A 269,615-nucleotide genomic window follows, 5' to 3' on the forward strand; every position below is an offset into this window, starting at 1 on the left:
CTCATTAATATAATCTGGATAGCAAAAAGGTTTATTCAAATTTCCTTTTCAATAATGTTATACTTACAGTGTACAAATCATTGTTTTAAAACACAACAGAAATACTCAATGTGCACTTCACAACATTAAACTTAATATGAAACAAAGGCCACAAACACTGCTTTAAAAAGCCCAACAGTACACTTGCAGTAGCTGACAGACTAGTTTTTCATTAATCCAATTCTATTTGAAGCAAACCAGAGTTTTAAAAAATTCCTGTGAATCCAGAAAGTTGAATGACAATATACTTCTGTAGCTCTGAAATACACAATATTCAGAGTCCTTAAAAATTAAAATTGCTATGTGACACACAGTTTAGACACCCCCAGAACTTGGACCTTGCATTCTCCTCCCATTGGATAGCTCTTGCCACCTCTGTTCCTGCACAAGCGATAATTTGTGACAAATTACAGAACTCATTGTTACAGGCCAGAAGAGTTACCAAAAGCACCTGCAATTTTTAAAACAATCTTGAAAGACAAAGACAAAACCTAGTGAATTTTTAGAAGGGAAAGACTACTCAATAAGACCATGGATTGGTCTGATTATATTATAATATAATACTTATACTCATCTTACTAAATAAGACCATGGGCCAGGGACACTGCCATGTGCTTGGACTATGCACGTGTTCTCCTGCCCCCTTCTGTCCCACCAATTCCTACTCTGAGGACAGCCTAACTTCAAAACCCTCAGTGACCCACTGCTCCATATACAACAAATATATCAAATATTTCCATTGCTGGCTCATGAGCAAGCAGCTTGTCTGACAACAGCTACAGAAAGGTTTCTAAGATATGTTTCTGTTCACCCCAACAGATTCTAGCACTGCAAAGCCAAATCAGAATCTAATCAACATTTAGCCTTTCAATTCAATCCATTCTTGCAGGCCCATATATTAACAGTATATCTTACTCCTCTTTCATTTAATCAAAGTTTATATTTTGAAATAATAATGCATACTTTAGAACAATTTAACTAATCCACACTACCTTTACCTGAAAATCCTCTTTGTCCTAAAAAAGAACAATGATGCACAGGAAAACACGTGTCAACTGAGAACTTCATCCTTCAAGATTTTGTTCTACAATCTTATTTTGTATCAATTTTTTTCTTTCCAAGATAGCTGTCACCACAATGGCGGGCTTGTACTCCAAATTAAATGTAAAACAACTATTTTGATAATAATCAAAATTGTTATGAAAAACATGATCACTTTTTTCCTGCTTTGCTTTTTGTGGTTTCTTTATGCCTATCATAAAATCTCTGAAATTCTAACCTCACATTAACCAAATCTCCTTTATTCAGAATGGTTACACATTGCCTTAGATTTTACAGGGACACTACCAAGGACAATTTACCCTGATTTAGCACTAAGGTGTAGCCAATTTTGGAACAATACCTACTTACCACGTTTATTTCCATGAGCCCAAAGTTAAGAAAGAGTTGTCAGACTATGATCAGAAAACCAGTGATACCTTCCCATTTCCTCGTGCCAGTGGCCTCTATCCACCATTACACACTGCTCACTTCCCTGCACTGAGCTTAGTTCTTCAGGGCAAAATACACACTTACCTCATTAAACTCAAGACACAAGCAATGACAAGTAAATCAAGATGGTTGGACAAAACATTCTTTATGATATACCCAGGAACTTTACTCACATTGTGTGATACATACAAGTTTTTTCCTTGTTTATCTTGAGCTGAGAAAGAAAAAACACTTCATGCATTATGAAAGCCATGTGTACATCTTTATATTCTGTGAGTTGCCAGGTGGATGTGTCCTTTACAGACCTCTCCCTCAGCACCACAGGGAAAGCAAATTTGTATGCTAGTGTATAGTGATGAAAGATTAGAAATCAGAACCATTTAAATTATTTATAGAACATCACTGATTCCTCAAGAAGGCCATGTGAAGTAGCCTGCAACTGGCCCAAGGAATCCTATGAAAGAGTAAAGTCATGTAATAGCTATTTTCTATTAATATTAACTTTTTGAGAAATTCAAGGCAGTTTAAAAATTACCTACATCAGTAAAATAGGATATTCCTCTATAAGTAATTTCTTTCAGTAACCAAGTTTTTACTGGCTTGCTCCTAAGATGAAACTCACTGCTGAATGAAAAAGATATTTTCCTCCCCACAAGTCTGAGTCTTCACAATTTTTGTAATGAGAAAAAACTCAAAACTCTACAAACTGACACCAGGAGAAAAAAAAAAAGCAATAAAAAAGTACAAACAAACAATCAACCCCCACACCTCAACTCAGGAAGAATACAGCTCAAAGGAAGCATGATCCTAAGGTACTCCATATAATAGAATTTTTTTGTGTCTTTTATCATTCTGAAATTCCAACTTTAATAGATTCAAGTCTTACTTAGAAAAGTTTAATTGAAAACAAAAATATATGGGAACATATTTGTTCCAGATGCATTAATATTTTCCAATAAAAAACATTAAGTATTTAATAAAGCTGGGACTAGAATTGGTAATCACAGATATTTAACAATCTTAGACTGGATACTAAAGCTCTTGTGTTAAGGAATTAGGTGTTTCTTTCATTACTGCTGTTAGGAATCCAAATGTACTAGTAAAATTGAGGAGTTCCACAAACACAGGATAGAAGAAATGAGAGGAGGACTCCACATTACTGTGTTGGTTCATGTCACTTCCTACCATTGGTGACACTGCCTTTTCATCAGCATAACTAGATTTTAAATCAGTGAAAGAAGAAAGAGACAACTGACAGCTTTACACCGCTAGAAATAAAGTTACAGAGTAAGACCAGACTCTAGTTTAAATTAACAATTGTTGTTACTTAGTTTTCTCTCTGGAGAAGGAAATAGACTTGTCTTTATTGAGCAAGATATTATATTCTAATGCTACAAACCATCTGAAGAACTCTTACCTACAGTAACTAATTGACAAATAGTCACTTTGGCAACCAAAGCTGCGTCCATACAGCCACAGAACCATGGATTAGCTGCAGGTCAGTACATGTAAAAGCTTATACTCAATATATTTTCAATAAGGTGCCATTAGTCCTGGGAATATGTAGTCCTTCCAAACATCCTGCTAGATGAGCTTTTAGACAAGGCTTGATATTCCAAAGCATTCGAATGATCTGGGTTTAATAAAACAGGTTTGCAACACTGTCAGAGTTGCCAATTTATTCACAGAGAGGAAACAGTAACAAATTGAATGTTTGGCAAGCATGAGACTATCTACAACCCCTCAGTTTCCTGAAGATACTTCCATATGATACTCAGGGAGCTTTTATAAACTATTACAGAGAAACCAGACAGCTCCTTAATCCTTACAGAGCAGCACAGGTTAGGATGAGAAGAACAAGATCCTTGTTTCCCATGACAAAAAAGTCTCTCATCAGCACCAAGAATTGCAACAAACAGCACCAAAAAAGAGGTGGAAGCACTACAGGGAGGATAAAAACAGACACATGCTACATGAAAAGCTGCTAAGAGGTGGTGTTCATCTTCATAAAGCAAGTGTTTGGTGGTTCAGAAATAACAAACAAGGCACAAGAGTTTACCAGAAAGTTAATACTGAATTATAATCTAACAGCTATTTGTATTTTTTTCTAATCAATTTGAAAGAAAACCTAGGTATATAAAAACCAGGAACTAGAGGTTATTATGAAGTATCATTTCATATTTCTTCCCCTTTCTAATGTAGTTTGACTGGTATAAATGTTCCACCTGATACAATAAACACAACTTGGGAAACCAACACACTGTCAGGTTTCCTGTGATTTCAAGCTTGTCTGTACTAATCCCAGTCTCATTTCACACCCACACATCAGGCTCCCTCCCTAGCTAGCTTGGGCTTCTCTTCTGTACATAGCTTCCTTATGACAATCTAGCAATTAACACCCACATCTCCTCCCTAAATGATGCCAACTCTTCTATGAAACATTCGGTCTATGAAACCCACACCCTCTTTCATGCCCTTTCATCTGGCCCTTTTGCAAACTGGGAATAAGCAACTCTTGGGGGGGTGACTCATAAGTGTTCAGCCCTTTCACATTGTAAAACAGCTTATCTAATAAAACACAGCACATGTACAATGTTGCATCAAGAACCAAACAATATTCATGCTTGTAGATCAGGCTGGGGAAAAGACTTATCTGAATTTTCATCTGTCAGCTAACTAGTTTCACTGCAGAGTAAGATAAAGATGATCCAATGGCAAGTCAAAGTATAGGACCACTGTCCCTTATTCAGCTTTTGTTTCTAAAGTTTCTGTGCTCAATTTTTAAGCTCAGATAGAGAATACTAGTCTTTCCTCCTTCAACTCTTTTTGTATCCTACATTGTACGCGTTGGAGTCAGGAGAAAAAAAGAAAACATACATTCTTCAGATGACAAGCATTTAAATTATTTCATATCCTGTAAGCCAAATAATGTAGCAATATTCTGAAACAAACAAACAAAAAAAAAGAGGAGTCTTGCCAACTCAAGAAAATCCTGCTGTACAGGCTGTTGGGTTCTCATCAATGTGCCAAGGTAACCTACCTCTGACTTACAGGGCATGTAGGCCACAATATATTTATTGTTCTCCAGAAGTTACAGGGCACTAAAAGACAGCTAAATAATATAAATAATATAATTGCTGTATATTCATTTCACAGGTAAGCAATTATTGCGATTGCCACAGGAATATTGCACCATAGTTACACCGTACAGGTGTGAACACAAACAGAATTGGAACATGAAACATTGACAGAATGCTCCAGAGCCCAGGGTGCCTAAAAGCAGCTGCTGAGTGCTACTGGAGATTCTACCAGGCATCTGAAATCAGACTGAAGTCTCCAGCTCATTTTTCATAGGATGGGTGTCCATACCACAAAAACTGATTGTGACACCCAGCACTCCCAACAGCAAGCTCACGGCTCAGAAAATAGACTTTGGCTCTGACCTACCTATTACACACACAGACACACACTTATCTGACCTGCAATTAAAGCATGTCAACAGGTCAGCAAGGAAAAATTGGCTCTGGCAGTTCTTTCATTTGAAGAATCTAGACTTAAACTTTCTTCATATTTCAGCAGCATTCAGCTTTCCACTACACACAAGGAAAGGCGGAGAAAGTAGAAAGGTAAAAATTATCATTCTCCACTAACAGAAATCTGGCCGTTTAAAAACTGAGAAGGAAAAAATCTCCATCTTAAAGAAAACAAGATAATAAACTCTCAAATACACAGGAGTAGTAGTAACAGAGCATGTTTCACATCACAAGACACGTCCACACAGACAAGGTCAGAGCTTCCAGGCTTTTCACCAATACCTAGTGAGAAGCCCTTGAAAACACCGAGGGCATCATCAGCTAAGAGTCCACAGCACTGCAGAAGCAATCCATATTTGCCTTCCTTGCTGCCTTCTGTTCACTGCTACCACTTAAAAACATTTCCATCCATGCTGCAACCCAAAAACAATCATGCATAACACACTGAATAAATCTGAAGCAATTAAGAAACTGTTCTGGCTAAAAAGTAACCACTGGGGGGAAAAAAAAAAAAAAAAACCAAAAACACAGAAGTAGAAAAAAGTGGTATTACACTGAATAGTAAAGCTGGCTACACTGCCAAAAAACTGATTACAGAACTCACTTTTCAGACAAGAAATGCATCATAACAGCATCTTGTTAAACAAGCTAAACACATGCAAGGGAGAAGGAGAAACCCACACCTTTCTGTCAACACTGAAGTAATTCATATAAATTTATATTTGACATGTAACAAGGCTGCACACATACAGAAAAATGCAAGTATGAAAAGCATGTCTATTCATTTACACAGTGCTTAGCATTCAAAATTGATTTTACAGACATCCTGCTAACCTGCCTGACAGAAATTCCTCCAGACTACACAAATTAATTCAAAATAAGGAGACTGTCATTTTTCTGTGTCTTATAAGCAGGGAGGTAAAACTCTGAAAGTTCTCAGTATGCTGAAAGGAATCCTGCAAAAATTTAGAAAGTATATACATCAAGGCAAAAACATTTTTTTATAAACGTAATTTTTAACCAAGAACTCATAGTTTAAAACAGGTTCCCAAACAGCTTTCCCATCAGGGGAGCATGATAAAACAGCCAAAAATTACAGCCTTATGGGAAGACTCTGTTTTTATATTGCAAATATAATATGGTTTCAGTACATGCAAGACTACTGACCCCTTGCCATTTCATGCTCCTGAATTTCAGCGATGATTATATCAGGTTCCTCCACAGATGTAACCAGAAATTTCATCAAAAGACTTTTAGCATCATTTTCCCCCTCAACTATAACAATGAGGTAGTCCTAAAAATTAGCCAGTTTCCAAGTGAAATGGTAACAGGGTCAATCTCTCTATCTTCCAGATCATCTCTAAAACATTTCCTGTAGCAAAATACTGTTCACAAAATTCTACCTCACTAACCCTGCTATTTTTAATATATTTTCTTATTACTCAAAATCATTACAAGTGAGGGCTCTAAAGGAAGAAGAATTCTCCAGAATTTGTAATTAATACTAACTTCTCTCCTGTTTGCTTCATACATTCATTGCATCTGGTCATAAAAACAATCTTCCAAGTTTAATTTGTTAAACACATTCTCCCTACTTTTGTTTTCCTGTATCATTTATCTAGGTAAATTTCTAAGTGGAGGCTATAATTATGTTCTTGACCAGATTGTCTTTTAGATTAAACAATTATTTTTTCCCTTGGATTATCTTCTTTAATTTGCAGCATAGCTTAAAACTATTGACATACACATAACAAAATAGGTATAGTCTAAATGACATCCTCATGTTTGAGCTTTTCAGGTTGATCAGCCTGGTATTTTTATTTCCTTTTACCACACATGAAATAATCCATCAGAAGGAACAGAAAAGAAGAACAGGGGGAAAAAATAAAAGAGAAATTTCCCCTACCCAGAGTCCAAACTGAAGCCCTAAAGGTAACCCACAGCCTCTATAGAAATAACTCTTTCCAGCATATGTTGGAAAGGAGTATGCAATAATCATCTGTGGAGGGGCTTGAAGTAAACACAATTAAGAGGACATTGGGGGACGGCAAAACCTCTCAGCAGATTTGTTTTAAAAGATTCCAGCATGCATCCATCTAAACATCATCTTTTATCTAGAACCACAAGCCTGAAATTGAAAATTTGTACAAGAGACTGAAAGCAGAGCCAATGAAGAACGTGAACAACATTTCTCACATGGCTAGTGCATGATTTCAAATATATGCTTAAAAAAAAAATTACACAGTGGTGCAATATTATCCAAACTTATTCAGTGTTTCAGCTTCAAAGTCCTGCACGACTGACTCAATGAATCTTTGTAACTACTACCAAGGCAGTAAAGAAAATCACAAAGGTCTGTTCTTTTCTAGGCTACAGAAGTTCTTTTGTAGTCTACAAAAATTTCTCTATGACATGCAGTTAATGTGCAGGTTTTAGAGAGAAGGCATTCAGAACATGGAACGATTCCCTGAACCAGCATATGTAAAAAAATCTGAAACCTTAGCACCAAGCTATGGAAGATGTCCAGAACCTAAGTACCTTCAGCTTCCCAAATAATTTGGGAAAAAAAAAACAACAAAAACCCACATAAAACCAAACCCACACAGACACCCCTTAGGTTAAAGTGCAAAAGAAGACTCAACCTAGTGTATGAAAGAACAAAAATTTGAATAATTCAGGAAGTTCCAATTTTGAATCATCCTTTTTAATATTATTTTTAAAAGCTGTAATTAAATTAAAGAAGCATGGTGATAATTGAACTGAGAGCTTCCTGTAGCTGTGGCCCAGGAGAGTCATATTAATCACACAGTATCACCAGTTTAGTATTGCCAGATAGGAAATAATACATCCTTATCTCCAGGGAGCACTGACACTGCGATCTCTTTGCAGGCACTGACAAACCACTTCTGCCAAGCACAGTCTTGCCTTATGTAACATTCTTGGAAGAGCAAATATTTTGCTTTTGCATCAAATACACAGCTTTTTAAAAGCAGGCAACCAGGTAAAAAATAATACACATCTGCATTCTGTATCCTGGATGGTAAGGAGGGGGAACAGAGGGAGCAAGAGGAGATTAAAAAGGTTCTGCCTTCTCATTTCTGAAAACTGACACAGGTGAGGAAAACATAAAATGGTAGAAGAACTGCTCAAAAACTTTGAACCAGACACAAAAATGTTTTATTTTATCTAATATTTTCTATCTCATGTGATTTATATGAATTTTATATATTTTCTGGATCACAGTATTCATACAAACCATATGATTCATAATTATAGGAATATAAGAAAAAATATATATCTCAGCTCACCTTGCTTCGATAGCCTGAAATTCTGTCCTAAAATGAGAGTGGTGAGGCATGCATATTAAAAAGCTTTAGAACATAACCAATTCTTAGTAGTACCCTTCATGAATTAGGATGCTCTACTTTGTATTTTGAGATCACCAAATCATAACAGACAGCAGTTTTCAATGTTTCCTCAGTCCACAGCAGAGCAGACTTTCTTTCAACAGGCAGGTTACCAGGACACTCTCAGAATGGCAAAACCCTTTTCAAGGATTTACACATTCTCTCTGTCTCCCTCTGTTTTGTTGTTTTTTTTTTTAACACAATTAATTTTGAGCTCAGGGTTATACTGCATTTTATTTGAGAGGAAAGTTGTCCTTAGAGACTGTATTGCATCCCATGCATCTTAACCTACACCACTACCCAAGCTGGATATTATGAAAGATGCATAGCTTTGTGGTTTGGGAAATTCAAATTGCTTTCCTTATCTTTCCCCTTCATGTGAAAGCCCAAGAAAATAATCCTAGAAACCATAGTCCACAGATCTATGAATCAATACAAATACTCCCAGTACCAACAGATACCATTCAAAACAGCAGATGGACTTTAAAATATTAAGAAGGAAGCATGTTCCGGTTTCATACATGCATGAATTAAGATAACAAACACCTCGCAGAGGTGATACCTCCTGGGAAATCTCCCTCTGTGAGTAACAAACCAGAAATCTTCTAAACTGCTAATTTTACATAAAAATGGGCCTATTTGCTTTTGATTTAAAGATCAGTTGACACTGCAGGGCTTCCTCAAATCCTTGTTTTCCTTCTGCTATTCACAGTTTTACTGAATAACATGCAGCTGAAATTAAACCCCTTGTTTAATGTCACTGTTGTTATCCCTATCATTTGGACAAGAAATATCATGCAGTGAAGAACCCTTTCTGCTTTGGACTGTTACTGGGCAAACAATTAAAGAAAAAGAATTAGTGTATTCAAATAAACACAGGCTACGAGGGCAGCACATTAGAGGGTTGTCAACAACATACAGCAGATTACATGAAAGAGTTTTCCAAATTTTCACTAGCACAAGCTGATTAAGTCTGCATGGCAGAGAGCAGACTCACACAGCTCTGGAAGCAGTAAAACCCTAGTGGCTTGGATGCAGCACCACACAAATATGAAAAATTGCTTTCAAAGCTAATCCAGGCATCTTCACACCACATTTCCTTGCACTCTGTGTTCTAGGATTTGCTCCTGCAGAGCCAGGGTGGGTACAGCCATGCCCACAGTCATTTTTTCGTGTTGTTGTCTTTAACAGGGAGTTCTAGCTACTTTTCAACAGCCACAGCACTGCAAAGCCTCCCTCATCTACTCCATGCAGGTGAAAAGGAAAAAGAGACAACAGAGTAAGAGGCAGAATGTTTTGATATCTTCTAGATCCTCCCTGTCAGGTGAAATTTAATAGTAGAGGTACTGCAGTGAATTCTCAGTACTGTGCTCTCTCTGGATTTTACACATCATGCTGCACCACAGTAACCATCTCCGTTTTGTACTCAAAGGATAAAAAAAACCACCTCAAAGTCATCTTGTCCTTCCCCCTGTGCCATGGTAACACACATCATGTTTCTGTCACAACTCACAGCTGCTTTCATTTACCTGTTCTTAAAATCATACACAACTTTTTCTGATAATATATTCCAATGCAATTCCGTCTTACCAAGCAAGGAAAGAAAACAGATCACTGTGAAAAACACATTTATCTCATACACTTACACAAACCTTCCCTTTCTCATTTCTCCACTGTCTTCTTCACTTCTTTGAAGCTAAAATAACAGCTAAAATAACAGTTTATTCAGTCATTCCTACAGACATCCAGGTATCCTTACTGCTCTTCTCCAGACTCCTTCCAATGGGTTCATATTCCCTTCTTTTTTTTTCCTTTTAAATTATTTTTAAATTAATTCCATCTTCAAAACATGACACTATATCAATATTGGCTGGAAAGATTAGTTCATTTGACTTGTAGAACATATTTCCATTTACACATATGTGGTGCAGACACAGGATCCCACAGCAAGAATTGGAAAGGTCCTTAAGGTCAACTGAAACAAGCCTCAGAGAGAAGCATTTGGTCCTTCTGGCCTTCTCCGACTGTTCCCATCACACAGGAGGCAGAAATTACTTTAAAGAAGCCTTGCTGTGTCTGAAATAAGGAACTCTGTTATAGGGGTTTGCAATACAAACTTCAGTCCCAACCTAAGAACCAGCTTTATTTAAGAAAACCTTCTAAGAGCAGAATTCAATCATTTTGATTGAAGATATTATTTAATTTTACAATTCTATAGCAATGTTGACTCCTGTTATTCTTCTTGTCTACTAAAATATATAAATCCTTCCTGTATATATCTAAAATAAATCTCTCACCCCTAAACAAGAACATTATCTCATTAGTCCATTTCTAGGGAAAACAATGTTTTTCAAGTAGTTTAGCACTTGCCCACAGTCAATTCTTTAATAGGAACAAAATTTTGACAGTTTCTATAATAGAGTCAAGCTACCAGACACCTACTGCTCCTCTTCTGTCAGCATTTTGGAAAGGGAAATTCTATTAATCTAATGGTTTAATCTTAAAAATAAAATCATATGGGCTATCGCTTATTTCTTTGTAATTTTCTACTGCTTTGGGAGGGTTTAATTTCCAAGAAAAATACTAGAACAGATAAACAACTGAGTCTACAGTTGCTCATTTCCACTTGCCCCTTGGCCCTGACACCTGTACAGACAGACACTACAATCCCCCTTCTCAGTGGCACAGCATTACACATACCCTCCCTGAGTTAAGTAACTGCAGCAGCTCAAGGATTACATCAGCCAGCCCTTACTCTTTCAACAGCGTTTTTGTAAACCTTCAAACTTAAACTTCCCTAACTGCTCTAAAACTCACTCTTTCCTCACACCAGCTTAGGGTTTTAGCACTTGCCTTGGACATCATGTTCCCTTCCAAGTCCTAGTATATTTTATTGGACCTGAGGTGAAGAAACAAACAAAAAAAGACCTCAGCCTGCTTTGCATTACCTGTCCACAGCTCCACTAGTCAAACAGGAGCAAACCTCCTCTGACTTTCTTTTTACTAACTTTCTATTTCTATAACGATTTCTCATTATTCTTTTTGAGTTGGCCATTCTGAATTTTTAATTATATGTATGTGTGCTTTATTTTTACTCTTGTCCTTGGCAATCCAGCTGGGAATTCCTTTCCCTCCTTGCATTTGATGTTGAAGGGCTCACTAGTAGCCAAGCCAGCCTTTCCCTACTTTTCATATTTTCCCCTGTGGAAGAATAGTTTCAATTTCTGCATTAGCATATGCCACAGACTCCAATATTCCTACTTCTGAATAAATAATATTTTTATCTCAGAATATTTAAATACACTTTGAATTATAACTGATTAGACCACATTGTCTCCTGACACCAAGCCCAATGCCAAGTGCTCCTGAAATGTTGCTCTTGACTTGATGCCTCTTTTAAATCTGAACCGTTGTTACTTTAAATGTTTGCAAAACAAATGCACACTAGTAAGAGGATATGCCTTGCTGCCAATACAACAAAATTTTATCCTGCTCACTTGCTACTACTTTAAAAGCAAACAGTAATGTTTCAGCTAATGAATGTAAGTTGCTAAAAACACTACTGGCAAAAGATACAATTTGCAAGTAAGTATGCATTATAAATGCAGTATTTGCTAAACTGCCTTAGTTGTTGCTCTCTGAACATTTCATTTTTTTCAAACAATAAAGGTTCTCGTGAGAAGAAAAAAAAGTTCTCCAAGTTCAAGGATTCCACTGGCATCAAAGCAAAATAAACCCAGACCCTAACTAGCTGAAGGAAATTTTTCAAAAGAATCTCAATACTATTGTGTGTTCTGCTTTATCAACACCAGCAAGTCAGGAACCCATAAGCACTGGGCTGGCAAACATCACCCCTGTAAAAATCATGCCAGCAAAATATGCTGAAAGCAGATGCAACCACTGACAGTCATAAAAATCTCTGTGTTACCTGGCAGCAAGTTCAAGAAAATATCTTTTAGAGTTGTTCACACTACTGGGACCAAAATATTAAGAACAGAATCCTTGCAAAGGCAAATCAGTTTCTGTCCTCCATGCTTTTCCTCCACTCAAAATGTACTCTCATTTCACAGGCTTCTCATCCTATGCATATGTTTCAAGAAGCTGATAAAGAACTTTCTAATTGTTTACCTGAAACCACTCCAAGCAGGCAAGCATAATTAATCTTAATGCAAGTCAGCAATTCAGAAAGGAAATTATCCTGTTACACCTATTGCTGACTATGTGTTCTTATGTGTTCTCTGCTTCCGTGTACTGAATGGAAAAATGGCCAATTAAAAGGAAAAAAGAAAATAAATTTAAAAAAAAATCACAATCCATACCAAAGGCATTCCAAGGACATTGGGTGATTTGAGAACAACATCAGAGACAAAATAAAAAGGAGCAACACACACTTTTCTGAAGATTTTTATGGTTTGCAGCAAAATTTTTGGCTGCTTAGCGCCTGTTGTCACTTTACCTTGGCAAATCTAATTCCACTCACAGAGAGGAACAGAACCCTCGCTTCCAAAACAAATCCACATTATATGTTGTGGTTGAGGGCATGCACTTCTTGCAAAGTCCAGCACTGGAAGTCAATGAGTTCCTCAAAAGTGGAGATAAACTTTTGACCTCCACAGGTTTTCTTACAGGAATATGGAATTTATAACACTGAACTGAAACACATTCATGGCACGAGTGAAGTGTAAAAATGCCACGAACTTGCCAAGAAGAAGCAGCACAGTTCTGTTTACTAACAACCATGGGTGCAGTGCAGCAACTTACTTATAATTATGAAAGGCATACCTCCCTACTCAGGCTTCCTTGTTCCCTTGTATGTTTAAGGCATACATGTTTACAGAAGCACTACTCAGGATCATGCCAGTGCAGTGATGAAGCAGAAAACCAAGTTATCTCTCCCTCTCAGGTTTGCTGTGTTAGGGCAGGAGCCTGCCACAGCAAAATGACTTAATTCAATCACAACCCATGCTACTTCTTGGGCTTAGCTGCACAACAGCAACTTTTTAACCACAGCTCTCTGACTAGTGTGTAAAAAAGCTAAACATCTGAAAATTATTTTGTTATTACAATTATATTAACTGTTAATTGTTAATAAAACTAACTCAAAAGTATAATATTCTCTTCTCTCCTGCTCAGGGGTATCTGAGGTTTTACAAAAGATTTTGTGAATGCAAGTGGGATTGATTCTTCAGCAGTTTAACTCTCCAACTGTTAGCCAACAGCTAAATTTAAGTTACAATCCAAAGGTTTACTGAAATATAAATACTGTCAATACTTTAAGACTTTGATTTGTTTCACATGCTGTACGAAATCCTTCCAATTGTGAGCTTGTTCAAGGCCGTCATTTGATCAGCTCTGCAGGCAAACTCCACTTGTATTGCTAGAATAGTCTTTCTATATAAAAACTTTCACAGAAAGAAATCCTACCCTTCACCAATATATAATCCAGGCAACTTGCAAAAATGAGCTAGAATCAGAAGGATAATGAGCACAATTGTCTTTCAGTATTAGTTACTGACACAAAGAATCTAGAGGGTTTTCATTACCCCACAGCTTTCCTGTCTTTAAAAGAAAAAAAAAGAAAAGAAAAATACAAGTTCTTCTAAGGCATGCAAAGGTTTAAATAAACAAAACCGTGTCTGTCATATGCTTGGAGACCACAGTAGCGGCAGAAAGGGAGAAAACATTTGACTGTGCTTCTAAAGCTAAATGGCAAAAATCACATTATAAGAATTTGCCTCATACTTTCAGCACTAATCTAGCTGTGCTATATATGCTCTCATACAAAAAGTAGGTAACACCATGCTCATTATGTCTAGATCAGAATTAACTGTCATGGTCTAACTTTACTGTATGCATAGGCAATTCAATATTGCATCAAAAATTGACCTTTTTTAAAGGAAAGGAAAAAGATAAAGAAGTCATTGATTTCCCAATAACTCACCACCCATGGCAAGCCACCACGGTCACAAATAGAATAAATTTCAGGACAAATTTTCCAACTGCTAGGAGAAGTTGCTGCATTTGGTTCAAGGATAATCTGAGTCAAAGTTCCAACTACATACTGGGCCTCCTGCATACAGATAGCTATGACTGTGTCATGTTTCCAAACTTTCCTCTGCAAATTAAATGTAATCTCACTTGATAGCATAGGTAACACATTCTTAGATTATGTCTTCACATGCCTTGAGCATGTATCACCACTCTCAGAAGCGCTTATCTCACCTGCTCTGTTTCAATTCCACATGGAATTGCCTCACCTGGACATGCCCTTCAGGATCACCTTAGACAATAATTTTTTGGCCACATGGTTTAACATGCAAAGCATTCTTATTATACCATCACTGAGAGCTTGACTGAGAGACACGTACCTTATTAACAGGTAGTCATGATCAATGCCTACAACAGAAAGTAAGGGAAGATTGAGCCCCAAAGCTCCTCAGCGTTCATAATGCTAACTTCAGCTGGTGCATGCTTCCTTACCATCACAGCACTTCCACAGTTAAAGCTGACTCCTTCAAATGTACTGGTGTGTTATAATAGAGTGATAGTAAGCCAGAGGCACTTATTGTACACATTCACAAGTGCATTGAAAACTGTTTGTTTAATTCACTAGAACCACAGAATTATTAAGGCTGGCAAAGACCTTCAAGATCAGTAAGTCCAACCTGTGACTGAACACCACCATGTCAATTAAACCACAGCACCAAGCCACAGGCAGTCATTTCTGGAACACTCCCAGAGAGGGTGACTCCACCCCTTCCCTGGGCAGCCCATGCCAATGCTTAACAACCTCTTCAGTGAGGAAAATATTCCTAATGTCCAGCCTGAATCTCCCCTGGCACAGCTTGAGGCCCTCCTCTGTTGTTGGTTGCCTGGAAGAAGAGACCAACACCCACCAGCTTTTCAAGCATTTGTAGAGAGTGGTAAGGTCTCCCTTGAGCTTCCTTTTCTCCAGGCTACACACCTCCACATCCCTCAGCCACCCCTCACAGGAGTCACTCTCTAAACTCTTCACCAGCTTCACTGTCCTTCTCTGGACATATTCCAGAACCTCAGCATCCTTTTTGTGAGGGGCCCAGAACCGGACTGAGGACCTGAGGCGCAACCTCAGCAACTTGACCCAGGTCTAACTGACCTGCTACCCATGACACAATGAAGTCCTAGCTCTACTTTCCAAATAAATTAATAAGATTAGGAAAAGGCAATGTTTCTTGTAAGCTGTTTGCATGAGTTTTTAAAAATACAGACATTCTTACAAAGCACCCATGCCAGCATCTACTTAGAAGCCTTTATCTGGCCACTATATTGCCAAAAGGACTGAAGAAAATTTCAGAATTTCTAGGTCACTCATGCCCCAACTTTTGACTAGTGCAGACCTTTGTAGTCTCTTCTGGAAGCACCCCAAGGTTGTTTGTCTTTACTCACTACCATAAGAACATCAGAAGTGCAATAACATACCAAAAGCATAGGCATCTGCTGTTGTGCACTGCAGTACCTGAGAAACAACCAAAAGCACTATTCTGCTAGGAGCCTTCCTTGATGCCCTCTGTCCTGGTGCTCATTCTGATGCAGATACAGCACATGACCATTCTGTTGAGGTGGCACCTATTTAGTATGAAACTGACCTATCCCATTAGGCTGAGAAGAGACCACAAGTAAGGTAACAACACCAAGCCAGGTTGTCTGAGTAAGAGAGAGAGAGAGAGAGCTTGTCTGTAAACCAAAATATAGCTATAACATTGTTACCAAAAACAATTACTGGAACGAGAGGTCAAAAAAGCCTTCTTCTTAGCAGCACATAACAAACACCACAAACATACCAAGTACACTAAATATGCCATGGGAGAAAGAGAGGGAGAGAGAACACATCTCTCTCTTGTCTGAGGGAAACTACTGCTCATAGTAACATCAGATCAGGATGTGGAGAACTGCATCTTTAAAAAGTCAAGTATGCTACTCAAATATTACAGAGCTAAACAAGATTCCCATCAGGCTAATTAAAATTTGGAGATCTTTTTCAATGAAACCCTCTGCAGGCATCAAAAGGCAGCATCTATATATAATAAATAAAGATATGCAAGGGAGGAACAGCAGCACTTGTGGATAAATTCTTTGTTAAAAAAGAAGTCTTAAAACGATCAAAGTAATCTTAATAATCCTTCAATGTACAGTTTAACAGAGAAACTGATGCTTCAGATGGTACTGAGAGTCTGTAAATCTGAAGACTTAAGCTTGACAGGCATCAATGCATCATTATGATCTTTTTGAAGAGAAAACATAGCTATAGATTTCCAAAACTCAGTTTCATGCCAGGATCAAATAAAACCACATTAGCAGCAGTTTCTCCAATTTTGCTTCTCTTGGCTTCAGATTCTATGAAGGTTTGTATCCCATTTAGAGGAATAAAACACCAAAAATAAAACAAGAAAAACAACTCAAAGCCAAAACCCCTTACAGAGTAAAATCCAGTTCTTACCAGCACCACCATATAATTTAGACACAGTACAGTTTAAAGAAGAAAAAAAGGAAACTATGCACATAAAACTAAGTTTCTTCCATGGGCTTTGTCCACACATATTTCATCAATCTAATAGGATTCACTTCTTTTTCAAAGCACATACTGTCAATCATCATGAGTCAATAAACAGACTAAAACAGCTGTTAGTGGAAGTCAATTGAAAACATTTGTTTTGACTGAGACAGATAAGAGGAAAAGGCATCTGGATGTTCCACAAGTTTCACCACTGCCATCCTCACATCAATATCTCACTGGTACAATCTTGCCCTCTACAATTATTTATACTTCACCTTTTGGATTGTAAGTTTTTCTGTCTTTCCTTTCTCCCTTTGACCTTCCATGTTTGTTAAAGCAGAGGCAGAGAGAAAGAAACAAATTACAGCATTAGGTCCTAATTCTTAGACTAGTTTCAGATCAGGTGGACTCTTGTACACACATACTCCAGCAGAAGTAAAGTGGCACAGGTAAGGTGAAAACTGTCATTTGACATCACTCCTTCAGGTATTACAAACTCTTCCAATCAACATTTTTTCTAAAAGGTTTACTTCTAGAAATTATGATATAAAACCAGCACAGGGCAGAGACATGGGTCTACATTGCATGACCCAACACTACTACCTCATTGGTGTATGAGAGATCTCTATGAATGGATAATTTATTATCACTGCCTCTTCTCTCTGAAAATGAAAACAAAACTAAGACCTTGTGCTTCCCGACTAAGATGAGGCCCTAAATCCTTCTTACTGCTATATGGGAGAATAAAAACACTGTTGTACTAAAGGGAAATGTAACTATAAACGCTTGCACAGCATCAGTTTCACACTGATCAACAGAAAATAACCTGGGCAGAGAGAGCACTGGCAGATTCTGAAGTCACATTCAGTTCAATCACAAGTAACATGGTGGCATACAAAATCACACAATCAGTTTTATGCATTTTTTTCTTCTTACTGTCATTGTATGAGATATGTTAATGCTAATCACAAAACCAATCAAACAGCCCAGGGAAGAGAAAAGTCAGACTGAAATAAAAATCTCCAAATACCATCAAGTATGCCTTAGCCTTTCTCAGTTACTAGAAGCCACAAATCCCTGGCAAACTCCTATACTGGCAGGCTGGCCTTACACACCACGTCCCAGCAGACAGTGGGCACCTGCCAGCACCTATGTATTTGTCCACGTGGAGCAATTCAATCATGTCGAGTTGCTCCCAGCAACTTTGTGCAACAGAAAAGTTCACATGACCTCGCTAATAGTTCCTCAAAGATGAGAGAAAGCAACACGGTAATCACTCTGCCAGGGCACACTGCCTTCCCCCGTTACCCGGGCCCCGAAGTTGCCGAGACCTCTACCTTCCTTTGGCATCCAAAGCAAACGCCAACATAGCCTTCGGTGATTCGGTGAGTGACGCAAGGAGAAAGAAATAATCAATGTTAATTAACCTGTGAAAAGAGAAGTCCGAACCCAAACCCAGCACCCACACACAGGGTCACGGGGGTGACAGCGCCCCGCAGGAATACCTGGCACTCCGTTAGGCGTCACGCCTGGGAGGAAAAGCCTTCCGGAAAACAAAAGCTCGTATCCCACGCTCTCACCTCGGCACCTGACCGCTCACACAGCCCTGTGCGAAGCCTGCCTCTTCTCTCTCCCAGAAGTTTGCGACCAACGCAGCCCAAGAGTCGCCCTAAAAACCAACAGCGGAAAAGCCGAGCCAAAAAGATAAAGGGGATTAGGCGGGCATTACTTCCACTGACCTATATACTGCCCTCAGCCCGCGGCGGCCCTGCGGCAGACGGCAGCTGCTCGGCCGGGGGTGACACCGGCCTGACAGCCCGCCTCGCCTGCCGACGAGGCCGAGCGGCGGCGCGACACCCCCGAAACTCGGTGCGGGGCCCGTCCCAGCCGCCGCCGCCCCCTCACGGCCCCCGCCCCAGCGGGACCAGCCCCTACCTGGCGCGGGTGGCGGCGGAAAGTTTCTCCGGGGAGGGGCCAGGCGGGCTCCACTCCCTCTCCGCCGAAATCACCGGCTCCGGGAAGGAAGGAAGAAAGGAGAGGGAGGGAGGTGGCCACCCAGGTAAATAGCCGTCCGCGACGGGACAGCGGGGCCGTCGTTAATCCCTCGGACGGGAGCGCCCTCACGCCCGCCCGCCCCGAAGGCTCCGTCCCCTCAGGCGGGCAGCTTGCCCCGCGCCCCCCCACGTCCCGCTCCCTCACGGCCGCCGAGTTTGTGTAAGCGCGGCCGGGCCGTGAGTCAGAGCGGCGGGGAGGAGCCGCGACCTGCCGGGGGAGGCCCGGCCCGAGGCGGCCCTTGCCGGGCGGGGGCCCGCCGAGAGGCAATTCGGGGGGTACAGCCCGACTTAAGAAACGATTACCCTGCAATTAAGAAAGCTTCTTGCCATCTCTGCCTGCCTACTTGGAAAACCCGCAAGCCAGAAGTACCATTTTAAATCTATCCCGATCTTACAAATGAAAATTAGAGGTGGTTCCCTAATGATGCAAGCTGCAAGGTGATCAGTGGCCTGGAGCACTTCTCTGAAGAGAAGCTGAGCGAGCTGAGGTTGTTCAGCCTGGAGAAGGCTCTGGGTGGGAGACCTTGTTGTGGCCTTCCAGTACTTGGGAGCATCTCTCATGAGCAGAGACTGCAGGAGCTGGGCCTTTTTAGTCCAGAGAAGAAAAGACTGGGAAAAAAATCTCATTAGTACATACTAATATGTTAAAGACAGGTGCCAAGGGGATGGTGCCAGACTTTTCAGTGGTCCACAGCCACAGGACAAGGAGCAATGGGCATAAACTGAAACACAAGAAGTTTCACCTGAGCATGAGGAAGAACTTTATGTTGAAGGTGGCCGAGCACTGGAACAGAGGTCATGGAGTGTCTGTCTCTGGAGACCTTCAAAACCCATCTGGAGGAGTTCCTGAGTCATGTGCTGGAGGTGAACCTGCCTGGGCAGGAGAGTTGGACTAGATGATCTCCGGAGGCCCCTTCCAACCGTATCAATTCTGTGATACTTGAAGTAGGCTCATTAAAAAAGAGTTAGAGGAACCTTTTGTCCCATTATGGGTGCATAATGATAGGACAAGTGCTAAGGCTTTAAAACTAAAAGAAGAGAGCTCTAGATGAGATGTTAGGAAAAATCCCACATTCAGAAGGCATTGCAGCAGGTTCCTCTCAGCTCTGGATGTTCCTTCCATGGAAGTGTTCAAGGCTAAGTTGTATGTGGCTTTGATCAACCTGGTCTAGATGGGTGGCATCCCCACCTATTGCAAGAGCTTGGAACTGGATAATCTTTAAGGTCTCTTCCGACCCAAACCTTTCTGTGATTCTTTAACACTATATAGTTCTTATTTTAAATACCTCACTGTAACTGTGATAGACTGCTGTGGTGAGTAGTTAAGCATAGTTCAATATGCCACTATGTTTTCTTCTTCTTTTTTTTTTTTTTTTTAAGGCTTCAGATAAATTAATTAGACTGAAAGTGTTCTTATTACAGTTTCACTAAAGACTTAAAATAGGAATAGATGCTGGCCTATTAGGGTAACAGCTCATTTAAATAAATGTATAGTGTAATCTACCAAGTGTAATGGTGTTGTCTCTGAGCTCAGGAAGCATTCTTTCCAATGCTCTATATAATTAAAGGATAATTTACTGAGATTTCTATCTAACAAGACTCACACAAACTAACTCACACCTAGGTATGTCAGAGTTAAGGTTTCCCAACCCAGGGTAAAACTGTCATCCAAAAATCCACTAAGAAATATAACTGATGTAACATAACTGAGGTTCCTCCACTCCTCCACTTAGGAAGACTGGAAGAATCATTGGTTCTTGTACTGTATTTTGGCACACATTGAAACTAAATCTAAACTTAAAGGAGCAGGGAGTACTGCCATTTCTAGGGACTATAATTCCTCCCTCACATGCTGTTGTTTATTGGTTTTGGAACTGCAAGATGAAATAGTAAGGGCATATAATTCTTTATTGAAAATGCTATAGCAGAGGTGCTTGGTGCTCAGCAGAGCTAGTAACACCATCCCCTCCCAGTCTGAATCCAGAATCTATTGCCTAAATGTCTGAGCATGCATGTCTCTCTCTGCAGAGCTGTTTTCCAACGTTAGATATGGTATTTCTTTACATAAATTCAGGAAGCAGCTTCCAAGTGCTGCTATTGAGCCTGGGTGCAGAGATGGATGGCATTTGGCTGCTGTCTAGGACAGCAGAGAAGAAGACAGCTTAGGATTTTGGGAGAAGCTGAGAGGATACTTCTGTTTAAATTGTTCAGTCTCAGAAGCAGGGGAAGCATCAGCCAGCACACGGAGTAAAGATGCCCTTAGTGTGAAACTCTCCTCACAAGCAGATCATTAAGGAGTGGGCCTCTGAAGCACTGCCTTTTGCAGATGCTGATAGAATCTCGTTTGCTTCTTTCTGTTGCTGCTCTAAGCATTTTAAAAGTACTCCGTAATTATTTTTCCTGTGATAATTAGGTTGAATCCAAGATAGCCATCCTTTTACATCCCTATCTCTTAATGATTTGATAAGCTGTTCTATCACACAGAGTTAGAAGAGATGGAAGTGTAAAGATGGCTTATCACAAGCTCACACTAATCCTGCTACTCACCCTCTTTGTTCTGGAGGCATTCTTAGCTGCTGAGAACTACTTCACCCAAGTGTAAGATTTAGAGGCACAACATGTGAACACAAACACAACTGACTGACAGCATAATTGCAAGTGGTAAAGGTGGCATGAGATTTCACTACCAGCACTTGCCTGTCTTGAATGTTGTGCCATTGATATCCTTGTGCAGTACCTCTAGTGAAATTACTAATAATTACAACTAATTTTGTAGTTGCAGTAGTTAGAGGACACAACAACATTTATGCTTATACTTTTGGTCACAAGTTTTACTCCTCAGAAAAATCAGGCTTTCTAATGAAATTCCAGAAAGTTTCTGCTTTCTGTGACCCAGGGCAGCATCAGAAAGATATTTTCTGTTGCAGACAAAAAATGACCAAGTGTATCTACAAAGATAAACCAGACAGCTTTTAGAAGAGCTCTCTTACAGTAGATTTCTTTTTTCATTTTTTCATGTTACATATTTTATCCATTTGTCCATAAAGAAGTGTACTTTATGCAAAGTATTGAATTACACTCTCCAATTATTAGTCACAGGTGCACTACATAGAGAAAATCCCTAAGACAGAAATAGTTTCATTTAAAGAAACCCAAGTTCCTGTCAACAAACCAGAATGCTCACTGTAAATAAAGTGACCTCTGAACTGTCCCATTTAACACAAATTTTTCTTAGATTTGATCTAGATACCATCTCAGTAAAACAAGCCTATACCACATTTGCTTCTTAGCAAGAGATCTGATTTCCAGGAAAGGTGTTAGAAAATAAACATTTCCCATTTTAGAACGACGAGAAATAAGGCATTTTCCAAGTCATGTTATATGCCTTACTACAGCCATTGTTCCTTATCTTCTCTGAGCAACAGGAAAAAATAAAGTTTGCTTTAAATCCTCATAAAGGTGCTTCAGAATTTTCTCTACACATACCTTAAAACTTTCATACTAAAAAAGGAAAGTACTCTAAGTGACTATGAAAAACCTTTGGTTACTTCTACCTAAATCATATTTCATCTGAATGCATTCATCCCTTAATGTTAAAAGATGTCCTCAAGCTTTTTTTGAGATACAGTTTAGCAGATATTTTGCTGTAACACACTATTTTCAATGTAGTACCATCCTAAAATCATTAGTACAGGACAGATAAATGTTGCATTTACGTGGATAGAATCCAGACACTTGGCTGGGCTAGTAACTAATGCAAATATGTATATAGATTGGAAATTACTACACTACTTTTAAGTGTTTGTACTTTGATGAACAAAAAAAAGTTAAAGATTTCATAATCTATCTTAATTGGTATGTATTGATTTACCTGTTTCAAGACAACACTTCAAATAAAGGAAAATTTGTTTGAAAAGTTATATAATGGGATTTAGTTGAAGGGATTTACCTATGACTATTACAAGTTAGTGATTTATGAGACAAACCAAAATAAGTTCACTGCCCCTTTAATAAAATTATTTTTCCTCTTTAAAACCAGATTTGGTTATCTATGATACATTGTAAGGGCCTGACAGTAATTTTGAGAATACGTGAATTCGCTGTGCTCCAAAAGTCAGTCCACTCAGTCTGTAATTTCTCATGCACTGTAAAATGTCACAGGTCAGCACTGCTAGCAAAAGAAGTAATCTTCCCTTCCTCCACCCATTCTGTTCCTCCCTTCCATCTTCCCTGATCTATACAGCTGTTTAATAAATGAGATCAGTTCCACAATCCAGATTAAAATTACCCCCCGCCCCCCTTTTGTGTGGATCAGGTTTTTGATCTGCTTCACCTGCCACCACATAAATCCTTACTCTGGCACAGAAGAGGGAGCAACACGAGGGCAAGAATCAACTGGGGCACCATAAATTAGCACAGAGAATATGTAAAGCAGAAAGTATGATTTAAAAAATGGCTTTTAACAGATAGGCATCTATAAACAATTGTACTCTATTCCTTTGCTTGTGAGGGTGTTTTTTGGGGGTTTTTTTGAGATTATCTGCCCAAAGCATATGATACAATATTGCCACTCCATTATCTGAGAACTGGCCTATGTCCTCTTTAGGTGCTCATCTTTTCTTTTTGTGCTTTAAAGACACAGAGCTGAACCCTGAACTTGTGCTGTAAATCCTTCAGACTGTGTCTTTGGGGAGGAGGAAAGCAACTGACAACTTAGGAAAAAAATCTTTTCTTCTGACAGAAACAAGACAAGACCTCCTTCCTTCTCCACAGGCTGCTAGATTTGCAGGATAGAAACTTTTTCTGTCTCTTATAGATTTCTTTCAGATTTGCTAAATCATCTTTGCCAGAAAAGATTTATGTCTGGACCATAGCAAATCCCTTACCTTAAGAATACAGCTGGAGGATATTTAACAAAAATATATCCCTAGAGGCTGAGTAGCAGTAGACATATAAAGGCTCAGTCCTCCTTTTCTAATTACAAGTTGTACTCCAAGGTCCAGGGGGAGATTTGTCCAAGAACTACAGAACAAATTTTTTAGTGAAAATTAGGTTATCAGCATTACTCTGCTGTTCTGGTGATAAAAACTGTGATTATAGAAAACATGGTATTTGTGCAAATAGAGCCAAAGCTACTTCTCTATAACTATCTGTGTCACATCATCATCCATAGTGAAAAACATCCATGTTTTCTAACACTACTCCCTCAAAAGTCACGTCTGAAAACCCGAATTTAATAATTTAATTGTTTCAGACTTGTAAAAAAAAAGAATGTTGACAGTTCACCAGCAGGGAGAATTTTAGGAGGCCACAACAGCAGTGCTGCACACTGGGTCAAATACAAAACCTCTTCCTAGCTAATTATGATGCAGTCTGTGGAGATTCCCTAGAGAAGCATTTGCTTATTAATACTTACACAGTGTTCCCTGTTTCCATAACATCTCCCTTAGTATTCACCATTATACTGCCCTTCCAAAGTCACACCTCTCTCTGCTTTCATAAGCCTTCTACTTTGTCCTCCTGATAGACCTTTTGGTAGACTAATCACTGAGCTGCTGACAATGGGGAATAGGTTACCTGTGATATGAGAGAATCCCAAACCCCACACTCTGAGTTAGACAAAGCCTATCTTCCAAATGTGAAATCAGTCACACTGGAATTTTGCCTTTTTTTTTTTAATTATTTAATTTTTTATTTTTTCCTGATATAAATTTTCATCTGCTGGAAACTGAGGGAAGGAAAAATAAATTGTCATACTGTACTAGCCCCCTGCTCTCTGAATACAATGGCTGTGCAGCTGCATGCCTGGGAAGATGCAGAGATAAACAGGCAATGGAAGTTCATATGAGCTGGCATGTCTCTCTTATATTACTTGAAATACAATGAAATATTATTAAGAAGCATTCTTGTGTGAGTATATGAATGCTGATTTTCTCTGTGAATAGGCTAATACTAGACAGGAGATGAACCATTCAGCTGCAAGGCAAAAAAATCTAAAAATCAGAGAGTAGTTGTTAGTAATGTTTTGTTTCTCTGCAAGGACTTTTTTGTTCCTTGCTTTGGTCTGGAGTAAAGTAATTCTTCTCCATTTTCAGATACTTTGCATGGCCAGTAGCTGTTACTTTCTACAGAGAAAATAAGAGACAGAAGTAAGGAAGAAAGCTTTGCTTTGCATTTCTTGCAAATGCAAGGATGTACAGAAAATAAAAGTTTATTTTCTGGAAACTGAGTTGGTTTTAATGTTTTGCATTGTAGGTTATTTTCAGTTTGTGGGTGACAAGATTTAAGAATCTTAAGTATAAAGTACTTAATTGATAGAAGTTTTTGCGAAATCTTTGAAAAATTAATTTTAACTTTTTTGCCAATAATTTGATTTATGCCAAATAAATACTTAGTTCAAGAGAAAAGCTGAGCACCCATCTTTGTGTGCAATTAAACACTTCAAACTCTCAGAGTAGACAGCTGGAGAGAGACAAAACCTCCAGAATGACTACCAGCCAAATCACACATGTAAAACCCCATATTTTAAGGTCCCTCCTTGTTCTGCAAGGTATTCAATAGGAAGTTTACTGAAATTATCATAAATTTGCTGAATCAGAGTTCAATAGCGGTTGGAGATTTGGGGGTCAAATATCTTCATTGGTAGGTGCCTGAATTATTTTAAATAAAATCCTGTTGAGATTTTTTCAAAAGCATCTAGCAGGTGAGAAGCACTCATAACCCTTTGCATTTTAAAATAATTGGAAAAAATGCAAAGACCAAGTTTCAAGTCTCTTTCTCACCCTTTGAGAGTTCATTCCTAGCTGCCAGCTGATACAATCATCCTCCTCTAGTTTGCTTTTCCAGGATTGTGCTCTTTGCAACATAGTACTCCAGCTCCAAAAGACTCCCTAATTTCCCACTTTGCATAAATTGATGGGTAAGAAATATTGATGCAAGGAAGGGAAAGTGAGTTTGAATTTTTTTGGCCGAGCTAAAATTAAGTCCTGATCTTTTATATTGCAGGCAAATGATCTATTAATGTACTATATCTGGAGCCAACAGCAGCCCCTCAGCAGATATGTTCTGAAGGAAGCTCCCTTCTGTTCTTTCTGAGAGCAGTTTCTAAATTCTGGGTGTTCTCTAAATAAAATAAAAAAAAAATCATTTGCAGCCCTAATTGGTACCCTTAATGTCCAGGGAGCAGAGAACTGCAGTTACATGCCCTGTGTGACACAGCCCTTTAGCTGGCCCAGAGCAGCTCCTGCTCAGTGGCACTTGTTGCATGGCCTGTGTAAGGGCTACACTCCATGAGGGACACGTAGCTCAGGCTGAATCTCACTCCAGCACCTGAAAGTTAAGCACTGCCACTGCTGTTGGAAATCTGGCCTTTAACTGTCCTGCTGAGGGCAGAATAGAGAACCAGAAATACTCAGAATTCAAGGGAATTTGTCTTTCACCTGCCTTTTTGGGTACTTCTATTTTTTTTTTCCTTTTGCTGTTCTTCCTTATATTTCTCTCCCCAGAAAGAGATTCTGTAGTATTTACTTGCATTAAGGGAAACTTGCATATTGTTGCCATTTACCGATACAAATGTGAATAATACATAGTTACTATCTGAAATAATTTGGATGATATATTAAGATGTTGTTAATTTTCCATTTGGACCCTTAGAGCTCAAGTAATATGCCCTAAATGTAGAGCATTAGTTGTATGCCTCTGAGAAATCAGTTTGCACGACCAAGAACTTATATATTTAGAATGTAAGCTGCCAGATACTAGTGTCTTGAGATTCTCTATCAAAATAATTAAGTTCAAGCTTGACACCCTTGTTTTTAAAATACAACAATTTTAGAGACTCTGTCCTTTAAGATGTAGTCATTGGAAATAGCGATCCTGATGGAATTCAACGTTTTTTATTTGTTGGCCCTGGCAGCTGTGTATTAGTAAAAGAAATAAATTAAATAAACAGAAACATCTGTTCCAGTCACTAGAGGCTTATTGCTGGAGTTATCTGCATCAGATGGGAGGAGACGCTCTAGTAGAGGAGCTTGGCTTTCCAGAGCAGAGATTAGTGAAATCAGTAGGAATAAATATGTAGAATTGTGTGACCTGTGGGAAATATCTCACCTGCCAAATGATGATGCTAACTGGTGTTAAAGTTTGAAGTCCTCTAGTATCTACTCTGCATTATTCATACAAGTAGAAATCCCATTATATTCCAAGTGCTAGCAGAGTCTCAGTCTGTATCTTATTAAAAGGAAAATCTGTGGCTTAGTTGAGAACCTAAGCCTGTAAGATTTTTCTTTTCATTCATTATTATTGGATCCAGGATACCTTACTCCATATATATGTAAGAAGAGTATAAATGTGTGAGAGTGTGTGTGTGTATATATATATATATATATGACTATACACATAATTTTTTGTGTGTGAGTGCACTGGATAGTTGTCATGCAGAGAATGCAAGAAAAAGCAACCTAAGAATGCCTCAGAATTCCAATTCCATTAATATCTCAATAAACCTGAGAGAGCAGACAAAATAGGTATCCCTCTGCAAGTATTCCTATGCTGGTATTCCTACATGAGAAATTGTTCAAAGCTTTGGTACAATTTTCAAAAAGATGCAAAATAAATTCTTCATCAGCTGGACACATGTAACTTGCTAATTTCATGAAAATAACATGGGAAAGTTGTATATAGCTGTGGGGAAGAAAGTGGCAGAATGAACTAGTATGTTTCACTTTTTGATTGTAATCTGCAAGGTCAAATTGAAGTTGCTTATGGGGTTTGCAACTGTATCCAGGAATATATGATAATAATAAATAATAAAATAGAATGAAAACAGAATTGAAGTTTATAAACTTCCTCTGAAGATGATTGCACTACTGAAGGGCTATAGTTGTATAGTGCATGGTTATTTCAAATAGCAAAACCAGATTTCTTTGGAACTAGTTCTGTACTGAATCCTAAGCACTTCAGAAAATAATTTCTGGTAGTTAATCTGCTCCTAGCAGGAAGTCACAAGTTGGCTTCTTTTGATTGAAATTGCTTTCTTCTGGGAATCATGGAACATAGAATGGTTTGTGTTCAAAGGGACCTTAAAAGTCATCCAGTTCCAACCCAAACTCTCTCTCAGCCTTTCTTCCTAGGAGTAGTGCTCCAGCCATCTGATCATTCCATGGCACTCCACTGGTCTCGCTCCAACAGGTCCACCCACAGCCTTCTTGTGTTCCCCCCCTTATTCCTCACCTTCTGGTTCAATTGTAACAACCAGAGACTCATAGAAACAGGAATGATTCATGTTGGAAGAGATCTCTGGAAGGCACCTTGGTCAAGACCTTGCTCAGAGTGAGACCAATTAAACCTGGTTGCTCAGGGCTTTTTCCAGCCCAGATTCAAATGCTTTAAAAATTTCTAAGAATGGAGATTTCACAACCTCTCTGGGCCATTTTTCTAGTATTGGACTGCTTTCATGGTAATAAAGTTGTTTCTGGTACCTCGTGGTAATTTCTGTTCTCTAACTTAGTCCCATTGCCTCTTGTCCTATTGCTCTGCCCCTTCAGTAAAAGATGAGGGCATGCTGCCAGCTCACATCCAACTCAATTTCAAACAAACTCCACCAGTATCTCCAAATCCTTTTATGTGGAGCTGCTCTTTACCCATCTGGCTTCTAGCCTGTCCTATTGCATGAAGTTATTCCATCCCTGACAAAGGACTTTGCATTTGCCCTAGTTAAACTTTATGAGATGACCATCAGCCCATTCATCCAGGATACAGAGGCCCTTCTGAACAGCAGCCCTGCTCTCTAGCCACGCCCTCCAGTTTGGTATCACTTAGAAACGTGCTACACATACAATCCATCCCATCATCTGGGTCTTTATTAAAGATGTTATACAGTATTGATCCTGCTAGTAAATGACAGCTAGCTGGATTTTGTACCATTGATCCTAGATAGTTTCCTGAGGCCTTTTGATGTTTATTCTCTTAATTTCAATCAGTAAAGTCTGTGGCACCATTATTACCATAACATAAGCACTGGAGTGCTGCCAATGAAGAGATCTGGTTGCAAGTTTAAAGCTAGTGAGTTAGCAGCAGGTAGTGGTAGTGTGAGGGACAGTAAATGAAGCCTAGGAGGAGGTCTCAGGATCAAAGGGGAGTAAAGAGAATGGAGGACAAGGCTCACTGATTAAAATTGATATGGTAGAAAAGTACTTCTCGCACTTCCTTGGCTCAGAAAGTTTCTGAACACCTTGCTGCTGAAGAGAGAGGTTATTCAAGCTATTTTCATACTTTTCCTGGAAGTATGGACTATTTGCTATTGCAGAAGATGGGATATTGGGCTGGACAAACCCATCTGTGGCTCACTTCATGAGCCATTATTGCTTACTTGACTTTCATCTCTTTTCACATTAAAAACATGAAAGTGTCAACCGGCTAAGAAGTAGTGATGTAGAAGTTGGAGAAAAGATGTTGCCTTTGTTTTGAGAAGCAGGAGAATATTGAGAAGGTTGGAGGTTCCCACTATCTTTTTAATTCTTTAGAAACATCAGTTTATTGCAAGTAACTATTACAGTTCTGGGAAGTATTGTATTTACCAGTCCTCTGAACTTTAATCATTGAATGTTCAGCCAAGTAAGTCAGATGGATGTGTGTGGGTAAAAGGGATATGTGGTAATTTGAAGGAACATGAGTTTGCCAGCAAAGGCTTCCTCAACTTTGTGTGAAGGTACTCTTTATTTTCCAATTTGTATCTCAGTCTGCTACATAATCTTCAGTCTTGCTGAAGTCAAAGTTGTTAACTTTAAAGTATAGTGCAGCCAATATTTGATTACTAATTGGTTGGCATTTATCTCTCCACTTTTCTCAATTTTGTATTACTTCTGGTTTCCAGTAATAGTAAAATGTGTGGACATCACAGATACAAATATCAGGAATTGCAGCATGAAGATATTTATTGTGTAATAACTCAATTTGATAATTGCAGCTATTTGAAGTAAAATTATAAATGGTTCATATAAAATAATTTTGGTTTTAAGGATAATGAGCTGTATAATTTGGTAGCACTGGGAACTAACTTCTTTAAAAGTTGCTGTGGCTAATGCTTTTCTCACACTAATTTCATGCTGTTGAAACTCCACCAGCATTAATGGAGTTAATCCTAATTTTCATTTACATAAATGCAAAGAAAGCTCAGCCTCAGTAATTTTTTTACATACTGTTTCATGGGTGCTTGAAATTGCTAAAGCCACTTAATTCCACATAAAAATAAAGCTTAATGCAGAGAGATCTAATTGTTCTTATGTCACACACAAAACTCTCTGGCAAACAACAGAACAATGAAATTCTGTTCTTTGACATTTTAGATTTGCAAGGCTCCGTGAACATTCAGAGGCATTTTGAGCCGTATTTTTATCAATGAAAAGTCTGTGGAAGGAACTGCTTAACTAAAAATTAGCTTGCTTTAATGTTAGCTTGTCCACTAGTTTCCACAGATGATGGAAGTGCTTAACTGCCTGTACCAAAGGGAAGAAACAGCATTTGATTTTTAACACATAAATCGAATACTTCATTTCTTACTCTTTGATCAGCTTTGCTTATACGGGCATGTAATCTGACCCCCTTTGCCATCCAATTTTCAACCTCTTTCCCTTCCCTCCCCTTAGTATTGAGCTTTTCTCAAGGCCAGATTTCCTCCTCCCCTTCCCCATTACTCCCCCCTCTAGGGAGTAGTCATGCCTCCTGCATTTTTGTCTCTAGTGTTTAGAAACCCCTCTGAAATGTTAAACCCTTAGGAAACACCCGCTTCTTGTAACATCTAGTGCAATTTTTTTTGTTACTAGGCTGCCACTCTATGGCCGTGCACATAAACTACAGCTTTAGTTCCACTGGAATAAGGGAATGAGTGAGAGAACATCTGGGCTTCCTGTCCTACAATGCGAGTATGAATACTTTAAAAGAGGACAAAAGGAAAAATCTATCATATCATGTGTAGGCATTTACCAGACTGATATCTTAAATACATTACAGAGAATTTTTTGATCATTAATAATGTGTGTCCTGTAGTGCCCTAACATAGACCCTGCTTGTCCTGGCTGTCTCAAATAATGCTAATTTGTGTTAGATTTTCAAAGGAAAGCAAAAGGATAATGCTTTCAAAATACTCTGGCCAGGAAAACAACTAAACACTTAGACTGACCCATGCCTGGTATCCTTCATAAGTATGAAGTTTTGATGATTTTGAATCTGTGCAATAACTAAGTCATAGAAGTGAATCAAGTATTTTAAGAGTAGACATTTATATGTAGCCATACACAGTGGTTTATAAACAGGTTAAAGGGGCATTAAACTTTTCTTAACAGTAGTTTCACTTACACTGCTGCCTAGTAAGTTATTATATAAGTCACTGTTTTCATGGCTGCATCTGAAAATGGAGAGGATTGCAATTTAGCAGATGTGCCTGTGAGTAGAGTACTGCGAAGAAGTTGTAGATTTGTCTGCCTGTAAGCACTTTTACTTGACTCCTCCCTGTGTCAAGACCTTTCATAGCCAAAAGTCATGTTCAAAAGTGTGGGAGTGGCACTCCATATGTGTGTACTATTATTCCTCAGCCTTGGACAATTTTGCATGTTTCCATTCAGAAAGTAGAACAAAAGCAAACTTGAGATGTGTTCCTGCTTTCATTTTTAGCACAGCCAAGTTAAGAGGAAAACTCCAAAGTTGATGGAGATCTAATTTCTTGGAGATGTTAACTTCTGAAGAACACAGTCCCTGGTTATGACTTGTCAGTGATGATCAGTTATTACCTAAAATATTGTAAGGCTTCAAAATTATACTATTTTTTATTATACTATTATACTATTTTCTGTATAAATAATGTTTGAAAGTGATCTGAAAGTCTGAGTCCAAAGCAAATTCATTCATTTGAGTGAATAAAAGAGGTCTTATTGGCCAGAGAAGTGCAGTAGATGGAAAAGAAGCTCAGAAGTTTTAATAGGTGTTTTGCTTTGAATATGGTCCTGCATGCACTCCTAGATGTGCTGGAGGGCAGAGAGGAAGAAGGATTATTAAAAATTAAACAGCTTGCTCTTACTAAAATAAAAATCTTTTGTACAGTTTTTATTGATTCAGTTTCATTAAACTGAAACAGGTGCTGACCTTTGGCCATGTTAGTAACATTGTTCCAGACACTCTCTTCAGCATTTTAATATATTTCTTTAATGTAGGTTAATATTATAAGAAGGGACAAATCTTCTTAGAATGGTATTTTCCAGGATCTTCAGCCATAAGGCAATTTTGGTTTTCAAACAGAGCCAGCTGTTAAAAGTGCTAATTAGTTCTGCCAGAAGGTAATAGTGCCTATGTCCTAATAATCCAAACTGTTATATATATTAGGAGGCTCTCAATGCTACAGTTATATCCTCCCATTTAGGAATGCTACAAGAAAATTTTACTATGAACAGGAGGTTAAGAAAGAAGGGGAAATCATAAAAAAATATAAATTAGGTTCTCAGAAAGAAGTAGGACAAGAAACATCTTGGGTATAGGAAATAAACCAGTACAAAAGGAGATATAAGATTACCTCATTTTCTAAAGTATTTCTACAGCAGTCTGTGCACCCCTGAGCAACATAAGTGGTGTGACTTAAAACCATACTGAAGTTCCAAGTGACAATATTGAAAGATAATGAAAGCATTTTCAAAGAACAGGGATGCTGACCAAATAGCCAGAGGCTGGGATGCAGAAGAGAGTGAGTTTGCCTGAAGCACGATGCAGGCAGCACAGGATCTCTCTCTGTAGTTTATTTGTTGCAGCAGAAGCACCAAGGTCCCCAGCTACCATCAGTGCCACGTAAAAATCTACAAAGTGCTGCAGTGCTGCAGTCTTTGACACCTAACACATGCAGCTGAAAGGCTCAAATCTACCAGCCAGGCTAGAGTGAGAATTAGAGCAGTAGGCAGTGAAAAAATACCAACACACTTTCTGTTGGGTGGCACTGTGTCAGGCAGATGCACATTAAAATACATATGCAGAGACACAGAGCTAGCAAAAGCCAGGTTAGCTGTCATTTGCAATAATTAATGTAACTCTTGGTTCATGAAGATGAATTGAACTGCAAACCCAACCTGGTACTGGAACAGTTAACACTGGTTTTGAGCTGCTGTAATTAACTGAACTATTTCCTGCACATGGAGCTCCTAAAACGTCCATTTTGTACAAAGTGTTGTATTTTCCCATAAAACTTTTGGAAAACTTTGTCACCATCAACCATAATTTTTCTCCAGCAGTATTCCTAAACAGTTGGAAATGCCAATGCACTGTATTCCAGATATGTCTGCAATGGGGCTGCAACAGCAGATTATTTATTCTGCTGAATTCCAAATATGAGCCATGGCTATTCTTAGAATGCCACTTTTTCTTTGGTTTTACAATGGCATCACATAACGAACTTGTATTTAATTGCATACTTTACACCTGTCTGGTTTGGCTCTGCTTCTGAGATCACAGGTGCCCCAAACAGATAAGTTTTTTAAAACAAAATAATATGCCCTCAATATTTTGGAAATGTAAAAATGTTTTAGAAAGAGACCTTCTCTTCCCCGTGCATCTAAATTAATCAAAAGGAGAAAGGGCCTATATAACCAAATAAATGTTATTGTCAAGACATGAAAATATAAATAACAGCTTCTGCCTTACATTTCTTTTCTTTTGTTCTGTTTCCTAGAAATTAGTCAGTTAAACAGATTCAGTGTATTTATCTTGTCATAGTGTCCAGATAATTTAGTTATATCCAGAATCCTGTTGAGGCAATAGAGAAAGTGCCTAGAGGACCCAAAAGTAGATTTCCCAGTCTTCCTGACGTTTGCCAGTAAAGATGTTGGGTAGCATCATTGAACCAGCAAGGGGTAGAGCCTTAGAGAGGCTGAGTTAATTACCTGCTTCTCCCATTCCTTGTGAAATGCTGTTTCACTTTTCTGTATTTCAGTTTCCTCATCCATTATATTTCCTTCCTCTTGTCTTTTTTGTCACTTGTTTGCTTGTTTGTTCGCTTTTTGGTGCTGTTGCTTAGGTTTTTGTTGGTCTTTTTTACATATTTGTTTGGATAATAAGCTATTCAGTGTAGGAACAGAGCATCTAAACTATCCAATATGAGCTGGAAGCTCTTTGTGTCAGTATAATCACAGTAATAAATTCTTCAGCTCAGCTACTCTAGCTCACTTTATTTCACTAGACATAGCTCCTCACAGCACTTCCTCCTCACTAATGCTCTGTTTTAGTGGGAATGAGTGGATTAAAATGAGTGTGCTGGACACCTGCTGCCACCCTTGCAAAACAGTGGAAGTCATGGTCCTATCCAATCAAGAACACAGACCTAAGAGATACTGAAGGTAGTATCCCCTTGAGCTGCCCAGGGCTCTGCTCTCTCTCACCTCAGATCAAGTTTTGCATTGAAATAATCTTCTGTCCTGATTCTCCTGCTTTCTTTAATTATGTGTACTGTTTGTACTATTTCTTTTCATGTTCTGTCTATAAGAGCAGCATTTCTTTTCCTGTTGGCTTGACTGCAAAAGTCTATCCTGAACATGGGTGGAATCTAGCACAACCTTCAGGCCGTGGTGAATCTCCAGTACTGTTATTTATAAAATATATTATGGGGACACTGTACACACAGTAGTAAATTTATTGAAGTGTAAAGAGAAAAATGGCTCAATACAATGCAACACTTCAGGAACACATTTTGATATAGCTCTCAATCACACACAAACATGAAGTTATACTGACTGTCATAAAAGAATTGGATGTGATAAATTCTGTGAGCAGTATATTAAATATAAGGCTCAAAAAGCTAGCCACTTTCACAGTGCCAGCTTCAAGAAGCTGGCTTGATTTTTCTTCAGTCTTATATTTAACAAATTGCCACAAAATTATGTGGGTGTTCTTTTCTTTCTCTTCAAAATACAGTTTTTGAAACATCATCCTTTATTATTCTCATTTCCCATCCCAGTGGATAAATATTCATATCTCAGAATTTCCCACAGCTGGCAGAAATTGACAGCCTTGTTGTTTGTTAGAAGAGAGGCAAAGGACTGAAATGGAATGGCCTTATTGCCCCACAATTGTGATCACATAAAATCAATCTGCAGGTTTGGAAAATATGTAGTTTTCCATTGAGTTACTTCAACATTGTACATGTTTTGTGGATAATGTGAGGATTTACATGCCTGACCCAAAACCAGCTGAAGTTTGTAGAAAGACTGATTGCAACTCTTTGGAGTATCCTGAGAAGTGTCCTCTTCTGCTGACAGAGATTAAAATAGATGTAAAGAAATACCTGTGCCAGGCTCCTGTACCTGTTTCCAATACAGGAAAAGCATTCCTATTTATACTGATTTTTTAAGAGCGGAAAACCAATTCTGATGTAGAAAGAAGCCTGACACATTAAGTAAACAATGCAGCAGGGCTACAGGAGAAATTCTACACTGCATATGTAGAAGAAAGAGAACTGAATTCACAGCCTTAGGGGAGGATAAGCAAGACTGCATTTAAACCATCTTTGGATTCCTCAGATTCTGGATTGCTCACAGTCTGAACTTACTTCTGACTGGTGCTGAGATTCTGGGTCTGACAGCTCCTGTTTGCCATGCTCTGCAAGAGGCCTTTGGACAAACAGCCTTTATATTCCTTATCCCACCACCAGAAAGGACTTCTCCCATGGCAGAACACTCCAGCTATCTTAATGAGCATAAGGTGAGTAGAGAACATTTGAAGACATTTAAAGTGCAGCAGAACTACTTCAATACTATTGCAATGCCCTAAGGTATTTCAGTGAGGCTCACTCACCTGGAAGCACTGTGCTGATACATCTCTGTTGTCACTGTGCCTGTTCATTACTAAACTTACTCCCAGGAGTAATATGAGAAATTGAGAAAACATGACAACGCAGGCTGTGGTGAAACCTACACAGAGCTTCATGTGATCAGGGTCTGGGTTATTGTGGACTAAGTGGGTTCATCATAAGTGTGTAAGAATATTCATTATACAAAAAGCAAATACACAAACACAACTTTTTATTGTAGCCAACAAAAAATGTAATGTAATCAGGAGGAAAGTAAGGAATTATTCAACTTTATAGTTGATGGCTCAGAGAACTATGATATCAAATGTAAGGCCAGAATTTCTGTGAAGTAACATCTCAGTGTGTCTTTTCATTATTTTAATTTTCTGGATTAAAATGTGAGTGATAAGGAGATGCTTAGGACATTTAGAAGCCAGAAATAAACTAAAATGTGTAGCAATTTGTTCTGATTCTCACTTTCCTACTGTCACTCCTTGCTTTCTATCTCTCTCACTTGCAATTCATTGTTCCTTAAAACTGCTTTTCCTCATTGTGATCATGTCATACTCCTTCACTGATTATACAAGACAGTTCCTCTAGATGGTTTCTGATTCTATCATTTTTCCTGAATCCCCATTTCTGATTCTACCATTTCTCCGGATTTCTCACTAGCCTTTAATGAAAGTGATATTTCTGCTAGCCTCAGGATTTTCTGCTTGAAATAAACTCTCAAGTAGCATGTGGGTATTAGCCAGGCTGAGTGAAGACAGAGGAACTATGACAACTGGGAGGCCTTTAAATGAATATTTTCAATATAAAATTATTCATTTTACAGGACTCTGGAAACAAGACATTGGCAAATCAAAAATTAAATCCAATAGACATAACTTTTAACAGTTTTTACTTAGTTTGATAGAATCTCTTTGTTTTTCTTTCTTAGGAGTGCTGTGAACTTCTGTTTTTCCGGTTTCTTCTTGGCTCACTGTTTGTATTCTGATATCACTTTGCACAGAAAAAGATTGCCTCTTGCAGATTTCAGTTACATGTGCTGTTCAAGTGATCCTGACAAAGATGAATGGTAATAAAAATTGTTCATCCTTTGAATGTGATTTGGATTACACTGCAGAAAATGTATATCAGTATTGGATAGAGCTGTGAGGGGGCTATACACAAGAAATATAGGGTTATATCAGGACATGATTTGTTATTCCCTTCTTGACACCACTCATTCTACATGCATGTTCTTTATTTATAGGCAAGAAGCATGCTGACATTTCAATATTCCTTCAACTGAACAGTTCAGAGTACAATCACAGCAAGAAAAGCAACATGTGTACCCATGAATAGCCAAAGATTAATTTCACTGGATTTTCCAAGTATTGAAAGGTAAGCCACAATGCTAATTTTACAGATTTTTGATAAGGAGAGGTGAAATTTTAGGGTTAAAAAAAGAAAATACATTTGAATAGCATTCATAAGATAATGAAGAGATTGGGAAGACAGCATAAAAATTCCCTTTACATTTTAGTAGCAACTACAGGAGAAAACAGATGCTGTCCTGTCATGCAACATAATGTTTTATTTCATTTAGTTCTGGGCTTTAATTGCATTACTAGGGACAAAAGTCAATCTTAGCTTATTTCTGTAAATTATGTCTTCATTACTGACAGAAACAGTAATGATTATGTGTACACAAACAGATGCAAAAGACACAAATAAAAGTCATGCTATTGTAATTAGAAGGATGAAAAACGTGTATTAATTGAATTAGGCTTCAGTTAATTTAATTAACATGCCAGAGTATTGTGATCATGAGCACATTAGAGACATCTTAACAGTGATGATTTTCCATCTCTCATGCCCTCTTCAAATATATATTTTATCATACATCAGGGAAATATGAAAATTCATAGTTGTTCCCTGAAAATCTTGACCAAGTAATGATGCAGAATGAACACAGTACTTCTGCTAGTAGAAGACTAAGAATGTTGAAGTATTTCAGAATATCTAAGATGAAGATTACATCTTGCAAAAGTAAGATATTTTCGTATTTCAAGCTAACAAGAACCTTTGCACTCTTGAAAAAATTCACTTCCCAGGGAGAACAGGAAGTGTAATCAGGCCAGTAAATTTTCAGAAGCCTTGAACAAATTCTAAAACAAGACCCAGAATAGAAACATTCAGGCATATAACTTTTCCTGGTTTTAACATACCAGTTGTAATGTTGGCATATGTGAACCTGTATAGAACTAAGCAGTCACTTCTTTTTCCCAACAAGAAAATTTTCATCCAGAAACAAAAATAAAGATCCTACTAGATTCAGCAATCTCTGGTTCAGCCAACATTATGTCAATATTATTTGGCTTCAGTTGCTTACAACTTGCAAGCTGGAGAATTAATAACTAGACTTCAGTTGCCACCGTTCGCTAATGAGGCTGGAACGTGACCTGTACACCCAACCAGCTGTGAATAAAACAGGAAAAGCACAAGGCTCACTTACAACTGTCAAACTAAGGCATTTTCTTTAGTGCTAATCCAAAGATGGATGAGCCCTAGTGCTGCAGCCCTATATCAATATTCCGCCAGTGTAAACACCAGAGTAAAACAAGACAACTGTTTACTCCAGAAATTCTCAATATATTTTTTTCTTTTTGCTTTGAACATTTCCTATGTTTTGCCCTGGGACTGGATGATAAACCCATCTTAATCCCCTTGGAAGACTGTATTTACTCTAATTGTGTGAGATGGACCAAGGTCTTATCTGCATATTTTATATTATCCTTTTGCAAATTTTTGCATTCCTTTCTCAGTTTTAAATCATTGCTTTGCCAATAGTAATTGTGTATGCCAGAGCTATCAACAGTAGAAAATTCCATATGTTGCTGCACAGATAAAATACAGGCACAAGAATAACTCAAACCTACCTTCTTTATATGCACCCCTTCAACCTGAGCAAAAGAGAGGGTGGTCTATGTAGATTCCATAGTTGAATTCTAGATCAAAAACTGTGCTTTAATTATATGTTCAGTTCATTCAGAACATCTCACTTGTTTTCTCTCATCTTGAAGGAAGTCTGAAATTGTTTGTCCAGGTACAAATTTGGTGCGTGACCACATCATTGACTTTCAGAATACAAAAGCTTTGTTAGAATCCTGAAGGTTTTGTGGAATAAAGTTGTGTCTGAGAAAACTGCTTCAGGACTGATAGGTTGTTCCTGGCTCCAGCACAGTGCTGAACACATGGCTTTTGTAAAAGCATCCCAGAAACTCCTTCTGACACTCTTTTCCTTATTTTCCAGACCATTGAACTCTTACTGATCGGGAATTGAACACTGTAGAGATCTTTTAAACAACTTCTGGCGTTTAGACAGCATTGGGAGGAGGGGAGTTCACAGTAGACATAGAAGATTTTTTTTTTCTGTGAAGCAGCTCCTGAACTGATAAAGTTATCCTGGAATAAACATTTATGGAATTTTGTCAATAAAGACAATTTAGTTAGTCAATGGGAACAACCAAAAAGAATGCAGAAAGCACAAGTGAGTGTGTCTGGAATTCTTTTTTGCCCTACTAATTCTTGGATACCACTTCTTCTCCTTAGAAACAAGAAAAACCCATGTAAATTGGAGTGAGGCCTTTTCTGAAGACTGGAATAGCCAATACCTCCTTCCATGGTGTAAAACCCCAAGAAATTCTACCAAGGCTTTTCTCTGCTTTTCATGCTTTCCATACTCCTAAAGCTTTCTGCTCAGCAGCCCCTTGAAGAATGTGGCCTTTCCTTTGAGCTAATGAAATTATAACAAGCAGCTGTAAGATTTGGACAATATAACCTGTTTTTCTGTGAGGAAAGAGTGCATTTTCTGTATGGGTAAAGGAATAAACATTGTGAAGAATAAACAGTATGAGTAGCTGCAGCTGAGGAAGACAGAAGTTTGGGATAGGCTAGAGGAGTTACGATATATGCACATTGGGGAAAAGTAGGAAAGGCATAAAGTGCCACAGAAAAGAAAATGTGAGGGAAGTCTAAAAAGGTTTGAAAATTATGCCTTAGGGAAAATCCTAGTTGCTACATTTTTCAGTTGAGAACTGTTGTATACAGAGCTCACCCAGAAACAGGCTACTGTGAAGCTCTGATTCAAGGTGTGAGTTTGCTGTGAGTTTTCCATCCTTGTAAGGATTTTGCCAACTGCATCTTGCAAAAATACTGCTTCATCAATCCAGACCTCTTGGGAGCTCCAGAAATTTGGCAGATATTAGGATTTCACTGAATCACAGAAGGGTTAGAAGAGAGCTCTGGACATCATCTAGTCCATCACCCTGCCAAGGCAGGGTCACCTAGAACAGATGACACAGAAACATTTCCAAGTGGGTTTGGAATGTCTCCAGAGAGGGAGATTCCATGGCCTCCCCTGTTCCACTGCTCTGCCACCCTCAACATAAAGACATTCTTCCTCATGTGGAGGTGGAGGAATACCTTGTGGTTTGGTTTATGGCCATTGCTCCTTGTTCTGTCGCTGGGGACCACTGAAAAGAGTCTGCCCACTTCTATGACTAAACCAGGAAATTTGGTTACTGTTCTACCATCACATTATTAACTTTAGCTTTGTATTTTTTTAATCCTATGAACCCTTTTCTTTTGAATAATGGAATTGTAAGATCATACTTGGTGAACACAGAAAAAATGCTGAAGCCAGTGAATTGTGTATATGTAAATGCAAAGTAATTGGGAGATAGAAAAAACAGGATAAGGCTTCCTTTCTTGCTATACTGCTAAGAAAACTCAACATTGAAGAATTTAGCAAGAGGTCATTGATACCAAAACCACCAGATTGTTTTGTAGTAGCAATGTATGAATAATATGAAACTGCATCTAAGCGTCAGAAAAAGGAATAGTTCTGGAATTAATTTTTCATTTATCTAAATAGTATGGATATGCCTTTGGGTGTTGTCAGCTCAGAAACTACAGTTGTTTAAATAAGTATTTTTAACTGGGGTGAAGGACCCCTAAAAGCCTACCTGAACAGATCCCTGCAAGCAGGAGTGTGAAATACATAAACCCTTTACTTGATGTCAAGTCTTAAGCCTCTTTAAAGCCACTATGGAGGCCCTGATGATGACGATACTTGTCATCATCTATTCCTCTACTGACATTTGGTGATTAGAGTAAGGGTTGGGGTGTAAAATTGAAAAAGACAGGAGTGACACTATCTTGTAGGATTATTTTCCTTTTCCCTTTAATTGCTACTGAGGTATGCAGGTCCTTCCTTCTTACCAAAGAAATTGAAAAATAAACACTCTTATATCTTACATGATGTTTAGGTGTCTGGCTTAAAATAAGCAGGTGTCATCCACAGTTTGTCAGGGTTCCTAGCCAAGTACTCAATCAAAACAATCAAACTGTTTTTTCACTCAACTTTTAATAAAACAAAATTGTTCTAAGAAGCTGTGTGTTGTTGAATGTATCACTAAAACATAATATCTGGAACAGTTCAAAGTAATTTATTTTTAAAGTTGGAAACACATAATATTCTATTTGTCATAGTGTATTTTGAATTGTTTTAAAACTTCTACATTAGAAAAGTGTTTTTCCATTAGTAAACACACATTAATGCATCTAGACTGTTACAAGCTCATTAATATTAAACTTCTGAGCACTGAATTAGTAATTATCATACAAATATTTAATTGCAAATTTATTCTGTTGCTGTATATTAATGTTGCTTGGTGAACACTTCCATTAAGTTTGAATTCTGTCAGTGTTCAGCACAAAAAAAACATGAGAGAATGCCTAAGTGCTCACAGGTGGTACTGTGGAGGGGAAAAAACTCCAACCCAACCAACCAAACACATAGACCTCCAAAAAAAGAATAATAACCAAAACCAGGAGACTGTAAATTTTAGTATTGAACTGCAAAGATTCTCTACCTGTATGTCATATATGTTTTCAGTGACAGGTAGTTTAGATGCATTTAATGACAGGAGAACAGAAGAAAACAAAATCAGAGCTACTTATACCTTTAGCCTATTTCAGGACTGTGAGAAACTCCTAAATTTACCTCAATTGACAAATTACTGCAAGAAGCTCCTAAATTTACTGCAAACAACAAATTTATGACCCCATTTCACCTTTTGAAATTTTTTTTAGGACTCCGCTCTCTTCCATAAGTTTTTCCTTCGTCAGCTCTTTGCACTGAAGTGCAAACTGCAGCAGGAAAGCTGCTGGACACTCTCCTGTGGCTGGCCTTGTACATCCTTAGGTATTAGACTCACGTGTGTCCACTGTGGTAATTCTTCTTACATCATGCTGCTGCCAGCTCGCTCAGCACTACATCACCTTTGTCCTCTGATAACTCTGTGGTTATGGAGCAAACATGAGCATATTTCAGCATCAAACTGTGAATCAATTTGGCTTTGACAGCCTCTCATTCTAAGAAGTATTAACCTCTGAACCAGCTCTTTTCCCTTCCATATTTTCTCACTTTTTTCTACTTCTTTTTCTTAGTCTCCCTAATCATGAAGGTAGTAGAGATAAATTTATTTATTATCCCATAAATGGGGTAAATTAATAAAGGGAAATTGTACTTTAGAAATATGTTTGGGGAAGGAAGGGAAGGGAAGGGAAGGGAAGGGAAGGGAAGGGAAGGGAAGGGAAGGGAAGGGAAGGGAAGGGAAGGGAAGGGAAGGGAAGGGAAGGGAAGGGAAGGGAAGGGAAGGGAAGGGAAGGGAAGGGAAGGGAAGGGAAGGGAAGGGAAGGGAAGGGAAGGGAAGGGAAGGGAAGGGAAGGGAAGGGAAGGGAAGGGAAGGGAAGGGAAGGGAAGGGAAGGGAAGGGAAGGGAAGGGAACCTTTAGCCCACAAAATTTGGGAAACAGCAAAAGTAAAAAAAAAAAGTAATATTTAAAACTGAAAACTGTAAGAATTTTTCTCTGAATAATTCTTCCCCCTTGACTGCCAGTTTTTGGTCTTTTGAAATTATTTGATTTGCTGCTTTCATGCAGAGAATTCCTTCTCATTTTTTAAAAGCAGTCTCAAAATTCCTAATTCTGCATCAAGGTGATTTTCCAGGGTTTCGGTAAGAAAGGTCCGTATTCATGGAAACAAATACTCTTTTATTTTAATTATCTTCATTCATCACAAAACTACTTTAGACTGTCATCATGCTGATATGCTAGGAGCCACAAGTAGTCGTAAAAAATGCAAGGAGAACCTGCATTTAGCTGGAGACATTTCAGGAAGCCTGCAGGCTCCTGATATGTCATTCTCCAGCTACACTAGAACTCATTGGATCAGCTGAACACAAATGGAGATCAAATTATCAGATCTTGGCCCTCACCAATGTCAGCTTCCTACACTGGCTGTATCGCTAACGTCATTCGTCTATTCAACGAGACCCTTGCTATTTTTACTCAGAACAAAAATAATGTTGTCATGTCCAAGGCTACATTTTCCCCTTTGCAAATACTTCTTTTCATCCTTTGCATTTTTTAAAAATCTTTTGTCTGCATTCTTTTGTGGTCTGAGGCTCCTGTATCTCAGCCAAACACTGATACATTCATTGCAGGCTTCAGCTGCTTTGCAGAGCCTAAATAGACATTGAGCCTACAAGGGCGACTTCAATTAAGTAGTTCTATAGAACTGACATTTTTTGTTGAAAAACAGTGTCTTTTTGCAGGGCCAAACAAAGTGGCAATTCCAAAGATGCAAATCAGAACAAAATACTTATAAAATAATAACCACCAAGGCAACGAATTGTAAGCATTCAGCAGAGAGTACAAAGATCCATTCACCCAGTTATTTCCTTCTTTTATTCTACCATTGTGAAATTACATGTATGTACATTACTGCAAAGATGCATATGATAAAGTAAAATTTCAGTGAGAAATTTCCAGATTTTAATAACCAAATTGCAGACTTTTTGAGACAGTAAAGTTCTTTTCCTTGGACAAGTGTAGCTATGAAAATATACAAAAGCCTTTTATTCCTACGCACATGTATGCAGCAGATTCTCACTGAAGTAGAAGAATGCAATTATTTTTCCTTCATCCTGCTTGTAAGACACAAATACATAGTACTTCATGAAATGCCTTAGAGCAACATATATGCTGATGCTTTCTTCTCAACCACCTTAGACTACAGCAAGTACTTTCCTTCTTTTTTAGTTCTTTTTTTAAAAAAATTCAACTTCTGCGACTTGCATCTATATGTACTTTCTCTTCCCATTTTGTTTTTTTATAATTTCTACAGGTTTATTTGCTGAAAAGTAAAAGAGGAGCTTGGTTCCTTGACTTTCTGAAGAGAATTTCCCCCATTTAATTCCTTCTGCACTTCAAATCATTTGGTCCAATTCATTCTCCCCTCCTCTTTGTTTCCTACTTCCCTTGGGCCCATCAAGCAAGCAGCAGAAGCCTTTGTGTGTGCATGTGTGTGTGTGTGTGTGTATTCTGATCTGAGCCAAATGATCACAAATTACTGTCTGGCCTAAGCTATTATTAGACTTGCCAGCAACTGTGGCTCTTTTGATTATTTCAACAGCTGGTTTTGTAGCTTGTCTAAAGATGCAAAAGCACAGCTCTCTCCTCCCTGCAGAAGCTGCTTACTCAGATAAAGGGCTGTGTCAGGATCTGCTCCAGGACTGCTAAGGTAGATCTGCCATTGCTGCTCAATCTACCTCCTGCAGACTTGTTAAAGCCTACCTCCCTTCCTAGGTACCTCTACTATTTACACACCTTTATCAGGTATCAAGCCAGTGATGTGTGGCATTTGACAAAAAAAGCTAAAGCTGTTTATCACTTGAAAATACCAACATAAACTAGATGTGAGTCAAAGCTCACAGAGAGAGCATGGATGAATGCATCTGGCAAGCACTCACTAGGAAAGAATTACTTGCAAGAAATGGGGGCATTTAAAACCTGAAAACCATTTCCAAGATTGAATGCTTGTAGCATTCTTCAGGGGTCCGTACTGGGACTCATGCTGTTTAACATCACCGAAATGGACAGTGGCACCAGTGAGTTTAGCAAAGACACCAAGCTCTGTGGGCAGGGATGCCATCCAGATGGACCTGGACAGACTTGGGAAGTGGGCCTGTGCAACCCCTTCAAGTTCAACAAGGCCAAGTGGGAGGTCCCACACCTAGGCTGGGACAATCTCAAGCGCAAGCACAAGTGAAGAAGCAATATAAGAGAATGGATCGAGACTCCCCCTTGGGAGCAGGATGTGGGAGTGTTATGGATGAGAAGCCTGACATGCCTCAGCAATGTGTGCTTGCAGCCCAGAAACCCAACCATCTCCTGGGATGCATCACAAGAAAAATGGCCAACAGGTTGAGGAAGGTGATTCTCCCCCAGTACCATGCTCAGGTGAGACCCCACCTGGAGTGCTGCATCTGGTTCTGGGGTCCTCAGCACAAGACGTGGACCTGTTAGAGAGCATCCAGAGGAGGGCCACAAAGATAACCCGAAGTCTGAAACTCCTCTCCTATGAAGACAGCTGAAAGAGCTGGGGTTGTTCATCCTGACAAAGAGCAGACTTTGGGAGGACCTCACTGTGGCCTTCCAGCACTTTAAAGAAAGAAAGAAGGACTTTTTGCATGGGCAGATAGTGACAGAACAAGGGGGATGGCTTTAAACTGAAAGAGGGTGGGTTTCAATTAGATACTAGAAAGAAATTCTTTAATGAGAGAGTGGTGAGGCACCACAACAGGCTGTCCAGAGAGGCTGGGAATCCATCTCTGGAAGTGTACAAGGCCAGGCTGGATGGGGCTCTGAATAACCTGGTCTGGGGAAGCAAAGGCGTCCTTGCCCATGGCAGCTGGGTCGGAATTGGATGACTTTTAAGCTCACTTCTAACCCAAACTGTTCTTTTGTTCCATTACTGGTACAATGGCAGTGCGAGCATGCTGACAGATAATTACCCTGAAGAATTCTATCTACTAGTAAGCAACCTCCTTTTAGGAGGATTGAGCATTATTGAATATTTTTTGCAAAAATTTCAGAAATACGATTCAAGTGCTTCATTGAATGCTGCTTTGCATTTTAATTTTGTTTAAATGTTGTGACATTTTCTTGTTTCCAGGAGTACTGATTGGGAATTGTTTCCAGTACTCTTTACAGTAATATGTTGGTTATTGCTCCCTGTTATATCCACATATGAATTGTATCTTAGTTTGATCTCTTCCTTTCTGGTGAAATCTATCTTCAAACAGTTACAGGCATTTTTTGAATGGTTCCTCTAGCCCTAAATACAGTAACTGTCCCATGTGCATTTCCAGCTGGCAGAGCTTGATATGTGGCCAAGTAGTTATTTCAGGGACTTTATCACTTTCTGTAATTTGATTATTGCAATTCCATTTTTAAATCGGACTTTCACAGTGATCGCTAAGGAACTCTTGATGACTGTCAATGTTGATCACTCTGTACTGTATTATGTGATATTTTTGGGAATGTTTTCTTAGTAATAGCTGCAGCTACTCTGTTCAGCATGATTTTCTTAGGCCTAAATTTTGTCCAAATGTATTTTTCAATTTCATGTGCATGGAAGCCTCTGTGTCAATTTCATCAACAGCAACAAAAAGAGGCTTCATCTAGTCTTTGAGGGCTCTTGGAATTTGTGTTATGTTCTATGGTTTATTTCTGGTTTTTCCTTCCATAGTAATTTTACATTATACCAAGTTTCCTTTCTGCCAAACAGCAGTGAAACATATAGTATAAAAAAGAAGATATTTGGAAAGTGAAAAGTGGATGGTCCTTGTTGTTCTTTGTGGTTAGTGGAGTTTAGGAGTTGAATGCAGGTGCTGCATTTTGGTTCCACAGTAGAGAACCAGAATACAAACAACACACAGTTTGTTTTTCATGGGAGAGTCTCTTCTGTCTCTCACACATGCACATACCAACAGCATGTACCTGTGACAGCACTGAAGAGTTTTGTATACATTCCAGATCATGTACAAGGCATGTCGATCTTGCACTGAAATTTGTAAGGTGATTTCCTTGGACTACCATGAAATCTGTCCATGCAGAGGTCATCCAAAGCATGAGGCTTTTGAGAATACATACCTGTATTGGAAGGTTTCATTTGTCTGTTATACACTCCTGCTGTACATTCAGTTTTATTCCTGGCCTTACATCTTTTTACAGTATAAAGCCTTGTGTCCTTCAAAGAATATCTATTATACCGCTTGAACACTAAGAGCTGCAGTGGAAGAAAGCCTCTGTTAAGGAACAATGATTGTAAAGTCAAGCACTAAAACACTAAAAAATGCACAGACAATCATTTGTATTCATACGTTATATATTTTTCAGTTTTGTAATGACTTTTTTTTCAACCTGTATAATATGCTTTATTCACTGTGAGCATAGAAGGTGCTCAGTGTGTCAGCACAGATATTGCTCAACAGCAGGATTACTCACTGTTTAGTTGTACCTCCCTGCTCTAATTTGCAGTCATATACTTTATTGGTTTACTGTCCCTTATTCACTTGCTCTGAAGCTGAATTTATCTTCCTTATATCCTGTTTTAGTAGTATCTACAATGGAGTAATATGTAAAAATATTTATGATTAGGTTTTAAAGCTACCATATGAAGTGAAGAAGCAATAAAATTTCTACTTAGATATAGGCAGCTGGGGGAGAAATTAGATGTAAAACCACACAGGTGCCTAACTTGAAACGTGGCCATACTTTTCGTATCACTTCAGCGCTGTAAAGTGTGTACCTCATTGGTTTCAAGTAGGTCCTAAGATAACTTCTGAAGTAGTTCAAACCACGGTAATGAATTCGAGCCAAGACACACACCCTCCTAGCCGCGAGCCGCAACTGCTGCCGCTCAAAGAGCTGCCTGCCCCCAGCCCTCAGCCAGTATCGGGCCCACAGTCTGCTGCACCCACAATTCCCACAGATCCCGGGGCTCCCGACTTTCTGGCCACGCACAGCAACTGCCCTTGCCACCTCACAGGATCACAGAATTGTCAGGAGCTCCTCTAGTTCAACCCCCCTGCCAAGGCAGGTTCACCTAGAGCAGGTGACACAGGAACGTGGCCAGGTGGGTTCTGAGCGTCTCCAGAGAGGGAGACGCCACGACCTCCCTGGGCAGCCTGTTCCAGTGCTCTGCCACCCTCGACGCAAAGAAGTTCTTCCTCGTGTGGAGATGGAACTTCAGTAGCCTTCGTTTGAGGCCACTGCTCCTTGTGCTGTCGCTCGGTACCACTGAAAAAGAGTCTGGCACCATCCTCCTCTTGGCATGTTCTTGCTCTCGTCACGAAGCGAGGCAGACCTCGCACCCTCTCGCCGCAAGCCCCTTCTGTCCTTTAGCAGGAGGCCGCCGTGGCTCGCACACCCCGCTCGCTGCCGGGCCTGGCTCTCCGGCCACCCCCGCGCCGTACCCGGCGGAGCGCGGCTGCCCAGCGGCGGCAGCCAGGTACCTCCCCCCGCCGCCGCCTCCTCCGCCCCCTTTTGTGGCGGTGCCAGGCGGCCGCCGGGTTTCCTGCTGACGCCGGAGAGCCGCGGATGGGCAGGAAAGGCCGCCTCTCCTCCCGCCTCGCCCCGCCGGCAGCAGCGCGGAGCGGTCTCCGGGAGAAGCGCGGCGGAGAGGGCGCAGGTGCGGGGCGGGCCCGGCGGCCGCGAGGGCCGGGCGGCCGCGCCGAGGAGAGGGCACCGGTCATGGCAGCCCCCGCTTCTTGAATGCTGCCAGCCGCCCCTCCGCCGCCGATGGCCGAAGCCTGGAGGCTGGAGGAGGACGAGGAGGAGCTGCGGGAGCTCGGCAGGAGGCACCGGAGGGTCGCGCTGAGCTCGGCAGCAGGTGAGCGGCGAGGGCGCGGCGGGCCGCGGCGGCGCTTCCTTTGGGCTGGCCCTGGCCCGCTCCCCGCGCCTGGATTCCTGTCGGGGGCAGGGCGGCATTGGCGGTGCCGCCCCGAGGTGTGCCGGCCTCGGCGGCCTCGCCCCAGGGCAGCTGGGTTCAGCTCAGGTGCATCCGAGTCGCAGGCGTGTGCCCGCGGGCCGCCCCCAGAGCCTGCTCCGAGCTCAGCACAGTCATACAGTGGCTTAAGTTAGAAGGGGACCTAAAGAGCACCTGGCTCCAGCTCCCGTGCTGTGGGCAAGGACGCCTTCAACTAGACCAGGTTGCTCAGATTCCCATCCAACCTGTCCTTGAGCACGTCTAGCACTTCTCTGGGCAGCCTGTTCCACTGTTTCGCCACCCTGAAGCTAACATGGGCACGTGCTGACTAGCACAGACATGTCCAGGTGCACAGGGTGCTCCATCAGGAAATTAACTGCCCATTGTTTTCAAAGTACCAAGGTACAGGAACATCTAGAGAGCAAAGTTGTTGTTCATGTTTAGCCATTTCTGTGTAGGTTTGGACAGCAGGCCCCTGCAAAAAGGCAAGAACCACTGCATGTGAGAAGGAATGGCGCTGAGTGAGCAGATTGTCATTGTAGAGAGACCTGGACAACAACAAGCTTTTGTTTGAAATTATTTTAACTCAAGTGGACCCTGGCAGCAGCTGATATTATTTTATTTGGACATCATTGTTAATTTAGGGTCAACATGCATGTCACTGTCCTGTAGTCACTGAGGTGTGAATACAGCATTTCTTCTGTCAGTGTAAAACCCTTCCAGGATAAATGATTTTCATAAGGTCTGTTTCCAGGTAAAATCTCACCCATGCTATGTAGGCGAATTCCAAGTATTCTGATTTTTAGTAATTATGGTACAACCGTAACTATATAGCACCCTTTTTAATTCATGTGAGTTTGCATCCATTTGAACAAGAAATCGACTGTCCCTTTTGTAGTTGAGAAAAACACAGCAACATGAGGGATTCTAGAGGACAACTTTCAACAGGCAGGCCCTGTGGCCTTCAGTGGCTCAAATTATGTCAATACCTGTCTGTGCAGGATTAGCAGGACCCTATTGAAACCATTGTGGTTTGGCATGTCTGCAGGGTTTCGCCTTGTCTGGGGTAGAGTGCAGAAAGTCAGTGTTAGTTCCTCTATGGTTTCCTCCACAGCAAAGTGTTCGTGCTGCTGGTTATGATGTCTGTTTTCTAAAGGTGTTTCTTCTAGAAGTTTTTATTAATGGAAAACATAGAATTGGTTCTGCAGTTTCTATATCTATATAACCTTTGCCACCTTCTTGTGGAACAAAGCTTGTTCCCAGAATTTGTCTTTGGCACAACCAGTAATGCAAGGGTTTTTTTTCAATTTTTACTAGTATTTTTTCCGGATAGCCACCCCTTGAAATGGGGCCAGCACTGTTTGTTTACCTTCCTGGTGTAAAGTATGTGTGAATGAATAGCATTCTGCTTCAGCTGTCTCGCCTTCTTTCCATCTGTTTGCACATCTAGCTGGAAAACACCGCTGAGGCTCCCAGCGGAGTATTCTTAAGGCATCATTGAAGAATATCATCCAAAGTAGATGAGTTTGCTGCTCTTCCTTTACTTGACCTTCATTTACCTAATTTTATTTACAAACTTTTTGAAAATTAGTGGGGTTTTTTTGCATGTAATGTGCGGTTAAGCTGCCAAAATGGTAATACAAATAGGTGTTAAATAAGCCTGCAAGATATTTTGTTGTAGGGTTTTAAAAAAATGTAGTGGCATCTTAGCAGGCTGTCAATTTAAGTATTTCAGTCTGTTAAACTAGTTGTGAATGCAACAGCTTAAATCTCTGCTGTGTTCAGCCTGTGCATGGAAGTGCATAAGGGCAGTTCATCACCTTTGTCCTGCTGGTGCGAGGCATGTATGCTAAGTGGGAGCTGAAAGGTGAAAGTTCATAAGTACTTCTGACTTCCTGAACGCTCAGACTTGGTTAGCAGTGGTTTATTGGAGAGGCAGAGCACAGGAGGCTCTGCAATGAAGAAATCATATTTTCCCTTGAAGACAGTCACAGTTGTGCTGCACCATGTACTGTAGGATGAAGCCAGCTAGACTAAACTAACAGCTTGCTGCTGCTCTAGAGGTGTGATCTCCTTTGGGGATGTGCACTTCTGCTCTGTTGTGTGTCAGCTCTGCTTCCCGTCCAACCTGTTGGTGAGTGAAGTCACTGGAGTTGTGATTTGGTGGTAGCCTGGGCTGATGGACTGGGTGGCTGCCTCACCGAGAGCCCCTGTGCTTGCTAGAACCTGCACCAACCTGTTCTGGTGCATTGTCCATGCACAGGGATATTTTTCTAGTTCTCTTCAGTGGTTGTGAGTCTTCTGATTCAGCTCACTGTAATGGTGTAGGGTGAATGTTGAAGCTGGCACACGGGAAAGAGTGGGAACATGCAGCCAGAGGGAGGTAAGAGCCTATGCCAGTCAGGAGTTAGTTTGGCTTAGATTGCTGTGAAACTGCAGCCTGACAGCTGTTAGAGACCTGCTCATGGTTTGGTTTATGCGTTTTTTTAATTTGATTCACTGGAGGGTTGATTTGTTGTTTTGGTTTTTTTTTTTGTTTTTTTTTTTGTTTTTGCTGTGTTGGGTTGGGGGCTTTTTTGGTGGTTTAATGAGCTGAAGATGCTTGCTTAATCAGCAGAGTGCCAGAGCAGATCTTAGAGAATAGAAACTTGGAGGAATGAGATAGGCAGAACCATTTGTGTCCATGGGGTGGTTGTAGATAGCTCAGGTGATGTGTCTGATGTATCTACCACACTGCATGCCAGAGCATTATTTTCTCTGAATTCAAGGAAGTTTTTATTTGGCATGTTATGGAAAACCTCAGAGAAGATCTATTAAATAGAGTGATTTGAAAACTCTTCTAAAGAAACTATTTTCCCTTTGAGAAAGTGCTGATTGAATTATATATATATATATATATATATAATGTTTTTTCAGTTATAGTGAGGAGAACTACAACATATTCTCTAAAAATTGAGAACAATGAAAGTAGCTGCATAGGTTCATTAAGACTGAATCATCTGAACACCTGCTCTGGAAAAGGAAATCACTTTTGTTGGAAAGTTTTAAGGTTTTTAACTGCAATATAAATAATGTGATCGATTTCTACCTCCTTTGTTGCTTATTTCTGTCACATGCATTGTTGTTCTGGGAAGTTACAGAGACCACACGATATTTACGAGATTTTTTTTTTTTTGTTTAGAATGTTGTTTGTTTTCAATAAACAAACTAAATTTTTTAATAAATAAACTTTTCTGTAAAATAAATAAACATTAAAATTCCAAACAAACCAGAACAACCTCACTAAAATGCTATTTCTCCATAGACTTATAGGTTCTCTCCAGTCTAACTCTAAACCTTGATCTGGTGTGCTTTCCTATTTTCACTGCCTTTTTATTCTGTAACTACTGACTAACGTGGACTTGCAGGAAAGTTTATAGTGAAAGTAGCAAATTTTAGTTATGAATTACATTGGTTGATTATTTGTCCTTACTGTCACATTACAGCTGAGCATCACAATATTCCAATGTTATCTAAAGCACACAAGAAATTCTTAACACATTCAGTATCCGCATTATTTCACTTTGAATTCTGGCCAGTGTTCCCTGAGAAAGAATAGCCCGTTGTGGATGTGGCAGAAATCTCCTTACTTAAAAATAAAATGAAATTACCAAATATGGAAGCCAACAACGAAATTTATTTGAGTTGATAATGAAGACCTATGTGATTTTTACTTTAATGCGTGGTTAAAAGTACAGGTGGTCAAGGCTTTTGTTTAATTTACTATTACTCTGTTTTACTTATTGCAAATGCTTGTCTGTGGTTTGCTCTCATACAATGGCTGTAAATTTTGCACATAAGTTTAGCTGTGCTGATTGAAACATCTCTGAGTTGAGTTTTGTTGGGGTTTTTTCCCCTTCCCCTATTTCTGTTTCTCCATAGTAGTTCAGATGTTTCCTGGAACTTTTTCAACTCTACTGAGCAGTTTTAGATTATGGGTGAAATCATCTGGTTTTGGTTGGTTGATTGACTGAGTGCTTTGGGGTTTTTTATGCCAAAACAAGATCTAGTTCAGAGTTGGGTCAATTCATTACACTCCCACAATTCCCACATCAAACTGGCACTGACTTGTTTTCGAAGCTGAGAACAATGAGCTGTATCCAGTATAACAAATTAAGGTTGAATATTTCACTGCTCAACATGCTGAGAGGTTGTGGGGGTATGTTTCTGTAGTGTGTCTGACAAAGTTCAGTGAACACTACTTTGCAGGCATCATGGACTTTTTACAGGTAAATGAAGAATTTAATACAACAACGCTCAGCAGTTGTTCCCATGTTAATGCAAAACTACATATTTGGCCTTAAGAAGTAAAGAATAAGATGGTCTGAAATTGTTTGTTAAATTCTTGGGTCTGAGGCTGTTTTGGTGGTGATGTCCTTTAGGGTTCACTGGATCATAACAAGGACAGCTCAAGTCCTACCCAAGAGGTGCCAATGACCCTGGAGCTCGGAGAAAGAATGATTAGGAAAAGGGTAATTTGAAGACTTAGTTGGTTAACCGACTCTTTTATTTGAGAAGTGGAAGGATTGGCATCTTGCAGAAGGGAAGTCACTATTGTTCAGCTGAAACTGAATTTGTTGCATGCCTGCATGCCTGTGTCCTTCAGTGCTGATCTGGAAATTGTTCTGCTTGTCCATACCAAGTGTAACCATTTATCCTCTTTTATTAAGAGAAGAGAAAAGAGTCTCCATCAAGTAGATCATTTGTTTTAAATAAATTCATACATCTACCTATGATCTGCTAGTCTGCCCTTGTGTACACAGGAAGCCCTTAAAAAGAGGACTAAGAGGAGCATTTAGAATAGGGGAGTGGGTGCCACTGTTTTAATTATTTCTTTGTTTAGTCAGCTCACAAATTCTAGAAGTGGTGGAGGGGATGGGCAGCTGAACACTGCTTCCCTCTTTTCCCTGGGATTCAGTCTGTTTTGTTTTGATAGTCCCGATGCAGATTTAGGAGCTTCAGGTTTAATAGCTGCTTCAGGCACCACCACAGTAAAACACTTAAGATCCAAAGAGCACAAATAATGTAATTCTCCTGTAATAATCTCTGACTGATGTTGGTGTGTTGTATCTTGGAAGTATTAAGAAGATTATATGATTAAGCATTTTTCACAGCCCATTGAAATTTCTACTATATTTCATAGTTTCTGACTGTAGCTTGTTTGAAGTAAGTATAAATACTAACTAAAGCTTTTCTGGAAGTTAAATAATATAGCCTATACATGGAAATTCTCCAGCATATCTTGAGATTCAAGTTAGTGGCAAGAAAAAAACCCGCTTGCAGTTACTCAGCCCAGAGTATAAACTGAACCCCAAAGAATGTTGTGCCCTCTGAAGAAACAATGCTTCTAAAAATGAAGGCTGGTCTTACAAAAATAATTAAACTTCTGGTAGTCAGTGGGGGGTGATGTCTTAGCCAAGTAAACTGTAGAAGGACAAATAATAATAAGTATCATTATTAAGTGATTAAATGGACCTACTTTGTTCAGGTTAGAGCCTAAGCAAGGCACAGAAGTTTATAATTGCTTCAGGAGAGATGAGTTTGTAGCCAGAGAATAACCCACAGAACTGTGATTGCACAAAGACCTTGCTGTTACCTGTGTTGTAAGCAATCATTTCCTGTCAGGGCGACAAATGATAAGTCTGGGATGTTGCATAAAGAATGGGGATAGACAGTAAAGCATAAAATGAGTCATAACCTCATTGCAAGAAGCTTTTACCGAAGTGGTTGGTGTTTACAGATGAAAAAAAATGTAATATTTGTAAATAAATTTGTTAATATTTGCTTTTGAGACTATAGCCTTCGTTGTCCCAAAATGAGTTCCTTCACCCAGTGTGCAAGAGGCCAATCCACACACAGTTGAGGTGTTTGATTCATTTAGTTCAGCTCAAAAAGGGGTCCTACCTGGCAAATTCACAAAGCCAGTACACCAATTATCAAACCTTTTCATTATTTATGCATTTTGACAAGCAGAGGTATTAATGTGTATTGGCTATAATTTATACAGTTCCCTTATTAATTAGTATTTTATTCTTGTTAGGTAAATTACTTTCTTTATTCTTCTGCTACTCAGCCCACACGCTCACTCTTTTGAGTATGTGGGTTTCTTGAGTTGGTGGCTGTGAGTCAGTGGTTGTGGTCTTCCCCTGCCAGAGCTGCCTTTTACCTAGCACATAAGTTGGCTTTGTTTATTCCTCCTAATCTGGTTCCTGCTGGCCTTATCTTGGACATTCTGCCCAGTGTCCTTGCAGTCTATCAGTTCAGCATTCTGTTGTGATTCTGTTTCTCAAATTTTGTACTCTGAAGTTCTCTCTTGTTTTTTCTTTCTCTATAGCCGAAGTCACTGAGGCATGTCAAGCTGCAATTACTGAGATGTTAAATGTAATTTGTCTGTTTGGAAGCCATGCATCACCTTGATTTAAAATCTGGAAACAACAGGGTAGTGGTGTTTATGCTCTTCATTAAAAGTTAGTGTAGTTCTGTTTATTTTGTTTCAATAAGCATCTCACACAATATGTGCCATATGAAATTTTATTTTGATAGCACTAAAATAATTTGCCATGAACTTCTTTTCTTGATGCTTATTATCTATAGTGAAATGCAACGCTTTTGCATTCTTCAGTTTCTTTGCTTTGCTTACTTTGTGTTTGTTGATCATGGAAGTGTTGTCTGGAAGGGAGCTCTGGGGTCACCTAGTCCAGCTTCCTTCTTGAAGCAGGCCTGTTGCCAAGGCTTTGTCTAGCAGCGTCTTGAAAAGTCTCCTGAAAGAGAGAGATTTACAGCCTCTGCAGGCAACCTGTTTCAGTGCTTTCCTTTCAACCTGTTTCAGTGCTATCCTTCCAACCTGTTTCAGTGCTATCCTTCCAACCTGTTTCAGTGCTTCTTCCTAAAGGAAGAACTTTTGCTCACCTACAACCTGAGCCTCCCAAGCTACATTTGCGACCACTGCCCTATTCAATACTGTCCACTAACACCAGGAAGCGTTTGCATTTGTGATCTTTGTCGCTACCCTACAAGTAGTGGTGTGCTGTGGTTAAGTAGTTTCTTTGCCTTCTCTTTTCTAGGATAGTGGAGTTTGGCCCCTTCAGCCTTCGCATTGCACAGTCCTGCCTTGCTTATTCAGGTCCTCTGACTGTATAGAAAAAATGTAGTGGAAGTGTTGTTTTCATTGCTGACCAAGATTTTTTACTCTGCTCTTGAAAAACAGTATGCACAAAAGGCACTGAAGCATTCCAGCAGCATATTTGGGAACACAGTATATCATCTGTTGATCTGTGGTTTATGCTTGGCAAGCATCCTTCCCTTTAGTGAAGGATGAAAATAAGTTTTGTGGGAAAGCATAGATTTAGTGGTTCATGCCACGGACCAAGAAAAATTCCTGGTTTTCCCCTCAACGTTGTATAAATTTTGACAGACACAGGATCTTATGTATATCAATATTTTTAAATTGACCACTTGATGTTCTGCTGTTACACTAATTGCTTCAGGTGTTTTACATCTGTAGAGATTTGTATGGATTTCATGTGTTATTCTAAAAACATCAATTTGACATTCTGACTTAAGAATTTAGAATCTTCTGACAACATTTAATGGAATGCTAAATAAGATGCTTCAAAGATAAACCTAATTAGCTTAGAAACTCTTGCATATGTTACAAAGCAAATATGTTCTTGCTTTTCTGCTTTCTATGGCTGTATTTGGGTCCAGCATGAAAGGCTGGATGACAGCAAGGCTGAAAAGGTTCACACTGGAGTAGAAGCTGAATGCAACAAATTTTACTGTTCTTTTTTTTTTTTCCCTAAGCTTTTAAAGAGGTCATAGCATTTATTTTGTGTATATGTGTTGCAACCTCAGTCAGCTTGTTCAGGCTTTTGAAGAAAATATGATTGGATCAGAACATGCTAAAGATTTCAAATAAATGACATCATTACTCCTGTGGTTAATAGTGGGCACACTGTCAGACTTTCAGAGCTGTGCTAGTAGCTCGTGTGTTAGAGCACACAAACTGAAAAAAGAAATGTCTTCAGGAAAGTATGCAAGAAACACGTCCCAGGATTCAGGTTTTACTTCCAAGAGAAATTCCTTCCCCTTTGCAGTCAACTTCTTAGCAACTTCTGGGAGGCCTCATATGAAAGGCCTTGCTAAATTGCTGCCAATTGATTTATCTTTCACTAATTCCTTTTTTGAATCCACTTAGACTTTGTCTTCAAATCTTGCATGGTAGTAAGGAGCACAGTCATTCATTATATGAAATCAGTTACAGCCTTTTGCATACATGTTGGTATTTCTGCTGGATAATCACTGGGTTTTGAATTATAATGATAAATTTCTTTTCTGTATTCTGCTTTTCAATGTGGTCTTGATCGTGGTGATTTACTTCCTTAAAAGCTTAGGTAAATTTTCAAGCACTGTGTTTACTACAAAAGGGTTCTGGTCCATTCTCCTTCTAGACAGAATATTGTATGTATAAAAGAAGTTGTTTGATGTTTTCCTTCAGTTATAGCATTTAGATTCTGTTTATAAGAGATAAACTAAAGTTATAATTAATTTGTTTTCTCAAGGTGATAATTTTGTATTCATCATGAATTCCTTCCATTAAAAACTGAGTTCTCAATATCACAGATCTGTATATGAAAATTGATTCAGATTGTGCACATCTGTGCTAAATCATTTTAAAGAATTTTTGAGTGTGCAGCGAGTTGTGATCTTATTTGTTATTAAAATACTGTTCGTTCATCCTGTTGGAGAGATGGGACATAAATTTCTGGAAACAAGCTCAGCATTTCAATAACTTTCTCATATTAAATGACTCCATGGCTGTGCTGCATCCATTTTATAGCTGCACTTTAAGTTTAGGGTACAACTCTAATAGAAATGTGGGACTTAAGATCAAAGTAGAAGCTTCTTAAGAACTCTCTCTCCTTCTACCTGGTACTTGAAAAACTGCATTGTCAGGTGCCACAGTTCAACTGATGCCAAATGCTGAACGCTTTGTCATTTGTCTTAAGCTTGCCGTTCTTTGCAGCATCCAGTGAACTCCAAACTGGCATGATGAAATACGCCTGAGAATGGAGTTCCTGAGGCTGGGTACCTGCCATGTCCTGCCTGGACAGTTTACCACATCCATTGTTTAAGCAGGTCAAGTCCATGCTTGCATGAGCATCACTGGAGCATGGAACAAGTATCACTGAATGATAAGATGGGATAATGCTGCACACCTTATGTATTCAGCTCTCATCAGCCTAACTTCAGGAAAAAAATTAGTTTTTCTGTTCTAGTGTGTAAAGCTTGCTGCAGATGACCAATATAATCTCTGGGAAATACATGGGAGCAGCTGCCGTGACATTAGGGACATTTCATTTCTGTAATTGCTGTCCTCTAGCTTGATGTTTGTGGATCCATTATCAAGAACTATGTGAAGTGTGTCATTATGGTATTTTGGCACATAGCAGTGTAGAGGTACTTATTAGTATATTTACAGAGGCTGAATGCCTCTGATAGGATCTGTAGGCCTTTTTGGGGAGAGGTCTAGTAATACATGGGAGGGTAGTTACTTCCTCCAAAGTACCAAACAATTGGGACTGTCTCTGCCAGCATTACCGAGTGTTGAGAAAAGCTGTGTTTATCTGTGGTAAGCACAGGCTTCTTTGCTTTGAGGGCTTTCATATGCTTAATAACTTTGCCATCCTTTTTCTTGGTCAAAGCAGTTTTTGAAGCCTCTCATTGACTGTAGGTGAAACTGCTTTGTGTTACCATGAGTAGCACCTGAATGGATGAAATTTGCATTTAGAGGACTGAGAACAAAATGCAGTAGCCTCATGTTGAGGGTAGAAATGGGCAAAGAATTACTTTTCTAACAGCTGCACAAGGTGACATCTTGGTGCCAGGAATCCAGCTGTACATAGTGACTGCTGGTCAGGATGTTCTTCCAGGACCAAAGGGCACATCTATGCAGATTTCCATGCACACGTTAGGCCAGTAATGAAGGACTCTGAGGTACCTTAAAGGGGTTTTGGTAGATGTTTAACACCTTGGAGTAGATGTGGATAAATTCAGTGCACACCTCAGTAAAATGTCTTCAGAATGCCAGGTGATTCACTTCTTTAAAAACTGGATGCCGATCACTACATTATTAAATAATATGCCTTAAAACATTACTTGCTTTAATAACAGCAAAGTGCTGGGCTTCCTGTTCTGTGGAATAGTGGCAGAGAGTTGCACAACTTTTAGGCATGTGCTCAAAGCTAATGGAGGAGGGTTATCTCGGGGTATAACAATTTATTCATATATGCCACCATCATTAAATAAATCCATTTTTTGCACTTTCACATTAATCCCTTTTATGATGTGTCTAGGTCTTGTAGTCTTTGTTTGATGATAAAGAGTCGTTTTTGGGAATAATCCATTTTATGGTACTTCAGAAGTATCCTATGCACGTGAGAAGCAATTGTTACATTCATTTTCCTAGATTTTTTTTTATTTTTGTGTTGGGCAGCATTACCAATGTCACTGGAGAGAAAATATGTTGTTAATAGGCTTATGTCGAATGCACTTCCCTAGAAAATTAGTACTTGTAAAAAAATCAGTGATATTTAAGACTGTTCTCGTTAGGTGGACTGGGTAAACAGCCTGGGGATTCTTTAGTCATAAATAGTGACAAAGGAACATAAAATACTCCAAGAATAAACTACTGAGTATTTCAGTGGTATCTTAAGAGAAAGAAATACTTTCCTTTGCCTGGTACTTTTCTTCTATTTTTAGAGCTACTGCATTTTTTTTTTTTTTTTTTGTGGTTAAGTATATTACAATCCTTTATTTTCATACAATATTTTCTTTCTCTCTGTGTCATTTCATCTCCATAGTCTCCAGATTCCTCCCACAGTGCAGACCTCTGCACTTACTTGCACTCACTGTCATGTCTGATATCTAAATTGAAAGCAATGTCACCTTTATTCTGTCAGGGGCTTCACAGGATGAAATAGTCAAGAAAGAAATTTTCTTGTTTGTTTTAAAGCCGAATTCATTTCCTCATATACAGAAGGGGAAATATCTTGTGAATTGCTATTCAGCACTTTATTGTGAATCCATGTCTTGCCCACATTGAATATGACTTGGCTGCCAAGTGCTTAATCCATAAGAGTACACTGGGGACTTTTGTTGTTGAGGTTCGCCACCTCAGCAGTATGTTGTGACAGGTGAATGTACCTACACAGAGGTGTTCAAAACTGGGGGCACTTTTGGTGCTGGATGTTCTGGTTCTCAAGTAAGGCAGACGCCTGAGGAAGAGAACAATGGAATAAATTTGGATCTTGCATATTATGTATGAATGCTTATCAGATAATCTGTTAAATACAATGTCAGAAGGACAAGTTTATTCACACATCTAACTATTGCATTTTTTGTATGTTTATCAGCACCCTTTGACAGGCAGACATAGGTAGGACCAAGTGAGCTCTGTGGTCTAGCTGAGGAATATGCAGGAAGAACAAGGCAGTACAGTGCTCTTATAAAAAGATAAAAGATAATTTGCTTTTAATGGCAATGCTAGCAACATCAGAGAATTATTTTTCAGAAATGTGGATTTAACATTTTAGAAATGCCTAGAGAGAAACGTATTTTGTGGTTATAAGTCTTCTGTTCATCAAAATGTTGAGTCAATTAATACTTTCCTTAGGAAAGTATAAAAAAATAAGTAGTAGGGCTCATCTAGAGTAGCTCCCACTGTGATACTGGTGGTATCCTGATACCTGTGTCTAGTTATACTTGAAGTTCATAATCTAAGAATTACATTGCACTGATCAGCTGGGATGTTTTTTATGAAGATGTGGGGATTTGTACTTCCAGGAGTTGCTAATTTTTTGAAAAAAGAGCTTTAGAAGCAGCTGTGTCCAAATTTTCCTTTTTAAACAACTGTGGTAGAAGGCAAAAGTGTGGTAACATATGTATGTAGTGGGTGTATTTGATTGCTTATATACTTTGTTTATCGTTTATGGCTTAAGAACAAGCCCAGTTCCCAGTGCTGAGTTTAGTCTAGATTCTTACAGCACAAACATTTTAGAGAAATGGTGATAACTTATACAGTCTGTTTCCTTTCTCTTTTGTTTTCTGCATCTGCCCCCTCTTTTGCTGGCACATATGCTCACACTGATGCACGCACCCTTTTGCTGTTGCAGTGCAGGAGAAATGTAGGAGCAAGAATGAGGGGGTGGAACTTCAGGGTCACAAAAACTGATCAACAGCAAATGTAGCATTGGCAAATGTGGCCTCTGCTGTCCAGTAAAATCCTTTTTCACTTATATGTTGTGCACTTAAAAGTGCACTAAAGGCTTTAAACATGATTATAGTTTATTTTTAACATTTTAGCAAGGTAAAGATACTATAACTTAAAGTCTTGGGAAAATTACACACTTTATGGTGGTCAGTAGGTTTCAAAATTAAATACTTGACTGCTGAGGTTCATTGTATTCTCAGCTGTGTGTTGGGGTCCACCCCCAGCCATCTATCAGTTGTGTTTAAGAGTGGGGGGAAAAAAGCATTACTCCAAGTATAAAAAACTGCAGGAATGCTTTGTGCTTACAGACTCAGTTACTGTTTAGCACTAAAACTGACAGACTACTATAATTTAATTGTGGGGGATGTTATAATATTGTTTTCTTCCTGGCAGTGTACTGCTCTGGAAGTCAACAGCATACTGTAGAATTTGAAGTAAGTATAAAAACTGTCTACCTTTACACTTAAAAACTCTGATCATGTCCTGATTTTGTAGCCTTTTGCAGTAAAGGGAAAGCTATACATAAAGTAAATTTTTAAAGTTCCTTCCAAGCCTCTCATTAATCTCTGCTTGAGCCTTCTGTCTTTTAACCAACTGATAAGGGACTCTGCTGCTAAAATATTAAAATATTAAACAAATGTTCAGTTTTATGAGTTTTGCTGTATGACTATTCCTAACAAAATTGACCAAAATTTATAGTAGATTCTACACAGTGGAATCAATTTGCATTGTTTTGGTTCCATACTGAGGAAAGTGCTGAAAGGAAGGAAGAGTGGCTTAACAAACAGAGGCAAAAAGGTGGCAGTATCAGTGGCAGTTACTGCTTGTTCCAGTGCAAGTAAAGCATCTAGCATTGAAAATCCCCCACAAATGCAGATCTTCTGTCCAGAAAATGTGCAATTCGTTTGAGTGAGGGCCCCATCTACACTGGCAATTAGAAATGAAAACTTGGAGTTTTTGATTCAGTTGTCTGGCAGGGACTGGTGCACCATTTAGCTGTGGTCTAGATGTGTATGACTGAAATAGTGGCATCACGTTTTCAGCACGATGCTTTGTAGAGCTGCTGTATTGGTCTTAGTGTCTGGCTTTGTCAAGGCCTGATGGCCTTCAAAACTGCATTCAGATGCATCATCAGGATGAAAGTTGTACAGCCTCTTCCAATAATTTGCTTATCCTGAAAACATAATTTCTGTCTATATTTTGGTGTTGATGGCACTGCTTAAAAGCCCATGGTTTCCATTGCTTGGCTTATTTGGAGGTTTGTATTGTTACAGCAGCACATCATGCTTGCTTTCCCTGTGAAACCACTGCTGGGCTGTTGGGGGCTAAAAACTGCTGGCATGGAGACTGCTGGTTGCTCTAACTATGTGTCTTCCTGGAGGGTGTTAGTGCCCTGCCTCTTTTGCTGACTGGTCAATTCAGCAGGCATAGTTAAACTCTATTTCCCAGAAATGGGAATGGCATGTGCCCCCCTTTCCTCCCTTCAGCTTTTAAGAGATCAAGCTGTGGAATGGAGTTAAAAGTGGGAAGTTACCAGCCTCAGGAGGTTCAGGAGGGCGTTGAAGGTTCCCCAGTAGCTTTGCAGTTTGATGCAGCAGAATGTGTGTTAACTTTCCACTCATTTTTCAACAGTTTGTGTTTATACTTGAATTTTTTTCTAGTGAGAGCAAACTTTTCAGTTGAAGTCACTCTTAGCAACAAGATGCTTTGAAGAAGCTTGCAAAATAAACAGAGGAAAATAATGGCTCTACTGAGTGTGAGTTGCCTTTTTCCTTTTCTTTGCTTGTCTTCCAGAAACAAGAGTGATTGCCTTAAAAGATACTGTTTTCTGCATTGGTTGTCTTTTTGGCAAAAACTTAAGCTATTTTGGGTTTGTGGAGCAACTGAAATGATGTTGACCCAGTTATTTTTCTCCTGATGATTATACTTATATTTTCCTTGAGAAGAAAAACTTTTATGCCATTTTAAAAACAAACTCAAAAGGAGCTAATTTTCCCAAACTTGTAATGTAAGAGAATCACCTTTTTTTTCTGAAGGCAACTGGTACATGGCATTTCTGTCTGCCACTCAGCTTTTGCATGCTGAAAAAAAGGCATAAGGTGTCCATGCTGCCACTGAAATACACAGAGCATGATTTTGTAAAGAAATGCTAGATTTGCCATATTATTGTGGTATGAAGAGCAGATTTTTGTGCCTTAATGTTTTCCTTGTTTCTTCTGCTGTGCTTAGAACTGGACAACAGTCTTCCCAACTTCAGCCAGGAGTCTCTGACTTCCTCCACCTCGTCTGCTGCACCTACTAACTGCTTCTTGCACTTGCTTCTGAACAAGGCTAAAATTTGTCTCTTGTATGGCTGTAATGTTATGAGGGCAGCAAAGGTTTTGTAAATAGTAGATGTGAGTATGAAGTGGAGAAAATCTCAAGGATGGTCTGCGGGAGGTTGGAGCATGGTCAGTTCTCACGGATTGAGAGACTGCAGATGCAAATTGTGGACTGGGGGACAGGCAGAAAGAACTTCGTTAACTAAAATAAACTTAGAGTTGTACAGTCCGGTTTTGTAGCTTGTGAGTACTAGCTGCTTGTAAATTCCTAGCATATTATACTACAGCTGCATGCACAGTAAGGAATTTTATTGCTTTTAGCAACAGAAGGATAGGGAGGATAGTACTGGTGTCTTGTGTCTGGAAGGTAGTATCTGTCACTAGAAGTGGGATTTTTTTCCTGTGTATTTCCTATGCCAGAGTGCAGACAGGCTTGTTTGTTCATTATAAGTGCTAGTCCAGCAGCATTCAGTGTTTGCTCTGATTTGACACAGTTTTGGTTTCCAGAGTTTAGGATTGAAGAATATACAGTTTTCTGCTAGAAGGACATAATGTCCTGTAATGTTTTATAGCAATTTGTATCTTTGATATTGAGGAAAATATGTAGTGCAGGATTTCATTTTCAGATCTTTGTAACTATACAGTCTTCTTGCTTATTTCTGTTAGAAAAGATTACGAAGACATCTCTCTGCTGTTGAGGTAACATGTATGGAGAAAAAAGAATTAGTTGTGGGCATGCACTTTTGAGACTCAGCTTTTTTTAAGTCAAGGATTTGCCTACAGAACGGAAAGATTAGATCTGTGTGTGTGTATTGCAAAAACATTTGCCTGTTTTTTCTAGGCTTTCATATTCTAGTGTTTGTAGAGGTGTGTCATTATTTGAATTGATGCTTGAACCTAATGCCAAAATAGCATTTAGAAATGCAAAATTTACAGAATCACAGAATCAATTCAGTTGGAAAAGACTTCTGAGGTTGAGTCCAACCTTTGACCACACCACCTTGTCAGTCAGACCATGGCACCAAGTGCCATGTCCAGTCTTTCCTTAAACACCTCCTGGTACAGTGACTTCTCCACCTAATTGACTCCAAGCACATAACTGAAAGATTGAACTCTTTGAGTCTCTCATTATGCCTGAAACTAAAACAAATTTTAAAGGTTAAGGTCACAGCAAACCTAATGTGGTGGAGGTTTTAGTTCTATTTTTAAATGTTGGCTCTTTGCTTGTAGGATTACAATTTGTTCTTTTCAAGAAGATCTTTATGTGTGTGGATGGTGTGCTCTCACTAAGTTTATCAGCAAATAAAATGTGCAAAACCAAATATAGCATTGAAATGCTGAAAGGAGAATGAAAGTAAAAGGGAGAAGGGAATCCCATTGATTTCCTGAATGAGCAGGTTGCAGCGGTGTGGGCGGGCAGTGGAGGATGAGCTGGCTGGCCATGGGCTGTGTGGCAGAGCTCCCAGAGGCTGTGCTTACACGTGCTCCGACTCGGTTTCTTCCTTCCCATCCACACAATTGTTTCAGCAGTGGGGGGGCTTTGTCTGAACGCCCTTAGATTGTGGCTGCTGACGGAGCAGGGGACACTGATAACGAGCAACAGATGGCAAGCAGATTTCAGCGGGAGGTCCGGTCCCATTTTGTTCAGTGCTCTCTGGTAAGGAGGTTACATGGTAAGGATGGAAGGAGTGTGTGTTTGAAGAGCTGCTGCTGCAGCTCTGGTTTGAGCTGTTCCAGAGCTATACCATGCTGCTTCTGCTGGCAGAGTTGCACACAGTGTGATGAAATGAAGATCGCCGTGAGTCAGGAAGACAGTAAATTATAACTGTGTGGTTATGACAGCTCAGTAGGAGCACCTATGCATGGAAAAAGCATTACATACTTTTAAGCACAATTGACATGAGATTTTTTTTTACCACTTTAATGAAAGCTTCATCAAATGAGCACGTAAAGCTTGGAGAGGAAAATATTTCTTTTACACAGGAAATAAAACTGCACAAACAAATATGTACTGTAAACAGAGCAAATTTTATTTCAAACGCAGAGCTTTAAGATTGAAAATACAATCTGAAAATATTTTTAGGAAGAGTCTTTTGTATAGACAAGCTTTTCAGTGAAGTGTTTATTAACACACGAAAAATAGCTTTCTGTTTAAAATACACAGAGATCAAATTAGAGGCAAAAGCACCATGGTCAGTGGAGATTATGTGCAGCTGTAGGAATTAACTTCTGCTTGTGTAGTGGATCTTTCTGCATCAAAAAATTAAAACCCCCCTCCTCTAATTTTAGAACATATGCATTTTAGGTGGACAACAGCCTCAGCTTTTCAAGTAGTTCAAAAGTCATGCAGTAAAAGATATTCTGGACTTAAAATATAAAAGATAATACATGAATTCTAATATCATAGCACTGCAGTTATTGTATAATGCTTGTACAATAATCATAACTGTTGAGAGAAATAATTTATGCTTTTGGTGCATACTGGAGATTTATATGTAGATTTTTGTGGGTCAATCTCATTAGTCCAAATAAGCTACTTGAAATACTTACAGGATAAAGAAAATCCTTTCTAAAAACACAGAAAAATTCAGTATTTGGAACCCCCAGAAGCTGAAGAGTTAATGGTGGGGTTGCACTGGATTCAGTGTATTTGCAGATGTTGCTGCAACCAACTGCTGATTTTTCTCCCATCCTGTCAGGGAACCCTGCCAGCCATGATTCATGGAATGATTTTTTTGCGCTGAGTAATCTGTGGTTTTTCTTTTTTCCTCTTCCCTCTCCCTTATTTTTATCCTGAACTAAAGCACTATTCATTTCAGCTAAAGGGAGGAGAAGCTTCCAAAGCATTAATACAAAACATTAAATACACTGTGTTTTGAGTGGAGGAATTGTAACAAATGTTAAACTTGCAGTAATTTTACTTGGTCTTAGGCAGTCTAGTTCAGTGTGGGAAAACAGTTTTAGAACAGAATCAGCTTTTGGTTTTGCTAGTCATATAAGTTTTGCTAGTCTCCTAAGACTTCTGTACTAGTATTGCTAAAGAACATCCAACTTCTGTGCTGATATTATGCCTCCTTTCTCACAGATCGCTCAGAAAGAAATAAACCAGACTGCCGCTCTTCAGGGTAAGAACTGTATTTCTCTATTTATTCTTCCCTTCTCTTTCTTTTTTTTACCCTAATTTTTTCCTTTTATTGGGTGAACTAGGAAATTGGCCAGAAATATAAAAATGTCACTCTTCTATTTCTCTGTTTTGGTAACAGTAATGTAAAATAAAACAAGTTTTGTGTTAAACAAAATAAGTATGTGTTAAAAATAATTGTTTTATATTCTTTATGGGCAAAGTTCTTTTTTCAAGAAATTAATAGGACTTGCTAGATTGTAATTGTGCACACTGCAACTCCAAATGCTTGTTTGTGTATCATGCACAGGGTTGTTTGGTAAAACTGTGGTTTAAAACAAGAAGCCCCTCATGACTTTTACTACTTTGAACTCTTTGTTTCTATAGCAAGGAAAGTAATTCTTGCTTCAAAAATAGCAACACTTTATAATTTATTCCATTGACTCTGATCTCATCATACCCAAGGTTTCACAAGAAACAAATAAAAGTGTTTTAAACAGAGCCCATGCACATACGCACCAACACATTGTGTTTATTTAGAATTTTCATCAGGATTTGTCATGAACTTCTAGGCTATTGATTTGCAAGGCCATATTTTCCCTTAAGCTTCTGAATATTCTGTAGTTCTTCTTATCCTCTTATTTTTAAATAATCTCTTTCTCTATTGCCTTGTTTTCAAACTGTCTTTCAGTTCTCCACTGGGGAATAGGTTTTTGTCCATGTCATGTGGTAGATAGTGGAATTTTAATGAACCAAAGTGATAGAGCAGACCAGCGAACACTGGCTCTCCCATTCCTTTGTAAAAAGTCTTTCCAAAAAATTCCCCTGGTGTCCAGGCTTTTGACATGACCTGACCTTTTCATTTGATTTTTACAGTCTACATTTTTTCCTTTTTGGTACAGTTTTACAGTACAGTGGGCTAGGATTTACAGCTGGAAGAACAGTGTAGCATTTTCTTACAGCACGCTTGATGTGTTGTATCTGTTGTGTGATGTGATGGGGAGGATGATTTTCCCTTCCCTCCCCCATCTGCCTCAGCACTGTAGCTGATTCCAGCAGTGTGTTTAAGTTGCAGGGGGTATTGCGTTTGTCTTAGAATACTTTTATCTGCTTAAAAGCTCAATCACTGCATGTGCTAATTTCCTTTAATACTTCAAAATACTGAACTTTTTTCTTTTATTTTCTAAAAGTGTTGTGGTTACAGTCTAAATGTTAGAACTTTCATTAGATCATGTCATATTACAAAAATGTCAAACAAATCCAAACCATTGTAAAAAGGAAAACTTATTTTATCAAAATGTTTAGTTTAAGGTTGAAATAGCTTCAATCTCTTCCTCTTTCTTCTCCCTAGTTGTTCTCACCAATATCTTTTTGCTGTGGAGTGTGTTTTGCAAGTTTGAATTTGGACCAAAAGCAAAGTAAAACTTCAGATTTTTTTTTCCATGGAATTGGAAAGTCAAATGTGGACCATTTTTTTTTTGGCAATAAAACACTGCCCTAAGTTGCCTGGACTACAGTCTCCAAATTCTCATGTGGAAAACACAGAGTAATTAAGAGTATAATGTAGATGGCTCATAATGTTGAGAGAAATGCAGTTTTCAGTAGTCTTTCATTCCTGTAAGTAGTGTATGTGCTTTCTGATCATATTTATGTATCTTCTACCCCCTTCTCAGTCTCACTGGCCATTGTGTCATGAGCTATGAGGAAGACAAGCCACCATTTGAAGGGTAGTGTTGTTTTGTGCACGTCTCATTACTGTTTCTAGACTGGGACAGGAGCAGCCTGCCTTGCTTAAATGATGTACTCTGCTAATTGATACTGCTGCACTCAGTGGTTCATCTCTCATTATAATTAGAAGCACTATTCTGTGGTGACAAATTGCTGGGTGAGATTCTTATCCCAAGTCTGGCCATGTCATGCCCTGGAAAAGAGCTGCAGCTGCATCAAGGCCAGAGCCCCTTGATAGAAGACCTGAGGGAAAGCTAAATTGTGAAGTATGCACAGCTAAAACTGAAGTGTAAAGCACACTTTTCTTGTAACATAGGCAGCATTTCCAAGCTGTTTGAATGTTACTGGGGACAGTTTTATTCCATTTTATGACGAGCTACTGCACTTTGAACACTGTCCTCTCTGGAAGCAGTTCATGACAAAGGGAAAAGAAAATACAGTGGTTCAGAGGCATCTTGGCTACTTACTCCTTAAACTGCATGTTGAGGGATGCATAGCTTAAACACACAAGATACTATCCCTCTCATGGTCTCAAGTGGAACAAAAATGACACTGCAGGTCTTGAACTCAAGGTCTGGAAACAAGAGGTTCTGCACTAAAATTACTAGGAAGTATTGGATGTGGACATGGGTATACCAGCTGACAAGATGAAGGAATAAGAAGTGAGCCTTAAGAAAGGTAGATAACCTAAGGTCAAATAGCAGACATAGATGTTTCCAAGAGAGATTCAGAGAAGTAGTTTATTGTTTCATACAAAACTCTGATGAGATCTTGCCCAGAAGTCTGTCAAGTCTAAGTATAAATGTGGAACACAGGGATAAGAAGGGACCAAAAGAAGGCCCAGATATCCACCACCAACTCTTCCTCATGTATTGTAATGTTAGGTTGTGGTCTGGAACATGATCATCATAACAAAAAGGTCACATAACAATATTTCTTGTGATTTCAAGGTTCTAAAGTTTGCCCTTTCCAATCTTCTATTCTTATATATGTCTCTGCCTATGCATTTCTAGATGTATTTCAAGCTTGTGCTTGAGTCTTTGTAGTATTAGGAATGAAGAGTTTATATACAGTGAGACAGGATCAGTTTTAAAACATACCTTTGGACATAATTCACTTGCAAAGACAGACATTAAAAACACTGTTCTAGGTAGAACAGTATATAAATGGTCATTCATGTAGTACTTTATTATAGGGTGATGCCATTTAGAAGAATTTTTACAGCAGTATCAGGAACTTTGACAAATATTCTGATTTGGTTATTAGCCTGTCAAATGTTTAGCATGAGAGAAATGCTACAGAAGGAGGGAGCATTCTGAGAGTGATACAGGGATCTAGCATGGCATGGGGAAGAAACCTGGAAAGTGGATAAACCAAAGATAATGATTGAAAGGCAGGGAAATAGCTAACCTTTACAAAATGTGTATTATTACATCCTCTTCTGCCTCTTTTGGTGATTATCAACCATCTGACACTCTGGAGAGTTTAGATAAAGCAAGGAGTAGCAGAACAGGGCCTGTGTATCTATTTCATGTACTGCTCTGCGCTGATTTTTTGTTAAATATAGCACATTAGTAAGATCAAAACAAATGTTCACTCAAACCAGATAATACCTATTGCTATGTTAATTTTAATCAAGAGACATTTAGTCTCATGACCTAATAGCCACCCTTCAATTGTTACATTTCAGACAGTATGAAAATATGTCTCTACTGGTAACAGTGGTCTGTAATTATAATTCTTGATTTTACTGTCAGGCCATGCCTTTACTGTTGTCTCTGATAGCTTCAGGTCATGCACAGCTGTAACACAAGTCAATTAGGTCAAAAGAAGTAGGTCTTTATTCCTCTAAATGTTTTCAAACTGAAAATATGATAGTAATAGAAAAGAAGATTTCAGGCATCTACATATTTGCAGTTAATCCCTGAAGGTGAGTAAAGCTTGTAGAAGGAACTGGAATTTTTTTCTTCTTCTTTTGGTTAAGGATTGTTGATCAAGAAAACCTGAGACACGGTCCTATAATTTGGTATAATTCTTTGTAGTTGCCTTGACCTTGGAGATGAGCAGGTGAAGGTAGCTAACAGCTGCAGCAACTTATCGAGAGATTTAGTAGGGTATCAATCACTTGACTTCAAGTCAGAAATATCAGTGTCTTCTGTGAAAAATGGGAAGGGGGATAAAAATTTGTTCATTTCTAGAAACAGATCCTAGGTTTTACTGCATATAGTCTGCCTGGTGACTGTAATATGTTTAAGTTCTTTTACAGCTGGTTGCCTTCATTCGATTGCAGTAAATTGAGCTTTTTTATTTAAAATGCATCAAGTCAACAATACAAATAGAAAAAAGTCGTCTTTTGTTCCTTTATAAACAAGCACTTGTAGTGGCTGATCAAAGGGGCTACTGATCCTTTAGTGAAGCTCTGGTAAATCAAGTGATCGTTTTAATGAATGGTATTTTGTATCTGACTTTGGTTTTAATTGTTTGGGGTTTTTTTTAATGTAGCAGAATTCCATTAGTGAAAGCTTCTCTGCATTTCTATTTCCTCTGCTACATAATGTTGATTTTAATCTCTGTGTTTAAGAGTTACTACAGTAACAGTCAGACTATCTCTTAAGAGTGTGTTTTCCCAGATCATCTGTGAAACCTGAAAAGACACCTTTTAATGAGGATCTTAAGCATTTAACAGAGCATGAAGGAAATCCTAAGGCACTGGCTTGAGAATGTGGTGGAACCGTCCCCTCTTTATAATTAAAATGAGGTGGTTTTGCAAATCAGTATGCTTTTGAGGCCTTGAGAAAACAGTAACAGGTTTTTCTATGTTGTAACCATTACAGTCAGTCATTTAATAGTTTCACCAGATCATAGAATAACCTGAGTTGGAAATTACCCACAAGGGTCATTGAAATCTAACTCCTGGCCCTGGACAGAACCATCCCCAAGAGTCACACCATGGGCCTGAGAGCATTGTCCAAAAGCTTCTTGAGCTCTGTCAGGCTTGGTGCTGTGGCCACTTCCCTGGGGAGCTGTTTCAGTGCCCAAACACCCTCTGGGTGAAGAACCTTTTCCTGATATTGACCCCAAACTGCCCCTGACAGCTTCAGGCCATTCCCTCAGGTCCTGTCACTGTCACCACATTGAAGAGGTCAGTGCCTGCCCCTGCTCTTCCCATCACCAGGCAGTTGTAACTGCACTGAGGTCTCCCCTCAGTTTTCTCTGCTCCAGGCTGAGCAGCCCCAGTACCTCAGCCACTCCTCACACAGCTTCCCCTCAAGCCCTTTGCCATCCTTGTTGCCCTCTGGACACTCTCCAACAGCTCAGGGTCTGTCTGATGTTGTGGCACCCAGAGCTGCCCCCAGCCCTGGAGGTGAGGCTGCCCCAGCTCAGAGCAGGGCAGGACAATCCCCTCCCTTGCCCGGCTGTGCCTGCTGCCCCCCAGGACAGGGCTGGCCCTCCTGGCTGCCAGGGCTCAGTGACTCACATCCAGTGCCATGGACCAGCACCCCCAGCTCCCTTTCTGCAGCGCTGCTCCAGCCTCTCATTCCCCAGTCTGTATGTACATTCAGGGTTGCCCTATCTGAGGTATAGAGTCTGGCATTTGTCTTTGTTAAACTTTATATTGTTGATGAATGCCCTGTCTTAGTCAAAGGGGCAGTGTGGAGAGACTTCTGCTGCTTCTGTACTGAGAAATCACAGAATGGAGGGAAGGTCATGCAGGTCACGTAATCAAGCATGGTGCTCATAGTGGGAAGATGCTGATGCTAGGTCAGGCCCATGATGTTTTTTTATAGCCAAGATGTGAAAATCTCCCAGAAATGAGAGATTGAGCCTACTTACTTTCAGCCCACTCTAAGGCTGCTTGTCTGTCATTTACTAACTTTATTTCCAAATTATTGTGCTGTGGGAAACACTACCAAAAGAAACAGTCTAAAATCTGGACTGCTTCATATCCAGGAGGACTGAATTCATTCACACAAACATCCTGAAGTACAGTTTTTCATCACTGTTCTTTAAAACCCTTGTGTTGTCTACTAGCAACGTGTGAACAGCCTTGTCAGTGCTTCTGTTTTACACAGGAAAATTTCAGGCTTTTGCCCATCCAGCCAGTGTAACAGACTGTAACACACATCTGAAGTTTGAGACTTTGCTGGCACTCCGTCTGAATGGGAAGGATTGTGTGTGGAAGAAAGAATGAATGTTGGGGTATGTTTTACAGTGATATTCTTATTCATTACATTTAGCTTTTGCAGTTTTTAAGGCCAGAGACCATCAAGTTCCTCTTGCTCGAAGCATGCTTTTAGGCTGTGGAAATAGAAGTGTCCTGCTTTTGTACCCTCCCAGTAGGTCAGAAGTCAGGGTAGTTCTAAAAAGTATGTAGTCTCCTTTCCAAATCCTTGGGGTGCAGTTTCACAATTGCCCTGAGCTGAGCTAAGCCTGTGTTGCTCCAAGAAGGAAAGGTCTCGTTCTCTCCTTTGGGCTGCTGTCAGTGCTCATGTGGTTGGTTGGATCACAAGGCTGGTCTCCAGGAAAAAAATTAGCTGTGTCTCCACTTCACAGATGAAGCAGGTTCAGCACAGGGGGGCAGAGTGATTTCTTGCAAGTTCCACAATCAGTCAATGGCAGAACTGGAAACAGGGGCTCTGAGTTATGACTTTTCTTGTTATCTTAAAAGTAGGCTCATGTGACTCCTTTATTTTCAGTCTAAGAGATAAATTTTGGACTTACTCACTCAGTGCAATCCCACAGGTTAAATATAGATTTAAACTGGTGCAGTTTGAGATTGGAATCTACTTATGTGTCTTTCTTTTGTTTATCACATGTTTCTCATCAGCACGGGCTTTCACCTTGGAGCTGTTGTTTCTGGGAGTAGAATAAGCTGGAGCAATTTTTGTGCAGCTTGTTTCTTTGGTAGCTTCTTTGCCACAATAAATCATCATGCTTAATTTTTAATTTGCGATGTTAATTTTTACTCTGCTCAGTTTATACTTCTCTGTAAATGAGGAAAAAAAGAATCACAGGTAGAGCTGAGGAACAAATGACAGATGGGTTCAGCATAGTTTTTGGCAGTTAGGGATCACAAGAGTATCTAGAGCCTATTCCTGGGGGTGTTTGTTTTAATGTTGGCCATTTGTCACTGTTGTGTTGGGGATTTTTGCCTATTCATCTCACAGATAGCAGTAAAGAGTTATTGTGAAGGGTGTATCCTAGCCAGCCTCCTAGATCTCTTATTCCTAAACAGAGAAGAGGGATTTGTTTTAATAAAAAGAGTGCTCTGTTCCTGGTTTCTGCAAAGGGAATTCTGAAGGACTGTTTGCTCTGGTGCCCTGAACAACTCTTTCCGTTGTCTGGGCTGCTCTCCAGTGCTTATTCTAATTCATAATGGAAAATAACGCTGCAAATGAGATGGTTGTTGAAAGAATAAAGAGAAAAAGGCTCACCCTCTGTCTTCGCTGAAAGAATTTCCCCGCTTCTTTGGGCATCTTGTGTACATGAGCAAGTTTCACCATCCCATCATCTTTCAGAACAGACTTCTATAGAAAGTACTGAGGACCATCCAGACACATGGCCACACTCCTTGTGCATTAGGAGAGTTATTTGGGGCATGAACAACCATGATAGACATTAGTTCTAAGAAAGGTGACTTCAGGAAGGACACAATTGCCCATTTTTTTAAGCCAAGTTAATCAGTCATGGTTATAATTTTCCTTCTTTATAATTTTGTTTCTCCCCAAGACATTTCAATGATGAACAGCAGATGAAGTTTGTGATAGCTGGGAAGGAAGGCTGGGAGAGAATTCTTTCCAAAGGTATTTATAATGTTCTTAAAGAAAACAGAAAAGGAGGAGGAGCTGCTAAGAGAAGCCTATAGGATATGTGTCAGGGCTGAGGAGGCAGACTCAGCAGGTTGTAAACTTGCAATGCAGAAGTAGTAATCATGAGGTTGTCTCTGAAAGAATTTCATGTTGATATTTTAAGAGTGTTGGAGCTTTTGTTTATTTCCCTAAGGATTTGTGTAGGTTTCTGTCTAGGCTCAGTATCTACATTTTCTTTTGCCTCTGGAATTTGAGTGGGAGAGCTCTGTTTGCAGTTATATTGTATTTGTTTCTATGGCCTCTTACTCTGATGTGCACAAAAGAGAAGAGATTGTTATTTCATTCTTTTTTATTTTGCTCTCTTAATGTACCACTCACCTACTTTGTAATTTCATTGTAAGTTATTTCTTTGGTGTCTTTGTTCTTTATTCTAGTATAGGGAATCAGTTACCTCAAGTACCAGCGTCTGATTTGGCAGGTTGAACATTGAAATGATTGATCAAGTACTCTTTTAACGCCTGTAACAGTTGCATTCTTACTACATCATGGGGGTAAAGTATTCCTAGTGAGGCCTGTCACATTGATAATTTCTTCCTCTTAAATGTATTTTAGTATAATGTACGGTATAATGTGCAGTTTGCACAGTTGTACTTTTGACTCTGATTCTGTCCTTTGTGAGAGATTGCATTTCTGATTTTTCTAAAAATTTTCTCTGTTCAAAAATGGTATTTTGTTCAGTGCAAGCATCACCCTTTGAATTTAAGCCATGTTTGCATACTGCATTTGTCCTAATTTTGGCCATCTGTGATAAATCACAGGCTCAACTGAGCTAGTATTAGTCTCTAGTATAGACAAGGATGAGCTGCTTTTTCATCTGTTCCAGCTGCTTCAGCTTCAAGAGAACTAAGATCCAGTGATACAAAACGTCATGTTGCCTGTTCCCTTGGAGGCTTACAACTAAGGCAGGTCACCAGCAGGTCTCATGCCCCAGGAGGGTCCCCTAGTGCTGAGGACTAAAATTAGACCATGCAACCCTAAATATGGAAAGTATTTGTAGAAGTATGGTCTTTATAAGTATGCATAGCTGCATCCTAATCTTGGGAGCATTGTTGTTACAAGAGGCTTGTCATCTGACTACTGTGGACACTGCCATCTCCTTGAGGCAAAGGTTGACTTCTAATTAAAGAGGAGGTCCAAATCTAATCAGGGTGTTCCAACCACAAGCAGTAATTACTGTGTTAAATCTCTCTTTTGATCTATAGCATAATAATTTAGTTGAAGCAAAAGAAGTACCTCAGTGATATCACGTTTTTATTAGACAATACTTTTGCTTGGAATAAATGCTTAGTAAAAAGAAACAGCTTTGGTTTTACTATTATAATTCTTCTCTTTCATGTCATTGGACTTCTGCCTCTCCATCCCCTCACACACCAGTATCCAGGATCTAGTATTAGAATCTGTAAGAAGGTTGGAGAAGTGAGAGGACTAGAGGAAATAGCCTTAAGCTGAGACATGGCAGTTTGAGATTAGATATTATTTTAAAAAAATTCACTGTTATGGTAGTCAGGAATTGGAATAGGTTGCTCAGGGAGGTAGTGGAGTCACCATCCCTGGAGGTGGTCAAGAGACATCTGGATCTGGTGCTGGATGGTACAATTTAATGGTTTAGTGGTTCAGGGGTTACAGTGGTAGTGCCTGGTTGACAGTTGAACTTGATGATCCTAAAAGTCCCTTCCAACCTTGATGTTTTTATGATTCCATGAATACAGCATAGTTCAAACAATCCTGATACCATTTTGTGATTGGACCAGGTCAGGAAGTTTCACAGTTTCTTTGGACAACTGTTTTTAAAACCACTGTATTGTTTTATTGCCTTTTTTCCATGGCCTCCTCTATAATAGTAGGTCAATGAATAGCTAAAAGTATGTAGTGCTCCTGACAGGTGAAGGTAGGAAGAAAGAGAAGAATATGATGGAACAAGTACATTAATGACAGCTGCAGGAGAGGCTTTCTCACCACACCTTACTGGTGTATAGGACAAAAGATTATTTGCTTTACTAGTCAATCTGTCTTCTTCCCTCTAAGGTTGTTGACAAGTAAATGAGTTCTGTTAAATGAACTTTTTACAGTGTGAACTGACTAGAAATGTTTTCTGTTACACCATTTATTTTTTTTCACCAAAGATGGATCTGAAATGACAACACAGTTCTGTGGTGCAACTTGAAGCCAATTCTTCTTGTTCTTTTCCTTGTTATTTGGCAGAAGAGACAGACCCTCACCTTGATATAACCTATTTTCCTGTGGTTTTAGGGAGCAATAAGGTTTCGCATGAGCCTCTTTTCTCCAGGATAAACATCCCCAACTCCCTCAGCTGCTTGTCACAAGGTTTGTGCTCCAGTGCTTCAAGATTTGTTCACCAGTTTTGTTGCCCTTCTTTGGACACTCTCAGCACCTCAGTGTCCATCTTGTAGTGAGGAGCCCAAAACTAAATACAGAATTCAAGGTATGGCCTCACTAGGGCCAAGTACATAGCAGCAATCACTGTGTTAGTCCTGCTGGCCACACTGTTTCTGAGACAGGCCTGGAGGGCCACCTGGATGTATGCTGGCTCATGAACAAACACTATCAACCAGCATCCCCAGCTCCTTTTCCACCAGGCAGTTTTCCAGGCATTCTTCCCTCAGCCTGTAGCAATGCCTGGGGTTGTTGTGACCCAGGTGAAGGACCGTGCTCAGGGAGGGTAATGCTAGAGCACATGGCAGCGATTGTGTCCAGATGGTTCTTGAGAATCTCCAGTGAGAGAGAATCCAGAACCTCTCTGGGCAATTTGGCACAGTCACCTGCACAGTAAAAAAGTCCTTTCCTGTGTTTGGTGGAACTTCCTGTGCATCAGTTTCTGTCCCTTCCCTCTTGTCCTGTTGCTTGGCACCACTGAGCAGAGTTTGGCTCCATCCTTTTGTCACCCTCCCTGCACATACTGAGACATTGATGAGGTTCCCTCTCAGTTTTCTCAAGGCTGAAGAAACTCAACTCAGCTTGTTATTTTAAGGGAGATGCTCCAGTCTTATCATCATCTTTGTTGCCCTCCTCTGGACCTGCTCCAGGAGCTCCATGTCTCTCCTGCGGTGAGGAGCCCAGAACTGGACACAGCACTCCAGATGTGCCTCACCAGGGCTGAGCAGAGGGGCAGGATCACCCCCCTTGCTCTGCTGTTACTGCTCTCTGAGAGAAGTGGTACTTAGTATTTATTAGCCGACAGTAGGTTTTCATTAGGGTTTTTTTTAATTCATTCACACTTTTAGCACCTACAGTGTGTTGTGGCAAGCAGTGCCAAAGCTTAACCTCACATTGCATGTTGAAAAGTCGCTTTGGCTCTTTTGAGCTTGGTGTCTGCTAGTTTTTTATAATACCTTCTATGTTCTGTACAGCAAGAGACTGAGCTGTCATTCCCTATAGCTTTGCTGCTTCTTGAGAAAGTTAAAATCGTGTTGTTCTGCTTTTAAATAGATCATGTCAATCAATTAGGTAGTCTTAAGGAAAAGGTCACTATTACTTTTGGAGGCCCAGAGGCATTTTAGCAATAGGCAAGAAGGCTGACTGATATAAGAAAAAGGACAGGAATGATTTACTGCCTTTGGAATTAAGGACATCACTGAGAGTGGAGATTGGAGAAATTACCTGCTTATGTTATCTGAATTCAGGGCCTTTAAGTTGAAATGGAGATTGAAAAAAAGCAATACTTATTTTCTACACCTGTCCCTGTAAAAACTATGGATCAAGGGTTAGAGGTCAGAGATGAAGAGGTAGTTATAAAAGAAGGGTAACCCCACTGGTCCCTGGTTTTTCTGGGGTTTTTTTATTTGCTGGGGTAAGCTGATACTTGTGGCTCTTTTTAATTTCCTCTGTCTAATTCACCTGATGACATGTGGCACATTGATTGAAGTGCATGGAGGAGCACGTGATAGAGCTATGTGTTTGGGGGATACTTACAGGTGAGGGAAGGGCATTGATATCTGTGGCTGTGAAATGTTTTGGGGAGGTATTTCTTATGGCTGTTGCGCTGACAAGGTCCGGTTCAATCTGTTCTACAAGGTGTTTGTTTTTGAAGCTAAATTTAGTTGGGTGGCAAAAAATGATAGTGATTATTTCTTCCAAGTTGTAATCATCCATTAGAGACTGCAGTATTTACTGTCTTGCCATATAATTTGAGGTCCATGATGTTGTAAGACAGCCAGGATATATGATTGAGGGTGGAGGGAGTTCCTTTTGTCTTGTAGTATGTTTGCATGGTGACTTGCTCAAAGATGAGATCTCTGGAGAAATGTCCCCGGAGGTTAAAAGCCTTCTCTCGGTTGTTGAGGTAGGTATTTTGTTCTTACAGCAAATTCAGTGCTGTTCCCACCTATCAGGATTTTGCAGTGGGATAAATGCAGGTTTTGTAGGCATCAGAATGACTGTAAAAATTTCTTTGGCTCTGTGGATCGATGCTTCTCTATCACTCTTGGAAAATAATTTGAGTATGTATAAACTTGAATTCTTTTCCCCAGCCTGGGCTAGTGAAGGTGTTAACTTTACCTACACACTATACCTTACCAACCGCCTTGTAGAATCAAAATTAAAAGACTTGAAAAATAATCTTTGATGCATATGTTTTTGTAGTTGACCTTAAATTCAGAGTTGCTGGATCATTGCGAATGTATAAAAAGGACTGAATTTTAAGGTCATGTTTAGACTCAGAGGTAAACATTGCATTCCTACAGATATGTGAATGTATGGTTTGTTGTTGTGTAGTGCAAATTTCTGGTGAATCATTTTCTGTGTTTTGTAACCAAAAGCTTTATGAATATCTGTGTCATAGAAGAAAAGGAAGCATTTCAAGAAGGGCAGGGGCAAAGTGTTCATGAAAATATGCCATCTGTCTGACTGAGCTGCATGCAGGGTACCTTCTCAAAAGACAGGTCCAATGAAGGATGTGGCTTTGAGATTTTATTTGACAATTGCTGTGCACTGTGCATTCTGTAAGGGCCAGTGTTACAAGTTCATGGATCTCACATACTGTAGGGTGTAACTGGGTGAGTCAGCAGTACATTGCAACAAGATGTGATCATGCATGAAAATTGTTTTACTTTTGTGAGATTTTAATGTAAGAGGGTTGAAAATTAGTATTTCTGCTGCTTGTTAAATTATTTGTTTATAAGTACAAATGGCCTATTTGAAACCAGTATGTTTCTTTATATGGATGACCTTGTAGTATTTTTAAACACATCTTTTGGCTGTTGGTTCACATTTACGTTGTACAAGGGGTTTTGGTTTCTTTGTTTCTCATTTTTAAGCACTCAGTTAGAGCCTTACTTTGTTTAGTACATATGTTTTAATATTTCTGTCATGTAGGCTGTCCTTCACAACAAATGCCTTTACTGCCAACACACATCTATAATTAAAACAATGAGGAAATTCCCTTGGTTTCCTCACTCAGCTAAAGGTTAAACTCCAGCAAATTTCATGCTGCTTGTTTGACTCGACTGGCCTATAAGGAAGTTGAATTAGGCTGAAGGAGCACAGAAATCAATCCTATGGCATGGGACTTATCAAGGAACTTGGTATTGGCAGTTGTTGTACTTTGAAATTCTCAAAGGCGTTCAATTTTTTGGCACTGAGGTCATAGCAGTGCTGAACGCTTCTCGTAATCCCAGTTCTGTGGGTTAGGTTGAACTTTACATTTTAGATCCCAAACATCTGTCTTTTGTATTGCAGTGCTGGAATCATGATGCTAATGTTTGACTAGGCAAGATCCAGACACTATTTCAATGCTGAGTGTAGAACCTATTTAGTAGTGTTTCTGGGAAGTGAGACTCAATGATTCACCTGTCGGAGGCCTCAGTTGCCTCAAGATTCCCCAGGAACTCCTTCCTTATTACTCTAGTTTCTTCTCAAAGGATGCACAGCAATTGAAGCAAGTGGGTGTGTCTTTTACAGATTTTTGCACGGGAAACAAACATACGTAGGCAAAATCAACCTGTACCTTGTTGCCTTGGTCTGATTACTGCTGTGATGTCTTTGAAGTCTGTATACTTGCAGGCACCTGAGCTTTCACCACTGGATTCCTCACCTCCAGTACATGCATCATCTGGGTCTTGCTGAGTTCTTATCCTTGCAGTCAACATCCTTTTGTTCTTGCTTGTTCTTCTCTGGAGCAATGTTCTTTTGTGTTTCTATTCTGAAGCTTCTCTGTTTTCAAAAGTCCAGCTGAAATATACACATCTTTTAATTTCTTTGGGTGATTTCCCCACCCATTCCCTATTGTTTCTATTGTTTTTGCTTTGCTTATCTGCAGATAAGTGATTTAGTAGGGATTTAAGATACTTACTGCTATAAAAATAGTGTTACCTATTTTGTTACAGTCATTATTAATGTTTCTAGTCAGATGAGAACATTGACATACCACTTTTTCCCTTTACAGTACTTTAAAGATAATCTTACCACTATACTCATATGTTCTATGAAATATAGAAACTATTTGAAGAAAATCTAATATTCATGCTTTATAACAGCTAAAGCCCTGTAAAGACATCTTGAATCCTGTGGATCCAGATTTACTGGTTTTCTTTATGCCTTTGTCCTGCTCATCCTTCATGATTAAACCAGGTTTTATTCATCTGTGATGTCAATTACAAAGGTTCTGGAGCTCATTTAGCCACCAGGTAATATTTGATGTACAGAGATGTATGAAGCAAGTAGAATGTCCCATCAGTGGTGAGAGAAGGCTTTGATTTACTGACTGAAATGCATCTGCAAATAGTTGAATCAAAAAGCCATTCTTCAGAAATAGACTTTGTTTTGTACTCTTGAACTGTAAAAGTAGGGCACTGTCATCTTTCCCCATGTGCAAATGCAGAAGCTCTGTAGACTTTAATGGTAAAATATTTCCATCAGCAGAAGCTGCACTTTACATCTGAATTGTTCGGTTTGAAAGCGCTGGTTCTTCCCTTCTGTTTTTTAACTGTTACTTTCCCAAATATCCTGATCCTATCACTATAACAATTCAGTGATACTTTAATTTACATTTACAGTGCTACATTGCTATTATGCTATTATTAAAATTATAGGTGTTTTCTACTCCTAGAATTATTTACTACCAAGATTAAATTGCCATTAATCATAAATACTATTTACTGATTTTAATCAAAACATACTAGCTGGCTTATCATAACAGCAAGTGTGATATGTTGATAGATGGCATAGTGAGGAGCCTTTTTAGCTGTTACAGGAGGGCCAAAATCTTCTTGTAGCATACATTTTATTGGGAGCTGAAATCAGTCAATATGCAATGAAGACTGAGAATTACTTGAATCATGCTCTAGGCATTTATTTGCCTTTCTGGAATAGCTGTGTTTATACAGTCATCTTGGGGTTAGGGGCAGTTCAGCTCAGGTTGTTGACTGAAAGAAAATGCTGTAGGAAATCTGTCTAGAATGTCTGTAGCTCTCAGTCAGGAAAGAGTTCAGGGTGCACAGAAACCAAATGACTCAGATTCACAAAAAATTTGTGAGGTGTTTCAGCTTCAGGGTCTAAGCTGGACATTATTAAATGTGGAAGCTGTTGTAACCTCATGACTTGTAGGCTGCTGTGAGAATTGAACTGTGAAATGTTATCATCTGCTGCCATGATTTGCTTTGACTTCCTGCCTGTGTTCTGCCTTAAAATTGAAGGTTTCATTGCTAAAATATGATCCCAAAGTATGACAGTGACAAGCACATGAATATGTAATAAGTAGTTGAAGAAACAGCTAGAGAGCAATTCCTGAAAGGATTTCCCTATGCTGATCAATGTGAGCTGTTTTAATTAGCTAAGCAGCTGGATTTTAGCTGCTGCTTAACTACATCCTCACTTGTCCAGGCAGTGGGAAGTCGCGGTTGTGGCATTCATTAAGTGATGCAGAAGCAGACATCCTCAGCATGTTGATGAGGATTGAATTGTTGCTGGACTTAATTACTGGTTCAGGATTTCTTGCTTTTGAGGCTGAACCCAAGAGAGAAGTGAAGTTGTGTGGGGGTAAGTCTTAATTTCTAGATGACCTATCTGTACTATTGAGCATGTGATTTCTTAGGTGACTACATCTTTTCTAGCCTCCTGTACCTGCAGAGCCAGGACAATACCCCATGATCTAGCAGAGAACACGCAAGTGTTCATTTTACAGAAAGGCTGTGGGGACAGGCTGCTGCCAACTGTGTTTGTTCTGGTGCTTGTCTGATCTCCTAGTGAGCCAATATGGATGATCAGCACTAACAGGAAAAAAAAAAAAAAAAAGAGTCAGCTGATACTGAAGGATGAGAAGAGCAGCTGACATGAGGTATAGCCAACATTTGGTGATTTACTGTCAGATTAGCGGCAGATTCATGGACTTAAGATTTGTTTTGTCAGTGGAGGCTGAGCTGCTTACCCCAAGGACTGCTGCTGGCCTCCCTGTCCACTCCCATCGCTTCTCCGGTGCTACCCTGATGCTCATGTGGCTCTGCAGCCAGCTGGAGCAGTTGGCCTGTCTGGCTGAAAATTAGTCAGGATATTTGGGATGGGATTCTTTGTTGTTAACAAAACCATGTGGCTGATCCAGCAGACTTGTGACCATGCCAGCACCAATACAAGAGAGTTGGTGGAAATGGTGAGCATGAGGAAGGCAGGAGTACTGGCTGTGCACTGTCTGCTTCTGTGACACTGATGGGGAAGGTGCACCTGGACTCCATGTGCCATGTCAGCTAATTTACACTATCAGCTAGAGGATTTGGGCTCCTCAGCAATGGAGGCATTGAAGCAGCTGACCACTGTGGGTGCATTTCAGTGAAAATTGCCTTCCACAGGATTGATACAATTCTGTCTACTGCACCCACATCATAAATTTAGGATAGCTGTGAGTCTTCTGTTCTAGCTTTAAGAGCTTTTTGGTAGAACTATAAAGTGTGTCTTTGGCCTGCAGGTGGTGGTAAATCTGATCTTTTGCATGACCCCTAATTTAGCTATTAAGTTACTACGATCTTCATGTAATTCAGTCTGCAGTGAAATAATTTAGGTGACATTTAAAACATTTTGTGCTTGGAGTAATGTCTTCTAATAAGTTTTTAGAATGTTGTACTGTAGTACTCTGGCTGTTATAAAGATGACATGATTTCTAAAGTAACTGAGAGGAATATATGATGCTTTTTATTAAACTAGTGTTTTGCCTTACAGTAATTTCAGCATGAGTTATTTTAAAATTCTTGGCTCACATTCCAAGAAGTCACAAGACATTAAAAATAGCAACATTTTAATTCTTTTTACTCTGTGTGTAAGTATAAAGCAGGGTCAATAACCATCACAATTAGACATACATTTAACTTTTACACGGGTATGTGAACTTAAGGACTGATACTTTATGAAAAGCTTCATATAACTTGACATAAAGGATAATTTTTGAGATCTTGGAATAAATGCTTGAGAATATTAATTTTTTAGAACAAGTGATCATTTTTCATTATTTTTGTTGGCTTTTTTCCCCCTTTAGGCTTTTATGTATGTCTAGAATGATGTATGAAAAAAGTGCAATCAGTTTTCCTGTAGAATATTCATTGTTATGTCAGTTTAGATAAATAAAATAAAGGTCCTGGTTCTGATAAAGGGAGCAGGCAATGTGAAGGGCTGCTCCATTCCTGCTGAGAATCACATGCAAGTCAATAGGAGGGTGTGGAAGTAGATGACAAAGAGATGCTAGGGCAGGCTAGTAGCTTAGGATGTCTTTTGTATCCCAAGCAGTTTCACAACCTGTAGAGCAGAAGGCTGTGGATAGCCAGGGGGGACCCTCCCTAGATGGCTATGGGTAGGCTCACAGGCAGGAAGGGGACAGTCAGAAGCCAGTCCTGCCTGTGATCTCCAGAGGCAAGTGAAATCCATCAATCCTCTTTGTACTCAATAACCAAACTGCCTCACTGTCAGCCAGCTTGTGGGAGTGTGCCCATGAGGTGCCCTCCACTGAACTGGAGACACTGGTACTCCTGAAACAGCCAAAGGACCAGGTGGGTGAAAAGCTGAGAACCTCCAGGCCTCTTGGCTTAGGTCGCTGTCCTGCTCTGGGCAGACACAGCTCCCTGCCTGCTCCCTTGGAGATGGCTGTGATTTGAGCTTTTTTCCACTTAAACAGCACCTCCCCTTCCCTGCTCTGTGGGACTGCTGAGGTGAGTGATGCTCACACAGTTGCTGTGTTGGGTCAGGAGTCACCCTGCAGGAGCAGCCTTCTGAGAAACCTGGTAGCTACACTGAAATTGTGTTTGAAGAGAGACAGTGCTAAGTCAAGGAAGTGTTCAAGCACAGCCCCAGATGAGGGAGAAACCGTGGTTTGTGCAGAGTGATTGCACTTACTCCGCTGAACAGTTTACAGCTCTTTGGCCAGAGCAATTTTATTTTCCTAATGTACAGATGTGAAATATACTTTTGAAGCATTTTCCTCAAGTATTTATATTTAGAAAACCTGTCCCTGAAACCCAGAGTAGAGCCTGCCAAGAAAGAGTGAGTAGGTGTTTAACAAGTTGAAACACACCACTCCAGGTTCTTTATCTTTCAGAAATGGTGACCCATAGGACCCTTTTCATATTGCTGCCGACTTGAAGTACCCAACTGCTTTCAGCATAGCAGGCACAGCAACTTAGAGATCCCCTCTGAACTTACTGAGTGCGTTTTTCTGGGTGCAGTGTGAGTTTTGAGGAGCTGGCAGGGGAAGCTCATCAAAGCTATTGCCTTCGCTGGAAATGAAACCACGCTTGTGATTTAAATTAACAGTTAGTAAGGTCTAAGATAAGTGTGCAGATGTCAGAGGAGTTGCTCTGTTTGTTCAGTCCTTCCTGCTAGAAGATGGGGGTGTGGGTTGGATGGCTAGTTTGCATCTTTACTTATTCCGTGTTAGATATGACTCTGGTGTTGTTCCTGATGTTTATGGGATTCTTTAATACTTTCGAACTTCCTGCTCTCTGCATGGTTTTCTTCCAGCAGTGTGAGATTGAACTTTGCTTGTGTACATTGCAGGGTGGCACAGGAACTGCTGTCTCCCATCCCCACAGCTAGTTATTGTCACACTGTCCCCTCAGGACTTCTCATGTAGTTGTGGGGGGAGTCACATTTTTGATGGATTAATATTTCCTTGCCGCGTGCATTTATGAGGGGGTTTTTTCTGCCTTCTGGTTCATTGCTGTGCCTTATGAACAGGAGGAGGAGGTGGGAAAGAGGCAAGAGCCATGCAGTACAGTAATTGCTGCAGCTCCTACCTCATCAAATAGGAGAATTAAATTTGATTTGGTTATTTTAATTATTTGGATGGCTTGAGAGAAAACATGTCATTAACCGTGGAGCAGAGGAGTCACTTCTCTCTTTGCAACACAGAATAAAAGACCAGGAATTGCTTCCTATGGAGCAGGGATGGGTAGGCTCAGCATAAGGTATGGGTAAAATCACCAGCTGCCCCAAGAGCAGCATCTTATTTAAATTACTGGGATTTAGTATATAAGGAAGTTATGAAGTTTGCAGTTCCTTTACAGGGCTCCATGGGGAAAAAAATAATGTGTCTACTGTCATTTCCATGTTTTTAAAGGGCTTAAATAATTGTAAGCTAGATGTGAATCAAACTCTCCTGGGGGTAGGAAATGTAGTGCTTTGCCAAAAGGTTGTTGATGAGTGACCTGTTAATGGAAAGTGGAAAAGAAAAACTGTCTTCTAACAGCTTGTTTTGTCTGTGAGCTCATATATTTTCTTATAGAACCATGTTATACTGGGTTCTAAATTAGAAATAGTCGTATATTTGGGCTGCCTTGCTGCCCTTGGTATATCCATTCTTCAACTTCACTAGGTTGGTTTCATGAGAGATTTTACTACTTTGTTCTTTGTATTTTGATTTTAAAAACGTTTTCTATGTATTCTTTTGGTCTTCATGCCATATGGAAAGCTTGAACTTGTGTCTGTGTGACAACTCCTATGATTTCCAGCCAAAAGTACTTGCTTTCATATAGAAGTGTTTATCAGATTCTGAGGCAAATTGCAAGGGATCAAAGGGCTTTTGCCAGTGCAAGAAAGAGCTTGTTCCTTGTTGTTCTCACTCATACTTGAATGTGGATACTTCATAGATTTCTTAATTTCTGCCTATGAAGCTTAGGTAAATCCTGAATTCTTAGTTTAGAAAGTTACTGCTGCTCCAGGAGATTTCGGATTTATGTTACCAGACTTCAGTCTCCTTTCTGTCTGATAATAAATATGATTAAAACCCTAAAGATTGTAGTTATTCAGAAAAATAAAAGCAAAATTAAGGCTTCAAAAATGAACATCCAAAAGAAAGAGACATGAGATACAAGGAGCTAAGAAAAGAGTCCAGGGTACAGCTGTGAGGAACACACAACTAAAAGTGTTTCTTAAAGATAAGGCTATATTTTGATGGGACACTTTAAAGGAAAATTAGAACCCTTTTCTGCTAAAAATGCACAGTGAAATATGACTGATAGAAATGTTTTCTAAAGCAGCTTTGCAAGCAGTGTGGATTGGGGCCAAGCCACATTTGAACTGTTTCTGAAACCAGACAAATAGGCATTGTTTATCCTAGACTAGCCAGACTGTTTCAGAAAACAGTTCAGTCAGAGCAACATTCATTTCTAGTCTTAATTAGTTTCCAGAATGACTGTAGAGGGAGGACGTTTTTTATCCACATCCTTTTTGACTGTCTCTTTCTTCTCTCCTCCAATTCCCCCCACTCTTCATCTCACTGGAGTAATTGCAGCCATCCTGTGCATGTGGAGCTAAGCTGAGCCCTGGCAGAGTTGGTGTGCTGCGCAAGAGCAGACTCAAAATGTTAATGCACTCCCTGTACTAACATTCCTGCTGATGGAGTCTGGTGCTGGAAAGTTTCTGGAAAAGGCTTGATTAGTATACCTTTGTTTTGTTGTTAAGATACTGTATTAATTTGAACCAGATACACTCTATTTATTTTCAGCCTTTAAAAAGTCCATTCAGCTTCTCACCAATAAATATTTTTTATCTCTTGTGCTTAAAAGAGAAAAAAGAGAAAAAACCCTTCTCTTCTGAACTGATTGGTTGGTTTGTTTATGTTGTTTTAATTCCTCTGTAGCTTAACACAAAGTGGAAGAATTTTAATACCCTGTTCTTCAAATTGCAGCATTTCTGAAAGTGGTAATCCCAAATTAGATTTGATTTTTACCTGCAAAAATAGTAGGGACTGCTGTATCTCTTAAATAGAACATTCAGAGGAGAGGCATCAGAAACCTTAGTCTTAGTAAGAAAACAGATGAGTTGGCAAAAGGAAACATTTTTCTGTCCCTGCATATCAACAAATATTTGGTCGTGTTGTTTTCCTAACCCCACCCACCAAGTTATTACTGAAAAATGTTACCTCAACTGGAAGGGAAGACAAGTAGTTAAGTAATTGTTAAAAATATTTAGCAAAGGGTTGTATGTTTTTACTTCACTGTGTAAGTTTTATTTATTTATGAGAATATAAGTCATTCAGTACTTGCAATCTGTAAATATGCACGCCCACATGAGACAGAATGTGAACTTCAAGACAGAATTGAGAGACATAATGGATTTAATAATTGGCTTTCTATCTTTGCAGAGTTTTGAAGCCAAGCTGTAACCTGGTTTTCATTAAAAGGGGTTGGGTATGGTTGTATAGTCCAGGAGTTTTGGACAAGTTTCTCTAAGATAACAGCACAGGGGAAAAACAGGCTTGGCAAACCCTTTACAATATGTGGGGAATTTTTGCGTGATGTTATTTAATTGTTTTCTCTTTGAGACATTAACCATGTTTTAATAATTCTTTTTTCTTCAATAAGCCAAGGACCCTTGTCATCCATAAGAGCGGCAATCAAGAGATGTAAGTTTACTTTTCCTTTTTCAGAACTGTAATGTTGTAAGATTGCTACATCTTTATTTTTAGTAACTGTTTAACTTGGTATGCAAAAACAAAGTAGCTGTAAATAAGAAAGCAGTACGCTGAGGAGCTGTAATTTCGTTCTCTCTTTCTTTATACACCATCTCTCTTTTTTCCTTCTTTCCAGTTGCTAACATTTTCTTATTTATGCATTAATGCACCTGTGCACAGGTGTGATCCTTCTCTGAAAAGCTTGGGTTAGATGTGCCGAATGTTTAGTTTGTTTGACAAAATAGAAGGTTTTTAATAGAAGAGTTCTCTACAGAGCTGTAGAAATCTGCAACTTCTTATTCACTTTACTGGGGACAGAATTAGACTCCTGTACTAGGCTTGTTTTGGAAATAAAAGATTGTGTATAAATCTTGAATGAAAGTCCAAACTCTTCTTCCCTGATTTCAGCATTTAAGTCCTTCTCCCCTTTCCCTGCTCATGATGTTTCCAGGCAGAGAGTTTCTTTAGATGCATCTTTCAAAGTATTTTATCCTGTTGCTTTCTTCCCCTTTTCAGTTTTATTTATTTTCAGTCCATGACTTTTAATTTCATATTAATGAAACAACTCTCAGGATTCTGCTATGGGGAAAAATAAATTAGTGTATGTAGTGCTGATTTGTTTCTCCTGGACCTATTAGTCAGGGACTCATTAGTGTGGATTAGATTGGAGGTAGTGAAAGGGCATCATGAAAGCTTTACTCAGAGTTAGTCTGCATGATGCTGTCCTTAAAATGCAGCACTTTATTTGTGCTGTTGCTGCCACAGATGGAAACTGGAAAACAGAGCACCAGAACACAGAAGGCCTTTTGTGGTGGAGTCAGAAATTGATTCAGACTGGCTAAGCCCCTGTACCTTGCCAAACTGAGAAATCATCTACGAGATCATTAAGCATTTGATATCTATGTTTTTGAAAATGCAGTAGCAAGTGATTCTCTGTTTTGAGGCATAATCACATAAAAATCCAGTCAAGAAGCTGTGGCTCGTGGTACTTGCTTATTAACATGTGAATAACTATGATGAAATATAAGTACCATGTGAATAATTCAGACAATAAGCTAGCAAAATAACATCCATGTACGTAGCAAGGCATTGTTTATGAAATATAGTTTTTTGTATGCCATTACCCAGTGCTGTTAGGATGGACCTATATTACAATGGACACAGAGTAATTCCTAACTCCCCTTGCCATTAATCTGGAAAAAGTATGGTAATCTCTGGACAAGTGTATTTCCCTAACAGAGTTAGAAATCTGTCTTTCTTAATCCCTGATTCTTTGAGCTCTTACTCTCAGATTTGGAAGAAACATGCTAAGTATGTAGAGAGTTTCAACTTACCCACCTGTGGACAATGCTGTATATCATTTTGTTTTGATAAGTCTCTCCATTTCTTGTGGCCAGAGAGAAAGAGGATTTATTTTCCTTTGGCACCCTGACTACAACTCCAGGTAGAACCACGGTGTCATTTTCAGTTCATTGACTGCTCCATAGGATTCAGAAAAGTGAGCCCAGTGTAACCTGAAGGAAGCAAGCATGTGAGCATGAGATTTGCTCAGGAGTAATCTTTTGATCTCAACTCTTAAAAAGTAATGATGGTCTCAGGCCTAGACGCCCCACTCTTATCCAGCTCCCACTGAAATCAGTGAAACTGTTTCCATTGATGCCAGCGCAGCAACGTGCACAAGAATGGCAAAGAAAGGGGAAAGAGGCAAGCCAAATGCTGCAGCAGTGAGACAAAGGGGAACAGTGTTTTCACTCACTTCTCCACCCTTCCAGACCAGGCTGTTGTTGGGAAGCAGGGCTACAGAAGCAAGTCTCTTATCCTAAAATGTTGGAAGAACCTGTGGGCTTGTTCTATTCTCATTCTGTCCTAAATAAATACATGGCTGAATGAAGGATGTGTAACAGCTTGGGTGCACTCTGAAGCTGTGGCTTTCCATTTGGCAGTTTTGCAGCCATTTTTGGCTGTGGGTTTTGTTTGTTTTTCATTTTATTTGTTTTGCTTGGGGGCTTCCTAGGTTCTTTTGGCTCCCACTTTTTCCCAACCAGATCAATTCCATGACCTCATTCTCTTCCCCATCTGCACAAACATTTGGGCTGGCATAATGCAGGGAATGGTGCAGAGGCAGGAACATACAAGGCAAGGAAAGGTGTCGGAAGGAGTGAAGTGCCTTCATAAATCATGATTGTCAAATTTGAGTAAAACTACGGACTTGCTCTAAGGCTGTAGTTACAAAGATTTAATTCAGCAGCAGTGCCAGCCTCTACTGTGCCTAACAGTGAGATCAGATGTGAAAAAGGTATAGAGGGCTACCCTGAGGGTGGGAAGAGGAATCCCTGTAACCCCCCATGGTTATTATTTTATCAGTTCCTTCCCTGAAATTGCACAGAGAAGCACTGGAGACAGGAAACAGAGGCAGGAAAGAGACTGCTGTTGGGGGTGGCATTTTCCTCCCCCTGTGCTGCTGGTGGTCTGAGCCCAAGGTAAGCAGGTTCAGGGAGGAAAGTGAGACAGTGGTTATTTTTTTATCACTGTGAACTCGTTGTGGAGTCACATGAAATGCTAGCGTTCACTCAAGGGGACTCAAAAATCCATGTTTGGAAGGGGAATTGGGCATCACCATCTCTTTAGCTATGTTCAGGCATTAAATCAGCCCAGCTGCAATGTCAGACAATCTGATATTTCCTTGAGGTGCCTGAAACAGAACCAGAAAAGGAGCAAGACCTCCCCCTTGTGCCAAGAAACAGGTTGGGAGAAAACTTCCTTATTGCAGAGATGCATGAAAAATTCCAATTAGTTTGAACCTCCTAATCTTTTCTTCAGAGCCATTTCATACAGAAATAGTCTAACCAGATGTTGGGTGAAATTAAGGCTCTTTTTTCTGGTGTTGGCTTGAGGATTATCTGATCATTTTAGTGTTCCCTGAAGAAGAATCTCTGCAGTTGTGTGACACCTTTGATACTTTAAAGACTGCAGGTGTGGCCTCTTCCATGGGAACATTCTGTGAGTTCTTCAAACTGCATTACTTTATAGGTAAGGGAGGGAGTGTTTGCCCACTCTTGAGGCTTTCCTTGAAATACTGTAATGAATAACCTTTATTCCTAATCATCTCTATAGTGAGACAAATTAGCGAAACAAATTACGTTTTAGTCTAATAGTCTCCATATTTCATAAGTTTGAAAGAAATGTCTAACTTGGTTTTAGAAAGCATTGAAAGAAGCTGTGTTTTTAAATATTAGCACATGTCCTTGTTGTAGAAAGCTTGGCTTGTTTGAGGCTATCTTTCCAATCTTTAATGCAAAATTAAACTTGCTTTTAAAACACTTTGCAATGACAAAATTGTTCAGTGTTTCATACTGTCGTGCTAATGGAAGCACACAGATATTGCTATGCAGTGTGTGCATTGTGGAAGCACTCAGTGCCCACAACAGAACCTTATCTCTGAGCACATCCTTGATAACTTCAGTTGTCTTTGTATTGCCTTAAAAGGTTGCCCAAAAGATTGTAATTTCTAGCCCAGCTGTCTTCTAAAGGCTCAAATCTGCATGTCAAACTTCTGTTGCCATCATCTTGTCTGTAGCATTGAACTTTACGGGTTTGAGGTATAATGGTGCTTGTACTTACACAGGCATTTTGATCCCAAAGCTTAAGATGCCCCCTGCATCATATGTATGTATTTCAAATACAAATGACATATTAAGTACACTTGAAAAGTAGGACCCTGAGAAGAAACAGTAGAGGAAAAAATTTAAAACATAAGTATGCAGCACAAATGGGATACCCTTTGTGTCCACATGTTTAAAAATAATTGGAAAAGCCCACTAAATAGTTCTTCTAAGAAATATGTAAAGAGGAATCTATATATAGTCACTGATCTCTATTTACAGTAATACTCTATTTACAGTATTTAATACTCTATTTACAGTGTTACATTAGTACTTTATGCTGTACAAGGTAGATGCCTCATTGACACTGGCTAATAAAGTGCCTCATTGACACTAACAGAAATAAAGACTGACAATGGTATGAATCGATTTGATCCCCCCCCAAGACCAATAAAGTTATAAGATGAAAAAGTGAGGGTTTTATGCACTGATATATTCCTCTCCTTCCCCTTCTGAAGCTATTTTGCTTGTTTTATTTACATACCCCTAAGCATAAGCTTCTGGAAATGTTAGTGATTCTCACCCTGAGCATTCTTATTGTTGATGTTGAGAAACCAACTGTTTTCAGTTGTCAGTGTATAAAGCAGTGCTGAAATACATTTCCATTGACTCCCCTGATGGAAGAGAAGTTTTTTAAATCTTAAAACTGTTGTAATTTGAAATCTGTATTTTTCTGATGGAAAAATTAATAGTATGCTTTTTCAAGACAATCCACAAAGGGAAAGAAGAATGGGCTTAAAGGCTCAAAAGACCACAAGGCTAGGAAAATGGCTGCAGGTTTTTTTCTTGTGTTTTTAAAGTCAGATATATACTATATTTTAACAATTCATGTCTTCTTTCATGCACTTTTTAATTAAAATTAATTTCTTAGAAATAGTGAAGGAATAAAAGCTGTGCAAGTCTGGGGACAAGGATTATTTAGAAAGGTTGTATTTTTTTTTCCCTAGCACTTGTGGAATACCTGAGAGCAGAAGATGCAATAGCTTTCATCTCTGTTTCTACTGTGGATTTAAATCTTCTTAAGAGCTTCCAAAACCAAATATGTTCTAAAAGTGTTGTTGTAAAATAATGGGACAGCAAAAGTAGAGGAGATGTTGACAGAAGAAGGGAAGACCTTTGTCAGTGTCATTAAACAATAAATGTTTATATTAAATGTTTATATACACATGGAAGTAACTTGATTCCATTAATGCTTGAGAGATTTTTTTTCCAGAGGAATGAGTACATTCTGAAAATGTACATGATGGTTTGGGCATTAGTCCTCTTAAGGAGACTAGTTTATATATTTATATATCAACTAGTAAAGTTATTTTTATATAAATATTTTAAATATGTTTGTTTACTTGAATTTTGGAGCTTGATGGATTACGTAGATACCTCACTAGATTTTTTTTTTTTTGCCTATGTTAAGAAAGGAAAAAGGTCTTTCAGGCTTTTTTTAGATTTTTCCTGTTTAATAAATAGAAGCACTTTGATAAATAGAAGCACATTTAGAGTCTCACAGGATGAAAGAGCTTGTAGAATTTATCCAGAAATTAAGAAATAGTGAAGTAAGGTGACCGGTTTTTCAATTCAGTTTTACATTCCTCTTTAATTAGCTTTTATTTCTCCTGCCTTTATCATTGGACTTGAGCTATAACCCAAGCAGAAGTATTGACCCCATTTACCAAATGAACACTTTCTTCTGTCATCTTCACAAAAGTGATCTTGGATTTGATTGGTTTGAGTCAGTTTGGGGGTTTTTTCCCAATGTGTGTGTTAGATCAGCGCTATTTTGAGATCTCTGAAGAAGAAGCTGAAGGTGAGGTGTTTATTTACTTAGACATTTTTACAGAACTGATTTAGATGTGAAATAATTTGATCCCAGCCTCTTGCTGGGATCAACCTGCCTGCCCATACCTCTGTGGTAGGGGATCCCAACTTCTTTGTCCTGAGCTAAGTCCTCAGTGTAAATTATTATTTTTGGAGGGGAGAAAAGGCAGACCCAAATAAACAAACATTTTAAACTAGAAAAACCATTCAAAGAGATTTGATTTCCCTCTCCTCATTCCCACTGTGTTTACTTGCTGAGACATACAGTGGGCATTTCCATGTTCAGTTATATTCTTCATGGTTAATTTATTGCAAGGAAAACTTCTAAACAGCCGCTGTTAAAATTGGCATGCGACTAGAAATAAAATACATTTTTATTTTCATTTTTTAGGAAATAAAAAAGTGAAGTAAATAGTGTTGTGACTAGACATTACAGTAATCCCCTTACAACACTGGCACATGCACTCTCCTTGCATGACTAACCCATTTGATCATGACTTCTGGCACTCTGAAGCCTTGGTTTGTTCTCCTTTACCTCCTCTTTGTCTTCTGTAACCCCTTCTTTTTTTCCTCTAGCACTCATGAATAGTGCACATCCAAAATGCCCTGTCGAAGAGGTATGTCTGACACAACACTCTGCAGCTCTCCAATCAAGTATGCTTTGCTGATTTTGGCTAATGATGCTGTGATGTTGCACAATAACAGATCCTACCACTTCCTTAAATTGCACTTGCTGTGCAAAAAATTTTTCCTTTGGATAATTTGTTTTTCTGTCTAAAGAAATCCAAATGAAAATGCAATGTGGCCATTGAAAAAAAATATTTGAATGTAAATATGGCAAAATCAGAAAAATTAAGAGGTCAGGATTTGCTTATTTTATGTAACTTAAAACACGTGGTTTGGAAAAAAAAAAGTTTCTGACTCTTAAACCACAAGTGATTTAAACTTTAGGAAATATCTAGCTGGGAACATTTAGTATTTTCTTTTTGCATGAAGGAGAGTGAAATATCTTTTTAGCTTCTGTGCCTTAGTACCTTTCCCTTCTATAAAACAAACAGAAAGAGACACTAAATAAGATTGAAGAGCACATGTCAGAAATTATTCATTAAAAGTAAAAGCCTGCTATGTTTAACACTTCCTTTTGTTTAATCCATGTGTCATTTTAATGAAAGGAAAAGAAGTTTCAACTCTTGGTTCCCCACAATGCAGAATATAGCAAGGTATGGAAATGAAGAAGACAGGGGAAAGGACCATCTCTCTTGGTGGTAACTTGGACAGAGAGAGACTTTAAATGATTATGAAACTCCACTCTGACTATTTTAAAAACTTCTCATATTTAATACAAATATTTTTTTTAACCTTGGCCAGTCTTAAAATGTGGGATTTAGGATCACATGCTCTATGTTCTGCATTTCATTGATAGTGGATTGGTAAGGGCTCAGCTATTATCCTCATATTGCTGTGGCAGTATATTTTAACCTCTTCAAATTTTTGTTTCCTTTCTTTAAATAGCTTCTCGGAACTCTAGCCATAGTGATCAACAGAGGGATAGAAGGTATGATGCTCTTACTTATATTGCAATTAGGTTTCACTGTAAAACTTGTTAAATTGTGTCACAGTGTTACTTTTTATGGCTTTCTCCTCTAGTTTATTTTTTTCCTTGTCTCTATCCTTAGTATGTTTAGAGTAGACTTGGAAAAAAAATAGAAATACTTTGATTTTTAAGCACGATAGGTTAAGAGTTTGAGGAATTCTCTCATCAACTTTTATGTGTCCTCAAAAGGAGAATGCAACCAACCATCAAACCTCTGCAGAGTTGTTTTACTTTCCTGACATCTATGTACAGGATCACTTCACAACGAAAATAAGCACACTTTCAAGCCTCCTTTCAGGTTCTCAAAGGGTATTGAGAAAGGAGGTCACCAACCTGGATTGCGGGTGAACTGAGTCTCCCATTATTTTAGATGTGAAGGAACTGTACCCTTCTTTTTTTAAATTGTTTTTTTTTAAATAATTTTAAAAGTTATGCTTCTGCAGCTTTTTTTCTGTCAGGAGACCAAAGCTTCTGTAAACAGATGCTTTATCTACTCACAAAAGTCCCTTTTCAAAGTGGAGGTTTTGTGAGATTCTGGATGGATCAGTGGTGCTGCAGGGACCATGGCCTGGGAGCATGGGCCACTCCTGCAGCTGATGCTCTGAAAGAGGAGGTACAGTGATAAACCAGGGGTGCTCCCTGTGAGTCCTTCACTCTCATGGAGGTCTCTGTAGTACTGCGTGATGGAAGCAGATAGCCCTGCCCCAAAGACCTTGTGAGCCTTGCTCTGCCCCACTTCAGCACCCTGGAAATCTTCCCTTGGGGTCTGAGGATACACAAGTTTTTAGGTATCCAGCCAAGAAGCAGTTTTAACTGCCCTGCCTGTTTTCAGATTGTAGCTGGCTAAGGACAAACACATAATTAGTTCTCATTATCCCATGAAGACTAAGACTTCTGCCATCTAATTGAGTTACACTTGTGTTTAAGTACTTTAGGCATTTAAATTATTTCACTGAAGCCAGTAAACCTACTTTTTGGCTAAGGCATTTAATTAGGGGTTTTGAATGGAAGCCTAAGTGTTTGTTAGAAAGGTCAGGTAAGTTGCTTTGAAATCATGGAAAAACATCTTTAGGTAAATAAAAAAAAACTGAGCTATTTTTATTTCCCATTGTGGGAAAACCTTGGGCTGTTATACTTTAAAAGAGCTATTTGTAAATGTTTTAGGTAATTATTCCCCTTTGCCTTAATTTCTAGGCGTCCTGAAATTACAATAGTTGCTGCTGAACCCCTCCGGCCATCCTCCTGGTTTCCAGGTGCAAGTCCTGTCACTCCTCAAGGATTAGGATTCCCTTCTGCTTCATCTCATGCTCAGTGGAGGAGAAATGAGCATCTTCCAGCTGAGGTGAGTGTAAATTTACATGAGACATTGTTTGATTTACAAAGGTTAAAAGCTCTTTAGGTTAGACAAGAACAATTTTTGCTTGCTCAGACTTTCATCACATTGAATAGAAGACTATGACAGTGTTCTTTTCCTATGTATATGTTAATTTAGTATTTTTTAATTCATATGCCAATTTTTTTTAAGTATCATATCTGGATGTGCCCTAATATCTATATCTCTATTTTGTAGCTTCCGCCATCGTACGAGCAGGTGATAAAAGAAATCAATCAAGTGCAAGTCAATACAACAAATAACAATAATGCTGCTGCTCCTAGACATACCACTACTTCTGCAACACAAACTGACTTTCCAGAGGAACTAATCAGCCATTTGCCAGGAAGTAATGTAAAAACTAGTGTGCCTACACACTGGGAATCAGCAGGCTGTCGAGGTGAGACTGTTTTGGATTTCTCTGTGATGAAAACCTTACCCTGTCTTCTGAAGATGAACTTTATTGTTGGTCTGTGCAGCATTTACTATGAATAACAGTTAAATTTCTGTGAATTATTACTACTGTAAATTTCTGTAAAAATCCTTTCTTCTGAAAAGCTACTATTGCATTCAGAATATCATTAAAGTTTTGTTCAATTCAACCAAAATGACAGTCAGAACTTTGGGGCCTTAGGAGCTCAGATATCTTATCAAAATAGCAGCACTTCATAAATTTAGACTGAAAACTGTGCTAACCAAGTTGGGAAAGCTACTATACTCTTCTTTGGTCTGGATTTTGTTTGAATGCCTCTCAGTGCTGCAAGTTAACAGGAGCTTTTGGACTCAACTTGTAGATACCAAGCATTTCAGCAGTCTTCAGCTTATTCCTAAAGTTTGTATATTTTTCCATTCATCTTTTTAGGGACAGAAATGTATTTTTACAAGCACTAGTAGAGTTCTCAATCAAAGGCATCATGTTTACCATCCTGATGGCAGTCAAAAAAATAACACAAATGAAATGTTCTGGAACAGATAAGTAAAACCTTTTATTTTCTGTTAGCAGGGCAGAGTCCTCTTAAACCTCCCAGGCCTCCTGCAACTCTTCTGTCTAAGTCTCCTGCAGAAAATGAGAATCCTTTAATAGTCTTTGAAAATCCTGAACGTCAGAGGTGCCAAGAAAATCCCAGTGCTGTGATATGTCCTGTGCCAAAACCAAGATCAAGAAGCAATCTCAGACCTGTGGTCAGAAGTACTGAAAGTAAGATAGACAGTGGAGAAGAAGTGAACCAGCCCAATGCAAAACAGCAGCAACCTCCAATTCAGCAGTCACCTCTTCTGGATGAAGACAGCTTACTAGACAATCACTTGGGGATGGACAGCATGAGTGCAGAAAGGAGCCAAAATAGTATTGTTTCAAGGATCAAAGCTTTTGAATCCCAAGGCACTAATGATACCTCAGGATTATCAAAAAAGCCAGAAATTGCCCCTCGTTCATTTGTTCCAAGATCTGTTACCACTAAGAAGCCAGTGATTGCTCCAAAGCCAGGGGTAGGCAGAGTTTCAGAAGAGTGGGATGCATGGACTGAAAGCAAATCAACACCTTCCAAGGAATTGCAGCCTCAGCCTGAAATAGTTGGGAGCAGTGCTGTAACCAAACCTGAACTGCCAAAGAAGCCAAAACCCAGCCTTGTTAAAAGTAGCAGTAGTGATTTTCTTGATGCAAGGAGTGGATCAATTGCAGAAAACAGCGATGGACAAAAGAGATTTCCTGTTCCTGCTCCAAGGCCTCTTGTTCCTAAGAAGTCATGTTACTCAGAAAATCCTGCCCTTTCTTTGGCCTCACTAAAACCAGTTGCTGCTCCTCCACGGCCTTCTGTATCTGCCCAAGACAAGGTTTTAAAATCTCTGGGGGAATTATCCCCTGCAGCCAACTCCCCAGCACCTGCTTTGCAAAATAAACTAGATGTGGAAGGAGATCTGATCAGTTTTGATGATGATGTTTTGCCCCTAAGTCCAGCCTGTGTAGTTAAAGATAGCATCGGTTCTGAAGCAGCAGCAGGTAAGAAGAAAATTTTTTTAAACTGTTACTATGGTTATTCTTTGCAGGTGTATCCTGTGTGAGTTACATCTACCTGTCTTGTTGGGGTTTATGTGTGTGTAAGAAATCTTTGGTTTTCTGTTATGCCAAGATCACTATGAAATTACATGGATTTTAAGACTTAGGAGATTTCAAGGCTGTATGTATGTCAGAACTTGTCTGCTGGATATATTATGTGATTACTAAAATAATGATAAAAGACTTGATCTTATGTGCTAGATGTCACCTCCAGAATGTGTAACAGTTCTCTCTGGGGAACTTGGGACAGTGTATCTCTCACCATCTGATGTGACTCATTTATGTGAGTGCCTCAAGGTCTGTAGTGGAAACCTGGTCATCTGAAGAAGGAGCAGTGTTTGTGGCATATAGGAGCACTCATGATCAAACATACTGGGGTGGTCTGTCCATCTCACCAATGCCTACTTATTTTCTCTGTCCTATCTTTCTGTCCTGTCATGTGGCAGCATTCTTGTAACACAGTTTCAGCTTCAGGTTTTTTTTTTTTAATAAATGAAAATAATTAATTAATTTGGACAGATCAATTACTATAACTACATTCCTTCCATAAACCTTGTTTGATACTATTAGATACTTGGAGTCAATTTTTTTTAGTGCTGTTTTTAGGTAGTTTAAGACACAGCTGGGTGTTGGGCTGTCATCACATTTTATTGCGATAGTTTTTGCCCTCTTAATATTCAATATGTCTGGTTTAGTTCACCAGCCCCATTCCAATCTAGGGAGAGTTCTGTTTTAAAGCAGAGGGTGTGTCATACAAAAGGCTCGTTTAAGGGAGTGGCTAGGACTTAAAATTTTTTTTTGTTAGCCTCATCTATTAGGTTTGCGTGGCCAGAGTTTGATATTGGGGGGCTACAGGGTGGCTTTCTGAGAAGCTGCCAGAAGCTTCCCCCATGTCTGACAGGGTGGGAAGGATCCCATGCTGAAGTAGGGGAAGAGTGTTGAAGTCCTCCCCTGAAGAGGAAGGAGTGGCAGAGACAAGGTGTGATGAACTGACCACAGCCCGTCTTCATCCCCCTGTGCTGCTTCAGGGAGGAGGTGAGAAAATTGCAAGTGGAGCTGAGACTGGAAAGAAGGGAGGGGTGGGAGTAGGTGTTGTTAAGATTTGGATATATTTCTCATTACCCTTCTCTGATTTGACTGATAATAAAGTGAAGTAATGTTTCCCCAAGTCAAATCTGTTTTGCCATGATGGCAGCTAGTGAGTGATCTCTCCCTGCTCTTATCTTGATCCAAGAGCATTTTGTTACATATTCTCTCCCTGTTCATTGGGGGAGTGGAGTGATAGAGTAGCTCTGGGGGGCACCTGACATCCAGCCAGGGTTAACCCACCACACATCATTTATCATCTTAACTTTCACAAAAGAGAGGTGTAGATGCTGCGTAGTTGTCACGGCAAATCAATATTAATGATTATTAACAAATGCAATTGCTTCTCAGTTCGTGAATTATATTGACAGATGAAGTTCCAATTTGTTATTGTTTCTCCTCTGTATTGTCATAAAAGCCCCAAGGCAGATGTATAAAGTTACCTTAAAGTTTTAAATTGTTAAGATTGGTATGTACAGACATACAGTTCTCAGGAGAGCTTATGTAAGCAACGAAAATGAGGCAACAAAAGATCCTGCAGGAGAGGTGATTATTTCAACATGGATAGAAGTCCATTTTTTCTTGGGCTGATAGATTCCAGGAACATGGCAAAAATGTCACCAAAACTGAAAGGAGGCAGCAGGACAGGGTGACTGGAGAGGTGTTTTGTACTTATGTCACGGAAATGTATGCCTGATGGTGTCTAGGTGGGAACAGAAGCATGATCATTGTGTCTGGAGGCTGGAGTCATGGAATAGACCCTGTACATGTGGATGGTTTTAGAGGAAATGCCATTTAGGGTAAAACTTTTGTAGTTTCAGTCATTTTATTTTGATTTATTGAGGTCGCTAATAGAAGGAAAATGTACCTGCTCTATGTAGTGGGCAAGAAAAGAGAATATTTACATTTTGAAAATGTATAAAAAGGAAAATAATGTTTTACCTATGTACATTAAAAGACAAGACTTGCCCACAACCTAGAAAAAATATAAAACATTAATTCTTCCATTAAATCAGAGGTTGAGTGATCACAAAGGAAAATCACCTGAGAAAAACAGCTTTCATGATGAAGTGATAAGAGTGTTGTTTTTACTCTTTCTGGTTGGTGTCCTAGGTGCTATTCTTTATTTAAGAAGAAAATGCTTTCCGTCCTTGTGGCTAACAAAGGAATTATTCATAGAATAGTTTCCTTACTTCTTAAGTCATCTGCCCATGATTTTATTCATTCAATAAAATGTCGTCTACTTTGCAATCCCTTCTTGTCCACTAAAGAGAAAAAGGTGTGGCAGCATTACCACTTTATTACACTGCAAAATTAGGACTGATTCCAGATTTTTGCTGGCATTTTTGAGCTCAAGATCATATCCTGTACCCTGGATAACTAATAATCTGCAGTGTCCTGATAGAGCATCCACAAGAACAACACTGGCTCTCTGAAAATGAGGCAGCACAGAGCACTAACACTGGCTATTTCTCATGTTCCCATAGGAACAGCTTAGGGATTTGCAAGATGAATCCATGGTAAAATGTTTTGTGAAGGCAGGAAGAGAAGCTCTAATCTTGCTCCCAGTTCCCCAGACCTTTGCATTTCTTAGATATTTGTCATTGTCATTACTTAGCAAAATGACAGTGCTCTGCTTGTTGTTATGGCAACCCTAGGAAAGGAAGGCAGCTTTTATGCAGTGGCATTGGAAGGCAAGCACCAACATCTTGTTTGTCAGAGAGCAGCATTACATTGCATATTGCAGTGTTACCAGAGCTTCATTTTGTCTGGAACAGCACAGCTGTGTAAGGCCAATGTAAACAGAACTGCAGGGATCAATCCCTCTGCTGCTGGCTCCTGCTGTGAAAGGAGGAAGGGGAAGTGTTCAGTGATGATGAGGAGGGTGCAGAAGGCAGAAGTTGAAGTGAGCATATGAATGAGAAGGTGAAACAGGCAAAACAAAGTTCAGAGTCTTCACAGCAGTTTAGTTGACTGATATAAGACATCAGCTTCCTCTAACAGAAGGCTAACGCCGCCACAGCGGGTGGAAGATATTTGAATACTGTGTGTCTGCTAAGAACAACAGTGTTGGCAGCAAACCATTCTGGTTTCACCTGTCTAAATGTCAGTTTTTAACTGGTCGTTCAACTACCAAAACTAGCTGAATGATTCAAGTTTACCTCAAGCAATCCTGTGAGATTTGTCAGTGTTTGACAGCATCTCCAGCAGCACAGCTGTTACTTGAGTTTACCCTTATCCAAACATCAATAGTTTTATCTTTGTCCAACCTATGTGAAGAGGGGAATCATTCTGGTGCAAATAGAGATTCTGGATACTGAGATTTCTTTTAAAGCTTTCAGCATCCACTCAGACTTGGAGTCTGTGGGAGATTTGAAAGCTTCGAAATTCAGAGGGGAATTGTGACAGAATCTTGCAGCCAACTCATGATGCTGGCCCAAGGGTAGTGCCAGGAGGGAGAAGTCAGGAATGACAAATCTGTAGAACTATTTTGTCATCACCAAAAACAGTTTTAAGTGCCATACTTTTGGACTCAAAGGCTAATGTTAAATGCCATTTATGTTCTAATGAAATTACTTCATTTTAAGTCAGTCATTTAGAATGTGAAGGCATCTGTTTGGGACTCTACACCTTTTGTTTCTAATGCTGCGATGATAGTTGTGGTATTTTGGATCATCTGGGTTACTTCTGCATTTCTTTTATGGCTGATAACAGGATCTTATGCAGTTCCTGGTGGTTAAAAGTTTTGGTAATGTATCAGGTGGGCTCAATTCTCACTTACCATTTTTACAAGGCTTGGAAATTAAATTCTAGTGCAAGTTTAGCTGTGTAAATTTCACGGCTTCAGAAGACTCATGATTTTTACCTGTAACTTGTATTAGTTGCTATGTCAAAGCATGTAGTGGACCTGCTTGCTAAAAGTTATGAGAATATGTTTTGGACAAAGAAGATCAGGTTATGGTGCATTTAGAGCATACATTTGAATTAAAACTTGGAGGTGATATTGCTGCAATGTTTTTATTCCTTTTCACATGTGGGGAGCTCTTCTCTGTTCTCCCTTCTCTCTGGAACAGCATATAATTCACTGATTGCTCTGTGCCTGACATAGCTGAACTCAATTTAAACCAGATGCTTTGAAAAGAAGTTCAGAGAGTGCCTTACCTTGCCAGCAGGAGACAGCTCTCATTTTGATATCTTCATTACATTCAGGTCCAACAGTAGTGAGGCTACTGCATTTCTTAATTGTCTTATCTGTCTGTCTAACTACTTTATCATAGTATAAAGGTTCATTTCTGTCTCTCCTGAGAAAAAAATATCCAACTAAAGCAATGCTGCTATTCATTTATATGTATTGTTGCTTCCTGTGGCATGAATGGTGGCACTTGTGTGACATTATAGACAATTCAGAAAAACTGCTTCTTGAGTAACTCCAGATTTCTCTGCTGTGGGGATATTGCCCAGCTGCTTGATTTTAATTGCTTCCTCAGGACGGAAAAGAAAAAAAAAAAAAGGAAATGCTTCTAACTGGTAGATTAGTCCAGACGTATCATCAAAATAATGCAGCTTCTCTTAGGGTTCAGCAGTGTTTCTGATGACTCTTATTGTGGTTATTTTCAAGACACCTGTCTCCTTTTTTACTTACTGACAAATTATCACCCCAGAAAAGAATGAGCTGTCTCATCCATTTTAATCTGCTCTTTGGCATAAAACCCTGTAAAAACAGTTTTACCTGAGGACATGCTGCTGTTGGAGATTGGGGGCTGTGCTGTGTCCTGTTGTTCTGCTGCAAGGTTGACATTCTCCAGGAAAAGTGGTAAGAGGCATCCATTAACTCTTCAGTCACTACAGATGCTTCCTTAGTGGACATAAATTGGAGCCTTCAAGGACTTTTGAAAGTTGCCACAGGAGAGGTCTTTATATCTAGGCTCAGGAAACAAATAAGGTTTTAAAATCATAGCTACATAATAGATTAGTAGCCCTTTAGGTTTTCAAATGCAAATTAATTTGTTTTGAGTTCCAGGTCTATAGATACTGTGAAGTAACACACAAATAATAATGTTCTTAATAAGATCTGTCTTCTGTGATAATTAAATCTGTTTATTTTACAGTATTTGAAATGCAGATATCCTTTGTTCACAAAGTTTGTCAAAGAACAACAAAATGCTTATTTAAAAGAAAATGTGTTTTAAAAAGCCCCTTTTTTTGCTGAAAGCATGGGAGGTTCGTGCAAGAGAGTAGATAGATATTTTACACAACATTATAAATTACCTTGTCCTTCACATTTTCACATTTTCAGCTAAAAAAACATATTTTGTGCATCTGACTGCTTTCCATTACCTGCTTTGGAAATTTCCAGCTTGCCTGTTTTGGGGCACTTCAATCTCTTAGCAATAGAAAATCATTTATTTACCTGGCAAGAATGGACAAGGCTGTGTTTCTTAATCTTCAGGGCAATTTGGGGGTATATTTTCTTGGTCACCCATTGTATGTCCAAATACCCTCTGGCATCTAATTTTTGAAGTCAGACCAGGTTACACAACCAATTTCTAGCAACATGCCCTCACAGCTGACCTGTTCTGGGCAGGAGGTTTGATCAGAGACCTCCTGAAGGCTCTTGCAGTCTGAACTGTCCTAGTCTTACATCAACTAGCTGGATCTGTGAGAGATCAAACTGGATCTGTGAGAGAGGAGTAGCCTCCCACCTCTCCCATAATAGCTCGTGCTGGTATGCACAGTAGTTTTGTGCCAAAGGCAGTGTAAGTCCCATCACCTTTACTAGTACAGATGAACAATGAACCAAATGGTGACGCTTTTAGATACACACAGGTGTAAAGTATGGGCATTCCCCCTCTCACTTCCAGAGAGAAAAAGCTCAGAAAAGGTCCATCTCTATCTCTCTATAGGTACAAGTGTGTCATTTTCTACCCCATGAATGCTTTTATTGCCATTAAATGTTACAAAATGTCCAAGAAGTTTTGCTGTTCTAGTGGTAGATTTTATCTGCTCTCCAGCTTTCTTACTACATGGATGAGATGTCAGTGCTCAGTTAAGGACAGTTTGCATTTTCAGCAAGTACATTTAAGTCAAATCTTCTGTGGCATGTCTTGGCAAATTTTTTCTATACAGAGAATACAAAACTATATACTTTACAGAGAATACAAAACTGTATAGTTTGCGCAGTTCTGTCACATTCATGGCTAGGCTCTTTCTGCAAAGCAGATTTGCTTGCCTCTCCTCCAGTTTAAAGTCTGAAGCATACTAAGTCTCCTCCCAAATGATGCTGCATTCCTGTTGTTTGAGTGAGCTGGTCCAGTCTCCTAGCGTTGAGAGAGTACCAAGAAGCCTGAGTGTCACCTGACCTTACTTTCAGGTTCTGCACAGATCAGATGCTGAAAGAACATGCATCCTATTGTCTCTCTCTTTTTTTCTTTTCTATTTTTTTTTTTTTTAATTTTCCTTTCTCTTAAAAGTTGCAGTCATGGCCTGATCATGACAATGTTCCGTGCAGAGGGAGCTGCAAATTGCATATTTTGTGAAAGGTGGTGTAGTCTATATTATTCTCTTTGTGTCAGAAATCCATTTCTGAAAACAGTGAACTGTTAATTTTCTTGATGAAAAATGCTGTGGAAAGCAGATTGGTAAAATCACTGATGCTGGAATGTAGATTCCATACCTGTCTAATACATCTCTCTGTTGTTGTAAATAGGTTGAGATTTAAAATGTCTGAGTGAACATCAGACTTTTGGCATTTCACAGTGTTTCTTGAGCATGAGCCCTATTTTTTGAGGTGTTACCTGTCAGGTTTCCTTTGACTCTCTGGCTGTATTACTAGGAGGGGCTTGTTGTTGAGAATCTTCCCCCAAGTGCGGGTTGATTATGCTTCCATAAACACCAGAGTGCTTTCACAGGGCTTGGTTTTAATAAAACCAGTTGTTGATGAGGTCTGTTCCTCTTCTCTGTTCCTGGAAGACTCTGGTGTGACGATGCTGTTCTGTGTGAAGGGAATGTGGGAGTTTTGCCTTTAACAGCTGATTTAGGTTTTTAAATTAAACCTTGAAAGTGGACACAGTTGCATACTTCTGTATTGGCAAGTGTGATATCAGCATCCACACCTTCGAACTTCATTGTTCTCAAGTGTACTGAGTACTTCTTGCAGGACTGAGCATCTTCACAGCAGATTGTACTATCTGGGCTTTTAGCCTTCCACTTACTATTTGTTTGGAGATTCCCTTTATTGCTACTGAGGTATCCATTCCCATCTTACTACCTCTCACTTTAAGGCTATCAGTAAATATTTCAGGAAGGTACCCGTCTATCCTTCTTGCATGGGCAAAATTTACTGCTTCTTCTGTAACCTCATTGTTAATTTTAAACAAGGGTGGTGTATGTGAATGGGAGGTAAAAGGTTGTTTCTCCAAAAATTAAAAGAAAGGAGATTATGTATGGATTATTAGAATACACAGCTTGCATTTGTCTTTCCTTCCAACAAGCACAGTAATACGTGTTATCACATAACCCTTTGAAACAGAAGCTCTAGAAAAATGAAACTAAGGAAGCCACACATTTTAAGCACTGTTGTAAAACTTTAATAAAAAATCAATAGAAGTCTGTTGATATGTCTTATGAAAAATTACTTGCAGATTAATTTCCTTGAGCTGAGAAGCTTTAAATGAGTACATTAACAATTCTGTTTTCACACCTCCATGAATTATGCTCAAATGATGCCCAATTGTTGTTAAACAACATAAAAATTTGATATGTTGTCAGTCCCATTGCACAAAGCAGCACAGTCATTTTCTCAGCCAATTTCTGCTGCAAGCCCAGCACTAGGGAATGGAATAACACAAACAAGGTAATGAGTTTTAAACTAATTATGAGGTGACAACAGTATAATTGAACATAAGATAATGAGTGGAAAACTAACGTTCATCAAATGGTTTTCTCAGCCTTAGAAATTGCTTTTCTCAGACTTAAAAATTGTCAGATGTATTGATGTAGGACCTCTGCCAGCTGCTGAATGGTCAAGAAAACTTGCATAGCAGTGATTAACAGCTATGCATCACATGTGATTAACACATATGCATCACAACAGCTATGCTATGCATCACATGCATAGCAGTGATTAACAGCTGACAAACAGCAATTTTTTTACAATTTTAAATCGTCTTTATATTTACAGAACTTTGATGGTTTGAGATATTTGGAGCATTTCCACTCAGTGTCTATATTTTCATAAGATGGAGGCTTTGGAAAATGGTTTCCTCATTTTTCATGCAGAACTTCCTTCACCTTTGCAGAACCTTACCCTGGGAGGTGCTGTGTGTGCCAGAGTGTTCCTTATGGTCATGCTGTGTCAAGGAGCCCATGACAGCCCTGCTCACCTTTCCTCTGCTCATCCTGTGTCTCCAGCTTCCGTTTAGGCAAATGCAGCTTTGGTGCCTTGCTGCCTCCTGAGGGTCACTCCTCAAGTCTGATGTGGAGTTGCCAGATAACTGAAAGAGAACAAAGCCCAGTTTCAGGGTTTAGGGTGTTTTTCAGCTGCACTTAAAGTCACTCTAAACACCAGCACAAAAATTAAGGTTTTATAAATCTTCAGGATTTTTAGTGCAATTCAAGTGTTTGCACTGTAGCTAGCAGATGGAGGTATAAAATAGTAAAAGAATATTGCAGACTTGCTCCAGTGGTGGGATTTTGATTCCTTGTAGTGACTGTACTTCCAGAATGCTTGTACCCCACTTGTGGTCTGTGTTTTCAAGTCCTCTACAAAAACTCTTGCTGTGATGCAGTTTTCACTGAAGGGACCTAAACCCTCTACCCTCATGTGCTAATCCATAACTTGAACAAAATGTTGTTTCACCCTTACATTCTAAAGCATTGTGGGTTGCCCGTACCTAATTTCCAGATGCAGTGGAAATCTTTGGGCACAATGTGATGGAGCCATCTTTTGTTTAGATGGTAACAGAATTTATTTTTAACTGTAGCCTGTACACCTTTATCTGTAGACAAATTGCTGACCTGCCATGATCCTTTGTACCTGAAGTGTACACTCCCAGCTTTTGTACAAGCATCCTGACAGAAGGAATTGATTTGCTTGGTTCCTGATTAAAATGAGATCTGAAGGCAGCCGGGAGGGTTTCTGGGGAACCTGTAGGCAGGTTGGCTTTCAGAGAGGCCACGGCACAAATCCACGCAGCACAGCCATACGGGGTGGATCTGCCTGTGAAGAAAGCCTTAAGCAAGGGGCTGGTGGGAGGTGGCATCTGAGCAGGGTGAGCATGCATGGGCCCTGTGGCATGTTATCCCTGCTGTTGCGACAGCTGCATGCTGGCAGCAGGAGCTGGGGGCACTGCCAGAGGGGGCTGATGGCAGATGCACTGGCAAGGGGGAGCTGTGGCCACTGAGTGGTGTGCATGTGGGAGGGCATGAGGTTGTTCTTAAATAAATACTGCATTTCTTACATCTTACATGAATTGCCAGGCACAGATATGTAGTGTCTTGCTCAGATTGGATTGTATTGTTCAAAATTGTCCATAAGAAATCATGACTTCATATGACATAACATTTTTTTCTAAGTGTTGAAGATAAAATTTTATCAAACACAGATTTTTCCAACTTTATCAGGAAGTATGGCAGTAGTTTTGGGAAAGGGTATGCTTTTATTAAAGTCATGAGGAATTCAAAGAGATGCCCTGCATATTTCTTCTCTTGGACTGTGACACTCCATAAATAACATCTCATTGAGCTGCACGTCTGAAAAGGCCAGCAGGAGAGATCAGGCTCAGTTGTTGTGGCTATGAATATGTGTCAGATTTATCACCTAGAGTCCTTCTCCAGTTTCTACTCTACACTTTTATGATACTGTTAAGCATTGCCATTTTACTGCAGAATTTGATAATGTCAGACAAAGAAGTAGCAGTTGTTAAGAAGAAAGAAGTATTGCTCTTTGACATGAAGGTGTGCTTGGGAAAGAACACAGTAATTTGGTCTTTATTTATGTACTAGTATTTTTAGAGCTGCCTTCTACATGCACCTATGTTCCTATGCCTGTTAGTAAGAGACCAGTGTTTAAGGTAATGAAGCATGAGAAACATTGCTTCTGTCTTACCACTGGAATGCTTTGGCGGGCTTGTAGAGGAATGAGTGATATAGGCAGGGGCAAGAGCTCAGGCACAACTCTCCTTGGTGTGAACCAGTTCCCTCCATGGGAATTGGTTTATAACCAACAAAATTATGCAGAATCTTCAGAAGAATTAGTTGTTCTACAGCAAGGACGTGTTGTAATCAGTAGTATTTAAATGTTTTGTATGTTTCAGTAGATATTTTATCTGCTGCAGTGCTGATTGTTTAGCTTTGACGAGATTGTATTGATTAAAACTTTTCAGTGAATGTTTTCACAGCTATGTCAGTGCATTAGATCAGGTGCTTTGTAAATATTTCCCTAAAGCCATTCTGATTTCAGGTCCCTTTTACCAAGCAATGCAGTTCCACTTGTTCAGTGGCTCATGTAATTCCAGAAGGTATCTGGAGCATGTTTGTGTTAAGTCTGCTATGAAAGTAGATGTACAAAGAAAAGCTGTTACTTACCAAGAGCTGGGTGTGCTAGCTGCATCAGCCTGATCTATCTATTTTTATTACTGTATTGAGTGTGAAATTTAAATACCCTTAATAATGAAAGCAATATTTGGTAAGATTTGTGTTCAAATGTTGGGTTTTTTTCTCCTTCTAGATCCGTTTCAGCTCCTTACGAAAAGTGAACCTGCCAAGGAACAGACGGCTCAGCCAGCTTTGGTTCGGAAACCCACTGTAATCCGAATCCCAGCTAAACCCGGGAAATGTGAGTTCTTCACCCAAATGTCTGAGAAATGTGTTAGAAAACCATTTCAACTGGAGCTTAAGTGATTTGCTGTTTAGTAGCTAATATCAGTCGCCTGTGACATGGTTTGACAAGTCAGAGGAGCCAGCCTGAGAGCTGTGGTGGGAGGCAGAGGCAGATGAGTGTTCCACTCTCCCTCCTGCCTCCTTGAGTTTGATGTCTCAAACCTGATTGAGCATCAGAGGTGAAACTGTATGTAAGGGGCAGATCTACAGGCTAGAAAGGAAGACTTGGAGGAGACCCCTGCAGCAGAAGCAACCTTGTTTTGTCTGCTAAACCATATTCTGGAGCTGAACCTTTGGCCTAACTGACTTTGGTGCTGACCTTAGCTGAGGTTTAGTGCTGCTCCCAAGCTTTCTTGTCAAAAGAAAAACATTGGTGCATTAAACTTTCCTTCAAATACAACTTGGTTGGGATGTTTAGCATAGTTTTCATCATTTAAATCAAAAAGTTCCTTTGATCCTTGCTAGTTTTGAAATCTGTGGCCATTTAAGCAAGAATATTTAGGTAGCAGTTTAAGGGAATAAAAAGAGGCATGTGAGAATCAGGATGCAAAAATCTTCTGTGTTCAGTTTTGCATCAGGGTCCTGACTGTAGTTTTCTGAGTCACTGTATTCCTAAAGCCTGCCACCTCTAATCTTTTGCAGCTTTACAAATGACACTGACAGCGTCTCAGAGTGGAAATTTATCAATGAGCCACAAGGTCTTTGTGTTGGTCTTTGTATGCTGGAGTGTGTACTTGCAGAATTCTGTTTGGCCTTATCTTTGATCCTCAGAGCTTAGGGAAAAATGTCAAAAGATAGCTCTTAAAACTCATGTTTCAAAATCATGTTTTGCCACATTTAGTAGGTGTACAGTCAACTTGTGGTAACTGTATGGCCAGGTGGTATTTCTCAATAGTGGTTTCACTCATTATTTCCCATCTCCCCCTGTCACCAACCCACTGTTAAAATATTCAATTTTCTTTTCCCGTGCATGTGTAAGAAATGCAGTGGAAATTATTTAAAAATGTAGATAAGACTGGAGATAAAGCTGTGAGGAAAAGTCTTTCTGTTAATACCTGATTAAAAAGAAAAGTTTTTTTCACTTGGAAGAATATGTCTGTAAAGAAACTATGACATAATTCTTCTCTATAAAGGAAATTTTAATTACAGTTAAAACTAAAATTAAACAAAAAGCCAGCCAACTACCTGACATTTTTTTCTTTTTCCTTTTTTTCGAGAGGGATACCCTTTTGAACTTAGAGATAACTGAGCTCTTGCTGCTCTCTAGTGGTAATTGAAATTTCCACAAAGGGCTGCCGGTCCTGTACTTAGCTACAAACAGCAGGAGGTTGTGAAGGACTGCCTGCCTTATGGGAATCAGTGGTTGGAAGATTAATGGGGTAGGGAGGAACAGAAGCATATTCCAAGAAAACAGAGTAGCCTTTTGTCAAATAGGAGCTGCTGCAGAAATGTAACCTGTTAAAAGTTAAAAGAGGAGAACAGTACAACTGGGCCAAAGTAAAAATTGATATAGTAGGGCTTACATTGTTAAGGGGCCACATAATCTCAGTACAGGAGAGTCTTTTGCCATCTTGTTTATTGAGGAGATAGATTCTGTCAGGAACCAGGAAAAACTGAAAAGCCCCAATGAACAAACAAAATAACACAAATTTTTAAAACCCTCCAAAACTTGCCCACCCAGCACTACCAAAAAAGGGACAGAACTGCTTAAGAATTTGAACTCCAGTGAAGTTTTCAATTAGGACTAATTAGGACTAGCATTTTTGTTGAGATGTGGTTAGAAAGGAAACATCAAAGTTCCACTGCAGTTATTACACTTAGAAATCACTGAAAATAACACCTGACTTCGAGTTCTTGGGGATTTTTTTTTTTTTTTGTTCTTCTAGTTCCATTAATTCTGACCTTAAAAAGAGTAAGAGAGGAAATTTGGCTGTCTGTGTATATAGCAGGATTGGAATTGGTAAATAAATATTTTATGCTTTTTTATCGGTAAGATATGGTAAAAAAAGATTTCTTTAGGCATTGCTGCCAGGTATTGGTTTTACTTTTCATCCATTGCAGTACCTTAGAAAAGTGGTGAACTTTTTTCCCCATACCTGGTCACTGCCAACACAGTAACTGTGAGCTTCTCCTAAGAATTGAACTGATCCATTGAACTGAACTGACCCATTTTTAAACATCACAGCAGTGTTTTACGTAATAGTAATGCCACAAAGGTGTTGAAAATAAACAACACTGCTCCTTTCTATGTGTTGTTTCTTTGTTGAGAGTAATTTTCGTGAAATGAGCAACTGTTTTGTTTTGAATAGCATCTCTCCTCCTATTTTTTTATCATTAGTCTATTAATGTCCAGGCTGTCTACACATATTTTTATGTAACTCCAAGTTTAGCTGGAAGTCAGAAGAGCTTAAGTGTCTATGGTTCTTTGTATGAAATTAATTTTCTTATTATACAAACAGATTGTAAAATAGATGGCATGGTTCCAATATATAAAGACAAAATGTTTGGTAAATATGCTGGTAAAACATGTCCAAGTACTTCCCAAGTTTCAATGGCAGAGACACTGAAAGCAAATGTCATATTTAGAAGGATTTTCTATTCTTTATTGAGCATGAGGACATCATCACTCTTCCCTAGTAAGATCTGTAGTGTTTCCTCTTCCATGTCTAAACTTGCTTTTCTCATTAAAGACTACCTGGCAACTTCCATCTCTGTTTTCTGTCATCCTGAATTTTGTATCAGGCAATAATTTATTTTCTTGCCTTTACCTTTCTGGAGGTTCTTCCATCTAAGTCTCCTGATCTTTCAGGGTTGCTTGAAATAACCCTCAGCTGTTTTCCAGCCTGAAGGATATTCCAGGAGCTGACAGCTGAAAAAAAAAGTGAGCCAGTTTAGAAATGTGGTGATGGCATTTCAAGGTATCCAGTAATGAATCTGACATTCCAAGGGGTAGAAACTCTTCTACTCATCTAATATTATATCACCAAATATTGCAGCTGAAACTCTGAAATGACTTGCTGGTGTCTTTAGATTAAAGTGAAGATCCATTTTGCAGGATGGGAAGTACTCCTGAATTCAGCCTCAGAGTTAGGATGTTCCTCTCGTGTCCCTTTTCCCTTCACTGCTCTTTAAGTGGTTCTTCCCTTTGGCTGCTCCAGCTTTGAGGAGGGAAGTTGCATTCACACAAAAAATGTCCCAAACAAAAGTGGATTCCTTTATCTATTGTTGATCCACATGAAGAGGGTATTAATTAGACTTTCATTTGGGATTTTTTGTTTGTTTTTTACAGCTTTAAATGACAACCCACATAGCCCTCCTCCACTTCCTGCTGAAAAGCCTATTGGGAACGCATCCAATATCACAGTGGGAAAACCCAGCAGTGGTGACCTAGTGAAAAAAGGGGTAAGTTAGAACTGTTTTCCTGTATCACAGCATTGTCTGCTTTGGTTAAAAGATCTCTTGTGATCCTCAAGCATTTGTAAAGTAAGTTGTTTGAAGGACCAGAAGATGAAAACAATTACTCAAAAATATAAGGCTTTTTTCTTTTAATTCTGTTCTCTAATTAATTAGGTAATTTAGACTGCTGTCAGTTTCTGAAAAAGACTCTGGTGATTTTACTAAGCTTTGATCATATGTTCAATTTTCTGTATTCATCATCTGAAATCATGATTCTGCAAGTGAGTGCCAAAAGCATTGCAAAGTGGCTCAAAGTCCAGTGGGATTTACATGGTGAAATGTTGTCAGTGTTGTGCTTTAGAAATGTATTTTTTTACCTTCTTGCACACAATTTCTCTTGGCGTCTGTACTAATTTGCAGGCAGAGGAAGCTTTTCTGTAGAAGAATGAAGCTTGCTTTTTTTCAGCTCTTTCTGCTGAGTAGAACCACCTATTTTGGGAAGTAAGGCTCTGCTCCTTGCTCTGGGGCATGTACATAGTAATGGTAGGCATTGTAGCTAATTGACATTTGACACAGATTTTCAAAAGGGAATTAAACTAGAAAATGACAGTAAAATTTACAAATATTGAGTTTTCTGATGACAAGAATGGCAGAGAATCTTGTGAAAGCCCCAGACAGTAAAAGATCAAATAAAATTAAAAGCCCTTACTAGATGGATGCTGCCAACAAATGCCTTTGTAGCTACCTCTGCTACTAAGATAAAGGATATTAAAATGTTGCCATTGAAAAGGCTGTTAAGAGAGGTTCCACCTTTTCTGAATAATGCTGAAAAAATAATTTATGAAACAAGACATTAAATGACATTTTATGCAGTGGAACTACAAAACTTTTACAGTGTCATCCAGGTTATTGTGACAGACGTGTAAGCTTCAGCTTTTAGAAAAAGATTGTATTGAATCCACTGGAACATTGAAATTCTATGTTTGGAAGGGTAAGAGCTGTACTTCTAAAACTAGTATTGTCAGTGGAAGTGATTAAATGACAACAGCAAAAATTGTTGCCCATAAGCAGCAGTTGGCACAGATTTCTTCCTTTTCACACAGAAGAGGAAAATTTTTGATAGGAAGATAACATCCTCATCTGAAAGTGGCAGGTTGTTTTCTTTCTAATAGGGTCATTTAATCAGAACATGAAATTTAGGAACTCAATCAAAGCTCAGATTTTATCACAAAATATATATGGGTGTTTTCTAGATAAGAAAAATCACAGAAATTGTTTGAGTTTCAGGCATATTCAAACAGCTAATTAAGTAAACAAGACTGTTCAGACCTGTCTCGAAGTACTGGTTCAGAAAAAGTTCCTTTGAACCCAGATTCAGCAATCTGATTTATGATGCTGTTCCAGAAGCAGCTGTGCTTGTTCCCCAGAGCTGGCAGAACTCTCTGGCACTGGGATGAAAACGAGCAGCAGGAGGCAGTAAGGATGGTCACTTGTTAATCCATCCCTGTGGTCCAAGCCCTTCAGACATGGCACATGTCCTCCTCTCTGACTGCTCTATGGGGGTAATCTCTGGCAGGACAGCATGGGCAGCTGGGAGGAGTGATGCCTTTATCTGCCAAAGCAAGATTCACTGGGATTTGTCTGTGAGATCTCTAGCAAACATATTTTGATGCCTTCTTTAATAGGAGCTAATGTTGTTTGCAAGAGATGCTGTCCTGTGTGAGTTGCATTAATGTCATGTTTTCTGCTTTAAGCCTGTTCAAAGTGTTCCATGTGTCAAAGTTAAATCCAAGTTGATAAAGCAAATCCCTGTGGGCAGTGTAATTGTACAATTGTATGACTCTCCTGGAATTGACTCTTAAGTCCTTACTGGCATGTAATAGGAAAGGAGGGGCTGGGTCATACTTAATGCACAATTGAAGCTATGTTTCAGGTGGTAAATCAGCTTATCTACCCTCCATATTTTTCTCCATATCCAACAACACTTTAAAATTGCAGAATCACACCATAATTCTTACTACTTTACTCACAGACCTCCAGAAAGTCTTGTTTTTCATGTCCGTATCATATCATTTGATATAAGAATTATATCATTTAAACAGGATTTTTTTTTCCTTAGGCTTAAAGAAATGTCTTTTTTCTTTTGAATGGTTGTAGGAGTTGGATCACTCAGAACAAGGTGGAGTGCCTCAGCTAGAACCTCTACTACCCCCAAGGTGAGTGTGGTTCTCCAAAAGCCCTTAAAAGTGCTGTTTCTAAATTAATTTGCATAGTTAGTCTCAGTGTAGACACTATTAACTCCAACCATAGCTCAATAGTCTTGGCTGGGCACTCTGCTCAGTAATAAATAGGCAGGACCAAGTTGGTAGCTGTTTAATACTTGTTTGTACAGTATGGTATGAGCAGGGAGATTATAGGAGAGCAGCTGTTTAACTTTTCAGCTAATGTACAGTGGCTGCTGACAGTCATTCCTTTCTGAATCTTTAACCTTTTCACCCACAGCACTTGCACTTGTGGTGGGATTTGGGTGGTGAAGGAATGGAGGTGGCAGATGATGCCACCCTGAAAAGGGCAGATGCTGGGCCAGCAGCTTCCCAGAAGCACTGGCTACTCTATACACTTTGGACCTAAAATGCAGGTGCAGGATCAATGACAGCCTTGGGGTTTTTTATTCTTGTGAACCAAAAAGAAAGAATGTCTCCAAGGGCAAAAGTTGCTGGACCAGCCTTTAATTCATGTTCATCAATGCCAGAGACACAGTGGATGGAGATCTGGCGTTGACTGGCCAGCCCACTGTGGGTATCTCAGTGTTTGCATTCTAAATCTGTGAGTTTAAACACAAGAGTTTGCTCTGTTGTGTTAGGACAAGAGAATCTTTCTGTTATTGAAATGAGTCTATCAATAATAATTAGTATTAATTAACAGGAGAGAACATGGATATGCCACAGGGAAACACCTCATTTACTGGCTTGTTCCTTCCCCACATTCAGTTTAGCATAACATTCCTGATTCTTATGAGGGTCTCTGGGACTGCAGTAAATATTTTGTCCTTTTACTCTTCTGCTCAAATGGATTTTTAATTTATTTTAAGTGAGCAGTAAAATAGTTCACTGAATTGCTTGTTAGGGTCTTCTTGTTTAGTTAGTTGCTTTAAAAATGTGTGAGTCGGTCTGTTTACAGATTTAAAGTAGTTTAACTTGGAATATCCCCTTTTGTCAATATTAAAAATGCTTACTTTAAGATGAGGCCAAGAAAAGGGAGAGATGGATGATGATGAGAAGTGGAAATTTTTTTTGACATTTAAAAATTGTTCCATACTCAAATAGTAAGAGAGAACTCTTATCAGGAGCATTAGTAGAGCACTAGTATCTTCTCAAGTGATGGGTGACACTCACAAAATGTGTTAGAATGATACTTCAAAGATCCACCAATGCACACTTGTTGGGGTTGATAATTTTTGCAGACCCATGAGGATTGTACATGAGCAAATAATTATGCTGAATTACATTATATGAAACAAAAAAACAGTTGTAGCAGAAACTTGCAGTATCTTGTTGAAGATCTCCCAATAACAACCAAATGATACTGCAATTTTGGAATATTACTAGTAATATTAATTGCTATTAAATATTACTACTGTCACTTGCTGGTCTCTGATTTTGGTTTCTAAACTGCTTGTCTGCTAGTAGGAGTGGGAGACCTCTATCATTGCCAGAGAACTTGAGTATTTTCACCAGTGTTTTCTTTCTGTGGTAGACATCTGTTGCATAAAAAATGGTAAATTGTGCTATTGATGGCAGTGTGCAAAGTGGTGTGGTATGTCATGAGTTTCATCAGAGTCACTTTGGGTAAGTGACATCCCAAGGAAGGAGCCAGGTTGATTCCTGAAGACCAGCTTTCACAAAAGCTCTCTAATAGCCGAGCTTCATCCTGCAGCAGCTACAAAGAAAGCTCTTTCTGGAGGTGGATTGCTGAAACAAATCTTCCTTATTTAGTAGGCTCCCCAGAAAGCTGGCAGGCTGTTGGAAATATGTAGTCAAAGGATCTGTCTCAGGGCTTGATCATTGGTCCCAGTCAGGATCTGAAGAGTTCATGTATTCCTGGAAAGCTTCAGACACTACAAACTGTGCAGCCCAGGTCATCACAAATCTTGTTTCCTTATTGCACACTCTGTATCTAGGATGAAGTGGCAGGCTTATTATGTATTTTTCTCTGATGGTTTGCACAATTTTTAGGCCTGTGGATGGAAAAATTATACCTGCTCGACCTCCCCCACCTAAAAGTGTTCCTGGCAGGCCACCTCCACCAAAATTCTCTGCAGCCAAGACCTCCTCCCAGAAGGATGTTCTTTCGCGATCTATTTCGGACATCGCTTCTGATAAAAAAAACAACAAGTCCAAGTTGGGACCCAAGAGAGCAAAAAGTGCAGTCTTTAAAAATCCAGATCCAGCATTACCTCCTAGACCTAAACCAGGTCATCCTCTCTACAATAAATACATGGTGAGTTGAGATATTCTGTCTGAGTACATTGTTTTTATAAAACAGTGCTGGTTAAAATACTAGAAAAAAAGGTAGTTAAACCTGCTAAAGTAGGTTAGTATTATGTGGCTTTCAAAGTGCATCTATCAGCATAATCTTCCCTAGAAATTGCTAGTAGATAAATAGTAATAAGTCCTGTAAGGCAATACTGGAGAAAGCAATGAATACATGTAAAGTATAGACCTGTGTGGTGCATTTCTGTGTATATATGTAATTATTTTATCTTTAATGCATAGCTCTTGGGGCTTGGGGGTTCTTTTTCCAGTCACCGGTTCTGAATTCTCTTTCAGTGAGATTATGCTGAATAATTGCATTTTTATATTGGTTCAGCCATACATATCAAAATGCTTAGGGAAATTGGGGAAGCATTGGAACATATAAAGTAGTTGACCTTATTTAATCAAGCTTGCAAAGTGTGAGGAATGTAACATTGCAAATCTTATATTTTTCATGCTATTGATGCCATCCCTTTTCATTATAAAAATGGTTTTGGTGTTGTATGTGTTATTATGGAATTTTAAATACAAATGGATCAACACTGCAAATAAAAACAAAGGTCTTTCCCCAGAAACTTGAAACTGGTCAGTGGTAGAGCTGATGACTGCTTGAACTGGTGCTCTTGTCCAAAAAAAGAAGCAGCCACTCAGCCATAGCATGAACAGCATCAAAATTCCATCAGCATGAAGTGGAAACTTTCTGTTGCCACCTTTTTGATTTTTCACTTTTGCATTTAGAGTTTCGTGTATGAGATTTTTTTCTGTAGGAGATCAGTAGTAATTTCCTGCCCTGAAGTCTTACTGTCAGTGGAAAATTTCCTCCCAGGGTGTTTTTCTAGTGCCCTCCATGACAAATGAATATATTTCTGCATCAGAGTGTCTTTCTGAATATCTTGTAGTGTATGGTGTGATACCAGTTAAGTGTCTAAGACACTTTTAAAGGGGGTGACACCCCCTGAGTTTCTCAGAGTGTCAGTTCATATCACCTGCAGTCTGTTCTGAATGCCTTCCAAAGGAACCTGTCCTCTTCCACTGGACTCCTAATTACCTGTAGTGGGTGGTTTAAATAGTTCAGTCATCTGACTGTTATCACTTGAAGTGAAAATCTGAGATGCTTAGAAGTGAAAAAAACTTTTTCATTTGCCTCTGTTTCTCTTCAAGCTGCCTGTGCCTCATGGAGTTGCCAAGGAAGATTGTTTTCCCAGGAACACTGGAGAACTGTCCTGTAAGGTAAGGTACTTCTTTCCTGCTGGCTTAAATATTAAATGAACAAGACTTGTTGCAGTAAAGTATCAAATGTTTTAGTCTTCAGAGGTTACACTGAGACATGTAATAGTGATTTATCAAATCCTTGTGTTTCTGTAATCAAAACAAAACCCAATAATGGTGATTTGCCTCATAGCACAGTGATATTCAGCTTATGGAACAGAGCAAGAGTAATTACTTGGAGTGCCAGAAGGGAGAGGAAACTGGTAAAGTTCCTCCATCTCATAGGAAAATAATCACTCCCTTGGCTGAGTATCTGAGAATTGAGCAAAAGATAAGTGAGTACTTTATGAAGTGCTGTACATGGTACATCAGCAAATTGGCTTTGGCGTATGGATTTGAAAGTATTTTCTTCTCTCTGCTTCTACAGATCCTGACTTGGTTTTAGGGCATGACCCTATTAATATTAAATAGCTAATGGAAATTAGAGCTATGAGCAGACTTTTTGACTATTATCAAAAGCCTGTATGGCTGAAATAGATTTCTGTGCAGTATGTTATTTTCTGTTGTAATTCAGGTCTTATCTTTGTCTATGTTTGGATTTTTGGTGGGGTTTTTTGGGGGTTTTCTATGGGGTTTTTTGTTTGGTTTTTTTTTTGGGGGGGGGTCGTTGGTTTTTTTGTTGTTGCTGTTTCAGTTTTTTATTTTGTTTTGGGGTTTTTTTTGTACATAGTAAATTACTTTGAATGTAATTCACACACCATCATTGTCATCAGTACAGCCTAAAAATTCCTAGTGGGTGGGACAGAGAAGATGGCTCAGCATTTTGAATATAATTTCTCTTTATGAAGATGCCACAACAAAACTGTCAGCTCCCCTCAGTGTTACCTTAGTGTAAGCAAAGGCAGAGGGGCTTCCCTGCTCCTCTTGGAATGTTTGTTTGCTGTCCCTGCTGAGTGTGCTGGGGCAGAGTTGGGTTGGCTGTTCTCTTGAGCAAGGAAGAGTGGCTGGTAGCACAAAGTACCAAGCACCAGTACAAAATTTGTCCACAGCCCTTGCAATTAGTGTTGCTATCAGTCTACAGATTTCTGGCCCACAGAGATAGTTGAGGCTTTTTCTATATTTGGAAAAGTTGCCTGACTTCCCTTCCTTTCACTGGCTCAAAGGTAGATTTTGGTGAAATGTATTCTTGTTTACACTGGCAAAAGGCATACAGAATTCAAACCCTTTGCTGTGTGACCAATAACCATTTCCTTCTGCAATACCAGAAAAACTCTGTGTCCAAAGTCAGAAAATGAATTCAGGAGCACATAACAGAGAATCTGTTAGTATCTTCCATGATTCATAAACTACTTGGATTTATTTGTTGTTGTCAGGATTCAAACCACCCTCCAAAGGTTTCTGACACAAGTGCACCTCATGCTGTAGTCCTGCATGATTTTCCTGCAGGTAAGTAAATGTGAATATTCTGGAAGCATGTTTTACTTTAAGACTGTCAAATGGAAATTTTCTTAGAAATTAGAGCTTAAAAATGGTGTGGAACTCAGTCTGCAAGGTCTGCACATAAAGTTGCTCAAATCAGTGGGTTTAGATGTAGATGGGTCCATCTTTCAGTTAAAGCTAATTGATTTAGCAGGTAAAATTAAGACTTTTTTAAAGCTGATTCTGTTTTTGTCTGTAGTATTTGTATTAAGAAGGTTTTACTTAGAGAAAATCAGTGAATGTGACAAGTACTGTTAACTGAAATGATATTGTCTTACAGAGCATGCTGATGACTTGGACCTTCATTCTGGAGACACTGTTTGTCTTTTGGAGAAAATTGATAGCGAGTGGTACAGAGGAAAATGTGGGAATCGCACAGGGATATTTCCTGCCAACTTTGTTAAAGTGGTTGTATGTAGGCTTTGTATACATTGCTACATAACATCCTGTTGCATTTGTTTTCTGGTTCTATTTTGCTAAGGCTCCTGTGTGTTTAACTCCATAATGTGTTTAGATAATCTCTTATCCTACTGGCAGCACAGGAGATTCATCAGCTTGTTTGTGTGGTATTAGAAGGATGCTTGATTTGGCACAACCAGCTTGTGTCATGGGGAATAATTTGCTGTCAATTTAAAGCCAAGTGAGAAAATCATTGCCCTTACCAGATTCTCTTTGGAAACATGCATAGTTTCTCAGGGTCCTCAAAGCAGATTATTTTTTGACAGCTGCATGTCAGAATCAACACTCAGTATACGATGGTTGATTTTTGTGCCTCCTCCCAGTTCCCCATCTTCTGTCATTTTCTCATCCCTTGAACTTTGCTGGAATCACCACTTTTTTAGCCATGTAATGAACTAGGTCAGAGTAGCAATTTGAAACCATGTTGGGTTTTTTTTCTTCCTAGAATACTGTTTTTTCCAACAGGATCAATTTGCCTAAGTGGTTTTCTAAGTGGCTGCACAAATGGTTGTGCTGGCACAGTGCAAGGAGATTGTGTTGATTGTGTTGTTGCAAATGAGCAGCTTAAAGCAATCCTGTTGCTCAATGTGGCACTTGACAGTAAGTGGAAGGCAAGAGGCAGGTGCTCTGTTGGAGCCCAATGGTAATTCATTTAAAAGGGATACAGTATGGTTCCCTGCAGTCAAATGCTGGGTCAAACCCATTGCAAACCTGAGCCTGACACTGAAGTCCATTTTGTGACAGTGGGAAGGGCATTGGGCTGTCCACACCTGCCATGTGGACATGGAGGAATGCCAGAGGGACACCAGGATGCTGGGAAGGTGCATGGCTTGCACCATGCCAGGTGCAGGAGGTGTCTGTGGCAGCATTTCCTGGGCCAGCACAGCTGGCAGAGTGAGCCCTGCTGCTGCATGGGCAATACCAAGGATTTGGTGGACATCAGAGAGGAGAGGGTGTCTGTTTAGTTTGTAATGGTGGTATTGGAGAAAAATTTTAAGATCTGAGAAGTGCTAAAGAATAAAAACTAAATTCATAGTTAGTAGTAATGGAACCATGCTTGATTCACTTTCACAAGAAAGATTTGTTAGCTAAATTGATTGGCTGTTTCTACACAGACCAACAGTTCCATTTAAAAGCTCTTGCTTCTACTGATAGCTAATGAAGAAAAGATTTTATGTTAAATTAGTGGAGTGAGTAGTTGGAGTCGAATTCAGCATTCATACAGACAGATACAACTTCATAAAAGCTAGGGAAAGTGCATTTCTATTTTAGTTGTAAAAAATTATTATCCTTTGAGGGCAAAAATCTTTTGTTTGAGAATTTGGGGTTTTTTTAAAAAGAAAAAAGAGTGCAGTACATGAAGCTAATTTACTTGAGTGGATTCTCCTGTTAATTCATGTCAGATTTCATCTTGATAAAAGGTCTCCATACTATACACTGCAATGTGTTTTACAATATTGAGCTGGGTAGTAGTTTGGATTTAGACACCTAACAATAATACATAGTTATGGCTTCCCATAGAACCTTCAGAGCACCACAGATACCAGCTCCTTCAGCAAGAGCAATGCAGAGATTATTTGTCCTAAAAGGCATTGTGATTTCTTCCAGTGCCTCACACAAGCTGTGGAACATTCCTGTTGATTTAATGGGAGCTGGCTGTGTAATAGTGAGCTGCAACCCAAAGCTCTTCACTAGGGCCTCTCAGCTCCTGGTCCTGTACATCTCACAGCAAAAATACAGTTGAAATCCTCCTGTGAGAAAGGACTTGAATGTTGGGTGTTTGATATACTGGTGTATTGATTTTCAAAGTTGTGTTTCTCTAATTCAAGGGAGATTTGTGAGATGTGGTTTTGTTTGGAGAGCAGTTGGCTACCAAAGCACAGAAGGGATAAGTGTAAACAGTAGTTTTGTCTATTGTGGTGTACTGTGCTAGTAAATAATTGAGAGCAATTACCAGTTGAGAATTGGGATCTAAATTCAACAACATGTGGTAGCATCTAGTCAAGTATTCCGTCAATCAGTCATGCTACAAGTAGAAACAATAAACCAGCTTCATAAAACAAAACATTAAATATTGCTCCTTGTTTGCATAAGATTAAAAAATGAGAAAACAGGCATAAATTTACATTAATGTGATCATATATCAGAGCATGCCAGGGATTACAGAGTGTCACACATCTGAAAAACAGATTATTTTAACCAGTTTCAAGTTTATTGTGGTAAGTTGCCATGAGCTTGTAATGGAAGATACAATTTATTTTGTTGTCTTATTAGACTGATGTTCCAGAAGAAGCCAACAAGAAAAAAATACCCTCTTCATCACGATGTATCAAGTGAGTCAGATGAATCTTATTTGCTTTCTCATGTTGATTTACAAGGAATGAAAAAGAAATATTAACTTTGAAACAGGGGCTCTCTGCACTGAGGTTAACAATTTATTCACTAAAATACATTGTAAAAATTAAATTATATGTTTAAAATTCTGAATGTTTATGATGTTTTATAAAGACTCATATTTAGTTTTAAAAAGCCTAAAACCCTCCTTTCATGAAAACTGGTTCCAGAAACCATGAACCAATCTAATTAACTTCAGTAGCATTGTACACCTCTCTCTGCTCCTGACCTTGCTACTTTCTTCCATTGTCCTCACAAAATGGAACATGGTAGGGCTCCTACTCATGGGAAAGAACAAGGTACAAAAGGAACAGAATATGGAGGTACTTTAGGCAGAGAAATCTATCTGTCCTTAAGGTATGCTGATGTATGGGTAAATCCAAAGTTCCCCCCAAATTATCAAATGAATTGCCAGCACTTTCATTTCTGATTTTCAAACAGTTTGCACTATTTGTGGGCAAGAAATGATTTTTCATGTTCATCATTTCTCAGTGATGTTTATTGGATTTTGTAATCAATCATTCCAGGAATTAAAGCAAATTCATGCAGAGGCAGGAGCAACCAGTGTCAGTGGGATCATTCAGTTGTTCTTTAGATGAAGCTTGGTTTGTCAGAAAAAAAAAACCTTTATTTTAAAAAGTTGCTTCTGCAGCTAAGAAAGAAACAGAAAGTTCTAGCTCTGCCCTGAAAGAAACACCTTTGCAAAGATACTTGGTGGGGGACAGGGGGCTGCTTACCTTTTCTGTGTGCTATGAATATATAGAAAGAATTAAAACCTCTTACTGCTTTTTTCCAGCATGGCATTTCTGATTGACCAAAAATTTTCTTAGGTTAATATCTTAAATTTAATTTATTAGGTCTTAAATAATGAAATCGATTTAAGTCAAAGGGAAAAATAATTAGGATTTTTTTCAGTGCTGTACCAAAATATATAAAACTTATCAGATGCATTGAAGTTTCTTTCTTTGATAGATAAGCTTTTTTCCCTATAAGATTAAAGGGATGGATTTTACAGAATAAAGTATTTTAAAGTAGATAAAACCTAGCTTCTTCATATGAAACCTCCATGTATTTGGGACAAATACACAGCACTCACCCCACCCATGTTTGAGTGCATCTAAATGGGATGCTAACTCAAAAAATAATCAAACTCTTAACAAAAGTGTATCAGGACACTTGCTTGGACATAGGCAAAGATACGAAATTGGAGAAGGTGACTGAGCAACAAGGGGGTTTATTGTTGCTTGGAAGGGAAATAGGGTCTTTTGCAAAATACTGTAACATCCAGCAATTGGGATGCAGAAATTGCATCTGGCTTCTCCAGACTCTGTACTCATTCTCCTCAGAAAGCAGAGATTAGAACCAGGGCAGGCCCCCAATTTTCCACCTGTCCTATCTTCAGTGCATTTTTAATCATTTTAATTAAAATATCAATCCATATATTGCACACAATGCTGTCTTATTATTAAGTAGAAAGTAATAATAAAGAAGCAAAATAATTTTCTCTTTTGTTTGTGCAGAGGTCCAAGGTGTGTAGCACGATTTGAATACATTGGAGATCAGAAAGATGAGCTCAGTTTTTCAGAAGGTGAAACTATTATCCTGAAAGAATATGTAAATGAAGAGTGGGCCAAAGGAGAGCTCAGAGGCACGTCTGGAATTTTCCCCTTGAACTTTGTGGAAGTAATTGAAGACCTGCCTGGAACAGGTATGAATATGTTTGCAAAAGTCTTCAAGAGCATGTTCTTGTACTTAATGCAAATAGGCAGCATATAGGAGAAAATTCCAAAAGGACAGTGATTGCAGAAAAGAGGTAAAAAGAGAGGGAAGACTGATAAAAAATCCGTCAAAATTAACAGTAGGACTTCTTAAGAAGCTATTCTTAATAATTACTTCAAATATCTAAAATCTCTGTCATTAGTAACATTCTGAATAGACATTGCTCCTGTTCTTAAGTTGTGCTTTACTTACATAGGTACAGAAACAGCACTGAAGAATAAGGTGGAGGTTTTGTCTTCCCTTCCTCAGGTAATAAAACTGTATAGGTGAGGGCCAGAATTTATGTATAGATTTACAGACTCTATTATAATGTGGGAGTAACTGCAGAATGTGACACCACTCCCACAACACAAAATGCTGCATTGTCACACCTCATTTCTGACTCAAGGCCTGAGCTGACTGAATTCAGAGCTTCTGACAAATTAACATTGGTAAATTTTTATCCTTTGTGCTGAAGGAAATTCTTGTTAGCTCTATTTTAAGATGCAGTGATCTAATTTTGAATTTATTAATCCTTTCCCCTGCCACCAGAGATAAAAAGGAATGTGGCTGAGCCTAGATGAAATTCTGTGGTGTTAATTGCTCAAATGCCATTCTGGTCTACATCTGCAGCAGCACTTTTGTATTGGGAGGGTGTCAGGACAGCCATGTGCTGTACAGCTGCTTTCAGCAGCATCCATCAGCTCTTGGGCTCCATTCACACTTCTAAAATTAATGCAGCTCTTCTGTTAACTTGAACAGAGCAACAGACACTCACTGGAGTGGTGTGAAGCGCTTCATGATTTTACAGCAGAAACCAAAGATGATCTATCCTTCAGAAAGGGAGACTGCATCCAAATACTGGAACAAGTCGATTTGGAGTGGTATAGAGGAAGACTGAATGGAAAGGAAGGGATTTTCCCAGCAGTTTTTGTTCAGACCTGCACAGGTACAGTGCTCCTACTAGATGGCAATTCATTATTCACTGGCTTGGCCCGTCATGACAGCTGTGGGAGAACATAATGGCATCAGAAAGTCACACACCACCAGAGTCTTCAGTATTCTAAAGCTAAACTTAAGTTTTGAACCAACCACTCTTAACAGTGGCAATATAATGTTCTAGTCAATAAGTAATCTGTGAGGTTACATAGACTCTGGGATGTTTTCCAGTGTGGTTTGGGCACAGGCAAAACAGGGACACTGAGCTACTTTTAAGGAGTAACTCAGGAGTATTGATGCTGCTTCATCTTAGAGCAGAAAGAGGCAAAGTCAGCATTTATTATGTATCACCATTGGGAAGTTCAAGTTAAGTGAGTTTTAAATTTAGTCTGCTTAGAAGCAGAACTGTGAGCCTGTGTAATACTATAAAAAGGACTGGTGGCAGTAGAGTTTTTATTCCAGTAGGACAGGGAATTCTGTACAGCAGTAGCAATAACATTTGGACAACCTGTAGCACAATAGTGGGGAGAGAACAAGAGAATGACAGGAAACTTCTCCAGAAACAGAGATTTATTTCACTCCCATGTAAGTTAACTTCTCTTGTCCGTGTTCTGTAGCCAGGATAGAGCTGTCACAGCCTGGAGGAGGGAAGAAAGGAAAAGCCAAAGCTCTTTATGATTTTCATGGAGAAAATGAAGATGAGCTTTCCTTTAAAGTAAGTACCTCTCTTAGACCAATTTTCAAGAGGTCTCACGCTCCTAAGGAGTGCTAAAAATAAGGTTCATCCCCTTTGAATGTAGGCTTTAAACAAGAAGGATGAAGCACATAGATATTAACATAGATATTAATATGCATAGATATTAACACATTTGATAAGTGGTCTCTCTAAAAAACATTTTTCCCTTATCACTCCTGTTACCTATCAGCAAAAATCTTCATTAAAACACTGGAAGGAGCTCAGGAGTTGCAGAATTCTTGACTTCTCTGATCTAGTTAACATGACAAGATAAACAAACCTTATTTTGCAGTACATTCAGTTCCTGATTGGTTGATATGGTCAAGGGAGCCTCTCTTTGGACTAGGAAGAAAACTCTGAGTAGGAGGCAATGGTGAGAGTGCCAATACTACAGCAGCCAGGCCTCTGAGGGAAACCTAGTACAGCAGCATCTTGAACTGGCAACACAATTCAGAGTTGCCATGGGAACAAGGGGAAAAATTAAATACATGCTGGATGCCCAGATCATATTAAGCATGAACAAGAGACAGAGTGCCCTTGGTATGCAAAGTCATGATTTAGGTAACCATGTTCTCAAAAGCAAGTATCTGAGAAGCAGTAGACTTTCACAGGAACTGCAACACAGTATTTTCTCTTCTAAAACCAGCAAACTAGTTTCACCATTAGCAGCTTGCAATGCTGAAAGGATAGATGATCCTTTAAAGCAGAAAAGAGGAATAGAGGTACCGAAAGAAAGGCCAGTACTTCAGATGAAGGATGTGGCATGGGACAGTGAGAACAAGAACCAGTACCAAACACAGGATCTGTGATTTAAATGGCCATACTGAGCTTTTAGATTGCTTTTCCTTTTTTTTGGGAAAGTTTCCAAGTACTAGAAAATACTGGGATTAAATTAAAAAAAATCTTTCCAGTGTTTTAAGAAACCAAAGCCCAGAAACACACACAAATAAGCACTAAAGCAGGGGCCCCATGAGCCAGCTCTTAACATACCTGGAGAGGCAAAGCAACATGAGAAGTTATCCAGCAGTGCTCTTCTGTCCCCCTGAAGGTGGTGATTTCTCAGCATGGACAAGTATTTAGCCTAGGAAAAGCTTCAGCAGATGTAACCAACAGAAGAGACTGGCCACATCTGACCCCTCTTCTCTTTGATTGATATAAATTGTTTCTAAAGAGGATCAGCTCTGCATGCATTAGCATTGCTCAGTAAGGCTGCACAGTAAGCTGTACTGACTCACACTGCTCCTTCTCTTACAGGCAGGTGACATGATAACAGAGCTGGAATCTGTAGACGAGGACTGGATGAGTGGAGAGATACTAGGAAAGTCTGGGATATTTCCCAGGAACTTTGTTCAGATTTTAAAAACACCATGAAGTGTTGCCTTTCTACTACTCCCTGCGTGTGGGAGAGAATGTTTTCTACCCTAAAGGCACAGCAAAGACATCAACAAGTGTTGATTATCAATGTTTTGCACTACTTTTTCTAGACAGTCATAGTAGTATCTTGAAGTCAGATAAGAAAATTTAAGTCTTTTGTGACAGTGTATGTTATCATGTTTCATGAATGCTCAGAGAGCAAAACAAGCAGGCTTTTTAGCCATTTCCAACTAGGGAAATACTGTGGTGCAACACCATTTTAACTTATATAGCATTCTAGTGTGTTTACTCTCTGGTATTATATTTATCATGCACAAAGTCTGCATAACATAAGCTGCTTTGGCCTTCTTTGAACTTCTTAAGATCCAAACTTTTAAAATTGTTTTAATATATAACTACAGCACTCAGTATGTAGATGAAGTTTGATATTCAGGTTTCATTACTGCTTGAGTTCCACATTAGCAGTAGAATCCACTTGTTTTATGACTTAGAGGATAAGAAAAATAACTGGTATTTCATAGTAGAAAGGTATTGAATCTAATAGTGGTAAGAGGGGAAATGGAGAAATAAATCCTTGCATAGTATCCTTCTATTCTTAGCCCAGGCTGCTCATACAGCAAGATCACAAAAGTAAAATTTTTAAGTATTTTGCCTCTTAATGAATTCTGTTTAAATCAGTATGAATCATCTTAGACCTTCCTCACTTTCCCCAAAATACTTTGAAAGTACAGGTTTAGTTTTCTCCTACTGCCCACTGTTCTTAGAGCACCATCATACCCTTCTTTCCAGCTGAAGTTAGTGTCTATGGAGCTTTCTCAGATCCCAGCCATGGAGTAGCTGCACTATTCCAACTATTTGCCCCTCCACTCCCCTCATGGAAGTGGAAAGCCAGTGTTCACCCAGTCTGCATTTTATTTGTCACTGAAGCACTGGAACTTCAGTAACACTATTCCTATCCTTAACATGAAGGATATTATAGAGCCTTGGGTTTAGTTTTCAGCAGACGTGGGATTAGTTTCCAGTTTGTTGCCACATACCAAATACACTGAGCATCCTTATAAACTGCCTGTGGAGGCCTTAAGGAAAACATGCCTGGCAAGAGGTTACTCCAAGCAGCTCTCACCAAGGCACTTGGTACAGAGCAGCAGTGTAGCTGGACTGACCAGCTAAGAGGGATGTGATTGAGGTAGTTTCACATTATAGGAACTTCTGGTAGTCAGTCCCTTTTTGTAACAGCAGGGAATGGGCATCCAGTCCCATGGCAGACTGGAGCTCACCGGGAGCGAGTCTGAGTGCCTCAGCACCATTCACCCAGCAGTCACTGCCAGGCCACAGAACTTGCACAGACAGACTCAGCCCCCCTTTGTGTTCTGCTCTGTGTTTAAACTACACCAGTACCCCCTCACACAACTGGGGAATGATAATCACACAAAGTTTGAATGAGCTGAGGAGCTGGACTTCTACTTCCAGTAGGGATTAACATAAGCAAAATACTGTTACGTGCTGTTCTAGAAGGCTGGAAATGCAGCAATGGCTACAGCTGTTACTCAGCATCCCCACCAAGCCCGTGCAGAACTCCTGTGGAATAATCATGGGGCAGTCAGTCCACAGCCAAGGACAATCCTTCTCACTCTCCCAAGTTTTCCTGTTAGGAGATTCTAAAGATTCTTGTTTATTCCAAAAAACCAGTCGTGTCCTAAAGAAATCCAAGGAATTGCCAGGTCCTTCAAAGACACACCACACCAGTGTGGTGGCAGATGAGGCTGAAGTGTATGATGTTTACTTACTGTTTGTCTGGCAGTTTTCTAAGGTTTTGATACAAGTCTCAAAAGTAGAATTGATTTTTTTATATTTTTTTCAATTTCCTCTTTCCCATTTTTATAACTGTGTCTTAACCAGTTGTTTTTGTAACTTCACTGAATGTTCAAAGTCGGTGCCTGTTCATTGCCAAGACCACTCTGCTGTACGTGATCTCCTCCTCCCCGTGGGGCAGGGCAGGAGCAGCAGCAAGGCCTTTACTCAGAGCACCGAGTGCCATCTAAGGGCTGCTCGCGTGGCTGCAGGCAGCTGAAAGGCGTCCGTGTGACGCTGCAGCAAGGGAGATGCTCGGCTTGTACAGGGCAGGATTCTCCTAAGGCAATGCCCAACACCACCGTAAGACTGCATACAGACCACAACAGAAGATTCCTAAGGTGTACAAAAAAGCCGAGACTGAGGTGGAGTGCAAATATTAACTGCAATGTAGTAGCAAATCCCAGCTGTAACCTTGAAATCCTGCTAGATCTCCATGCATTAGAATAAAAGCCTCACTTACCAAAATATTTTGTTTGACCCATCCTCTAGAAATATCTTCAGGAAGATATCTTTGTTCTGTGTACAATGAACAGTGTCCTAAATAAACCTTTGTTAAGTCCAGTAAGTTTGTTATGGTACCTCTGTAAATTAAGAATGTATTTAACCAATAAAATTTTTATAATTAAGTCATGATGGCATTTTAATTGTATTATGTTGTGGAAGGCAGAGCTTTCCACTTGACAGTTTGAAAGATCTCATTCTTCAAAGTGACACCCACCCCCAGACAAGCAGTCCAAACCCTTCAGATTGTGGATGATTTTAACAGGTTATCCTTTGCACTTGGGTATGCCTCACACTCACCACCTGCAGAACCTATCACATTTTTCTACCTGCTACCATAGGGCATCACACACACTGTGTTTCTCACTGTGAGAACATTGTGAAGATGACACAGGCTGATCCTGCACATAATTTAGGTGTGCTCTGCTGAATGCTGCTTTCATACTCCATGATTTTTCAGCTGGTGTTTGATGAGAGAATACAGAGGATGACTCACAGTATCTTCCTTCCTGCTTTTGCCCCACCTGACATCACATTACAGAGCCTACACTTACCCAGAATGCCTGCATGGCAATGCACTGTTCCTAACAATACATTTAAAAGCCTGAAAAAGCCCAAGTTCCTGTTCTTTCCCCCAATCCTCTTTGACTAACCTTTTGGCAACAGTCCTTAGATATGCAAGTAACAAATAAAACCTATGGTTTCAAAAATGTGGCTGTCTGGGATTCCTGGAGGCAGGTGACACCTGCCTCAGCAGTACAGAGGGAAACAGAAAAGCAACATGATTCCTTCCCCCTGTTCCAAGGTTCTGAGTGTTGAGCACTCACTGCTCTTCCTTCCAGTACACAAAGTAGAAAAACCAGAACATATTAAAACTCTAACTTGGAATCACAAGACAAAGTCACATCACCTGCAGCGTTCTGAAGTAAGTTCAAAAGCATTCTTCTCATTTTGCCTAGGAAAATGTGAAAATCCCTGGCAGGGAACAGTACAGCCTTCATGGGTAGCAGAACCCCCTTCTCCTTTACTCCATTAGCTTTGTTGGAACAGTAACATTTTCACTATTTTCCTTTATTTCTTGTCCTAAGCTCTGTGACAACCAGTTGCAAGAGCCACTAATCTCAGTGAATTCCAGGTTTTGCTCTCAGGTTTTAAATCACTAACTTAACCAACAATTTAACAGGACTAACTTTAGGTTTGTTGGCCTAAACAAACACATCCATAGCACACAAAACTAATTTTAGCCAGAAAAAAACACTCCTTCACTTATAAGCCAAAGTAAGTTGAGCAAGAATCAAAAATGCTGTTAGATAACAGAAAAAACAAAATTACTCAGCAAAACATTTAAGTGCTTTGTTTTCAAAACACACACCATTGCCTCTTTACAGAATCTTTTTCCCCTGAAGTTCCACGGGTCTTCCAATACAGTCATCCCTCAGTTCTGACAGGTTAAAATCCAACACCCAACTCCACTGCTCAAACACATTCTGGATTTCTGTAATGCTCAATTAACTAACACTGCTTCCATCATCACAATTACAACCTTAACACCTTCAAACACCACCTGACCACCAGAGACCACACCTATCCCATGAGAGGTTGTATTCAATTACCAAGGAATTTAAATATATGCATATTATTCTGAAGCAAGTCATCTGGATAAAACTTCTCAATAATACTGACAAAAAATTCTGACACAGGTCTCCCTGTGCAATTTCTGCCTTCCCTGTACTCTGTGAAGCACCTCTTACCAATACAACCTCTGCACACATACACAAGGTTTTTTTGGTGAGGACTAAAATTACTGGGTAAAACCAACACAGAGAATCCACAGAAAGGACAACCCACCTTCGTCCACTCCCCTCTACAACACAACTGGAGAAGTACACAATTACTTCTTTTATTTTAATTGTTTTTTAAACCAAGGCTGTAAGTTTACGTTACTGAAAACTCATCCACACATCCAGTACCAATATTGTCCAGGAGCAACAGAGGCAACCAACCAAGCGTTAGTTCTGTATATTAAAACCTTTTATTTTCCACCAATTTTGAGTTTCACACAGACTCTTGCACGGGCGGCTCATATCCATCAGCTCGCTCTACCTTGGTGCCAGTCTCATCCCCAGAGGGCTTTCCAGCACCACCACCTTCACCATGCAGCTCCATCAGCTTGCCCACTAAAAAGAAGCAGTGACACAAACAGTGAGAGATGGACCTGTTTGAACAGTTTTAAATTACTCCATTACTCATCACACACAAATGGAACCACCAGAATGTTTTCTGTCGCTAGGACTAAGTCCATTGCAGACGGCTCATGCACAGAGATGCTGCTGCAGTGACAGTCAGATCAAGCAGTGAAATAAAGCTGTGCAATGAAACTGCAAATGACACCTTTTCCTAAAAGGATCTGGACTCAAGCACCTACTGCTGCATTACACGGGAATGTCAGAAATTGGGGAAATGGAATCATTCCACATCATCTGGGACCGAAACATTTTGTCATCATTCATTCCCAAAGCAAAGCTTTTAACATTCAGCAGCAATTCCAGGTGAGACTGCAAGAAGCTCCAACATGGATGCTCACTGCTTGGCTTTCAATCCTGGAAGCCACACATGAGAACAAGGACACACCTTCCCTTCTACAACTACTAAAGCTCACTGAGGCTGTTGTACCATCTTTATCCAAAAGCAAACACATTTAAACTGCCTCCTTTCCACACCCTCCCCCAGATGTCTGCAGGAACACACTTACATTCAAACTTGGGCTTCTTGAGCATCTTCACCTTGCGCACGTAGACGTCGTGCAGAGGGTAAATGGACTGACAGGCCTTCTCAATGTCCTTGCCAATGCTGTCTGGGATCCTGAGCAATCACAGAGCAACACAATGCTAAAAACTGCCTGCTTCTGCAGCAGCAACACAGGCTTAAAAAAATCCTTAATACAAAATATTCTACAAAAGTTTGTATCATCACTTTGACAATTTTCTCCAAGTACATTTAGAGTCTAAGACACCTCCCTTCCAACATTAGAAGGGACATAGTGCAACTGCTCATTTTGAGAGCAAACCTGCAAACTTCTGGAAGCAATCAGCACACTGAGAGATTCTTCTATCAGAAGAGCTCAGAGCATTCACAGCCCCAGTAGATCAGAATTACAGCTTTAGTCTGTAGAAATGTGAACCAGAAATCTTCTGGAAAGTGATTTTACATTTATGCAAACGTGACAGTGGATTCAGGTCAGACAGGACACAGAGACTGACAGAGGCCATTTACACAAAAGGCTTTTCCACACGAGGGGCTCCTTGCCTGGTCTCTGACCAACAGCCTGGAACACACCAGCACTCCCCAGGCACTCAGCAACAATCAACCCCCAAATAAGGATTTAAACTGTAGGGGAGAAAAGAGAACAGTGGCAAAGCTTACAGCTTATTGACAACTTCCTTCAGGTCATTGGTCTGCACCTCCCGGGTCATGATCTCCATCATTTTCTTGCGGATCTGCCGGACCTGCTGGTGCTGGGCGTAGGAGGTCTTGCGGATTTGGTTATTGCGCTTCTTGGTGAAGCCCACGCAGAAGAGGCGCAGCAGGTACCCATCCGTAGTCTTGACATCCACGTGGGCCTCAATCATTGTCTGCAAGAGGAAGCACTGAAGGTTTGGCCCGCTGCAGCACAGGCTGCCCAGCCCCACACGCCCACACTTCAGACACGGCTCTGCCAGGCACAGCGCTTCCCTCCCTCCCTCCCTCCCTGAGGCACCGCAGCGATGCTGTTTCTCACACACCTGCCATTTTTTCACCATGGAGCACATTTTGTCCCGTGTGAGGTCCATCCCATGGAAGTTGGTCAGACAATTTTTGCCCTGAACGTCCTCAGTGATCAGTTTGAATTTGCGGAAGGCAACCTCATCATTCTGCAGATCAGCCAGGCTCACCTCAAACACGCGGCCCTTCAGCCCGTCAGAGGCAATTTCTGTGGGGTGGAACAGAACAAAACACCTTAGATTAACATTAGGAGCACATCCTTCAAATCAGGCACTGAATTCCCTCTGGAATCCTGTTCTCTGATGTTCTCTAATGTGATCACAGAGCCAGCAAGGCTGGCAATTTCTCCCTTTGGGAGGAATCTTTTCAAAGCAATAGTGCCAGGTGTGGGATATGAACAGCAGCACACAGCAGATCCCACCACGTGTAGTAATTTGGTTTGTTTCAAGCATAAAGGGGCTATAGAGCATTTGGAAATTATCAACAGCAATGAGAAAACCAAACATAAAAAGCCACAAGTGCTCAGCAGGGGTGAAGCAGCAATGAACAGCCCGGCATAAAAATTTCCCAGCTCCTCCTCCAACGAGGAACCATTTTAACAACACTGGCTGGTTCACACTTCGTTTGGCCGTGACCCTCATTTTAACTGTTTCACATGTTACAGCTCAAAGTAACAATCATCATCCTAACTCTTACTGCAGCCAGCAGAGTATCACAAAGCTATTTAGCCATTCTGCATGGCTAAGCCTCCAAAAACAGGGTTACCTCTATCCAGACCCCTCTGCATTCCCAACAGAGGTCTCCTCTTCTTAAGGTGTGCCAGAGGATATAAAACCGAATTTATCCCCAGTGATACATCAGTCCTCACAATAAGCCAGCAATTCTGGCTCTAATCTTTACCCAAAACCTTTAAATTTCAGATATTTCAGTGTCTTGATGTGCCGGTCGCTGCGATCCTATAAGGACTAAGGTCGCCTGTGGCACTGTCCCACATGTCCCCCGGTGACAATCACAACTAGTGCTTACTTCTTGAACTTTTCCCAACTTGCCAAGTTACCACAAGAGGAAGCTCATAAGAAACTTCAGGCCCTTCCTTCCATGGTTTGGCATTCTTGTACAAAAGGGAGCCCAGTATACGAACTTCCTGCAGCTAAGCTCATTTATTCAAGCAACACGGTCAACTCAAAAAAGAAAAAAATCCACTCAAATCACCCAACTTTTCTAGCTGCCAAGCTCCTAACAGTACAAGCAAAACCCATTTTTCATCAGTCTTTTATCCACGAAGTTCTTTAACCGCTTGGAGCCAGCACATGGAGCCAACACAATCCGCTGTACTGCACCAACCCCAAATACTCACTAGTTCCTTGAGTCCTGGTGACAAGCGTCTTCCCGATGTTCCGGATATTGAACATCGCCGGTGCTTTGACATCGTACCAGTCCTTCTTGGAGAAAGGGTCGACCCTTAAATCAAAGGAATTAGATTTTTTAGCCGACGTTCTCGGGGCGCACCGGGCTGCAGTAAGACCTTCCTCCCCGACTGCCCGCCGCTGCTCCCGCCCCGCCGGGCCCACGCCCGCCCGCCTGACGCCATGACAGCATCGGCCCTGCTCCGGCCGGGCCGCCGCCGCCATCCGCCCCGCATCCCCGCCATCCCGCCGCCGCGGCGCCCCGCCCGGCGCCCCCGGGCACCGCCCGCCCTCGCCCCTGCCGCCCTTACACTTTCTTCTTGGCGCCCTTCTTGCCGCCCTTGGTGAGGCGCTTGTTCTTCCCGACCGCCATGGTCCGGCCCGCGCCGCGGAAAGGGCGGGGCGCGCGCGCTCCCGCGAGATTATACGAGAGCGGCGCTCGCGCGAGACCTGCGAGAACCGGGCCGCCTCCAGCGCCGGGGGCGGGGGCGGGGGCGGGGGCGGGGGTGGGGGCGGCCCGCCCGGGACGTACCACGGCGGGACGGAACCAACGACGCGGGGGGGGCGGGGGGAGCCCGTGCCCGTCAGCGCCCCCGCCTGGATCCCTGCGGAACGCCCGGCCCTGGGAGCGCCTGGCCCGGCCCGGCCCGGCACGGCACTTCCGATGCCCCGGCCCGGCGCTGCCGATCCCCAGGCCCGCCACTCCCGATCTCCCGCCCGGCCCTCCCGGTCCCTGCTCCCCGAAAGTGGGGCCGCTGTGCGGACGGGCAGGGCCACAGGGACGGGGTTCGCTGCACCGACTGTACCCCGGTGAAAGGCAGCTGCCGCCTCCTGCCCAGTCTGGTGTCTTCAAGCTGAATGATCTGTCCCCAGGCTGAATCTCGTCACCTTTTGTAAACGTAACTGATGTCATCTGGTATTTTCTACAATGGAAGTTGCTTAATGAACTCAATGTATTTCAAGCATCACATAAGAGTACCATCATACAAATAAATATACATCGATAGACGAGGAATATGCTTTAGACAGGGGGGCTCATGTAAATTTTACTGTATAAAAGATGTTACTTTTTAAAACCCCATGATGTGTTTGTCAAACCTCCAGTTTGCATCCCATGCAGAATAAATAATATCTCCTTTCTAAACTAGACTCTGTTCCTAATGTCGGCAGCTTTCCCAGGCCTTGGGGCGCGAGGGGACAGCCAGAAGTTTGGTCTGGGCTGCCCCAGATGCCTCGGCCAGGGGGTCCTCTCCGCCCCACACAAGGCAGGAGGAGGCTCCGCTCAGCCCTCGGGCATGGGCAGAGATGGCACATGGAGAAGCCGTGCCCAGGATAGTGCCAGGCACCTGGGGCCTCCCTGGACAAGGGGTGACCACAGGCTGTGGCTCACCAATGAGCCTCACAGCAGCCTCTGGCAAGGACATGCCTGAGGCTGTGCCGGGTAGGATGGGATCCAGCATAGGTACCTGCACCATGCCTGCTAGAGACAGCCCGCTGCCAAGCATCCAGGTTTGTTCCTCCTCCTGTGGGCGCCATCCCTTTTGCACCACACCAGGACAGTGGAAAGCAGACTGTGTCTGGAGGGGACACGCTTTCCTTGGGGCTCCATTACGATGGTCAAGGGAAAGGAGTGTTTGGTGGGCTCAGGCTGGCTCCTGGCTCTGTGCTTCTCTCTGCATCAATGGAGCAGCTGGGACATGGGAGGTAGCAGTGAGGAAAATGCATCCTGACACTTCCCAGGAGTATGAATTTTCCTCCAAGGGGACACAGGGAAAAGGAACACGTAGGTCCCTTAGCACTGCAGAAGAGCCATAGATGTTCCACATCTTTCAAGAGTTGTAGGAACATCTGCCAGCTGCCCCAGAGATGATGTCCCCCCAGATGGTGACATCCTGCCCGCCACCAGGAAACCATGGATCTTGCCCTGCCACCAAAAGGAGCCAGGTATCCTGCCTTTCATGGGACAGGTGGCCAAGGCCAGAGTGGGCAGGGGCCACCCAAGGGGATGCACGCAGACAGTCACGTGGCTCGTTAATGACTGCCTAATGACCTTGGGGGCCATGAGGGTGAGCGGGGCCTCCTGGACACCTGGCTCTCCCCAGACATCCACTGGACCTTGCTCTTTACCCTGCCCCTCCTCCTGGATCCTTGCCCATTGGGCACAGCTGGGGCCAGTATAAAAGAGGTCCAGAGTAGTGGGATCCCGGAGACCCTGAGGCCATAAGGGAAACTGAGGCGCGCACACAGGTGCGGGGTGCATCGGGGACCAGAATGTCTGTGGGAGGGGTCTGGGAGGAACCCGAGCATCCAGTGGGGAAGGGAGGCTGTGTATGGCATCCGGGTGTGGGGGTACGGGGTGGATCTGTAGGGGAGCCAGGGGTCTGAGGAGCAGCTAGGGGGTGTTCCATGAGGGACTGAGGCTTCTGGGGGGTGCGTGACTTTAGAGGACCCATGCATCCAGGTGAATCCACAGATAGCCCACCTGTCCAGAGAGCTCCCAGGCATTGGGGGGGGATTTGTATATGGGACCCAGGGATCTGGGAGGGGGACTCTGTAGAATAACCAAGCGTCCAGGGTGGGATTTCCAGTCGGGGGCCCAGAGGTGCAGATGGCCGTAACCCCCCGTTCCGCAGGTGTCCATGGCGGGCTGGGTGCTGTGCATGACGCTGGTGCTGGCAGCACTGGCAGGGGCGGAGGGCGAGACGCGCTACGAGAAGTTCCTGCGGCAGCACGTGGACAGCCCGCGGACGTCCACGCTGGCGGCGCACCGCTACTGTGAGACCATGCTGGCGCGGCGCCGGGTGACGGGCCCGGGCAGGCCCTGCAAGCCCTCCAACACCTTCGTGCACGCCCCGCCCGCCGAGCTGGTGGCCGCCTGCTCGCAGGCGCCCGACCCCGCGACAGGCTTCCAGAGCACGCCGAACGCGCTGAGCCTGACCATGTGCCGCCTGCGCGGCGGGGACACGCGGCCGCCGTGCAACTACCGCGCCCGGCAGGCCCAGCAGCACGTACGCGTGGCCTGCCGCGACGGGCTGCCCGTGCACCTGGCCGGCACCTACACGGCCCCGCAGTGAGGCCTGCCGTGGTGGTCTCATGGGCCCTCCGTGCCATCAGGGGCTCTGTTTGTGCTGCCCCGCAGTGAGGCCTGCCATGGCGCTCCCGTGGGCCCTCATGGATCCTCCCTCCTGTCAGGGGCTCTGTTCGTGCTGCCAATAAAGGAGGTGTCACAGGCCTGGGCTCCAGCATCACCTTGTGGTGGGACCCTGCAATCCTACCCCCCCACCCCGAACCCCTTGGGTGACCCCAATCCTGTATTTAGCCCCCACGTGCCTTACAAATCCCTGGGTTTTACCAGCCTCCTGGGTGTCCCATAGCCCCCTGGGGTGTCTCTGCCCTCTCCTGTGCCCTCTCCCCTTTCTTGGGTGTCCCACAACTCCCACAGGTGCCCCACAACCACCAGCACCCTCCCAGCCCAAGGCCCATCAATCTCCTGGATGTGCACCTAGTCCTCTCCCCAATGTCCTGACCCTCTGAGTGTCAAATTGCTTTCTTGGATAGCCCATAACTCTCACAGGGTTTCCCAACCTCCTACATGCCTTACAACCTCCCTGGGTACCCCCAAATTCCCCCATGTCTGCCCCATCTCCCACATGCCTCTGACCCCACCTGTGACCTCTCTGGGGCTGAAGCTGCTCCCTCTTGGGGCCCCCACAGGACTGAGCCCTGGCTGGGGCCACACAGAGCCCTGAGCCACCATCCCACACACCCTGAACACACAACACATGCACACAATGCACACAAAACCTGCACTGGGCACACAGCATGCAGCCACACACAACACAAAGCATTCAACACTCACTGCCCTGCTCCGAGCACAGCATTAGCACACACAGGACACACATACCAGCACATACACACAGTATGCACACATACAGAAGTTGTGTTCCTGAGTCTTGATATGATTTCACAATTTCAGCTGGGGTTCATCACCTCTTGTCCTTCATTCTCCCTGTCAGTACTTAAAAGCTCCCCCTGTTTGAGCCTTCTCTTCTCCAGGCTGAACAGTCCCCGCTCTCTCTGCTCCTGCTCTGATCAGACATGCTCCAGTCCCTTCATCATCATCAATTCCTTGCTGGACTCTCTCCAGTATGTCCATGGCTCTCATGTACTCAGTCCACCACTGGATCCAGGACTCCAGGTGTGTCCCAATGGTGCTGAGCAGAGGAGCAGGATCACCTCCCTGCACGTGCTGGCAGCACTCTGCCTGATGCAGCCCAGCAGGCTGGGGGACCCCTTTGCTCTGGTCCTGCTGCTGTGGGAGCCCTGAGAAATCCCATGGCACTGCTGACATCCAGGGGCTGTGCTGCTACAAAAAGGCAGCCCAAATGCATCCAGAAAGTGTTGCTGTGGAGGAAAAGGAGTGCAGAAAGCGGTCTTCCCAATCCTTTTCCTCTCACCCCAAAATACCTCTTGCTTATGTGCCTCAAGTAACTCCGGGGCTCCTTTCCTGAAATTCAGGTGAAGGGCATTTTGAGGGCCATCCGTGGACTGGTGAGCTCCACCAAGGCCCAGTGAGGGGAGCCCTTCTCTGTGCACTAGGAAGGAATTGGGGTATTTCAAAGGTATTTGGGGCATTTCTGGACCAGCAACTTAGAGCAGACTAATTTCTCCACCCTGCTCACTCCTAGCCATGGGAGGAGCTGACTGGCTCAGGAGGGAATACTCGGGGTCTCTGCAAGTACAAGGGTTTGATCTCTGCTTCTTGCTCCCTTGGTTCTTCAGGATTTGGAGGAGGATTCCACCTCTCCACTTGTTCTCTGGTAGGGGAGATCATCCTGGCAGTGACAGAGAAACATATCATCACTGAGATTTACCCCACAAGCTTTGCACTTCAGGCTCTGAAGTGCATGGGAGAGGGGGCACCCGTCCTGGGGACACAGCTGCAGTCCCAAAACAGCAGTGCCATTTCTGGGATGCCCAGCATGCTGCAGCTACCTGAGTCTGCTGGAAAGATTGGATGATTCCTGGCATCCTCCATTTGATGGCAGGGCAGCTCCACCACTTCAGCACATCCCATCCCATTACTGCACTGTTGGTTCACTCCTCTGCTGTGTTTTCTCCTAAGACGCAGCTGTGTTTCTTCAACATATGTTTGTGTCTGTTCTTTGTGAAGGCTAAAGGGAAAAAATAGCCACAAAGGAATCAGGAAATCCAGAGGGTGTTGTGGCTTTTGCCACAAGCAGCAGCGGGCCATTTACAGGCAGTGGTCACCAAATTTGTAATAGCAGCAAGCAACAAAAAGCCAGGGAGCGACTGGTGCCTGAAAATAAAGGAAGGAACTTTGCAATATTATGTTTTAATAAATCAGTGCATATATTTCCTCATTGGTTCCTCATTTAGGTACTTTCATGTCCTGCCCAACACAGTCAAACATGAAATTGTGAGGTTTGTGGTTCATTCTGCTTTGTAACACAGAAACTGATCATCTCCGCTTTGTGGGTCGGAGTTAAACTTTCCTAAGGTCACAGAAAAGTCTGAGAGAGGACCTCAGTTCAGACCTCTTCAGCCCTGTTTAACAGCCTCCCTTCCCATTTATGTGCTTTTTTTTTTCTGAAGAAAAATGTGACCAAAAATGTTTCAAGAACAGCACTATATGCCTACAACTTGTCTCTGAGTCATATCTGCTTGACTTTCATGCCCAGACTTTGCTTTGACAGTGGTCAGCCTGCTCTGCTCACTCACTCTATTGTCAAACAATTAATTCCTTCACCAGAAACTGGCTGTTGCTTGTTTAGCACAGGGAAATGAAACAAATAATCCTGAATCACGCACTTCATTACAGCTCACAAGCTTCCACCACCCAGCCTTTGATGATATAAGATGAGAGGCATGAGCAGTGTGTCAATATTTCCAGTGCTACTGTGGAAATTTGTTCCTGCTCCTTGAAAAGCAAGGGCATTTTTTTTCAGAACCATAGCAGAGAATTGCTTAAGCAGGCACTGCAAAGACCTTCAGAAGTATTTACTCAGCAAAGTCATGTATCAGCTCCATGGGTTTGGCAGAACGAGTCCTGTGAACCCAGGCTGTTGCTGCATGCCATGCATGCCAAAATTGACATGGAAAAAGCTTCTTTCCAGTATATCTATTGCTTCCTCTTAAAATACATCTTTGCACAAATACAGCAAAATACAAGACAGTTTCTGTGAGGCACATCCACCTTTCTTGTGTGCTTGGACCACTGGGAAAGGGGCTGCCAGGCTGCCTGGGGGCAGTACAAGACAAGAAATCAGCCCTTTCCCCCTCCAGCAGTACCTCTGAGATTCTGGGTCTGTGCTGCTCCTCCAGTGGCTGCTCCTCAGCACTGTCCCTATGGCATACACACCTCCAGCTGAGCTCCCAGTCAGACACTTCCTGCAATCCTCCTTCCCCCTGACTGAGTGACACACTTGGCCCCCAGGGTGCAGGGTCATCTGTGTCCCCTGCCACACAGGCAAGGATCCATCCCCTCCACCATTCTGGCAGAGGTTCCTGGGCATGGGGACAAGAATGCCTGCTAGGAAAAAGGGAGCTGCTGCTCATGGCACGGTGGGAATGGCAAAGACAAGGATGGCATAAGACAGCAAAGTCTTCACACTCAGCTGTGGCACTCAGCTGAGGCTTAGGTGTCACTTTTCCCACAACAGCTACACATCAGAAATTCTGATGCACTTCTCCAGTTCAAGCATTGACGCTAAGACCTAAAACCTAGGCTGGAGAAGCATGAGCTACCAAAAAGGAAAACCAGGAGCTAAGAATTTCTGTTCATATGCGACCAAGAGGCCACCCACCCAATCTAAAAAAAATATAGCAGAAAAATGCTGTTGTTGACCTCTTGGGCTCTGGTCTGCTGGGAATGCTGCTGCAAGGTGCCAAGACAAACACCAGACTCAAGCACTCAAACTCAAAGTAAAGAGTTTTGATCAAGTTAACATCTCACACCATGCAGGCCCTGTGCCAATACCTGTAACAGTGTTTGTCACTAAACTGAAACTCAGCATGCAAAATGGATCCATTCTCATGTTTTGTGGGCTGGTTGAATGTTTAGCTACCTCTTGAGCCCACTGAGTACACAGCTAAAGGTTTGCAAGCCACCTGCCTTACAAATTATCTCCCCCTTGCCAGCGCAACATAGATCTGTCATGGCCAGTCCTGTCTCTTTCAGTGCTCTCCTGCAGAGCTGCCACCAACCTCTTCCCTACATTCATGCTTAGAAACTGAGTCATCTCTTCATCTTATCTCAGAAAAACATGCTGGGCTCCTTCAGACAGGTTCTCCAGCTCTTTCATCATTCTCCTGGCCCATGTGAGACCACATGCAGCAAGTCAGAGCCAGATCTTTCAGTGTGTTGTGCCCAGGATGATCCATGGGATGGACAGTGGGTCTCAAGCCAGAAAAGCTCCTGCTACCTGTACCAGAGGGAAGTGGACCCAAAAGTCAGATGCAAGAAAGTCAATGTATAAAAAATTCCCAGCGGTCGCAGTTGGAGCCATCCCACATTCTTCCAGCAGGCAGGGACGTGCACAGCCTCCTCCCTAAGGGGATCAGGGGAAATTCATTGCAAATGGGTGCCCAGCCAAGGAACTATCTCCTCCCATCAGCAGCAACCATAGCCAAACAGATTTAAAAAAAGAAAGATCCAGGTGAGAAGCCTGGAAAGGATTCACAGAAAGTACACAACATGTCAAGAAAACCTGAGGAATTAAAATTCCCCAAAAGACCAGGCTGTGTCTGGAGGTGAATCAAGGCTGGAGGAAGGTGCTCGTGAATGTCTCCTGCTTAGAGCTGGGAGGTGGGTAGCTCAGCTAGTGACATCCTGTCTCAGAAAAGCTGATGCTGGGCTCTCTCCAAATGTCCCAAACTTACCGCTCCTCCAAGGGCTGCAGAACTGATGTCAGGAGCAGGGCACTCATCTCTGCCTCATGTTGGGGTGGAAAAGTAAAAGAAGCTCGCAAGTGGCGAAAAATATATTTTTTTCCTCAGCAACACTGCCTCTCTCCCAAACTGAATGGCTGTTCCATGTCTAGATAGAGGGAAAGGGGCTGAAGGGAGCTAGGCCATTTCTCCACCTTTCATTGTGCTGCTCCTGCCTCCCATCTGTTGGAGAAACATGTTGGCAGTGCATGCAGTCCTATGCATTTCTAATTCAAACACCAGCAGCAATAAGACCCTGCCAGCCTGCAGTGGCCCTAGCCTTTCACGTGCCAGCTCATCTCTCAATAAAGGAGTTAAATAAATGTTAAACAGAAGGGACAGGTGAATTACCAGGCAGAGGGAGGGAGCTGAAGGGATGTGGAAAGCAAAGCAACCTGGCCCTGACTTTCCCCCCAAGGCCTTGGAGGTGAATTGGGGATTTTCCATTTCATCAGCTTTACAAGGGGTAATTCCCAGCATCATTCCCATGAACAGACCCACCCTGAGCCCCCTCTCATGCCTTCACATCCAAGAGCGGTGCTCCACTACAGCTGCACCACTACACAGGAAAGCCAGGCTGTGTTAGCATCTAATTTAGTAACAGGCAGCTGATCCTGAACTGCCCACAGAGAACAAGCAGTCATTTTTGTTTTGATAGGGAAAAGCAAAATGGATGCCAAAACTCCCAAAAGATGTGAATTTGAAAGCTCCAGGTTCTCCCTTGCAAAGGAGCATTATGTGAACTTCCCTTGCTCCTGAAGAGAACCAGCCACCTGCTCATCCCTGCTTCCCACTCTAGAGTGTGGTGTTGTTCCCAGGCAAAAAGGCTCTGATGCTTTGGGAGAGGTGGGGATCACAGGACTGTCCCATAGGCACAGAAATCAACTTGGTACAGTGAACTCATTAGAAACATGCACACACGCAGGCAGGAGTTTATTAGTCCACGTTTACCATATCAAAAAACCAAAAATCCCCCAAAATAGGGGCAGGTTCCCAGTTCTGCCTGCTCACAAACTAACAGTGCTGAGGATACTAAACATGCCGTGTGCACTCTGACTGCAGTGCAGGCCAGGAGCTGAACGTGCATTTGCAGCTGAGCCTCAAACCTCTCACGTATGAAAGGGCTGTGTACCTTTAGCCACAAGGCAGTCAGGAGCCCTCAGCTGCCTCCAAGACACAGCCAAGGTCAGAGCAGCTGCAGCAGTTTTAATGTGTGCAAGAGGGAGGCTGGCTCAGCAGATGCCAAGTACTGGCAGCACAGCCAGTCCTCCAGTTCAACGCTCCGCTCTGTGTCCACGGCCCTCTCTGCAAACTTCATCATGAGCAGGGCACGCTTCATGTCCACCCAGTTCTGCAGCACCTGGCGCAGGCTTTCCTCGTGGCTCAGGGGCTGCTCCACGAGGTCCTTTCGGGGCCCCCAAAGCAGACACTGCAGCATCCGCTTGGCCTCGGTGATCCGCACACGCTTGATGGGATCTGCTTCCAGCAGTAGGTGGGCCAGCTGCTGGAGTCCCCGGGAGTAGATGGACAGGCTGGGCAGAGCAGGGAGGTCCTCAGGGCTGTACTCCTGCTCCCTGAGGTGCACCTTCTCCTCAAAGGGGTTGGGCTGGTGCAGCAGTTCATAGATGAGAATACCAGTCTGAAACTCATCAAACTTCTTGTACTGAGAAGCCGACACAATCTCCGGGGCCAGCCGGGCCTGGCTCTTCTTCAGCTTGGAGTCTCCAGTTCCAGTCTTCTGTTTAGCTTTCAAGAAATTGCTGATGATGAGGCGGGGCAAGTGTTTGTCATCTTTGGCTTTCACACAGCTCATGGGGGGCTTGCAGGGCACAAGCAGGAGGTTCTCCAGACACAGGTCACGATGGATGATGCCATGCTCTTTGAGATGCTCCAAGCCGTTGCAGAGCTGGAGGAGCAGGAAGCAAACGCGGCGTTCGTACAGCTCCGGCTTGGCCTGGTGCAGCATCACCGAGTCCCTCACGAAGTCGGCGGTGGTCTGGCTCGGCACCTCGCGGGTGATGACCACCACGCAGTCGTGCTCGCTGGCACTGCGGGAGGGATGGAAGCCATCTCCAGGCATGCTTTTCCCCACATCTGAGGCCAGCAGCATGCTGGAGGGGACGGAGGCCACAAAATGCCCACAGTCCTGCTGGATGTTGAAGTGAACTGGCACTGCAGGGCTGCAGTACGAAGCAGCTGCCTTGGACTCCTGGGTTTTACAAATCTGTGAAAAGAGACCAGAAGAAAAGTCTCATCAGCCAGTGTCAGAGACAGGGCAGAGACCAGAAGTTGAGAGCTGGGATGCTAAGCTGTGATTTGCAGATGCTCCGGAAGACAACAGAAGAAGCAAGATGTGCACTGGTTCTTTAAGCACTTTAAATTATCTCCTGATTTGAGGATTGTTTTTGTCCTGCAACAGCCTAACCTTAGCCACCAGCTGTCTGGGCTGCATTTCTGGGCATGCTTCCTTTGCCAGGCAATGCCTAGTAACTGGAGGAAAGGAGGACAGTAGTCCTACCATGAATAACTTCTGAAGATTTTGTTTCACTGCCAACAGAAGCAATATATCTTTTACATCACAGGTATCATTGAGATAAACTCCTGCAACCCAGGAGATGTTCCTGGAGAAAAGCAAAGCTTGTGGCAGAAGACATGCTGTCTCCATCTCTGGAGATAGTTAACACTCCTGGATGAGGCCCCATTCAATGCGAGGCAACTGTGCTGTTTGTGGTGAGGGGTGGACAGAAGCCTCCAGCACTTCCTTCCCACCTTCCTTCTCTGGTCCCAAGCCCTGGAGCCACTTTCACACCCTCCTCAACCATTCCACTTCTGAGTGTCAGCAACTGCTCTCAAGCCCCTGATCAATGGCTGAGGGAAACCAGCAATAAGTTGTACTCCTCAGCATAGGCCAAAAAACCACCAAAGAGAAAATGGGAGCTTACAACAGGCCTAGAAAGAAGTCAAAGTGCAGCAGCAAACTCTAGGGAGAAAAATGCATTTTATAATCTGGATTCTCTTTAACCTACATGACTTCTATCTTCATTTTCTTCCCTATTTTAGCTTTATACTGCATTAGAGACTCAAAGCCAGGCTTATTATAGGAGTATCCATTAGCTTATGGGGCCTCCTGGCATTTCTATTATACTTTTTTCCCCTTTATTTAGTGATGTGCTTATATGTCATCCACAGGAGTAAGCAACAGGCTGAAACTCAGTATAAAAGGTTTGAAAGCCTGAGGCGTGCCAGTGCCAGTCACAGCATGCGTGCAGAGTCGACGAGAAATCAATTTTGCCTCCAAGTTAAAATATTCACAAGAATAGAGAGGAGCTGAAGAAAAGGGCTGCTTTTGTATTCCTCTAGCTAGGGTCTGAATCCAGGCATTTACAGATAATTCACTCAGATGAGACAAAACTATGGAGATGGGGCATTTCAAATCCCTATTGTCCTCTCTTCTCTAAACAAAAATACCCTGCCCTGGCTTACTTGTGGAAAGACAAGCTTTGGAGAGTCAGGCAGAATGCAGATGAATGCAGTGGGACCCAGGGTGACACAGGAGGTCCCCAGATGCAGAGCAGGCCTTCCAGCCCTCTAGCTAGCCAGCCTGCTTGTTCCTCCTCCCAAAGGAAAGTCATGTAAGGCATAGGAAAAGGGGAGGAATTCCTGGCAAGAGAAAAGTCTCTGGAAGAATAACTACAGCCAAACAAATACAGGGAAATCTTCCCCATCCAGCCATTCTTCTTGACTTTGACTGCACCAGAGGCATCCTTCCTGCTGAAAGCTCCAACTAGGAGCCTGGGCTGGCTTAGTCACACACCTCTAGTGGAGAAAGAAGCCAAGGCATGGAGCAGATCTTGGCTTAATTCCTCCAAAGCCATTTCCAAACTGTTTTATACATAGTCATGTCTGTCTGTGCACAGCTCAGACTCTGGCTCCTGTTTCTCAATAGGTTCCTTGGCTCAAGTCTGATCCTCTGCCCATTTTGAGCTCTCCAAGTCTAATTTTAACTACAGGTCTGTGATTTCTTTCATGTCAAAAAAATCTATACCAGAAGCCAGGAGGGGCAGCTAGGGATCAGCCAATTGAATTGTTTCACAATTATTCATTCCCTACTCTGGCTGCCAGAGGGATGGTGGCACACAGGAATCGTATCCATGCACGTGGATAAACACACACACAACATCACTATGCTGGCACAGAGCATGGCCTTGCTGCAGTGGCTTTGACTTTGTTAAGCCACTCTGCAGTGTACCTAGGGCACAGAGTAAGCACACCTCACACATAGGGACACAAGTGCAGTCCTGTCAGGAGGCTGAAATGTGCTGTCTCTGCCTTGGCAGGAATTCATGCACTGCAGCCATAGAGCTGAGCTACTGAACCCCACCTAGCACAGCAGGCAAAAGCAAAGGGGTGGGTGTGCCACAGGGAACTGCAGATTGAAAAGAAGCACAACAGTTCTTAGGCTTCAGGAAGAAAGTTGTGATGGATTTAGGTATAACACACAAGAAAAGCTGTGGCTCTGTGTTGGACTAAGGGTATTGGGGCAAGATCTCATCTAATTCGATTCTGGTTACTTACAGCCCCCCTGTTGGGTTGGCTGTACTTTCTTTAGGATATGAACTGGCTTTTAAGCTACCACTTAACTAGAACATCCCTTAGGGGTGTATTAAAACATTCTAAAACAACCCTCAGAGCTCATAATGGTGGAAAGTATTCAGCAGAGATTATTTTCTTTTTTTTTTCTTCCTTAATGCATCTCTGACAGCGCTTTTCTGGGAATTACTTTAGGCTTTGAAAACAACCTGAGGAATAAGCAGCAGTGAGATGTCCCCAGTGTTAAGTCAGAAGGGAAATTAAAATCTCTGTATTCAAGTAGTAACATTGATCAAGAACCCAAAATCCACAGGATGTCCATGGAACTGGTTGGATAAGCTTACTTATCCAGGTTTCAAAGAGCTGAACTATTGCACCTCAAGTTTCCATTTCAAAACATGTATTCCATGGAGTTACAGGAAAATATTTCAGACCTGACCTTACACAGCATGTCTGGGTCAGCCTCGCATTGTTTAATTGGGATCTGCAATATCTTATTGTCTGTAGTTTCAAGATCATATAAGCACTCAGTATCTGGGTCAGAGCTTCCACTTAAAAGGCAGGCAGAGGCAAAAACGCTGCCTTTTGAGCAGCCTTTCATCAGTTTGTGTCATCAGAGGCGAATGCCTCTGAGTTTACAGCAGAGTATTTGCACAAAGATGTTTTCAGAGAGAGAAAATGGTTGGCTTTCAGACCCCTTCAGCAATAAGCTAAATCTGACTGGCATTTGTTACAATGAAAACTCCTTCTGCAAATTAACCTTCACAAGCAGTAAGGGGAAAGGGGTAATTTTGGAAGGGGTTTTGCTTGCCTAACTTCACCTGTGAGAAATACAAGCAGAGAAAACCAGACATTGCATGAGACGCCATGTGCTGCTAGTGCACACATCTCCACCCAGAAGATGGAAATAGGCCTGGACACCTCCCGGCTGTGGACTTACCTTCACAGCATAGGTCGTAGAAGGGTCCTTGGAGCAAGTGGCACAGTAATAAATGGCGTCCCCCGAGTCGCAGCAGGGCTTGTTGCACGTCAGCTTGAAGAGGGACCAGTTGTTCTCGCTGAAGTGCAGCTCGTTCTTCTGCTCCCGCATGAAGCAGTCCTCGCACTTGGCGACCAGGCGGCGCAGGGACTCGGCGTACAGCGCCCCCAGCTTGCTGTACACCCCCTCCTTGCTGTCCATGTTGCTCAGGAGGTTGTGGAGGCTGGAGGCCGAGGACACCTGGCTGGACACGCTGAGCTGCGAGGAGGAGAGGGACTGGAGGGTTCTGCTGGGCCCTGTGCTCTTGGAGCCCCAGTAGCTGCTTCCTTTGGAGCTCTTCTCCAGGGACTCGGAGGAGGAGAAGGCACCAGGGCGGCCCCCCAGGCTGGCTGGGTGGATGAAGGGAGGCTCCTCTCGGAGGCACATATTGCTCTCAGAATGGCTGACATTCAGCCTGGGGCTGGCAGCACCAGCTGCTTTGCCTGAAGATGCCTGTCCCCCAAAAAAGCCATCTGGAGAAGACACGGTTCTGATCACTGTCTTCTTCTGGGGCAGAGGGGGCGGGCAGCTGGGGACAGAGGAGGGACCATCCTCAGCCGAAACAGAAAGGAAAGGGACAGAGGGAAACACTTGGCTCTCAGCTGGAGGGGGTGAGTGGTTCGGCTCAGATGAGTGTCCTAGGAGATAGCAACACACAAGAAGATGGCGTGAGTGGGCCTTGCAGGCTGAGAGCACAGTCCTTCCCCACATCCCTGACACCCCCAGGGCCCTGGCTGGGAAGAAAAGCAGCAAGCCAAGTTACATCTGAACGCAGTGCACAGTCTTCAGCTATTCACAACTGCAAAGTTTCACTGGAGGGGTTAGGGACTTCATCCAGTTTAACAGAGCAGGTTTGCAAAGCAGGCTGCAACCAGCCATCCAGAGAAATGCACTTCCCCACCCTTGAAACCACTCCTCTGTGAACTGCATATACAGTAGTAAAAAGGTAGTAGAGGGTAAATATTTAAGCTGTGATGTCATCCACAGGGAGGTAAGAATGAAGCACTTGATACAAGGACAATCTTTTAAACACAGCCTCTCTCACCTGGGAGCTGCCACCCAGTGCTTCAGCAGCAGGGAATGATAAGGAGAGAGTGACTCATGGCACATAGCTCCAGCCCTCTGGCTGTACTGGAGCACTCCAAGTACATCGACCTTTTCTCTCTGCTTCACACTGGGGAAGGGTTGCTGAGCAAGCCTGGGATTTTGGCAATTTCCATTTTGCTGAAAAAATCTGGCCTTCCCCCCACGGCCTGTTTCCCAGCTTATTCTTTGCTCAGAGGGCAGGCTGGCCCCACTACATAGCACTAACCCCAAGCAGCTCCACATGCCAAGTGCACATGGATTGGGTTGGGATGGCTGGCTCATTTTGGGCAGCCATAGCAGCAGCTTTCCTACTTAAGCCAGAATGGAGATGGGTAATACATTTACATGCCATGTAAGAAGTGGGACATGAAAAAAAAGGACAGAAAGGTGATCTGGCATTGAAATAAAGAGCAATAATTTCAGGTCACAGAGACAGAAAAGTGAGGAGTGGAGGAGAAATTAAAAGAAGAGAGACAATAATTCAAGGGAATTTATCCATGCCACTTGAATGAGAAATGGGACTCTGCTAACAGTTCACATGCACGTGTAAACCTTGAAAAGTGAAAGGTGGGGTTTTGCTCCAAGCAAATAGCAAATAGTTCAGCAGATAGCAGGATCTATTGCTTTCTTTAAATCTATTTTCCAAAGCTGCAGAGTGGTAGCAAACAATCCTTCCTCCTCACAACGCTGTTGCTGAGGGTTCAGCTGCCAGCAGGCATTTCCTCACAGTGCCTTTCTGCCTGCCCAGAGGAATGCCCTGGGGCACTTTCCGTGTCAGCCCGCAGAAGGCTCTTGTCTCCTCACAGCCCAAGTGACTCACCAGCAACCACACACAACCTCCAAGGGCAGGGGCTCAGGTCCCTGAGCTCCCAGCCCGTCCTGGCACGTCACTTGCAGGTTTGCACCAGCTGTGCTAGAGTAGCAATCCCTGTTAGCTGCTCCACCACCTGAGAGCACATGAGGTGAGGGCAGATCCCCTGGTTCTCAGCTACCAGAGTGGATGTTGGCACCATCTGGCCCTATCCCTCCTCACCAGACTGTGACCAGCACTGGTCAATTTCACTCCTCCAGTGCCAAGGCCCTCTGTGTGCACCTCCTGTAATCTATCCCATCACACCAACATCACTGAGAGATACCTCAGGAATGAGCAGCACTGATTTCAGCTTCTGCACGTTTGTCTCCCATGCAAAGCTGTTTCAACAGCCCATTTCTGTGCTTAGAAACAGCTCTGTAGGAAACATGAATCAGCACATGTCTCTTTTGCCCCAGTGCCTGGGTGCTGAGCTATCTGACTCCTGTTGGACCCTTGCCCCAGGTGTGTGCCTGCATTGTACACCCAGTTGCCCAGCAAGTGACTGCTCTGCAGTTTCAGCTAAGAAATACCTGCCTTAACAATTGAGATTCATGTCCCAAGCTTTAGAGAAAACGCACATGATACTCTAATGGGTCCACAGGAAAGATTCTCTCCATTAAAACCCTGTCAAAAGCCACAGGCAGGGATCATTCAGCATGGCACCTCTTGCCACGCCACTTCCATCCACAGGGCTTTAAAAGAGGATAGAGCCAAGAGAAATTCTTCAGTGTGCAGTCCATGAGTACCTGACCAGAGGCATCTCTGCCAGGACATGCAGCTGAATCCCTGTTTCAAGAGACAAGATTTACTTGAGAGAGTAACAAACGTCAGCACTGGAATCTTTGGCAACCGGCGCACATGCCTAGCCACAAATGCCAAACTGCTCTAAAGTTTTTTTTATATGCTGCTGGGCTCTGCCCCAAGCAGAGGGTAATGAATTAACCCCTTTCACAACTCTCCTAACAGTGCTCTGCACCTTCAGCATGGAGGCCTTCTGCGTGTCAAGGGCGTAAAAGCTCCCCTCCACTTCATATTTTAACATCTGACAGCATAGCCAATTAATTTGAGCTCACCTCACTCAGTGACTGACTGCACAGCTTCTTGTTTGCATCAGCAAGACAAGCTGCATTTGAGTGTTCATTTAAAAACTCATCTTCCCCATGATGAGTTTAAACAGTTGCTTCTGTTAGTGAAGGCAGAGAAATCCTCTTGTTCCTATCATTTTTGACAGCAAAATGCTTCTGTGCCTAGCAAGTAAAGATCCAACATATGTGAGTTTTTCTTACCCCTGTACAATTTCCTGGCAAGGTCTCACTCTCAGACTCCCAAGTTAGTGGTGGAAAAACGGAGTTTCCAGAGCTCTGGCTCTTAATTTTATTGCTGCACATTGTTGCTCTTGGAAAGAGAGAACTTCCACTACATGAAGGTTGCTCTTGCTAAGGAAATACTTTCTGAGCTGCTGAACACGTTAGTGCATGTCTAAGTTACACACTGATGAAAAAAGTGACTTCATAGTAAGTATTTTTTAATCTCAGTTAAACGAGTGCAGGCAGATTTTTTCCCCTTAAGAAATAACTGGGAACACAATGAGAGGGAGAGATCATGTCTAGCACAAAACTCCTTCTGGTACTTCTCAAATCTATGTAGGACTTTCTATAGCAGGGCTTCTTGAGACAATGTAAAATGCATGAAGCACAAGCAGGATTCTTTCTATATGGAGATTTTATCTAGACCAGAAGAGATCTACTGGGTGAATGATATTGGCACGTGCTGAATGAAAAAGTCTGTGACGTTGGTCTGACTCTGCCACATTCATCTAGAGTGCATCAAGAGGCAGAAGGGTAGGAGAAGTGAGAAGATGAAGGGTCACTGGGGGAGCTGGGGACTGGACCCTCGTGACCCCTGCCTGAGGACGCTGTCCCATGGGCAGTGGGTCTCAGGTACAATGCCACCTCTCCCACAGGCGGAGGTCACTTACTGCCATCGCTGCCGGTCTGCGTGTCCGAGTCGAGGCTGTCGCTGGAGCCGGCCGTGAAGCTGACGTGGGCACTCCTGAAGGGTGGGCTGAGGCTCTCTGCAGAGCTGTTGCTCACTCTCTCCAACTCAGTGTTACTTGGGTTCATTTTCAGAGCGTGCCTAGAGAGAGGGAAAGAGAAGTCAGGAGACAGATGGCAAAAGGAGACCCTGTCTGCACTTTTGCACAGAGATTCAAGCTGAGAGCAGCCTTAGTTTGGTCTCTGCCTATCCACACACTGCACAGTGTATTATCACACCAAACTACCTCATTGCTGTGCACTTTTCTTCTTTCTCCAGGACCTGGGGAATTGCATCCCACAGACTCTGAGCAGGTTACAGGCTTGCAGCCCCCAAGCCGAACTAGCTGTGCTTGATCAGAGAGGGAAAGCCGGTGAGCCAAGAGCATTCAGCTGAAGTCTGCACCTCCTTTACCTAGAACATGTGAGGTCCTGGACCACATCCTATTTTGGCCAGTGCCACTCAGAAGTGGGGACTCACCAGTGTGAGCTTTACCTTCAACAAAGCTCTCAAGGGAAGGAAGTAGCATCACTCCTCCCATTCTACAGAAGGCAAGTTGAGGCTGGGTGTGTGAACCCCATTCCTGCATGACAGAGGCATAGGTAGCAGAAGAGTCCATCATCTCCAACCATGTATCACAGTTAACAACCAACACCTTACAAAAGAAGAAGAGTTTCTGCAGAAAACATGAGTCTGCCAAACTCAGAACCTACCACACAGTTTTTAATGTAAAACCTGCAGTTTTCCATGCAGCTTTCACCTAAAAAATAAATAAACTAACTATAAACTGGGCTTATAACCGGCTAGGTCATGGTTTAAGTGACCAGTTAAGGCAAGCAGGATTTTTTGCTAAGATAAAGAATTTCCCCTGGATTTTCTTCATGTTTCTGCCTTGGAAAACAACAGAAACTGTTGAAATCAGGCAGCACAGAAGAACATAAATGCTCTTAGCATTGGTACAGTTCCCACTCCGTCAGCCAGAACACAAAGGTTATCAGCCCACATTTTTTAAGCAAAACTGCCAATCTGCTGATAAAATTCAACACATTGATTAAGAATGTAAAAAGGTTAGGAGCAGACTTGTACAGAAGTAAAAGGACTTCCACCAGCTATCTTGCTGGAAGGTATCCGGTGTTTCCTAATCAGACGGCTGAATGGCTGCTGAGAAAGACAAACAAAGACATGCACGACCGTTTTCTTGTGGCACCCTGGTCACATGCATGGGACCCCTCCTCATTCAAAACTCCCAAGCACAGCAGACACAGACTTTTATTTGAAGATTGAGAAATGTTTCATTCCCAATCCAGACAAAGCACTTACTCTTGTGTCCACACCACCACATGGAGAGCAGAGTGTATGAGAAGCCCGGAAGAAACTTCTGCCAGACTTCCTCATTTGCCTGAGCAGCCTTGGTCTAAAAATACTCAAGGGCTGATGAAAATAAGGCTGTAAAAACCAGTTCAGGTATACTTCAGCAGAGACACTGGTCTTCCACCAGTGATGAATTTATCACAGCAAGTCTCTTGGGGACAATTTACAAAACTTCACAATGAACTACACAAGTCACAGTTTCAAAAATGAGAGAGAGAAAGAGAGACAGACAGAGAGTTTAAGGGGTTTAGGTCTGCTATGGCTAATGCTGTTGAAAGCAACCAACTGCACTTAAATATTTTTTTTCACTATAAAGATGCAACTTTATCCCATAACTTTCTCAGATGTTTAACACTTAGTAATTTGGGTGGAAAAACCACAAGGGTGCACACCCATGCCAGTACACTGTCTGACCCGGCAAGAATCAAAGAAGCATTTGAACCCATCAGAAAAGAAGATTTAGCAAAATATCCGGTCTTGATTCACAGAGATAAGATGTTTCCTAACACATTCCTTCCCCCAGCCCCCCCAAAACCTTGGTGCATTTCTGTTTCTTTCCCATCACTAAACACAAACTCGCGGAGCTGCCTTACCATTCCCGCACTCAGGGAGAGATGAGACTTTGCTCGGCGCGGTCCAAGGTCCGCCGTGCCCAGCCACACCTATTCCTCCTCCGAGCAACCTGGGCGCAGCGCCGGTCAGAGCCGTGCTGGCTGCTGCCCTGGCTGGCCAGAGCCGTGCCGGCTGCTGCCCTGGCTGTGCTGTGCTCAGCGTGGCTGAAGGCAGATGCAGAGAGAGCCCCGTTTCCTCCCCGCACCGCCGTGACTGATGCAAAGCGCAGTTCCTGAATGGGCGCACCGAAATAGAAATTGTTTGCCGCTTAAACGACATCCTGCTCTTGTTTCAGATGTTACAGCCTGGCCAGCTAATACCTCTGGAATTACCTCTGCCTCACATCTCCCTCTTTTCCTATGAGCTGCTTGAAGACCAGGGTGCAGCCTGCACAATCAAAATACCGCTCACTCCACCGAAGAATTACTACCAAAAACTTGCTAGGGTCAAACTCTCCCATTTCAGTAAAATTCCACCCCAAGAGCTGAACAGCTCATTGCTGCAACAGCCTGTGGGATCCTGTTTTACAGCCACCCCAAACATCCCCTGCTTTGCTAGTATTCCTTCCACCTCACCTGAGTGCAAGGGCACAGGTGGCTATTTTCTGCCTTGCCCTTTTCACCAAAGGATATTGGAAATCACCAAAGCGTGTTGGAAATAAAGAGCACAACCCATCTTAAACCCAAAGAAAACACTGGGTTTGTGCCCTGCACCACTGACTTGTAAACATCTGTGGGCTACACTCCTCTTCAGAAAGATGTAACAGTAGTTAATTTACATCAATTTAAAAATGCCTGCTCAGTACCTAAAACATAACCAGCAACTTCAAGAGCAGCACCAGAGCTGTCATCGTGTGCCTGTGCATAAAGAACAGGTCACCAGAGTCAGCTCTCTCAATCTAATAACCTAAACCCACGGGATTTCACAGATTTTCAGATCTCCAACTATTCTGGTAGCTTAAAATACACTTCAATTACTCAACATCCTCTATGCAACAGCCTGGCATATTCAGACAACCCTTCCAGTTCCCTATTTCCAAGCTTTCCCATCATAAACAATTTCATCCAGCTGATTTTCCACATGATTCTCACAGTCCTGCCTGAAACAATTCAAGATTGAAAAGAGTGGTCTTGTAAAAAAAGCACACCAAAACAAAACAACAAACCCATAGTCTGGAGTTCCCTGAACACTGAAAAGGGACCCGGCTCGCTTCCCTTGTCTCAGATTGCACCTCTGGCCAGGGCTGGCTTCATCTTTCCTGTGTCTCAGTTTGACCACTAGCCACGTGTATAATTTCACATTTCTCCACAGATCAGGGTCCCACCTAATGCTGCTGCAGGACTCCAGCATCACCAAGTGCATGCTTTGCCCTTCTCAGAGAGACAGTGGAGATGGGCCCCAAAGCTTGGCTCCCCTAACTGCAGAAGACCCACATGCCTTGGGATATTGCCCCAGGGATCCCTGGACTTTGGACATACCTTCCTCTTGAATTTCCTGACTGAGATTTGACACGGAGATCTGGTTACCTTCCACAAGTGCAATGGGCAGGTTTTGGGAGCAGGAGGCCCCTCAGACAGAAAAGCTGCCAGGCTCCCGCTGGCTCCCTTCCCGCAGCCATCCCACGGGCAGCCTGTTGGCAGCTCTGGAGGATGTGCAAGGCACCTCAGCCCTGCACAGGGCCACTGTCACTCTGCAGTGCCATCACGGGGGGCTCCCAGCCTTGCTGTGCCAGCAGCAGGAGGAGGACACTCCTCCTCAGCACAGATGACAGGACTGAACAGATAACAGAGAAGCTGAGCTTTATAAATCATGTGACAGAGCAACGAGGAGAGGAGAACAGAGAACACACAGAGATCACCACACAGCAAACTGCACTCCAGGAGGTGTTTGGTGATAATGTCAACAAGACACCCCCTCCCAGTATAAAATAATGGAACTAATGCACAGAAGAGAGAAAAGCCAGACTTGCATTACAGCATCAAACACACCATATGGCTAGGCATAATTATTACACAAGAGGAAGCACCATTGTACCATATGCTTGTCTATCATGAAACATGAATAATTATATCTTCCTCCTCTTGCCACTTGCTGTTTCTTCCAGCATCTTTCCCTGGTTGCAGAGGGAAATTAAAACCCAGCATACAGGAGCTTACAACATCTGAAGCTTAGATTTGTACTTATCCTTCTGCTATCAGCTGGCAAATGTGGAGAAACCAAAACTGAGGTGAGGAAAAGAAAGAATTTTGAAGAACTCCTAGCTTTGTTCAGAGCGATACACTGCTCCTCCCTGTACTAGAGGGTTTTCATGTAGCCAGGGTTAAGTTGAAACAAGGGTTTGGAATCTGGAGAGGCACAGGAAAATTCAGATAGGATACAGAATTAAGATGGTAGGTGAGTCAAAAATTAAATCACTGCATACTCTAATGTGGTAAAGAATCTCAGTTCAATTTTCAACTCTGTGCTTTTTTAAGTGGCAAGACAGGAAACACACAGAAGAGTGAATGACTTTAATTTTAAAAGAAACAAACTCTCCTAAAAGATAAGCTGATAGATGACAACATTTGAAGCCAGTGTGTTTTGTCACTGGGGTACACCCTGACACTGAGCTCCAAGGAGAAATGGGTGCCTCAGGAACAGTAAGAAAAGAGGAATATTCTGCCTCAGATACAGCTGCTGCTCCGTCACAGACTGATTCCTGGCAAGAAAACACAGCACAGCCCCACCAGCCAGCACCACTCCCCAGCAAGGAACAAACCTGGCTCTTTTCCTGGCAATCCCATTCCCAACACCTGGCTCCTCTCCTGTGATGCAATTCCCAGCACTGCAGCTTTTCTGTAACACTCCTGTGCTCTGCTCCCTCCGGCAGCAGCACCGGAACAGGCAATCCTGGCACTCCTCGGGCTCTTTCTCCCTGGCTGTGTTCAGCAGTGACAGGTGTGGGGAAGTGCTGTGCTGCACCTTTGCTAACCCATGCCAGCACACTCAGCAAATTTCAGAAGCTTTTTTTGCCACTGCCTTTTGAAGGTGGCACTAATTGTGATGAAAGTGGCTCAAGATGCAAAACAGCATCACTGTTTTCTTTCTTTAGGAGGCACACAAAATAAATTAGCCATCAAGGTTCTGGAGGCTAGAAGAAACCACGAGGATCATTTAAGCCTGATCCTCTGCATAAGAGAGACATAAATTTCAGCAAAGATTCATTCCTTGTGCCAAGAAACTGAAGGCCATACTAGTGCATTTTACATCAAAGAGCCTTTAAATCATCATTGCACATACATGTCTGGGGTTCCTACTTTCCCTGGTGAGCTTCCCTAGCCAACTACCTTCCCAGCTTTTGGAAGAAGACCAGCTACCATCTTCCCTTTTCAGCCTTTCCCCCCTTGTAATTATACTTATTTGTCATTCTGTTTCTTATCTTTCTTATTTCTTATCTGTCATTCTAGACCAAGCAAACATCAAATATCTGTAATCTTTCAAACAAGCAGAAAAAGAGGATTGTACGAAGAAACAGTTGCAAGAGATCCAGAACAGCTTTATATAGGACCAAAACCAGGCACATATTCATTATTTCCCTTTTCTTGTGACAACTTTTAAGCCCCCCTGAAATTGCTCCTTCTGCCATCCTAAGAGACAACTTACTTCCAAACCAGAGCTTCCTCAGTCTCTGGAAGGAAAGTACCCTGTAAAAAAAAATTCCCTTTTAATTGTTAAAGCCAAGATGAACAAAACAAAATCTACAGACTCACTTTTTCTTTCTCTGCTTTATAACTATTCAAACACACATTTTCCTTAAAATAAGCAATTAATTTTCATTAGGAAAGTCAAACAGGCAAACTTAATTTTCCAGCATGAAATCAAATGCCTTGCTGCAACTTGAGATCTATAAGGAAAAAGGACAGTTGCATGCCTTTCCTGCAGCTGGGATGAACCCTGATCTGCTCAGCCCCCAGTCCAAAGCCTGTGCCACAACCAGGTCTACACTGGCTTCACCTCTATCCCCCAAAGGAGTTTTTGCAGTTGAGCCACCAGGGAATGTCCTGGGCTGAGGTGCTCTCTCTCTGTGTAGGGAGTACGTAAGCCTAACAGAAGGATCAGTGGCTCTTCCATCAGGGACAAGCACATGTTCACAGGCTGCCCAGCACCAGGAGAGCCTGGATGTGTCTCAGAGTCATCTTTGTGATTCTGGTTCTTCAGGTATTTGGCTGCAGCCCAGGATGAACAGAGGGGATGTTCCTTCAGCACCAGGCCATGGCATGAAGCTGCAACACCCAGGGTGACACAATGGTACCATGGTGATTTTGGCAGCTGTGCATGCAGCCATCACTCCCAGCACCCTGGCTCCTGCATTGACACGCTCACAGCAGCCACTGCTTTGCTTGAGACAAAACCAAGCACCCTCAAAGCAAAGAAACAAAGCAGGCCTTGCAAAACCTGATCGGATCACTCCTTACTGCTCCTCAGCTGGCTGGGCTCCCTGGGCTCCAGCTTCCATAGCTGCAGGCAGGACTAAGCTCTTTTGAGTAAGGTGCCCAGGGCTCAGCCACAGGCATCAAGGCCCTTGGGAGACAAATACGTGTAGCACAACCTGCCCTGCAGCCACAGAGGGTAACCAACACCTACCTCAACCACCTGGCAGGGTTTGCAGCTCTGCCAGAGATCCCAGTCGTGGATGCCACGTGTTCCCTGACCTCAGTTTCCCTGCCTGCTTTCACACAGGCTTTCTAGCACACAGATGCTTTCATCAGGATGACTCAAAAGCAATTGTTAGAACTGGCACAGCCCAATTGCATTAGGAGCATGAAATAGCCCCTCAAAGGGGCAGAAAATGCTCCACACTCCTCTGGTGTCATAACACCACACAGAGAACAAGAGCAATACATCTGTGTGCTCATTTGCTTGTGGATCTTTTGTTTCCTCTGACTCCAACAAGCATGTGGCACCACAGCAGGAAGCCTAGCATTAAGGAGAACTAAAGCCACTTGTTCATCTCTTCTCTTCCCTTGAGAAACCTCATTTGTTCACCTCTTGGCCAATTTAAAACACTAGTTCCCTAGGTTAGCCAATCCCAAAACACATGGAAAATTCACAGTCTCAGCCTGGAGGTCAGTGATGGCTACACGTAAGCTTGACCATGGACCCTAAGGCCAAGTTCTCCTCCAAACACCTATCCCTTCTTCTCTTGACTTTTAAATCAAGAGCTGGAGTCAAATCTGTTGTGCAATGCACAGTTTCAAGTAGCAAAACCGCCACACACAATAAAGCAAATATGGGACACCTGCAAAAGGAGAAAGTCCTTCCCTGGTAAATTCAGACAACGTAATTAATGGAGAGAAAAACAAATTTTCTTCCTCCATTTGACCTTTGTTTTATTTATTTTTTCCCTTTTCCCCCCTTTTTTTGTCTGGTTATTTTTTTGTTTGGTGATGCACACAGCTGCAGATACTAAATGCACACTAAGTATTGTAAGCCCGAGGTTTTTTTTAATTGCTTAGTAGGGCTATTTCCTTCCCAGATGAACAGCTCTCCCTCCCTCCCTCATTTTTGTTTGGGGCCTGCAGTTGCCCTGCCTGCAAACCTGACTTGCAGGAAAGCAGAGAGCAGAAGGTTGCCTGAAGCCAGGTGGCTCCCACACATAACAAGCCCACGTCGGGCAAGCTCCAATTACCTGCTTGCAGGCAAGGAGCCCTCCCTGGGAAACTGCAGCTTTGAGAGTTCACCTTGAAAGCAGAAAGTCATTACAGCCAAATTGAAAATGTTGATTTTGGAGGCCCTTGTTATTAGGATCAAGAAAAGCTGCCCAGTCCCACCTACAAGAGAAGATTGCAACCAGGTTTTCTATGCTATTCAACATCAAGGAACTGCCAAGACAGAATGAAGCTGACCTGGGAAACACCAGCCATTCCAATCATAGACCTTTTTCTCACTTGAATATCGGGACTTAAGGCCATATCTTGCAGCCCTGGAGGGCTTTTAAAAGTGCACATGACATTCAAACCAAGACTTGAAAAGATCAGACAGCTTTTCAGAGTAAAAAGACAAATAGCTTTTCAGCTGTGCAGTCACTCCCCATGCTCCTGAAAGCCCACCTTTGGACAGAAAAGGAGGAAAAAAGAATGGGAAGCACCATCCAGTCAATGAACTCCTGCAGCAACCCTCCCAATTGCAAAGGGTTAACAGAGCACCATGCACACGCTCACAGGGCTGTACCTAGACTGCTTTTTCGGCGGCGGTGGCGGCGGTGCAAACTCCACACCATTGCTCTTGTCTTTAGGGAAATCAAAGGAGAAGGAAGAAGATTTGGTCATTCCAGTCTGGCCCTCCAGTATCGGGCTGTCATCCACAAAGTCGGCACCAGCTCTTCCACTCTCCGCTCCTCCTGTCCACGAGTGGTTTGAGACCTCTGGCTCCTCCTCCTGCTCCTCCTCCTCCTCTATTCGGCCCTGCTTGGTCCACGTTGGGTTATAGTATTTCTGCTTCCTGTCATAGGATGAGCCTGCCAGGCCTCTACTGGACTCCTCCACAGAGACCCCATTCCCGTGAGTGCAGGGGGAAGGGGTCACCCCAAAGGCACCTGTATCAGTACAGCTCCTTGGGAGCAGCTGAGCACCAGCTCCATCATGGCTGTTGTCATCACCAAACCTTCCCACGTGGGAGCTGACGGGGGGCACACGGCTCCCCTCGCTGCCTGGCTGGCTGTTTTTGGACATCTTTGGGGGGATGGCTGGACTCTCAGTAAGTGAGGTCTTGACAGGAGCTGCCAGATGAAATCTTGTGCTGTTTTCACATCCAGATGCTTGAAAAATCTGTCCAGACTCAATAGCAGGTGATGAAGTCCCAAAATCAGGGTGGGAAGTGGGGCTGATACATGGCCACTGCACTCCTACTGCTGAGTCAGGGCTGCTGAGGAATATTGTCTTGTGATCATCCTCAGTGTGTGCTGTCATTATAGTTATCTTTGCTGCCACCTGGCCAGTGGAGTCCTGGTGCTCCTTCTCACCTCCCAAAGCCCAGCCACCATCCCTCCACAACCCATCAGCTTTCTCCTTGGCAGTGCCGTGGGCCAGCTTCTCCGCTTTTGCCTGGCTGCCAACAGCCTTCAGCTGTGCCTTCCTCCTCTTGGTGCTCTCGGCATAGATGGGATCACCGTGGGCTGGCTCGGCGAGGCGAGGGCGCTGCGGCTCCACCAGAGCCTGCTGAGGGATGCTTGAGCCCTCAGCGCGGGGGCCGCCAGTGACAGAGGGCTCCCCGGGGAGTGGCAACTCCTCATCCTCCCGGGACAAAGCAAGGGCAGCCGCCTTGCAGCTCCCCGTGGTCTCAGGGAGGGTGGCAGGCTCAGCATGGAGAGCCAGGTTTTTCCTGTCTGAACACAGGGCATAGGGAAGAGGATCACTCTGCTCTTTCGTGATGCAGAAGGCCACGTTCACCGCTCTGCGCTCCTCTTCGCTGAACTTGACTGCCCGGCCACTTGGCCTTGGAATCTCGGGAGCATCCCGCTGCCTCCACCCGCTGGGAGTGGGACTCTCTTTCTCACACTGTGCAGCCTTTTCCTCTGTGCAACAGGGCTCCCATGGGACAGGGTGCTCTTTGTGGCAGTTTGTGATTAAACAGTACTCGCCCCCTTCGCTTTCCAAGATGGAGGAGGTGTGACCACAGTCACGCCCTGAAGGGATTGCCGCTCCTTCTCTGGCTTGGGGAGAAGTGTTTCTGCTGGAGTTAGTGGTGCTCCTGTCCCCCAAGGCAGATGGATTAGGGCAGGGGACCTGATGAGGCAGGGCAAACTTATCTTTAGCTCTGTCCTCCTGCTTGCCCACCTCACCCACAAGCACCAGGCTGTGGATGGAGACGTTTCTCTCCACTCGACTCTCCAGGCCACGCACACCCACCATGGAGTAGCTGGGAGGACAGCAAGACAAGCAGTCGCTGGGCTGGTTGTGAAGGAAAGGTTTTCTCACACCACCATTGCCAAAATTGTCAAGGCAGATGCGCTGTGCATCTCCTGATTTCAGGAGGAGTTGCTTGCCAGAAATCACGCCCCAACTGACCTGCATGGGTCAAAGATACAAATTCCCTGTCAGAACATGCATATGCAAAAGAAAAGACAAATAAAATTTAAGCAAACCCACAAATTGCAAAAACAAAAGCCCAGCTCTGCAGAACAGCACTCTGGAATTCACCATCTATTTTGCTGTGCTCACCTCACCACTAATTTCCACAAAGCTTTCCAGGTAAAACTACACTTGTTGTATTTCCTGGACCATTTGTAATCCTTGCATTACCAACAATGGTAATACACTGGAATAAGACATTCCCCTTTCTCTTCCTATGGGTTTGCTGCCAGAAACATGTCCAACCTGTCATCCTATCTGTGAATCACTGTGCAATTAAAGATTCAGAGAGCGAAGGAATATTTGCACCTCTCTCTGCTTATTTTCATTTCACACTGCTCCAGAGTGTGTGGCTCCAGAACACAGACACAGACTATCATGGGTTATCCTGGGATAGCAGCCTAGCCATGCTCAGAAGTAGGGATGGGGGGGACAGGCATGCCAAATCTGCATGCACCGATCAAACACCACCAACAATGGCAGCTCACACTGTGTGCCCTTCACCCCTTAAGAGAAAAGAAAGGGACAGCAATGAGAAGCTAAGAGAGCTGGTGAGCCCTGACTGTGCTCTGGGGCATGGGGAAATAGGAGCACACCTCTGCCACAGGCAGTGGGGCAGCAGCCTGTGCGTCACCCTGCTGAGGCACTGCTGGTATCAACTGGTCAGGGCGAGGAGCTGCACCCACAGGGCATTACTGCTCTGGCAGAGATTGGTAGGAAGGAGTAGGAAGGCAGGGCACTTTCTTCCTCACCCACAAAGACCACGGATCCAGTCAGCACTGACTGCAACCAGACAAGACATCTTTTCAGTAAAACTTCCCAGAAAAATAACCCGCATCCTCATTTTAAAACCGGAAGTTCCTAAACAAACAATGTATTTTTAAGCTCCTCTGCACATGGCTTGTGAGCAACAGCTCATTCAGCTTCACCCAAAGATACACTGAGAAACCAATATATGCCTTAGAATCCTGAGTCAAGACCAGAAGGAAAAACAAAGGGAAGGAAGCATTTGTAACAGATATTCCTAGCACTCTGAGTATAGGTAAGTAACGGGAAGTCATGCTTTGACTGGATTAATCATTACCTGTGACAGATCTGCGTTCATATTCACATCCGCCCACGCGTCAGAAACATCCGAGTTTATCATTGTTGGCTTCACAGCAATTGTTGGCTTTGAGAAGGGGGAAGTAGTTATACCTTCGTCTTCCAACACGAGGCTCTCGGGCTTGGTCCTAGCTCCATCCGGGAGCACGCCACAAGCTCCCACGTCGGGGGGTGTTTGCAGCCAATGGGAACTCTTCGGGTTGAAGCAGTTTTTGCAGGAGCCGGGCTTCCAAACGTGTTCCACAAAGTCACTGCACGCAGACATCTTCAAATCCTCGTGGGTCAGACTGAGCAGACTGAGAGCCCACTGCGTCTTCTGCACTGCCCTCCACTGCTCATTTTGCATTTGCTCCTGAGCCACTCGAAAGGATCACCTAGACATCTGGAAAAGCACAACACTGTCTGATTAGCTTGATTATGCCCTCAGACTGGAAGATTTTTAATAGGACAGGTGATAATTACACTTACTCTGCATTCATCACAAAGGCATATTGTTTACAAGGCTTTTTTCACAGCTTAGCTAAAGCCCACACAATCACTTGAAAAGTCTCAACTTCTAAGCATAGCTCCATAATAGAGAAGACATCAAGCGAGCAGCATTCCTATGTGATTTAATTCCCTGCTTAATCAGCATGTATAACCAGCCTCGTGCAAGATTTAGATCAAGGGTAAAGAAAAGGGGTCTTGGAAATAGCGGTTCACAGCCCCACAAGCAGAGCCAGTCAGGAAAAATTTCTTCTCCAAAGGGGCATCCTCTCTCTGGAAAATAAAAACGCCTGGAGACACAAGGACCAGAATCAGAGACTGTGTAACCAAGGGGACCAGCAACAACCTTCCTTCACCCAGAAGCACCACTGTGATTACTGCCGTGGTACACAAAGGCTTCTCTCCCACCCAGTGAAAGGCAATCAGCAGGGCTGGGGCTGGCACTGATTTGAGCAAGTGTCTGGCAGAATGCTCTTATCTCGTTTGCCAAGAGCCACAAATAACAGTGTCAGCTCGCTGAAACGATTCATTGTCTGCAAGGGGAGAAACGTTTTGCTCTTGGACTACTTACAGACAAGGATTCCTTCCCATCTTCCTTCCCCAGGAGGGAAATGCCCCAGGAACAAGACATTCCTGCTGCATTCCTGTGTCCCTGTCCCCGCCACCCCCCCCTCCCGGCCAGGTCTGATTGCACTCTAGCCAGTAGAACGAAACCTGGAACCAAGAACTTTGGAGACACTTCCGAGGAGGACTCCCACAAAGCTCAGCAGATTAGGAAAGAAGATCAGACAGAGAATGCAGCCGGCTGCTGTGGGTGCCAGGACGCACAATTTCCCCACGCGGCTACAGAGAGTCCTTCCTCATCTAACCAAGTTTAGGTCATCATCCCCTGGCCAAGTGATCACAAGGCAAACTGAGGCCCCTTTCCTCAGGGTCTCCAAGCGAACAGGCACTTTTGCACTCCAATCCTGGAGGCACATGAACGAAATTTACCAGCCTGATCCTTAAGCACTTCCTCCACATAGGCATAGCGGAACACCACCAGAGCTATGCACACTTTTGCAATTGCATGCACCCCTAAGCCAGCTTGCACTGCAGTAAAGATTCTTGCCTCTGGGCTCAGAGATGCCCTGGCCAGCCCCTCTAACAGCCACCCACACTACATGGCACAAAGAAAGACAACTCCTAAGAGCCTGGGTGGGACAAAGTGAACGGGAAGAGAGCCACTGACCCACAAGCATCTCCGAATTCAAGTGGCACCTATGGGAAGGGTGTCTTTGATCGGCCAAACCATTAACACCTGCAGACTCCTTCTGTCTGGCAGGCTAAAAAATTAGGGTCTGCTTCTTAAAAAAGCATAGGAAAAAGGAAGTATCAGTGGGATTCACCAAGCAGATTGCCGTGTGTCTTTTTTTAGGGAAGACACTGTTTTAGACAGGCTTTTTCATGGACTTCATAGAGTCTGAATTAACCAAAGGGCAGCGAATCACTCTCAGGCATATTCCATCACCTTCAATGAGGTTAATGGTATTTGCAGAGAAAACAGCTTTAAAAATATTTAATCCTTTGTTTCCTTTTAGATCTAGCACGCAATGTCCAGCATCACCCGAAGTTGAACAAGTGTCCTAATGAGAGCCAGCAAATTAAAAAGAAAAATCAGAGGGAGGGAAGCAGGCACCGAAGCCAGAAAAAACTCTTCACTTCTGGTTTAACATTCGGCGCTGCCAAATGCCTGTTAAAGACCAGGGTTTCCTTGTCTGCGGCCGTCATTTCTCGCTGCCCGGATGGCGGGGCGGGCCCGTGTCCGCACGCCGGCCGGGCACCGGGACCCACCCGCACCGACCCACGCGGCGCCGCGCGGGGAAGCAGGCCAGGATCGGCGAGAGATGAGGGACCGAAAGCCAGCACCTGGCTCTGTCCCCGGGCAAGCCCCAAGCCAGCACCTGGGTCTGAGGCATTCCCGAAGCCGCCGCGCGTCCCGGGGCACCGGCGAGCACCCGCAGGAACGGCTCCCTGTTCCCTAGGACAGAGATCCCGGGCTGCGGCGCAAGGATGCTCCGGCGCAAAGAAAAGCCCCAAGCCCCCAGCCCAAGCAGCTCTGGCTGCCAGACGGACCCTCCGGGCGCCGGGCGCGAACCAGGACCGGGAAAAGTTTACCGAGCAGAGCCCGCCGGGGCTCCCGGGGTGGGCGGCGATGCGGGTCGGGAGCGGAGCGCGCCCCGAGCCGGCTGCACACCCCCGAGCCGGCTACCGACCCCCGGCCCGGCCCTCCGCCCGCATGCTCGGTGGGCAGCGGCACAGCCCCACAGCCCCGCCGCCCCTGCCCCCGGGCAGCCCCGCCCCGGCCCCGAGTGGCGACGCCGGGGTCCCTCCCAGCCCGGCTTTGTCCCGGGGGGCGGAGGCCCGGTGCCCGCCCGGCAGCAGCTCCCCGCTCACCAGGCTCCCGCGGCGGCGGCAGCTCCGCTCAGCTCCGCTCCGCGCCGCGCCCGCCTCGGCCGCCGCCACCGGCGAGTGGCGAGCGGGGCCCCGCGTGGGCCGGGGGGCAGCGGCCGCCCCGCCCCGGCCCGCCCCGGCCCCGCCCCTCGGGCACGGCGTGGGCACGGCCCGGGCGGGAGCGGCGCCCCCCGCGCGTCCCCGCTCCGCACAAAGCGCTGTGCCCGTGCGCCGCCCGCAGCCGCCTCCCCGCTGCGCCCCCGCCCCGGCTGCGCTCCCGCAGACCGGCTCTGCCTCAGGCACATCCCCGCGGGAATCCGCCCCCGGGGCAGGCAGACACCGATCCCATAGGGTCCTACCGCGAACCCACCTCTCAGCCCGACACCAGCCTTGAAGACGGTAGGGATCCAGCTGGAGGGCACTGGGAGCCAGAGAGTTCAGAGGGTTCACCCATCTTCACTCATCAGCTTTCCAGACAACGACATGGTGAAGTTCGTCTCGACGGGATGCTGTGGAAAGGAGAGAAGTTTGCCGTAACTGAAATCAGGATTTGACCTCACTGTGCAAAAACTGCAGACAGCATCTCAGGAAAATGTCAAACCTCTGCTGGTGTGGGAGGCTGGGCTTCATTAAAAGGGAACAGGATGAGATTTTGTTCACTGTAGTGTCTATGCTTTAGGGCAGGCTGGAAAAGGAGTAGTCTTCACTTACCCCGGTACTTGTTCTGTGGTTAGTTTTGAGCATCTAAATTCTTCAAAACTAGGGAAAACCAAAACAGTTCTCCCCCTGCCCTGGTCAGGGCCTTAGTTCAGTTCCTTGCTTAAGTCACCGCTCCTTTAGTGCAACAAAGCATTCCTAGTCTCATACATAATAGTGGGTTAAAAAGGCAAATAGGCTTGCATAATGGAGAATCCCAGCCCCAAATAACAAAACAGAAACTGGAGATATGCACAGCACTTATAGAAAAAAAATCTTTCTCAGGAACCAAACATCCCAGTAAATTCTTCCCCTTCAGGGAATTTTGGCAGTAGCACAGTTTGCAAACATCCTGGCTGGCTGGTCTTTTGCAGTTGTGGCTGTCTGCTCATGTGCTCTCTCTCCTTTTTTGATCAGTTATTAAAACAGTCCAGAGACCCCAGAACTCCTCCACTTAATTTGCTGTATTGCCATGAAGACATCTGCTTAACAATCTCCCGCTTCTTCTTTCAAGCAACCACTCACAGTCAATTTACTGCATCTTTTTGTGTGTGGGATTCCAGAGCCAGCACACCTAGTTGTATGAGTAAATTATCTCTCAGAAATGCCTCACCATGACAGAAACCTCTCTCCTAGCACAGATCAGCTCATCTGTGCGAGGGGGAAATGAGCTGGGAAAAAAATGGCCCAAATTTCTGACATTTTCTCTATTTTAGAAAGTTTGGAGGAAAGAACCCAGCTCTAACCAGCACAGATGAGGTTATGGCTGCATGGCTGGCTAATCCTGGAGGGTGGTAAACTTCTTCAAATTCAAGTATCTGAATTTTATACCTGAAACTTTAAAAACGGCCTCCACTCTTTTCAATAAGAGCACTATAATTTTCACAGCCAGCCTTCTTAGTGAAGAGTCTAGGACAGCTTTAAGAAGAAAAACCAGATTTAAAATTCATGCTATGTTCACACTGGAACAGCACTGAAGTGAGTGAATTCTCCTGAGATGTTTACCCCAAGTAGGAAATCTTTTCCCATGCCAGAGGCCTTGGGATTACAGGATAATTAAAGTTTCTTTTTTCTAATGAAGTCAGCCTGTTAATGCCCAGAGATTTCAGTAGAAAATTGAACAACCTCTAGTTTTTATAAAACAATTATTCCGTAAGGTCTGAGACCATGGATTTTACGTGTCTGTAAGGCCACGTGGTTTCCTCAGTACAGTATTCATCATTGTCCAGTTTTGGTATTTTCTCAATGTCCAAGAGAACTGGCAGAAAAGAAGCCCTCTCAAGTGGAAAGCAGTACACAATGCCTGCTAAGACATGACTACATATCCTAGCCAGCCATATGTCTCCCAGTGTATTGTTTTCCAGAACACTGTCACACAACGAGGCACATGGCTCAGAGCAGCCCTGACAACACAAAGGGAAACTTTAGGATGACTGGAGCTTCAAGTGCCATCCCTCATTGGCAGAAAGGAGACAGACCATCACTGAGTCTTGCTTTCAAAGAGTCATCTGTAAGAGTAATTCTTGGGAGCAGGCAGGCAAAGAGCACAAACCCACAATGAGTGTCTCTGTAGGCAGACAAAAGAAGCAAAGCCCTCTGGAGATGGGTTCAGTATCACTCATGACCAGCAAAGTTGCCCAGTTACCAAGATTGCTGGTGCCAATAGTGCTTTTTACTCCAAGAGACTTAAAAATACCCAGCAACTGGAAAATTGAGATACCTTTTATCAGTTATGGTCTACGCTGTGTGGTTGAGCAAATCTGAGTTTCCACTTGTGGTGCACAGATCTCCTCCTGGCCATGGTCCCTGATGTGCTGGGGTGTCTGCCCATCCCTGCCAGGACTCCAGCCTTGCCCATGGTCTCACAGCTGGTAGATCTTGTGTGTGTGGAAGAGGTGGCACTGTCTGTGCTGCCACCAGTTTGCCTGTTCATATGCAGCAAGAAAAAGGCACCTGTGATGGAGGCAGGGGCAAGCAGTGCCAGCACCTACTGCCTGTGGGGCAAAAGGGCGAAGGGGCACCCTCCAGCAGGCTCTGGGGATGTCAGTGCCCAGAGCCAGTCAGAGGCTGCCTGAGTCACATCTCTGGAAGCTGCCTCTCCATGCACCACAGACCCTTTGCCTACTCCAGAAGCTGGTGACTGTTTCTGTGCCCTTTTTCTCCCCCAGTCCGGGAAGAGCAGATTAAAAGCACCAGCCATAAAGAATGAAGGATGTGGTCTGTTAGCCACCCTCCATGGGAGTTACCCTCACTGCTAACATCTGGAGGCCAAAAGCATGAACTCTGTAGGACCTGTCTACCTTGCAGGGCTGGAGGGAAGGCCTAAATTGCTAACCCAGCCCCGTGTGCAGGCAGCAGCTCCCCATCCCACCCTGGCTTCCATGACAATCTGCAGATCAGAATGCCAGCCAGCGACAGGCACCGCTATTCCTTAGCTCGGGGCACTGTGTCAAAGGGGGAGCTTGGTTCTCCATACCCAAGAGCAACAGTGACTGTTAAGAAATCGTGGGATAATAGCTCTTTTGATGGATGCCCGGCTTGTGCTGTTGGGATGCAGCGGTTGTGGTGGAGCTGGGAAGGGGGAGGGAGCAGAGAGGCATATGACAGTGCTGATAACAAGTGGGCTTTGTATGCTGTGGCCAGGGACTCCCACAGCTGCTCCAGTCCCCGCTCTCTCTTGAGGTAGTTTGGGTGGGAGAAGAAGCTACAAAAGTTCAAGCAAATGAGGATGACATAGATAAGATTTTAATGACTCAGTCCCTGCTTCTCTTTAAGAGATGAAACTGTAGCAGAGCACCACCTCCTTCCATTCAAGCAAGGTCTCTAGAGGCTTCTCTGGGCTGGTGGTGTCTGTTGTAGTTCCTCCTGGACAAGGAATGCCCAAGTAGGTCCATCCAGCTTGTTTCCTTTCCCTGTGTAGCTGTGAATACTTGGAGCCCATGCTGGCCAGGAGCCTCATTTCCTTCTTGCCATCACTCAAAGGGTCTTGGTGATGCTGATGTAGAGTCTGGTGGTAATCTGGAGCACACTCTTGGAAAAGGGCAAGGCAGGTCATTGCCTCCAAATTATCCTGTCCCAGCAACCCTTGCAAGAAAAGGAGCAAATCTGGGGGTGGGCACCATGACAGAGAGCGGACCATGGGAGCACACAGCATCTGACTCCTATTAACTCTGGTTCTACATCACCTGTCATCACTTGATGACAATGTCTTTTTTTGTTACGATGCATATTCTCTGTGGATTGGGAGATAGTGGTTATGGCAGCTGGCTACAGATTGCCAAGCAAAAAAACTCCCTCCTCCCCCCCCCCCCCCCAAAAAAAAAAGGCAGAAAAACCCCACTCCGTAACTCCAAAACTACACACACTTTGTCCAGTAATCCCTGTCCCAACAGGAGACAAGCACAAACTCCCAGCCGGCGTGTGTGGTTGCTCTTAGTAAGCTTTGGACAGCTGGGGGATTTGGGGATGGGATTAGCTAATACAATTCAGGCTCAATTAGCAAAGGAAACATAGAGATTCCAGCTCCCATCGGGACAGATCTGGGCAGGATCCCTCCAGAGGGTTAATCACAGAGCAGCTCGTGCTTCATTCACAAATAACCGAGCTGCGTGTGCCACCCCACTTACGGCTGGGCTGCCTTTGGATGGGAATGCTCGCCATTGCCAAGCGCCCCCTTAGCCCTCGGACCCGGCTACGAGCCGCTTTCCTGGCCGTGGGCTGGGAGAGGGAAGGAGGAACCGCAGCGGGGAGGGAGAGCCGGCGCGCACGCAGGTGCGGAGAGCTGGCAGCCAAACAAAGGGAGATCGCAGCAGCAGATAGGGGCGCTTGCAGGATACAGTCACGGCTTTCTGCGAGCAAGAGCGAAGACAAGGGGAGGGGGGCAAAGGAGACGTTTCTCGTTGATGAGAAGATCCGAGATGCACCAGCAGTCGGATGCCAGTGCTGTGTTTAAAACTGGGACCCCTGGGCAGGGCTTTTGTTGTTGGAAATGCTCTTTGCTTGGCTGCTGGGAGAAGCAGCAGGCTCGCTAGGCTGCTGGGGCGTTTATCAGGACAGACTTCCAAGCACCCCTAAGCGCCTTGGGATGAAGCAGGGCCCACACCTCTAAACAGCTTAGTGAGCGCCAGCTTCCAGACTTCCCCTGACATGAGTCCCCTTGAAAAGCTGAACCAAATCCTCATGGACGCCTGCTGAGCATCCCCAGCCTCAGCTGGTTCCTCATTTGCAAAAGTTGCCCTCAAATCTGTCATCCTCGGGGTGTTTGAAAGACACATGGCTCCTCAGGAGCTGAGACACAGACTCCCTCACCAGACAGGCCCCTGCTTGCAGAGCTGGTGAACCAGTTCCCAGGATGCGATTGCATGGGCACGCTCTCCCAGGCATGGATGGGTTTTGCACGGCCCTGCTGGAGGCTGGCTGCTAAACACTGGCTTTCTGTGGAAAGCACATGGACTTGGAAGGGATGGGGGGAGGCCCCAAAGCACTTGGTGCTCTGGGAAAGGTTTCTCCGAAGACTGGGCTGATGACTGGCAAAGGGAAAGATGTTAAATGATTTTTCAGATCAGTTTTCAGTCAGTTCTTGACGCTGAAGACAGGAGTCAGGAATCTGACCAAAGAAAGGTGATGAAGAACAGGGCTTGAGCCAGGCAAAGCAACTGACCCGGGAGATGGAGTGAACCAGGCTTGCTTTCCCAGCCTTCCTTGGAGAGAGTAGCAAAAGTTTCACACAATAAGGTAATAGTCCTTGACCAGTGCCAGGCAAACACAAAAAAATGTCAACCAGCTTCCCAGGTGTCAACTTGGGAAATAAACCCATCGGCCTCTTCCCGGTTCAGTATCTGGGACTCTCACAGAAGAAGCAGCAGCCTCTGGCACCGTGGAGCAGCTTTGTGGGAGACAGCAAACACCACCTGTCCTCATGTCAGAGTACTCCAGGGTCTGACACTCCCATCACAGCCAGAAAACATAGCTAGGCCTGGAATGGCCATTGGCATGAGCAGACACACAGGCATGAGGCACTGCAGGAGTGCACACTGCTGATTTCTGCCTCTCTCCAATGAGACTGGCTTTTTCCCTTGCTCCTTAGCAGTGTTTGGTGTTTGCAGGCACTGGGAAACATTTGCTCCTTGCACTCTTTCCAATGGAGCGTGGGAAAAGCTCTCACCCTAAGCAAAAAAAAAAAAACCATGGGAATTTGCTTTCAAGTCTATTCTTCTCACTCTCTTTCTCTCCAAGTGAAAAGCCTGAGCTGGCTTTTTTTCTTTGCAAGGCAAGTTTTCTGGCCAAAGCAAACTAGTGTTTGTGTCTCATGCTGTCAGCAGAGTGACAGGCGTCAGTATGATGAGGGGCAGTGGCAAATCAAGCAGGACAGAGGGAGTGGCAGCAGACTGTGGGCATCTTCTTTCTGCTCCCCCCTCTCTGATAAAGGAGACAGCACATTTCAGCTTCAGCAGAAAGAAATAGTACTTATTTTGAGGGGCATTTTATTCCCAGGGGATATATAGAGCCCTTGGTTTGATGCTTGGCTCACTGAGGCAGGCAAAGAAGAATGGAAATTTAGCTTTGAAAAAAATAAAACAGAGGCTTCCCCCTCTGCTTCCTAGATCTGGAGTGAATAGGTAGTGAGCAGAAATAGAAAAGCATCCTCCCCTGTCAGGAGCAGGACCAGGACCAGGGTTTTGCCCATCCTTGATGCAGCTGCCATGTGATGGATGTGCCCTGTCAAGGCAGACCCTGTGCCAGCCCCTGGCACACACAGGCAGCAAGTGCTGTCAGCCCTGTGTGCCCACATCTCCAGAGGGCTGGGGTGGAAACACATACTAGCCCAGCTGCTCACTCCTTGCAGTACCCCAGCCTCTAGAGAGCTGCAAGGAGGCGCTTCCCACCCCACCAGCAAATGTCTGACTCCTCTCCTGGCCTCTCCACGTGCCCAGGAGGCCTGGCTATGCGAGTCTGCAGGAGGGCAAGTGCCTTCGGGCAGCCTGTTTGCAACGAGGCTGGCATGGTGCGGGGAGTCAGGGAATTTTCAGGCAAGAGGAGGAGGCAAAGACATGCACTTCCTTGCCTTGGGGACTGGAACACACCTTCTCCAGAAAACAAGGCTGAAGGACCCAGCAGGCACCTGCAGAACTCGGGAGACCGTGTCAAACCTGAAGGAAACTAAGCCTGATTGCATCCCGGGGCAGGCCATCACTGCAGGAAATGTGCTCCCTGTGCCCAGGGATGCTGCTGGGAGGGAATAAAGGCACCCGGACCTCTTGCCTCCCCACACAGCCCTCTCTCCACTATTACAGGGCAACCCTGGGGAACACCAAAAGTACAACTGTAAACCCTGATACGACCCAAGAGACCTACTCTGTGCCTGTGTAAAAGGGTGAGTAATACCCTTTGTACCCTGAGGTTCAAGGCAGACCTCTTAGTCTTTCAAACTCCATCCTGAAAGTAACCTGATGCCCCCAGCTATTTTTCTTGTGTGAAACTCCCTCTGCAAGAGGTGCCTTAGGTGAGCAGCTGCAGAGACAGCCAGATCCCAGAGGAGGTGTTTGCTTTCTCCATCTTCCACACTCACACACCCTCTTTTTAATTGTTTGCACATCAAGAAACGACTTGCCGACTTGCCTTATTGCAGCCTCCCAAAGGGAGGCAGGCATTGAACTCGTAACCTGAAACTGCCTCTCAGGGAGACAGCCAGCACCCACCTCCCTCTGTTCCCACGTCCTCTCCCCTGCTCATCCCCGCCTGAGCAGCAGCCATGTCCTCCCCTCGCTCTGTTCAGCTCTTCAGCAGCTACACCCTTCACTGATAATGAGCACAGAGAAAGAAAGCACAGAGCTGCCATTCAGGGCCTTTCTCAGACACCAAAACATCTCTGTGCATTAATAATCCCTTTCAAAAGCCCCTTCCTTGCACACATCCCACCCTCCCCCTCTAGCCCCCGATGCTTTTCAGGAGCGACTGTGATTCATGTGAGGTGCGAAACAGCACGGTAAAATTTTAATACAGCCTGAACATGATGTGAGAGCGCTCAAATGCCTTTTAAGCAGCCTGCCTGTTTCCAGCAACTGCTTTGAAGGCAAGATCGCTTCAGTGCTGTGTGAAGAGCTTCAAAGAGAATATTTGGGACTGATTTTGACATGACTCAGAGAAGGCAGGAAGCCTTCTAACACAGTTCCCTCAAAGGATGAGCACCAGCAGAAGAACGTGCAGGCTCTCACCATCCCTCCCTGCTGGGGGTTGGCCCAGCTGGACCGTGTGGGAAGGCCTGGGAGGACCAGAGCTGCGTGTACCTACAGGACACCCACCGAGTGCTGTGACCATGTCCCCATCTCCACAGACTGCCCCGGGAGACATTTCCCTGACCATTGGTTTTCTTGGATGCTAATAGCCCTGGGGCCAATGGTCTGCCCCCAGCTGTGACTCCAAGGGTTGGAAAGCAGGGGGGATTTCTCCATGCCCCTGGGTATGTGTGATGATAGGAAAAGTATGAAAATAAGGCAAAACAGTTGGATGAGTCCAAACAGAAGGAGATGCTGATAATACCCAAGGACTTCTCTACAGCCAGTAAACAAAAGGAAAACAAAAACAGTGTGCCAGAAAGTGGGAATAGGAGGTGAGTGAACACGAGGCAACAGCAGAGGAGGGCAATTCCCAAAAGAGGCTTTGGAAACTTCCATGAGCCAGCAAACATTTCTCAGCTTCACTGCTGTTCAGTGTTCCTTGGGTTCCTGGGCTTCTCCAGACCTGTGAACAGCAAAGTACTCCTCTCCTATAAGGAAATGCTCTGGCCCTGGAGACTGTCATGCTCAGGCTGGAGACACCAAGGCCAAAGCAAGAGGCTGAGCTCCCCATCTCCCGGTGTCCTGCCGGCTGGTGTCCAGCTGGCAGCTCCTGATGATCTTGAATTGTCTCTGCCTCCACACCACAAGGAGAACATCAACCAAAACCACCTTGTCCAGGGTAGGGGGGGATCTGTGTTGGCACTGAAGATCTCCCACAGCTCCTTGCCAGACCATCCATTCCCATTTACATGACAAACAAGCCCAGTAGTTCATGTCACCCAGGGCTGCATCTGTGCTGACACATCCCGAGTGTTTTTGGTTACTGAGAGAGGAGCAGCTGGAGCACTTGGCCAGGCTGCCAGGGAACAAGTGCAGAGAATATCTCACCCTCGGCTGCACCTAGGTGGGCAACATTCAACCAGTTCACTCTGTCACCTCATGTGGGTATTGTCCCTCCCCTTTGTGGCCGTCAAAAGGGGACTTTTTTAGAAGAAAATCAGTGGATTTCAGAGCTAAACTTCATTTGCCAGAGATTTGTCAGATGTGTCTCCTAGGACATTTTCAAAATGGAGCTCTCCAAGTCAACTGGGAAGTGACTAAGGCATGTGTATCAATCGTATCAACCTTTGACCAGAGTTAGCTCTGAGAGGGAACAGAGGCACCATCTCACCTGCAGCAGGTGAGATTAATGCAGTCATCAACCACTTAGCCTTCAGCAAGACTGGGCCAACCCTAGAAACCCATCAACAAAGTGCCTGGGCTGAGGATGAATCTTCTTATGCCCAGCTTATGCTCTCACGGCTGCAGGAAGGTGCAAGACAGAGATCTGTCTGCTTTCTGGAAGTCTGCTGCTCCTAAAAGGTTGCAGTCAGTAGTACTTCACAGGAGAATGGAGACAATGGAATGCAAACTGTTTTCGGTGCAGTTTAAGCAAACAGCGAAACTCAATTAGCTCAATTAGCTAATGGACACACTGAGTGTCGGCTGACACACCCATGGGCATGGGCACGGCTGCAAGGAAACGTCAGCGCGTCTGTGTGCTCAAAGCCACCGTCTGCACCAGGAGCGACAGGGAGAGAAAGTAGTCAGCAGCCCTGGGAGGGAGTGGCACATGGGGTGGCTCAACAAAGGGTGGTGTGACAGGAGAGGGTCGCAAAATCACCCACCAGACTTCAGCAAGGAGCTGTGGCACCACTGTGGAGAAATCCCCCAGGAACTCTCTAACGCATCTGTACACTCATGCATGCAGGATGAGGAATCAGAGATGTGTGTGCTGCTGCAGGGCTGCAGTTCTGTGGGAGCATAAATCCCATGACTATAAAGTGTGGCAGCAGAGGGATACAGGCTCTTAGGAAGGGCAGAATGGACAGATGAGGATGGAGAGCTGTTCTTCATGTGTGTGAGCAACTGGAATGCATGGAGCTCTGCCTGGGGATGGGTAAGGAGCCAGCCTAGATTCTATGGACTAGGACTATAGGAAGAATGGGCAAAGGTCATGTTATCACCATGGATGTCTGCTGGGGGCACCTGACCAGGAGGAACAACTGGAGTTGTTCCAGTTGTTCCATTACTACAGAATGGAGTAATGGCAGTGTCATGTTCACAGGTCCTGGTGTCCTTATGGGGCACTTCAACCACCCTGATATATGGTAGAGGGACAACATAGCAGGACATGAGGAATCCAAGAGGTACCCAGAGTGCACCCATCATAAATTCCTCTTCCAAGTGACAAAGGAGGCAACAAAGAGAGTTACTGTGCTGAACCTCGTAGTCATCAACAAGAAGGGGCTCAGAAGTGAAAGTCAAAAGCAGCCTTTGCTTCAGTGACTATGAGATGGTGGAGTTGAGGATCCCAAGGGGAGGGAGGAGGGTGAGAAGCAAGTTTCAGGAGAGTAGATTTTGCCCTTTTCCAAGGTCTACTTGCAAGAGTCCCAGGAGATAAGGCCCTGGATGGAAGAGATGAGGGGAAAGGTAGGTAAAAAATCTGGTTAATATTCCAAGTCCATTAGACCTTCGTTCCAACAAATGTATAACCAGGTAAAAGTGCCAGGAGTCCCATGTGGATGAATAAGGAGCTCCTGGCTAAACCCAGATACAGAAAGGGAGCCCATGGAGGGTGGAAACCTGGGAGGAATACGGAAACATTGTTTGAGTATCTGTGTCCAAATTCAATTCCAGTTGGACTTTAGCCCTCCTAACTCCAGATGGTGAGGTGGATTGAAAACAGGATGAATGGCCTTACCCAGAAGGTGTCACCTGAGGGTAGGAAGTCTTGTTGGATGTTATTCAGTATCAAGACTGGGTCTGATCCTGTCCAATATCCTCATTCATGATATGGATGATGGGGCAGACTGTGTCCTCTGCAAGTTTACTGGTGACAGGAAACTGGGAGGAGTGGCTGCTGCTCAGAGGGACAGGCTGGGGAAATGGGTTGACAGCAGATGAACTTTAATGACTTCATGAAGTTCAACAGAGAGAAGTGGAAAGTAAATGCATCTGGAAGGAAACAGTGCCAGGCATCAGGACACCCTGTGGACCATCTATTTGGAAGGCAGCTCATCAGAAAAGGGATCTGGTGGACACCAAGTTGACCATGAGCCAGCAGTGCACCCTCACAGAAAAGGCTAACAGTGTCCTGGACTGCACTGGGAGGAATGCTGCCAGCAGGTGGAGGGAGGTAATCCTTGCCTCTGCTCAGCACTGGTAAGGCCACTCTGGGTGTATTGTTTCTGCTCTGGGCTCCACATTACAAGAGAGACATGGCGTGAAGATGATGAAGGGACTGGAACATTTTCCCTGTGAGGAAAGACTGTGAGAAATTGAGTTGTTCAGACTGGAGAAGGGGAGACTCAGATGGGATCTTATTCATCTATGCAAATACCTGAAGGGAGGAGACAGAGAAGGTGAAACCAGGCTCCTTTCCGTGGTGCCTGGTGACAGGACTGGAGGCAGTGGGCACAAACTGAGGAGGTTCTGTCTGAACACCAGGAAATACTTTTTTGTTGTGAGAATGACTAATCACCAGCACTGATTGCCCAGAGAAGTTGCACAGACTTCATCTAAATTCTCATACAAGATGGAGGCTGGCCATCTGGAAGGCAGCTTTGTTATAAGGGTGATTGAGCACTGGCACAGTTGTCCAGAGAGAGGCTGTGGAATTTCCATCCTTGAAGGTATTCCAAAGCTGACTGGACATTGCTCTGGACAGCCTACTCTAGGTGGCTGTGCTTGACAAGGGCAATTGGACTAGGTGACCTCCAGATGTCCCTTCCACCTCTACCCATTCTGTGATGGAGTGAAGCAATAACCCCTCACAGGGGGACACACTTATGCCACAGGACTAAGCCAGTTGACAGCCACAAAGGGGAGGGACAATACCCACATGAGGTGACAGAGTGAACTGGTTGAATGTTGCCCACCTACAAAAAAGCCACTTGAGACCTGATGTCTGTAATCCTTACAGGCTTCCTGGCACAGAGGGTGTGATGGCTAAGGATGCAGTCCAAGGGAACATAGAGGTACAAGAAGGTACAGCAATACTGAACAGATCTTCCCCCTGAAACACACACAGCATTCCTAAATAGTTATGCTACAAACCAAGATGAAATCTTCCTATTTCTTGGAACAGAACCATTTGATAGTACTGTTATGCCTCATCTAGGGCCCACAATAACATTCCTACCTGAGAATACCCAAGGTGCATAAAGGCCATAGAATTATAGAATTGTTTAGGTTGAAAAAGACCTCTAAGATCATCAAGTCCCAGGGGCTGTGTTTACTGAGATAAGATCTGAGTTCTCAAGAGTAGCATCAGACAAACCCAGCCCCCCTTGGTATTTTATCAGTGGACAATGATTTATGGAGCAGTCTAGGAGCCAATCCAGCCAAGGTAGAAGAAAAAGCAGCATCAGAACTGGATCCTGTTTGGCTTTGCAGCTGTATCTGACATCAAGTTGAACATCTCTCTGAAAGGTCAGGCCTGCTGAGACAAGCCTGCTGGCACATTATTGCACTAGAGGCACCAGCCATCAAGTGGAATTCTCTGTCTGGTGTTATAGCAAAAAAACTCAGAACCAAAAGGAACCTCTACCATTGAAAAAAAATTCTAAAAACAAGCATCAGGGATGAGTACCAGTCTCTTCCTGAGTGGAAAGGAAGTCCTTGGTCTCTCTGTGAGATGTGCAGCTGCTGACCTTGTCTTCTAGCTATGTGGGCCTGTGTTCCTCACTGAGATGGCAAAAATGTGACCGGGAGTGGCTCCATATATTGTGGGTAAAAAATTTTCAGAGCAGCTGAGAGTTGGAATTTGTGCTATGAGTAAGATGAGCTCCTACAGAATGAGTTAGCAGATGTTTTAGGTGATTCATTGTCTTCTGATAACTGCCCAGTTCCGGAGGCATTGCTGGTATGTGAAAACAAGGTAGGTCTGGGTGAATCAGAGGGCTGAGAGAAGAGTACTGGTGGTAGTTAGCAAACACTTGCACAAGTTTATTCAGGGACCAAGCTGTAAACTGCCATATTTTCCAAGGTCTGCAGTGAACTTCCTGGAAAAAAATGGGTCTTCTTTGCTGTCTGACTTGGGGTGTGCCTTGGGAGCAAGCCCATTACTCCATCCTCCAAAGGCAGGCACTAAAAGCTAGAAGAGCCCAGCTGAGCCATCCTTGCATGATACCTTCTGCCCACCCGCAAAAAACGAGTCCTCTGTGCCAGGTGGCACTGGTGCTGCCTGGATAATCCTGAGTGTCTCCAAAAGATGGGACTGCCTTTTCTTTCATTTCTTGCTGACCTCCAGGACACGTCTCCAGATTTTTTGGCCATTATTTCCCCACCAATCACCTAAACTACAATAATTTGTTTGCATTCACAATTGCCATATTTCACATCTTGACTACCCACAGGCTACTTTGGAGAGGACAGATGAAGGGTCTGTAGGATGAAGAAGAACTTAGTGCCAGCTTATACCTACATTAACACTGGCTTCCCACTTTAAACCAAAGAGTATGCATTTGTTACAGAACTAAAAGGAGCAGAAAGCACAGAGGACTTTTCAATGCAGCTCAATGCCCTTGCACATGTCCCAGAGCAAACTTTGTAATTATACCTTATCCTAATTACTGCTGCAGTAGCAAAGACAATAGAGCAATGGAACAGGCACCAGCTCCCAGAGCATCCAGGCAGTGCGGGCCATGGGAAAAGTTGGAAGCATTCCCAGCCCTACTACTAAATCCCAAATTGTGGTGCTCAGGAAGCTCAGCAACAAGGTTGCAAGTTCAAACATTTCAGTGAGGCAATTCCAAATGCAGTGACAGGCCTGAGGGAGGAATGCAAGGTCAGCTCTCCTGCATGTGCTGCGTTGCCATCATACCTATGAGTAACAGGGGGCTGCCTTGCAGAAAGAGAGGGCTGCAGTGTCCAAGTGCAGTGCAGATGTGCTCCTGATGTGAGAAAATAACCCTGCTTTGGTATGGATTGAATATTTTCTTTTGCAGACCCATGGCAGCACCGTCTGGAAGAGCCCTCCCCAGTTTCTGGTCCAGCGTGCCTCCGGGAGCAGGACTGTTCCCAATGCTGGAGCAATCCAGGTGGTTTTGTCTAACCAACACTACCAAACCCCAGAGGTGACAGGCCAGCTCTGTTCCGAGGAGCTGTCCCAGGGCTGCCTCTCCTCTTAGGGGAGTTTTTTTTCCCTAAAATCCCAGTGCTACAGTAGTAATTACTTGCAACCAGCTTTTTATAAAAGGGAGGGAGAGGGGGAAAACAGAGCAAAGGAAAGATCTCAGAATTAGCAAAGCTCGTAAATTTGCAGGTGGCCTTAGACTGAACCAGTTATCTCTGTGTTGGCTTCCAGTGAGGAGACAGCTTATGTGATGGACATGAGAAGCAACACTGGGAAAGTGAAGAGGAGGGACCAAGAGGTGGGTAAGAACATCGCTCTTATTCATTTGAGGAAAGCACATGGAAGAAACTGATGGCTCTGCTGCCTTTTGTGCATTTAGCTTCCACATAAAAGCTGAATCTAGAGGTGAATATCTCACTGAAGAGATCCATTACCCTCCACAAACCACCAAGATAAAATGATGACTGCAGTCTCTCTCTTAGGCACCTACAGCCAAACTCCTGCCCCAGCATTCAGCCTTAATGATGAAGAGAAAGGAGTCGGGAAATGAGGCAAGATTGTTAAAGAAGAGGTTCCTGAATTTTCAGCCAGGTGAAATGCGTATGAGCTACAGCAACATCATTATCAGAGGAGAAGCTGTCTTCAGTTCCCAAGCCATGTTCTCCAAGACCTTCTGGAGTGGAAACAAGGAAAAGGCACAAAATGAGCACAGCATCCTATTTAAAAGGCTTGAAGTGGAGTTATAGATCCATAATTCAGTGTCTAGAAAATTGAGCTACACAAAGGATTAGTTCAGAGGCACCAAGGGGCTAGTATGAGCACTGAGAAGGGAATAATGCAATTTCTTAAGAACTATTTTATACCAAACCATTTAAATTTTCTCTCTCAAAGATCTGGCAGATAAAGGGTAAGCAGCAGATGTGAAAATTTTGACCTCCATAAAGGACTTTGTGTTATCCCATTCAGACTTCTTGTCAGAAAGGGAAATACCATCTAGATGAAAGATGGATGTAAAATTAGAGCAAATAAAGCACCTTTACAAGAGCTATTCCTGGCTTACAGTCAGACTAGAAAGAAATATACAAAAAGGAACCGCAGGAAAATGGTCCTGGCTTTTATACTATTCACTGCTTCCATACTGGGGGTTAGAAATCACAATACACTGTGTTAGAAATATTGTGGAAAATGTTAAAGAAAACAAAGCCAGAGGAATGCCAGAAAGTAAACCCATCAGATGACCTTAAAGACCTGGCAAAGACAGGATTTGACATGATCCAGATGAAATTCAATTCAAGTCAGTATAAAACACTTTGAAATTGGATCAGTCCACCCCATGGAGAGAGTGGGACTTGGGATCTGCTGGTAGGAAGGCTCTGGGTTGAGGGGCTGAGGTATGACAAGGCCAAATACTGGGTCCCACATGTTGGCCACAACAGACTTTGGCCTCTTCAGGGATCTGCTTTGTAGAGGCCTGAAGGGAAGAGGGGCAGAAAGGTGACTGGTATTAAAGGATGACCTCCTGCAAGCTCCAGAGCAATGCATCCCAACGAAGAGGACGACTGGCAAAAATGCTAGGAGGCCCATGTGAATGAACAAGGAGCCCCTGGACAAACTCAAACTCAAACCCTCCTGTAGGGAGGCTACAGAGGGTGGGAGCAAGGCCAAGCAGCCTGCGAGGAATACAGGTAAATTGCAGCCAGGAATCAGATTAGGAGCTGCCCACCCTGGTCAGAATTCTGGTCAGAATTAAACCTGACCAGGATGTCAAGGACAACAAGAAGTGCTTGTATAGGTACATCAGTAATAAAAGGGAGAATGGGAGACTTGATTACATAGGACATAAAGAAGGTTGAGGTACTCAATGATTTTTTTGCCTCAGTCTTCACTGCCAAGTGCTCCAGCCACACCAGCCAACTTGCAAAAGTCAAAGGCAGAGATTGGGAGAATGAGGAGCTACTTGCTGTAGGAGAAAAAGTTTGAGAACATCTCAGAAACTTGAGTTTGCACAAGTCTGTGGGACCTGACGAGATACATCAGGTGCAAAGGGAATTGGCAGAAGAAGTGGCTAAGCCTCTATTCATCATATTTGAGAAGTCATGGCAGTCTGGTGAAGCACCCACTGACTGAGAATGGGGAAGCATTTTTTAAAAAAGGAAATAAGAAAGACACAGGTAACTACAGGCTCTCAGTGCTACCTTGGTGCCCGGCAAGCTCATGAAGCAGATCCTACTGGAAACTATGCTAAGGGACATAGAAAATAATAAGGTGATTGGTCACAGTCAACATGGCTTCAGTAAGGGCAAATTATGCCTGACAAATTTGGTGGCCTTCTGTGAGAGGGTTACAGTGTTGGTGGCTAAGGGAAGAGCAACTGACATAGTCTACTCAGATTTGTGCAAAGCATTTGACACTGTCCCACAAAACATAATTGTCTCTAAACTGGAGAGATGCGGATTTGGCAGATGGACAACTCAGTGGACAAGGAATTGGCTGTGTGGTGGCACTAAAAGAGCTGTGGTCATCTGTTCAACATCCAAGTGGAGACCAGTGACAAGTGGTGTTATGTGGTCTCAGTGGGACCAGAGCTGTTCAATGTCTTTGTCAGTGACAGGGACTGGGGGATCAGGTGCATTCTCAGCAAGTTCACAGATGACAACAAGCTGTGTGGTGTGGCCAACAAGCTGCAGGGCAGGGATGCCATCCAGAGAGACCTGGGCAGGCTTGAGATGTTCAACAAAGCTAAGTGCGAGATCCTGCAGTTGGGTTGGGGCAATCCCAACCACAAATACAGGCTGGGTAGAGAATAGATTGAGAGCAGCACAGAGGAGAAAAGCTTGGGGATTTTGGTGGACAAAAAGCTGAACATGATTTTCAATGTGCCCTTGCAGCCCAGAGAGCCAACTTGTCCTGGGCTGCATTCGAAGCAGTGTGGGCAGCAGGGCAAGGGAGGGGATTCTGTGCCTCTACTCCACTTTAGTGAGACCCTACCCGTCTCGGGTTGCTGTTGTTAATTGCTGCCCCGAGATGCGTGGGATGCCTCTGTTTCGGCCCGTGCAGCTGAAGAACGAGTCTGGACTCTTCACTTTTCGGTCTTGAGGTTGTTTATTAATTCTTATCTATTAAATTTTCTTTCTGCCCAGCTGAGATCTGCTCAGCAGGGCAGCCACAGGCACTCTGACCGCCCCCGAGGCAGTGTTGTCCTTTTATACTACAAACTACATATAACATATTTACACTTAATTCCCAATACCTATCACCTATGTTAGACAATGTACTTCTACTCTAAACCAATCCCAAAGTGCCAACATCACTGCAGAAAATCGAGAAGAAGAAGAAGAAGAAGAAGAAGAAGAAAGGCTAGACATGTCCAAGTTCCTCCATCTTGTCCCCATAACCCCCATACCAAAAATCCTAAAATCTACATTTTCACCCTGTGATAATTTTATTATTATACTATTCAAAGTTCTGTGACTTTCAGGTCCTCATACAAAGCTGGTAACTTGCTCCTGGGGTCATAATCAAATCCCCAGGTGTTTTGGGCTGCATGCCAGGGTCTCCGAGCCCCCCGGCGGGGTCCTCAGCAACTCTGGACATCCGGAGGGATGTACTGAGTTCTGACATACCTGGAGTGCTGCATCCTGCTCTGGGACCTCCAGCATGAGAGGGACATAGACCTGTTGGAGCAAGTCCAGAGGAGGTCCAGAGGAGGGCTGGAGCATCTCTCTTACAAAGACAGGTTAAGAGAGCTGGGGTTGCTCAGCCTGGAGAAGAGAAAACTCTGGGGAGAGCTTACAGCAGCTTCCAGTATCTAAACGAGCCTACAAGAGAGCTGGAGAGGAATATTTTATGGGAGAATGTAGTGGTAGAACAAGGGTTAATGATTTTACACTGAAAGAGTGTAGGTTTAGATTAGATATTAGGAAGAAATTCTTTACAGGGAAGGGGTCACAGCACCAAGCCTGCCAGAGTTCAAGAAGTGTTTGGACAATGCTCTCAGGCACATGGTGTGATTCTTGAGGTTGTCTTGTGCAGGGGCAGTAGCAGAACTGGATAATCCTTGTGGTTGCCTTTCAACTCAGGATATTCTATGATTCTATACTGTGAGGGTGGTGAGTCACTGGAGCAGTTTGCCCAGAGAATTTGTGAATGCTTCATCCCTGAAAGTGTTGAAGGCTAGATTAGATGGGGTTTTGGGCAAACTGGTCTAGTGTAAGAGGTCCCTGCCCATGGTGGCGGAGGTTGCAAGTAGATGATCTTCAAGGTTTCTTCCAACCCAAAGCATTCTGTAACTCAATGAAATAACACAGGAGCAAGATGCAGCTATCTCTCCATGCAGAACTATTAGAACAAATTCCCATATACTAGAAGTTGCACAATTTCTCAGCCTCCAGAACAGGCACAGGGCACAGCTGTCTCCCACCCAGGGCTTTCTCAAGGGGAAAGGTTTAAGCAGGTTGTTTCCACTGTGGCCTTGGCCATATGTCCAGTGGTTTGGCCCACAAAGCTGACCAAACTCCCAGCAAATACGTCAAGGCACATGTATAAGCCATCTGCCCTTTGGTTTCAGGTGTTTCAGCCCAATGGGAGATCAAAGTCCCTGCAGATGAGTCACATTTACAGTGTAATGGGATGAACCTCCATCATGGAGCACTGATTTTGCCTTGCCAGTTGCAACATGCTGTGCACCCATGAGCATTAGATTTGCCCTTTAGCTTGCAAGATGTGTGGCCCAGGAACTGGACAAACATGCAGTTTCTGCAGCCAGACACAGCTTTAACTGCTCTCTTACTCCTGTCTGAAAAGGGCTGCACCTCCAAAACCCAGCACAAGAGCTTCGTGTCTAAACTACTCCCAACCACTTCAGGACTGAGTCAGACAAAAATACATATAGCTGCAAAAATGCTTTTTGTATCATTCTCGGAACTGAAAGCAGCGCTGGGCAATCTGGCAAGTCCAAGTGAAGCAGTTTAGAAAGTGAGCAAGGTTAACGGATGAGTGAATACCTGGGGGGCATCTAATAAGGCTTTCAACAGCTCATTCCCAGGATCCAGGCTGAATAGTGCTCAGACTCACAGCTGGGCTGCAGAAAGAGAGCTGGAACAGCCTCAGTGCTCACTGATGGATTTACTGTTCCCTGCAGGCATTACAGGATGCTGACCCCAAACTGGAGCTCCCTCACACCGAATTTTGAGCAGGGGGAACAGCCAAAACTGCAATGGCCACAGGGCTGGATATGTTAAGCCACTGCTGGGTGAGACCTGCCAGTGTTTGCAAGCCCTTCAATGCCCCACACATCCCTGCTCTCAGATAACCCCTCTGGAGTGCATCCTCAGGGCTGCTGTTACCACTATGGCCTGGAAGGGGAGCAGGTCAATGGGCAAGTGGAAGGCTGATAAATCTGCTCGTGGGAGTGCCACCACAAAGGCTGGATAGCTGGGGCATGGAGCTGCCTGCTGGGAGCTCTGGGGAGCACACACAGATCTCTCTTCCACATTCAACCAGCCAGGGGGATCACAGAGCCTGTCCTGCTTGGGGTTCATCCTTGGCCTCCCAGCAGGCACAAAGACAGCAGTGTGTGTGTGCAGGGAGGAAGCTGGGAGCTGGGCTGGGAGAAGCCCATTGCAACTGCAGCTGTTAGCACAATGCAGAGCGTGTTCCACTTGCAATCACATGCTGCAGGGGCCATGGCTTGAGAGCAAGGAGAATCTTCAGTTTGTGCTCCTAGAAATGGTCCCATGTGAAATGCTAGAGGAAAAAGTAGCAAAATTGAATGTATTTGCTGTATAATGTAGCAAAATTGAAAGTAGCAAAAAAAGAACAAAAAAATTCAACCTGGACACCTGGCTAAGGAGATTTTCCTTTGGGATGGAGACTGAGGAGAGGCTTAGACAACCAGATCTATTGCTAAAAAGCACAGCATGGACTGTTTGAGCCATCGTGCTTTGATCCCAGCCTGCAGGGATTTAGGGTTTAAACTGAAAGGTAAACACAGATGGATAGTGGAGCTATACAAGTGTCTAGACCAGAGGAAATTGCAGCCCCCCAAGTGCAGGTCCTGCCTGCACGGGCACTGTTCTCAGCCAGTTCCCATCTCCTACATCAGGCAAGACACAGGCGACTGCCACACTCTGCAAAGCGAATCCTCCTCGGGTGAGAGAGAGGATAAATGATACACAGCCAGGGGCAGCTATTGTGCCTGCTGGCTACTTGCCATCACAGAGCAACCCAGGGTGGCACAGTGCATGTGCACAGACCTGGCAGCCTCATGGCTTGGTGTCCAGCATGGGCCAAGCCCACACTGAGCCCAAGAAGGAATCAGGTACAGTGTAACTTGCAGGACACGCAGGCACTGTGCTGGTATGGGGGCATCTTGCCATATGTGACACAAGCAAAGCCCCAGGGTCAGTGGGATGTAAACAGGAATTACCAGCTGCAGGCTCCTGCTAAACAGCCCTGGCCCCAACTGTTCCCCACACAGCAAACAGGATGCTGAGAGATCCTGCTGCTGCTGAGGAAGGGAGTAAGAGTAACCTCCTTGAAAAGGACCCCCCTGTCCCCAAGTCTCAGTGCCAACAATGGAGGGGCAGTGCTGACTTTGTGCAGAGAAGCTCTTCTCTCCAGAGCCACATTTTGAAAGCTCAGTTGGGCCTAGAAGTCTGATCAGACTACGAATCACATAGGAAGCTGTGGAGATTGTTGTGTGCATGTGTTCTTTGGCCATTTCTGGCATCAGGCAAATCCTGCTCAGCTGGTGTGACAATGGGGTAACCCAAAAGCTACTGGTCCTATCCACAATGACCTCACACTGTCACCTAAGAGACACCAGTACTTGTCCAGTCTGGGGTGCCATCACCACCAGTGGCTGGAAGCAGATAGCTAGAGAGGCAGGGAAGAGGTTGAACACAGGAATATTGCCCTGAATTCATTCCCAGCCTTCAGTGATGCAGGCTATCTGAGGCTGGAAGAAACAACTCAACACTAAATACCTCATCATGGAATTAAAAAAAAAATATTTCTTCCTTGGAATCAAGTTCTGACTATCCTCCCCTAGAGCTTTTCCAGGTCCAATTAGCTCAAGGCCTTCTGCTGCTCTTCCAATTTACAAGGGTATTAAAAAATAGTAATAAAATGCAAGCCAAGTCAACCAGGCCTGGATAAAGTTTCCATCACTTTCATAAAGTTCTTAAAGAGATGACTGTGACAGCATAGGAAAAAACTAAGTCACAGCCTTGGAGAAGTAGGAAACACCAAGTAAGGTGGCTTTTCCCACTCAGTAGCTAGGGCAATGTGGGAAGGAAAGCAGTTTCAGCCAGACCATTTTATCTCTGAGGCCAGATGGCTTTAAATGCTTCCCCAGAGCTTGGAAAGGGCCAGGCACTTCTTTGAATTTCTTTTCATACCACCTCATTAGAAAGTAAAAGAGAAGAAATGAACAATCTATAACTTTGTGGCAACGGGAAACAGCTCTGTTAATCCCATTTCCTTCCCCAGGCTTACTCAGGGCAGGTCATCCAGCATCAGGGCCACATCACCTAATCTGCTTATCATTGTCCCACAGCCAGGAGCCTGGGCATCAGCCCAAAGGGCAGAATGCACCCTCCTGGGCATTATTAATAAATTGGAAAGGCCCAGGTTTTTAAACCTGCCCTGGTGCATAATTGTGATACTCCTGGGATCCAGCTTCTGCTGCAGCTGCAGATTCAAGGATTGGCCACCTCCCAGACTCCAGCCTGCATGAGCAAGGGCAAGAGGGGCACAGCACTGCTGGAGGAACAGATAAGAGAAAAAGAAAGGTGCTGCAAGAGAGAGATCCTAGGGCAGGCATTGCAAAGCCTAGGGTGGGTATTACCCTCTAGTTTTCTTAGCCTTTCTGGGTAAAATGTGGGCAAATCCAACAAAATGGAGAATTCCTCCCTTTCCATCAGGGTTGGCACATGCCTACCCACACTTCTGGGATGGGTAGAAAAGTCCTGGCCAGCCATGCAGGACTCAGGGCTTGCTATCACCTGCTCACAGCTTGGCTTGGACGGTCCATGGGCAACCACTGCTACACCTGACAGCGCTGCCACCAAGCTGTGATTTGTCACCTTGGTAAAAGCCTCCTGAGCGGGCAGGAGGCAAAGGGCACTGATAGGCACTCATCCATGGCACTGTGCCACCCAGCTTGCTACCAGCCCTTTCCCTCTGCCTCCCTCTCCTCCAGGAGCACTACATTTCACAGCCAACCTCCACTTGGTGTCCGGATGGAAAGGTGTCCAGATACAGCTCACGAGAGAGGCAGGACTATAAGGTTTCAGGCTTGCAGCACCTGCTCCTGTGCAGGGATCCCCTGGCAAAAGGCAGACTCAGGAAACACATCAGGCCAGCAGCATTTGATGTGTTGGTTGGACACACAGCTCCCAGGGCAGTAGTGAGTGCCTTGGCACAGAGTCAGTGGCTGGAGTAGGGTAAAAGTTACAGAAGTTAATTGGACAGGAAAGGAATCAGTAACCCCTAGCTTAGTTTCCCAGATGAGGAGTGCCAAGTTTTAGCAAGCTACTGGCTACATACCACAAAGCCAGGTGTTCCTGTTCTGGAGCTGTGCTCATCTGGCTGCTCTGTAGACGTGGCTGGAGACATGAGCCTTTGCCTGACTCCAACCCACCCCTGCCTTCCAGCTGGACTAAGATCCAGGGTTCAACAACTTCAAAATCCCTCCTCAAAATGATCTGGCACCCAGAGAGCTGAAGGGCTTCAGGACTTCGGGAAATAGCTGTGGGATGGAGGAGTGGGGAAGGGAGGCGGGGACAGCTGGTCCAGCACAGCCCCACGCAGCCCTCCAGACGGAAGGCTTTCCTTCCTTCCTCCCTCCAAGGCCAGCAACCAGCAGCGCAAAGATGCCGTGGGGCGCGCACAGAGCCAGCCTCCCAGCTCAGCCGGCGCTGCTCACCCCAAATCCAACCACAGAGCATGCTGCCCTCTCCTGGGCTCAGTGTGACCGGCAGAAACTCAGGGACATTTGCCGAGGCCCAAGACGAGTGCTTTTTGGGGCTCAAAATCCCACGCTGGCGCTCTCAAATGTGGTGATTTCCCGTACCAGTCTCAGTGGACATCCCATGGACTCTTCCTGCCCAGAGCCAGGCTGCTGCGGGTGCCCTCTGAGGGCAGCGTGGGACGGGAGGAGCAGGGCCAAGCTCAGGAGCTCTCCCTGAAGGACAGGGAGATGGGGAGGTCTCTTGGGCCAGTTACCAAATGTGAGATCTGCCAGCATTTCATCCTAATTATTTTAATTAATTAGTTAGCTAATTTGATATAGCAAAATAAGCTGGCATGCAGCTAACGGAGGGAGCTGTAACAGGGTCCTACGCCGCCCCACCAGCCCGAGCACGGCCTCCATCCCGCCACCTGCGAGGGGACAGCGGGGCCGGAGCTGCGGCGCTCCCCGCGGGCTCCCCAGGCCGGGAAGGCGCTGTCCCCGCCGCAGGTGCCGGCCAGCCCTGCCCAGGCCGGGCCCCGCCCGCCGGCACCGCCTCCTGTCCGCACCTCCCCAGGCCCGGGCCGGGCCGGGCAGGGCTGAGGCGGCTCCGCGGGCTGCCCGCCTCAGGGGCTCCGGCACGGCCTGAGAGGCTCCGGCACGGCCGCGGGACCCCCGCCCTGCCCGCACCGGTGCCATAGCTCCTGTCCAGCGAGCCCCGGAGCTCCTGCGGACCTCGGGCGAGCAGAAGCCCTCCGGATCCCGCTTCACCCCCGTCCCCAGCATGCGGACGCCGGCGGAGATGATCGTGGGGCTGGTGCTGTGCCCCTGCGGGCTCCTGCTGACACTCACGGGCACGCTGGCACCCAGCTGGAGGCAGGTGAGCCTCGTACCTGACCAGCCCATGGACGTCATTTGGGAGCAGGGCATCTGGGACATATGCAGGGAGCGGCAGAGCACCCACGACCGCCTCTGCGGGCAGGCCGACGAGCTGGGCTACTTCGAGCAGGTGCCCGTGCGGGTGGCCCAAGGGCTGATGCCCTCCTCGCTCGTGGTCACCCTGGTGGGCTTGGTGGTGGCTGCCCTGGGTGTTCGCTGCTGGCAGCCCGAGCCCCGGCACTTGGTGGCCGGCGTGGCAGGGCTGGTCCTGCTCCTCTCCGGGCTGATGAGCCTCGTGCCCAGCTCCTGGTACACCCAGGAGCTGTGGGCACTGCCTGCCCCGCCTGGCAGCACGCTGACCGTAGGCTACAGCTTGGTGCTGAGCTATTTGGGAAGCTGTCTGGAAATCCTGGGGGGGCTGGCCCTCGCCCTTAGCTTCCATCACTGCTGCAAGGAGCGCAGAGCTCCCAAATTTCCCCCCACCCCTGGGACAGAGGCTGGCTCGGGCTCCAGTAGAGCTTACAACAATCCCTGGGATGTGCTGGAGGATGAGAAAGATGGACAGCGCTGGGGGAGAAGCCCACCTTGTGACTCTGACTTGTAGCCCCGGCACTGGGATAGCAGTCAGCTCCCTGGCATCAAGAGCAGTGCTGGCCCCTGCAAGCCATGCCCTTCTCCTGGGGCCCCTCTGAACCCCTCTGGGTTCTCTCTTGCTGGAAAAAAGACCAAGGACCTGTTCTGAATATTTGCAACTTCCTCAAAAGTCTGCTGTGCTCCAGGATCTACAACTGTGCCAAAGCCATGCTGGATTTGGAACCAGAGGTGGCTCCAGTCCCTCTGTGCTGCTTTTACCTCATCTTCCTGTACCATGCACAGCAGCTTGGGCAGAGACAGCTTTGGTGCTCCCATGTAAACAACATACAGGTCAGAAGTGTGTAACCTTCAGAGCGGGCAGTAGGGGAGAGGAGCACCTGTCTCACATCTCTGCCCAGCTCAGGACTGTGCAAAAAGCAAAATAAATTCAAAGCAACGGGTTTGTGCTGTGGGATGGTTATGGGCTTTCTGCCAGGCAGGTTGGGCTGAGAGCCAGCGGGCATGGCGCACCCAGCTTCCCTGTGTTTTGCCTGAAGCAGGGAGAAAAGGTCTGTAAAAGGCAACAGCTAGCTTTTATAGCACTTTCCCAAAGGACTTTCCCCCCATGGTCAAAATCAACTCTTGAAGAGATTTCTCCCTCCTGGAGCACAGCCACTTCAGGGTGGAGCGGGGAGGGTGGGGGGAAGTAAGATCACAGAGGAAAAAAATAGCATTTTATTTCCCCTTTCAAAATTAGCTTGGTGTGAGGTGGTAAAACTGGTCTCACTGGTTTGTAAGGGACACTCAGGAGGTCAGAACTCCACTATAAAATCCTTCTCAGCCCCCTGCATAACAAGGTAAGAGCCTAGCCAGCTTCCTTGCAGAGTTATTTGGCCAGATTCTTATACCAGGTGTGCCCAAGGCACCCTGGTCAGCAAGCTAAACCTTGCTGCAGAGGGACAGTACTCAAGGGACAGTCTCAGAGACTGTGTTGGACTTGGAGACTTCCTGATAAACCTCCCAAGCGTTTTTTGTCTGCATTGTTACGTTCATTCCCTAGGTCTTAGACATCTAGAAAGAGCAAACCAATCTCCCCTCCCCAGCCCACACAAACCACAAAGGCACAAGAGATGCTGCACAATGTTCCTTTATGAAATTACGGTGTTGATGTGAGATGGTCCTTTCCTCAGCAGGGCTGGCAGCTCCTGCAGAAATCACAGATGGGTGTATCAGGGGTGAGTCCGACCCAACCTCTCCAAGCCCACCTTAGACCTTAGCACAGGGTGTGGGACTCTCCCACAGGCAGAGTGGGACAGCCCTGTCAGACTCTAGGCACTGTTGGTATTGCCCCTCTCCTTCAGCAGGAGGGCAGAGCTTGCTTCATGAGTGGGCACCATGCCAGCACTGGGCCCTGGGGCACTGCAGGGTGGCAGTGGGGTCCTTAGCAGGGCCTGTTCCAGATGCTACTCACCTCTTTCCCTTCATAAGCTTCATTCACAAATGTATCACTCTTGGGGGGAAGCTCTTCCTCCTCCTCATCCTCTTCCTCTGGATCACTTTCACGGTGGTACAGTGTCAGCACCCGAGTGGAAGCAGTGCTCGAGGTCCTGGAGAGGGAAAAATGCACACCGAGAATGGCACGGCCAACTCCTAGAGATGGGGCAGATCCCAAAGGCCTACCACAACCCCTGCTAACAGCCTGCTGGGGTGATTGCAGCTTCCCATATAACCCAGGAGTGCATCAGGACTCCACACTGTCCCTGGACAAGGAGACCCCGTCCCTCTATTTCCAGCTGTACCTGGCCCAGTGCAGCCCCAGCGCTCACCTCCTCCGCCTGTCCCGCCTCCGCATGTAGGCCAGGGCCCCCACAGCAGCAGCAGCCAGCAGCAGGAGCACAGCCACCCCCAGCACAATGGGTCCTGCCAGGGGCTGCACCTCGGCCTCCTCGCAGTAGTCGCCACGATAGCCCAGGGCGCAGTGGCACGTCACTCGGCCAGCCTCGATGGCACAGTCCCCGCGCAGGTTGCATGTCTCGCTGCTGCAGGGCACAGCCCCCAGCACCTCCTCCGTGCTGGGGGGCACCACGAAGGGCTCTCCGTGCTCCTGGGGGCCAGGGGCGGCAGATAGGCTGGGCTGAGGCTGCCGAGGCTGGGGTGCAGCTATGGATGAGACTGGTTCCTGTTCTACGTGGGACATTCCTGATGGTGCCACTGCAGGGACCTGCGTCCCCACCTTCACTGAGGTGCCTGGAGAGATGGGCATGGATCAGCAGAGACACAGGTAAGACCCCTTGCCAAAGTGGGCGAGCCTGGGCAGGCTATCCCATGCCCAGGACCCTGGCACGCCAGGCTGTGGGTGGGCACTCACAGTCAGACTCATCGGAGCCGTCGGCACAGTCGGGGCGCCCATCACAGACCTGCTCTCTGGAGATGCAGCTCTGGAGGTCGGGGCAGGCCTGCAGCGGGGCGGGGCAAGGCGGTGCCAGCGCACACGCTGCCCCGTGCACCAGGTGGTACCCGGGAGAGCAGCGGCACTGCCGCCCTGCAGGGTTGGGCAGGCAGAGCTGGGCACAGCCCCCATTGCTCTTTGCACAGCCATTGGTGCCTGCCAAAACAGCGCTCGTTAGCACAGCCACCGCAAGGCACAGCTGAACCCTGCAGCTGCCCTGGGCTGGGGCAGTCCCAGACCCACCTTCCTGTGAGAACTGGCTGTAAATCCTCATGGCTACCAGCTCCTGCTCCATCGGGAACCACCAGCTCTCAGCCTGCTCCAGCCGGCAGTGCCAGATCTTGCTGGAGCCTGGAGACACATGGGGTCAGCACTGCTCCACCTCCTCCCACAAGGGTGCCTGAGCTGGGAGGTGGGGGGGGGTCCCCTAGCTTGCCCTTGACCCCACAGAGGGGCAAGCCTGCACCCCACAGGGACTGGCAGAACCCCGTGTCCTAGTGCAGCAGGAGGAGCTGGGCAAAGCACAGCAGACAGACCTACCATTGGTTGAGGTTGTGCTCCAGAGCAGAAAGCCTTCTCCTACGGCAAAGAGTGAGAGACCATGCAGCCCTTCCCGCACCAGCCGGAAGCGGGATCCATCCAGCTCAACACTGCTGATGCTTCCTCGCTCTGCAAGGCACAGGTGGGAGAGGCTTCAGTGTGGTGACAGAGAGGGCTCCAGGCTGCCCCTCAGAGCTGTGCCAGGCTGTGCTTTGCAGACTGAGTGCCTGCACCACTGCTACCGTCCCGCAGTGCCCCGGCTCCACCCTCACTCACCCTGGTCTGCCCAGTACAGCCTGGTGCCAGCACCCCCAAAGGCAAGGCCAGTGGGAGCCCGGGCTCTCCTCCAGACCGCTCTGCGGCCAGTGCCGTCCATGGCCGCACACTCCACCACGGCGCCTCGCCCATGGCTGCCGGCTGCTGTGACAAAGCACATGGTGGAAGCACGAGGACACAGTGTCAGCCAGGCAGCACCCTGCAGCCCCTCGCTGAGTAGTGCCAGGACCCACCGCCCCCTGGGAGCTGCCACATGGATGGTGGGTGGCTGGCCCCCAATCCAGTAAAGGTTCCCACTCAGCCAGTCCAAGGCCAGGGATGTCACCGTGCCCTCCACAGCTACTGCCTTCTTCCAGGACAGGCGTCCCCAGTCCTTCAGGCGCAGCAGTCCAATGGAATTGCCTCCCACTTCTGCAAAGTACAAACTCTTGTCTTTCACTGCGTAGTCAACTGCTGTCAGGCGGCTCACCTTGGCCAAAGGCAGGGCCCGGTGTGGGGGAAGCCCTTGGGATCCAGCTGATGTGGGCAGGTCCTTCAGGTAGACCTAGAGGAAGGAGGCAGCACTAGGATGTGGACCTCTCTTCCCTGACAGTGGCAAGAACAGCAGCCCCCCGGGCTGGCTCCAGAGGGCAGTACCTGTGCCACAGCTGCCGGTGACACCAGGAGGGCAAAGGCCGAATCACGGATGGGCAGGCAGGTGGTCTGGTTGGCAGCCAGCATCAGCCCAGCAGGGCAGCGGCACTGCCCCGTGTGCCTGGCGCTCAGCAGGCACAGGTGGGAGCAGCCGCGCGCCTCACACGGGTTGGGGGCTGCGGGGCGCAGGGCTGGGTGCATCACCTGTGGGACAGCGGGCTCAGCCTCAGCTCCGTCAGCACGTGCTGGCAGAGCTGAGCACGACTGACAGCACACTGTGCTCCCAGGGCCCACACACTGCCCAGCTCAGGGCAGGATGGTGAGGCAGAGATGGTCCCAGGGGACCAGAGACACTTGGCTACAGTGACTGCTGCTCAAAGACCACTGGGATGGGGGTATAGCTCCCAGTGCCTCTTCGCTCAGAGGACAGCAGTCCTGTGCAGGATGGGAGATCAGCAGAGCTGCCACAGCAGGGCTTGGGTTTCCCCAAGAAGGTACCTGGAGGCCATGGGGCTGCCCGTGCCGTTTGAGCAGCACCGTCCTGTTCTTGCCGCTGGCCTTGTCCATCTGCTGCACAGACCATGTCTTCCTCTCTGACCAGTAGAGCTGCCCCTCGCACACAGCTGCTGCAAAGGGGCTCCGGACCCAGTGCAGCTTCAGGACCTGTCAGAGAGGCTGTCAGTGCCCATCCCGGTCCCCATCAGAGCCCACCACCAGTGCCCCACCACACCTTCACACCGCTGCCATCCAGACGTGCAGAACCGACACTGCCCAGCTTCTCATCCAGCCAGAAGATCCTCTGGGTGGGGAGGTCGAGGGCCAGTGCTGTGGGCCAGCCCAGTCCCTGGGCCAGCAGCACGTGCCGCCAACTCCCATCCATGCTGGCCTCCATCAGCCGTGAGTGGCTCCCCACCTCTGACCAGTACATCAGCCTGGTGGGAAGGCAGGTATGAGCCTACGGACCTGGCACAGCATCGACCCAGCACCAAGGCAGCCCAGAAAAGCAGCCTGGAGCTTCCCATCTCATCATGGGAGCTCTCATTGAGAGCTCCATGCAGGGCAGGGGCAGGTATCTGGGCTCTTTCTTCTCCTGTCATGCAGTCCCCGTAGCACCAAGGTGAGGCCATCCTCCCTCTTCCCCAGCCTCTCATCTGCCTCCACAGAGGTAAATGGGGCAGGGCAGGGATGGTAAGGAGGTCCTCATGTCCTCTTGTCCCAGACTTACCCTGCCAGAGGCTGGAGCACCAGGGAGTGGGGCTGGTCCAGGTCTCCATCCATCACCACAGTGTACTCTGGTATCCCTTGCCAGGCAGCCCCCAAGCGAGTAGCCAGAACCTGCCCTGCTACCCCATCTGTCCAGTACAGGTTTCTCCCAAGCCAGTCCACTGCTATACAGTCTGATCTCACACCTGAAATGCATTCAAGAGGCAGCACCTGTGTGGGGTGACAACTGCACAGCCCTTTGGCATAATGCTCCCAGCCCAGATCCCTCCATCCTAGAAACTCTGGTTCCTCCCAACCTTGCTCCCACTAGTGCTTCTCCACATAAGGGATCAGAGCTTGGTACCCCTCTGCAACCTGGAGACCGCACAGTGGAGGAGGCCAGCCCTGCTAACCCCATGTTGTCACAGCCTACCTTTCACCAATGTGCCCTTCTTTCCCGAGCTGAGGTCCTGCCAGCGGATGCTCTCTGTGGCCAGGTCCATCCAGAAGACTTTCCTCTCCACCAAGTCATAGTCGAGTGAGAAGACAACACGATCCTTGTCAGTGGCCAGCACCACCTCCTCATGGCCACTCCGCAGGCCATAGGACAGCACCTCAGACTGCACAGCCACCAGCAGCTTGGGCTCTGGTCCTGGGGTAACATAGAGCCACACGGACCCTGCTCAGCACTAATGGTCCCACGGTCCCAGCACATGCAGGCAAGGGACACAGCACTCACAGGCATTGGAGCTTGCTGGGACTCAGCCCATCCAGAGGACTACAAGGTTTTCCATGGGCAGCAGACACAGGAGGGCAAGTATCCACCAGCTCCCAGGGTATCTTAGAGGGCCAGGGCCAGCCTCAGTGCTGCTTGGCCACCCCAGGACTTACCAGTGAGTTTGCAGGTGTGGCCATCAGGCTCCAGGAGGTAGCCAGGGAGACAGCCACAGCTGTAGGACCCCGGAGCATTGAGGCATGTCTGGCTGCAGGCTCCCTTGCCCCACTCCGTGCACTCGTCTATGTCCATGCAGGACAGACCATCCGCAGCAAGGCGATAGCCCGGGCCACACCAGCACCGCTGGGGGGAAAGGAACCATCAGCTGCCCACCCTGGGGACATGAGGCTCCCTTCTGCAGCTGGAGCAGGGCATTGTACTATGACAAGCCCCTGCCCCAGGGCTGCTGGCACTCACAGGGCCCTGGGGCGAGGGGTAGCAGAGATGAGCACAGGACCGCTGGCAGGGCACAGAGCAGTTCCCGCCCTCGTCTGAGCCATCCGCGCAGTCCTGCTGGCCGTTGCACACCAGGGATGCATTCAGGCAGGACCCCAGCCCACAGGGGTACTCATTACTCTGGCAGGGAGCAGGGTGGCCTGCAGGGACATGGGGGGAAGGCTGCCCTGAGCCTCATCCACCAGCTCCTTCTGCTCATTTGGGGCAGATTTAGCTGCTCCCAGAGGCTGCTCAGAGCTCACTGCAGCCAGAGCTGTGCCAGTAGCCTGGCTTCAGGCTATATTAATTGAAAGGCCACTGGTCCCTGCAGGGAGAACAGCTACTCAGGACCTGGAGCCACCAGGGCTGCTTGGAATAGGCAGCCAGCACATGGGCCCTTCATCTCAGCATAGACACATACCCATCTCTCTCCGTGCTGGGCACCCACCACCCACCCTGGGGTGAGACAGGGAATAAAATAAAGGTGTTGCTCACAGCCAGCCTCATCACTGCCATCAGTGCAGTCAGTCTCTCCATCACAGCGCCAGACATCAGGGATGCAGTCACGGCCACGGGAGCAGCCCCACTGCTGGTCCTCACACAGCTCTTCCTCCCAAGGGCAGCCCTGCAAGGCAGAGGGTGAAAAAGGCTACCTGCCCTCCCAGGCATGAGTGGGGACAGGCTGTGTCCCCACTGCTCCACTCACCTGCTCATCTGAGCCATCCCTACAGTCAGCAGCACCATCACAGCGCCAGGCCTCTGGCACACACTCCCCACTGTGGGAACACGTCACCTCACCCTCACGGCAGAGCAGCGGCCGGGGCACAGCACAGCCCTCCTCATCCGAGCCGTCCTGGCAGTCGTGGTCACCATCGCAGTGCAGGGCCAGGGCCACGCACTGCCCGCTCCGACAGGAAAACTCAGCGGGACCACACTCCTTCAGCACTGTGGGCAAAGGCCAGGGCTGAGCAGGGGCACTGCCCCCATCCTCTCAGCAGGCAGCCCTGGGCAGTGCCTGCTCCAGGACCCACAAGAAACCTAGTGCATCTGCCTGTGGGTCAGGCAACCTCAAGAATCCATCCCATTCAGCCCCAGGGTCTTACCACAGCCCTGCTCATCCGTGCTGTCCAGGCAGTCGGCGTGTCCGTCACACAGCCAGCTCCTGGGGATGCAGCGGGTGGCGGCGTCGCAGCGCAGGGCACACTCCTGCGTGGGGGTCCAGCAGCCCGTCTCATCCGAGCCGTCGGGACACTGCGGCACCCCGTCACAGCGCTCTCCCGCCCCGACGCACACGGCTCCGCTCCCACAGTGGAAGGCCCCTGGGGAGACAAGGGGCTTTGCACTGCCTGCAGAAGGCAGCCAAGGTGCCCAGACCCTCTGCTAGCCCTCCAGTGACCTAGAAAGGCCCCACAAGGGACAAGGCTTGGTCCCTCCTGGACAATGCATCTCCAGGAGCCTAGGTCCTGAGCAAGGTGATTGTGGCAGTCTCAACTCAGCCACATCTAGGTCACTATGAGCAGTGAGATCAACTCTATCCTTTTCCAACAGCACCTCAAGCCCAGTGCCAAGCTCAGATGGAACCAGTATGTCTCATCACAAGCATCAGACTTTACCAGGACTTTACCAGGACCCTGTCCCAAAAACCCCACTAGGAAGCAGCCAGAAGGCCTGGCACAGGCTGACCCAGATCCCTTTTGCACAGGGGACAGAAGAATGGCTCCTACCTGGGGTGTTGCAGAGCTGGGCGCACCCATCCTCATCAGAGCCATCTGCACAGTCCTTCTCCCCATCACACAGGTACTCCTGGGCCACACACCCAGTGCCATCACGGCAGGGCACATGCGTGCGAGAACAGGACAGATGGAGAATGGGGGTCAGTGGGTGTGCAGTGCTGGACTGGAGGGGTGGGGTAGGTGTCACCACCCATGCAGAACTGTTTGAGCGTGGGGTGGTTGTGGTTGCCTGTGGGGCAGTGATCTTAGTTGTAAAAGATCGAGTGGTGCTGGTGACTGGCTGCACAGTGGTAGTCTTGGTCAGTATGGTCCGGACAGTTGTTGATGCAGAGGTGGTGGACTGTCTGGTGGTAGTTTGTGATGTAGTAGCCTTGCTGGTTGGTGCAGGAGTAGTGCTGAGTGCAGCACTGGTCTGGCTTGGCGGTGGTGTTGTGGTGGGGGTGGTAAGCTGAGCAGCAGTGGTGCTTGTGGTTGTCCTCACAGTGGTGGTCACAGGTGGAAGGAGTGGCACGGCAGACTCTTTGCTTGGTGGCACTGGCAGAGGATTTGGGATTTGTTGGGACCATACCCTCCCTGCACTCCAGGTACCTCCCAGAGCACCCCACATGACCAGCAGTAGCCAGGCACCCTGCCACAGCTCAGAGTAGCACGGGCCACCCAGCCCCGTCAGGTACAGCAGCAACACCAGGCACAAAGCCATGGCCACTCTTACCAGCCTGCAGCTCTGAGCCCACGAAGGCCACCACTCCCTGCACACCTGCTGCCGGCAGGGACAGCACGAGAGCCAGCGTCCTCCGGTCCCACAGCAGCAGAGCTGTCCCATTTGCTGACACCAGGTATGGCTCAAAGGCGGCCATGAGGCCATGGGACCAGCTGGGTGTCAGGGTGACTGCTTGCCGCTTGGTCAGACTCAGCGCCTGCAGGCCTGTGAGGCAGAGGCATGGCAGGACCTGTGCCTGCCCACACCACTCATGGCTCACCCTGCACCCCACAGCCCACAGCTATGGCAGGGACCTCATGGCTGAGGCCATGGTCCCGAGTCTGCCCCACGAGCATCCCACTGCCCAGGCAGGGAACTGCTGCATGTGGGGCATGGCTGATCACCCCTCCTACATCCACCACCTCCCCTCCCTCCTTCAGACACCAGCAGGGCTCACCCAGAGCTGAGCTCCAGAGCACACTGAAGGCTCTGCTGTCCATGGCTGCAGGCAGGTTTCCAGGCCATGTCTCATTCCAGGCATCCCACGGAGCACCCCCTGCCAGGCTCAGCGCCTGCAGGGGTTGCCCGCGGGCCAGCCAGTACAGAGTGTCACGCTGCCAGTCCAAGAAGAGGTGCTGGATGCTGCTGCGAGCCCGGTGCAGGATGCGTGGAGCCTTGTCAGACATCCGGATCACCCCGATGTCCCTCCGGTTACATGCGAGCCAGTACAGGTCCCCCGAGCGGATGTCCACACGGGCAGAGCAGACTTGGCAAGAGCAGGCAAGCAGTTATGAGGCTGTCCCATGACCCTGCACCTCTGCCTGGGTGCCCCTAGACCCTAAACCCAGGGTACAGCTGCCCACTGCCTCGACGTGGCCTCACTGTGCTCTGCACAGACCACTCAGACTGCTCAGACCACTATGCTCTGCACCCAGGAGATCCTCAGGCATCAGGAAGTATCAGGAAAGGAAACGTGCCCTCTATCTCTATCTATAGAGTCTCACCTGGCATCCCAGTCACAATGGCCTCTCTCCAACCAGGGTAGCCCACAACACGCAGGAGAGTCCCACGGTCATCTGTCCCATAGAGCACTGACCTCTGCCAGTCCACATCTTGCAGGTGGAGGGGCTCCTGCCACTCCTGCACCAGTTTGGTGTGTGCTCCAGGGCCCACATGCACCAGGGAGATGGCCTTTCCTGATGCATACACGATGGACAGCTCTGCAGAGCATAAGGGCAGTGTGTGAGCACAGCCCCAGGGATACTGGATGGGGTCACCAGAATGAACCAAGACAGAAATGTCACAGCACTGGTGTGTGCTGGGAACCACATCCCACCAAAGCCCATTAGGGCCCTTCTTCAACTCCCACATGGATGTATACCACTCCAGAGAGCCAGACCCTGCTCACCTGCACACTTCCCCGAGGGCAGGAGGAAGAGGCCCTCTGGACATGCACACTTGTAGCCTTGAGGATGCACAGGGGACAGGAGGCAAAGATGACTGCACAGGCCCAGAGCACATGCAGCAGTGTCCCCTGGGAGCAAGAGGATGTTAAAAGCTCAGGTAGTCATGACTCCAGTATTTCTCCCAGTCTCCAAAAACCACAGGCTGTCCTGGGACTGGATAAGGGCTGGAGGCAGGGTAGCAATGTCATGTGAGTTAAGGGGACTCAGGTCTACCCAAAACCATAGCCTTTCCAACAGTTTTATAGGTCCCCTCTGTACCAACCCCACAACCCTTCATCACAGCATCAGGCAAACCATCGGGCAGGACCTGGTGAGCTCCAGGACTCAGTGAGCCTTCCCCAGAACGCAGGGATGTAGCGGGGGTTGCTGCCATGCTGCCAGCCTTGCAGCAGTGCAGCACCTGCAGGTACTCACTGGGAGGCTGCTGCAGGGCATGCAGCACAGTGAAAGCTGAGATAGAGGCACGGAGCAGTACTGCATGCTCCTGGGGAGAGGCCCAGGTGGCTGACACCAGCTCTGTGCCATCGGTCCAGAAGAACCGGCTCTCAAACACAGCCAGGCCCAGCGGCTCCGTGTGGCTCCGCAAAACAGCGTGGAAGGAGTGGCGCCCGCTGCCATCCACCCGCAGGGTCTCGATGGACTGGGGACAAGGCAAGGCATGGTAGCTATGTAGCATCCCCACACCTTGGCCCTTCTCCTCCCAGCCCAGGGATATATGCCAGACCTAGGCACTGCTCCCTGCTCCCTCCCATGCTTTGGGCCACCCTCCCAACTCCCACCTCATCTCCCTGGGTGCGAGAGAGCCCTGCTGCCCCTCATCCCTACCTCCTTGTACTCGCTGATCCAGTACAGCCTGCCAGCCACATGGTCCAGGCTCAGCCCCACAGGCTCCTCCATGGACACAACTGTGAGCTCCCGCCGGTTTGAGCCATCCATGCCAGCTGCAGCAATGACTGTCCGGCCCCTCTGTCCACGGTTCACCCAGTACAGGGACCTGGGAGCAGGCACTCAGCATCCACTTCACAGGATAACACCAGTGCTGCCATGGCCCCACAGCAGGCACCACCAGCACTGCAATCCCAGAAGCCTGGGCCAACCCTGGCTCATTCATTGCTCACCTTGCACCTGGATTCACTGTCAGCTGCTCTGGTGCAATGTCCTTCCCCAGCACTGTCACGTAACCACGGCCATCACCCAGCCCTGCACAGATGGCTGGAGGATGGCTGCTGGCCCAGTACAGCTGCCCTGTGAACCAGTCCACAGAGATGCTGTTCACCTCTCCGGCATCTGTAGAGACAGAGCAGTTTTAAGGCACACGTGCTCCAGACTGTGTGACAAACTCGGGCTGCCCCCTCCTCTATACAGGAAGAGCAGTACTGGGGTGGCAGGCCAGCTCTCAGCACCCATCTCAGCCCTGCTACAGCACCCAGCACGCTTGGTCCTGCTCACCTGCATAGAGAGGCTGTGTGTCTTTCCCCGGGTGGTGGACACGGAGCTCTCCATCCTCTGTCAGCCAGTAGTAGGTTTCTCGGAGCAGGTCGTACACCAGGGCGCGGGGTTCTGTCTCAGTGGAGAGCAGGGGCCGGTAGGCTTGGGTCCGTACATCCAGAAGGGCCAGGTCCTGCCCCACGGCCACCAGGATCTGTGTTGAATTGTCTGCCAGAGTGAGAGGAAAGTCACTCATTGACCAGGGACATGGCTGGGGAGGGCACTCCCGTCAGGGACAGGGACATGGCTGGGGGGTACGGCCTGGGCTCCCCTCCTCTCCCTACCTGTCACTTCGCAGGCAGTGCCATGCCGCAGGGTGTAGCCCGGGAGACAGGCACAGCTGAAAGTGCCTGGGGTGTTGGTGCACAGCTGGCTGCAGGGTCCATACTCCAGGGAGCACTCGTCCACATCTGCACAGATAGGTGAGATCAGCAGTCTGCCACAGAGCTGCCCCAGACAGCATTGCCACTGCTTCCCTGGGACTACAGGCAAGCTGCCTAGATACCAGAACATAGGCCTCAGCCCCAAAATGCACCAGCTGCCGCTGGGACATTATCTAGATACAATCTTTACAGGACACACAGGCAGGAGCAGGGCAGAGGCAGGTGCTTCCCCAGAAGCCTTGGCCACTGACACTGCTGTCAGTGGCCAAGGCTACATGTCATGGAAGCACATGCACCCTGACCTCCCCTTACCAGCACAGCTTTGCCCATCTGCCTGCAGCACCCAGCCAGTCCCACAGGAGCACTGCACTCCCCAGTGCGTGTCAGTACACGTCTCTGCACAGCCCCCGTTGCGTACAAAGCAGCTCCGACCTGTGGGGATGCAGCAAAGGGTGACGTGAGGCAGGACAGCTCTGTGGCTCCCCTCCCAGATGGGCATCAGCCAGCAGCTGTGTGTAACTTACCACACGTGCTGGGCTCATCCGTGCCATCCAAGCAGTCATCCTTGTCATCGCACATCAGGGACTCCAGGATACACTTGCCCTCATCGCACCGCACCATGCCAGGCGTACAGGGAGCTATGGCACACACAGCTCATGTCAGCAGGGCACATGAATACCCTGGGTCCCAGCCTCATGGGGAGGCCCTGCAAAGCATCAGCAGCTTCCTGGCAAGCTTGCCACCATCCCAAGGGAAGCTGGGGCCCAGGAGAACAAAGCACTCCCTAATTCACACATGGCCCAGACAGGTCTCAGCCTAAGGAGGAGCATCCAGTGTTCTTGCTTACCGCAGACATCTTCATCCGAGGAATCACCACAGTCGTCGATCCCATTGCACTTCCACTCAGCCATGATGCACACCCTGTTCCTGCACTGCCACTGCCCAGGCAGGCAGGGCTGCTGGGGACACCCCTCCTCATCCCAGCCATCCTCACAGTCTTGGTGCCGATCGCACAGCTCCCAGTGCGGGATGCAGTGGTGGGTGCCAGGACACTGCACCTTCTTTGACCCGCACACTGAGGAAACAGCGCAGCACTCACCAGCCTGCCCTGCACCCCCAGCCACCCCCACTCAGCCCCAGCAGAGAGTACATACCACAGTCCTGCTCATCAGAGCCATCCAGGCAGTCAGCAGCACCATCGCAGCGCCAGCTGCTAGAGACACACCGGCCATCGTCACACTGCCACACGTGGGGGTCCCCGCCGCAGGCAACATCTGCAGGGACAGCACGCAGTCACTAGGACCTGCTGCTACAGCAGAACAACAAGGGTCTGCTACATCCTGGCACGGGACAGGCGCAGGCAGTGCCCAAGAAGCACAGAGTTCCAGGATGTGTTCTCATGCCACAGATATTCCTAAGGATCTCTGGAGCACATATGTCCCTGCAGGAAGCTACACAGGCAGAGCCAGCAAAGACTGAGGTGCCTCTGTCCTGTCCTACCACTCCCCAGAGCACCAGGGCCCCTTGATGTCTGTGCAGCACAGCTCCCCAGGCCGTCCCATGACACCGGATGGGTGCCACTCACCGCACTGCTCGTCCGTGCCGTCAGGACACTGCTGCTCGCCATCGCAGAGCCAGGGAACGGGGATGCAGCCGGAAACGCAGGCGGCCTGGCGTGAGGCTGCACACGTGGGGCTGGCAGCCGCTGCGGGCGAGAGGGAGCCGGGCCCGGGATCAGGCGGGGCGGCCGCAGCGGGCATCCACCTGCACAGCCCCTCTGCGGCTCCGCGCCTGGGGGTCCCGTCACAGCCCAGTACGGGGAGCGACCAGTCCCATCCGGGGCACCTCTGGATCTCCTCTGGGGCTGGAAGGAGAACTGCACCTCTCGTCCCCACTCAGGGAAGGCAGGGACCCCCCCCCCCCCCAAAGCATTTTAGGCAGCAGCACAGGGCCCCTCGGGACGCAGGGGTCCCCATACTGTCAGGGTGACAAGTATGCACAGGCGTCAAGGACACACCAGCGGGAGATGAGTAAACGGGGTCATCCTCAGGGGCAGGGGACCCCCCAGCGCCCATCGCGGGGGGATGAGCAAGCTTCCCTGATGCGGCGGGCGCCCACCGCAGCCCCTGGGAATGGAGCAGGGATTTTCCCCCCACCGGCCCGCCCCCCTCGGTCCTGGCTCACGGGCGCGGCGTGTCCCGGCGCCAGCGGCGCTCGCGGCCAGCGGCAGCAGCGGCGGCAGGAGGATGCTGAGGAAGACGAGCGCCCGGCGGAGCGGCGGCGGGGGGCGGCCCATGGCGGCGGCGGGGAGGGGCGGCTCCGGGGGGCCCGGCCGGCGGAGGGAGCGCGGAGCCGCGGCCGCCGCTTTTATGTCCGGGCGCGGACGGCCATTGGGCACCGCGGGCACCGCCCGCCGAGACCCCCGCCCGCCCCGCCGCCGCGGGGGCTGCGCCGCGCTGCCCCGGGGAGCCCCGGCCGGGACACGGGGGTCGCCGGCCTCGGGAGGGGCAGCTGCGGTCCGGGCCGGGCGCTCTGGGGACCCACCGCCCGCCGAGAGCCGAGGGGCACGGGGGGACCCCCGTTCCCCGCCCCGCCTCGTCCCGCCGGGCGGGGGTTGTTGTGAGAGCCGGCCGTGAGAACCGGGCCCGCAGCACCTGCGGCGGCCGTGGGAAGGCAGCGACAGCCTTGAACGCGGGGGCACCCCCCGAAAACAGGGGGCTGCGCACCCCCCAGCCCGCCGGCCTCGACCTTGAGCGCTGTGAAAGAGCCGCTGGAGCACAACAAGGAGAGCGAGAGCTGGGGGAGGAAAACTGCCCGGCCAGAGGATAAGGCACCTGCCGCTGCCTGGGAAAGGAGTCCCAGCCACCCGGCAAAGCGGGGGGATCGCCCGAGCCGCGGAGATGGCCCACGGGAGCTTGCGGACTTGTCGCTACACACCGGGGGAAACTGCCGCTGTGCTGCCCTGTTGGCTTGTCTCCCCGCCAGCTGCGGGTGGGGGCATGAGTGTCCATGCACCCCCAAGACTGGTCTGTACTCCAAGCACATCCATGGCCTGTGGGTGCTGTGCACACATCCTTTCCAGCCTTCCCATCAAACCTCCCTGCGTGAGAGCTAAGCCTAGAAAGCTGCTGCAGTAGGTGCACACTTATTGACACCACTGTCTTTCTGTGAGACCTTCTGGCATGTGCACGTTTTCCGGCTTGCTCAGAAAAGGAAAGCTCCAGGATGGTCTCCTGTGTGCTGGGGAAGAGATGGAACCAGCCACAGGGCTGGCCCTGGTGGGGCTCTGACACAGCCAAGTCAGCTGGAAGCTCAGGGAAGAGACGCCCTCAGGCAGATGGAAAGACCAGGGTGTTGCACAGCTCTGGGTCAGGAGGCCCAGTGCACTGGCACAAGGGAGATACCCCAGGCCATTTCTCCCAAGGTGTGGTGCCCACACCCAGCATCCCAGTAGCTCTGGGCAACTGACTTCCCCAGGAAACACAAATGTGCACATCCCAGGGACCATAAGCAACCTTGTGGCAGGAACACCAGGCAAAGTGGTTCCTAGTGGTCAGGGGAGAGAGTAGAAAGGACAGAGCAGTACCCAGAAAGCTCCCATGCCCTCCTCACACCTGTAGAACAATGCTGAGATTTGTGTTACGACCATGGGGATCTGCCCTCCACCCTAGCTCTGCCAGCCCACAGTGCACCCACACCACCAAAGCAGTAACTCCTCACACTGGCTGGCTGGGAAGGGCAAGTGGCAGCAGAGGGACTGTGCTGTGAAAAAGGGTCCAGAAGTTAGTGGGTACAGTAGAAATGCCCAGTGCACCTGGGCATCAGCTTGGGGAGCTGGGGCAGCAGTGAGGGAAAGGACACATGGTGTGGCCAGCCTCTTGAAATGCAGGAGACTTTTTTAGAAGCATGATTTAAAAGTCCAAGTATTTTAAACACGTGTATAGATAAAAGAGCATACAGGTTATATGTACGTATAGACAATAGCCCACTGTACATAACTATGTTTATATGTACCTACAGTGACTTCTTCTCTATGATGTACTGGTTATTATTTTCCTGGACTTCAGGAGAATTTTTTTTAATATTTTCTGTTTTTTCTTTACAGTTGCATTAGTAGAGAAGTTTCCTTTTCTCACTGACATTTAGATTCTCCCTTCCTTGCTTCCAAGTCTAAGGGGATGTTGATGATTGGAGAATGCTGGGACCAAAATGAGAGGGAGCAAATCTGTGCTGACATGAACAGAGGATAAAATATGCTATAAAAAAGTCCAGCACCATGTCCCAATAACACCTTTAACTATTCCAATTGCAGCAACCTTTTTTTTCAAACATTCAAAGGCAGTTTCACATTAAAGAGTATTATTGATTTTATATTGTTAATAGAAAATTACATGTATCTTTTCTGCTGTATGATTGATCACATCCTTGTCTGTTATTGCTGTGTTCCTGTTCCTTTCCAGCCACTTTTAAGCATTCTTTTCCTAAAGATAAGGGACACTGTGCTGTTAAAAAAAATAGAAAACAAAAATTCTGTGGGACGCTCTGCCTCATATCAGTTATCAAGCTTCTGCAATCTTGTTTCCATAAAGAAAGGACAGCTCTGCTTGCGTCTGTGCTGTGTGGCCTGACTCTGCTCAAAATTAAACTGCCTGCAGTCTGTTGACTAAAATTTATGCCAGTGGGAAAACTGGATTTCATGAAATACCTGTTTCTTCCTAGGAGATCATCTTATTAAGTGCTTAAATTAAAAAAAAAAATGGAGAGCATTACAAACTATTTTTCAAATGCTGAAGCTTTTTCCAGGTAAAAAAAAAAAAACCCTTTTTCAACCCTGTGCCTCCAAGAACTACAACTCCTATTTCAGGGTCTGGCCCACAGCCACACTGATAGCAACACTTCCATGAGACTTGCAGAGTGGTGCCCTGGTCTGGTGCCCAGACTCCCTGACAAATCAGGCAATCTCAGTAACTCTGTCCCAGACAGCCTTGCAAAGTGAGTGACAGATGCTCTGCTAGAGGGGTAGGAAATGGCTGGAGACATTCTCTTTCATTTGCCATTTTCCTACTTTGCTCTCTTAGCAGCATTGTCCTTTTTTTTGCTTAAATGTCCCTCCAACATGTCCCTTCATGGCCAGCTCAGTGCCCAGCAAAAGCAAACAGGGATGATGGCAGCACCTGCCTCAGGGGCATTTAATGAGCAACAGAGTAGTCTCACGAGTGGCACCTCCAGCCTCCAAGAGCCTCAGCATAAGCAGGAGGAGCACAACACTGAGATCTGTGCGTGGGTAAGTGCTCCAACGTCCCAAAGGCCAAACAGCCTTGAAAAATTCAAGTTTACAAACAAGTTTAGCACCTGCTGTGATACAGCCTGGCAAGATGCTTAAGAAATAGTGTTGTTTACCACAGTATTATTTCCCTTAATTACAAGGGGTATGAAAGGAACAATATTCAGGCAATTTGGAGGACTAATTTTATGAATACACGGAGAAAACAATTTCTTGTTCTCTGCAGTAACAAAAACTACACTGCTTTCAACACCCTAGGCAGGTTGGAAATTTGATGTGTTTGCTTTTTATTTCAGAACACAACCAGGTAGGAAGATCTTTTTAAGAAGCAAATGAATTATCAGGATAAGGAAAATGAGACTGTTTTGAGCTTTCATTGATTTGGGGAAATAAATGCACAAGGTACTGTCTACTGCCCTGAAAGGTTCCAAAAATGTTTGCTTATTTTCAAAAAATTCTAGGTTTGTGATTGTATCTCCCCCACATCCTTGTCACCCTACTGTTCCCCAGCCCGCTGAGAATCAACTGTGAGATCTCGGGAAGATGGAGAAAGAAATCACGGCCTCCACCTGGAGATGCCGCAGCTCCCTCCCCGTCTCCCGTCCGGGATCCGCCTGTGCTGCCTCTCCGCGCCGCCACTGGGGAGCAGCAGAAGGCTGCAGGAAGGTCCTGCCTTGTGCTGCTCTCCCAGGCTCTGCGACTGATCCATGAGTCCTGGAGGCAACGCAGAAGGAATTCAGGACCTCCCCACCTGCAGATGCCACAGCCCATGCTCAGCCTGACAGCGGTCCTGTCGCACATCCCAACTTTCAGCCTCACAGCTTGTCACCAAACCCTGCTCAAAGCTTCCTGACACCCTTGCTGAGAGGTGGGACAAGGTTGCTGCAAGAAGGCCAAGCCCAGGTTTAGCTGAGGACAGGATGGTGAGGAGCAAGTCTCCTTGCCTGGCTCTGATCCTTCCACACCAGGAGCAGGAAGGGAAAATCACTGCCAGCCTGCACCAACAGGGCAGAAGCATGTCTCCAGGACTGCAGGCATCCAGGGCTCTGTGAGGTAGCTGTGCTAAGAGGACATGAGGGATCTGCCACCTGGTGACACACACATTCATCTCTTTGTATGCACACACACATATTCAGGCAGATGCCTGTACAGATTCACACATTTTACATGGATGTTGAAGTATTGTTTCCAGTCCTTTGATACCCTGCTTCACTGAGGTGTCTCCTGCCAGGCAGGTCCATGAGGTCAGTGTATCCTGGACATGATATTTAGAGCAGTGTAAAGTGCTGCTGTTCCCCATTGCTGCAGGGCTTGGCCAAGAGAGTGGGAAGGTGAGCAACCCATCCCTGAGCAGCTGAGTGTCCCCTGCACAGAGTGGGGAGATTGCCTGCGAAGATTGAGCCTGTGACTGGAAAAAGGGCAGCATTCACTGCTGCTTGTAAGGACTGAGATTCAAGTCATCATTGTCAGCTATCCTGAGCAGTGGCTGACCCTCCACTGTCTCCTCTGGCCTCACCTCTGTGTCCCACTCTGCTTTCTGGCAGTGCCTCCACTCTTTAAAGCAGTCACAGTGTCACACACACTTCTTGCTCACCGCTCCAGCCAGTCCTGCTTTCAGGCAAGATGCCACCTTGGACTGACATGTTTCTAACTTTTGTGACCAGGGTCTGGCAGTATTTTTTTCCTTTTTTCCAAGGAAACAAACAGCTGGACACATCTGGTGCTATTTGAAAGTAAAACTCTTCAGAAACAAAAGGAAAACCAAAACAAAACGCAGCACTTTTCCTTCCTGTTGTTTTCCGTTCTCTATTTCGTAAGTCCAAGTTCTTCCTTGCCCAATCTCTGGTGCTGCACAAATCCCTTCAATGCAGGAGTGAACAGCCCAGGTAAAGATGCTTTCTCACTGTATTCCCTGGTTGACCTCATTGTCTAGCAGAGTAAAAACTCAAATAATGAGAAAAGGCCTTCCTCTTCCAGAAGCAGCCAAGCCAAAATTGCTCTGTCATCACACATCCCTGTTAACATCACATCACTGTTTTTAGCTGCTTAGTAAGTCATACCAAGAAAAAGAATTGTTTTTGTCATCTCTCTCTAGATGCATATAACTTCACAAGAAAACATCTGATTCATCATTGCTTGGAAAACTAGCCTGGCTTTAACACGCCCCCAGAACAGTTCCTTCCTACCCACCTTTGATCAGATTATTTCACTTTTTTTAGAAGGGAATTTGGCTTTCTGATTTCCACTTGCCTGCAGATATTTCCTCATTCTCTGTATAATGAAGGCTGCATCTGCACTTGGCCACTAACATGAGGCTCAGCTGGAGCAGGCAGCAGGTAGGTCTTGGCTTCTTCAACCCACCCACATGTGTTCCCTCCATGAACATCATGGTGCAGGCTGGGATCTAGGTGCATTGGTTCTCACTCCCAGTTGGTGTCCTGGACCAGGATGTCCCCCTTGTCTCACAACATTGCCCTGGAGCCACTGATTCCTGCTCTCAGTGTTTGCACTAAAGCCTCACCTGCTTTGATTGCTCCAGGCCTGGGGTGACAGTGCAGCCCACTGTGATGTGAAGCACATGCTGAAGCCACTCTTGAAGGAAGCAACAGCAAATCTCATCTTCAGCCAGCACTTTTCAGGGTCACTTCTTTAATGACTGAGCAGTACTGAGCGCTGCAGGGAGACAAAGGAGGCTATAAACCAGGCCAATCTGCCCTCCTCTCAGGCTATCACCAATGGTCTCACTGCCAGCGAGCAGTAAAGCATTATAACCCTGGGACAGCCTGTGCTCCACATATTATCCCCTTTCTTGTTTCCTGAGAAGCTTTAACAAAATTAAGGACAAAAAAAAAAAAAAAAGTCACAATGAAGAAGAAATTATGCTTAAGGAAGAGAGAACTGGGAAAAGGTGCAGTTCTCTCTGAAACCTCACCCAAGTTTCAGTGATGAGCATTTCTTGGGCCAGACATGGTGTCTCCATCTAATAGCCCTTGATGGCTTTTTCTTCAAGGTATTCCTTTTTGAACTCTTGCAAACCTCAATATCCTGCAGTGAAGACTTCCTCCTCTCAGTTCTGCACTGTGGAAAGAAACCAGCTCCCCCTGCTTCCTTACAACAGGACACCCAAGAGCTTAACTGAGTGAAAGACAGTTCCTCCTTGCCCTCTCACATCTGCCCTCTCAAGGCTCAATATACCTGCCCTGTTCACGGTGTAGGAACCATCCCAGGCCTTTAAAAATCCTTGGTGCTCTTTGGCTGTGGGGAGACCATTGCTGTGCATAGCATCTGAGACATGGACACATACTGACTGCAGATAAACTGCAGCATTTCCATTTTGTCCCTTTCCTAGACATTCCAAAGTCCCATCTCAGACAGGACAGAGGTTATTCCATGCCTTGACACCCCAAGAGCTGCAGCCAGCAGCCAGGTGCCTGTGAAATAGGGCAGGCTGCTGCAGCTGGCATGTACTTGCACAGCTTCCTCTGGGCGTCCTGCTGGGGCATGGTGTGGCCAACCCTCACTCTTCAGCCAGAACTGGTGCTTCCCACCTTGCACCATCAGCCTGGGTCTGAGCCCAAGCCCAGTGCAAATCCCAGATGTCTGTAGGAGTACTCCTTACATCCCTACCTGTGTGTTCCTTACCTAGCAGATGGCAGGAAGGTGGGCATTGGAGCAAGAAGAGCACCAGCTCAGGCAACTGCAGCTGTTAGCTACTGAAGGGTTGACATTTTGTGATGGGCTTTGGTATGTGCTGCATTTAGTCTTTATTGTTGAGTGTCTGCCTTGGGCCTGCAACCAGCAGAGAAATCCCAATGTTCAAGCAAAGGGGAGGAGCACTCCATGAAAATTTGATGGGAGCAAGAGACATAAATAGACAGGGTTTGTATTCCTCCCTGGAAAAACACTGCATAAATCCTTCTAACAAGATTCCAAAAGCCTTATGCAGGACAGGCATTTTGGCTTTATTTCCTGATTCACAGCAGCTTTGCTCTTTGCCAGATCAAACTGCACCACACAGAGCTTCACGCTGACTCGGCTTTTAGCCCCACGGAAAACACTGCTGCTGCAGTACTGCCCAAAATCAGGCACCAGGGGCTGGGGATGCATGCAGAGCATCTTGCTTAATCTCATGAATACCAGTCCCGGCAAAAATAGAAACAATTGCCGTCTCATAGAGGAGCTTGCTGTATCAAGTTCCTAGTGCTCGCAGCAACCAAGTTAAATTAGTATTATCTTCGTGGCTGGTAAATTGTTTCTTTCCTGTAATGTTAAATAAATAAGGGACTTCTTTTGTGTTTTGGTGAGGTAGGAGGTTTGGATTATCTTCTTACCTTTATGACATACTGTGCCCACTTAATTTTTTGCATTGATGACATGGAAAGTGTCTTTGAAGCCAAAAAATGCAGTGTGTTTTCCATACATAGCAAGTATGTTGGCAGAGAGACTGGTTCAGCTAAGCAAGCAGCCCACATTATTTAAAACAATCCTAAAGTCTCCAGAGCTTAACATCTGGGACAACTCTGCCACTGCCATGTCAAACTCACTGGGATGAGACTGGAAAACAAGTGGAGGAGAGAGCCCTGTAGCCATGATGCTGACACTGCCTCAATTTCTCATAAGAACTATTCAAATGGGCTTTCTGCTTTAGAGGCTAATTCCCCATCCCAGGGCAGGGTTTTCATTTCCAAGACATAGCTTTTCTTTCATTTAACTGCCAGAATTTCAATTTAATCAACTTCTAATGAATAAATGCAAATGATTTTGCCTACACTACTGCTCACTGTAACTTTACCTTGTCACGGGTGGCTGTTGGTAAGATGCCCCACCAGCTCTCCCTGGAAAACCTGAGGGAAGATTTTTAAATCTCCTGTAATCTGTCTTTTCCAGTGGGATGCCCAGAAGCTACCAAGGCCCTGATTTTTAAAGTGTGCAAGGCTTTTCTCAGAGACTGGCAGTCTCCCAGGAGGTGCCCAAATGCATGGGGAAGTGCTGACATCCACACTCCAGGGCACAGCCACCTTTCTGGAAGCAGTCTGTCTCTGCATTTTTCCTTCTGAGCAATGTAGGAGTGTCAGCATTGAACATTTGTTTGTTCCTCTCAGGGACTGTGCTGCTAAATCCTGGCACATAAAGCACTTTGCTCATTTTCTCCTTTCAGGGTGGCACCATCTTCCATTCTGGCCAGCTCACTCTGGTTTAACCCCTTTTCCTACAAGCACAGGGTGTTTGATACTAGCCACTCAGTCTAAGTCCCTTTCTCAAAACTTTTTAAACCCACAGGTCAACAGCCAGCCACAAGCCAGAGTTAGACCCAAGCTCAGGGTCTCCAAAATATCCTGGTTCCAGGAAGATCAAGCCCAGCAGAGGCAGCAGACCTCCTGGCAGCACCTCACCCCATCTCTGTAGTGCTATCAAACAAAGACCTGGAGCATCAATGCAATGGGCTACTGGCTCTGCTTTCCAGGGGACCAGTTGCTTTTCTCTTGCTCTGAGCACCCCTGGGATGTGCTCTTGCCATAGCAAAGGAGGAGCTTTGCAGAGAACAGTAGGATTGAGACCTTCAGCACGCCTCTCCTGCAGTCAGTGGATGCTGCCAGTCCCTTTGGAAAGCCCTGGGTTTGGCTGCAGCAATGTGTCTACTGCAAACTAGAGCTCTGGGCAGCCACAGATTGCAGCACCTAGCACAAATACATGGCCCAGCTACATTTCTTTTCTGGGAAACAAAGATGTGTGAGCCTTAGGACTATTACTATCAGGCTGTAGCTTCATAGGGGTGTAGCTGTGCTGATCCAGCCAAACATGTTCCCTGTGGCCTTGTGGCTTTTTGGGAAGTACCAAGGGGCAGATGACACCACCACGAGCAAACAGCACTTCCTGAGGTGGCTGGGAGGGAGATGGAGATAGCACATGGGATGCTGTCATACAGGAGATGCTGGCTGTGATTGTCATTGCATCCCTCATGCTGGAGAGAGAATCTGTCCTGAGCAGGCTATGTGGTATGGATATACCAGGATAAAGAGAGGGCAGCCCAAAATTTCAGCATGTGTGAGCTGTCCACACATCTAATGTATGCCTCACCACAGTCTACAGCTTCCTCACATGTGGAAGAGGAGGAGCTGGCACTGATCTTTTCTCTGTGGTGACCAATGGACAGAATCTGAGGGAATAGCATCTGAGGGGAGGTTTAGGTTGGATATCAGGAAAAGGTTCTTCACCCACAGAGTGGCTGGGCACTGGAACGGGCTCCCCAGGGAAATGGTCACAGCACCAAGCCTGATGGAGTTCAGGAAGCATTTGGACAACACTCTCAGGCACAGGATGTGATTCTGTCCTATGCAGGGCAAGGAGATAGACTGGATAATCCTTTGTCATTGCCATCCAACTCAGTATATTCTATGACTCTGTGATTCTATGGCAGGATATAAATGGCCCTATTCATGAAGAAAAACCACATATATAACTTTGCACCCACCATCAGGGCCCCCATCTCAAATTAAGGCATTCCCAGGCCTTTGGGGAGATGATAAAAGCAATAAAGGAGGTAGAAAATAACTGGGGAAAGCTCAAGGGCTGTAAAACCTCCCCCCTATTAGCTGCACTTGCATACAACCTGCCAGGCTCTTTGGTCTTTCAGAGATAACCCTGGGGTTACACACTCAGGAGCTCAGTCTGTCTGAGGCTGCCAGCACCTCCCAGCCACAGTGAGAGCCCCAAAGCCAGGCAGCCTTCAGAGCAGAGCAGAGCACAGCACAGCCCAGCCCAGCCCAGCAGGCATTCCAGAGGCCATGGTAAATAACTGTGCCTTATTAAAACAGCCCCAGCCTGGCAGCAAAGAGTAAAGCAGCAGGAGTGAGACTTTGGTCTTGCAGCACTACCATGAAACCAGCTGCCAGATGTTTCCTTGGGTGTATCTGCCTGCCTCTGGAGGAAGGGATGAAGCAAGATGCTCAGTCTCAGCGCAGACACTCGGGGTTTGGTGTTACCTAGCTGCTGCTGAGCCATACCAGCCCAGCAGGGCACAAACATTTCACTGATGGTACCCGAGAGACAATCAAGCACCTGCCAAGGCCTGGATCCCAGCAGGATGCCAGGGAAAACCTTCTTCACAGAGGGGTGTCTGACCTCAGCCACCCAAGAGGGACATGGGATCCTGGTGGCTCCTCTCTCCAGCTGCAGCTGAAGGTCTGGTAGGGGTCTGTGCTTACTTTGTGCTCTAGGGCTGCACAGGTACAGAGCTCACCACACTCTTCAGCAGCCCTGCTCAGCATAAATCTGGTACTTGTTTCCATCTGAGGCCTAAATATAAATTTGGAAAGTGTAGAGCCTCTTCCCAATCACTCTGCCTGACTTCAAAACATTGGCAAATAACTTATTAGTGCAGTATGGACTGGATTAAAACACTGTAATATATGGTATTTCAGTAGGTGTTGGAATTAGTGGCATTTATTAAAATTTAATGCACTGCCTAACAATTCAGTACTTTAAAATCATGTGAAAATTATCATTGAACATTATAGAATACAAGAAAAGACTAAGTTCTGGAAAGGAATATGAGTCACATAGGGCCAGAGCTGCCAAAGAGCACAGTCACATACTCACCATCTCTATGTGATCAGCAGCCAGCACAGACTTCCTGCTCCCCATGCAATGAGGGAAGGGGATGCTCCAAACCAGGCAGGGAAAGGCCCCACTGGGTCCTGTATCACCCACCCCAGGGGAGCCTCAAGAGCCTTCTGTAGATCCCCTGTTTCACTGTCTCCATCCTACCACTGGGCAAAGCAGAGGGACTTCTCCCATCAGCTCAGCACTGGGCAGAGTTAAGGTGATTTAGTCAGAAATTCCTTAATGCTTCATTTCTGGCTTTTGGCCACACTCCTTTCCTGCACTCTGTGGAGGTAGCAAAGCTTTCTACTGCTTCATTCAGCCCTTGTTTCACTTTGCTCTTGGACACCACTACATGGGGAAGAGAGAATAGAAGCAAAGCAGGCCAAGAGCAGATATATATGCTGGGATACTGTTTGCAGTTGGTTTCCCAAAAATTTGAGTTTGTGGATAGGATTGATGGCCGAGAATTTTCGGCATGTTTACATTGCATCCCCACTGGATATGAAATGGGCACTTTACTCAATTGGACTCTTTGCCAGCCTTTCAGCCTCTGCCGAGCTGGGGCTCCCACATTCCTCTTGCATTTGCAAGAAGAGAAATTTGGGTTTCTGCTGCTATACTCCAGGCTTGCCTAGAGGAAAAGTCTGCATTAGATTAAACTCTGTGGTGACAGAGGGCCTGAGGAAAGGGCTGCACAGAGGCACTTGCTTAAGGTACAGCTGCTTGTGCCTGAGGTGGATCAGCAGAGACCTCCCAGGAAATCCAGACAGCCAAGGAAAAGGAAATCTTGCAGTCCCCACCCTAGAGGGATGACAGGCAAGCCACAGTGCTGCTCGCTGGAGGCACCTCCTGGAAGGCATCTGATCACCATGTTTGTTTGAAGCCTGGAGCTAAGACTGAACTAATCAGATGTGAGCCCTGTGCACTCCAAAGAGCACCCACCACCAGCACAGGGGACTTGGCAACAATGCCCATGGAGCACAACTTTGTTAGCTACAACTGCTCAGCATGAGCACCCACTTGCTTTTTCCTCCAAGCCAAATCTAGAAAAAAAAAAAAGAGAGAGAGAGTTTGAATATCCTTTTTCATAAGATGAAAGGAGGAGCAAGATAAGGCCAATGTTTACTTATACGTTAAATAATAGTCTCCAATACTCACATGGCACACAGTGGCTGGCTTGCTTGGTGCTGGGCTTATCTAACACGCTGCTCCCAGATGCCAGCCCATGCCTGTCTCTTGCAGTCTCTAGCGTGCTCAAGAAAGGAGTTTGCCTTACCTTGTGCTGGGATATCTCAGACAAGCAAATAAAAGAACTCAGGAAAGCTCAGGAGCTTCTTTTGGATGATCTTTGGTCACTGTCAGACCCGGTCACTGAAACAGAAACTGGGTCACAACCTCTGGTAAAAGCAAAACCCCATCCAGCACAGGAAAGGCAAACCATGAGGGAACCTCCAGGCACTGCTCCATGCTTTGGAGCTAAAATCTTTGATCTGCCCCTGAATTTACACCTTGCTCTGATGGCAATGTCTGGACTGGCTTTGGGTCAGACACTTCAGCCCAAATTCCAGATTGCCTGTGGACAGGACGACTATAAACAGCACCACAGAGACCTGTGGGACACGGAAATGTAGAAAAAACATCTTTTCCCTCTCCCTGTGATGATCCCCAAACTAGGCCAACAGAACAGCAACTCATGATGAGAATGCTATGGCTGGCTGTATCTGCAACACCTCACCCAAGGAGGCAAAGACTGAGGCTGGGGAACTTGGAAGGGCAGCAGGGTGGCTGTGCCTCATCACAGTCCTGGGACATCCCAGAGGGAGGCCAGGGAGGGCTGTGCACCTTCTGGGGGCCTATCAAGGTGGCCAGGCTTGGAGACCTCTTAGATGACAGTGACAGCAATGTGTTTGCATTTGACACATGGGGCATGTGCCACACAATTCAAAGGGCTGTGTGGTGTGCATGGCTGGGCAGGCAGGGCCACTCTTCATCACTCGAAGTTCCATGGGGCCTGCTCAAGCTCTGGGAACTGCTGGGGAAAATGACCCCCCTGCTCCTGCAGCTCTGTGTAGGACAGGCCAAGGGCAGTCTCCACAATGCCTTTGAGACACAGCACATGTCACTTGCCCCATGTGAGTCTCCTTGGGAGTGAAATGTGACACTGAGTGTGTGGGGCAGGTGTCATCTCCTTGCATACCAAGCCCCACTGCCCCAGTCCTTGTATCCATATGAGGTTTTCCCCAGCTGCCCTTATTCCTATTTCAGGACCACTTGCATTCCTGGCTCTTATCAGGCTTTTTCTAGACATGTGAGCCCCCGAGCTCAAATGCCACTAGCCTACATCTGGGCCCTTCCCTGTCCAGGCACTGAGCCAGCGGCACAGAAGCTGGGGTGCCAGTGTTGACAAAAGGGCAGCTTTTAGGTGATAATTTGTTTTTTTGCTCAGAGAATCACAGAAACCACAGACTCTTAGGCTGTTACTTCTAATGGTCCTGTGTATTATCAAGCAGAGACTCATTTCACCTGCCACAGGGGAGGCATCTTTGAGTTTTATGTCATTGCTGATCACCAGTGCATTTGCTGCTGGTCCCAGCGCTTCCAGTACAGGATGGTTGGAGTTACCAGAGCTTCCTGGGTTCCCCAACTAAATCATGTAGGTGGGGAAGCATCAGGATGGCTGTCACTACTTGTCTCCACAGGTGATTTCAAGCTATTTGGAAACCCCCAAAAAACTGCCAGCTCAGCTTATGGCCAGGCTTACCAGAGTGGTGCTGTTAATTTTTTGGCTCCCTAGCAGCCTTGGTAATTTTAACACCAAATGATCTTGTTTGTGATTGCCTGATCACCAAAATCAGAGAATATGGCTTTCACCTGCTGAGTGTAACATTTAGAGGGTACTAAAAGACACATAGATGTAGTGCTTAGGGACATGGTGTAGTGCTGGATTTGGCACTGCTGGCTTAAGGGTTGGACTTGACAATCTTAAAGATCTTTTCCAACCTCAACAATTCTGTGATTCTACACAGGAGCCCTCAGGTAGGGAGGAGTTGGGCTGTCTTGATCTCTGCTCTGCATCTGATCCTCTCTCCCCATAGAGTTTTGCCTTCTGTGAAGATTTTTAGGGAGAAATTCCAATATACCTGTTGACACTGAATAAGCTTTTTTGTGAAACCTTAAGCTCAAGTGTTGTCCATCTCTCCCCTCACCCTGTTTGGGAGAGAGCTGTGGCAGATACTTGAAAAGAAAGGCTGGGCAAGCCTGTACTGGTTTCTCTTCTGACTACTTTCCCAGCCAGGTTGATTTGCAGATCAAGGATTTCCTGGAAAGGTGGGAGTGTCTTTGCAGAAAACAGTGGCATTTTTGATTCTGTGAATATATCTGGTCCCTTTTTGAACTCACATCAGTTTTTAGTATCCACAAAGTCCTGTGACAGGGAGTGGCATATTTTATGTACACCTCCTTTACAAGTAGAAAAAATAAGAGTGGCCTCTTGATAGCAGCTGATGGGTTGACAGGATCCCTGATATGATCTTCATTCACGTAGAATTCACTTCATTCAGAGTGAGTAGTGAAACAAACCAGCCAAGCTTACTTAAGACTGCAGTGCAGATGGCAGATGAGCATGTTATGGGGAACAGAGGTACCCTGCAGGAGCCCATCTGGTCTGCAGCAGGAGCTAAGGCAGGCAGGAATCTCCAGAGGTGCAAGAGTCACACTATGGGCAAAGGTCTGTGAGCCACTTCACTTGTGTACAGCCTGCAGAGAGGCTTAATTGCTTCATGCAGAATAAGATATCTCTGTATTAGTGAGGGATGCATGTGTTTACCTTAGACTAGGACATCTTGCTGGATATTAAATGTTACATTAAATGCCACGCTGACACATGAGTTCTCCATGTCTTCTCTGCCTCTCATCATTCTGTATTTGCTCACTGTAGTAAATACTCTTAATTTTAAGCAGTGTGGGGGTTTGCCTGCTCCTGTGAGAGCATTGGTCCACTGAGAGGGGTCTGTGAACTACCACAGACCGCATCAGGGGCCTCAGTAGCCATCAATGCTTTCAGGGGGCAACAGTTTCAAATGGGGAAATATAATCATACAATCATGGATGGATCCGTGCAGAATGGTGCTCTGGAGGTGTGTGTCCCATCCTCACTCCTTGTGTGAGGGACACTCACAGTCAGCTCAGGATGTTTGGGCCAAGGAAGGCTTGGTTCCCAAGGATGCAGGTGTGACCCCCTCTCTGGGCCATGTACTGCCATCCCATTGTTCTGGAGCAGTGGTTTCCACCTGTCTCATCAGAGTTCCCTGTGTTGCAGAAGTGCCTGTTGGCTCTTGTCCTTTCACTGGGCACCTCTGCGAAGGTTTGGCTCTGCATTCACTGTCTGTCTCTCACACAGAGTGGGGTACTCTTTGTTGTTTCTCCTCTGGGCTGAAGAAGCCCATCTCCCTTGGTGTCTCCTTACATGCCACATGCTCCAGTCTGGTGGCAGCCCCTGGGCTGAAGCCTGTCACCATTTATCTCACACTGGGGACACAAACTGGGCACAGTGCTCCACATACAGCCTTGGCAGTGCCTGGCAACAAGGAACACAGCCCTGACAATGATTTAAGAGACTCACACTTTGGAATGACATGGAGAAAGCAATTAAACCAGGAGTGCTGTGCATATTGCAACCACGATATCTGATCATAAGACAATAACACACCCTTAAGGGAGAGTGAGCTGCAAAACAAAGGAAATCCACTCAATAAATAGGATGTGTGCTCATGCAGATAAGAAATGCTGGAGGCCAGCAGCACTGTGGTAGGCAGTGGTCAAACCCGTGACAGACTATGCACTGCAGCATCCATACCAGATGGGGACATTGCTGCCTTTGCAATGTTGGTGTCAAATGTCCTCCCCTCCCTGAGGCAGCTGCTTCCAACCCTTTATCAAGAGATTTGTTGTAATTATATTATTCAACTTTCGATATTACAGATTGCTCTGCACTTTAATCCTAATTTGAAATTTATATTTTCAATTATGAATTGTACATTGTAATTATGTACAAGCATTTTTATTGCCATATAATAGATAAATAAGTATTTTCATATTTGGAGGTGTCAAATGGAACATATTCTCACCCCTCCATTAGCCAGACTACAAGGCAGCAATAATCCAGGAGTAGTGATGAACTTGGCCCCCAGTCGATGTGAGTGTTGTGAGCAGCCAGTGACTCACATTGAGCCACTTCCACATCAAAGCCCCTGGGTTAACCAGGGGCCACTGGTTGCTATTTATAGCTGCTTTAGCTCACGTTTAAGCAGAGGCTTGAAAAATCTTGGAGGCAGGTTGAGTGCCAGGGTAACTGTGTCCAGCACATGGTTCCCTGGACAGGAACGGTGCAAAGCCCCAGTCGTGCTGTTGCACAGGCTGGGTCAGCCCTGGCTGCCAGGGAAGCCACAAGCAGCTTGGGTTAAGCTGTTAATCAAACAGCACTTGGTTATTTAATTTGATTGAGCTGACTGCCTATCTCTTGGAGGACCTAAGCAAACTCCTTACTGGAGCAAACCCCACCACAGGCACAACACTAGAAGCTATGGGACCAAGGGCTTTAGAGGCTGTCCCAAAGCTGTCAAACAGCTCACAACCAGCTCACATCAGCCACAACCTGAGGTTCATTAGGCATTGTAAAGACTCCCAAGGAGAATCCACCCAGCAGAGGGAGGGGAACCAACCAGACCTTGTAGGAGGCAAAGTCAGAAGACTGGACTTGAGTAATTTCAAGACTAAGCAGTCATAGAGAGCTGAGAAAGCTGGCAGGGTTTGAGGTGAGTCACTGCTCTGTGGGTCAGCCAGCTTAGCTATACAGCCCATCTCCAGGATGTGACAGCAACTTCCTGTCTCTGGGATGTGCACTTGGGGAGATCCAAAGTGCTCTGTGAGTCTCAGATGATAAGGTGGCAGCAACCAGCCTCAGAAAACAGTGTTTGGTCTTTTCTGGGTTGTTGCCTCACTGGGAGCCTGAATATCACAGAAGACTTTGTGTTCTGAAGTAACCCTTAGATGAATGGAAATAATTAGAACAGAATATTTGGTAGTGTCTGCAGTTTTTCAGCACTGCACTATGAGTTTTGATGGAGTGGTACTGCTCAAAATGGCCTATTGTAGCCCTTAGCTTTTGGGCAAAAACACTAAAGTTATCATGGCAGTTCTGGAGGTGAAAAAAACCAAAACCCACGGTGTTCAGCTGCTATGCACGGTTTCACCTCTTCTAGATTTCTTTCACCTTCATTAGGAGTAGATAAGTCTGCAAATTCAATTCCTAGCCTATTTGTGGTGACTTTCAGAACCATAATATTTATTTCAACTTGGTGATTTTCCTGCAGCCCCCAGCTATTGCTGTTTTTTTACAGTTTTGCTGGTGCCACTGGATTCAAATCACTATAAGCTGGTCTTCTATTTACAAGCCAAAGACCTTCTTTTTCACCAACTGCTGTGTCTGCACCATCTTGACTTGCTTTCCAACATTTAACTTTGCTCAGGAATCAGTAGCATTCAGGGAAACATGAGGGACACCACGCTGTTTGTCTTACTTTTGGGAGGATGTTGCACTTTCTTTGCTCTGGTTTTCAGCCACAGCAGGGTCCCAGTAGCTGCTGCTGAAGGGAAGCTGAGTAGATCAGTAACATGAGATGAGCAAAGACTGGAGGAGGAGGAGAGCTGAAAGAGACAGATAAAAATGCTCACAGGCTCCGTGGACTTGGGACATGAGCTATTCCCAGCCATCAGCACTGGGACAATGCTTACTGTACCATTCAATGGCCTGACTCCCTGCTGCCCAGCCAGAGACAGAGGCAGCCTTCCTATGAATAGCTAGCCTGCTTTCCAGAGCCTGTTAGAGGTATTCCTGCCCTGGGTGTGCCTCTTGTCTGCAGGCACATTTCCTAAATTCTGCTTCGTCCAATCCAAGTTTAGAAGCCCTGGCTGTGGTGCAAAGTCACTGTGCATAATCCTGTGAGGTGCAGATGAGATTAACTGGATCTTGTAAGATCAGGCAGGGAGAGAGCTGTCTCTGCAGGATCCTAAGTTCTCAGGAGACAAGGCAATGCCAAGGCACCTGCAGACACTGGAGGCATTTGTGTGCTCCAAAACTGGGATCTCAAGTGACCTACTCAGTAGCATTTATTGTGCAACTTCAGAAGTACATGATCCCCAGATAGGGGTAATTTTTGCTAGGAGTTAGTTTCTGCAAGAAGGAAACTTCAAGATTCTGGTTAATTGGATAAAAATCCTTGAATAACTCTTGCCCACATGGGATTAAATTAAAACTTCCAAATCAAAAGGCCAGGTTACACTTGAAAAACATTTTCAAGAAATGCAAAGGGTGATAACTGGAGTAGCTTCAGCTGACCTTCCCCAGTACCGTAAGCTTTTATCACAGACATTGCCTTTGGCACTTGCTCAGGATACTGTTTAAAAGTCAGGCATCTTGTCCCTGTTGATTTTCAGATTCTATAGTGAATGCACAAAGGCAGGCAGGTCCAGAAAGCAACAGATCCCATCTTTCATTGACACTAATCTTCAGATGAGACAAAATGCTTCATGGAGAGACGGACCAGCAGAGAGCCTGCATCCTCAGAGAGGCTCAGCTGAAGGGTATGAACCCCTGAAAGGAGCTTAGGATCATATTTATCATCAAGAACTACATGCACTCGTCAGTCTGGTTTTTTCTCCCCAGCCTTCATCTGCATACAAGTGGCTTTCAGGCAAAGCTCAGCCTCTTGCACAAAGATAAGCCCTCTGAGTCCCCAAGCCTGGATACATACAAGTTCCCAAGACAACTGCTCCACCAAATAAGGTTTGCAAACTTTGCAGGACACCAAAGTCAAAATATATATTGCTTCACCATAAGTTAAGCATCTAGGGCAGGTTCAAGTTCAGCCAGTTGGATACCTGTATGGTATTAAAAAGGCAAGCTGTCAATGCAGGTGGGCTGATTCAGCCTGCCTGAGAGGAGCTGAGCATCTCTCTGGATTTGCAATCACACCAGTGTATCCACTGAAACAGCCCAAATTCCTTTTCATACTCTTGCCACTCCAGCCCAGCCCTTGCTGTCTGTCTCCTGCAGGAGCACATGGGGAATTTGGAGGATTTGAGGTTTAGTCCAAGCTGTGTCTTTATGCTCCTTTCCTTCTTCCTTCCTGTTTACAGCTTTTGGGTTTTTTTTACACATAGTGTCTGCCCAACCAGGTACTCCTGGGTTCAGACAAACAGCAGAAGGGATGGGAAACCACCATGTTTCTCTAAAACAGCCGAAGCATAACAAAGAAAAGTTTCTGGGAGGTCAAACCAGACATTTCCACAGTGCATGCTCAAAGAAGAAGGGAGGCTCTCAAGAAAAAAAAAAAAAAAAAGTTGCTGCACTGCTTTATGCAATCTTGGGACAGACAACCAACATCCTTTCTATTGCTATGATTTTCCAGAATGACGCTGACGAGAATGAATTCTGTAGACTGCAGGGAGGCAAGGTCCTTGAGCAGCTTTCTGGAAAGAACATTATATATGTTGAAAAAGCATGAGGTACCTTTCTCTTCCTGCAGGGACTCATCCCCTCTTGGGTCCCAGTCTCTGGAGAAAATATTTTTTTAACTTGGTATTCATCCCCACCTTAGCACTGATACAACATTTTCAACAAGCACATTTTATGTCAGGCCAAGGACTCCTCTCTTTGTTGTTCCTGTCTGCCTGTCATTTGGTTTCTGTACTGTCATCTGTCTCCTTGTGCTGTCCTTTGAGTTCTTCCTTTCCTGAAAGCCCATTCCCCTTTTTCTCTCTAAGTAGCAGCCTTTGTTGTGGCTAATTTGCCTTCATTCATTCCCCCATATTTTCCCTTTCTTTGCAACAATTTTAAAGGTCTCTTTTGTTGGGCATTTTTGATATTAAGAACCACAGTTTTGTAATACCCAGTCTTTCTCCATCACACACACTGGTACCAGGCCAGGCTTTGTATCTGGCCCCAAACCGTTTTTGCTGTGCATGCTGGCCTGCAAGGGCAAGTGCCATGGTCTTCAGTGGGCAGAGTTCACATTCCTCAGAGCGTTTGACCATGGGTGCACACGAGATCCAGAGGGAGCCGTGCCAAGATAAATACTCCTCCTCAGGCCTGCAGCCAGAATATATTGAAGCAACTCCTCATTTCTGGATAGGAGAAGCAGTGGGGTCTCTGCCCTGGAGCACAGCTGCTGGGACTTCCTTTGATACTGGGGCACATTGAATGCTTTTTGTTTAATTGCCTGGGACAGACACGGGAGTTTGAGACCTATGGGGAAAAAAAGGGGAAATCCCATCACCCAACAGGACTTCCCAGGTCTGTCCTTTGGTGAAGCTGTGTTTTCTATGACTCTAGAGAAGCCAGATTGGGGCCTGGGAGCTCAAGGAGCTCCCAAGCAACACATCAGGCTTCAGCACACACAGATGATGGTGAGAGTCACCAAGCTGACGGCAGTTACCAAGTTGATGGGAATCCATGTTTCCTACAGCTTTCTGTCACGTTAGCCATAGCTGGCCAAGGGGCTGTCAGTGCTGGCTGGCCAGCAAGCACACACATTGATCAGTGGCTGCTGGCCAGCTGGCCTCTGCAGCCAAGCCCTGCTCTGCTTTTGGTCAGCAAGGATGCTCACTGCATCTCTCCCCATCAGCTGTTGAGTCTCAGGAAATCTAAAAGGGGTGGGAAGGGACTGCTGACTTGGGAGACAGCATGAGATATGGGAAGGGGTGCCCCATGGCAGCAGCCCCTGCACAGCTCCCTATTACATCAAGCACTTCACTGGTTTACAGCCCTTGCCCTTGAGCCTTGGCCCTGCAGCCTGATGTGGTGTGGACACATTGCACAACACTCTTGGCAATGAGTGGCAAAGCCCCTTTCCTGCAGGGGCTGCCCACAGGCTGGCTGCTGGGAAGTTGAGCTGTTGCTGCAGCCTGCAGATTCCCAACATGGAGGAGAAGATGCTCCATGCACCCATGTCTCCAGCAGGGCACTGAGGAGGTGGCAGGACCAGAAAGGGTCCCTGAGGACCTATTCAAGCCTGCTGGTAGAGTAGCTCTTAAGGGAGCATGGCAAGGGAAGGAGGGCCCCTCTGGAGGGTTGGAGAAGCTCAGCCTCCCCTCAGGCAGCAAACCAGCAGGGCTGCATACAAGAGGTGCAGGAGTCCTGTACCAGGATGTGCTGGGGTAAATACCCGTTGAATGAGGAAGAAAAGCCAAGGGAGACATGATGGGAGAGTGGGACCCTCCTTCCAGAGCTGTCTGTCATGGATGGGACTAGTTCTTACACCACTCCCCCAAAGAAAAGCAACGTGCAGCCTATTCCTCATGCCAGGGAACAAGCTTGTCTCACCCCCCTGCAAAGCAGGAGGGGTGTGGGGAAAGCTGTGGGGAAATCACAAAGATCACTGCCCAAGGCCCTAGCACCCAGCTAAATATAGCCACTATCTTGGCTTCCCAGAGATAAGAGCCTGTGTCCACAGTCTGCCACACTGCCCTGCCCAGACGTCCACCTACCTTTGCTTCAGGGGCAAACACAGCCACAGTTGTGCAACCCCTGCCTGATCACAGCAAACAGGGGCAGAAATGCACCTGAGCCAGCTCATGTGCATTCTGTGCCTGGCACTGTGGGCTGGCTGAGCAAAGCCTGCACAGCCCAGAGCGATCCTGCATCTCCCTCATCACCTCAATGGTGCCCAGCTGCCAGCAATGTGCAGGAGAAACTTGTGCTGGACCACAGTGACAAGTGTCAGTCAGGCTGGAACTTCCACCACTTTTGGGGCTCATCCCATTAAGTCCAGCACTTCCAGCCAAACCTCTCTGCACCAGTGATGCTGAGCCAGGGTGTAGTGGCTCTGCCTGGAGAAGGGGAGGCAGCACTGCAGGGTGTCCATGGGCCGTGTTCACCTTATCCCATGTCTGTCTCCTGGGGAAATCTGAACATGGGTCCCTTCATCTCTGCTGCAAATCCTGTCATTAAGTAACACATGCTAAAATCCCACCATACCCTCAGCACATGAAATATTACTGTAAATCTGCAGAACTCCTGCAACAGGTACATCTTTCAGCTCTCTCTCCCCAGCTTTAAATCCTACCATTGGTTTTATCAAAAAAGAATTTATGAAACAAAAAAGCATGGGTTTTTTTCCCCAACAAAACCCTTTTGCCTTGCAGAGTAATAAGTTTTTTAAATGGCAACTTACAGCAGGAAGTCTCCAGCTTTAACAATAGGTGTCTATGTTTCCACAAGTTAATGGAAAACAAATGTTGACACTTCAGTCCTTCTTTCTGCTCTGTAAGGAAGGTAAAAGAGAGAATTGCTTGCAGCTGTGCAGTTAGAGGCCAGATGTGGCACAGAAAATATCCTCACTGCTACCATGGGGAGAAGGCAAATGCACCATCCCTACCTTCCAGCCTCGGCTGCTTCCCATTGGGGGTGGCATTTGTCCACAGAGCCACTCCCCTGACAGGGAGGCCAGCTCCATGCACGCTTTCCAAATTATTGAGGACACTGGGCTCTGTGCTGACATGGACTTGGGAGCAGCCCAAAGGAGCAGAAATGGGAACTGGAGGTGGGAGGACAACTGGGAAGACCCCTTGGCCCAGCTGGCCCTGCAAACCAGTCTATGACAGAGCATTGACTCACCTGGCAGATGCTTCCAGCTCTGCACATGGGCTGGATAGGGATTCCCATGGAGCTGATCTCTTTGCTAGCCAGGCCCTGTTGGTGTTTTTTCCTCATGGACGGAAGCCACCTCTACAAAAAAAAAAAAAAAAAAAAAAAAAAAAAAAAAAAAAAAGCGCTTTTTTTTCCCACTGCACATTGTAAATATTGTATGGAAAGCAGATTTTTGAGTGTCCTCTGGAGACTTCTACCCAGGGCCAGCACAGCTCCGGCACTGTGGCTGCAAGACAGGAGTGTGAGAGTCACCCTCCTCCCCAGCTGGCCCTGAGCACCCAAACACCCTGGGCCGGCTCAGACAGGAAGACTGGTGCCCCCAAAAGGCTCTCCTGTCTCAACAGCACATTCCCGAGGGTTTAGCTGCTTACTTGTGGCACCTGGAAAGCCTACTCTGCCCTCCCCAGTTTTGGCCCCTCAGTTCAGGAAGGACACTGAGGTGCTGGAGCGGGTCCAGAGAAGGGCAACAAGAAGGTGATGGGTCTGGAACATAAATTCTTAGAGGACCACCTGAGGGAGCTGGGAGTGTTTAATCCGGAGAAAAGCAGGCTCAGGAGAGATCTTAATCACTGTCTACAAGTACCTGAAAGGAGCCTCTTCTCCCAGGTAACCCGTGACAGGACAAGAGCACATCGTCTTAAGCTGCAGCAGGAGGTTGGACATTAGAAGGAATGGACATTAGAAGGAATTTTTTCACAGAAAAAGGGTTAGACATTGGAATGGGCTGCCCAGGGAGTTGGTGGAGTCACCCTTCCCGAGGTGTTTAAGGAAAGACTGGACCTAGTATTTAGTGCTGTGGTTTAGTCGACATTCTGGTGTTCGGTCATAGGTGGGACTCAATGATCTCAGAGGTCTTTTCCAGCCAAATTGATTCTGTGACTCTGCACACGCAGGGACAGCAACCTGGCGCAGGAACCAACGGACAGTGAGGGACTGAGGGCAGCGGACGCCGGACACAGAGCTTGTCACCTTACCGCAGGGAGCTTGCCGAGCCGCGGGTGAGTGTCGGAGCTGCTGGGCGAGCTCCCCCCGCCCGGCAGGCGGCCATCCCTGCGCGGCCCCGCCCACCGGGCCGGCCCCGCCCCCTCGCGTGCCGGACTCCCGCTCTCGGAGCGCGCTGATTGGCTGCCGCCCAGTGGGGCGGGGCCGGGCGCCCTTAAGAGGCCGTCGCGCTGGCGGGCGCGGCGCGAGGCGGTGCTGTCGGAGTGGCTCCATGCACTGCACCAGGTACGGGGGCACCGCCACTCCCCCCGGCGCTGCTCTGCCCCTCATCCTCCCCTCTGCCGTCCCCGCCTGCTCGGCTCCGCAGCCTCCTCGTGTGTGCGGGAGCGGCTCTGGCGCTCCCCGCCGCGGCGGTGCTGCTCCGGGGGGAAAGCGGGATCCTGCGGCTTGGCTTCTGCAGCCCCCCGGCTGAGGTGGGAGCGGAGCTCCGGGGCTGCCCCTCCGCGGGGCTCCGCTGCTGCTGCTGCCGCCTCTCCCGGCTCTGGGCGGCGCGGCTTGGCTGCCGTCGCGGAGGGGGCGGGCTGTAGCGAGGGCGCGCCGCCGGGCAGACGCCTGTGGGAAGCGGGCTGTGGCCCGGGGGTGGCCCGGCCCCCCGGATCGGGGAGGAGGAGGGGGTGCGGAGCCACCGAGCGCTGCTTCGGCCCCGCCACGGCTGCGAACTTTGGCTCTGCGAGTGCTGCACGGCCAGCCCTGGGCGAGGGCTCACCTGTCCCCAGGTAGCAGGTGGGAGGCAACCGGAGGGGCTCGATAAGGGAGGTGTAAGTAATTCCTTGGCTCTGGCTTAGTTCTCCTTCGTAGAATGGCAGGAGGGAGCAATGAGTGGCGACAGATATCCTTCTCTGGAGAGGGTAAAGCTACAGGAAGAAGTCTGGGGCAGAGTCAAGTTTGCTCTCCTTTTGATGGGCTATGGAAAGGATTTGGCCCCTGTACCTGCATAGAGCTCCCTGTCTGCACTTTTTGCTTCCTGGAGCTTTATTTCCTGAATGAGCTCTCTAAACTATATTCCTGCTCCCACTTCCAAAGCATCTGGAGTTCACCTCAGCCCCAAAGGGGAAACCTGCGTCTGGCTGAGAGCTGGGCACTAGTAGACTCTCCAGTGCAGGAAAAGTTGTCTGGATTATCAAATGAATTGGCAGTTCATTCCTACTCCTATAAATGTGCTTCATAAAAGCACAGGGCTTATGCTCATAGTTGGTTATGATGGGCTCTTGCTATAGTTTTTAGCTTGGAAAAAAGCTCCAGGTTATGCAGCTGGGCATTCTATGCCTCTTCATTCTAAAACTGTGAATAACCAAGGCTTCCTAAGAAACCTGGCTTCTCAGAAGTTACAGGAATTCAGCTGAATAAATTTCCCTGGGAAAAGATGCAGTGCAGATGAAACTGACCCAAGAGAAGAAGCATTGGGAGCTGCATTAATTTCAAGGAGGAAATGACCTATATAAAGCGTGTGTGAACAAAAACTTGGCAAAACCAGGTAGAGATGAGCAGAGTAGTGCTAGCAGACAGGTGGATCTGAGGTGTCTGTTTTGTGCAGCTGAAAGGAGGCACTGCAGAAGGAGTTGGCTGGTGGGTGTGTTGGGATGCAAGCCTTGGCACATGTGCTCTGAATAAACAGATACCCTTGCTGAGTGGATGCTGTGAAAGCCTGCTCAGAGCTGCGGTGTTGGTGTTACAGGGTGGGGAGTTAAAGCACTGAATTGGAGAGTGTGGCTCTTCTTTTTCTTGGCACGGGAGCAGCAATCAAGTACTAGAGCTGGCTGTGCGTGGCTTTGGCAGCCAGAACTCTGCTGCATCACAAGGCCAGTGGTCGCTGCTACTGTTGCTGCCTCATCCCTCTCTGTGTGGTGGGAGCAGCTTTGGAACCTGGCCTGCTGCCAAGCGGGAATTTTATTAAAGGAATACTCTGTGTTTAAAGTCAACTACAATACAGTTGACTTAAAGGGGGTTGTGTGTGGTAAATCCATCCAGCAGTTTATCCAGAGCCAGGCCAAAGAGAGAGTCTGCCAAAAGCATCCATCGGAATGTCAGTGTAAGGGCAGGAGCGATGGATGCGGTGTTCTGGGAGCTGCCTGGCTGCAGAGGCATCTCCAGGGTACCTCTGGCAAAGTGCCCTTCTGTGGGTGCATGGGGAGAGAGAGAGGGTGCTGTCTCCCTGGAGGAGGGGGCTGGGTGCTGGAGGGGAGGCTCTAGTGGAGGGGCACATGGCCTGTGCCTTCTGGGAGAAGGAATTACTTCCAAAGCTTTGGTGAACCTCGAGTAGGTGAGTTGTGTTTGGCAGAGCCCTGTGGCTGTATGGATGTTTTCCAGGGGTTTAGCACAATCCCCATGGAGGCTTGAGGTGCAGACTCCGTGCTGGAGGTAAAACTGGCTGATGTGCCTTCTGAGCTGATGTTATTTCAAAATGGATAGAGGGAAGAAAGCTCCATAGCAGTGTTGGCTGAGCCTGCGCCCTGCTGCTGGGTCAGACTGTTGCTATCTTTGCAACACTACTTGGAGGCACTTTGGATGGAGCAGTTCTGGGGGACAGTGATGAGCAGAGTGTGTAGCTCAGCTGAATGAGTGCTTTTGGCTGACATCTGGGCTTTTATGAGAGGTGAAGTCAGTTGTGTATGGCAGCTTGTGGCAAACTGAGTTCCTACTCCTACAAAAGCTTGTGAAGCCCTGGAGAGAATCGCTCCTGAAGGGAGGCAAGCACAGCAGGAGTAGTGCTGAAATTCAATAATCCGGGGATTTTGTGAGCATTGGCAGGACTGAACCACAGGCTTTGCTTTGGGTTGCAAATGCTCTGGAGCCTGCTATTGCTAGCCTAGTAGACAGTGCCTGTGTGTGTGCCTTCAAAGGGTGACTTTGTCCCTGTAGCAGTTGGAAGAGCTGTTCAAGGGCACAACAGGCTCTGGTCCTGCCACTTCTGTAGTGTTTTTGTCACAGTGTCAGTAAATCACACCGTGCAGATACCTGCCTTTAATTAAGAGGCAAGCTTATTTGGGATGGCTTGGGGGGGGAAGTGATATATCAACTGTCTGACAAAATTTCTATTAAAGTGCTTTTCTGGCATCAACTGACCCTTCTTCTCATCTTCCAGAGTGTTAGACTATTTCCCTCACAAGCAAGCAATGGCTGTGGACGTGGCCATGCAGCTGTACCTGTGCTCCTCCCCCTTGCGCAGAGAGAAGTGCGCCTGCAAAATTGCTCCAAAGGCCAGCAAGCCGCTGCGGCCCTGCATCCAGCTGAGCAGCAAGGCTGCCCTGAAGGGCCCGGGAGAGACAGCCAACTCCTTCCCACACAGCAAGGCGAAGAAGAGGGTGTCCTTTGCAGATAGCAGAGGCTTCGCTCTGACCATGGTGAAGGTGTTCTCGGAGTTTGAGGATCCGCTAGATATTCCTTTCAACATCACAGAGCTGATAGACAACATCGTGGGCCTGACAACCGTGGAGAAGGACAGCTTTGTCCTGGATTTTGTTCAGCCCTCTGTAGACTACCTGGACTTCAGAAACCGCCTCCAGGCAGACTGTGTCTGTCTGGAAAACTGCATGCTAAAGGAGAAATCTATTGTGGGAACGGTGAAGGTGAAGAACCTCGCCTTTGAGAAGACAGTGAAGATCCGGATGACGTTTGACACGTGGAAAAGCTTTGTAGATCACCCGTGCCAGTATGTCAAGGATACGTACGGAGGGTCGGACCAGGACACGTTTTCCTTTGACATCAGCTTGCCTGAGGGGATTCAGTCGCACGAAAGAGTTGAGTTTGCCATTTCCTTTGAGTGCGATGGGAAGGTGTACTGGGACAACAACAGGGGCACAAATTACAGGGTCATCCGGTCAGAACTGAAGTCTGCCCAGGAAGCTGTCCGTCCCCCACAGGCTCCTGACTTTGGCAGTGCATTTGACCGGTTTGGGAGCCCTCGGTGCTCCTATGGCCTCTTTCCTGAGTGGCCCAGTTATTCAGGCTACGAGAAGCTCGGGCCCTACTACTGACCCGAGGACAAAGGCCAGGCTGACTGACTGCTGCTGGTGTGTCTGCAGGCCTTGGGGCTGGCCTGAACACAGGTGTATGAATGGGTGGAAGAAGTATGGCTCTGTGTAGCTTAGCATAAGCCTCCCAGCAAAACCAGATGTACAGTGCTCTGCTGGCAGGGGGCTTATAGTCAGAGCAGCAAATCTGGCTCTCCAGATGCTCAGAGGACCAAGGACTGCTCATGTCTCTTCAGCACTTCTTCTTCCTCTTCAGTAAAGATGCCAGTGTCCAGGGAAACACTACAGTGCTTATATTTTCTGTTCAAGCTGTGTAGTGGTGGCTGCTTTGTACTGCCTGCCTAGTATTAAAAGTCTCTTTCAAAATATATCCTTTTATTACATTGTTAGTGGGCTCTCCTACAGCTGCTGGGTTCTCCTTGCAAAGCCAGCCTGTGCCTGTCAGGAAATAGTGTGGTTGGATTGCTGGGAATGGAGTCCTCTCTTTGCACATATCCTTGTAGTGAGGCCCTTCCTACTGGAGGCAGAAAGCTGTTTTGGAAGTGAAAATGCAATGTGATGACAGGAAGTGTGGCCCTACAGCCTGCCATATTAGGAGACGTGCCTGTGGCAGAGGATCTGATATGCTTAGTCACTGGTTGTTATATCAGATGATCTTGAAAAGCTCTCATACCATTGGTGTTACCAAAAATAGAGATTAGCTGTGGCTGTGTGGTGCTTGTAACACAGCTGTGGGTTGACATCCTTGACTGCCTTCTTCAAAACCCTCCGGTTGGTTTAATCACAAGTGACCAATGATGCTTTTTCCCCTTGATGGACATCTGAAATTGGCTGTGCTGGACCCTGAAAATGCATGTCATCCTCCTATGGACTGTAAACCAGAGTTTTGTCCAGCTGGGGCTCAGGGTCCTGTGCAGGGGACTCTGCTCAGGTGCTATAGGAGCCAAACACAGCCGGAGCCTGTGGCTGTCTATGCTGTGTCCTGTACAGGAAGGTGACTGTTGGGTACCTGCTGTGTCATGGAAGTGCCTTGGATGAGAAAGGGGTGGTATGTGCAATCCCAGCAACGCTTTGGGATGAGCAGGCTTTGGAGCTGGTGTTGCTTTTAAGATCTGGTAATGGTTTGTTACTCTGTGCCATGGACTGCTTGGCAGATACAGGCACAGCACTGCTCACCTGTCGGGGTGCTGTGGCTGTCCTGGATGAACGTGCTGGGCTTCCCTCTCTGCTGAAGCAGTATCTGCCAGTTTGACCTGCAAATGCCCAGACTTTGCATTGCTGGCCGTAAAAAGTGGCTCGCCCCAGCTCTGCAAAGAACTAGCCATGAGGAGAGTGAGGTGTGGGGTTATCCTGACAGCACCCCTGCATGTGAGACAAATCACAGATGTGAGCCATCTCTGTCATTAAAGAGGTGGCTTGGCTTCTGGCTGTGTGCTGGGCTGGTGAGCTCAGCAGTGCCAAGCAGCCTCACAGAGCTTCTTGGGTGCTAACCTAGCAGAATAACTTAATCCTTCAGCTCAGAGAGAGAGAAAGAGTGCTGAAGAGTCTGTACAAATAGAGGTCAAGGAAATGCTGCTTTTTCTAGTGCATAAGCTTTACATAATTTTGGGTGCCTCTAGTAGCCTGTGGATGTGCTGGAGAGAAGCAACAGGCTAGACTACTTAACTTTGTTAACATAGCTTTTAATTCTGGAGACTACTGTGCAAATACCTAGAAGCTGTTTTACTCTAACCTAGAAGGGATACTGGGATCACTGTTGGATATCAAAAGGGACAGGAGCTTGCAGGAAGAATAGCTGGCCTTCAACTGCTGCTTTTTCAAAATACAGAATCAGTATGTGTCCTCAGTGTGCCTGATCACTTAGCTGAGGTGGTGAATCTCCTTGCTAGCCCAGAACTCATCAGGTTTGGTTCCTCTGTTCAAACAGCTTCCCAAGTCAGCCCTTAGAGCCTGCATCTGATTTCTCTGGAGGGGACTGTTGCCTAGCTTGGCTTGGTTTTAAACTTGAGGCAAGTTTGTGTGACACTGATACTTTTTATTTATTTAGTGTATGGTGTTGATGTTGTAAGACACTTGGCTGTAGAAAAGTCATGTTCTCCTGGCACTTTCTTGTGCCCATGGAGAGCTGTTTGTGAGCCTGAACAAGGCATGTGGGTCTGGGGTGCTGTGGTTGGTGGTGTCCCCTCATGGGCTTGTTTTCAGGCTGTGCCTTGGGTGTGCTTAGGGAGGAGCATGGAAGATAAGCTAGAAGAGCAGTGCCATAAGTAAAAGCTAGGTTGGGAACTGACTATCTGATCAATAGCAGTTTAAACATACTACTTGTGGCCTTTCCCCTTTTCCCTTTTTCCATTGCCAATGTGAACATAGAAGTGAGGGGGTTGCTCTCCTTGCTCTATGCCTGGAAGTGCCTTGTAGGATGTTTTGCATGTTTGTTTTTAAAAGATATTTTTGTACACAACATTCAAGTGGAAAATGCACTTTATAATTGCCATGTAATGACTCTTTTAAAAAATATGGCTGTTTTTATCTGATTGTTAAAATAAAGGTGGAACAAAATGTTGGCTGTGTACCTTATTTAAGCACCCATGGGGCTGGGAGGCAGTTTGGACACGGGTCCAGCTTCCTGCAAGTGGCCATTGGCAGGGAGGAGCGCACATCCACCCTGAATTCTGCTACAGGAAAGAGCTGGCTATTCCTGCTGCCTTCCTGCCAACACAAATGCTTCCCTTGTCTCTGCAGCCCTGGGATGGGAGGAGCCCCGAGCGTTCTCTCTGCTCCCAGGTTTCCCCACTCATCACTGTGTTCCCGAAGTGCTCTTCACTCTTCCCCTGCTTGCAGTGCCAGGAACAGCCTTTTCGGGTTTCTCTGCTTTTGTTTTGAGTCAATCTCCCTCTTCTCCCCTTCCCCCACCTCGGCTTGATCTGGGATCAGGGCTTTGCTCTGTGTGCTGGGCTGTGATGGATGCTGGGAGAGGTGTTGCAGAAGGGGGGGCAGGCTCTTTTCTAATACCAGGATCAAGTGAAAGTTAGGCCCTTCCTTATGTCTAAGTCATTATCCTTGTTGTCACTACAATAAGAAGCATGAGGAGCAATCGTGCCCCTTTGCAGAAAGGGAACAGCTGGTGTAAATGCCAGCCAGGGCCAGCTTTGGCATTCGACCTGGCTCTCACCACAAAGACTGAGCCTCGGTGATGCTCTGAAGGTGTTGTATTTCAATCAGCTCCTGAGCTGGGTGGGATTTGCTGCTTACAGATAAGGTAAGGTGGGAAGCTGTGGGGGAAGGGGAGGGAGGTGTGTTTGTCTTGGTGTGTGCTGGTGTGAGCAGCTCTAGGCTGTGCTTCCCATCTTCCTGCAGAGCCTTGCACAGAGTGAGCTTGGCCTTTGCTCTGTACAGTGATAAAACTGAGCACCTCCTGTCTGTGGCTTTCCCCAAGTCCCTTGCTGTCATAAAAGTACTTTTTAACCACTGTGGTTCTTTTAATCAAGCATACAACACAGGGCTCTTTTAAAAGGTAATTGGATTGTTTTTCTGGCAGCATAAAAGAAAAAAAAAAAATTAAAAGGTATTTGTGTCCCTGCCTCAGGTGCTTGGGGTGGCTTGGCCAGGGCTGTTTTCACATCTGAATGCTGGCCCAAGCTCATGAATGAGAAAACTGCAGCCAGACATTTCCTGTAACAGTTTTGTGGCTGAAAACCCCATCTGAGGACAGTTTCAGTTTAGGACGTAAGGGAAGTCCAAGCCATCTATGGTAGCTGAGGAGATGGTGCAACATTAGAAGGGCCAAGGGAGCTCAGCTCTGGGGTTTCTCCCTAATGCCCAGGTGTGTTATATGCTAGATGATACAGATATTGCAATTGCTGCATTTATAAAGCCCTTGGTGGCAGGTGTGATTGTGTACTTGCTGGTTAATATACAAAGATTTCTTAGAATGCTCATGCCATTGCACCCCCTCCCCCAACCACTTTTCTCTCTGTATCCTGAGAGATTTTGATGCCACTTCTGGGTAGAGATAACTAAGCTGTGGTATCATGTTGATCTTGGATGTGTTTGGAGGTTCTGGTTTCCAGAGTTTGTGTTCCAGGCACAGTTTGGTTAAGGAGAGGAGGGCAAATATTCCCTGCTCCATGTCCACCTCCCATTGGCCTGGGGATGCTGTCCTACAGGGGGGGCAGCTCTGCCGAGCCACTGCTGTCACAGCAGCCTCTGGAGCACACTGGATTGATTGCAGGGCCTGGCTACAGTGACAAAGGCAGGATGTGGGCTCCCTGCACCTGCATCCTGGCAAAGCAGAGTCCCAAATGTTGTGTAAATGTCAATTTATGAGCACCCCACATTCTTGCTTCAGATGTTTGCCAGGGGGACCCATGTGGGAATGCTCTAGGGAAAACTGCCCAGAATGAGAGAATATGCAGAGGAATGTGTCTCTTCCAAATCATGGGAGTGTAAATGTGTCCAGGCAGTACTTTGCTGCTGGACCAAACTTTTCCTTGGTTTTAAATGTAGCTCTTAGAGGCACTTGCAGTGGAGAGTGATGTGTGGAAGACGTGTCTGCCTTGCAACCAGTGAGCAGCACAGAGCAGGTCATTTCCCAACAGCAGTCAGCTGTTCTTCAGGTTTCTCTCCACAAAGCAGCAGCAAATGAGCCTCTCTAAGACTGGGTCTTTGGGGGAAAGTCTCTTGACCACAAGGCAAAGAGTAAACAGGACCAGCATGTTTCAGCATGGCCCATGGAGTTCCCTGCTGCTCTGTAGTGTCTCCCTTGCTCGGGCACTGCCCTTGTCTCTCTTACACACCATGATGCTGTTTCCAGTGTAGCCATCACCAGACTGAAGCATCAGCTTGATTTCACAATGTCTTCCACAAGCTTGTGTGTGGTCACAGAGGGCAGGAAGGGCACTTGTGTGTGGTGGGAGGAGGCTGTGCTGAGGACACTGCTCTCAGCAGCCCCAAGAGCACTCTGTACTCCTGGGAACAGCACAGAGTTTTGCCAAAAAGCCGGCAGCATGGGGCTCGGTTGTGATGCTCCCAAACTCCCCTGGTGTTTCCACAGACTTGTTCCTATTGGGCAGTTCAGCTGGCTCTAAATTATTACAATAAACCATATTTATGTCCTTGGGGGTTTTTGATGGAGCTAAGCTCCAAACCAGCTGCTCTGGCCCAGCAAGATTCTGCTGCTCTGCAGCCAGAGAAGCTGCCCAGCCTGTCTTTATCCTCCCCCTTGGAGGGGTGCCCTGCCAAACAGTTAGCTGTTTCTAAAGACTGGTTATTGACATTTACACAAGGCTTAAAGAAAGAAAAAAGGTGTCTTTGTGGAAAAATAACTGCAGCTGGCCTGTTCCTTTGGCACAGATAAGTCAGACCAGTCACCAGTTTAAGTACTTTGGCTCCTGGAATGGGATTTGGGCAAGCCCTTCCAGCTGATGCATTAGTCACGGATCTCTTCTCCCCTCTGATGCTGCTATGCAGTCTCAGGAGGACGGAAGGCTCCAACTCCATAACTCAGGAGAAATATGTTTAAAAGGCATAAGAAGAGGGTGAAACATGCATAAATGCTTTTATAGCTTCCCACTATTTCTGGTGTGGGAATCTTGTTGTGACCATGGTGATGCCTTATACCTAGCGAATCCTTGACAGGCTCAAGTGGGAGGAGGTCTCTGAGATGTCTGCTCCTAGCAAAACTACTCTCACAGCTAACTGTGGTCACTCAAGGCCTTATCCATGTGGATGAACTCAATGTTGGAGATGCCACCACATCTCTGTGCCGTCTCAGGGCTGCACTGCCCTCCTAGGGGAAAAGACCTCTCCTAGGTCATCAGGAATCAAGGGACTCTGCACAATGTTGTAGTCTTGACAAAACACCTGGTTTCTTCCAGCTCCTGGCCAGATTCAGGACATATTGATGTGACATAAGATAAGCAGCTACAGGACAAAAATATTTCAGGGCTGGCAAGTCCTAATACATGTAGTTTGGAGCAAGGGAGCAGCTGCCATGTGCATACAGCAAGATCCTTGTCATCTTCCAAGGCATCCTGCAGTAAAAGGTAGAGCCATATTCTCAGCACAGTTGCTGGAAAACCCCACTGTCAAGAGTCAAAGGCCTAAACTGACCTACAGCCCACCTCCCAATCTAAGCAAAACAGAGCCCAGTTTCCCTCCCAACACTCAATATTTAGCAACGGGGAACTCATGATCTCCTACACCTGCTTCCCATCATTATGGCTCCTGCCAGGACAAAACTGGAGCATTATCAGCAGGAGTGTAACTCCTCAGTGTTTGTGTGGTGACACTCCAGTGCTATGGAGACAGCCACTTTCATAGGGAGAAATACAACAGCCCCCTCCAGCCCACTGAGGGTTTTATGACATTCCCCTTTCACATGGTGTTCCCTTGGACACCTGGCAGGTGTTGCTTCTCCTGCATTTCCCTACTTGCTGTGAGTTATTGGCATCTGAATGGCCATCAGAAATGCAGTGTTTCTTTATCCATGAGTTTGGCAGAATGTGTCCCTGATGGTGTTGCAGGCCAGGCTCCAGGGTAGCTGTAGGTGATGTGGCACCTTCCACCCCTCGTGCCACAGCACACTTGGTCACTAGGGTGGGAGACATTGGAGCAGGGCTCCCTCTTGGGCTGAGGACTCTCACAGTGCAGCTTTATTTTCTCCAAGAAGCTGTCTCTGAGTAGATCAAGTCACAAAAGGAGGCAAGCTAAACCCAAATAAATCTGTCAAACCCTCTGCTTCTCCACAGTGGCTTCGGCAGGAGAAGAATTTCACTTCAGAGACCACAGCAATTATCTCTTGAATGCTTTATAGCCATGCAAGCAATCATAGCAGACACACACTAATTTTTAAGCTGGTGGTCAACAAGATCTCTTGAACAACCAATGAATCTACACACAAATCTTTCAATGCTTCTAAATGCCCTGCAATTACAGCCCAGTGCTGATAAACTGAGCCATAAAGCCAGCAGGGATGCACTCCTGGGAGTTCATAGCAGGATGACTGAGCACTTTAGTAATTTTTCCTTTTTTTTTACAGGACAGCAATGCAGCAGCAAGGCAAGTTACAACAAACAGTCAGAAATAATGCCTGGTCTAGTAGACATGCACAAGTGAATGATCCAGGCTGCAGGCCTCTCCTGGAGTGGAGAAGATGGTCTCACAATGTAGGGCCAGGGAAAAGCCCCTCAAGCTGGGTTATATAACCTGGCATCAGAAACACTCACTCCTCTTGCTTTCTGTGGGCTGGAAGGACTAAATCTATCAAAGCTGTAGCTGGAGACAGCTTGGGAAAATCCTGCATCACATTTGAATGTCTGGGATGAAAAAGTGCCAGCATGCTTGTACATCATGCCAAGCTGAGCCAGCAGAGGCTCTTGGGTTTCTTCTGTCTGTGTACAATTAAGGTCACACTCAGCATGAAAGCACTGCTCAGATCCCCGGACTTTGCAGCTACACGGCCACACTGGAGAAGGCACAGAACCTCTGAACACCTCTAAGCCACCTGTTAACTTGAGCCATGCTTCCTAAGGGGCTGGGAACGCGCTGCCAGTCACTCCTGACCCATCCCCTTGGTCTTCTGTGTCTCAGTGGTCCCTTAGCTGAGTGGAGTCATGCTGGCATTCCAGCACAGCACACGCAGTCACTCATCTCTTCTTGCCATCAGCCAGCTCCCCACAGCAAAGTCCCCCCAGTGACGACAAGCATCTTCCCCCATGCTGGGTAGAAAGAGCAAGGAAGAAAGAATTAACAAAATGAGAAATCTCCCAGAGTCTGGAAAAAGCGCCCATCTGGCAGGATCTTGCAGCTCCATCCTCAGGGAATCTGCGTTTCTGACACTCAGTCTGCCTGCCTGAGGGAATACCCTCCTAGAATCAGCCACGAGCAGAGAGACTTGTGAGCCAGTTCTGCACAATTTGCTCTAAGGGTCCTCCCAGCTCTATCTCCAGCCAAACAAAAGCAAAGGCTCTTTTCTTCTGAAATATACAGGAGGTCATGAGCTAACCTGCAGCTAATCTATATTTTCAGCTCTGATGTTGCTTTTCAGCTCTGCTGCTTGTGTTTGTGCTTGGCTGCTTCCTCCTTTCCAAATTCCAGAGGTGGGTTTTTTTCCTTAACAGAGAATGAAGAAATTTGGGTATGGTCTTACAGGAAAAGATCAGATGCAGTTTATAGCATCTTGCACCAAAGGAACACTGAGAACAGCTAGAATCCTCAAACTCATCTGTGCTTGAATCAGTTTATAGCATCTTGCACCAAAGGAACACTGAGAACAGCTAGAATCCTCAAACTCATCTGTGCTTGAATCAGTAGCCAGATTTTTTCGAAGGTGCAGGAGACCCAGTAAGAGGAATGGGTGAGCAGTCACCAAGGCAGGTTCCCATATACAGTACAGATTCTGAGAACAGAAAATTTGGAATCCTGGAGATATCTCCATAACTCAAACTTTTCCATTGATTGGAGAGAATGATCTCTTCTCTGTTTGGCACAGAGCAGCTCTGCAGCCCAGCAGACCAAGCTGTGAATAGAGCCCTGGGGAACCAGACCACTCCAAACTGGTGCAGTTTTTGAACTGTGGGCATGAATCATCCAAATAACTTCCTTCAGGCAATACAGGGAAGAAATGTCACTAACCATGTGAAAATTGAGACCATATGTTTTTAGGATGTTTTTTGAAAGGAGTATCCTTGAGAAAGCTACTTGAGTGACTTCAAGGCTGGTTCCCAGGGCAGACCCCAGCAGATCAGTCCCTCCTCCTCTGGTGCCAGGGACTCTCTCGACTCTGGTCGTTATTTTCACTGCAGCCAGTATCTATCTTTTTCTGCACCACCTAGTGAAAAGCTGCAAGTCCTTCAAGGCCAAGACAAAGCTTGTGTTTTCTTTGTTTGGAAAAAAAAACGAATGCTGGAAAAAAACAGATGCCTGAGAACTGCCTCTGGCATCTCCCATCTGTGCATGAAGGCAACTCCTCCACAGCAGCAGCAGCCTCTCCTTCCACTTGGCAGGTGTTGTTGGACCAGAGCCATGGGTACAGGATCTATTTTCTGTTGAGCTTGCAAAGGAGATGTGGTTGCCTGGCACAGCCTTGTATTTCAACAGCTGATCTGATAACACAGAGGTGCTGGCCTCTGTTCTCTGTGATCATTCCCTGAAGAAGCAGGGTGATTACTTTTTCTTTCCATGAGGAAGCTGTTGAATATAACCTGGCGCCTCAAAGGTTTTTTTTTACCCTGTGCAATTAGGAATTTGGGGTTTTTTCACATTCTGAAAGGTGGCATTTTGTCCCTCTTGGGAAGCCTGTCCCTCATCATGCAGCTCTCTGTGTGCCATTAATGCAGCCACATGCGGGTGTGCCAGAGCCTCCCCAGTGCTTTGACCTGGTTACCCCACCCTGAACAACCTTGGCTACAGCACCCACATTTCCAAAGGACATGCACCAATGGCTGGGAATCTGGGAGAAGTCAAAGTGAGCCCTAATAAGGCAAGGCAGCTAGTTAAGCTAGTTATTACTAAGCTGCTATTTCTACTGCAAGAAGCCCTGGAGCAGCAAAACTGCTCACTTCATGTATGTTCATTAGCAGCATGGATAAGAGCAGCATTGATTGCAGGCTATAATTAGATCTCTGGGACCTTTTTGGACCGGCTTTCTCTGGCATTGTGCTACTTTGAAAGGACTTCCAGTTTCTTTTCTGAATGGTTGGGATGGCATTTCCCTATTCAGCAGATTTGGGACCGTTTCTGTTTTCTCCATTGTGGCTCACAGAGCGCTCCCAACTTGGTGCCACAAGCCCCACGCCACTGAATTAGCAAAAGCTCCATTGTTTGACCACTCCTGGTCCCTTGAGTTGTAGAGTTGGCCAGACTGCAGCTCTCTTCTTGGAACTGCATGGCCAACCTGCCAGGCAGCCCTCCCTGATTCACTTAGCTTGCCAAGATGTAGTTTTGTGAGTACCTTCCTCTGGTGATGACTCCGATTCTCCTGGAATCACTTTCTTAGTGTGCTCTGTGCAGCCAGCCTAGAGCATTCCCACAAGGAACAGATGCCCCAAGCCAGCACTGAGCACGTACTCAGGGAATGGTGGCCTACATGGAAATTCTTACTCCTCTCTTGGAATGCTGGAAAACAGCCTCAGCATCCACTCTGTGAAAAGCAGGGGAGGAAGAGCCAAGGGAAAGATGCATAGCATGAAGGGCTGGAATTGAGGTATCAACAGCTCACGTGGTAAACAGGACCCAAGGGTGTCTCTGCCCGTGGTTTCCCCTCCCAGTGCTGGTGTGCTGGAGACAACCATTAAGCACAGCCCTGTGGTGGGCATCTTTCCTTCCCATGTTCCCAGATCCTTCCTGTATCTTCTCGTGCACTGCCCACTCAGGAGCTGGCAGGCAGGGGCAGAGGTGCTGGGAGCCCATCTGGGATTAGGAAGCCAGAGGCAAAGGTGCACATGCCAGATCTTGGCTGACCTGTGTGCTGAGGGAGGCTATCTGAGGGAGGAAGTTTTTGTCTCTGGTTTTGAACCCAATGCATGTGGTCCTGGTAGCTCGATTTGCAAACTGCAGATTGAGATGCAAATTGAGCTCTGGGTGGGGGCCCAGGGAGACAAGAGGCCAAGAACTGCCAACCTTTGGGATAACAAAAGGCACGAAGAGGGGTGGTGCCAGCCCGGTGAATGGACACTTGAGAGACACAGCGAACTGAGAATTGCTGACCTTTTTGATAACAAGGGAGATGAGGAGGGGTGATGCCAGCAGAGAGAGGGCTAGGACCCCGGAGGAAGAGTGACACTTCAATGAGGGTAGATGTTGAGGGTATAAAAAGCCCAGGGGTTCCATTGTTGGGGTCCTCCTCGAAGGCACCAGCTCCAGGTGTTTCTGTGTTACTGTGCCATGAGTAAATGGCTTTATGGAATGGGACATCAGAGACTGCTGTGGGAAACCTGGGGTCAGACTGGTAAGGAAACCTGGTCTGACCGTGTGTGAGTGGGGTGTGCAGGGAGTCATGGGGGCACCTGTTGGGTCACTGGAGCCACTCACCATGAAAGGGCTTCAGTCCCAGCAGTCTGGCCTTGGGAGTGTGACTCTTGAGAGTCTCCTGAATGGTCAGACTGGGAATTTTCTTTAACACCCAAGGCCAAACCAACTGAGATTAAAGCATATTTCTGAGTAGCACTCTCTTTGAGGACAGAAATTCACCCAGAACTAAAGCTTTTGGAGATGAGCCTCTTTAGTCTTCCTGCCTTGTCATCAGAGACTTGTTGACCTCATGCTGATGTGTGACCTGAACCAGAAATGAGTGCCTGCCTCTTTGCAGTACCTTCACACAGCAGTACAAACTCTGGCCCACTCAATGCAAGTTAACTGTGCTATTTTCTGCAATGTCAACATGAATTTTATCTATTGTTTATCCTTTAAAGCTATGCAAATAATTTGAAATAAGTTTATCTTTGTGCCATAGCCTCCTCTTCCCTTCTCTCTCTATTCCCTGATCTTAAACTGCTGTTCTACCAGTTTAAAGCTAAAGTAGTTTAACGTTAAAGCTCCGCTCTAACAAATGACTTTGTGAAACTATTTGCTTACGTTTTAAATTTGTTCTCTGTGTGAGATCTAAGCCAGATCTGCTGAGGTTAGTGGCTGTCACAGGGGTTTATTGCCTGCTACTCCTCTGAACTCAGGAAGAACCAGTCCAGCAAAGGGAGCAGGTGTTTTATTCTTGTGTTTTTTTAATTACCTGTATCAGCTGTTCACGTGCACACCACAGTGTCTAGCCTCAAGGTCATCATTGGTAGAACATGACTTGGCTGGACCTGAGAAACTCTATGATAAGCAAGGGGTGAAAAAGAAATTCCAAGCCTGAGTTTCAGAGGCCAGCACAGGTTCTGACCTAGCTTGTGCTGATTAGCAGGCAAGAATTTAACCAGCAGAGGCAGAGCCTCTCTCTGTCAAGACAACCATGGGTTGGAGGACGGGATGGCCACAACCATTTTGTTCCAAGGCATTTGACAAGGCAATGCTTAGCTTGCACTGGAGCCAAAGTCCATTAGTTTAGCAACAAAAAACCCCAGACTTTCTAATGTAATCTGATACCACTATTTAATGTCTACTGTGTCAATTATTAACAGAGTTCCACCCAATGCCTTATCACTGGGACGCTGGAAGAATTTACTTCCAAGGGCAGGTTTGATATGCTTTGCATAACCTAGATTTTATAATTACCCCCAATACCTTAGCCTTACTTACACTTATAAATTCTCAAGCATGATGTGGCTTACTGCCCCTTCATGAAAAGTAGAATGAGGGAAAGAAGTGAGTGGTGGAAGAGAACAGGCTGGAGGGAAGGCAGCGAGGGCAGCTCTGTTTTTTATAGGTATTTAGTTTGCACTGAAAATGCACACACCTAAAAAGAAATGGAATATTTAAAGGACACTCAGGCAGGGATGTGTTTACAAGGTAAACGCAAATCCTTTTCTGGCCAGACAGTAACTCAGGCTGTCTCTCTCATACCATAAGAAACTCCTGGTCTCCTCTCCCTGCCTTGGTTTCTCTCTGGAAACCCACTGTTGCTAAAGGAGCACATCATACCCCCTCACTTCTACTGGGGCAAGGTTGCTCCTGAGATGTCCACAGCATAGTGGTGCCCAAACATCTGGTGCTCCTGCTCCATGCAGGCTGAGCAGCCAGCCATGCCCTGATGTGAGAAACGTGACAGCCATGCTGCTCAAGGGCCTGGCTTCTCACCCAATAATTGGCTTGAAGAAGGAGAAAAAATAGTTTGCAGGAGTATCATGGAGAGACATCAGGACGGGGTTATTAATAGCAGGCAAGACAGAACCTGCAGGCCATGTGTCACAGGGCTGCGTGGTGAGGCCATCGTGTGGGATTGCAGCTCAAAGGGCTTCATGGAGAGGCAAACCCAACCCTCACCCCTGTGCACCTACTCAACCTTCACACTGAATATCCTGCTGCTTTGGGAGGTTGTTAGGCTGCCTCACCCCTGGACCTGCTAAGTGTCAGGGAAGTCCCTCTGTCCTCAGGACTGCAGATCCAGATGCTTTTTTGCCAGAATATACTGCATTTATTTGTGGCACCTCAAGAATTTTCCTTTCCCTGTTTTCTGGCCAGCTTCCTAATTTTTCCTGGGCAACTTGGGTTATTATTACACCATGTTAAAGCCCTAAAAAGTTACCTGAAGTTAGTGTGCTCACTTGCCATTGAGATATGCCATCTCAAACTCCCCTTTACAGAGCCCTCACCTTTGCACACAGACCACAGCTTTTTTCCATGGGATCTGCACCTCACATGTCTCCGGTGATATTACAGCATTCCTCACAAATCATTCCCCCACAGAGTTGAAGTCTCCCTTTACTGCCAGCACTGTGCTGGCTCCCACTTTACAGCAGTGAAACCAGATTTATTAATTTCATTGTGTTACTAAAAAGTGAATTTTTTTCGCAGTATTTGCAAACTACCCTTCTTCCCAGATTTCACCATGACCAGGAAGGGGAGGAAGATGCTACTCTAGTTTCATTTACTTGAAGAAGTGTTTGGCAGGCAGCTAAAGAGCAGAACATGGCACAGTTAAACAAGAAGAGGGTATATCTGTGGCCAGAAAACAAATCTGCCTAGACAGACAGCCTCTTTCTTTCCATGGGGCAGGTCCCAGGGAAGGCCCAGCTGCCCATGTGGAAATCATCTTCCAGGACAGCCTCAGGGGTGACTCCATCCACATACCCACCCTGCTGAGACAAGATGCCCTGCACAGGGGCCCAGCTAAACAAACATCTACTCCTTTATGGAGAGCACATGGAAGGGGCCAGTGATCTGGGAGGGACTGGCAGGCATGCTGAGGGACAGAAAAGAGAGCCTAGGAGAGGCTGGAGAAGGATGATAAGGAAAGGATTCTCCTTGGTGGCTTTGCTCTCCCCTCGTGTCACTTCCAATACACAGCCACCAGGAGGGCAGTGATGGGTGGGTTGGTGAGGGGCTGTTCTCATGGGCTGGTGGAGGCGGGAGGGACCTGGAGAAGGAGCCCAAGGCCAAGAAGGTGAGCAGAGATGCCCCAGCATCACGGAATGGGAATTATGGGAGACTGAAGGGAATGGCAGTGAGAGGCCTTTTCTGTTTCCACTGTGTGCTTTCACACGTCTGAGGAAGGACAGCAGAGTTCCCCAGGCTCACCAAGGCCATCCTCCTCCACCACAGTGCTCCACGTCAGAGGAGAGTGAGGAACTAGTGAGAGGTCACTCCTCTCCCCAAGACACAGCAGCAGCCACAGACAAGGGCGCCTCAAGGTGAGGTAAGCTGCACATTTCTCACCTAACCAGCAAGCAGCACTGTCCATCAGATTCCCCCGAGGAAAGGAGGAGAAAAAATGTGTGTCACACCCTGACCAGAGGGCAGCCAGCAGCTCTCAGTCACACCAGCTGTCACAGAACTGCAAAGTAACCCTGGGGCTCAGTTGAGCCAAACCCTGTTGCACCAAAATTATTTTAGGAAAGCATATGCAACTCTAACTCAGAAGGTCCATGGGAAACACTCAGTGAGAGATGGATGTAAAGTTTCCCCAAAGTTTCTTGTAGGGTGGGTTAAGAAGCCTTTCCTCAGGTGGCCGTGAATAGTCATCTAAACACAGGGTATCAGGATCAGCTGTGGTTCTGCTTTTGCCTTTTTGGAGGCAAAAATTCTCCCCATGAACTAATATTAAGTCACTTAGGAGCAGGGTTTTCATGAAAAAAGTCTGGGCCAAGGAATGAGTTGGTTAAGAGGAAAATGAAGATATTTAAAAGGCCAAACATCAAGTGTTTGAAAACTGTGTGGTGAAACATGTGGAGAAATCCAACCCAAAGTATCCCTTGAGCCTTGATTCATATTCTCTTTGACGCTCCATCCTGGTTTGGGGTGAGGAAAGAATACAATATTGCCATTTTTGTGGCACAGGCAAACCCCTCCCCACAAGGGGAGAGAGGCAAACCCCTCCCCACGAGAGAGGCCTGAAGGCTTGTAGGGAGCAGTGTCTGCCTGTGGCACAGCTATGGCTTTCTTCCCACTGAAACAAACACATGCCCTGAACTTAGGTCTTTCATTCACTCTTCAGGGAGTTTTTTAACCAAAAAGAAGGATTAGAATGGAAAAAAAATTTCTATGGGTACTGCATTGGAGTCTGGGGCTTCCTTGACTCATAGTGTTGGCAGAGCAAACCCTGGACATCAAAGCTGGACCCATGCCTTGGAGTCTTTAAAATCCCATTGGAACTCAGCTCCTGCTGTCTGGAAAGGTTCTGTGCCAGGCTCTGAGCCTGCTGCTTCTTACCCAGGGCAGGGTTATTACTGCCTGCTGGCTCCAAACCTTTTCCCGGGTGACAACAGTCATATTTTCCCCAGCTGCTGCAAGTTTCCTTTCCTCAGCTAACCCTCACACCAGAGAGAGCTGTGGACTCACGGGATACCGGTCCTCTCCCTCGGTGTGAATCCCCCAGAGGGAGATGGGGAGAAGACAGCCCTCCTCCTCACTCCTCCACGGCACAGGGGAACATGAGCATGTGCCACTGTTCCTCTCTCTGAGATAAGATGGACAGAGCCCAGTGCAGACACAGATGTATAGCCAGCCATCCCAGCACTCTCCTGACCCAGCAGGGTCAGATCAGTGGTGCTGGTAAAGCACTGAAGCCACTGCCTTGCATGGAAGCAACCAACAGAGGTTCCCAGTTCTTCACTATGAGAACTGATCCCGAGAATTCTGGCAGTGATCAGTGCTCAGACACAGAGATGGGAGAAGCCTGGAAAGGTAGGGGAGGTGAGGTTTCTCAAGAGGCAAGGAAGAAATGGAATCTTTCTTCAGTGAAGTCATGAGGCTGAGATGGCGGCCTGCAAATATGGGCAAGGACACGCAGTACTGGGCCTTGGTGTGGAGGATCTGTTCCATGACCTTGCCAGGCACAGGGCTGAGGCTGACAGGTCAGTAATTCCCAGGGTCCTCCTTTCTACCCTTTCTTAAGATGGGTGCAGTGTTCCCCTTTTCCAGTCACCTTCGCTGACTGCCATGACCCGTGGCAGGCAGATCAGGGGCCAGTGTGGCTCCAGCAGCCTTTGCACAAATGGGTTAATGCAGACAGAACAAAGGTCAGACAGGAGACAGACAAGAGGGAAGCCTGGACAACTGAGGAGCAGTCCAGGGGAAAGATCAGCCCTACAAAGCTCTAAGGAAGGCCCAGCACTGCTTCTCTGGGTTTGCTCTTGCAGCAGGGCTGTGTGACAGTCTCCCAGCCCAGCTCACGCTGAATGTGACCACAGAGGAATGCTGCCAAGCAAAGGCATTCATAATACATGAAGGCTGTGGTGGACATTCTGGTGATGATCACCATGTTTTAAGCCTGTTGGCAATGTTTTCAGAGTTGGCATCATCCCCATGAAGTCATCTAATGAGCCTGTGTTGGAGTGAGAATCTCACTATCTTCCATATAGGGAATCAAACCTCGTGTCACTCCCTGCTGCCCTGTCCCTGAGTTTCTAAATCCTGTTTAAAAACAAGATGCTTCTGAGTTCAGACTCCTTTAGTGAAAGCCATATGAACTGTTGCTATCCAAAACAGTTTGAATTGTGTACACTGAAAGACTGTAAAACTGGAATCAGAAAGCTGCTCAGAAGTGGTAAAAATGGCTGCAGAACTACTCCCTTTTCATTTCTGCTGCTTTCTTAACTAGTACCTGCCAAAGGAGACAAATGCTTTTTAATTGTTAATTCCTCAGAGCTGCTAAGTAGACTAATACCAAGCTAGCTGAAGTCTGACATATCTGCTTTTTAAAATATGTTTTTAAATAAGCACACAACATTTCCTTCAGAAAACATCTTTGCTGTGCAAAAGAGCAAAAGCCAGCAGTCTGTGTTTAATTGAGTCCCTCTATGTTTGGCTTGCGTGCACTTTAGAAGACTGACAGAAGTATGCAAACATGGGAACAGTGCCAGCTTTTGCAAAGTTAATGAGGAAAAAATCCCACAGTCTCTGCTTCTGCAGGAGCGCTGCCTCCCATGAGCTGATCCTTACACAACCAACAAAGAGAAGAGAGAAGCAGTCAGCACAGTCACTTGTGCTGAGCTCTCCTTCCCTTCTCCCTCCAGCAGCACAGGGACGTGGGGTCTGGGTCGTGTTTTAGCCCATGATGCTGTGAGATGGTTTGTTCAACTCTCCTGTAGGTATCTGTAGTCTTTCTGTCAGTCAACTCTGCCTTGGTCAAACATTGCTCCTGGGGAGGTCAGAGGTCTGCAGGAAGGTGAGAACTGCTGCAGTAGGCTGTCAGTCTGCTGTAGCAGAAAACACCCATGAAACTTCTCTTCCAAGCAAAAATCAAGGCTGAGCATACCAGTAGTGGGAATTCTTCTCCAGGGACATCGCACTCCATGAGACTTGGTGCAGGACCACTGGTGGTGAGAGATTCCCTGTTGCTCTGGCTCCTGAGAGCAGAAAAGGCAGACTGGAAGTGCAGAGACCAAGGATGTTTGTGTTGCTCCAAACACAAACACTTGACACCTGGCAAATCCCATGGCCCATTACAGTTTTCAGCCCTCTCCCAGGAACAGGGCAGGGGAGAAGTCTTGGTGCCAAACCTGAGGTGACATGTCCAAGTGCCAGAGCCCCACAGTGACCAGAAGCGAGAACAGGCATAGCAGTGTGGGACACAGCTGGGCTGTTCTGGTCAGGCCCTCGTGCACCCCAAGGCACCAGGGCTGCGCAGGAGACCCCCGAGAAGGAGTCACTGTGCAGCTGACACTGTGTCCAAGCTGTAAAACCAATTACTTGCCTCTGGCAGAACAAGTGTTCTCCACTCTCAGCTCTGAGCTCTTGAGCAAGGAGACCTCGCTGTGTTTCCTCCCTCAGAGACCTTTTCTGTGCTGCTCTGAGGGTGAGCTAAGGACACACCAACCAGCTTGCAGTCAAAGACATGGCTGTGAGCTGACCATGTAAGCAGAATTCACTATGAGCACAGCCTACCAGCAACTGCAAGGCCTTCTCAAGGGAAAAGGCTCTCAAAAGCATTCAAAAACATCCAGAGCCCTACAGCCTTGTGTGGCAACACCAAGAAAAGAAATTCCAAAGAGAAGATTTACTACTGGACAAACACAGAAAGGGACTGGCCCTGAGTTTTGTAACACCTCTGAAACTCAAAGCTTCCTTCTCAGATGATGTTTTCTCTTATGCACAATCCTTAAACAGAGAGTTTTCAGCAGTACCAGCAGAAATTATTGCAGCTGGCTTAAGCTATTGCCAGCACAGGTGAAAATGCCTACAGTGGCACAAGGATCCAGTGGGATCTATTTTCTGGAGGTTACTGACCTCAGATATATCAGTGCTTTTCATCTCCCACTGCTAGTTGTGCTTGCCTCTCCGTGAAAGATTGCCTGAACTCACTTGGCCAGCATTTTCCTCCAGTTAGATCTGGAAAAAAAGAACACTTGAATAAGCAATGACCCTTCTCAAAGTGAGATCCTCATTGCCCCAGCGACATTTCCAGTTGTTTGACATCTTGAGCAACACAAAATGCATGAATTTGTCCTCAGCTGATTCTTACAAACTAAACAAACCAGAACACAATGCTGCTACAAAATTGCTACATCACAGGAGACTGCAGATATCTGAAAATGGAAATGAAGTGTAAGGTAAACATGATTTCAATACTTTCTTATATTTTCCTTGGTAGAGAAAAGACTTTCTGTATATTAATGAAGAATTCTTGCAAGAATTCTTGCTTGTTGAATGTTTCAGTAATCCACACACAAATCAAGAACCTGTGGTATCAAACATTAACAAGTTTAAAAAAGAAGCTAGGGCTGAAAAAAAAAAGAAAAAAAAGATTAGCAATTTGGAAAAAATTTCAGGAAAGGCTAAAACTTGAAATTGGCCTGAGCATTTTGAGTGATGCTTATGGCTACACAATGCACCTTCCTGCTCTTTCTGGAGAATTGGCTACTAGCACTTCCATGACTTGGAAGCCATTGTTCCTGCTCACCTCCAAGTCCTTGTTGGTTAACCTTGGAAATGTACTTGGAGTCATCTTGGACACCTAAGAAAGGGCCAGATATAGGCAGTGAACAAAACTATGAAGTTCCATGTCCTGCCTTGACTCTTTCCTCAGTCCTGTCTCTCTCTGAGCACAGTCAGACCCTTCCTGCCTGACAGGACACTTCCCCCAGTGCCAAGAGCTCAGAAGTACATTGAGTAAAAGGTGAGAGCAGCATTATTTCCCCACACCCTGCCTCTCCCTGCAGCCATGGCTCAGAAGAAAGGCATGTCTCTCCATCACACATGCACCATTTATAACAGAAACCACCCTGTCCAAGGACTGTTCCTGCCTTACCAGTAAGGACTGTGGTTTTCTGCCAACTTGTATTTTTGGAGGCTGTTTACATATAATGACTGCTATGACTGCTCAGATCACTCCAGTTTGTTGACATCTTTTTTTTTTTTTTTTTTTTTTCTGGAGATCCTCAAACTGGACGCTGTTCTTCTGAAACAAAGCTACAAACACCAAGCAAATGGAAACCAACCATCTCCTTTGCTCCTGTCAAGTGGGTGGAGGCTCATCAGGAGAAATCACCTCTGAGGGCAAAAAACGTGTAGCTGTAGCTCTAGAACATCAAGGATACTTTTTGTCCTGTCCAAAAACAAGAGTTAGGCTGGATAAGTGCCAGTAGGAATTGTCCTTAGAGGTGTGACAAGCTCTGCAGAAAACAGGGCAACAGCTGGGAGAGAGGGTGTACTTGTGGACACGGAATCCATGGTGACATGGACTGCAGGAAAGGCATAGTCACTGGCAAATATGCATCTGGGTTTAAGGTTTATGCTACCATTACATTTGCATACTATTTATTCATTTTCTTGTCCATATTGTGCAATTTTTTTTCTTCTGAGTCCCTTAGCATTCGCTGAAGACTCCTTTTTGTATTGAGCCTGCCAGTTTTGGGGTCAAGATGAACTGGAATGAATCCTATAGTGTTATATACAGGGGGTGTCCTACAGCCACCAGAAAAAGGCAAAGAGAATAGAGGTGCTACCTGGAGAAACCTTGAGACAATTCAAGAAGTAAGATCTCAGGGGACCCTGAGCAAATTCCACCGCCAGTGGCAAGATGGCATTGGGAAGAAAAATTGCTGAACTCCAGGAAGGTGTTTCAGATGCCCACCTGCAGCTAGCATCCATCCCCCCCACCTCCAGTCTCCTCTAAAACAACATTGGCTGCTTTACTGCTTTGGTATTAGCAGCCTGGTGAAAGAATTTGTGCCTGATTTGTCAGGTAAAAAAGGGAACCGGTTTGCAGTGATGCTGTCACACAAGGTGAAAGCCACCTGTGAAATAGTGCAGACCCCAGGCCAAACACAGAGACAAGTCCATAATGGCATTAGCTGCCAAATTTGCAAAGCCTTTGACTGCAGCACTATTATCTAAATTTAAGGGTAGCAGGACTGGTTGAATTATTCACTGGCAAACCTTAGCCCTACTACCTGTTCACAGATGTTTACAGATGTCTGTTACACAGAACAGTACAAACTGTTCATGCAAACACATTTCAGCCTGGGAGCTGTTTGCCAGTCTTCACTTCTGTACCTCCCTGCCCCATGGATTGTGCCAAGGATGGTATCCCTGCTCCCTCCAGTACCTAAATCCTATCTATGGGCAGAAGAGAGACACAACCCATAGGGAGGAGCAGGATTCTGCCTGTAAAGCACATGGCTAAGTTTCACCACTGTTTTTGCAGATGCTTATGCATGTATTTGCTTATATCCACTTTGTGTTCTTTCTTGTTCTCGTGTGTCAGACAATCCCCTTTCTCTGGAGGGGCTTTTTTGCCCATCTGAGGGACCAGACTGAAGAGAGTGAAGAGTCCATTGTTAGATGCACTTCTCTTACTGCTGTCCCTCTATTTATAGCCAGCCCTCTGTCCTTTTCTGCCTTCAACAGTCTCACAGTCATTCCCAATTCTCTAGGCTAAATAATTAAAACAAAGCACTCCCATGCTTGTGCAAGAGGCTAGGGCTGTACCACCAGTGTCACATGCACATACCTTTGAGGCCTTGCACTACCTTTTCCAGAGGCAGGACTCTGTTACCAGGAACAGCCTCTAGTGCAGAAAAACTGCTTTTTGAGAAGGAGGGATGGAGTTGAAGGGAGCCCAGAAAGACCGGCTGCTCCAAGATTACGAAGGGGAAAATAAATAAATAATATCATATAATAAAATAATAAATAACTATTTTTTTCCTTCCATTTTTGGGGGGCATTCATTTTGCAGGTGAGGGACAGTTCTCTTGCCAACCCCTTCACCTGTAATCAGCTGTGTCTCAGTGTCTTGCAAGACTGGGTTCACTGCCCAGTGCTATGGTTTGCTTCACTAGTTTTAACACAGTTGCACAGAAATTAGCTCTGTCCCACCCATGCAGAATGTACCTTTTCATGTTCCACCAGGAGAGACAATAGTCTCAGTCTTTGTAGTTTTTGCAGACAACCACAGAGATACTGTAGCAGCCATAAGTTGCCCTGAGAGGGAGTGACACCTAACCATGAAAGTATGAAGACCAGGCATCCCAAATGGGATTAAAGAAGAACCTTCAATCGTCAATCTAAGATTCTGAAAAGTTGAAATCACTTCATCCCAGCTTAAACTTTAGCACCAAACCATTATCAAAAAATAAGCACCATACTTTTGTCACTTCAGACTCTCCCCAACTTTGAACCAGTTCAAGATTTTCTAAAGGCCAAAGGCTAAGCACCTCGACCTGCAGTTGAGGACTGTGGCAAGTAATTGACCTCCAGATCAGCTCCTCCACCACCCCTGTGCAAAGTGCAAAGTATAGCAGAACATGATCTCAACCTTCACAATCAAAGAGCAGTTGTCACTATTGATTTTCACTGAAGCGCAGAAATAAAACACCTAAATCCAGACCTAGCCATCTTCCTCCCATGCTTTTTGAGACTGCTGGTGAGTGAGCTGAAGAGAAACACATCCCCATTTCCCAAAGCCTTTGATGTCTGGGAAATCATGTGTGGGCCTCAAAACTGCATTCCCTCTCCTGGCTCCCTGAAATCCTCATCTCTCTAGCGAAAGTTCTGTGGAAGCTTGGATGCTGCACAGCACCGGTAGCAGCAAGTTTCCACCTCCCAGCGAAGTCATATAAAGAGGCAGCAAAGACCAAGGGGACAGTTCATCCTCTGACAGTACCTGTCTCTTCCTGTTAAGCTGGCTGGGCCATGGGATTGCTCCAGGGACACCATTCCAGTGCCTACACATGGGTATGAGCAGCAGCGCTACTGGAAATGTCTCAGGCCTCCAGGCTGGCCTCCAGCCGCTGCTTCAGATGACAGGAGGTTCTGCAGGTCCCACATGCTTTGTGCAGACACCTCAGATACCAGAGGGCACCAGACACCTATGTTTAGGTAGCTAAATCTTTCCCCTAGCAGGCCCTACAGGTGTAATTCTTAAAGAGCTTAAGATAGAGGGACTTATGTGTTGTTTGTGCCAAGCTGTTCTGAGAGAGGAAGAAATAAAGTAGAATTGGAACAGGACTAGTTTGAAAGCTATAACTCTATGGCAAATCCAGCAAGTGACAACCATTTCTAATCAACAGGCATCCTTCTGTCTTCTTGAGAGAATAACTCCCTAGTTGGTCTCTGTTTACCGTTAAACTCTGCTGAAAATGCATGCTCCATCATACTTCTGTGCACCATATCTGGAAAGACTCACAGACTCCTTTTCCAATTCAAAGCCTGTCATTTTAGGTTGTACCCTTTGGAGTGGATCAACAAAATTGTTTTGTAGCAGGAAACTACAGTCCCCTGCCATCTTTTGAGTTTTCTCTCATGTCAGTAGATTCTGGAAGGATGGCTCCAAGCACAGCCACATTGCCCTCTGTATTTGTGTGGGATGTGTACAATCCAGTAAATCATCAGTGCCTTTACAGCATCTTAAATGGCCCACAGCCACCCTGTAGCCTGAGGATTTATCTGCATATATACTCCTAAGACCAATTTCTATGCTCTCATGAAGCCAAAATAAATCAAACAACATGGATGGGTAGAGAATCCTGGCATAACTATAATTCTAGGATTATCTTGTCCTAGCTCTGTGAATCATTAGGGTAAACTCACTGTCTTTTGTCTCTTTATCTCAACAACTTATAGTGCCAATCCAATTCCTTTATTATCCAACCAGCATATTTTAATGCCTTGAGATTTCAGATTTGTCTTGTCAGGTTTAGGCTGTCTGTGGTTTATTCCATGTAGGTATTCCTGGAAGTGTTAGAAGCCAGGTTGGATGGCCTTTGAACAACCTGATCTAGTGGAAGGCGTCCCTGCCCATGGCAGAAGCGCTGAAACCAGATGATCTTTAAGGCCCCTTCCAATCCAGACCATTCTAGGATTATTTGAGCTGTAGGTGTGCTAATTTTGATGACCTGCTAACACATGTGCCATCAGCACCTGTCATTCTCAGACACCTCTAATTATTTCTTTCTGATGCTTCTAGACATTCCTTCTATTTATGTCAGTGTGTCTTCCACTAATCTTTACAACTCCTGGCAGCATAAGAGAGCAGAAGAGCAATTGCTGATGTTCTTTGCAGTCATCACAAACACAGTTCAGAGGGTTTTATGCTGCTAGCTGAAGTGACTGCATGCACTCAGAGCTCTTGGAAGTCTCAGTGCTAGAGCCAGAGCAGACTGCAATGCCCCATTGCTCAGGAAAACATTCCCAGAAGACACATCCTGCAAGTCCAGAGAGGATATGCAGAGCCAGCTGCTTTGGAGACAAGGAGCTTGTGTGGAATTCCCCCAGGCAAGGGCCTGCCTTCAAAAGCTCAGCCAAAATTACAACAGCAGCAGCACGGCTTCTTCCTCTGGTGGCAACCTACAATAAAATGTTGCCTACTGAGAGGAAACAGTAGAGGGCTTAGGGAAGACAGCAGCTAGGTACGCAAGGCAGCTGGTTTCCATTTCTTGCACTTTCCTTAGTCATTGCTTAAACTTGAACAGCAATTTAATTCTATGCCTGGATTTCTTCTTTAGAACATGGCTAGTAACTTCCCTGAAAACCGCAGTTGGTGTCAAAAAGTCACTACACTTGTCCATTTCCTTAAAGCAACCACAGGGCTCAGCACACGCTTTTGGAGGTTGTGTGTCTGACAGCGAGGAGCTGCCTAACTGTGGCAGGATGCCATGGTCAGGACCATAGCATGGGGAAGTAGAGGAAGAAAGGGAACAAAAGGGAAGCTGCATCCCAGACATGCAGAGAACAGCTGGTGCAGGACAGAGTGGAAAGCTTGAAAAGCAAAAGTGGGACAGAAAAGCAAAAAGTGGGACAGAAAGGAGACAGTTGTACTTCAAGGTATGTATGTTATAGACACTCTGTCCTGCCAAAAAAAACATAAGTGAACAGAGCAGTGGTTGTCTGCCAGGTTGAAAGTTAGGTGGTGTGGATAGAGGAACAGAGGTCAGCTAGAGTGCATGAAGACAATTCAGTCCATTCTACACATGCTCCAAAACTCAAAGATTAGGGGTGGGGGGAGCACTTTAAAGATTACAACAGCTTATATGGCCCTAGAGCACAAGGAACTGGCTGAACTGTGGGATTCAGTGCTCAAGGATATTTTGCACAATTAAAAAAATATTCTGCAGATGGCAGAAGAAGGGGGAACAGATGGAAAACTCCCCACAGCAATGGCCATGTGGCTGCAGCCACCAGCTCAGTTGTTAAGATGTGAAGACATTTCATATCCAGTATGAACACGGTGGGATAAGCTTCCTTTATACCCAGCAGCACACAGCCAAGATCCATGCTCTTCATCTCTTGGACACAAAAGCTGATGTTTCCATCTCAGAGCATTTTGCTCACTACCACAGCTACCAAGAGGGTTTGTGGCCTCTTGAGTCAGAAAAGCAGTTCTACAATCTTGAGCATGACCACCTTGGTTGAAGGCAGAAGTTTCTTCCAGTATGACACACCTGCTACACCACCTACAGAAATGTTTCACGCACAGACTGAGCCAAGCACAGGGGAGCTTATTCACTCTCTGCCAAACCGTGTCACTAAAAAACAAAAACTCCCGTGTCTCTGTCAGTCCGTATCCACCAAGGTGGGGCAGGTTCTCTTGGCAGGAGGACAGCATGGCAGCATTTCTTTTTTCTCCCTGAAAGGGAGATAAATCATAGGCTTTTACAATGATTATGTTCACATAGTGAAAGAGCACTGTCTGGAGATCATTCATTTTGGAAGCCTTGATCCAACACTTGCAGGGACATCACCATCTCCCAGACTAGAGTGAAAGAAAACTACCTCCTGCTATGTTAAAATCATATGCAGACCTCTTCATCTTCCCAATCCCTCAAATACAAAATTTTGAAGACTTTTCTCAGTTTAAAAATGTTATTTTCCTCTTTCAAGGCCAACACAAAGTTTTCCATGCTTGAAGACTAATGACAATCAATCAGAAAAATCAAAGGCATTTGAACAGGTTTACTTGCAGAATCTAGTAAAGTGTCACACTCCTTCCTGCACATGATGCAACATTTACCAATGCAGCTCTAGTGTGGAAACAAATACCAATCACACAAATACCCATCACACATCTAATTTAATTATAATTTAGTTTCAAAATGTCCTTCCCATGATTTTTAATCTCTAATGGTGGCAGCCCCTCTAGCGATGTGCATGTGGTAGCATGCTTGAATGAAAGTGCCATTAAACCATGAGAATTTGCCACAAACTGTTTGCCATAACATGTGAAGGAAGCCAACAGAATCTCCATTTACTTATACTGTCTTCCCTACTGTTGGTGTCTGCTAAATGGCTGTGGCAGCATTCAGGAACCCCAGCACCACACTCCACAAGGGAGCAGTCCCTGATCTGATAAGGTTTCTGTAAGACCTGTGCGTAACAGTGAGGCCAGCAGTGCAGACAGGATTGCAGCAGAGAGTACAGCTGCTTCCAGACATGGCTTGTTAGAAAATCAGTACAGGCAGGGTCAGAGAAGGACTATTTCATATATGCAAAACAAGCAAGAAAAAGGAGCAAACCAGCAAATTTCAGGGAAGCCAGCCCCCAATACCAGCAAATGTGAAGTTTTTGAGAAGGGTCCAAAGAAGAAACATGCCCACATGACTCTGCAGGGAAAAAACAAAGCATCAGCATAGCTGAAGAAATTGGCTCCCAGAGATCTGCAGCACACCACCAGAGAGGCTTTGCAGGCACCACCACAATTCCCTCCAATGCAGGAAGCCTGATTTCTGTTTCAGCTGTGCCCCTCTCAGGCTTCTCAGCTCAAATAAATGCTCCTTATCTTCAGGTCTGCCTGTTTACTGAAGTGTGCCTAGAGTAGTGTGACCCAGATTGTGCTTAAATACAGCCAAGCTCAGCACAGTAGCATGTCACCTCTCTGGACATGGTGCTTGGCATCCCAAAGAGCCTGTTGTCATAGATCAGCTGTATCAAATGCTCAGACTATATGGACAGGTAATATCTGGCCTAGACTGCCTAGATCAACTGGTAAAATGTCACTTCTCCTTTCTTTTGAGTCCTCTGTCATCTCAGTCCCTATATGCACAAATGGAAATGAATCACAAACATAGGAGTGTTTCCAAGTGAGCAAAGGAGGGCACGCTGAGTCTCACTGCAGGCTGCTACACCTGCCTCTAAATTACATATAAAACACTCTCATGCTGCACACAGCATAAGTATTCAACTACTTACCTATCTTGAATTCAAGCTAGGAATAAAATAATTTTTGCTCAGCATGACACTCTCTGGGAAGGTGTGTCATGCTCCACAGCCCAGGTCCTGCATACCACTCCAAACCTGAGCACAACCACAATGAAGCAATTCCTGCTTATTGGGACATCTCTGGCTCATAGAGATCCATCTGGCTACGTGTGCTCTTTAAAAATTAACATTGCTGAAACAGGGCAAATAAACAAAGGAGGTCAGAATCACCTGCAAATACTTTACCAATGCAAGATCATTACTACCATTCAGTTCAAACAGCAAAACCTCATAGTTAGCACTAATTTAGCCAGCAAAGTAGGCAAAAACTTCACCATGATATATCTGCAAGTCGCACCACAAGCTTTACAATTAAGATGTGCAGTCATGACCACACCAAGTTAAGATCACAGGAGCAGGACATGGTGCTCCCCATGGGCATTCCTGAACTGAGTGGCCACAGAGCAGACAGATGCCTGACCCATGGAATCACATCCCTAATCAGAACACACCCAGAGGTCACCCCTGCCATAAAGAGGTGTTCAAGGCTCCTGCCATTTACTCAAAAAAGACTTTTTTCCATATGGAGCCACTTTAGTGTGAAGCAATCACAATCTTTTTGTTTAAAAAGCACATCCCTTAAGCTGTTTCAGGTTTTCGTCACACAACACCAAGCCCTCCAATTTAAAAAGGGCAAAAGCCAGTCAGCATTGGAGGCAATGAATGGGAAGGGACTGAACTAGAAAGAACCCAAGAGAGAAGCAACTGCTCAACCTCCAAAGTCTTGTGAGCACCCATACTTGCAGATCAGCACCCCGTTTTCTGTTGGAGGAAGGTGTTCTGGACAAAGTGTGAGCCTGTTCCCAACCATGGCTCTGCAGCTGAGGCCACAGCTCAGTACAAGGCAGAGCAGCAGCGTGCACTGAGCACACCTCGGGCACCTCATGGATCTCCATCTGGGGAGTTCTCCTGGCGAGATGTCACTGCCACCCCATGGGGCTGCCAAGGGTGAAGTCCCTGAAAAGAGGCTGGAATGGTCTTGGTTGCAGCAGGAATGACGTTCTATACATTTGGCCCATCTCAAAAGCCTGCAGTCAGTAACTGGGTCTCCTCTACCCTCCATACTTCCATACAGATTTCCAATTTCTCTATAAAGGCCTGTCAGTTGTTATTAGAAAGAGCATACATGATCTTACCTGGCACAAGCCTCTCTGCAGAAGAGACAAATGTTTATTAGTGGAAGAAAAAGGGAAAAGGAGGAATTAAAACCAGCCATGGGAAGTGTGAGAGGGTGAGAGAAATGAGTGAAAAAACACTGCTTTCACAAGGTCACCGAAGAGCTGTCAAGGCCTGCAGGGAAACACAGAGAGCTCTCCAAGGGCATGACAACAGTGAACTGAGTTTTTACTTATTCCACTGCTGAGAATAGCCTCTTCCTCATTGCAATGTTAATTTCCAACAAAATATGGAAACAAATACCCTGTTAAACCAATTTATTAAATTACCTTGCTATCAGACAAGCTCAGGCAAAAGCAGTTTCTGTGGACAGCTGAGCTGCTGTGAGTGGCCCCTGTAGCCACACCACCAACAAGGAGTTAATGGGATGCTATGAACTGTTGTAACCTCTCTTTCCAATTTGCTCAGGCATTTGCTCACTGAAACAGAGGCTACTGCTCTTTAACCTGTCTGAGAAACCTTTTCCCCTAACATAACCCCAAGATTCTGTGAAGCCCTCTCATGTTCATATAAATATACATTAAGAAATCTACTTGAAAGCACTCATGTTGAAATTAGTCTGCAATCCCTTTGTTTAAAGTTGCTGCTGTTCCACAAATGCTGTCTGCAGTAGAATTGCTCAATTACAGCTCCTGAAATGTGAAATAAAAAGCAACAATAGAACAAAGCTTCTAACTTGAACGAGGCAATCAATGTCTGCATGGGTTTTTTTCTGCATAAAAATGAGATTGCATTGTTTTTTTACATAGTTGTCAATTATTTTTTCCAGCATGGGAAGACTCCTGTAATAAATTAAAATATTCATTACAGCAGATGCTCTCAGCAAGCTTCTTTGGATGAACAAATGAGATCAACCTGAAAAAACACTGGCTGAATATGAGCATCACTAGTAAAATCACCAAACCATTTTTTCCCCTGTGGTCTGAAGTATCCAGGAAAATTTATTTCAAAACTGAGTGTTGTGAACTAGTCACATGCATGGGATTTAAGCCATCCATCCATGGCAATGTTGCTGGTCTACTGGAGAAGACAAATCATGAGTTGAGCTGATGCCAAGACCCCCCAAGACTGTTGAAATCATCTCACGCTTTACAGACCAAATTCAGTACCTGACATGTTTAAAAATATAAAATTATTTTAATAAGTTTGTTTACATTTTAAACAAATCAGCAAACATTTTAAAAATTCATTTAATCTCAAAATCACAGAATCAAATACTCTGTGAAAATACTTACACCTTATAGTTTGATATTAATCCAACAGATAAAATAGTATCTGGAATGATTATACTGATTTCTGCAGCTCACTGATAGAAAACATCCCAGCCAAACAGAAAACAGTTATGATTTAACCCTTATCTCAAAATATCTTTTTGAAGTTACTTAGCAAAAATAAACAACTCTGTACTTAAAATAAATGATGTACAATTACAACAGCTCTTATGCAATCTGTAGTATAATCTGTAAAAAAAAAAAAAGTTTCTCATTTGACTGTGAGCCTGTTCCAGACCTGTAAATAAAGACTAGTGATAAAGTCTCTGGCTGCCACCATGCCCAGGGGAGACCTGATCTGCTGAACTAGACTCAATTTTGTCAAAGAAACTTGCACAAATGTAACTCAGACACAATAAAGTAAATTACCATGGTACTTCAGAAAAAGGGGATACTACAGTCACTACAGTGAAAAGCATATATATAGGAATTTGTACAAAATCTTGGCTGGCAGATAAATGGCATTTGAGGAGAAAGCATATCAGAGATTTCTATTGTACCTTGTGAAAATCCATCAAGTAGGGCTACAAAATGAAAAAAAACTATAAAGTTCAACAAAGTTCTCTACAATAGAGCAACTATCTGCTTTCAGGCAAAAAACCAAACCAAACCAAACCAAACCAAACCAAACCAAACCAAACCAAACCAAAAACAAAAACAAAACCAAAACCAAAAACAAAAACAAAAACAAAACAAAAAAAAAACCAAAAACCAAAAACCCCCAAACTTTCAGGGAAGAAAAACTCAACACCAAAAACCATAACTCAGAAGCAGTTATGACTGTCCAAATCTGTGACTCAAGAAAGAAATCATATGAAGCAACTGAGAATTGACTAATATTTCTCCCGCCTCCATGAACTTAAAATGGAAGTTTTCACAGTTCCATTGATGCAGTTTAACAGTCAGAAGAGCAAAGCAGGGCTGGGAGGAGTTGGATTAGTCAGACAGTCAGTGTTCTTAACAAAGTTTATTAATTGGTTATTTTGTGTCCTGAATGTAGGTGGTAAAAAAGGGTGAATTGTAATACAGGGATAGCATTTTTTTTTAAACCAAGAGCAACCAAAATACATTATTTCACTTTTCAGAACAACCATTCTAATGCAAAGTTGAATCACATTTATGGTGCACTTTGTAACAGCCCTCAGAGACAAAGCAAATTAGCACTTTGGCCTCATTTGAATATCATCTTATCTGAGGCCTGGGGAGTAAGCAGAAGTTGCTAGTAATTAACTGTGGCCTTTAGCAATAAAATTATATTAATCTTCCAATGCTAGATTTTGTAATAAAAGCATAGCTCCATGGTGGCAGAAGCACAAGAAGATACCAAAAATAGCTGGACATGTCTTCAGCCATGAATGAGAAGCTTCTTGTTTTGTTTTATGTAATAATCACAGAGAATGAAATTTTGGCATGTTTTGAACTTACTTTTACTTCATTCATTTTTAAGAGCAAATGGCTGATGGTGTTTAAAAACAACATTAAATGAAGGGCAGCTTTGCAGGAATAGGAGATGGGATCCTTAAAGTGAAAATCTAAAGAACCTTTTTGTTTGAAACAATAGAAAAATACCATCATTCTACATTGATGAAATTTTTATTCAACACCCAGCCTTTCCATTTGATGGGGAAGCAGACAAATATACCCCTTAAAGAAGAACCTCAAACAACAGAGTACTCCTCTACTGCTTTAGAACTGATGAATGCGCACCAATTTCTCCTAGACTTTGTAAAAAATAAAAAAATTGATAGGAACCCTTAGCAGAGTGCCTCATCAGGAAGGGCCAGCCCAACCACTGCTCTTTCAGTTCTTCCAGGAATGGCTAATTTGTGTGCAATGAATAAGCAGATAGATGCTGGATACCATTGGAGTACATCACAGTGAACAAATCCTGCCCACAGGCTGGGGTGGCACAGCAGCACACAGGCCCAATCCCTCTTAGCAGGTGCTCAAATTACACCTTCTTAAAAGCTTAACACTTTGTCTGGATTCCAGATATCAACCTCACTGCTAGCAGAAGTCACCAGTACAAAAAGAAATTGCTGTAATAGGCTTCAAAGAACAAACAGCTTCCATGCTCCTCTTTATTTCAACAGAGATTATTAGTTAAGGTGCTTTAGGATTCTGCACGGCTGACAAGCTGGCAGAGGTGCCCATTTAACAAGCTCTGGAGTCTTTAGCGGGTATGTGAGGGCAGCCTCCGGGGCAGAGCCCTGATCTCTGCCAGTTTCTGTAGCGGGGCATCTGTGGAGCAGGGGCTCCCTCTAAGGGGCCTGAGGAGGAGACTGTCATCAGCTGTCCACCGTGAATTCTCTCGTTCACCCGCAGGTCACAGCCATCCTGCAGCATCCTTATGGCGATCCTTGCAATGTTTTTAGAGTCATCAAGTCCGCTGTGAGGTCTCCCATCATAACTCATGCCCAGATTTTCAAGCATGATTGTCAGCTTGGTCTGATTCCTAGGAACCTGATGGAGAAAGTGAGTAACATTCAAGGATTAGGTTGGGTACCAAGTCTTTTTAATCTAACAGGGAGCAGTAGAAACACATGCAGATTTTAAGCCTACTTAAATCACAAATGACTTTCATGTTGCCTTCTGTCAGGTCACTTACCATTTAACTTCAAAGCACCTTGGTGAGACAGAGACTCTCATTTTAACAGAGGAGATATAGTCAACAGGAGTTTGTCTAGACCTGGACCTGGGTCAAGAGCCTCTGACCAGCACCAGCTCAAGATACTCTTGTGCTGGCAAGGGTGGAACCTGTGACCTAGATAAGTATAACCATCTTTATAAAAAACAAAAAACATTGACATTGCAGAGGGAATCTGAGTTTGGTTTTCCTTTTAAATTCTAGGTGATTAAAGAAGCACCAAGCTCCTGATTCTCACTGACATCGAGCTCCTGAATGCCTTCAACCTTCACAGGATCTGATCAGCAACACCTACAGCAACCCTGTAATATTTGTCCAGCACAAAGTAAAGCTCTTCCCTAATTAAATGTAAATCTCTCTTTTATCTAGAGCTTTGGATGAAAAGGCCCTTCAAATGAAGACCATTAGCTATGCTGAAATCCCTTTCAAAAAAAGTACTTTAGTGTAGGCTGATTGGGAATTTGCTAGAATCTCCAATAACTCATTTTATGGTAGTCTGACAGAAAGCAGCAATAAGGCCCAGCACTGAACTCAGTATTACTTTTCTCTTGACAATTTGATTCCACTGTAGATACATCCTAATCTTTCTCTGTCTCCATTACGCTGTCAAAAGTCAAGACTCTATGAGGGGAATGGTACAAATTAGTTTTTTTAGTGTATTGCATGAAAACAGGAAAAAATAATCAAAAAATCAAGGCAGTCTTTCCAGCTGAACTACTTGATCTAAGAGGAGTGGTGTAACATTTTTAGACAATCCTTGAAGGAGCACATCCCGATTCTTAAAAACAAGATTAAAATCAAAATGTAGTTATTATATGATCTTCAATTAGTGAAGTGAGATCTGCACATGAAACACATTTGAAAATCAGGCACCAGGTAAGTAGTTGAAGTATTATAATTTTATACTACACAAGTAGAGATGACAAGCACAACAGGTCATTCTAGACTTTTAAACCAAAACTTCCCGTAAGAGAAACAACAATTTGTACAAACCTTGTACAGGTTCCCATAATTGTGAGTATTGATCCACTTTTTGGCAAAAGAAGGGTATTTGGTACAGCTAATAAAGCACTGGATGTTCAAAAATTTACTCATGTCCCAAGATCTTAGAAAGTCAAAAGAGGAATATTATTAGTCATATATAATCCTGTGTTCTACATATTGTACTGGTGTAGAACTAAAAGCTGTCTTGTCTCTGGTGATCAGTAGAATGAAAACAGTTTGGGAAAAGCTCATTTGCTGTAATCCTGGTAAAGAATTTTTTGATACGGATTTGTTAATCATGGGGGAAAAAATAATGACAGGGGCAAGACTTTCACAGGATGATTTCACAGCAGTTGGGACAAAAAATAGCGCACCAACTACCACATCAACACTGAAAACTGCCAGTTAATTAGATGCTTACACAGCCCTCGGGGAAGCAAGCAACAACTTTAATATTTGTGATTATCTGTGTATGCATTTATCTCTCTACTTCAGGTAGGTTATTGAAACTAGACTGCACCAAGTTTTATGAGAAACCACATCTCTATGAAAATATGGAGAAATTATAATCCTATTTATTTAGCAGCCTGCCTTCATGAAGGGAACCACTCCAACAAGTTTGTAAGCTGCAAGCTAAAGTAAAGCTTTTTTCCTCCCATCTCTTCCAGTTGTCTATGCAATCTCACCTATACAACAGATATTTTAATGCACCTGTTTTCCTTTAAGGAATTTCACCGAGAGGATTCCTCTGGAGGGGAATTCCAGAGAAGTTTAGGCCCAGTAACATAACCAGTCTTGCATCAGATTTTCTTTAGCATTTTCTTTTTTTAATTCTGTTGCTTCCAAAGATAGCAATGTAATTATAGGTTAAAAACTAAAAATTGCAGACTGTTATTTTCAAGTATTATGTGCTAGATATAAATGGAGAATTACAGCAGCAACAAAGTATAAAGTCTTCAGCATCACTCTGTTGCATACAGACCACTAGGAAAGAAAGGGCGCCCTCTGATGGATTTAAGCTTCATTTTGAATAGTTCAGTTCAGCTTTTCAAATTTTACTAAAAGCTTCAATTAAAATAAAACCAGCAAAATGGCAGCGTCCTGATCCATCTTTAGCAGTACTCTCACAAATATTAAATGTGGTTTTGCAGTTTTAGATTGTGCTGAAGGCTGCATAAGGACATACCCATCAGTCAACATGGAATAGCTGTACTTTGTTCCCAGTTCCCATTGTCTCATCCACTCTATGCCATTCTGCAGAACTTGAGGAAAAATATCAGCTTTATCAACAATGTCGTAAGGGAACAAAATTAAAAAAAAAAAAAAGCCCCCCCCCAATCCCCAAAATACAACCAACAAAACCAAAACCCAACAAAGTAAGGAACATAGGAATATTTTTTCAGGAAAAAATCCCTCAGCATATATAAAACTTATAACCTAAGAGAAGGTCACAAACACATCATATACTACCTGAATTCTGCTTTCAATTTTAAAATCACAGCAATTGCTAAATAGCTATAGAAAGGTAATCTGTTTTACCAAAAATTTTCCCAAGTAATGATAAGATTTTTTCCTCATGAGGCACTAAATTAATTTAACCAACCAACTCCCCAGCACTACTTCCTCATTCCTGCTGCCTACAGAAACAACACACTATTTTTCTCAGCTGACCTTCTTCACACTATCTCAATATCTTGCCTGGCCACAGAATTATTAATCTTGCAGGTCATTGCCAGTACAGTAGGAACTACACTATACTCGTGCTTCTGCCCCAGTGAACACAAACCCAGCTTATAGTACGTTCATTTTTTCACATTTTTCTAGCACACATATTCAGAGTAACAAACTCTCCATCTAAAGGTACTTCTCTGCAGTGATTAAATCCTGAGCCCCATCACCAGGGTTTGTAGCAAGTGTCAGATCTATACTGGATGGGGTCAATTTTCTACTACTAGCATAATAGTACATCTTCTTCCTAACTGTTGCAAAAAAAAAAGCAATAGCAAATCCTCCAGGTTTATGAATTCCAAAAGGGTCAAGACCAAGACATTTGTTTAACTAAGGCAGGACAGTAGCTTGATGTCCTCCCACAAATTTTTCTTAAAGATTACATCAAAAGAAATAGAAGACTGAATTAAAAACCACATAGTTTTAACCTGAGACCAAAAAGAAGAATTAGAAATGAAGTTTTGGTTCCATCAGCACATTATTCCCTCATTTGGTCATTTTCTGAAGGGACCGCCAGGGTGGATGACTACCCCCCACCCCCCCCACAGTCCTGGCATTGCTCACTACTTCTTTCCAGTGATATATTCCACTATATTTGTCATATTTTCTGTTATACTTCCAACATGAAGGAAAAGATGTCACTAAAAGTGGTGTAACAGCTTGCAAATACACAGAGAGATCTGCTGAACCTTTGGCAAATGTTACCTTAAGAAATACAGCCCTGAAGACATATGTTGTGGAGCATTGCTGTGAGAAATGAATAAACATCCTTTCACTCCTTCTCCCTGACATCAAGCAGAAAAGAGAAGGGGAACTCGACAGAGGTCACACACAAAAGTGAAGAGCTCTGTAGAAACACCTTTGGATTCTAATCTGGACTGACACCTATCCTATTCGTTACTAGTGTTATGTATAATGGACACATAACTCCTGCTTCAAAGTCAGAATAACCCTCTGTTTGAATGTTTTAAAGGCAAAATTAGTAGGCCTCATTCCAGCCTTCTGAACCAAAGTACGCAAGAATCAACAGTCTACTTAGGCAAGTAGTGGTTCAAGATAACATGCTAAAAAATGCAGCAAAACTTCCACAAAGTACATTGAATTATTCATGCATTTCTAAGAGAATTATCATATCTATTACATGAATGACCTTAGGGAATTTTTAATATTAATATATGCATTTATACTGTTGAGACATTGTAATATGTGGGTCACAAAGAAAACTAAGGCAACCCTTCACCAAATGCAGAAATTGTTTTCTATACATGTTTTATTGGGCTTGGATATATAATTTAACAGTAATTTATATAATCGCACTTTTACTTTCACAATATCAATTAGATGCATATTTATCTATTTGTAAAGCTGATTTTTTTATGCCTTTTCAGTTGTAAAATTGCCCAGATATTAATTCTTTTATCCATATCCTTCCCCAGAAAAGCATACATGTCAGACCTCAAGGTATTACCTGGTATATTTTTTCTCTATTAGCTCCTGGAGAAGAACACTGCCAATAATCCAGTAAGAGGTAAGATTTCTAAAACAGCATCTAGGTAATGCTGCTGAACCCTTAAAATGGATAAAAAAGCACTGTGTTTTCTTGGGTCTCAGATCAAGATAGGTCTCCAGGCCCTTTCCCACTGGAACTGGAGAAAGAAAGGGCAAAAATGGTCCTCTTGGAGAAAGAAGAAAGGCATCATTGCAAGAATAACATTTATAGGGACTTCTAAATTCTCCTTTGGTGGGGTCCTATGTTGGTATAAATCTTGTGCAAAGGGGAGAGAAATGAGAAATTATAGGTAATAGATGAAACAAGGGAAAATACATATTAGAGGAATATTTAGAATTCCCATGGAGTTTCTTTTCAATGGATACTGAATATTTGCAAAAAATGCACCATAACACAATCTTGTTCCCACAAACAGTCTGCTGCTACTACACACCAAGACATCCAGAAAGGAAACGGAATCTTGCAAACCCG

At 44.8% G+C, this 269,615-nt stretch overlaps 8 protein-coding genes and 1 non-coding gene across 11 annotated transcripts; 4 read left to right on the plus strand and 5 right to left on the minus strand.

The window, feature by feature from the left end:
- Positions 1-48,481: 48,481 nt before the first annotated feature.
- Positions 48,482-130,210, plus strand: SH3D19 (SH3 domain containing 19). Of its 3 annotated transcripts, none has more exons than XM_058023842.1 (20): positions 48,482-48,662; positions 66,475-66,514; positions 87,902-87,942; positions 94,977-95,019; positions 96,253-96,400; positions 96,629-96,830; positions 97,431-98,429; positions 109,300-109,407; positions 112,741-112,853; positions 115,005-115,063; positions 117,083-117,347; positions 118,544-118,612; positions 119,965-120,037; positions 120,351-120,481; positions 122,804-122,862; positions 124,444-124,631; positions 124,899-124,951; positions 125,444-125,630; positions 126,238-126,335; positions 127,611-130,210. In XM_058023842.1, the coding sequence occupies exons 1-20, from the start codon at positions 48,545-48,547 to the stop codon at positions 127,725-127,727; spliced, it is 3,111 nt and encodes a 1,036-aa protein (XP_057879825.1). In that variant the 5' UTR covers positions 48,482-48,544; the 3' UTR covers positions 127,728-130,210. The 3 variants fall into 3 exon arrangements, with proteins under 3 accessions (XP_057879825.1, XP_057879826.1, XP_057879827.1); XM_058023843.1 differs by having other exon boundaries at positions 97,434-98,429; XM_058023844.1 differs by lacking the exon at positions 48,482-48,662 and adding an exon at positions 94,041-94,081.
- A 1,884-nt stretch (positions 130,211-132,094) lies between these two features.
- Positions 132,095-135,674, minus strand: RPS3A (ribosomal protein S3A). The gene is made up of 6 exons (XM_058023845.1): positions 135,565-135,674; positions 135,205-135,308; positions 133,868-134,055; positions 133,509-133,717; positions 132,838-132,947; positions 132,095-132,262 (listed from the first exon to the last, which is right to left on the minus strand). Exons 1-6 carry the CDS (start codon positions 135,624-135,626, stop codon positions 132,141-132,143), a joined length of 795 nt encoding a protein of 264 aa, XP_057879828.1. The 5' UTR covers positions 135,627-135,674; the 3' UTR covers positions 132,095-132,140.
- LOC131084187 (small nucleolar RNA SNORD73) lies at positions 132,527-132,596 on the minus strand. The gene has a single exon (XR_009114527.1). It is a non-coding gene; the product is annotated as a small nucleolar RNA SNORD73 (small nucleolar RNA).
- Positions 135,675-137,892: 2,218 nt separating the features above from the next.
- LOC131084100 (ribonuclease CL2-like) lies at positions 137,893-138,327 on the plus strand. Its single transcript, XM_058025214.1, has one exon. It carries the CDS (start codon positions 137,893-137,895, stop codon positions 138,325-138,327), a length of 435 nt encoding a protein of 144 aa, XP_057881197.1.
- A 5,802-nt stretch (positions 138,328-144,129) lies between these two features.
- Positions 144,130-166,943, minus strand: PRAG1 (PEAK1 related, kinase-activating pseudokinase 1). Its single transcript, XM_058024405.1, has 6 exons — positions 166,902-166,943; positions 163,960-164,361; positions 160,978-162,812; positions 152,729-152,886; positions 148,734-149,449; positions 144,130-145,427 (listed from the first exon to the last, which is right to left on the minus strand). The coding sequence occupies exons 2-6, from the start codon at positions 164,323-164,325 to the stop codon at positions 144,390-144,392; spliced, it is 4,113 nt and encodes a 1,370-aa protein (XP_057880388.1). The 5' UTR covers positions 164,326-164,361; positions 166,902-166,943; the 3' UTR covers positions 144,130-144,389.
- A 23,783-nt stretch (positions 166,944-190,726) lies between these two features.
- On the plus strand, positions 190,727-191,425 carry CLDN23 (claudin 23). Its single transcript, XM_058025081.1, has one exon. The coding sequence runs from the start codon at positions 190,727-190,729 to the stop codon at positions 191,423-191,425; it is 699 nt and encodes a 232-aa protein (XP_057881064.1).
- Positions 191,426-192,530: 1,105 nt separating this feature from the next.
- LOC131083502 (prolow-density lipoprotein receptor-related protein 1-like) lies at positions 192,531-206,486 on the minus strand. Its single transcript, XM_058024280.1, has 34 exons — positions 206,413-206,486; positions 205,660-206,159; positions 205,061-205,180; positions 204,630-204,749; positions 204,323-204,550; positions 204,000-204,113; positions 203,788-203,907; positions 203,377-203,502; positions 203,054-203,260; positions 202,723-202,891; positions 202,430-202,598; positions 202,019-202,244; positions 201,547-201,672; positions 201,143-201,358; positions 200,596-200,904; positions 200,151-200,363; positions 199,430-199,972; positions 198,809-199,024; positions 198,412-198,650; positions 198,201-198,330; positions 197,688-197,866; positions 197,387-197,573; positions 196,929-197,147; positions 196,518-196,701; positions 196,023-196,224; positions 195,791-195,955; positions 195,296-195,496; positions 194,660-195,203; positions 194,384-194,512; positions 194,087-194,194; positions 193,763-193,999; positions 193,221-193,641; positions 192,866-193,001; positions 192,531-192,599 (listed from the first exon to the last, which is right to left on the minus strand). Exons 1-34 carry the CDS (start codon positions 206,484-206,486, stop codon positions 192,543-192,545), a joined length of 7,134 nt encoding a protein of 2,377 aa, XP_057880263.1. The 3' UTR covers positions 192,531-192,542.
- A 22,798-nt stretch (positions 206,487-229,284) lies between these two features.
- PPP1R3B (protein phosphatase 1 regulatory subunit 3B) lies at positions 229,285-235,594 on the plus strand. The gene is made up of 2 exons (XM_058024582.1): positions 229,285-229,298; positions 232,156-235,594. The coding sequence occupies exons 1-2, from the start codon at positions 229,285-229,287 to the stop codon at positions 233,045-233,047; spliced, it is 906 nt and encodes a 301-aa protein (XP_057880565.1). The 3' UTR covers positions 233,048-235,594.
- Positions 235,595-264,429: 28,835 nt separating this feature from the next.
- Positions 264,430-267,208, minus strand: LOC131083503 (3'-5' exoribonuclease 1-like; the record flags this gene model as incomplete). The annotated part of the gene is made up of 3 exons (XM_058024281.1): positions 264,430-264,738; positions 265,916-266,027; positions 267,093-267,208. Coding segments are annotated over 3 exons (537 nt in total), but the record flags the coding sequence as incomplete, so codon positions are not given.
- Positions 267,209-269,615: the final 2,407 nt, after the last annotated feature.

Source organism: Melospiza georgiana, chromosome 5, assembly GCF_028018845.1.
Source record: "Melospiza georgiana isolate bMelGeo1 chromosome 5, bMelGeo1.pri, whole genome shotgun sequence".
Lineage (NCBI taxonomy): Eukaryota > Metazoa > Chordata > Aves > Passeriformes > Passerellidae > Melospiza > Melospiza georgiana.

What these genes read in the sequence shown, in the direction of transcription:
- SH3D19 (XM_058023842.1), top strand. Translation starts at nt 48,545, where the DNA reads ATGCTGCCAGCCGCCCCTCCGCCGCCGATGGCCGAAGCCTGGAGGCTG. An exon ending in GATCAACAGAGGGATAGAAG is followed by an intron (nt 95,020 to 96,252) that starts GTATGATGCTCT and finishes CTTAATTTCTAG; the next exon opens with GCGTCCTGAAATTACAATAG. An exon ending in TTTTGTCTTCCCTTCCTCAG is followed by an intron (nt 124,952 to 125,443) that starts GTAATAAAACTG and finishes TAACTTGAACAG; the next exon opens with AGCAACAGACACTCACTGGA.
- RPS3A (XM_058023845.1), bottom strand. Translation starts at nt 135,626, where the DNA reads ATGGCGGTCGGGAAGAACAAGCGCCTCACCAAGGGCGGCAAGAAGGGC. An exon ending in AAGGGCGCCAAGAAGAAAGT is followed by an intron (nt 135,309 to 135,564) that starts GTAAGGGCGGCA and finishes CTTTGATTTAAG; the next exon opens with GGTCGACCCTTTCTCCAAGA. An exon ending in AAGGAAGTTGTCAATAAGCT is followed by an intron (nt 132,948 to 133,508) that starts GTAAGCTTTGCC and finishes GTGATTGCTCAG; the next exon opens with GATCCCAGACAGCATTGGCA.
- LOC131084100 (XM_058025214.1), top strand. Translation starts at nt 137,893, where the DNA reads ATGGCGGGCTGGGTGCTGTGCATGACGCTGGTGCTGGCAGCACTGGCA.
- PRAG1 (XM_058024405.1), bottom strand. Translation starts at nt 164,325, where the DNA reads ATGCAAAATGAGCAGTGGAGGGCAGTGCAGAAGACGCAGTGGGCTCTC. An exon ending in TGAACGCAGATCTGTCACAG is followed by an intron (nt 162,813 to 163,959) that starts GTAATGATTAAT and finishes TGACCCATGCAG; the next exon opens with GTCAGTTGGGGCGTGATTTC. An exon ending in CCGCCGAAAAAGCAGTCTAG is followed by an intron (nt 152,887 to 160,977) that starts GTACAGCCCTGT and finishes CCCTCTCTCTAG; the next exon opens with GCACGCTCTGAAAATGAACC.
- CLDN23 (XM_058025081.1), top strand. Translation starts at nt 190,727, where the DNA reads ATGCGGACGCCGGCGGAGATGATCGTGGGGCTGGTGCTGTGCCCCTGC.
- LOC131083502 (XM_058024280.1), bottom strand. Translation starts at nt 206,486, where the DNA reads ATGGACACTCATGCCCCCACCCGCAGCTGGCGGGGAGACAAGCCAACA. An exon ending in CTCTGATGAGCAGGACTGTG is followed by an intron (nt 204,551 to 204,629) that starts GTATGTACTCTC and finishes CTGTTTCCTCAG; the next exon opens with TGTGCGGGTCAAAGAAGGTG. An exon ending in AGATGGGCAAAGCTGTGCTG is followed by an intron (nt 203,503 to 203,787) that starts GTAAGGGGAGGT and finishes CTATCTGTGCAG; the next exon opens with ATGTGGACGAGTGCTCCCTG.